This window comes from Bufo bufo, chromosome 5 (genome assembly GCF_905171765.1).
Source record: "Bufo bufo chromosome 5, aBufBuf1.1, whole genome shotgun sequence".
NCBI classification, from domain to species: domain Eukaryota; kingdom Metazoa; phylum Chordata; class Amphibia; order Anura; family Bufonidae; genus Bufo; species Bufo bufo.
Window position 1 is genome coordinate 386,116,515 of NC_053393.1, and position 288,358 is coordinate 386,404,872.

At 44.5% G+C, this 288,358-nt stretch overlaps 2 protein-coding genes across 2 annotated transcripts; both read right to left on the reverse strand.

Moving 5' to 3' along the window:
• Positions 1-1,155: 1,155 nt before the first annotated feature.
• On the reverse strand, positions 1,156-93,782 carry MCUR1 (mitochondrial calcium uniporter regulator 1). Its single transcript, XM_040433310.1, has 9 exons — positions 93,481-93,782; positions 87,996-88,112; positions 87,786-87,889; positions 86,228-86,329; positions 72,386-72,427; positions 60,844-60,915; positions 57,970-58,023; positions 21,184-21,298; positions 1,156-1,226 (listed from the first exon to the last, which is right to left on the reverse strand). The coding sequence occupies exons 1-9, from the start codon at positions 93,581-93,583 to the stop codon at positions 1,171-1,173; spliced, it is 765 nt and encodes a 254-aa protein (XP_040289244.1). The 5' UTR covers positions 93,584-93,782; the 3' UTR covers positions 1,156-1,170.
• Positions 93,783-99,897: 6,115 nt separating this feature from the next.
• LOC121001865 (regulator of G-protein signaling 9-binding protein B-like) lies at positions 99,898-142,720 on the reverse strand. Its single transcript, XM_040433084.1, has 3 exons — positions 142,625-142,720; positions 131,255-131,564; positions 99,898-100,247 (listed from the first exon to the last, which is right to left on the reverse strand). The coding sequence occupies exons 1-3, from the start codon at positions 142,718-142,720 to the stop codon at positions 99,898-99,900; spliced, it is 756 nt and encodes a 251-aa protein (XP_040289018.1).
• Positions 142,721-288,358: the final 145,638 nt, after the last annotated feature.

Sequence of the window (288,358 nt, forward strand, 5' to 3'; positions counted from 1 at the left end):
TGAGGGGCCTGGCGGGCCGCCCCCTTTTTTAGACTTGGCGTGAGCGGGGAAAGTTGAACATTGCGGTGCAAATAACCTTTGCGCCGCAATCTGCGACAGAGATACACCAGAAAACTGGTGTATATTAGTTAGTAAATGGCCCCCACAGTTTGTAAGGCTGAAATAATACACCCGTCCATCCTATTCAGCCTGTTATCCTGCAAGTTGATCCAGAGGAAGGCAAAAAAAAATCCTGTGAGGTAGAAGCCAATTTTCTCATTTTAGGGGGGAAAAAATTAATTCTCGACTCCAGTCAGACGGTCAAAATAACCCCCTGGATCAACGACCCTTCTCCAGAAATCGAATAACTAGTTGCGCGGCAATCTGCAACTTCTTCCCGCTCATGCCAGGTCTAAAAAAGTGGGCAGGGAAGGGGAGAGACCGGCAGGCTCTACGCCTGAAACAGGCGTAGGAAAGGTGTAAATGTAAGAGGTCATGCACATGACCGTATGTAGTGAAGGGGTCTGTATACGTTATGCGGAATGCACACGGCCAGTGCACCATGTGTTGTGGAACTGCTGTATACGTCCCGCAATACGGCCACAGGAGCACTATGGTCGTATGCAAGAGGCCTAAGCACTACGGTCGTATGCTGGTCATGGGGAAAGCTAAAGCTCATGCACCCTCTGCCTGGCAAGGATGCCTAATATACCCAGGAAACCTCAGCCATTGTCTTGAGAAGGATTTGCAGATGTCCGCACTATCCCTTTAACAGGCCACAGGTCAGCGCATATGTCCTAAGGGAACAGAGAATGGTGCAATGGAGACGGCAGTGTGTAGAGGACGCTGGGCTGCAATGTCATAAAAGAAAAGCTAACCCAGCCACCAGACTAGAATAAGCATAGAAACACATACATGTATTGCGCTCTTAGAAGGAACAACATGGGGCTTGGATTTGCAAAGCTTTAACAGGAAATGAGAACGCTTAATAGAAAGCACCTTTTTATTGAGTGGACGGAAGAACATTGACTCCACGTTGTGTGGTTCATGTACACTGTTGCTCATTTGGTTACACAGCTGCTTGTCACTAGAAACACGTGAATAAATGCCACGAATCATCATATATGCAGTATGCTTCTCATAACATAAGAGAAGATGACAGTCTCATTTTCTGAACTGTGCCGTTGAATGTCACATCCACAAGCGGTAAAAACCCAGAGCTATTGTAAGGCATGTAAACACAGATCCTGGAATGGAAAGATAGAAAAGTTATCAGATGACACACGTTTACAATAAGATACATTAAAGGGTCACTGTAATTTCAATATTTTCCATAAATGAATAGTAAAGTGAAAATAAGAAACTTTGTAGTATATATTATTACAAAAAACTGCCTCTTTCTCCACTTATTAGGCTCCTCTCCTTCCTCCTTGTAGAAAACTGCTAAGTAACCTGAGCCGCCGAAAGTATATGAACACATAAAATTTGTGGGTACCTCATAAAATCAAGCATCAATCCAAGTACTACACAGAGGTGAATATTAGCAGTTGACTGAGTCATACTAAAGTGTCTTTGAACCATTAACCCCTTAAGGACACAGCCTTTTTACACCTTAGGACCAGGCCATTTTTTGCAAATCTGACCAGAGTCCCTTTAAGTGTTGATAACTTTAAAACGCTTTGACTTATCCAAGCCGTTCTGAGATTGTTTTTTCATCACATATTGTACTTCATGACACTGGTAAAATGAAGTTAAAAAAAAAATTTTTTTTTGCACCAAAAAATACCTAATTTAACAAAAATTTGGAAAAATTTGCAAATTTCAAAGTTTCAGTTTCTCTACTTCTGTAATACATAGTAATACCCCCAAAAATTGTGATGACTTTACATTCCCCATATGTCTACTTCATGTTTGAATTGTTTTGGGAATGATATTTTATTTTTTGGGGATGTTATAAGGCTTAGAAGTTTAGAAGCAAATCTTGAAATTTTTCAGAAATTTACAAAAACTCAATTTTTAGGGACCAGTTCAGGTCTCAAGTCACTTTGCGAGGCTTGCATAATAGAAACCACCCAAAAATGACCCCATCTAAGAAACTACACCCCTCAAGGTATTCAAAACTGATTTTGCATACATTGTTAACCCTTCAACACTAAAAAGCAAGGGTTAACAGCCAAACAAGACTGTATCTTTATTGCCCTGACTCTGCCGTTTACAGAAACACCCAATATGTGGCCGTAAACTACTGTACGGCCACACAGCGGGGCGTAGAGTGAAAGGTGCGCCGTTTGGTTTTTGGAAGGCTGATTTTTATGGACTGGTTTATTTACACCATGTCCCATTTGAAGCCCCCTGATGCACCCCTAGAGGAGAAACTCCCTAAAAGTAACCCCATCTAAGAAACTACACCCCTCAAGGTATTCAAAACGGATTTTACATGTCATTAACCCTTTAGGTGTTGCACAAAAGTTATTGGAAATGGCGATGAAATTTGAGAATTTCATTTTTTTGCCTAATTTTCCATTTTAACCCATTTTTTCCACTAACAAAGCAAGGGTTAACAGCCAAACAAGACTGTATCTTTATTGCCCTGACTCTGCTGTTTACAGAAACACCCCATATGTGGCCGTAAACTACTGTACGGCCACACAGCGGGGCGTAGAGTGAAAGGTGCGCCGTTTGGTTTTTGGAGGGCTGAGATTGCTCGACTGTTTTTTTGACACCATGTCCCATTTGAAGCCCCCCTGATGCACCCCTAGATTATAAACTCCATAAAAGTGACCCCATCTAAGAAACTACACCCTCAAGGTATTCAAAACTGATTTTACAAACTTTGTTAACCCTTTAGGTGTTGCACACGATTTCATGGAAAATAGAGATACAATTTCAAAATTTCACTTTTTTGGCAGATTTTCCATTTTAATATTTTTTTTCCAGTTACAAAGCAAGGGTTAACAGCCAAACAAAACTCATTATTTATGGCCCTGATTCTGTAGTTTACAGAAACACCCCATATGTGGTTGTAAACTGCTGTACGGGCACACGGCAGGGCGCAGAAGGAAAGGAATGCCATACGGTTTTTGGAAGGCAGATTTTGCTGGACTTTTTTTGACACCATGTCCCATTTGAAGCCCCCCTGATGCACCCCTAGAGTAGAAACTCCAAAAAAGTGACCCCATTTTAGAAAGTACGGGATAGGGTGGCAGTTTTGTTGGTACTAGTTTAGGGTACATATGATTTTTGGTTGCTCTATATTACACTTTTTGTGCGGCAAGGTAACAAGAAATAGCTTTTTTGGCACCGTTTTTTTTGTTGTTATTTACAACATTCATCTGACAGGTTAGATCATGTGGTAATTTTATAGAGCAGGTTGTCACGGACGCGGCGATACCTAATATGTATACCATTTTTTTTATTTATGTAAGTTTTACACAATGATTTTATTTTTAAAACAAAAAAAATGTTTTAGTGTCTCCATAGTCTAAGAGCCATAGTTTTTTCAGTTTTTGGGCGATTATCTTAAGTAGGGTCTCGTTTTTTGCGGGATGAGATGACGGTTTGATTGGCATCTATTTTGGGGTGCATATGACTTTTTGATTGCTTGCTATTACACTTTTTGTGACGTAAGATGACAAAAGATTGCTTTTTTTACACCGTTTTTATATATTTTTTTTTTTAAAGTGGTCATCTGAGGGGTTAGATCATGTGATATTTTTATCGAGCCGGTCGATACGGACGCGGCGATACCTAATATGTATACTTTTTTTTTTATTTATGTAAGTTTTACACAATGATTTCATTTTTGAAACAAAAAAAATCATGTTTTAGTGTTTCCATAGTCTAAGAGCCATAGTTTTTTCAGTTTTTGGGCGATTATCTTGGGTAGGGTATGATTTTTGCCGGATGAGATGACGGTTTGATTGTTACAATTTTGGCATACATGCGACTTTTTTGATCACTTTTATTACCATTTTTGGGAAGTAAGGTGGGCAAAATTTCAATTTCATCATAGTTTTTATTTTTATGGCGTTCACCGTTCGGGTAAAGTAACATGACCGTTTTATAGATCAGGTCGTTACGGACGCGGCGATACCAAACATGTGTAGGGAATTTTTTTTTTTTCATTTTTAATCAGTGCTAAATGTGTTTTTTGATTTTTACTTTTTTTTCACTTTTTTTCACTTTTTTTTTTACCCAGACCCACTTGGTTCTTGAAGATCCAGTGGGTCTGATGTCTGTATAATACAGTACAGTACAATATATATTATACTGTACTGTATTTCACTCACACTTTGTCTGAACAGATCTCTGCCTTTAGCACAGATCTGTTCAGCACCATGGACAGCAGGATGCCTGAGACGGCGTCCTGTTGCCATGGGAACCTTCCCCGTCTGCTCAGAACTTCGCAGACGGGGAAGGGTAAGGAGGGTATCTGTCGGGGGGCTGTCTGGGAGCTCTCTCTCTCTCCCATCGGGGGGCTGCAAAGGCACTGCAGCCCCCCGATGGGAGAGGGAGGGAGCTCCCTCTTACTGTTAACTTTTTCCATACAGTGGTCCGTACAGACCGCTGTATGGAAAGGGTTAAACGGCTGACATCGCATCGCAGATGTCAGCCGTTTATACCAGGGTGCCAGCAATGTGCTGGCACCCTGGTATACCCACTAACCACCAACGATCATTCAAGGGGAGGCAGGCGGGGGATCGCGATCCCGCCTGCCGCACCGCCCGCAACCCTCCCCCTGCACCTCCCACCGGGCTAAAATCACTCAGGGGTGCAGGGGGGGGGGATACAGATCTATTTTGGACATTATAAAGCTTCTGATCCTCGCGGTCTGGGACCGCGGGGATCAGAAACTGCAAAAAGCGCATCAAACCGCAGGTCTGAATTGACCTGCGGTTTGTTGCGATCGCCGACATGGGGGGGTCACGGGACCCCCCCGCGCATTTAGCCTAGGTGCCTGCTCAATTATTTGAGCAGGCACCTTGTTCCGATCACTGCCGGCCGGGCGGCAGTGATCGGAACAACACATGAAGTACCGGTACGTCATGTGTCCTTAAGTACCAGGACATCATGACGTACCGGTACGTCATGTGTCCTTAAGAGGTTAATGGATGCCACCTTTCCATCAATTTTGAGATTTCTCTGCCCTTTAAGACCTATCATCTATAAGGCCTCATGCACATAACCGTATGTATTTTGCGGTCTGCAAAAAACGGATCCACAAAAAATACAGATGACATCTGTGTGCACTCCGTATTTTGCGGAACGGAACAGCTGGCCCCTAATAGAACAGTCCTATCCTTGTCCGTAATGCGGACAATAATAGGAAATGTTCTATTTTTTTGCAGAATGGAAATACGGAAACAGAATGCACATGGAGTACCTTCCATTTTTTTTTGCGGACCCATTGAAATGAATAGTTCCGTATACGGTCTGCAAAAAAAACGGAACAGACATGGAAAGAAAATACGTTTGTGTGCATGAGGCCTAAGTGTGTTTTTTTTGTCTTTTTTTGTTGTTTTTCACTTGTAAGAAAGTCCTTGACATCTATGAGTTTTTTTCCAAATTTTTTTTTTTGTGTTTTCTGCTGACAATGGAATTTTGTAAATACTTTAGGCAAAAAGGAAGGCTCATGTTTTAAAACTATTATGTCATCCAAAATAGTTAGATATGGTGGACGGCAAGATAAGGCCTGGATCTCTCCCACTCTCCTAGCCGAGGTGATGGCAATGAAAAAGGCAGTCTTTAGGGAAAGCAACCTAAGAGGGATCTTCCTTAGAGGTTCAAAGGGAGGATCCATAAGTACAGAAAGTACCAGACTAAGATCCCAGGGAGGAACAGTGGATCTAACTGCTGGGTTTAACCTATGGGCACCTTTAAAGAAACGCCGGATTAAAGTTACATCAGCTAACTTAACTTCCAGGAAAGCACTAAGGGCCGCTACCTGGACCTTCAGAGTACTAACCCTTAATCCGTCTTCTAGGCCTCTCTGTAGGAAGTCCAGAATTATCTTAACGTCTAGCAAGACAGTGGGATTCCAAGCATCTTTTGTGAAACGGAGGAAAGCATTCCAGAACCTAAGATAAATCTTAGACGTGACAGGCTTTGGCTCTCAAGATGGAACGTTTAACATCCAAGCTGTCAGATTCAACTGGCGCACATCCGGATGCTGGGCCGGGCTCTGAAGAAGAAGGTCTGGAATCTGAGGGAGAAACCAAAACTTCCCGCTCGAGAGGCTTAGCAGAAGGGGGAACCTTGTTCTTTTGGGCCAATATGGGGCTATCAGAATTACACGGCATTTGTCCGCCATTATTTTTGTCAAGACTTTGGGATTCAGGGATATTGGAGGAAAAGCATATAGCAGGCCTTCCGGCCAAGGAACCGAGAACACATCTACTCTTAGTGGTCTGTCCTCGTAAGATAGGGAGTAGAATCGATCTACTTGTCTGTTTATTCTGGAGGCAAAGAGGTCCAGGATTGGGATTTCCCAGCTGTTGCATATTGACTGAAATATCCTCTTGTTCAAGGACCACTCTCCTGGTTTTAAGGTTTTCTGCTCAGAAAATCTGCCAGAGCATTTTCTTTTCCCTTCAGATGGACTGCTGAAATTGAGTTTATGTGGCTTTGGGCCCAGGAGAATAACTGGAATGCTGTCTGACAACGTTTTCTGCCTTTTGTGCCGCCCTGTTTGTTTATATAGGCTACAGTTGTTCTGTTGTCGGACAGAATCTTCACATCTTTGTGATGGATGGCTGGACGAAAGGCATTCAAGGCTAGGAATACTGCTAGAAGTTCCTTTGAATTTGAGGATAGAGGATGCAACTCCTGACTCCAAACACCCTGGACTAGTTGATCTCCGCTGTATGCCCCCCAACCTGACCCGCTTGCATCTGTTGTTATCTCTATTGGGTCTGAGGATCTCCACTGAACTCCTTGGTTCAGATTTTCCTGTCGTAGCCACCACTGTAGAGAGGCTCTCACCTGAGGAGGAAGAGGCACCCTGTTGTCTAGGGATAAGCAACTTTTGTTCCAGGTGGAAAGAAGAAAAGCCTGTAGCATCTTGCTGTGGAACTGCGCCCACCTGACTGCTGGGATGACTGAGGTCATTAAACACAGGACTACCATAATTTCTCTGAAGGACACCCTTTGGTGAGACCGGAAAACTGAAATTCTTGCCATTATATTCTGGATCTTCTGTTCCGGGAGAGAGAATGTCATAAGGTGGGCATCTAGAAGGATCCCCAGGAAGATCTTCTTTTTGGTGGGGATCAAGTCCGACTTCTCCAGGTTTAATTTCCTGCCTAGGGACTGAAGGACGTCTCTGACTACCTGGAAGCTTCTGAGGAGAATCTCTGATGTATGAGCCGTAATCAGGAAATTGTCTAAGTAGGGTATAAATAGGATCTGTTGCTGATGTAAAAACCCAGATACTTCTGCCATGATCTTTGTAAAAATTAGGGGAGCAGATGAAAGACTGAAAGGGAGGACTTGAAATTGTAGATGGGTCAGGTGATTTTCTAGGTAAAAAGGAAAACCGCAGGTATTTCTGATGATCTCTCTGAATGGGAACATGATAATAGGCATCTGCCAAATCTAGAGTTATCATGAAACAGTCCTGAAATAACAGACTGATTATTGATCTGAATGTTTCCATTTTGAATTTTTTGTATGTGACATGTTTGTTGAGATCTCTCAGGTTTATAATAGCCCTGTAAGAGCGTTTTTTTTGTTTTTTTACTAAAAAGACTGGTGAGTAGAACCCCTTCCTTTTCTGATCCAGTGGTACTGGAACAGCTTATTTTGACAGTAGAGTCGGAATCTGGGATTCTAGAAGAAATTGCCTTTCTTCTTTTAATTTTCTGTTTAATAGGAACCTTTCTGGAGGGGGAGGGGGATAGAATTCTATTCTGCAACCGTGACGAATTAGATCTAGAACCCAGGGGGATTTTTAAACCCCTTCCCAAGAAATCTTTTAGTCTTCCCCCTACCAGGTCCCTGGTGTCATTGATTTGGCTGCTTGGTGGATTTGTCAGGGTTAAATAGGAAACCCCTACCTCTGCCCCTTTAGGGCTGCCAGGAGCCGGAGCTCCCTTTCTTTTTCTGGTCAGGCCTGCCTTTTCTTTGGGTACAAAAGGAGCGGCGATGCGGAAAAAGTCTGGATTCTGATAGGAAGCCTTTCTTTCTATCAGATGCCTTGTCTAAGATGTCATTTAGTAGTGATCCGAAGAGCCTGTACCCCCTGCAGGGAATACTACATAGCTTGCCTTTAGAGGTGTTGTCCCCAGACCAGGACCTTAGCAAAACTGACCTTCTGGCAGAGTTAGATAGGGCCGCTGATCTGGCAGAAAGCTTGACTAAGTCAGCCGAGGCATCTGATAATAAATTTGTAGCCTGCTTTAACACTGGTAGGAAGGACAGGATATCCTCTCCAGGAGTACCTGAAAGTAAATGTTCCTCTAATGGAGATAGCCATAAAGACAGGGTCCTGGTGGTGTAGGTAGCAGCAATGCTGGGCCTTAACATGGAGGTACATGTTTCCCAAGATTTCTTCAGAATAGACATTTTTTATCCATAGAGTCTCGTAAGAGGCCTACATCCTCAAAGGGGAGGGATAACTTAGATATTCTGGCCACCAGGGCGTCCACCCTGGGAGTTTTATCCCAATGAACAGAATCCGCATCACTAAAAGGGTATTTTCGCTTGAATACCCTAGAGACTCCTGATCTTCTCTCGGGGTCCTTCCATTCATCGGCAATCAATTTCTTTATGCTTTCATGGACTGGGAATACACGTCTTTTCCTATCCCCCAGACCTTTAAACATTAGGTCCTTTTGACTGGGCCTCTTTTGACTGCTCAATATTCATGGTAGCCCTGATAGTTTTTAGGAGAGATTCGGTGTCTTCAATAGAACACAGGGGTCTACCATATTCATCATTTGAAGAAACTGAGTCAGAATCGGAGAAGACTTCTCCTTGGTCAAAATCAAAATCGACATCTAGAGGTGCGTCAGGATTAGATCTGGAGGTAGAGGGTCTCTGAGGAAGCACAGCCATCTTAGCTTCAATGGCGGAGCTGACTTCCTCTTTAATGATAGATTTCAGGCTGACCACTAAAGGTGGGGTCTCTTCAGCCATAATCTTGTCTGTACATCTCTGGCAAAGGGGTTTCTTTATGTGGCCGGCAAGCTGCTTTTTACAGATAGCACATTTTTTCTTTAATGAAGGTTCCCCACTTTTGCTGGCTCTGTCCTGCAATAAAAAATAACCCCTTCATCAAGAGCTTAGGAGTAATTAAATTAAGTGGGAACCTTCACCATTAAACCCCAATGGTGTACAAAAAAGAAAAATGCAAACAAAGAAGCATCCATCAGGAGGAGGCTTACCGGGCTTAGGGCCTTTGGAGGGTCTGCGGACTCCAACACACAGATGCTTCCGCACTGATGAGGAACGCCATTCATCCGGCATTTATCCAGTACTTTCGGGTCATGTGGTACGGCGTGTGCGCGCTCCCACGCGACCTATTCTCGCAAGACTCCGGCCCCGAGTCTCGTAATGCCGGCTTCCTCCCCTAGCTTGCCCCGCATGGAGGCGCGGTATCACCTGGGGCTGCCTGCAATATGCAGGACTTATGCCTAGACGCCGGAAGGGCCTGTATCTTGCCCCGGATCCCGGCGCCCTGCTGCAGCCCTCCTGACAATATAGCCAGGGGAACGGATGGACCAAAAAAAGGCTGAGCGACGTCTACCTAAGCAGGAGGGAACCCCTGCTATATTCTCCACTTCATCCTGGAGGGACAGGAAACAACTGGAAAAGGTTAATGGGTGGAGGCTTTTAAATGATCGTTCTCCATGTTGTTTCCTGTCCCTGGGAGGCGGGGTATCCTCCTGCTTAGTGCAGTTGGGGAGGCGTATGGAAAAAATGCCACCAAAGACCGTTTTGTCCACTATGTAGGGCATTTTATAATTTCCTATTGGCCAAAATGTAATAATGTAAAATATATGGCTGCGGTGAAAAAAAACAAAAAAAAAACAGGGCCTCATTTATCAAAACTGCATAAGAGTAAAACTGTCTTAGTTGCACATAGCAACCAATCAGAGCTCAGATTTTTTTCTGAGCCCTTTAGGAAATGAAACGTGAGCTGTCATTGGTTGCTATGGGCAACTAAGACAGTTTTAGTCTTAGGCAGTTTTGATAAATGAGGCCCTTAGTGTTTAACCACTTCCAGACCGGGCCATTTACCCCCTTCCTGACCAGGCCTAATTTTGCAAATCTGACATGTGTCACTTTATGTGGTAATAACTTTGGAACGCCTTTATTTATCCAAGTCATTTAGAGATTGTTTTCTCGTGACACATTGTACTTCATGATAGTCATAAATGTGAGTCAATATATTTCACCTTTATTTATGCAAAAATTTCAAATTTACTATTTTTTTTAAAAAAATGTGCAATTTTAAAAATTGCTGTTTCTCTGCCTTTAAAACAGAAAGTGATACCTCATAAAATATTTATTACTTAACATTCCCCATAGGTCTACTTTATGTTGGCATCATTTTGTAAATGTCATTTTATTTTTTTAGGACGTTAGAAAGCTTAATATTTTAGAAGCAATTCTTAAAATTTTTAAGAAAATTTCCAAAACCTACTTTTTAGGGACCAGTTCAGGTCTGAAGTCACTTTGTGGGGCTTACATAGTGGAAACCCCCCATAATTATGATTTTGCTGGACTGGTTTTTAGATGCCATGTCCCATTTGAAGCCCCCCTGATGCACCTTACAGTAGAAACTCCCAAAAAGTGACCCCATTTTGGAAACTAGGGGATAAGGTGCCAGTTTTATTGGTACTATTTTGGGGTACATATGATTTTTAATTGCTCTATATTACGTTTTTTTGTGAGGCAAGGTAACCAAAAAATGGCTGTTTTGGCACTGTTTTAATTTTTTAGTTTTTACAACATTCATCTAACAGGGTAGATAATGTGCTATTTTTTTTAGAACAGGTTGTTACAGACGCAATGATATCAAATAGGTCTACTTACTTTGTTTGTTTCAGTTTTACATAATAAAGCATTTTTGAAAAAAAATTATGTTTTTGTGTCTCCATTTTCTGAACGCCAAATTTTAATTTTTTCTGCCGATCGTCTTGTGCAGGGGCTCGTTTTTGGAAGGAAGAGTTGACGTTTTTATTGGTACCATTTTTGGGTACATATGATTTTTTGATCATTCATTATTACACTGTATGGGGCATGGTGAACAAAAAATTGCACAGTTTTTATTTATTTATTTTTACAGTGTTCACCTGAGGAGTTAGGTCATGTAACATTTTTATAGAGCAGATTGTTATGGACGTAGCAATACCTAATATGTATACTTTTTCTTATTTAAGTTTTACACAATAATAACATTTTTTAAACCAAAAAAATTATGTTTTAGTGTCTTCATAGTCTGAGAGCTATAGCTTTTTAATTGTCTTAGTTAGGATCTCATTTTTTGTGGGAAGAGGTGACAGTTTGATTGGTACTATTTTGGGGGCCATACCAGATTGGTGTTGCACTTCATGTGATGTTAGATGACTAGAGTTGAGCGAACACCTGGATGTTCGGGTTCGAGAAGTTCGGCCGAACTTCCCGGAAATGTTCGGGTTCGGGATCCGAACCCGAACCGAACTTCGTCCCGAACCCGAACCCCATTGAAGTCAATGGGGACCCGAACTTTTGGGCACTAAAAAGGCTGTAAAACAGCCCAGGAAAGAGCTAGAGGGCTGCAAAAGGCAGCAACATGTAGGTAAATCCCCTGCAAACAAATGTGGATAGGGAAATGAATTAAAATAAAAATTAAAAAAATAAAAATGACCCAATATCAATTGGACAGAGGTCCCATAGCAGAGAATCTGGCTTCACGTCAGCAGAGAATCAGTCTCTTCATGCCATAGCAGAGAATCTGGCTTCATGTCACCCACCACTGGAAGAGGCCACTGTCACATATTTAGGCCCCGGCACCCAGATAGAGGAGAGCGGTCCCGTAACAGGAATCTGTCCTTATGTCAGCGCAGAATCTGTCTTCATGTCATAGCAGAGAATCAGGCTTCACGTCACCCACCACTGTAACAGGCCACTGTCACACATTTAGGCCCAGGCACCCAGGCAGAGGAGAGAGGTCCCGTAACAGAGAATCTGGCCTTATGTCAGCGCAGAATCTGTCTTCATGTCATAGCAGAGAATCAGGCTTCACGTCACCCACCACTGGAACAGGCCACTGTCACACATTTAGGCCCAGGCACCCAGGCAGAGGAGAGAGGTCCCGTAACAGAGAATCTGGCCTTATGTCAGCACAGAATCTGTCTTCATGTCATAGCAGAGAATCAGACTTCACGTCACCCACCACTGGAACAGGCAACTGTCACACATTTAGGCCCAGGCACCCAGGCAGAGGAGAGAGGTCCCGTAACAGAGAATCTGGCCTTATGTCAGCACAGAATCTGTCTTCATGTCATAGCAGAGAATCAGGCTTCACGTCACCCACCACTGGAACAGGCCACTGTCACACATTTAGGCCCAGGCACCCAGGCAGAGGAGAGAGGTCCCGTAACAGAGAATCTGGCCTTATGTCAGCGCAGAATCTGTCTTCATGTCATAGCAGAGAATCAGGCTTCACGTCACCCACCACTGGAACAGGCCACTGTCACACATTTAGGCCCAGGCACCCAGGCAGAGGAGAGAGGTCCCGTAACAGAGAATCTGGCCTTATGTCAGCGCAGAATCTGTCTTCATGTCATAGCAGAGAATCAGGCTTCACGTCACCCACCACTGGAACAGGCCACTGTCACACATTTAGGCCCAGGCAGAGGAGAGAGGTCCCGTAACAGAGAATCTGGCCTTATGTCAGCGCAGAATCTGTCTTCATGTCATAGCAGAGAATCAGGCTTCACGTCACCCACCACTGGAACAGGCCACTGTCACACATTTAGGCCCAGGCAGAGGAGAGAGGTCCCGTAACAGAGAATCTGGCCTTATGTCAGCACAGAATCTGTCTTCATGTCATAGCAGAGAATCAGGCTTCACGTCACCCACCACTGGAACAGGCCACTGTCACACATTTAGGCCCAGGCACCCAGGCAGAGGAGAGAGGTCCCGTAACAGAGAATCTGGCCTTATGTCAGCACAGAATCTGTCTTCATGTCATAGCAGAGAATCAGGCTTCACGTCACCCACCACTGGAACAGGCCACTGTCACACATTTAGGCCCAGGCACCCAGGCAGAGGAGAGAGGTCCCGTAACAGAGAATCTGGGCTTATGTCAGCGCAGAATCTGTCTTCATGTCATAGCAGAGAATCAGGCTTCACGTCACCCACCACTGGAACAGGCCACTGTCACACATTTAGGCCCAGGCACCCAGGCAGAGGAGAGAGGTCCAGTAACAGAGAATCTGGCCTTATGTCAGCGCAGAATCTGTCTTCATGTCATAGCAGAGAATCAGGCTTCACGTCACCCACCACTGGAACAGGCCACTGTCACACATTTAGGCCCAGGCACCCAGGCAGAGGAGAGAGGTCCCGTAACAGAGAATCTGGCCTTATGTCAGCGCAGAATCTGTCTTCATGTCATAGCAGAGAATCAGGCTTCACGTCAGCCACCACTGGAACAGGCCACTGTCACACATTTAGGCCCAGGCAGAGGAGAGAGGTCCCGTAACAGAGAATCTGGCCTTATGTCAGCACAGAATCTGTCTTCATGTCATAGCAGAGAATCAGGCTTCACGTCACCCACCACTGGAACAGGCCACTGTCACACATTTAGGCCCAGGCAGAGGAGAGAGGTCCCGTAACAGAGAATCTGGCCTTATGTCAGCGCAGAATCTGTCTTCATGTCATAGCAGAGAATCAGGCTTCACGTCACCCACCACTGGAACAGGCCACTGTCACACATTTAGGCCCAGGCACCCAGGCAGAGGAGAGAGGTCCCGTAACAGAGAATCTGGCCTTATGTCAGCGCAGAATCTGTCTTCATGTCATAGCAGAGAATCAGGCTTCACGTCACCCACCACTGGAACAGGCCACTGTCACACATTTAGGCCCAGGCACCCAGGCAGAGGAGAGAGGTCCCGTAACAGAGGATCTGGCCTTATGTCAGCGCAGAATCTGTCTTCATGTCATAGCAGAGAATCAGGCTTCACGTCACCCACCACTGGAACAGGCCACTGTCACACATTTAGGCCCAGGCACCCAGGCAGAGGAGAGAGGTCCCGTAACAGAGAATCTGGCCTTATGTCAGCGCAGAATCTGTCTTCATGTCATAGCAGAGAATCAGGCTTCACGTCACCCACCACTGGAACAGGCCACTGTCACACATTTAGGCCCCGTCACCCAGACAGAGGAGAGGTTCATTCAACTTTGGGTTGCCCCGCAATATAATGGTAAAATGAAATTAAAAATAGTATTGAATGAGGAAGTGCCCTGGAGTAGAATAATATATTGCTAAGGGGGGGTAGTTAATATCTAATCTGCACAAGGGATGGACAGGTCCTGTGGGATCCATGCCTGGTTCATTTTTATGAACGTCAGCTTGTACACATTGACTGTAGACAGGCGGCTGCGTTTGTCTGTAATGACGCCCCCTGCCGTGCTGAATACACGTTCAGACAAAACGCTGGCCGCCGGGCAGGCCAGCACCTCCAAGGCATAAAAGGCTAGCTCTGGCCACGTGGACAATTTGGAGATGCAGAAGTTGAATGGGGCCGAACCATCAGTCAGTACGTGGAGGGGTGTGCACAGGTACTGTTCCACCATGTTAGTGAAATGTTGCCTCCTGCTAACACGTTCCGTATCAGGTGGTGGTGCAGTTAGCTGTGGCGTGGTGACAAAACTTTTCCACATCTCTGCCATGCTAACCCTGCCCTCAGAGGAGCTGGCCGTGACACAGCTGCGTTGGCGACCTCTCGCTCCTCCTCTGCCTTCGCCTTGGGCTTCCACTGGTTCCCCTGTGACATTTGGGAATGCTCTCAGTAGCGCGTCTACCAACGTGCGCTTGTACTCGCGCATCTTCCTATCACGCTCCAGTGTAGGAAGTAAGGTGGGCACATTGTCTTTGTACCGGGGATCCAGCAGGGTGGCAACCCAGTAGTCCTCACACGTTAAAATGTGGGCAACTCTGCTGTCGTTGCGCAGGCACTGCAGCATGTAGTCGCTCATGTGTGCCAGGCTGCCCAGAGGTAAGGACAAGCTGTCCTCTGTGGGAGGCGTATCGTCATCGTCCTGTGTTTCCCCCCAGCCACGCACCAGTGATGGGCCCAAGCTGCTTTGGGTGCCACCCCGCTGTGAACATGCTTCATCCTCATCCTCCTCCACCTCCTCCTCATCCTTGTCCTCCAGTAGTGGGCCCTGTCTGAACACATTTGTACCTGGCCTCTGGTGTTGCAAAAAACCTCCCTCTGAGTCACTTTGAAGAGACTGGCCTGAAAGTGCTAAAAATGACCCCTCTTCCTCCTCTTCCTCCTGGGCCACCTCCTCTTCCATCATCGCCCTAAGTGTTTTCTCAAGGAGACATATAAGTGGTATTGTAACGCTGATAACGGCGTCATCGCCACTGGCCATGTTGGTGGAGTACTCGAAACAACGCAACAGGGCACACAGGTCTCGCATGGAGGCCCAGTCATTGATGGTGAAGTGTGTCTGATCCGCAGTACGACTGACCCGTGCGTGCTGCAGCTGAAACTCCACTATGGCCTGCTGCTGCTCGCACAGTCTGTCCAGCATATGCAAGGTGGAGTTCCACCTGGTGGGTACGTCGCATATGAGGGGGTGAGCGGGAAGGCCGAAGTTACGCTGTAGCGCAGACAGGCGAGCAGCGGCAGGGTGTGAACGCCGGAAGCGTGAACAGACGGCCCGCACTTTATGCAGCAGCTCTGACATGTCGGGGTAGTTGCGAATGAACTTCTGCACCACCAAATTCAGCACATGCGCCAGGCAAGGGATGTGCGTCAAACCGGCTGGTCCCAGAGCTGCAACGAGATTTCGCTCATTATCGCACACCACCAGGCCGGGCTTGAGGCTCACCGGCAGCAACCACTCGTCGGTCTGTTGTTATATACTCCGCCACAACTCTTGTGCGGTGTGGGGCCTGTCCCCCAAACATATGAGTTTCAGAATGGCCTGCTGACGTTTACCCCGGGCTGTGCTGAAGTTGGTGGTGAAGGTGTGTGGCTGACTGGATGAGCAGGTGGAAGAAGAGGAGGAGGAAGCTGAGTAGGAGGAGGAGGAGACAGGAGGCAAAGAATGTTGCCCTGCGATCCTTGGCGGCGGAAGGACGTGCGCCAAACAGCTCTCCGCCTGGGGCCCAGCCGCCACTACATTTACCCAGTGTGCAGTTAGGGAGATATAGCGTCCCTGGCCGTGCTTACTGGTCCACGTATCTGTGGTTAGGTGGACCTTGCCACAGATGGCGTTGCGCAGTGCACACTTGATTTTATCGGACACTTGTTTGTGCAGGGAAGGCACGGCTCTCTTGGAGAAGTAGTGGCGGCTGGGAACAACATACTGTGGGACAGCAAGTGACATGAGCTGTTTGAAGCTGTGTGTGTCCACCAGCCTAAATGACAGCATTTCATAGGCCAGTAGTTTAGAAATGCTGGCATTCAGGGCCAGGGATCGAGGGTGGCTAGGTGGGAATTTACGCTTTCTCTCAAATGTTTGTGAGATGGAGAGCTGAACGCTGCCGTGTGACATGGTTGAGATGCTTGGTGACGCAGGTGGTGGTGTTGGTGGTACATCCCATGTTTGCTGGGCGGCAGGTGCCAACGTTCCTCCAGAGGCAGAGGCCGAGGCGGCGGCAGCAGCAGCAGAAGAGGCCGAGTCGGCGGCAGCAGCAGAAGAGGCCAAGGCGGCAGCAGCAGAAGAGGTAGCAGGGGGAGCCTGAGTGACTTCCTTGTTTTTAAGGTGTTTACTCCACTGCTTTGCATGCAGGTGCCTGGTCATGCAGGTTGTGCTAAGGTTCAGAACGTTAATGCCTCGCTTCAGGCTCTGATGGCACAGCGTGCAAACCACTCGGGTCTTGTCGTCAGCACATTGTTTGAAGAAGTGCCATGCCAGGGAACTCCTTGAAGCTGCCTTTGGGGTGCTCGGTCCCAGATGGCGGCGGTCAGTAGCAGGCGGAGTCTCTTGGCAGCGGGTGTTCTGATTTTGCCCACTGCTCCCTCTTTTGCTACGCTGTTGGCTCGGTCTCACCACTGCCTCTTCCTCCGAACTTCTAGGACCTCATCGTCCCCTGCATCGTCTTCCACCCAGTCTTGATCCCTGACCTCCTGTTCAGTCTGCACACTGCAGAAAGACGCAGCAGTTGGCACCTGTGTTTCGTCATCATCAGAGACGTGCTGAGGTGGTATTCCCATGTCCTCATCATCAGGAAACATAAGTGGTTGTGCGTTAGTGCATTCTATCTCTTCCACCCCTGGGAAGGGCTAGGTGGATGCCCTTGGGAAACCCTGGCAGCAGAGTCTTCAAACAGCATAAGAGACTGCTGCATAACTTGAGGCTCAGACAGTTTCCCTGATATGCATGGGGGTGATGTGACAGACTGATGGGCTTGGTTTTCATGCGCCATCTGTGCGCTTTCTGCAGAAGACTGGGTGGGAGATAATGTGAACGTGCTGGATCCACTGTCGGCCACCTAATTGACTAATGCCTGTACCTGCTCAGGCCTTACCATCCTTAGAACGGCATTGGGCCCCACAAAATATCGCTTTAAATTCTGCTGGCTACTGGGACCTGAGGTAGTTGGTTCACTAGGACGTGTGGCTGTGGCAGAACGGCCACGTCCTCTCCCAGCACCAGAGGGTCCACTAACACCACCACGACCATGTCCACGTCCGCGTCCCTTATTAGATGTTTTCCTCATTGTTCCCGTTCACCACAATTTTGAGAATGGCAAATTTGGGAATAGTTTTTCAACCCAGAACAAAAAGTGTGCTTTTACGGTCACTACTAATAACTTGACCAGCTAAAACAGTACAGATTTGGTTGAATAGAAATGTGAGGCCTGTTTTTTTTTGCGCTGTGTGACAGGTATAGGTTTAATCACAGAATCAGACTTCTATCTGCACGGTAGCGTGTGTCTTAGGTTTTTCTGAATGACACTATCAGCACCTTCAATGTAAGATATCCTTTTTGGGATAGATTTTAAGTAGGCCTCATATAGCAGAAACTAGTTATTTTGAGAATGGCAAATTTGGGAATAGTTTTTCAACCCAGAACAAAAAATGTGCTTTTACGGTCACTACAAATAACTTGACCAGCTAAAACAGTACAGATTTGGTTGAATAGAAATGTGAGGCCTGTTTTTTTTTGCGCTGTGTGACAGGTATAGGTTTAATCACAGAATTAGACTTCTATCTGCACGGTAGCGTGTGTCTTAGGTTTTTCTGAATGACACTATCAGCACCTTCAATGTAAGATATTCTTTTTGGGATAGATTTCAAGTTGGCCTCATATAGCAGAAACTAGTTATTTTGAGAATGGCAAATTTGGGAATAGTTTTTCAACCCAGAACAAAAAGTGTGCTTTTACGGTCACTACAAATAACTTGACCAGCTAAAACAGTACAGATTTGGTTGAATAGAAATGTCAGGTCTATTTTTTAGGCGCTGGGTGACAGGCTCAACTTGCCCCTGATGTAGTATATGGCCAAAAAATAACCACACTGTTGATGGTTAAATGCACTTGGGTGACACAGGCTCAGCCTGCACCAGATGTAGTATATGGCCAAAAAATAACCAAACTGTTGATGGTTAAATGCACTTCGGTGACACAGGCTCAGCCTGCAGCTGATGTAGGATATAGCACAAAATAACCACACTATTGATGGTTAAATACACTTGGTGATAGCTTGTGCTGGCGCACCACAAGTCACAAAATGGCCGCCGATCACCCCAGAAAAAAAGTGATCTAAAAACGCTCTGGGCAGCCTCAAAAAAGTGAGCAAGTCAATATTAGCACTTCAATGATCCACAGCTGCAGATCGATCACAGAATGAAGTCTTTTGGGGGAGTTAATCTGCCTAATCTCGCCCTAACGTCGCAGCTGCAACCTCTCCCTATGCTTGAATCAGCAGAGTGACGTGCAGCGCAACGTGACCCAAGCTTATATAGAGGCTGGGTCACATGCTGCACTGGCCAATCACAGCCATGCCAATAGTAGGCAAGGCTGTGATGGCCTCTTGGGGCAAGTAGTATGACGCTTGTTGATTGGCTGCTTTGCAGCCTTTCAAAAAGCGCCAAGAAAGCGCCGAACACCGAACCCGAACTTTTACGAAAATGTTCGGGTTCGGGTCCGTGTCACGGACACCCCAAAATACTATACAGTTCGGGTTCGCTCATCCCTATAGATGACATAAAATGGCATTTTTGGCACATTTTTTTTTTTTTTTTTTTACGATGTTCACCTGAGGGGTTAGGTCATATGATATTTTTATAGAGCATTTTTATATATCAACTTTTTTTATTTTTTTATTTTATCACAATAATAGCAGTTTTGAAGCAAAAAAAAATAAATCATATTTTAGTGTCTCCGTTGTCTGAGAGTCATAGTTTTTTTTTTTTTTTTGACTGATTGTCTTAGGTGGGGTCTCATTTTTTGCAGGATGAGGTGATGATTTGATTGGTACTATTTTGGGGGCTTATGCCTTTTTGATTGCTTGGTGTTGCAATTTTTGTTATGTAAGGTGACAAAAAATAGCATTTTTTGGCACAGTTTTTTTTTTTTTTACGGTGTTCACCTGTTTAGGTCATGTGATATTTTTATAGAGCTGGTTGTTACAGATGCGGCGATACCTAATATGTATAAGTTTTTGTTTTTTTTTCACTTTAACACAATAATAGGATTTTTAACACAAAAAAATGATGTTTTAATATATCCGTGTTCTGAGAGCTATAGCTTTTTTTATTTTTTGAGCAATTTTCTTATGTAGGGGCTCATTTTCTGCGGGATGAGGTGACCGTTTTATTGGTACAATTTTGTGGGACATACGCTTTTTTGATCACTTGGTGTTCCACTTTTTGTGATGTAAGTTGCCAAAAATGGCTTGTTTTGAAACAGTTTTTTTTTTATGGTGTTTATCGGATAGGGTGGATCATGTGATATATTTATAGAGCCAGACGTGGCAATACCAAATATGTCTATTTTTTTTTTCTTACTTAATTTTTTTATATTTTTTTTTTACATGTGAAACCTTTTTTTTTTTTTTAAAAAACACAATTTTTAATTTTTTTATTTTACACTTTGTGTCCCTCATAAGGTCCTACAAGACCTCTGTGGGACATTTAACTTCACATTTCTTTTTTTTTTCACTATTGATTTCTCCTGTAACTAGGGCTGACATAGTAGCCCCAGTTACAGGGGAAATACACTCCCCAGAGAGGCTGTACAGCACTATACTGTGCTGTACAGCTTCAGTGCAGGGCTGATCGAGGTCTGTGGAAAACCCGACAGCTCCTGCACTCTCCTAGCCCCAACGGTCACATGACCACCAGGCCGGGACAGGAAGCGCATAGTGCTTCCTGGTCTGTATACACAGCGGTCGTTGTCCCTGCCTTCTCTCTGGGATGCCCTGCTGTCACTGACAGCGGGCCCCCTGCTCGGCAGCTGGACGATTAGCGTGCAGCTGCCATCTCTGAATGGACGTTCTAAAACGTCCATTCAGAGTTAAACAACCACCCAGAGGACATTTATAGTCTATGGGCAGTCGTGAGGTGGTTAATCTGAAATAAAGATGAAGCAGCATTTCAGCCAAGAAGTGCTACTCACACATACACAATATTCCATCCATAATGCTGTACTATACTGTTTACCTTTGCAGAGATCTTTGTGGACTGGGCTCCACAAAGTTCTAACCTTGATCCCATCAAACACTTTTAGGAATAACTGGAACACCAACAGCAAGCACCTTATTGCCTTACTATATGAAATTGGCAAAATAGACTTATTGCCCCGTTTTATGTAGCACTGTGCTGTTCTTTAATGGGAAGGATCTGTTACGGCAGACACAGGACAGTTAATAACTACTTGTGGTTACAGAATTATTATGTCTTCTATGGGCTCCCAATTCTCCATCCATTAGGATGCTGGGATGTTTTATAACTGTACAGGCAGAGTTACACCTTTATAATGTGTACCTTTTGTTTGAGAAGGAAAGCAAATTTAGGCAGAAAAGAAACTTACCTGCAAGGTATTTAATGCTGTCAAGTTTATGGGATTCTAACATAGTCTTCAATCCTGCTACTTCGGTGTCAATCTTTCGTTTTGTTTGTGTCAGTGATCTGTCCTCCAGGGAATGCTGAAATCAAACCAGGTTCAGTTATATGGACATATGGAGAGATGTGGTCAGCACCCGATTCAAAATGCGCCGGCACGGGAAGGAGGAAGCTCCAGCAAACACAGTGTAACGAACTCCCAGCAGACGCTTAATGTATTCAATTCATATGCTCATTTACTTCCACAGTGATATATCCATAGAGAGGACGCATTTCGGCCTGTCCAGCCTTCATCAACTGAAGGCTGGACGGGCCGAAACGCATCCTCTCTATGGATGTATACATGTGGAAATAAAGGAGCATATGAATTGAATACATTAAGCGTCTGCTGGGAGTTCGTTACACAGTTATATGGACAGACTGTGATAACTCTGCAATGTGCATGAACAAAAACTTCAGGAACCCTACCGGGGACTTAAAGGGGTTCTCCAGGAATTAGGTAAATGAAAATACTTAAATATTACTTTATTATAAATATGTTCCCAAATATCTTTCATTAGTTAGAATGGCTCGTTTTGTCTGGGGATCAATCATTAGGAGAAATAAAATGGCCGCTATCCTATTAGTACACACAGAACCTGTCCTAATCACACAGGAGGACAAGTTACTACAAAGCACTGAGCTAAAGAGCTGCCTCATCCTTCTCTCTGCTCTGCTTGTCAGGGATTATCATCCTGAATACAGTTCTTCAGCTGAATCTCGGTAGGAATGGAGTTCATGAGGAGACATGAAGTACAAAGAGGAGGTGGGGATTTGATAATGAGCAGCACTTGTATGTAGTCTCCATTACGTCCTGTCCTTCCTTTGAAGCTTGCTCCGTATATGATCTGTTAAAGAGTAAATATTGAGTGACAGGGCCTGGGAATGTCGTTTAGTGATATTTACCCCTAGGTACTTGAATATGTCTACCCCCTTTAGCTGTTCCACATGGGAAGGACCTGTCCAGTCTGCCTGTCCGGGGGCATGTAAACTAATTTCTCCCAGTTAATTCTTAGGCCCGAGAACTCCCCAAATTCATCGATCAAAGGCACTGCATTGCGAAGGGATGTATCAGGTGAGGACAGGTATAGGATCATATAATCTGCATATAGTCCTATACGGAACTCTCTCTTTTCCATGGTCACTCCAGTTATGTTGTTGCTACTCCTCACTTTAATTGCCAGTGTCTCAACCGCCAAGGCAAACAAGAATGGTGACAAGGGGCAGCCCTGTCTTGTTCTTCTGTGAAGGGGGAAGCTTTCTGATAATTGCCCATTTATCAGTAGCCTGCTTACTGGGCTGCTATACAGGATAGTAATCCATCTGAGGAACTGTGGACCGCAGCCAAAACCCTGCAGGCAGCCAAGCAAATAAGCCCATTCTATAGAATCAAATGCCTTGGTGGCGTCTAATGAGGCAAGGGCCCAATCCACATTAAGGGAATAGCCCACCTGAGTAACCACCTGAACCCGTGTGATGTTCTCAGTAGTGGACTTCCCTGGCATAAAACCTGTCTGGTCTTGGTAAACCAGTGACTAAATTACCTGATTGTGGCGAGTGGCCAAAATTCTGGTTAGGATTATGTACAGTCGTGGCCAAAAGTTTTGAGAATGACAAAAATATTAGTTTTCACAAAGTTTGCTGCTAAACTGCTTTTAGATCTTTGTTTCAGTTGTTTCTGTGATGTAGTGAAATATAATTACACGCACTTCATACGTTTCAAAGGCTTTTATCGACAATTACATGACATTTATGCAAAGAGTCAGTATTTGCAGTGTTGGCCCTTCTTTTTCAGGACCTCTGCAATTCGACTGGGCATGCTCTCATCAACTTCTGGGCCAATTCCTGACAGATAGCAACCCATTCTTTCATAATCACTTCTTGGAGTTTGTCAGAATTAGTGGGTTTTTGTTTGTCCACCTGCCTCTTGAGGATTGACCACAAGTTCTCAATGGGATTAAGATCTGGGGAGTTTCCAGGCCATGGACCCAAAATGTCAACGTTTTGGTCCCCGAGCCACTTAGTTATCATTTTTGCCTTATGGCACGGTGCTCCATTGTGCTGGAAAATGCATTGTTCTTCACCAAACTGTTGTTGGATTGTTGGAAAAAGTTGCTGTTGGAGGGTGTTTTGGTACCATTCTTTATTCATGGCTGTGTTTTTGGGCAAAATTGTGAGTGAGCCCACTCCCTTGGATGAGAAGCAACCCCACACATGAATGGTCTCAGGATGCTTTACTGTTGGCATGACACAGGACTGATGGTAGCGCTCACTTTTTCTTCTCCGGACAAGCCTTTTTCCAGATGCCCCAAACAATCGGAAAGAGACTTCATCAGAGAATATGACTTTGCCCCAGTCCTCAGCAGTCCATTCGCCATACTTTCTGCAGAAGATCAATCTCTCCCTGATGTTTTTTTTGGAGAGAAGTGGCTTCTTTGCTGCCCTTCTTGACACCAGGCCATCTTCCAAAAGTCTTCGCCTCACTGTGCGTGCAGATGCGCTCACACCTGCCTGCTGCCAGTCCTGAGCAAGCTCTGCACTGGTGGCACTACGATCCCGCAGCTGAATCCTCTTTAGGAGACGATCCTGGCGCTTGCTGGACTCTCTTGGACGCCCTGAAGCTTTCTTAACAAGAATTGAACCTCTTTCCTTTAAGTTCTTGATGATCCTATAAATTGTTGATTGAGGTGCAATCTTAGTAACCACACTATATCCTTGCCTGTGAAGCCATTTTTATGCAACGCAATGATGGCTGCACGCGGTTCTTTGCAGGTCACCATGGTTAACAATAGAAGAACAATGATTTAAAGCATCACCCTCCTTTTAACATGTCAAGTCTGCCATTTTAACCCAATCAGCCTGACATAATGGTCTCCAGCCTTGTGCTTGTCAACATTCTCACCTGAGTTAACAAGACGATTACTGAAATGATCTCAGCAGGTCCTTTAATGACAGCAATGAAATGCAGTGGAAAGTTTTTTTGGGGATTAAGTTAATTTTCATGGCAAAGAAGGACTATGCAATTCATCTGATCACTCTTCATAACATTCTGGAGTATATGCAAATTGCTATTATAAAAACTTAAGCAGCAACTTTTCCAATTTCCAATATTTATGTATTTCTCAAAACTTTTGACCACGACTGTAGTCCACATTTAGCAATGCTATGGGCCTATAGGAACTGCATTCTAGGGGTTCTTTATCAGGTTTAAGTAAAAGTATAAGGCCCCTTAAAGAAGTAAAGAAGAGATCGGGAACTACGCGAACAAGAGGAGAAGGTGAGTTAATTATTATTATTTTTTTTAACCCTCAATTGATCACCTACTAAGCATTCTGTATTCAGAATGCTATTATTTTCCCTTATAACCATGTTATAAGGGAAAATAATAACATCTACACAACACCGAACCCGAGCCCGAACTTCTGTGAAGAAGTTCGGGTTTGGGTACTAGGGCTTCTAGGGCTGCAACGATTCAACAATGTAATCGATGCAAAAAAATCCTCAATGCAGTTTCCCTGTTTAAATCACGTGACCACGGAGCGTGAGTGAAGAGAAGCCTCTCACTCACCGCTCCGTGGCCTCCCGTTCGCACCGCGCTGCCAGGGCCTTACGTGCACACATCGTCAGCGCGCTGGCGCTGACGTCAGGTCCCGCCAAGTGCATGCTGGGAAGTGGGAAGAAGATGCGGTCCGTCTCCTGCGGCCTCCATGTCAGCGCACTGCCAGGAAAGGTAAGTATAAGTTAGCAGGGGCCCAAATCTGCCTGGGGGAAGGGGGTTGGGGGGCATGGATGGAAATGGCATAGAAGGGCTGATGGCGCTGGGGGACATGGCATGGAGGGGCTTATTTGATGGCACTAGGTGAGTGGGGGACATGGTGGATGGCATGGAGGCACTGGGGGAGGGGGACAGATGGCAATGGAGGCACTGGGGGAGGGGGACATGGCAATGGATTGCATGGAGGCACTGGGGAGGAGTACATGGCAATGGATGGCATGGGGGCAGATGGCACTTGGGAGTGGGGGACATGGCATGGAGGGGCTGATCTGATGGCACTGGGTGAGTGGGGGACATGGTGGATGGCATGGATGGCAATGGATGGCATGGAGGTGCAGATGGCACTGGGGGACATGGCATGGAGGGGCTGATCTGATGGCACTGGGGGAGTGCGGGACATGGCATGGAGGGGCTGATCTGATGGCAGTGGGGGACATCACATGGCAATGGATGGCATGGAGGCACTGGAAGAGTAGGGGACATGGAAATGGATGGCATGGAGGGGCTGATGGCAATGGGGGAGTGGAGCTGAAGGCACTGGGGGAACAGAGCTGAAGGCATGGGGGGGGAAGCTGATGGCACTGGGGGATAGTGGAGCTGATGGCACTGGGGGGAATGGAGCTGATGGCACTGGGGGGAACTGATGCACTTGGGCTGATCGCACGGGGGGGGGGGGGGGGGTGTTGGGGACTGATGGCAGGGGGTCTGATGAGTTTTTATAAAGGAAGACAGTTTATGAATTCATTTTTTCTTATTAGAGTAGTCGATTAATAGCACAAATAATCGGTAGAATACTCGCTTGCTAAAATAATCGCTTGCTGCAGCCCTAGTGGCTTCCATAAATTAGTCGGGCAAGCACCCCATTTCCAAGGCCGAGTGAAAGGTGGATAACAATTGGGGGGCTAGCACCTCCGCATATTTGGCATATACTTCTTTGGGGAGCCCAACTGGGCCAGGAGATTTCCCGTTATTAATGTCTGATATGGCTTGTATTATTTCCTCCAGACAAATTGGTTGATCTAATTGGGCACTTTGTGGTATAGTAAGTTTGGGGAGGGATATGCCTTCTAAGTATGTGGCTATCTCTGCTTCAGATGCTGTTATGCTGGATCTATATACAGTCAGGTCCATTAATATTGGGACATGGACACAAATATAAAATTTATGGCTCTATACACCACCACAATGGATTTGAAATGAAACGAACAAGATGTGCTTTAACTGCAGACTGTCAGCTTTAATTTGAGGGTATTTACATCCAAATCAGGTGAACGGTGTAGGAATTACAACAGTTTGCATATGTGCCTCCCACTTGTTAAGGGACCAAAAGTAATGGGACAATTGGCTTCTCAGCTGCTCCATGGCCAGATGTGTATTATTTCCTCATTATCCCAATTACAATGAGCAGATAAAAGGTCCAGAGTTCATTTCAAGTGTGCTATTTGCATTTGGAATCTGTTGCTGTCAACTCTCAAGATGAGATCCAAAGAACTGTCACCATCAGTGAAGCAAGCCATCATTAGGCTGAAAAAACAAAACAAACCCATCAGAGAGATAGCAAAAACATTAGGCGTGGCCAAAACAACTGTTTGGAACATTCTTAAAAAGAAGGAACGCACCAGTGAGCTCAGCAACACCAAAAGACCCAGAAGATCACGGAAAACAACTGTGGTGGATGACCGAAGAATACGTTCTCTGGTGAAGAAAACACCCTTCACAACAGTTGGCCAGATCAAGAACCCTCTCCAGGAGGTATGTGTATGTGTGTCAAGGTCAACAATCAAGAGAAGACTTCACCAGAGTGAATATAGAGGGTTCACCACAAGATGTAAACCATTGTTGAGCCTCAAAAACAGGAAGGCCAGATTAGAGTTTGCCAAACAACATCTAAAAAAGCCTTCACAGTTCTGGAACAACATCCTATGGACTGATGAGACCAAGATCAACTTGTACCAGAGTGATGGAAAGAGAAGAGTATAGAGAAGGAAAGGAACTACTCATGATTCTAAGCATATCACCTCATTAGTGAAGCATGGTGGTGGTAGTGTCATGGCGTGGGCATGTATGGCTGCCAATGGAACTGGTTCTCTTATATTTATTAATGATGTGACTGCTGACAAAAGCAGCAGGATAAATTCTGAAGTATTCCGGGCAATATTATCTGCTCATATTCAGCCAAATGCTTCAGAACTCATTGTACGGTGCTTTACAGTGCAGATGGACAATGACCCAAAGCATACTGCAAAAGCAACCAAAGAGTTGAAAGAGGGAAAGAAGTGGAATGTTATGCAATGACCAAGTCAATCACCTGACTTGAATCTGATTGAGCATGCATTTCACTTGCTGAAGACAAAACTGAAGGGAAAATGCCCCAAGAACAAGCAGGAACTGAAGACAGTTGCAGTAGAGGCCTGGCAGAGCATCACCAGGGATGAAACCGAGCGTCTGGTGATGTCTATGCGTTCCAGACTTCAGGCTGTAATTGAGTGCAAAGGATTTGCAACCAAGTATTAAAAAGTGAAGGTTTGATTTATGATTATTATGTCCCATTACTTTTGGCCCCTTAACAAGTGGGAGGCACATATGCAAACTGTTGTAATTCCTACACCGTTTACCTGATTTGGATGTAAAACAGTTTATTGATGCTGTCCAGCAGCTTTTTTCTTTTTGGTGCTGCCCTGCTCATACGATGTGGTGTGACCTGTAACTTCAAACATAGGTTTGTTTTTTGGATTGAATAGTTTTCAGTATGGCTGTGGGATTGCATACCCCCCTTTGGTGTTTGAGATAAGCACTATAGCATTGTCCATCTGGACCAGAACGAGGTAAGGTACCCCATTAGATGATAAGTCAGGTGAGTCCAGGTCAGCCATGGAGTAAGGGGCTGATGGATCAGGATATTGACATCCAGCGAGGTTGTAGACTTGTCCCAATGGGAAATAATGGTGCACTAAGAGGGTGTTAATCTGAGCATACGAGATTGCTTCCATGGAAGACCAGTTCCAGGATGCTGATGCATTGAGGTGGACTTCTAGGGAGTCTGGAAACCCAGACTGTAGCTTTTCTGGTGGGAGGAAAATCATGGCCTGAACAGTGTGAAACACATGCCCAGAAGATGTTGAGAAAGGAAAAAGTTGGACTTTTGTCTCTTCAGAATCAAGGCAAAATGGGACAGGGTGTTGAAGGGAATGTGAAGTGGCGTCAAGCAGAAAAAAATATTCGGTGGCATAGAGAAAAATTAGTCTAAGGCCTTATGCACACGACAGTTGTTTTTTGCGTCCGCAAATTGCGCGTCCTCCCAAAAAAACGGATGCGGCATCCGTTTTTTTTGGAGGATCCGTTTTTTTCCCACAGATCCCTTGTAATAAGTGCCTATCCTTTTCCGCAAATGTAAGAAAAGTAGGATATGCACTATTTTTTTTGCTGAAGGGAAACACGGACAAAGGACACGGAACACAAACGCATTTTTTTGCTGACCCATTGAAATGAATGGGTCCCCATCCTATCCGCAAAAAAAAACGGAACGGAGGCCGAGAAAAACAACTGTCGTGTGCATGAGGCCTAAGGCCTAATGCACACGACCGTGCCGTTTTTTGCAGTCTGCAAAAAAACGGAAGGCGTCTGTGTTGCCTTCTGCAATTTGCGGAACGAAACAGGCGCCGGCAATATAAATGTCCGCAAAGCGCGGACAAGAATAGGACATGTTATATTTTTTTAGCGGGGCCGCGGAACGGAGCCACGGATGCAGACAGCACATGGAGTGCTGTCCGCATCTTTTGCGACCCCATTGAAATGAATGGGTCCGCATCCGAGCCGCCAAAACGGCGGCTCGGATGCGGACCCAAACAACAGACGTGTGCATGAGGCCTAAGCCTGAGGGTTCTGGTGGAGGCTGAAATAGCATGCAACCAAATATGTCCATGATGAATTTGGTTGCCTTGGAGATTTCCAAAAACACCTGCGATGAGTAGTGTGCCCAGTCTGGAATGGGACCTGGTGGGTGCTGGATGGGTATAGCCAGCACATTGGTTGGAAAAATGGTGCACTCAGAGGTCACTGCATGTGCTGATGGAGGGGAAGTATCACTGTCAGAGTGCACTCTGATTTGATTGGACATATGCAAGCACAAACCACAGCCTGAGAAGTTAGGGGCTAAATTAGGAAGCCAGAATGCTGCTAAATAGTTAGTGCTGGTGTCCTGCCAGCGAGAGATGGTAAAGAAAACAAAAAAAAAACAAAAGAAAAAACTGATTATGCCGTTCTACCATGCCTCCTGGCAGCAGGAGCATGGTGGACAAACACTAAAGAACTCTAGCAATTGTGCCTGCCACTGACAGTGGAGGAGAATGGCATTGGAAATGGGGCACAAGGTCCCACTATCCGAGTACTATCTGTGGTCACCAGAGGAGGGATGCTGGGCAGTAGGGGCAATGTCCCAAAAGGAGCACTAATGAAGGAAGGGAGGTGGAGAGGAGGGTATCATATTTACCCTCCCTGGACGTCAGTTAGCTGATCAATGCCCACTACCTCCAGCCAGGTTGTCCCTTCAGCATACGCACCTCTGGGGATAGGGGGGGGGGATTTCCTCCTCAGCCACATCTTGCATATGTTGTGTCTGAGGAAGAAAGCTGAATGCTTTGCACGATTTCACCTGTGTGTTTTAACCATTCTAATAAACTATTGTCATTAGCACCTACATTTTTTCAATATTTCATAAAATATTCGGTGCGCATCATTCATTTCTAGTCAGACAACTTAATGAAAAAGGTTCCTTCCTGGCTCTGTGTCTGTAAGGATGCTCTTACATGTAGTAGTTTTGCCACACAGCCCTTTACCAGTAAGAGAGGATATGCATACCTTCCAAAGTTTCAAATCCCAAGGAGGGACAGCAATTTGTTTACACTAAGCCATGCCTTTAATTAGGCCCAATGCCTGTCTATACACACCTAATCCCTAAAAGTTCCCCCCCCCACAAATTATTTCCTTTTGTGCCCCAACGCTGTAATCATGTGCCCTTCACAGTAGTTTTGACCCCTTAGTCCCCCCACACAATATAATGCCCCCTTAGTGCCCCCACACATTAGTTATGCCCCCATAAAGTAGAATTCCCCTTAGTGCCTCTACCTAGTAGTTATGCTACCTAGTACCACCACACAGTAGCTATGCCCCCTTAGTGACGCCTTGACAGTAGTTATGCCCTCTTAGTGCCCCATACAGTAGAATGCCCCTCTTAGTGACCCCTTACAGTATTGCTGTCCCTGTAATATTAATAATAAAAAAAAAGTAATAAATGACCTAGGCCCATTCCCCCAATGAATGGACGGAGTACATCCTGCCCTCATCAGCAACTGGAGCGATGCAGTGACATAGCACCTGCTGAACTGGGTAGGAGAGTACACCACCACAATGGATTTGAAATTAAACGAACAAGATGTGCTTTAACTGACGACTGTCAGCTTTAATTTGAGGGTATTTACATCCAAATCAGGTGAACGATGTAGGAATTACAACAGTTTGCATATGTGCCTCCCACTTGTTAAGGGACCAAAAGTAAATGGGACAATTGGCTTCTCAGCTGTTCCATGGCCACGTGTGTGCTATTCCCTCATTATCCCAATTACAATGAGCAGATAAAAGGTCCAGAGTTCATTTCAAGTGTGCTATTTGCATTTGGAATCTGTTGCTGTCAACTCTCAGGATAAGATCCAAAGAGCTGTCACTATCAGTGAAGCAAGCCATCATTAGGCTGAAAAAACAAAACAAACCCATCAGAGAGAGATAGCAAAAACATTAGGCGTGGCCAAAACAACTGTGTTGCACATTCTTAAAAAGAAGGAACGCACCGGTGAGCTCAGCAACACCAAAAGACCCGAAAGACCACGGAAAACAACTGTGGTGGATGACCGAATAATTCTTTCCCTGGTGAAGAAAACACCCTTTACAACAGTTGGCCAGATCAAGAACACTCTTCAGGAGGTAGGTGTATGTGTGTCAAAGTCAACAATCAAGAGAAGACTTCACCAGCGTGAATACAGAGGGTTCACCACAAGATGTAAACCATTGTTGAGCCTCAAAAACAGGAAGGCCAGATTAGAGTTTGTCAAACAACATCTAAAAAAGCCTTCGCAGTTCTGGGACAACATCCTATGGACTGATGAGACCAAGATCAACTTGTACCAGAGTGATGGGAAGAGAAGAGTATGGAGAAGGAAAGGAACTGCTCATGATCCTAAGCATACCACCTCATTAGTGAAGCATAGTGGTGGTAGTCTCATGGCGTGGGCATGTATGGCTGCCAATGGAACTGGTTCTCTTGTATTTATTGATGATGTGACTGCTGACAAAAGCAGCAGGATGAATTCTGAAGTGTTTCGGGCAATAATATCTGCTCATATTCAGCCAAATGCTTCAGAACTCATTGGACGGCGCTTCACAGTGCAGATGGACAATGACCCATAGCATACTGCAAAAGCAACCAAAGAGTTTTTTAAGGGAAAGAAGTGGAATGTTATTCAATGGCCAAGTCAATCACCTGACCTGAATCCGATTGAGCATGCATTTCACTTGCTGAAGACAAAACTGAAGGGAAAATGTCCCAAGAACAAGCAGGAACTGAAGACAGTTGCAGTAGAGGCCTGGTAGAGCATCACCAGGGATGAAACCCAATGTCTGGTGATGTCTATGCGTTCCAGACTTCAGGCTGTAATTGAGTGCAAAGGATTTGCAACCAAGTATTAAAAAGTGAAGGTTTGATTTATGATTATTATGTCCCATTACTTTTGGCCCCTTAACAAGTGGGAGGCACATATGCAAACTGTTGTAATTCCTACACCGTTTACCTGATTTGGATGTAAATACCCTCAAATTAAAGCTGACAGTCGTCAGTTAAAGCACATCTTGTTCGTTTCATTTTAAATCCATTGTGGTGGTGTATAGAGCCAAAAATGTTAGAATTGTGTCGATGTCCCAATATTTATGGACCTGACTGAATGTCAACTCCATGACCCAAATGTTTAGTGGCATCTAGATTGCAGACAGTTCTGATCAGACTTTTAACCACAAATATGAATATTTAGGTATTCTATACAAAATGTTATCCTCTGATCTAAAACTGCACAAAGGTGCCAATGCCTATAAATTGCTGTGTAGCATATTCACAATGTGCCAGGTGTCTAGTATCAGAAAATATAGGGGTATAATCTGATTTTATTTCAGAATTCAGTTCTGACTGGTATTTGTGTTTCTTAAAAGATTGTGCTTGCTGCTTTTCCAAGACTGCTTACCAAGAGCTGATTTACAAGAGCATTGAGATATTCAGGAGACCAACTTAGTCTAACCCAGAGTTTTTCCACTGTAGCAGAACTTCAGTGGTGTTTCTGGTCAATACTCAGACACTGTGCTTCAAGAGAGGTAAGGAATTTGCTAGACACAGGATCTCTATTGTCTGATTGCAAATGAGCATAGGCAAGTAAGGTGTTAATTTGCTGTTGGGGGAGGAGCCTTTGTGGGAGGGTGTGTATATATACCCACACAGTATTAGCTTGCTAATTATAGCTTGCTGCTTTTCCAAGACTGCTTACCAAGAGCTGATTTACAAGAGCATTGAGATACTCAGGAGGTAATCTGGAGGTGGATACAATCTAAACAAGTAAGATTTGTTTGTTTAAAATCTTTCCCCTCTTTACAATGGCAGACCTGGTTCTGTGCAGGAATTGTTGTGCTTTTATTTCAGGTTCCACTCTTCAGAGGTTTGGATACTGTCTGATCTGTAGACAGCTCTCCATAATGCAGCAGGAAATTAACTTTTTGAAATATGAGATTTTTAAATTAACCACTAAACAAACTCAGGCTGAGAACATTGCAATGCCACTGCCACAGAGGCCCCCTAGAATTGGAAGATGGGTTACTGTAGGTTCTGGTAGACTGAGAGTTGTGGATAGAAGGCATGTCCCACAGTCTGTGGCTCTCCATAATTCATTTGCAGCACTTTCAGAGTGCAAGAGCAACATGGAGGATGGCTCAAGCACAGTGGGTGAGAAACAATCATCTCCCATGCCTAAAGTATGTAAGACTGCAGCCAAAGACAAAAAGGAGAAGGTGAGGATTGATAGTAAGCAGCTGTTGGTGGGCGATTCCATCATAAGAGGTGTGAAGTTTGAGGAGAATGGTGTTGTGAGATGTCTCCCTGGTGCTACCGCTAGCAGGGATAGACGACGGATCCTTAATATTGTTAGGCAAGCAAAGCAGGAAAGGGAAGTGGATGTTATTCTCCATCTTGGGACAAACGATCTGGCTTGCAATGAGGTTTCAAAGGTGAAAGAAGCTTTTCACACACTTGAAAAGGATATACGGGAGGTTGCATCAACTGTTTCATTCTCTGCAGTTTTGCCTGTGCATAACCTTCAGCATGACAGGAAGATGCGCATTAAGGAATTCAATGTATGGCTTGGTGAATGGTGTCTGAACCAAGGGTTTGGCTTTGTGTCTCATGTTAGCTCTTGTTGGAATGGAAAAGAACTGTACAAGAAAGATGGTTTGCATCTTTCTCTCAAAGGAACGAATGTCCTCGGTGAACAGTTCCAGGTATTTGCTAAGAAGCATTTAAACTAGGAAAGGGGGGCAAAAGAGTGATAATCCAGCAGTCCAACTGCCCCCCGGAACAATGCCAGAAGAGGCCAGTAGCACAAAGGTTAAGGAATGACAAGCTCAGAGTCTTGTCTACAAATGCTCGCAGTCTAGGGAATAAGATCAATGAACTTGAGGCTATAATGGCATCTGAGAATATAGATGTAGTGGCTGTTACTGAGACGTGGTTCAAGGGGAGTAATGACTGGGATATATCAATACCAGGGTTCTCTCTATACAGGAAAGACAGAGAAGGCAAGAAGGGGGGAGGGGTGGCCCTGTATGTGAAAGATAACATCAAATCTAATTTGATACAAGTTAGCGAGAACAATTTAGAGTCAGTTTGGGTTACCGTGCAGCTTGATAATCATAAGGTAACTCGTGTAGGTGTGATATATAGACCACCTAGCCAAGTGAAAGAATTAGATGATCTACTAGTTGAGGAAATAGCTAAAATGACATTGAAGGGGGAAGTTATCATTATGGGAGACTTCAATCTTCCAGATGTAAACTGGAAAACCAAAATAGCTAGTTCTGCCAGGAGTACAGATATTCTAAATTCCCTACTGGGATTATCTCTACAGCAAGTAGTGGAGGAGCCAACCCGGAAGGAGGCCATTTTAGATTTAGTATGGGAATTTGGTATCTGATATTACTGTAGGGGAAAGCTTGGGATCTAGTGATCACCAGTCAGTGTGGTTTACTATAAGTACAGTGACTGAGTCACACCACACAAAAACAAAAGTTTTAGATTTTAGAAAAACAGACTTTTCTAAAATTAGATTAGTGGTATACAAGTCCCTATCAGACTGGAACAGTTTCATTGGAGTCCAGGAGAAATGGGACTACTTAAAAGTGGCACTATTGAAGGCAACAGAAAATTGCATTAGGCTTGTCAGTAAAAGCAAAAAAAGGAAGAGACCACTGTGGTACTCAGCAGAAGTGGCCAAAATCATTAAAAACAAAAAGATAGCATTTAGAAATTATAAAAAAAAACTAAATGAGGATGACAGACAAATTTATAAGATTAGGCAGAGAGAGGCCAAACAAGTTATAAGAGCTTCCAAAGCACAGGCAGAAGAGAAATTAGCTCAGTCAGGGAAAAAAGGCGAGAAGGCATTCTTCAGATACATAAATGAAAAAAGGAAACTAAAACAAGGAATTACCAAATTAAAAACAAAAGAAGGAAGGTATATAGAAGAAGATAAATAACTAGCTGACTGCCTCAATGAATATTTCTGTTCAGTTTTTACAAAGGAAAATGAAGGAGAAGGACCTCAGTTAGGAAAGAAGACTAATGAATCTTTTGATGCATGTGTCTTTACAGAGGAAGAGGTTCTAAGTCAGCTGTCTAAAATTAATACAAATAAGTCACAGGGGCCTGATGGGATACACCCAAAGCTATTAAAAGAGCTCAGCGTTGAACTAGCAAAACCATTAACAGATTTATTTAACCAATCGCTGGCAACAGGAGTCGTCCCAGAAGATTGGAAATTAGCGAATGTTGTGCCCATTCACAAGAAAGGTAGTAGGGAGGAATCGGGCAACTATAGGCCAGTAAGCCTGACATCAATAGTGGGGAAATTAATGGAAACCATACTTAAGGAGAGGATTGTGGAACATCTAAAATCCCATGGATTGAAAGATGAAAAACAGCATGGGTTTACTTCAGGGAGATCATGTCAAACTAATCTTATTGATTTTTTCGATTGGGTGACTAAAATAATAGATGGAGGAGGTGCAGTAGACATCGCTTATCTAGACTTTAGTAAGGCTTTTGATACTGTCCCACATAGAAAGCTTATCAATAAAGTGCAGTCTTTGGGCTTGGACTCCCATATTGTTGAATGGATTAGGCAGTGGCTGAGGGACAGGCAACAGAGGGTTGTAGTCAATGGAGTATATTCAGACCAAGGTCTTGTTACCAGTGGGGTACCTCAGGGATCTGTTCTGGGACCCATATTGTTAAATATCTTTATCAGCGAAATTGCAGAAGGCCTCGATGGTAAGGTGTGTCTTTTTGCTGATGACACAAAGATTTGTAACAGGGTTGATGTTCCTGAAGGGATACACCAAATGGAAAAGGACTTAGGAAAACTAGAGGAATGGTCAAAAATATGGCAACTAAAATTTAATGTTGATAAGTGCAAGATAATGCACCTGGGACGTAAAAACCCAAGAGCAGAATATAAAATCAATGATACAGTCCTAACCTCAGTATCTGAGGAAAGGGATTTAGGGGTCATTATTTCAGAAGACTTAAAGGTAGGCAGACAATGTCATAGAGCAGCAGGAAATGCTAGCAGAATGCTTGGGTGTATAGGGAGAGGAATTACCAGTAGAAAGAGGGAGGTGCTCATGCCGCTCTACAGAGCACTAGTGAGACCTCATTTGGAGTATTGTGCTCAGTACTGGAGACCATATCTCCAGAAGGATATTGATACTTTGGAGAGAGTTCAGAGAAGAACTACTAAACTGGTACATGGATTGCAGGATAAAACTTACCAGGAAAGATTAAAGGACCTTAACATGTATAGCTTGGAAGAAAGACGAGACAGAGGGGATATGATAGAAACTTTTAAATACATAAAGGGAATCAACAAGGTAAAAGAGGAGAGAATATTTAAAAGAAGAAAAACTGCTACAAGAGGACATAGTTTTAAATTAGAGGGGCAAAGGTTTAAAAGTAATATCAGGAAGTATTACTTTACTGAGAGAGTAGTGGATGCATGGAATAGCCTTCCTGCAGAAGTGGTAGCTGCAAATACAGTGGAGGAGTTTAAGCATGCATGGGATAGGCATAAGGCCATCCTTCATATAAGATAGGGCCAAGGGCTATCCATAGTATTTAGTATATTGGGCAGACTGGATGGGCCAAATGGTTCTTATCTGCCGACACATTCTATGTTTCTATGTTTCTATGTGTTTCTTAAAAGGGGTTGTCCAGCCTTGGAGCCAACAATCCCCAAAGTCCTAACGTAACATAGTAACATAGTACATAGGGCCGAAAAAAGACATTTGTCTATCCAGTTCGGCCTGTCATCCTGCAAGTTGATCCAGAGAAAGGCAAAAAAAAAAAAAAAAAGTGGGGTAGAAGCCAATTTTCCCCACTTTAGGGGAATAAAAAATTCCTTCCTGACTCCAATCAGGCAATCAGAATAACTCCCTGGATCAACGACCCCTCTCTAGTAGCCATAGCCTGTAATATTATTACACTCCAGAAATACATCCAGGCCCCTCTTGAACTCTTTTATTGTACTCCCCATCACCACCTCCTCAGGCAGAGAGTTTCAAAGTCTCACTGCTCTTACCGTAAAGAATCCTCTTCTATGTTTGTGTACAAAAAAACAAACAAATCACCAGTCCGTTGTCCCGCCACTGCTCCATTCGCGGCTGCTTCTGGTCTCCTGCTGTGGCTATTCACAGGCCTCAGTGGTCACATCGGCTTGAACAATACATCACAGCAGTAGACAGTTCTAATCAATGATTCACAGACTTCCCTGTATGTCTGTATATAGCTATAGCTGTCAGTCACCAGAATAAGACTACTGAACACATAGGGGGTCATTTACGAACAGATATACACCACTTTTTGACGTATATCTGTCGTAGATTGAAGCACAAACTTTTTTGTGTCGCAATCTGCGACTTTTTCCCCTTTTCTGACGCTCATGCCAGGTCTAAAAATAGGGGCGTGACGTGGGTGGGGAAAAGGGCATGATGGCAGGCCTGTCTTATTTATCACTTTCTATGCCTGCTTTAGGCAGCAAGAGAGCTAGTGTAGATTTAGACAAGTGTAAGGTCCACCTAAATTATGTAGAGGTCAGTGCCTCTACATAACAGCGCAGGAGGGACGAAGACCGGCGTCTAAATCGCCGGTCTTCATAAATGTCCCCCCTAATCCCAAAATAAGCGGAGATTAAAATGCATAAATGACAAGTACTGAATCTTATATTTTTTTCCATTTAACCATATATAAATATGCTCAGCTCCTCCTGCTCTATAACATGATGCTGGCAGATCAGACAGCTTGTTAAATGCGGGTAAACAAAAATGACCCAGGGAATCCCCAGGACGGGTAAGGAACAGTGCCCACCCAGTATAGCCACAGGGGATACACCTAAAGTATAACTCGGTAAAAGCTCCCGAGTGAAACAGCAGAAACAAATAGAAAGAGAGCTCATAGTACCAAAAATATATATAAATTTTATTAAAGCATGGTAAAAATGACAGAAAATAAATAAAAATAATACATAAGATGCCGTAAAGCAAGGTGATGAGAGCGGAGAACAAAAAAGAGCGCCACCCTGGGGAGAAAAACACACGGATATGGAGATGGAGGAATATGGTAATGAAGTGATATATAGCATGGGAACAGAAAGTACTGGGTACAGTGCCCAACCCATGAAATAAGTAAGAAGATGATCAAACCATAAAATGCCAGGTAGAGCAAGGTCATCTCATGCACCCCCAATGGCAAAATGCAAACACATGAGAGATGGAAGTATGTTGCATTAAGAAAAGCAAAGTGCAAGTGGACCAAAGGATCACACAGCCAGAGGGGGGCAGCAGGAGACCGGAGCTCACCTGAACAGACCGTGTGCAAAGAGACCACAGCGCCATCACTGTGAATCGGATATAAATAGGCTCTCTTAGCCAATGAGAATGAGTACTTACTCATCCCCAGGTGTGCATGTTGGAGAGGCGCGCAGAAATCCAGGTGATCCGCATCCAGCCGCCCCACGGCCGGCGTCCCGCCGGCACGCCCCCATCACGTGACATTTTATGGTTTGATCATCCTCTTACTTATTTCATGGGTTGGGCACTGTACCCAGTACTTTCTGTTCCCATGCTATATATCACTTCATTACCATATTCCTCCATCTCCATATCCGTGTGTTTTTCTCCCCAGGGTGGCGCTCTTTTTTGTTCTCCGCTCTCATCACCTTGCTTTACGGCATCTTATGTATTATTTTCTGTCATTTTTAACATGCTTCAATAAAATTTATATATATTTTTGGTACTATGAGCTCTCTTTTTATTTGTTTCAGCTTGTTAAATGCCTTTAAGATAATTTTGTTTTCTGTTCGATTTTTGTAAAATTGTTTTACTGCTTTGTTCTACTTTAAAGGGGTAGTCTGCTTTTTACTATTGATGTCCTATCCTCAGGATAGGTCATCAATATCAGATCGGTGGGGGTCTGACTCTCAGCACTCCCGCCGACCAGCTGTTTGAAGAGAATGCAGAGCTCATACGCGCTCATATGGCATCCCCATTCACTTCTATGGGATGACTCTGTAGTATTCACTTGAACAGACAGAGCCGTCCCACAGAAGTGAATAGGGACGCCATACTCGTAAGTACACCGGCTCACCACTGCAATTGCTGCAGAGATAAGGTAAACAGAGCATAGAAGTAGGGATGAGCGAACCCGAACTGTATAGTTCGGGTTCGTACCGAATTTTGGGGTGTCCGTGACACGGACCCGAACCCGAACATTTTCGTAAAAGTCTGGGTTCGGGTTCGGTGTTCGGCGCTTTTTGAAAGGCTCCAAAGCAGCCAATCAACAAGCGTCATACTACTTGGCCCAAGAGGCCATCACAGCCATGCCTACTATTGGCATGGCTGTGATTGGCCAGTGCACCATGTGACCCAGCCTCTATTTAAGCTGGAGTCACGTAGCGCCGCACGTCACTCTGCTATGATCAGTATAGGGAGAGGTTGCAGCTGCGACGTTAGGGCGAGATTAGGCAGATTAACTCCTCCAAAAGACTTCATTCTGTGATCGATCTGCAGCTGTGGATCATTGAAGTGCTATTATTGACTTGCTCACTTTTTTGAGGCTGCCCAGAGCGTTTTTAGATCACTTTTTTTCTGGGGTGATCGGCGGCCATTTTGTGACTTGTGGTGCGCCAGCACGAGCTATCACCAAGTGTATTTAACCATCGATAGTGTGGTTATTTTGTGCTATATACTACATCAGCTGCAGGCTGAGCCTGTGTCACCCAAGTGCATTTAACCATCAACAGTGTGGTTATTTTTTGGCCATATATTACATCAGGGGCAAGTTGAGCCTGTCACCCAGCGCCGAAAAAATAGACCTGAGATTTCTATTCAACCAAATCTGCACAGTTTTAGCTGGTCAAGTTATTTGTAGTGACCGTAAAAGCAGACTTTTTGTTCTGGGTTGAAAAAGCATTCCCAAATTTGCCATTCTGAAAATAACTAGTTTGTGGTATTTGAGGCCTACTTGAAATCTATCCCAAAAAGAAAATCTTACATTGAAGGTATTGATAGTGTCATTCAGAAAAACCTAAGACACAAGCTAGCGTGCTGATAGAAGTGTCATTCTGTGATTAAACCTATAACTGTCACACAGCGCAAAAAAAAACAGGTCTCACATCTCTATTCAACCAAATCTGCACAGTTTTAGCTGGTCAAGTTATTTGTAGTGACCGTAAAAGCAGACTTTTTGTTCTGGGTTGAAAAAGAATTCCCAAATTTGCCATTCTCAAAATAACTAGTTTGTGGTATTTGAGGCCTACTTGAAATCTATCCCAAAAAGAAAATCTTACATTGAAGGTATTGATAGTGTCATTCAGAAAAACCTAAGACACACGCTAGCGTGCTGATAGAAGTGTCATTCTGTGATTAAACCTATAACTGTCACACAGCGCAAAAAAAAACAGGTCTCACATCTCTATTCAACCAAATCTGCACAGTTTTAGCTGGTCAAGTTATTTGTAGTGACCGTAAAAGCAGACTTTTTGTTCTGGGTTGAAAAAGAATTCCCAAATTTGCCATTCTCAAAATTGTGGTGAACGGGAACAATGAGGAAAACATCTAATAAGGGACGCGGACGCGGACATGGACATGGTCGTGATGGTGTTAGTGGACCCTCTGGTGCTGGGAGAGGACGTGGCCGTTCTGCCACAGCCACACGTCCTAGTGAACCAACTACCTCAGGTCCCAGTAGCCAGCAGAATTTACAGCGATATTTGGTGGGGCCCAATGCCGTTCTAAGGATGGTAAGGCCTGAGCAGGTACAGGCATTAGTCAATTGGGTGGCCGACAGTGGATCCAGCACGTTCACATTATCTCCCACCCAGTCTTCTGCAGAAAGCGCACAGATGGCGCATGAAAACCAAGCCCATCGGTCTGTCACATCACCCCCATGCATATCAGGGAAACTGTCTGAGCCTCAAGTTATGCAGCAGTCTCTTATGCTGTTTGAAGACTCTGCTGCCAGGGTTTCCCAAGGGCATCCACCTAGCCCTTCCCCAGGGGTGGAAGAGATAGAATGCACTAACGCACAACCACTTATTTTTCCTGATGATGAGGACATGGGAATACCACCTCAGCACGTCTCTGATGATGACGAAACACAGGTGCCAACTGCTGCGTCTTTCTGCAGTGTGCAGACTGAACAGGAGGTCAGGGATCAAGACTGGGTGGAAGACGATGCAGGGGACGATGAGGTCCTAGACCCCACATGGAATGAAGGTCGTGCCACTGACTTTCACAGTTCGGAGGAAGAGGCAGTGGTGAGACCGAGCCAACAGCGTAGCAAAAGAGGGAGCAGTGGGCAAAAACAGAACACCCGCCGCCAAGAGACTCCGCCTGCTACTGACCGCCGCCATCTGGGACCGAGCACCCCAAAGGCAGCTTCAAGGAGTTCCCTGGCATGGCACTTCTTCAAACAATGTGCTGACGACAAGACCCGAGTGGTTTGCACGCTGTGCCATCAGAGCCTGAAGCGAGGCATTAACGTTCTGAACCTTAGCACAACCTGCATGACCAGGCACCTGCATGCAAAGCATGAACTGCAGTGGAGTAAACACCTTAAAAACAAGGAAGTCACTCAGGCTCCCCCTGCTACCTCTTCTGCTGCTGCCGCCTCGGCCTCTTCTGCTGCTGCTGCCGCCGCCTCGGCCTCTTCCTCCGCCTCTGGAGGAACGTTGGCACCTGCCGCCCAGCAAACATGGGATGTACCACCAACACCACCACCTGCGTCACCAAGCATCTCAACCATGTCACACAGCAGCGTTCAGCTCTCCATCTCACAAACATTTGAGAGAAAGCGTAAATTCTCACCTAGCCACCCTCGATCCCTGGCCCTGAATGCCAGCATTTCTAAACTACTGGCCTATGAAATGCTGTCATTTAGGCTGGTGGACACACACAGCTTCAAACAGCTCATGTCACTTGCTGTCCCACAGTATGTTGTTCCCAGCCGCCACTACTTCTCCAAGAGAGCCGTGCCTTCCCTGCACAAACAAGTGTCCGATAAAATCAAGTGTGCACTGCGCAACGCCATCTGTGGCAAGGTCCACCTAACCACAGATACGTGGACCAGTAAGCACGGCCAGGGACGCTATATCTCCCTAACTGCACACTGGGTAAATGTAGTGGCGGCTGGGCCCCAGGCGGAGAGCTATTTGGCGCACGTCCTTCCGCCGCCAAGGATCGCAGGGCAACATTCTTTGCCTCCTGTCTCCTCCTCCTCCTACTCAGCTTCCTCCTCCTCTTCTTCCACCTGCTCATCCAGTCAGCCACACACCTTCACCACCAACTTCAGCACAGCACGGGGTAAACGTCAGCAGGCCATTCTGAAACTCATATGTTTGGGGGACAGGCCCCACACCGCACAGGAGTTGTGGCGGGGTATAGAACAACAGACCGACGAGTGGTTGCTGCCGGTGAGCCTCAAGCCCGGCCTAGTGGTGTGCGATAATGGGCGAAATCTCGTTGCAGCTCTGGGACTAGCCGGTTTGACGCACATCCCTTGCCTGGCGCATGTGCTGAATTTGGTGGTGCAGAAGTTCATTCGCAACTACCCCGACATGTCAGAGCTGCTGCATAAAGTGCGGGCCGTCTGTTCGCGCTTCCGGCGTTCACACCCTGCCGCTGCTCGCCTGTCTGCGCTACAGCGTAACTTCGGCCTTCCCGCTCACCGCCTCATATGCGACGTGCCCACCAGGTGGAACTCCACCTTGCATATGCTGGACAGACTGTGCGAGCAGCAGCAGGCCATAGTGGAGTTTCAGCTGCAGCACGCACGGGTCAGTCGCACCGCGGATCAGACCCACTTCACCACCAATGACTGGGCCTCCATGCAAGACCTGTGTGCCCTGTTGCGCTGTTTCGAGTACTCCACCAACATGGCCAGTGGCGATGACGCCGCTATCAGCGTTACAATACCACTTCTATGTCTCCTTGAGAAAACACTTAGGGCGATGATGGAAGAGGAGGTGGCCCAGGAGGAAGAGGAGGAAGAGGGGTCATTTTTAGCACTTTCAGGCCAGTCTCTTCGAAGTGACTCAGAGGGAGGTTTTTTGCAACACCAGAGGCCAGGTACAAATGTGGCCAGACAGGGCCCACTACTGGAGGACGAGGATGAGGAGGAGGTGGAGGAGGATGAGGATGAAGCATGTTCACAGCGGGGTGGCACCCAAAGCAGCTCGGGCCCATCACTGGTGCGTGGCTGGGGGGAAACACAGGACGATGACGATACGCCTCCCACAGAGGACAGCTTGTCCTTACCTCTGGGCAGCCTGGCACACATGAGCGACTACATGCTGCAGTACCTGTGCAACGACAGCAGAGTTGCCCACATTTTAACGTGTGCGGACTACTGGGTTGCCACCCTGCTGGATCCCCGGTACAAAGACAATGTGCCCACCTTACTTCCTACACTGGAGCGTGATAGGAAGATGCGCGAGTACAAGCGCACGTTGGTAGACGCGCTACTGAGAGCATTCCCAAATGTCACAGGGGAACCAGTGGAAGCCCAAGGCGAAGGCAGAGGAGGAGCAAGAGGTCGCCAACGCAGCTGTGTCACGCCCAGCTCCTCTGAGGGCAGGGTTAGCATGTCAGAGATGTGGAAAGGTTTTGTCAACACGCCACAGCTAAGTGCACCACCACCTGATACGGAACGTGTTAGCAGGAGGCAACATTTCACTAACATGGTGGAACAGTACCTGTGCACACCCCTCCACGTACTGACTGATGGTTCGGCCCCATTCAACTTCTGGGTCTCCAAATTGTCCACGTGGCCAGAGCTAGCCTTTTATGCCTTGGAGGTGCTGGCCTGCCCGGCGGCAAGCGTTTTGTCTGAACGTGTATTCAGCACGGCAGGGGGCGTCATTACAGACAAACGCAGCCGCCTGTCTACAGCCAATGTGGACAAGCTGACGTTCATAAAAATGAACCAGGCATGGATCCCACAGGACCTGTCCATCCCTTGTGCAGATTAGATATTAACTACCTCCCCTTAACAATATATTATTCTACTCCAGGGCACTTCCTCATTCAATACTATTTTTAATTTAATTTTACCATTATATTGCGGGGCAACCCAAAGTTGAATGAACCTCTCCTCTGTCTGGGTGCCTGGGCCTAAATGTGTGACAGTGGCCTGTTCCAGTGGTGGCTGACGTGAAGCCTGATTCTCTGCTATGACATGAAGACAGATTCTGCGCTGACATAAGGCCAGATTCTCTGTTACGGGACCTCTCTCCTCTGCCTGGGTGCCTGGGCCTAAATGTGTGACAGTGGCCTGTTCCAGTGGTGGGTGACGTGAAGCCTGATTCTCTGCTATGACATGAATACAGATTCTGCACTGACATAAGGCCAGATTCTCTGTTACGGGACCTCTCTCCTCTGCCTGGGTGCCTGGGCCTAAATGTGTGACAGTGGCCTGTTCCAGTGGTGGCTGACGTGAAGCCTGATTCTCTGCTATGACATGAAGACAGATTCTGCGCTGACATAAGGCCAGATTCTCTGTTACGGGACCTCTCTCCTCTGCCTGGGTGCCTGGGCCTAAATGTGTGACAGTGGCCTGTTCCAGTGGTGGCTGACGTGAAGCCTGATTCTCTGCTATGACATGAAGACAGATTCTGCGCTGACATAAGGCCAGATTCTCTGTTACGGGACCGCTCTCCTCTGCCTGGGTGCCGGGGCCTAAATGTGTGACAGTGGCCTGTTCCAGTGGTGGGTGACGTGAAGCCTGATTCTCTGCTATGACATGAATACAGATTCTGCGCTGACATAAGGCCAGATTCTCTGTTACGGGACCTCTCTCCTCTGCCTGGGTGCCTGGGCCTAAATGTGTGACAGTGGCCTGTTCCAGTGGTGGGTGACGTGAAGCCTGATTCTCTGCTATGACATGAAGACAGATTCTGCGCTGACATAAGGCCAGATTCTCTGTTACGGGACCGCTCTCCTCTGTCTGGGTGCCGGGGCCTAAATGTGTGACAGTGGCCTGTTCCAGTGGTGGGTGACGTGAAGCCTGATTCTCTGCTATGACATGAAGACTGATTCTGCGCTGACATAAAGCCAGATTCTCTGCTATGGCATGAAGAGACTGATTCTCTGCTCACATGAAGCCAGATTCTTTGCTATGGCATGAAGAGACTGATTCTCTGCTGACGTGAAGCCAGATTCTCTGCTATGGGACCTCTGTCCAATTGATATTGGTTCATTTTTATTTTTTTAATTTTAATTTTAATTCATTTGCCTATCCACATTTGTTTGCAGGGGATTTACCTACATGTTGCTGCCTTTTGCAGCCCTCTAGCTCTTTCCTGGGCTGTTTTACAGCCTTTTTAGTGCCCAAAAGTTCGGGTCCCCATTGACTTCAATGGGGTTTGGGTTCGGGACGAAGTTCGGTTCGGGTTCGGATCCCGAACCCGAACATTTACGGGAAGTTCGACCGAACTTCTCGAACCCGAACATCCAGGTGTTCGCTCAACTCTACATACACTGCGTGCAGAATTATTAGGCAAATGAGTATTTTGACCATATCATCCTCTTTATGCATGTTGTCTTACTCCAAGCTGTATAGGCTCGAAAGCCTACTACCAATTAAGCATATTAGGTGATGTGCATCTCTGTAATGAGAAGGGGTGTGGTCTAATGACATGAACACCCTATATTAGGTGTGCATAATTATTAGGCAACTTCCTTTCCTTTGGCAAAATGGGTCAAAAGAAGGACTTGACAGGCTCAGAAAAGTCAAAAATATTGAGATATCTTGCAGAGGGATGCAGCACTCTTAAAATTGCAAAGCTTCTGAAGCGTGATCATCGAACAATCAAGCGTTTCATTCAAAATAGTCAACAGGGTCGCAAGAAGCGTGTGGAAAAACCAAGGAGCAAAATAACTGCCCATGAACTGAGAAAAGTCAAGCGTGCAGCTGCCAAGATGCCACTTGCCACCAGTTTGGCCATATTTCAGAGCTGCAACATCACTGGAGTGCCCAAAAGCACAAGGTGTGCAATACTCAGAGACATGGCCAAGGTAAGAAAGGCTGAAAGACGACCACCACTGAACAAGACACACAAGCTGAAACGTCAAGACTGGGCCAAGAAATATCTCAAGACTGATTTTTCTAAGGTTTTATGGACTGATGAAATGAGAGTGAGTCTTGATGGGCCAGATGGATGGGCCCGTGGCTGGATTGGTAAAGGGCAGAGAGCTCCAGTCCGACTCAGACGCCAGCAAGGTGGAGGTGGAGTACTGGTTTGGGCTGGTATCAAAGATGAGCTTGTGGGGCCTTTTCGGGTTGAGGATGGAGTCAAGCTCAACTCCCAGTCCTACTGCCAGTTTCTGGAAGACACCTTCTTCAAGCAGTGGTACAGAAAGAAGTCTGCATCCTTCAAGAAAAACATGATTTTCATGCAGGACAATGCTCCATCACACGCGTCCAAGTACTCCACAGCGTGGCTGGCAAGAAAGGGTATAAAGAAGAAAATCTAATGACATGGCCTCCTTGTTCACCTGATCTGAACCCCATTGAGAACCTGTGGTCCATCATCAAATGTGAGATTTACAAGGAGGGAAAACAGTACACCTCTCTGAACAGTGTCTGGGAGGCTGTGGTTGCTGCTGCACGCAATGTTGATGGTGAACAGATCAAAACACTGACAGAATCCATGGATGGCAGGCTTTTGAGTGTCCTTGCAAAGAAAGGTGGCTATATTGGTCACTGATTTGTTTTTGTATGTCAGAAATGTATATTTGTGAATGTTGAGATGTTATATTGGTTTCACTGGTAAAAATAAATAATTGAAATGGGTATATATTTGTTTTTTGTTAATTTGCCTAATAATTATGCACAGTAATAGTCACCTGCACACACACATATCCCCCTAAAATAGCTAAAACTAAAAACAAACTAAAAACTACTTCCAAAAATATTCAGCTTTGATATTAATGAGTTTTTTGGGTTCATTGAGAACATGGTTGTTGTTCAATAATAAAATTAATCCTCAAAAATACAACTTGCCTAATAATTCTGCACTCCCTGTAGAAGGCAATGCTCGTATAAGCTCTGCCTTCTCTTCCGATAGCGGATTGGCAGGGGTGTTGTACCCTCACCGATCTGATATTGATTACCTATCCTGAGGACAACCCCTTTAACAGGAACCTACATGTAATTCGCCAATCTTTTCTGTGTAAACCTCCACCACAGGAAAACATCGTTCCTGGGCATAAGACTCCTGTTTACATAGAACACAGAAATAATGCTTTTCGGAACTGGCTGAAAGACATGATGATCACCTGATGAACAAGCGTTTGCTCGTTCAGGTGATCACCGACACCTTTCAATGGGCCAGTTATCACAGATGAGTATTTGCAAAAGAGATTTATTGTATAATGTATCAAGGACACACTCCTGGACACTTGTTTGGCATAGAACTTGGTAGTCACATTGTGACTATCCTGGATATATACTGTACTAGTTCAGGCTAAAATATAAGCCTGTCAAAACCAATATATGTGGTTACAGGAGAGAAATCAGCATGCAGAGCTTTTACTTTATTACATCGTATTTGTAAAACAGGGCTGTACTCCTGTGTCTCCTGTTTTGTCAAATACAAAGAGCTACAAATCCTAAGCAGAAAAAAGCTGAAACTCCAAGTTGGGATAAGGAACCCTTCAAAGGGGACTGTGCTAAAGAACCAGACCAAATTACCAGTCAATAACTGTATGACTCTTAGACCTCATGCACACCCCTGTATCTGTTTTGCGGTCTGAAAATCGCGAATCCACAAAATACATATACCGTCTGTGTGCCTGTCCGCATTTTTATTGCAGACCCATTGACTTCAATGGGTCCGTGGTGTGCATTTTGCAGACATGTTCCATCTTTTTGCAGAAAGGGCATATGGATGCATCAGCTGTGTGCTCTCTGCAAAAAAATACATGTTCTATACTTGGCCGCAAAATGCGGACCAGTCAAAGTCAATGGGTCTGCTATAAATGCAGATGCAACATGGACGGTATCCATATTTTGTGGATCCACAATATGCAGACCGCAAAATACATACGGTCGTGCGCATGAGGCCTAATTCACAGTTACAGAAAGTACCTGGGCTTTGCTAAGAAAACCGGAATTAGACTTACCGATAATTCAGTTTCCATGAATCCACCATGACAGCAACTAATTAGAGAGATTGACCCCTGACCTCTGTAGGGGCAGGAACAGAGAAAGGTTAAATCTCCCCCTCCCATCACCGTTCACCAGTGTGTTACTAGATTACAGTGCTCCATAACCCAACTTAGGATATACGTATAAATATTTTTTTTGTATTCCTTCATACTTTCATGGAAACGTAATTACCGGTAAGTCGAATTCCAGTTTTCCATTTCACCACCATGAAGGCAACCAATTAGAGACCTAACAGATCACTTGAATTAAGGGGGGGTACTATGGCCTGAAGGACCTTCCGTCCAAATGATAGATCAGAGGACCCTGATAAGTCTAATCTGTAATGTTTCACGAACATGTTTATACTGGACCATATTGTGGCCCTACAAATCTGTTCTATTGAAGCACCAGCTTTTTCTGCATAAGAAGAAGACATGGCTCTAGTGGAATGAGCTTTTATATTGATTGGGCAATTTAGTCCCTGAATCCTGTAGCAATCTAAAATGGTCTGTTTAATCCATCTGGCAATGGATGCCTTCGATACCATCTTTCCCTTATTTGTACCCGAAAATTGCACTAACAGGTTATCTGCTAATCTGAAGTCTTTTGTGACTTCTAGATATTCTAGGACCATTCTCCTGACATCCAGTGAATTAAATTCTTCTTCTTTACAGTTTCTTGGATTTGTGCAAAAAGAAGGTAGTACTATCTCCTGGTCTTTATGGAAATCAGATACTACTTTAGGTAAAAACCCTGGGTCTAACCTCATGACTATCCTGTCATCCCGTAAGGTAAGATAGGGTTCCCAGTTAGATAGGGCCTGTATTTCCCCCAGTCTCCTGGCCGATGATATGGCTATGAGGAAAGCAGTTTTGTGAGACAGAAACTTAATGGAACTGGTCTCTAGGGGTTCGAAAGGTTGTCTTGTTAGGCCTTTGAGAACAGTATTTAGATCCCAGGGACTCATCGTCTGATTGTAGGTTTTAACCTAGATGCAGCTTTGATGAATCTTTTAACCCATTTATGGCTGGCCAAGTCAGAATCAAAGAAAGTGCTTAGGGCGGATATTTGGACCTTCAGTGTAGAGGGTCTAAGGCCCAATTCTAAGCTTTTTTGAAGAAACTGAAGAATCTGCTGAATATTAGGTTCTGAGTGATTGGGCGTGACTCCTCCTGCCCAGGAACAGAACCTTTTCCATATTCTCTGATATATGGATGATGTCACCTTCTTCCTGCTTGCCTTGAGAGTGGATATAACCTCCTCTGATAGACCTTTGCGTTTCAAAATGTCGGATTCAGGATCCATGCTGTTAATTTGAAGAATTCTGGGCGAGGATGCGTTACTGGGCCCTGCATCAGAATGTCTTTCCTGGGGGGAAGGATCCATGGTTGTTGTGGTAACAGTCTCTTCAATAGGGAGAACCAACTCCTTTTGGGCCAGAATGGCGTTATTAGGATCAGATTTGCTTTCTCCTGAATGGCCTTCTGTATAACTCTGGGAATTAGCTGGAACAAAGGAAAAGCGTAAGCGAGATCCCAATCCCAGGTCTAGGAGAATGTGTCTATTGCCTCGGGCTGGTCCCTGGGATTTAGAGAGTAGGTCTATGGATGGACGACCAAATTTTTTCACAATCAAGTTGAAAACCTGTGTGTTTAACGACCATTCTCCTTGGTCTATCTTTTTCCTGCTTAGGAAATCTGCTACGCAATTTTTGCTTCCCTTTAGATGTATAGCTGATATGGACTTCACTGTATTTTCCACCCAGGAGAATATTTTTCTCGACAGATTCCCTAGCTTCACTGACCTTGTACCTCCCTGATGTCTTAGGTGAGATACAGTTGTCACATTGTCGGAGAATATTTTTAAGTGCTGGCCCCTCAATTCCTCCTTGGCTACCTTCAAGGTTTCCCAAACTGCTCTGAGTTCGCGATAGTTTGATGACTGAACAGCTATCTCTGGAGACCAGATCCCTTGATAGAGATTTCTTCCGACCTTTGCTCCCCATCCTGTACTGCTTGCATCCGTCTGGATTACTACTGATGGTACTTTTTGCCAGACTACTCCCTTTTCCAATCTTTTTGATTTTAGCCACCATAGGATGGAATTTTTTACATGTCCCGGGATCGGAAATTTGTGGTCTAGTGATGTTTGGCATTTCTCCCATTTCCTCAGTAACCAGGCCTGTAGAGGTCTGTAGTGGATTTGACATCAAGGAACTGCCACGATGCAGGCTGTCATTAATCCTAAGAGACTCATAGCTCCTCTGATGGAATATGATTTTCTTCCCAGGAATTTTCTTGCCACTTCCTGTAATGTTTTTATTCTTTCTGGTGGAAGAAAGGATGCCTGTCTTGTAGAATCTAGGAGTATGCCTAGGAATTTAACAGATGGCAAAATCTGTCTAGATCTGCTTCCATTTGATGTTTTGAGTCTGATATTATTAAAAAATCGTCCAGATAAGGTACTATAGTTAGTCCTTCTTTCAGAAAAGCCACCATTTCGACTATCAGCTTGGTGAAGACTCTGGGCGCAGAGGAGATTCCAAAGGGGAGGGCGACAAATTGAAAATGTACTATGTTCCCCATTGGGTCTTTTATGGCAAATCTTAGGTATTTTTGAGACTGAGCTTTGATCGTGACCTGATAGTACGCATCCTTTAAATCGATCGTGTACATTAGTGCGTTCCTACCTATCAGTTGGATGGCACTGCTCAGTGATTCCATCTTGAATTTTCTGTATATTATATGCCTGTTTAGGCCTTTTAAGTTTATTATGGTTCTGTAGGAACCACTGGGTTTTCTTACAAGAAACAGATTTGAGTAATATCCTTGTCCCCATTGAGACTGAGGTACCTGAACAACTACTCCTACATTTATGAGTTCCTGTACACCTGCCCATATATTTTTTTGGAGTATATTTGAAAAATGGTAAGTAACGTGGAACCTTGTTGGAGGGGGAGAGGAAAATTCAATTTTGTAACCCTCTTTTATTATGTTCATGGCCCAGGGGTTTGAAGTTATTGACTCCCATTGAGGAGCAAACCCTTTTAGTCTCCCCCCTATCCTGGCGTCATTGTCTGTCTGTATTCTTATTTTGGGGATTAAGAAGATAACCTCCACAGCACCCCCCTTTTTGGTAACTCCATCGTCCTGTTTTTCCCTTCCCCCGATAAGACCTTTCCTGATTTTGGGGACGAAAGGGGGGTCTCTCTTCAGGGAACCCTTTTTTCTTATCTGTGGCCTTTTCTAGTATCTTGTCCAGGACTGGCCCAAACACGTACTCTACGGATAAGGGAATAGAACATAATTTCAATTTAGACATTTTATCTCCAGCCCAGGACTTCATCCAGAGTGCTCTCCTAGCGGCGTTTGATATATTTTTGGAATATTTTGGGCATTTTTTTGTTGTTTGTTTAACAACACTATAGGTTTATATATATTTATACTATGCATGGCTGCCTCCCATGATTTTCGCAAGAGGTTATCAGCTTTCCTCTCCATGGGGTCTTTTAACTGAGTGGAGTCCTCAAAGGGTAGCGACTTTTTTTTACTAACTTTTGCCACCTGTATATCAATTTTTGGTATTTCATTAAAAACCTCTGACTCAGTGGGATCAAATGAGAGCCTATTCCTAAACTCTTTAGAGATTCCAAGTCTCTTTTCTGGGTTGGCCCATTCATCTATTACCATCTCTTTGATGTATTCATTAATGGGAAAGACTCTAGATCTTTTGGCCTTAAGTCCACCAAACGTTTCCTGTACCGAATGGGGTTTCTGAATATCTTCTATCCCCATCGTATTTCTATCCGCTTTTAACCCCATAAAGGGCTTCTGTCACCCCACTAAAGCGATTTTTTTTTTTGGGCTAGTTAAATTAGTTATATTGCGATATATGACAATATAATTGTGTTACTTACTTTGATCCAGCAGTTTCTGCAAAAAACGAAGTTTTATCATATGTAAATTCGGTCTCTACCAGCAAGTAGGGCGGCTACTTGCTGATAGCTGCTGCAGAAATCCGCCCCCTCGTCGTGTTGATTGACAGGGCCAGCCCGGATCTCCTCCTCCGGCCAGCCCTATCGTCATTTCAAAAATCGTGCGCCTGTGTTGATTCGGCGCAGGCGCTCTGAGATGAGGAGGCTCGTCTCCTCAGCACTCCCTCAGTTCGCCTGCGCCGATGACGTCTTCTATTTCGGTGATGTCATCGGCGCAGGCGCACTGAGGGAGTTCTGAGGAGACGAGCCTCCTCATCTCAGAGCGCCTGCGCCGAATCAACACAGGCGCACGATTTTTGAAATGACGATAGGGCTGGCCGGAGGAGGAGATCCCGGCTGGCCCTGTCAATCAACACGACGAGGGGGCGGATTTCTGCAGCAGCTACCAGCAAGTAGCCGCCCTACTTGCTGGTAGAGACCGAATTTACATATGATAAAACTTCGTTTTTTGCAGAAACTGCTGGATCAAAGTAAGTAACACAATTATATTGTCATATATCGCAATATAACTAATTTAACTAGCCCAGGGGGGGGGGGGGTCATGTCAATTCAGACCTGCGGTTTGCGGCTTTTACCTGGTGCGGCGGCGGTGGTGCCATCGGGTCCCCATGGGGCTGTAGGGGGGACCACCGCCACCAATGGCATTGAAGGCAGCGCGATGCCTTCCTGAGGCATCGCGCTGCCTTCCGGTGACGAGCCTGTGAGATCCAGCCCCCTGGATCTCACAGGCCGGAAGCTGTATGAGTAATACACACAGTATTACTCATACAGCCAATGCATTCCAATACAGAAGTATTGGAATGCATTGTAAAGGATCAGACCTCCAAAAGTTCAAGTCCCAAAGTGGGACAAAAAAAAAGTGAAAAAAAAAAAAATTTGAAAAAAAAAGTTTTCCCCCCACAAAATTTAAAGTTTCAAGTAAAAATAAACAAAAACGTCATTTTCCCCAAATAAAGTAAAAAAAAATAGGGAAAAAAATAAAAGTATACATATTAGGTATCGCCGTGTCCGTATCAACCGGCTCTATAAACATATCACATGACCTAACCCCTCAGATGAACACCGTAAAAAATAAAAACTGTGCTAAATAAACAATTTTTTTGTCATTTTTTTGCCCACCAAAATAGTACCAATCTAACCGTCACCTCATCCCGCAAAAAATGAGCCCCTACCTGAGACAATCGCCCCAAAAATAAAAAAAACTATGGCTCAGAATATGGAGACACTAAAACATCATTTTTTTTGTTTTAAAAAAGCGGTTATTGTGTAAAACTTACATAAAAAATAAAAAAAGTATACATATTAGGTATCACCGCGTCCATATCGACCGGCTCTATAAATATATCACATGACCTAACCCCTCAGATGAACACCGTAAAAAATAAAAACTGTGCTAAATAAACCATTTTTTGTCACCTTACATCACAAAAAGTGTAATAGCAAGCAATCAAAAAGTCACACGCACCCCAAAATAGTGCCAATAAAACAGTCATCTCATCCTGTAAAAATCATACCCTACCCAAGGTAATCGCCCAAAAACTGAAAAAATTATGGCTCTCAGACTATGGAAACACTAAAACATGATTTTTTTTGCTTCAAAAATGGAATGATTGAGTAAAACTTACATAAATAAAAAGAAAGTATACATATTAGGTATCGCAGCGTCCGTAATAACTTGCTCTATAAAAAGATCACATGACCTAACCTCTCAGGTGAATACCGTAAAAAAAATAAAAAACGCTGTAAAAAAAGGCATTTTTTGTCACCTTACATCACAAAAAGTGTAATAGCAAGCAGTCATACGCACCCCAAAATAGTGCCAATAAAACAGTCATCTCATCCCACAAAAATCATACCCATCCCAAAAACTGAAAAAATTATGGCTCTCAGACTATGGAAACACTAAAACATGATTTTTTTTGCTTCAAAAATGAAATCATTGTGTAAAACTTACATAAATAAATAAAAAGTATACATATTAGGTATCGCAGCGTCCGTGACAACCTGGTCTATAAAAATATTACACGATCTAACCTGTCAGACGAATGTTGTAAATGACAAAAAATAAAAACTGTGCCAAAACAGCTATTTCTTGTTACCTTGCTTCACAAAAAGTGTAATATAGAGCAACCAAAAATCATATGTACCCTAAACTAGTACCAACAATACTGCCACCCTATCCTGTAGTTTCTAAAATGGGGTCACTTTTTTGTAGTTTCTACTCTAGGGGTGCATCAGGGGGGCTTTAAATGGGACATCAAATCCAAACCTGCCTTCCAAAAACCGTATGGCATTCCTTTCCTTCTGCGCCCTGCCGTGTGCCCGTACAGCGGTTTTTCTGGAAAAAACAGAATCAGGGCCATAAATATTGAGTTTGGTTTGGCTGTTAACCCTTGCTTTGTAACTGGAAAAAAAATATTAAAATGGAAAATCTGCCAAAAATGTGAAATTTTGAAATTGTATCTCTATTTTCCATTAATTCTTGTGGAACACCTAAAGGGTTAACAAAGTTTGTAAAATCAGTTTTGAATACCTTGAGGGGTGTAGTTTATAGAATGGGGTCATTTTTGGGTGGTTTCTATTATGTAAGCCTCGCAATGTGACTTCAGACCTGAACTGGTCCCTAAAAATTGGGTTTTTGAAAATTTTTGAAAAATTTCAAGATTTGCTTCTAAACTTCTAAGCCTTGTAACATCCCCCAAAAATAAAAGATCATTCCCAAAATGATCCAAACATGAAGTAGACATATGGGGAATGTAAAGTAATAACTATTTTTTGGAGGTATTACTATGTATTATAGAAGTAGAGAAATTTTTCACAAATTTTTGGTAAATTTGGTATTTTTGTATAAATAAAAATATATTTTTTTTTACTTCATTTTACCAGTGTCATGAAGTACAATATGTGACGAAAAAACTGTCTGAGAATGGCCTGGATAAGTCAAAGCGTTTTAAAGTTATCGTCCAATGAGTTCTGAAGCATTTGGCTGAATATGAGCAGATAATATTGCCCGAAACCCTTCAGAATTCATCCTGCTGCTTTTGTCAGCAGTCACATCATCAATAAATACAAGAGAACCAGTTCCATTGGCAGCCATACATGCCCACGCCATGACACTACCACCACCATGCTTCACTGATGAGGTGGTATGCTTAGGATCGTGAGCAGTTCCTTTCCTTCTCCATACTCTTCTCTTCCCATCACTTTGGTACAAGTTGATCTTGGTCTCATCTGTCTATAGGATGTTGTTCCAGAACTGTGAAGGCTTTTTTAGATGTTGTTTGGCAAACTCTAATCTGGCCTTCCTGTTTTTGAGGCTGACCAATGGTTTACATCTTGTGGTGAACCCTCTGTATTCACTCTGGTGAAGTTTTCTCTTGATTGTTAACTTTGACACACATACACCTACCTCCTGGAGAGTGTTCTTGATCTGGCCAACTGTTGTGAAGGGTGTTTTCTTAACCAGGGAAAGAATTCTTTGGTCATCCAACACAGTTGTTTTCCGTGGTCTTCCGGGTCTTTTGGTGTTGCTGAGCTCACCGGTGCATTCCTTCTTTTTAAGACTGTTCCAAACAGTTGTTTTGGCCAGGCCTAATGTTTTTGCTATCTCTCTGAAGGGTTCATTTTGTTTTTTCAGCCCAATGATGGCTTGCTTCACTGACCGGCAGAGAGGTCTTCCTCTGTCCTGACCGCTGTAGGGGCAGGAACACACTGGTGAACGGTGGTGGGAGGGGGAGACTTAACCTCTGTTCCTGCCCCTACAGAGGTCAGTGGTCAATCTCTCTAATTGGTTGCCGTCATGGTGGTGAAATGGAAATATTTGATTTAGACTCCACTCCTGACATTTCTGTTCCATTTTCTGTATTAAGTCATAAATCAAAATGCAAACTTTTCCTTATCTTACATGTGAAATAAAGAATGATGGCTACCAAATACAGTACTCTGGTTGTTTTGTAACTTTGTGTTAGTTGCTTTTGGCTATATATATCTATATACTGTATTTATATACATTCCTATTCGTGCTGTAATTGTGGAATGTAAATTAATTCAAAGGAATCTAAGTGACAAATGTCACTATTACGGTGCACCCTGAGGTCGCAGCCCCATCATATCATACTATGAAACAGGACAAGCACGTTTGGAATTAGTCATGTTTCAAGGTGTGGCAATAATCATCTTCATGGTAACGTATAATATGAAATTATACTGTATGATTCATTGGACTGAACTAGATTTGACACGTTATGTGTAGGTTTTCTGTAAGCACCTATGTACTATGACTCCGGTGACAGTAAAACAACACACAAACGTCACACACAATATAACTAGACTGCATCTTACAATGAATCTGTAGCCCATTTCTCTCTAGAACTTCAATTAAGAAAGGACCAGAGCACTTTATGACCCGTGCAGGCCCCATCATTTATCCAGCCATGGAAGCACATTCTGCATGTCACCAGTCAGCTGATGTCACCAACATGTAGATCAACTAGCAGCAATAGAAGCAGCAGGAAAGTCCATAGAAATCAGATTGTGAGAGCTGGCAGTTGTTTGTTTTCTGCTTTCTCGGGACAGCTTCGGGACTATGGGTCCTTTTACATGGGCAGATATTCTGCCCGGTAACAAGCGGCAATCGACCAGAACAGCTTACCTGCGTTTATATGCAGCAATTATTGCTAGTACGGGGACGAAGGATTGGTAATGTGATCCTCTGGCTTCTTACAGCTTACATTTGTCATTTGATTACACAGGAAGATGTGCTGCTGAGCGTTTATAATGCTACATAAAAAAGTGATCACGTGAATGACTGGCAGCATGTTTAGACAGGGCAATGATCGGGCGAATGAATGTTCTTTTCTGAGTACCAGCATGGAAAAGGGCCCTAAACATCATCGTCCCAACATCCATGGTGTTCTCGAAGTCACGCCAGTCCCAATGAAATGTCATTATGTGATAACATGCTACAATGTCACATGAAGTTGTATCAGGACTAGAATGACACAGAGAGCACCAAGAGACTGGGAAGGAAAATGCTGTGCAAGCATTTTTTTCCCATAAAAAAATAAATAAATAAAAATCTACGAATTTGACCTTGAAGGGGTTTTCCGGGGCTTCAATGGGCACCTCACAGAGGTTGTACTTACCTCGCTGCCCGGCACGGCCCCCCCCTCCCCCCTAGATGTTGTCATCCACACGATGGAGAGATGCAGCGGCGCCGACATCCGAAGCGATGCGGGTGCCGGGGAGCGAGGTAAGTACAAGGGCCCGGGCATATGAGGGAGGCATTATAGATCATGGATAACTCCTTTAAGTTTTAAAGGGGTTGTCCAAGTCAAATAAAAACTCGACTGCCCCTGTAAAACTGCTAAAATAACAAAAGAATTGATACTCGCCCCTTTTCTAACCTGCTGTTTCCAACAATGACGTCATCTTCCTGGCTGCAGAAGTGATGTTCCTTACACAAAGGTCATCATGCAGCCAATCACTGGCCTTAGCAGTATATGAGACTTTCCTGTTGGGCTGCAGCGGTGACCTGTGTGCATGGAACATCACAACTGCAGCCAGGATAAAACAAACAGCAGTGGGGAGGAATCAGCACAGTGCAGGAATTGGCAGGGGAGAAAAGGAGGGGGAGGACATTACAGATTTTATAAAAAAAATGTTTTTTTGTTATTTTAGAACAATTACAGGGGCTGCCCAAGTTTTTAATGAACGTGAACATCCCCTTTTAGGATGCTTTAGTGATAATTTTCCATCTGTGTTTTAAGTCAGAAGAAATGTGCTGGATGACATCTGCTGCGCTGCTTGAACTCAGCTGTTTCAGAAAACTTGTATTATGTATATAGGCTATATATTGTTGCCCACTATAAATGAATATAGTTCTTACCATTTCTACTATTTCTGTTTGAAGTTCCACAAGTTTCCGGACATTGTCTGCAAACTATATGAAAAATGGGAACATAAATATATTAATGTCTCATTCCATTACAATAGTAACCAACATCATATTGAAAGTTTACTTCAACAAGAAGTCATAAAATGAGTTCCTTAGTTGTCTACTTAGTTGTGATACTGTTTAGTTTGATGTTTCTTCGTGTGAATGTGTAGCCTCCTCTTCGTTCATTACTTCTATAAACATTAGAGCGAGCACACTTGACTAGTTTCGGAAGTACCGCATCGGTGAATGGAGGTTAGCTGCGCATGCAGTCACCCGAGATGGAAGTGAGGCTTAAGATCATCATAAACCTTAAAGGGGTTGTCCGAGTGTTTAATACTGATGATCTATCCTCTGGACAGGTCATCAGTATGTGATTAGCGGGGGTCCAACTCCCTCCACCCCTGCCAATCAGCTGTTTGAACAGGCTGCGGTGCTCCGGTACGTGCAGCAGCCTCCTCGCAGCTTACCAATCACAGCACTGTATACTGGATAGCGGGTGTGCTTGGTATTGCAGCTCAGCACCATTCACTTGCACTCTTCTAACAATTGATTGGTGGAGGTTTCGGGTGTCGAACCCTCAACGATTAGATACTAATGACCTATCCTGAGGATAGGTGATCTCTATTAAACACTCGGAAAACCCCTTTAAAATAACTGTATATCAATATTTTTTAGATATTGCATAGCACTAGGAAATTATTCTATGTATGGAGCTGGTATTTGACTACAGTATGTTGGTACAGTATAAGGCCTATTGCACACGACCGTATGTCTTTTTCAGTGTTTTGCGGTCCGTTTTTCATGGATCCGTTGTTCCGTTTTTTGTTTCCGTTGTGTTTCCGTTTTTCCGTTCCGTTTTTCCGTATGGCATATACAGTATACAGTAATTACATAGATAAAATTGGGCTGGGCATAACATTTTCAATAGATGGTTCAGCAAAAAACGGAACGGAAACGGAGACATACGTATGCATTTCCGTATGTGTTCCGTTTTTTTTGCGGACCCATTGACTTGAATGGAGCCATGGAACGTTATTTGCGGGCAATAATAGGACATGTTCTATGTTAAAACGGAAAAACGGAAATACGGAAACGGAATGCATACGGAGTACATTCCGTTTTTTTTGCGGAACCATTGAAATTAATGGTTCCGTATACGGACCGTATACGGAACGCAAAAAACGGCCAGTAAACGGGGAAAAAAAACGGCCGTGTGCAGGAGGCCTAAGAGCACTGTAAGGTTTATGCCACTGCTACATAGGCATTGTGTAGTATACAACTGTTGCAGGGTACTGTAGTGCCAAGCACAATATGACATTATTATTCAGGTACCCTTATGGAAGCATTACTTTGCCAATGCATAGCACTTTTAATTAGGCATTCTATAGTTATCTGTACACTGCATGAGAGTACACCTCATAATGGGAATGCCACCAGAGTACCACCCAGCATGCCATCCAGTGTTAGTCCAGCTGTGGTGTCAATAGGAAAATCAGGGAGAACACAAGAAGAACCACGTGCAGACTATGCTTCCATCCCTCCAGCAGACCTATGATGGGGTTGTTCGAATCAGCTACGTCAACCTTTTGGATCTTGCGTTTTTGTCCGTCCGTTGTGTGACAATCAGTATGGTTCAGATTTGTAAAACCTCGTTCAAATAGCAATCTAATTAAATTAGAGGTGGGGCCGTTAGAGGAAAACCAGCGGCAGGAGATATTGGAGAGGACTCCACAGCTCTCACTCATAGGTTGTCACAATTGTACCCGATTCATCGGGTTTACAGAACCCCTCAGTTTCCATTTAATATAGGACTCCGTTTCGATTCCAAATGTCCGTGATGTGGGGAGGTGGATGCAGGTATGTTACACATGTTGTGGTCATGCTCAGCCCTGGAGGGCTTTTGGTGCGCTGTGCTGCATCTCATTAACTCTCTATATGAAGTTACATTGGATGTGACCCCATTTGTTTGGGTATTGGGATACGTGGAGGATCTGCCAATCACTGAGCCCAGAAAGGTAGCGGTGGCCAGAATGTTATATATGGCTCGCAGGTTGATTGCCCAGCATTGGCTAGAGGAGTGTAGTCCTAGTAGAACCGAATATATAGCCAAGATTAACTGGCTAATCAATTTAGAAAGAGGGGTCTATAGAAAGAGGGGTGCTATGACCAAATTTGAGAAACTGTGGACTCCTTGCATTGACGCCCCTGGGCTGGCATCCAGGGAACTCCAGAGATACCGTCTGGGACTGGTGTGAGGGGTACTAATGCCTGATGTGTGTAGCTGGATCCGTGATTGGCGGTCTCTTGCAGGATCTGGGGAATGTCTCTCCACTATTTAATAAGGAGAAGTTGTGTCTGATGACAAAATGTACTTTTACCCACAGGATCAAGGTTCAGAGCAGTATTGTTGAGAGTGCTGTAGGGAAGGAGCATGTATTTATCACAAAGACATGATGGTGGGGTCGGGTGGTTAGCAATGTGGAGGATGGAGAGCATCATCAAGATGTTATGAGGGGGGAGGGGATGGGGGTGTTGGGGTTCTGTGTTTGTAAAATTTTAAATATGTTAATAAAAATGACTTAATTAAAAAAATATGAAAAAATTATAATAGGGATTGATTCTGTTCCAAGCAAGAGCTTTCCAATAATAAAAAATGAATATGAGGTTTTATTCGCAGGCAAGACTGTTTTGAGATGGGACAACCCCTTTAAATGAATATATACAGTACATACATAGAAACCATAAGTTGAAGAAAAATACTAATTTCTTACTCAAGAGTTTTGAAAATAAAGAAACATATAACACTACAGAGGTGATGCTTACCATTTCTTTCATTTTGCTTTTCTCCAAATTAAAGTCTAATTTGTTATTTGCACGGACTTTGGTAATTTCATCCTTAAGGGTAAGAAGAAAGATCATAAGACCAGTCAGGACAGAGAAGCATATATTGCTATGGCTCATATTTCCATGCCAAGGATTTATATACAGTATGTGCCTGTCGAGAGCAGCTATTGGGTCTGCAGTGTACAATCACTATGACACCAGTACATGAATTATTCTGTCACTGTGCAGCTGCAGTAAAGCAATTTACAATAAATCCTACAGTAATGGATCTCTACTAGATACTGATGTATTTGATTTATCACCCATATGGGACTTTCATTTCTCACAATCACAATTCCCAAAAAGTTGGGACGCTGTATAAATGTAAATTAAAACAGAAAGCAATGATCTTTAAATCTCACAGACCCATATTTTATTCACAATAGAGAGAGAGTGAGACATTTACCATTTCTTGAAAAAAAAATAACTCATTAAGAACTTGATGGCAGCAACACATCTCAACAAAGGCTGAAAAAGTAAGTGTTACTAATAAAAAACAGCTTTGCAACCAAGTCACACGACTGGGTATAAAAAGAGCATGTTAGAGAGGACGTTTCCGAGGCAAAGATTTGCACTCCAATATATATGCACAACTGCATGTGGGTTTGAGCACTTCCTGTTTGTTCAATACCACGCCATTCTTTTCAGTTTGTATATATAGAGATGCCTGGAGGTGTATAAACTCCAATTTAAATGTGCCTGCTTTCCATCTACAGGCTACATTTAGGTGCACCTGTGAGGCCTGGGACATATCAGCAAGTCTTGAGTGGGACTCGTAGACTCCTCCCTCCTCCCATTCCTAGCATGGTTACATGCTGGAGGTAACTGGTGACTTGTTTGTGAGTCGGCCTCATGCTCCTGTAATTTGCCCACTGGCTCCTCGTATTGCCCATATGGCACAGGTAGGTGAGTGTTAGGTCCCCGAGCTACTTGAGAAACCTTGGCGCGGTGCTCGGGCTCAGACATGTCCTACACCGTAGGACATGTTGGCTAATCTCTCAATTTTAAAATCTGTTTGAGGGTTTAGTAAGACTGCAGAGTGCACCTGTCTTTGCTATTATTTTGTTCTATTGCTATATTGATTATCACATCCACATAATTGCTATCTTGTGTAGGATGTCTATTGTGGTACTTGTGGTTCGCTGCGGGCATCCTCCACTGTATGCATTTTTGCTGGGGATCGTCATTAGCAACGGGCCACAAGTGCAGGATTTGCTCCCCAATATATATGCACAACTGCATGTGGGTTTGAGCACTTCCTGCTTGTTTAATACCACGCCATTCTTTTCAGTTTGTATATATAAAGATGGGCAGAGGTTCACCAATCTGCGAAAAACTGTGTCTAAAAATTGTGCAAGTTACAGAAAAATGTTCCTGAATGTAAAATTGCAAAGGCTTTGAATAGCCCACCATCTATAGTACATAATATTATAAAAAGATTCAGAAAATCTGGAGAAAACCATGTATGCAAGGGTCAAGGCTGATGGTCAGTATTGGATCCTTGTGGTCTATGGGCCCTCAGACGGCGCTGCATAAAAAACAGGCATGATTCTGTACTGGAAATCACTGCAGAAGCTCAGGAACACTTCCAAAAATCATTGTCTATAAACACAGTTCATCGTGCAATCTACAAATGCAAGTTAAAGCTGTATTACGCAAAGAAGAGGCCATACGTCAATTTGATCTAGAAACTCTGCCATCTTCTCTGGGACAATGCTCATCTAAAATGGACTGAAGCAAAATGGAAAACTGTTCTGTGGACGGATGAATCAAAATTTGAAATTCTTTTTTAAACCATGGATGCTGTGAGCTCAAGAGCAAAGGGACCATCCAGCTTCTTATCAGTGCGTAGTACAAAAAGCTACATCTCTGATGGTTTGGGGTTGCATTAATGCGTATGGAGTAGGCAGCATACACATCTGGAAGGGCACTATAAATGCTGAACAGTATATAGAGGTTTTATAACCACAAATGATCCCATCTAGATGTCTTTCAGGGAAGGTCTTGTTTAATTTAGGAAGATAATGCTAAATCACCTATTGCATCCATTACAACAGGATGGCTTCCCAAAAGAAGAGTCCAGGTGCAGAACTGGCCTGTTTGCAGTCCAGACCGTTCACCAATCAAAAAAAGTTTAGGCACATCATGAGAGGAAAAATCCAGCAAAGACAACCCAGGACTATTGAGCAGCTAGAATCCTACATCAAGAATGGGACAACATTCCTCTCCCAAAACTCTATCAACTGGTCTCCTCAATTCCCAGAGGTTTACAGACTGTTGTAAAAAGAAGAGAGGATGCTACACAATGTCTCAACTTTTTTGAGATGCGTTGCTGCCATCAAGTTCTAAATGAGTAAGGTTGTACCTAGTAAGACATGAAACCTATGCAAATATATTTAAACACAAAGTATAAATTAGAGAGCAAGGTACAGTGTATTTGGAAAGTCTTCAGACCCTTTCACTTTTTTCACATTTTGTTATGTTGTGGCCTTGGGCTGAAAAAAAATCGAAATCTAATTTTCTCTCGTCAATCTGCACTCAATTCCCCTTAATGAAAAAGTGAAAACAGTTTTAGAAATGTTTGCAAATTTATTAAAAGGAAAAACGAAAACTTGTCATGAACATAAGTATTCAGACCCCTTGCTATGACACTTGAAATTTAGCTCTGGGGGCATCCTACTGTATTTCTCTTGATCATCTGAGATGTTTCTACACCTTGACCGAGTCCAACTATGATCATTTCAGTTGATTGGACATGATTTGGAAAAGACACATCTTTGCCTATATAAGGTCTCACAGCTGACAATGCAGAGCAAAAACCAAGCCATGAAGAGGAAAGACCTGGCTGTAGAAGTCAGCTGCCTACAGAGCTCAAGGTAATAAAAACATTCTGCCGCACTGAATGTTTTCAAGAGCACAATGGCTTCCATAATTCTTTAAGGAAGAGGTTTGGAACAACCAAGACTCTTCCTAGAGCTGGCTTCCCCACCAAGCTAAAGGGAGAAGGGCCTTGGCAAGAAAGGTGACCAAGAACCTAATGGCCACACCGGTTGAGCTCCAAAGATCCTGTATGCAGATGGAAGAAACTCCTAGAAGGTCAACTCTTACTGCACCACTTCACCAATCTGGGCTTTATGTCTTATTGGCCATAAAAAAAGCCTAAAGACACATGGAAATTTGCAAAAAAGCACCTAAAGGACTCGCAGACTGCGAGAAACAAGATTCTCTGGTCGATGAAACAAAGATTAAAACTTTTTGGCCTCAATTCTAAGCGTCATGTTTGGAGGAAACCAGGCACTATCCAATACCATCCCTACTGCGAAGCATGGTGGTGGCAGCATTATGCTGTGGAGGTGTTTTTCATTAGCAGGGACAAGGAGACTTGTCAGGGTTGAGGGAAAACTGAATGGCGCAAACTATAGAAATATTCTTAAGGAAAACCTGAACCAAAGTGCTCTGGACCTCAGACTGGGCTGAAAAGAAAAAGGGGGTCAGTCAGAACATCCCAAAGCGCAGGGGCACGTTGCTACGGCTGAGAACAAGACTGTTAAACAAAACATGCAATGCAACAGCTCACTGCAAACCAAATAAAGTGCAAAATTGCATCATAATTGCAAATGCTATACTAATAAGTTAGAGATGCTTGGCAAATCGTTTTGTACAAAATTATTTGAGCCCGTCTGCCGCACGTCAAGGCGATTTCTAGTTAGACGGGTTCCTAACACAAAATTTTACCTGTTATGTGCCATGACGGCTATCATAATTCAGAAAGTGCAGGTTCCACATGCATGCTGGATCCGCCTGAATTTCTGTCATTTTTGGTGCCAAAATGGCCTCCATTATATCCACGGAAAGCAGTTACCAGCATGCATGCCGGGCCCACTCCTCACCACCCCTGGCGCCAAAAGGTCACCAAGGACTGCAATGAGAGTCCACACACTATCTCTCTCCTGGTTCCAGATGGCTTCAGTGAGTGAGGGGGAGCAGGCCAAGCTATATACTAACACTAATTAAAATCAGCCAATGGGGCAGACGAGCTGGTGAGGAGTGCACGACTAAGGAGGCAGCCACACCTCCAGCACAAACTGCAGAGAAAAAGGGGGTCAGTCAGCACATCCCAAAGCGCAGGGGCACGTTGCTATGGCTGAGAACAAGACTGTTAAACAAAACATGCAATGCAACAGCTCACTGCAAACCAAATGAAGTACAAAATTGCATCATAATTGCAAATGCTATACTAATAAGTTAGAGATGCTTGGCAAATAGTTTTGTACAAAATTATTTGAGCCCGTCTGAACCTTCAGACTGGGCTGAAGGTTCACCTTCTAACAAAACAATGAACTTAAGCACACAGTCAAGACAACACAGGAGTGGCTTATGGACAACTCTGTGAATATCCTTAAAGAGGACCTGTCACCACTCCAGACATGTCAGTTTTAGTAACTACTTGCATCCCCATGTAATACCAGTTCTGGAGGATCTATTCTTATGATCTATGTTGTGCCATTCCTGTATTATTCCTGCTAGAAACTTACAAATAAATTACCAGCAGTCTGCAGTAAAGGTACTGCTGTGTGTTACCAGAAGTGGGTGTGTCTGACTGTCCAATCAGTGCTGCAGGTGTCGGACTGCGCAGGGACACCCCCCCAAATGGTAACACCTGGTACCTTTAATGTGAGCTGCTGGCAATTCCTTCATAACTTCTACTAGAAATAATATAGGAATGGCATAACATAGATTCATAAAAATAGATGTTCCAGAATTGTTATTACATGGGGAAAGCAAGCAGTTACTACAACAGACATGTCGGGAGAATTCCTCTTTGATTAGCCTAGTCAGAGTCTTGACCAATTAAACTTCACTGGAGAGAATTGAAAATGCCTGTCCACCGACTCTCCCCGTCCAACTTGACAGAGGATCTGCAAAAAATGGCAGAAAGTCCTTAAATCCAGGTATGCAAACTATGGTTGTCACGATACCAAAATATTGATTCGATTTCGATACCATAAAAAAGTATTGCGAAAAAATAAACCACCAAAAAAGCCGCTTGAATTCCGCATTTTTATGAAACGTCCGGCCCATAATAAAACAGTCCTATGCTGTTTTTGGGGGGAATCTCAATATTTTTTTATATTTTAATAGTTTTGAGCTGTAATTTTTTTTGTTTATATATTTTATATGTAAAATTGGGAAAGGGGGTAATTTAAACTTTTAAAATTTTGGTGTTTTTTTTTTTTAACCCTTAGGATACCAGATGCGCTTTAATTTTTCTTCACTATTTTCCTTGAGCCATAACTTTTTTTATATTTCCGGTCACATAGCTGTATGAAGGCTTATTTTTTGCGGGACAAGTTGTACTTTCTAATGCCACCATTAACCACTTCCCGCAACTGTAACGCCGAAAGGCGTCATTGCGGCGGCTCCCCCAGGCTACGCTAACGCCGATTGGCGTCATCTCGCGTGAGCCGAGATTTCCTGTGAACGCGCGCACACAGGCGCGCGCGTTCACAGGAACGGAAGGTAAGCGAGTGGATCTCCAGCCTGCCAGTGGCGATCGTTCGCTGGCAGGCTGGAGATGTGATTTTTTTAACCCCTAACAGGTATATTAGACGCTGTTTTGATAACAGCGTCTAATATACCTGCTACCTGGTCCTCTGGTGGTCCCTTTTGTTTGGATCGACCACCAGAGGACACAGGTAGCTCAGCAATATGTAGCACCAAGCACCACACTACACTACACCCCCCCCCTGTCACTTATCAACCCCTTATTAGCCCCTGATCACCCCATATAGACTCCCTGATCACCCCCCTGTCATTGATCACCCCCTGTCATTGATCACCCCCCTGTAAAGCTCCATTCAGACGTCCGCATGATTTTTACGGATCCACTGATAGATGGATCGAATCCGCAAAACGCATACGGACGTCTGAATGGAGCCTTACAGGGGCGTGATCAATGACGGGGGTGATCACCCCATATAGACTCCCTGATCACCCCCCTGTAAGGCTGCATTCAGATGTCCGTATGTTTTTTACGGATCCACAGATACATGGATCGGATCCGCAAAACACATACAGACGTCTGAATGGAGCCTTACAGGGGGGTGATCACCCCATATAGACTCCCTAATCACCCCCTGTCATTGATCACCCCCTTGTAAGGCTCCTTTCAGACGTCCGTATGATTTTTACGGATCCACTGATACATGGATCGGATCCGCAAAACACATACGGACATCTGAATGGAGCCTTACAGGGGGGTGATCACCCCATATAGACTCCCTGATCACCCCCCTTTCATTGATCACCCCCCTGTCATTGATCACCCCCCTGTCAGGCTGCATTCAGATGTCCGTATAATTTTTACGGATCCACTGATACATGGATCGGATCCGCAAAACACATACGGACATCTGAATAGAGCCTTACAGGGGGGTGATCAATGACAGGGGGTGATCACCCCATATAGACTCCCTGATCACCCCCCTTTCATTGATCACCCCCCTGTCATTGATCACCCCCCTGTCATTGATCACCCCCCTGTCATTGATCACCCCCCTGTAAGGCTGCATTCAGATGTCCGTATGATTTTTACGGATCCACTGATACATGGATCGGATCCGCAAAACACATACGGACATCTGAATGGAGCCTTATAGGGGGGTGATCAACCCATATAGACTTCCTGATCACCCCCCTGTCATTGATCACCCCCCTGTCATTGATCACCCCCCTGTAAGGCTCCATTCAGACATTTTTTTGGCCCAAGTTAACGGAAATTATTTTTTTTTTTCTTACAAAGTCTCATATTCCACTAACTTGTGTCAAAAAATAAAATCTCACATGAACTCACCATACCCCTCACGGAATCCAAATGCGTAAAATTTTTAGACATTTATATTCCAGACTTCTTCTCACGCTTTAGGGCCCCTAGAATGCCAGGGCAGTATAAATACCCCACATGTGACCCCATTTCGGAAAGAAGACACCCCAAGGTATTCCGTGAGGGGCATATTGAGTCCATGAAAGATTGAAATTTTTGTCCCAAGTTAGCGGAAAGGGAGACTTTGTGAGAAAAAAAAAATATATATCAATTTCCGCTAACTTGTGCCAAAAAAAAAAAAATTCTATGAACTCGCCATGCCCCTCATTGAATACCTTGGGGTGTCTTTCCAAAATGGGGTCACATGTGGGGTATTTATACTGCCCTGGCATTCTAGGGGCCCTAAAGCGTGAGAAGAAGTCTGGGATCCAAATGTCTAAAAATGCCCTCATAAAATGAATGTGGGCCCCTTTGAGCATCTAGGCTGCAAAAAAGTGTCACACATGTGGTATCGCCGTACTCAGGAGAAGTTGGGCAATGTGTTTTGGGGTGTCATTTTACATATACCCATGCTGGGTGAGATAAATATCTTGGTCAAATGCCAACTTTGTATAAAAAAATGGGAAAAGTTGTCTTTTGCCGAGATATTTCTCTCACCCAGCATGAGTATATGTAAAAAGACACCCCAAAACACATTGCCCAACTTCTCCTGAATACGGCGATACCACATGTGTGACACTTTTTTGCAGCCTAGGTGGGCAAAGGGGCCCACATTCCAAAGAGCACCTTTAGGATTTCACAGGTCATTTACCTACTTACCACACATTAGGGCCCCTGGAAAATGCCAGGGCAGTATAACTACCCCACAAGTGACCCCATTTTGGAAAGAAGACACCCCAAGGTATTCCGTGAGGGGCATGGCGAGTTCCTAGAATTTTATATTTTTTGTCACAAGTTAGCGGAAAATCATGATTTATTTATTTTAATTTTTTTCTTTACAAAGTCTCATATTCCACTAACTTGTGACAAAAAATAAAAACTTCCATGAACTCACTATGCCCATCACGAAATACCTTGGGGTGTCTTCTTTCCAAAATGGGGTCACTTGTGGGGTAGTTATACTGCCCTGGCATTTTAGGGGCCGAATGCGTGAGAAGTGGTTTGAAATCAAAATCTGTAAAAAATGGCCGGTGAAATCCGAAAGGTGCTCTTTGGAATGTGGGCCCCTTTGCCCACCTAGGCTGCAAAAAAAGTGTCACACATGTGGTATCTCCGTACTCAGGAGAAGTTGGGGAATGTGTTTTGGGGTGTCATTTTACATATACCCATGCTGGGTGAGAGAAATATCTTGGCAAAAGACAACTTTTCCCATTTTTTTTATACAAAGTTGGCATTTGACCAAGATATTTATCTCACCCAGCATGGGTATATGTAAAATGACACCCCAAAACACATTCCCTAACTTCTCTTGAGTACGGCGATACCACATGTGTGGCACTTTTTTGCAGCCTAGGTGGGCAAAGGGGCCCAAATTCCAAAGAGCACCTTTCGGATTTCACCGGTTATTTTTTACACATTTTGATTTCAAACTACTTACCACACATTTGGGCCCCTAGAATGCCAGGGCAGTATAACTACCCCACAAGTGACCCCATTTTGGAAAGAAGACACCCCAAGGTATTCGCTGATGGGCATAGTGAGTTCATAGAAGTTTTTATTTTTTGTCACAAGTTAGTGGAATATGAGACTTTGTAAGAAAAAAAAAAAAAAATCATCATTTTCCACTAACTTGTGACAAAAAATAAAAAGTTCTATGAACTCACTATGCCCATCAGCGAATACCTTAGGGTGTCTACTTTCCGAAATGGGGTTATTTGTGAGGTGTTTGTACTGTCTGGGCATTGTAGAACCTCAGGAAACATGACAGGTGCTCAGAAAGTCAGAGCTGCTTCAAAAAGCGGAAATTCACATTTTTGTACCATAGTTTGTAAACGCTATAACTTTTACCCAAACCATTTTTTTTTACCCAAACATTTTTTTTTTATCAAAGACATGTAGAACAATAAATTTAGAGAAAAATTTATATATGGATGTCGTTTTTTTTGCAAAATTTTACAATTGAAAATGAAAAATGTCATTTTTTTGCAAAAAAACCGTTAAATTTCGATTAATAACAAAAAAAGTAAAAATGACAGCAGCAATGAAATACCACCAAATGAAAGCTCTATTAGTGAGAAGAAAAGGAGGTAAAATTCATTTGGGTGGTAAGTTGCATGACCGAGCAATAAACCGCTAAAGTTGTTGAGTGCCGATTTGTAAAAAAGGGCCTGGTCACAAGGGGGGTATAAACCTGTGGTCCTTAAGTGGTTAATTATGGCATAAAATATAGTGGGAAACTGTAAAAAGTTCCAAATGGGGCGAAATTGGAAATAAAATGCAATTCCTCCACGGTTTTACGAGTTTTGTTCCCACAGCGTTTTGTTTGCGGCAAAACGGACCCATGCCCTTTATTCTCTTGGTCAGAACGATTACAACGATACCCCAAATGTATAGGTTTTTTATGTATAAATAGTGTAAAAATAAATGTAAACTTTGATAAAAAAATGTTTTTTTTACATCACCATATTCTGACCCCCATAACATTTTTATACTTATGTCTACTGAGCTGTTTAGGGGCTCATTTTGTGAGGAACAATCTGTAGTTTTTATTGATACCATTTTGGAGTGTGCATTACTTTTTGATCATATTTTATGTTAAAAAAATTGGGTAAGAGAAGCAATGAAAAATCGGCAAATTGGCCATTTTGACTCTTTTTTCCGTTAAGCCATTCGCCGTAGTGGATTTTTTAAAATATTTTAATAGTATGGGCGTTTTTGGTCGCGATGATACCCATGATCTTTATATTTATTGTTATTTAGGTATTTATTTTTTAATTATATGGAAAGGGGGATGATTAAAACTTAAATTTATTTTTTATATATTGTTTTAACTTTTTTGATTTTTTGTGATGATTTTGAAGCTCATATATGAGCATATAAATAATGTTTTTGAATTTTAGATTTTGTACTATCAGGGATTTTTAAAATGAGATTTACACTAGAAGTTGCTCATTTCTTTTCCTGGCATACCATCTGGTGGCCAAAATAAGAATTGCAGCATGAACACTTAAAGCCTCGTCAGCGAGGCTTACAGTGTTCAGCGCAACTATCAATGCCCACATTGGCCGGAGGAGGGGATCGGTAGAAAGCTGGGTTTTTGCGCATTTAGATGCAGTGATCTTACTTGGATGGATTAGTTGCGACTGTCGAGTTTCACTCACAGCATGTCGCATTGACTATCATTATAAAAAAATTACAAAAAATGTTCTGCAACAAGAGGTGACACGACAAATATCATTGTGTATCGCAAGCAATTTTAGGGATCAGCGAATCGAGTAGCTTCACTTGAAGTTTCATTTAAAGGGGTTCTGCACTTTATTTAAACTGATGATCTATCCTCTGGATAGATCATCAGCATCTGATCGGCGGGGGTCCGACACCCGGGACCCCCGCCGATCAGCTGTTTGAGAAGGCAGCGACGCTCCAGCAGCGCCACGGCCTTCTCACTGTTTACCGCCGGCCCAGTGACGTCACGACTAGTATCAACTTGCCTGGGCGGGGCTAAGCTTCATTCAAATGAACAGAGCTTAGCCCCGCCCAGGCAAGCTGATACTAGTCGTGACGTCACTGGGCCGGCGGTAAACAGCGAGAAGGCCGCAGCGCTGCTGGAGCGTCGCTGCCTTCTCAAACAGCTGATCGGCGGATAGATCATCAGTTTAAATAAAGTGCAGAACCCCTTTAAATGCTGTACGAAGATCCGTATCCGTACAGCATTAAAATGTATGGGTTCCAGCGAAGGAAATTCGTTATCACTGAAGTCTCGCAGGACTTTAGGGGGATAACTCTGGGATTTGATTTTTCAACTTGAAAACCATTTTAAAACTTGGTACCAAAGCTGACTTCTGATTCCGGTTTTAAAATGGTTCATCGGAGCCCATACATTTGAATACTGTACGGAGATTCATCACTAGTTAGGATTAACAAATCTGGACCACACTACTATATCAGGATGTAATATTCAGCTGTATTAGAGTGATTCACGGTTGTTATCAAGAACCCATCAGAGATCAGCTTTCATTTCTTGAATTGCTATGGAAAAATTAAAGCTGCGCTGTAATGCTATAGGCAACAAGGGCAGTTTTTACTGTTATTACCTATGTATGTAGACTGTTCTAGCACACTATAGAACTTAATAAATATATCTTCTGGGGTCTTCTGGGAGTACAATATTGATGATTCATCTTCAGGATAAGTCATCAATAACTGATCGGCGGGAATCCAGTTCCTAGCACCCCCGGAGATCAGCATACTAAGCATAGCATTGTACATTGTATGGCGGCCGCGCTTGGTATTGCAGCCCACTGTGCCTAGGCCATGATGATAGATGAGGTTATTGGCCTAGGAGGACGCCACAGTGCTCACTGGAGAGCTATGACCTCTTCAAACAGCTGATCAGCAGGAGTGATATCCTGAGGATAGGCCATCAATATTGAATTCTCAGAAAAACCCTTTAAACCCGTGAATTTGCAAAGTAGAGCAGATATATGTTTCAACACTTACAGTCACCTGCTTCTTCAGTTGGTCTAGCTCACTCTTTAATTTCTAGAGAAAAGAAATAAGAACAGCTTAACAGTTCGAATATTTAAAACTATAAAGACCAAGGGGAACCCTAATAATGCAGTCCGCTCTGTATGTGTCATGCTACAGAGCAGAAAGGCCCAAACAGACTGATATACGGTTTATAGGTAAAGATTCTGAATAAAGTGTAACCTGCTCCCTCTGAGCTTTAGAGTCCAGGAGGTGGTCACACTCATTGTCTGTATGACTGAGCACACAAGTATGGCTGCCGATCATGCATTTAGACCGCCCACATGACTCCTAAGCATAGAAAGAGCAGAGATCTTTTCCCACAATACTATATATCAGTCTGCTCTATATCATGATGCCCGTAGATAGCATTTTCACAGTGACTGGTTCCCTTTTAGGATCATTTCTACCCAAAATGTAAAAACAGTCATAAACTAGGAATTCAGACAAGTAGCCAGAAATATTGGAATCGTTTTTATTCCGTTACAGTGGGCCAGGGGTAGACTGTCCACATAGCCTACAGGAAAATTTCCCCGTGGGCCGCTGCTCCGGTGCCACCCAAGCCCTCCTCATGGCCGGTGGCCAGGTACATAACAGTTCCCAGTCCGCCCCCGAGAACTACTGTTGACTACTGTCTATCAGGGGGTCACCAGTCTCTCCCCTGATGGACTATGTCGGAGGAAAGAAGGATCAAGCATAACTGATTTGGACAAGCCCAATCTTTATTTCCAGTAGGGGTCTGGCATTCCCATAAGAAAACACATGATGTTTGGAGTGCACACATGAGCCAAGAGTGCATGTAGGACTTAGGAGTAGGGTTGAGCGAACTGTAAAGTTCGGGTTCATACCGAACTTTAGGGTTTTTTGTACCCAGACATTTTCGTAAAAGTTCGAGTTTGGTGTTCGGCGATTTAATGATGCTTTTTGAAAGGCTGCAGGGCAGCCAATCAACAAGTGTTTAACTAGTGTGACCTTAGAAGCCATCACAGCCATGCCTACTAATGGCATGGCTGTGATTGGCCAGTGCAGCATGTGACCCAGCCTCTATATAAGCTGTAGTCACGTAGCGCTGCACGTCACTCTGCTCTTACTAGTGTAGGGATAGGATGCTGCTGCTGTGAGGGAGAGAATAGGAAAGAATCTGATATCAGAACTTGTTAACTCTGCGATCTACAGCGATTTATTGTGTGTGGGTGCAATGCAACATTTTTGTACCCTGCCCTGAGCCTAGTGATACAGAAAAATACGTTTTATCCATTTGTTAGTTAGGTGGGCGTCAGTGGCCATTTTGTGCAAGTGCAGTGCACCAGCACTGCATATGTGCCAGGGACAATAATTTAATCCTGTTCTTTTAGTTCATTGGGCAACATATACCCATTTTTTAAGTGCACCTGCACTGCATATGTACCATGTGTACCAGGGGAAGGGAAAATAATATAGGTAATCCAACTGTGAGTTCAGGGACCCAGGGGGTGACATATTCACATTTTTTTCTGTAAAGTACCCCTGTGCTGCATATGGAAGTGTAATCAATTCAGTAAATCCATCTGTTAGATTCTGGGGGGACAAAATAAAACATTTTTGCTAAATAGTACATTTGCGCCCTGCGCTGCATTTCTGATAGTGACAGAAAATCAGTTAAAGGGAACCTGTCATCGGGATTTTGTGTATAGAGCTGAGGACATGGATTTCTAGATGGCAGCTAGCACATCCGCAATACCCAGTCCCCATACCTCTGTGTGCTTTTATTGTGTAAAAAAAACGATTTGATACATATGCAAATTAACTTGAGATGAGTCCTGTCCCTGACTCATCTCACGTACAGGACTCATCTCAGGTTAATTTGCATATGTATAAAATCGCTTTTTTTACACAATAAAAGCACACAGAGCTATGGGGACTGGATATTGCGGATGTGCTAGCGGCCATGTAGCAACCCATGTCCTCAGCTTTATACACAAAATCCCGGTGAGAGGTTCCCTTTAAATCCATATGTTTCATTGTGGGTGAAAAAATCATATTTTTTTTTCCATAAAGTACCTTTGCGGCCTGCACTGCAAATCTGATAGTGAAATAAAATCCGAAAATCCATCTTTTTCACTGTGGGTGAAATAATCATATTTTTTTTGGCCATAAAGTACCTTTGCGGCCTGCGCTGCATATCTGACAGCCAGGCAAATACAGTAAATCCATCTGTAGGATTGTGGGGTGACATTTCCACAGTTATCAGGCCAGTCATCACAAGTGGCTCGGAGGGTGGGTTCCTGCACCAACATAGGCCAGGTACACAATTGTACAATACACCATTTTTACACCCCGGACACAGAAAGATAATTTATCTGTCTGTTCATTCTGTGGCTGATCTTCCTACAGCAATTTTTTTGGTGGGCGCAATGCAACATCTAAAATAAATATTAATTTAATAGCAAAAGAAAAGGGGCACACTCAGATGGGCGCACTTGAATGGAAAATGATATACAATTTATTAAAACCTAAAAACATAATCCCTAAAAATGGACATACATAAAATACAGGCCCTATAAAAATATGCCTATATATGCATAAATATCATGAGTCCCGTGTGCCAATCCAAGGGTGGTACCTACAGCACCTATGTCAGCTGCATATAATCAAATACAGCCCGTGCTGATGAATGGGAGAGATGGCACCTATATCTCCTATGCCGGCTGAAAATGCAACACGTGCACCAGTGTACCGCAATAAATAAGGAGATGGTGCAGATGGCACCTAGACCAGCTGTATATCACTTGATGTGCAAGTGTTGCAATGTTAATGGCTGTATAGCGCTTCATGCCAATCACAATAGCTTCTGGTCGTTCCCAATTGCGGTCCGATTCATATATACGGCAACTTTCACAGTTAATAACTCAGCATCACTTCCAAAAGTCACCTGGTAAGTTCACAATAGAGGAATGGATACTCCCCAGGAGCTGGGTCTTACCCGTCTTCACTGCCGCTTTGCAGCGCTGATTCCAGGCGGCTGCACACCAGCGGCGTCCCACGTGGTGTGCTAGACCTCAGCGTGGCGTCCCACGTGACCTGGTCACTTGGGAGACCGGGTAAAGCTGAGATGATGTCACAGATAGGGGACTGCTTACACCGGATCCAGACAATGCCGATTTTCTTTTCTCTTAATTTCTTGTTGCAGGTATTGTCTCTACTGGATTAATTAATGGAACGCTCACTCCTTACGCCAGACGCGTTTCGAGGTGCTGTACCTCTTCCTCAGTGGCCAACTGAGTGAGCCTATCCTCACTCTTATATATGGGACAACTACTCCCATGGTGCTTCACGTTATCATGCGTTACTAAAATCTGGAATGGACCAGGGTCATATTCCTTCTTACTAACTTGCTTTTTTTTCAAAACCTGGTGTGGAATCGGCCCATAATGATACCATCATATTATTAAAAAGCTCAATCACTTCCATGCATCCATAACTAAAATGTATATAAACATAACATATAATACTACAGGGAGTGCAGAATTATTAGGCAAATGAGTATTTTGACCACATCATCCTCTTTATGCATGTTGTCTTACTCCAAGCTGTATAGGCTCGAAAGCCTACTACCAATTAAGCATATTAGGTGATGTGCATCTCTGTAATGAGAAGGGGTGTGGTCTAATGACATCAACACCCTATATTAGGTGTGCATAATTATTAGGCAACTTCCTTTCCTTTGGCAAAATGGGTCAAAAGAAGGACTTGACAGGCTCAGAAAAGTCAGAAATAGTGAGATATCTTGCAGAGGGATGCAGCACTCTTAAAATTGCAAAGCTTCTGAAGCGTGATCATCGAACAATCAAGCGTTTCATTCAAAATAGTCAACAGGGTCGCAAGAAGCGTGTGGAAAAAACAAGGAGCAAAATAACTGCCCATGAACTGAGAAAAGTCAAGCGTGCAGCTGCCAAGATGCCACTTGCCACCAGTTTGGCCATATTTCAGAGCTGCAACCTCACTGGAGTGCCCAAAAGCACAAGGTGTGCAATACTCAGAGACATGGCCAAGGTAAGAAAGGCTGAAAGACGACCACCACTGAACAAGACACACAAGCTGAAACGTCAAGACTGGGCCAAGAAATATCTCAAGACTGATTTTTCTAAGGTTTTATGGACTGATGAAATGAGAGTGAGTCTTGATGGGCCAGATGGATGGGCCCGTGGCTGGATTGGTAAAGGGCAGAGAGCTCCAGTCCGACTCAGACGCCAGCAAGGTGGAGGTGGAGTACTGGTTTGGGCTGGTATCATCAAAGATGAGCTTGTGGGGCCTTTTCGGGTTGAGGATGGAGTCAAGCTCAACTCCCAGTCCTACTGCCAGTTTCTGGAAGACACCTTCTTCAAGCAGTGGTACAGGAAGAAGTCTGCATACTTCAAGAAAAACATGATTTTCATGCAGGACAATGCTCCATCACACGCGTCCAAGTACTCCACAGCGTGGCTGGCAAGAAAGGGTATAAAAGAAGAAAATCTAATGACATGGCCTCCTTGTTCACCTGATCTGAACCCCATTGAGAACCTGTGGTCCATCATCAAATGTGAGATTTACAAGGAGGGAAAACAGTACACCTCTCTGAACAGTGTCTGGGAGGCTGTGGTTGCTGCTGCACGCAATGTTGATGGTGAACAGATCAAAACACTGACAGAATCCATGGATGGCAGGCTTTTGAGTGTCCTTGCAAAGAAAGGTGGCTATATTGGTCACTGATTTGTTTTTGTTTTGTTTTTGAATGTCAGAAATGTATATTTGTGAATGTTGAGATGCTATATTGGTTTCACTGGTAAAAATAAATAATTGAAATGGGTATATATTTGTTTTTTGTTAAGTTGCCTAATAATTATGCACAGTAATAGTCACCTGCACACACAGATATCCCCCTAAAATAGCTAAAACTAAAAACAAACTAAAAACTACTTCCAAAAATATTCAGCTTTGATATTAATGAGTTTTTTGGGTTCATTGAGAACATGGTTGTTGTTCAATAATAAAATTAATCCTCAAAAATACAACTTGCCTAATAATTCTGCACTCCCTGTATATTCAAACCTGTATATCAACTAAAAATAGAAATTGGTGAAAAACGCAAGGTCACACAGTAACCTACCAAAAAACGCACCAAAAACGCATAAGAGTGGACCCTGCGTCTCTAGTGCGATTTTACCCTTTATCGCAAATTTTCCCATCATATAAGGGATACTGTGAGTGGACAAACACATACTGCCACTTATAGGTTGCTATCCTAAAAATTCACCCAGCATCTTGCCTGCAGTTTTTATTTGGGAACCATAAAATGGACAGGATAGGATCCAAAGTACATATTGTTTATAAGGATCCTTATGAGAATGGAGATCCCCGGTCCCCAGAGGAAAAAGATGCAAAGGGATAACTGTCCGACAGCGAGGCGAGATCGGAGTGTCGATAGACGACCAGACTCCAATGTCCCATCACCACCGGACAACCCTCCCATTCTTCACAGAAAACCAAAGACCTCTATTTCAGCATTCAAGCCCCTTGGGATAATCGTATCATATTAGAAGATCCTTCGTGACTACTGTCTAGACATATGCGCTATATGGTTCCCACCTCTCCAAGATCTTTTAACCTTCTCAATCGCCGTGAATCTCAAACAGGTGGGGGTCACAATTATGTGTCGAATTGTGACCCCCAATTTGAAATGTCTCGACAATGAATGTGTGTCCAGCCCCTTCTTGATGTTTGCAATGTGTTCAGCTACCCTCTTTTTGAAGGTTCTTTTTGTTCTCCCTATGTACTGCTTTCTGCAACTGCATTCCAGCAAGTAGATAACATCTGTAGAATCACATGTCAAACATTCTTGTATATCCAAACTGCGGGAGTTGACCGTTGACTCCACCTTAGTGGTTTTCTTGAAGAAAGTGGTAGTCCTACAATTGGCACATCTGCCACATCTAAAAAAAACTTTTACTGCCAACCAATTCTCTTTACTCTGAGTATCCTTTTTTCTTTTCACAGTTGGGGCTACTTTTCCCGCCAAGTTTCCTGCTCTTGTAGATGTGATCCTTGGGGTTTCACTCAAAAGGGGACCTATGAGTTTGTCATTAAGTAGGTGACCCCAGTGTCTCCGTATGATTCTTTCCGTTGTCTTATATTGGGAATTAAATGGAAGGACAATTCTTAAGGTTTCATCCTGTTGTTGGGGGGGGTACTGACAGAGAAAAAATCCTTCCTTTCCATTTTTTTCACCTTTTCTAATGAACTGTCTATTATCTGCACTGGATAGTCCCTTTCTAATAGTTGTTGTCTCAAACACGCAGCTTCATCCTCAAATTTATTCTCTTCAGTACAATTCCGTTTCAATCTCCGAAATTGACTGGTGGGGACATTGATGAGCCAGCGTGGAAGATGACAACTTGAGAATCTGATAAAACTACTTTTAGTTACTGGTTTGAAGTATGTGTTACAACATAATTTGTCCCCTTGAACACATATTTCCAAATCAAGGAACTCCACTCTTTCTTTGCTTATATTGGGGCTAAACACTAAGTTCCTCTCATTGTTGTTAATATTCTTTAGAAACAAATCCAAAGATTCAGATGTATCTCGCCATATGAACAAAATGTCATCAATATACCTCCGCCATAGCACCAGACTCGCCCCCAGCTTGGGCATGATGACCTCCGCTTCCCACTGTGCCAGAAACAAATTGCCATAGCTGGGGGCGAATCTGGTGCCCATGGCGGTGCCAGTTCGCTGAACATAGAATTCTTGTTCAAACGAAAAGTAATTGTGAGCAAGTATATACTTTACTCCTCCTAATAGAAACTCCAACTGCTCAATCGACAAATTGCTGTCTCCCAACAGTTGTTCATAGAGCGCCTGCACGCCCTGAGTGTGATTAATCACCGTATATAGGGATCCGACGTCTAGAGTCCCCAAAATCCACTTGTCTTCCCATTTTACTGTTTCAAGGCATTTTATGATACCTGTGGTATCCCGAATGCAAGATGGCATCCGTTTCACATAGGGTTGCAACCACTGATCTATATATTTGGATAGATTGCAAGAGATAGAATCTATCCCCGATACTATCGGGCGCCCGGGGGGCGACTTCATATCTTTGTGGATTTTGGGGATACAATAGAACATCGGAATTCTTTTTTCTGTCTCCAGAATGAACCTAGCTTCCTGATTAGAAAGAAAGCTTACCTCTATCCCTTTATTGCAGTATTCCTCCAGTGTCTTGTAATATATATCATATATCCGTCGGATCCTCTTTTAATTTTTGGTAAGTGTTTTCCTCTTTTAGTTGTCTGAAACACTCCCTCAAATATGCCTCTGTGTTGAGTATAACTACAGCCCCCCCACCCCCTTGTCCGCCGGTCTAATAGTTATTTCATTACTTTCCTGCAATGTTTTAATTGCCTACGACTTTTTGTTTTCCTGAGATCTCAATTCCAAGTTATTTTTGAATGTGGCCATCTCACTGCTTATTTCCTGTCTAGGGAATTTTTTAGATTTGGCTTTCAGACTAGTGTGTGAATATTTGTCCACATTCGCTACTAGATCCATATCTCTATTTATGTTTTTTTTATATAGTATTTCACAAACGTCTAATAAACTTTTCTACCCCTATAAAGGTGGCAAACTTGTCCAAAAGAATTTGTCGGGACAAATTTCAAACCCTTACTCAGTAGTTGAACTTGAGAATCTGTGAGTTGGATGTCACTGATGTTGACTATGTTGGACGTCGATTGTGTTGATTTGTGTAATTTCTTTTTATCAGAGTGTCGTCCTCTACGGATCTTTCTTTGTCGTAATCCTGTCTTTGTGTCCTGGTTTGTGCCGGTGTGCAATATTGTTCTGACTTCTGATATTTTCTGTGTTCTTGTTTCTGTGTTTGGTAATTCCCTCTGTTGTGAGCGTACTCTATTGGACGTTCTCTCAAATTGTAATAGTGTAGATATCCCTGTTTCCTGTGAGTGTGATTCCTTGTGTTCTGTCGTGGGGAAGTTGGGGTGCGTACAGTTCACGTTCGTGTTTTGTGATGGGGTGGGGTATAATCTAAAAAATGTGGTGTGGCCAATGTTTCATATCTATTGGCTACCTTAACATTACCCAAATCGGTGTGTGGTCCCTGTATATTTCTAGTATCGATATCGCCCCGTAAGTGAACCTCAGTGACATCTTTACTCTCCATGTGATTAAGTTTTCTAGACTTCTTTTGTATAATTTCTCTTTCTAGTGAGTCAAGATTTTTACAGATTCTGTCCCGCCATTTGTGGGTATTATCAGAGTTTGAAAAAGAGTCAACCTCTCTTTTTAGGGTATCTATCTGTCCCGAAATCTCCTCTGTCATCTCTATTCTTCTTTTTATAACCATTTGTATCAGGATTCCCAACTGCGTCTTTAGGAAAGCATCCCACTCCTTCCTAAATTTGTCTTCCACCAAATCCATAGCGGGTACTTTGGCGAGTGTCAAACCCTTTGGAATAAAACCCCTTTCCAAATACTGTGTCAGTGACCTGATTTCCCATTTATTGCGCAGCTGACGTTGCAGTATTTTCTCCAATTCCTTAAAAACATCATCTACTGATCTTTCCAACTCTATTATCATTTCCCCTTCCACATTGAAGGTGAATGAATCAATATTCTTATATTTATTATTCAAGTGTTCCCAAATGTCCATATCGGGGAGAGGGGAGCTCAACTGTAAAGGGTGATGGGAAAGTAGAAATAGAAGACTCAGCGGCTCAACCTCTCACCGTAAATGGAAAAGGTGCTCTTAGGCCCAAAAGGGAAAACGTGAATAGCAAAAGAAAAGGGGCACACTCAGATGGGCGCACTTGAATGGAAAATGATATACAATTTATTAAAACCTAAAAACATAATCCCTAAAAATGGACATACATAAAATACAGGCCCTATAAAAATATGCCTATATATGCATAAATATCATGAGTCCCGTGTGCCAATCCAAGGGTGGTACCTACAGCACCTATGTCAGCTGCATATAATGAAATACAGCCGTGCTGATGAATGGGAGAGATGGCACCTATATCTCCTATGCCGGGGATCTCCACTCTCATAAGGATCCTGATAAACAATATGTACTTTGGATCCTATCCTGTCCATTTTATGGTTCCCAAATAAAAACTGCAGGCAAGATGCTGGGTGAATTTTTAGGATAGCAACCTATAAGTGGCAGTATGTGTTTGTCCACTCACAGTATCCCTTATATGATGGGAAAATTTGCGTTAAAGGCTAGAGACGCAGGGTCCACTCTTATGCGTTTTTGGTGCGTTTTTTGGTAAGTTACTGTGTGACCTTGCGTTTTTCTCCAATTTCTATTTTTAGTTGAAATACATGTTTGAATATAGTATTATATGTTCTATATACATTTTAGTTATGGATGCATGGAAGTGATTGAGCTTTTTAATAATATGATGGTATCATTATGGGCCGATTCCACACCAGGTTTTTAAAAAAAGCAAGTTAGTAAGAAGGAATATGACCCTGGTCCATTCCAGATTTTAGTAACGCATGATAACGTGAAGCACCATGGGAGTAGTTGTCCCATATATAAGAGTGAGGATATGCCTGTATTTTATGTATGTCCATTTTTAGGGATTATGTTTTTAGGTTTTAATAAATTGTATATCATTTTCCATTCAAGTGCGCCCATCTGAGTGTGCCCCTTTTCTTTTGCTATTCACGTTTTCACTTTGGGCCTAAGGGTGGGCCATTTAGGTGAGCACCTTTTCCATTTATGGTGATAGGTTGAGCCGCTGAGTCTTCTATTAATAATTTAATACTTAATCCGTCTGTTAGTTAGGTGGGCGACAAACCAATTTTTGTGTGAAGTACACCTGCAACTGCATATGTGTCAGGGACAATAATATAGTTAATCCGTCTGTGAGTTCAGGGGTTGACATATTTGCATTGTTGGCTGTTTTATACCCCTGCTCTACATAGCAGACAGGGAAATAATAAAAAAAAAATCGTCTGTTACATTGTTGGGTGACATTAACCCTTTTTTGCCTGTTTTATACCCCTGCTCTACATAGCAGACAGGGAAATAATTTTAAAACATTTGTCTGTTACATTGTTGGGTGACATTAACCCATTTTTGCCGTTTAAAAGCCCCTGCTCTGCATAGGTGAGAGGGACCGAAATTTCTAAAATTTGTCTGTTCCATTGGTGGGAGACATTAACCCATTTTTGCCATTGAAAAACCCCTGCTCTGCATAGGTGACAGGGACTGAAATTTCAAAAATTCGTCTGTTCCATTGGTGGGTGACTTTTTAAAAAATTTGTCTGTTACATTGTTGGGTGACATTAACCCATTTTTGCCGTTGAAAAACCCCTGCTCTGCATTGCTGACAGGGAACTAAATTTAGTAAAAACGTCTGTTACTTCGGTGGGTGACCGCAAAAAAGGAGGAGAGCGTCAAATAAGGGACGTGGCCCTGGTCGTGGAGCTCCTGTTGCAGGGGTAGGACGTGGTTGATCTGTGCCAGCTACACGCACAAGTTAAACACCTTCCTTAAGTTGCGAGTAGGCGACAGAACCTTCAGCGTTATTTGGTAGGCCCGAATGCCGCTCTACGAATGGTGAGGCCAGAACAAGTACAAGCGATAGTAGATTGGGTGGCTGACAGTGCCTCCAGTTCCTTCACATTGTCTCCCACCCAGTCCCCTGCTTTAAGATCAGAGTTGGCACCTGCAGCCCATGGCCATCAGTCTTTCACCTCACCCCCTTGCAAATCAGCCAAGCAGTCTGAGCCTCAAGTAATGCAGCAGTCTCTCCTGCTTTTTGATGACCCTGCTGGCAGGGTTTCCCAGGGCCATTCACATAGCCCTGCCCCAGAAGTGGAAGAGATTGAGTGCACCGATGCCTAACCACTTATGTTTTAGGATGAGTACATGGGAGGACCACCGCAGCACGTCTCGGATGATGACGAAACACAGGTGCCAACTGCTGTGGCTTTTGAAAGTGTGCAGACCGACAAGGAGGGCAGGGGTGAAGACTGGGTGGAAGATGATGGAGGACGATGAGGTCCTCGACCCCACATGGAATCAAGGTCATGCGAGTGACCTGTGTAGTTCGGAGGAAGAGGCGGTGGTCGCAGAGCTACAAGCACAGCAAAAGAAGGAGCAGGGTGCAAAAGTGAAGCGGCCGTCCCCTAGACAGTAGGCCTGCTACTGCCCACCGCACCAAGGGACCGAGCACACCAAAGCCATCTCCAAGGAGTTCCCTGGTGTGGCAGTTCTTCAGACAATGTGCGGACCACAAGACACGAGAGGTTTGCATGCTGTGCTATCAGAGCCTGAAGCGAGGCATAAACGTTCTAAACCTGAGCACAACCTGCATGACCAGGCATCTATGTGCAAAGCACGAGCTGAAGTGGAGTAGACGCCTCAAAAAAAAGAAAGGTCTCTGGCTCCTCCTGCTTCCTCTTCTGCTGCAGTCTCGGCCTCTTCATCCCCCTCTGGAGTGACAGTGGCACCTGCCACCCCGCAAACAGAGTATGTGCCAGCAACGCCACCACCTCAGTCAACAAGCATCTCCACAATGTCCCATGGAAGCGTTCAGCTGTCTATCTCCCAAACACTAGAGCGAAAGAGGAAGTACCCCCCTACCCACCCCTGATCCCTGGCCCTGAATGACAGCATTTCCAAATTCCCGGCCTTTGAAATGCTGTCATTCCGTCTGGTGGACACGGACAGTTTTAAGAAACTGATGGCGGTGGCTGTCCCACAGTACGTTGTGCTGCCACTACTTTTCCAGACGAGCCATCCCTTCCCTGCACAACCAAGTGGGAGCCAAAAATCAGGTGTGCACTGCGCAACTCCATCGGTTGCAAGGTCCACCTAACTACGGATACGTGGACCAGTAAGCATGGTCAGGGACGTTATATCTCCCTAACAGCACACTGGGTAAATGCAGTGGCAGCAGGGCCTGAGGCGGATAGCAGTTTGGCGCATGTCCTTCCACCACCGAGGATTGCAGGGAGTTTCTCTTTGCCTCCTGTTGCTTCCTCCCCCTACTCCGCTTTCTCATCCTCTACCGCCTCCTCATCCGGTCAGCGTAACACCTTTACCACCAACTTCAGCACAGCAAGGGGGAAACGACAGGAGGCAGTTTTGAAACGTATCTGTTTGGAAGACAAACCCCATACCGCGCAGGAGCTGTGGAAGGGCATGGAACAACAGACCGATAAGTGGTTGGTGCCAGTGAGCCTCAAGCCCGGCCTGGTGGTGTGCGATAATGGGCGAAATCTCGTGGCAGCTCTGGGCCTAGCCGGTTTGACGCACATCCCTTACCTGGCGCATGTGCTGAATTTAATTTAATAACTTGTCCCACATTTCCACCCGATCAGATTTCAGCCATTGACCTCCCTTAGATGTGGTATCCCTTTCTCAGGCTCCCTCTCCGGCATGGAACCTTGATTCCCCGTTACCCGTGATCACCATGGTAGGCGCATAAAAGAACATCGAAAGTTGATAAAGAAAATATCCAACTGGATCGTGGACGTCACGGGGACGTGCGACATAGTGGAGCAGTATGTATGCACACGCCTACACGTACTGACTGATGGGTCTGCCCCCTTCAACTTCTGGGTCTCCAAATTGGGCACATGGCCTGAGCTTGCCCTTTACGCCTTGGAGGTGCTGGCCTGCCCTGCAGCCAGTGTATTGTCTGAACATTTGTTTATCACGGCAGGAGGGGGTTATCACAGACAAGCGCAGCCGCCTGTCCACAGCAAATGTGGACAAGCTCACGTTCATTAAAATGAACCAGACAGGGATCCCACAGGACTTGTCCGTACCTTGTGCAGAATATGCCGGCCTCACCCAGCCATTGTTGTACTCCAGCGCACTTTCTCTTTGTTTTATTTTTTATATTTCCCAATGTTTTGGGCTCTACCCAAATTTGAATAAAATAAAAAATAATAAAATAAAATAAAAAACCAGTGTTGGCTACCTCCTCCTCCACCACCGCTTCCACCTACACCACCGCCTCCTCAACCTACTACTCCATATGGACCTCCTCCTAGATATTTTTTATTTTTTTTTACGTATTTTATGTTATTTTAAGTCCTTTCCCTATTCACATTTGTTTGCAGAGCACTTGCCATGCTCTTAACCACATTTTGCTGCCTTTTGCAGCCCTCTAGCCCTTTCCATTACTTTTTTAGAGCCATTTTAGTGCTCCAAAGTTCGGGTCCCCATCGGGGTCAAGCTCGGGTCCCGAATGCGAACTCTTTTGCAAAGTTCGGCCGAACCCGTCGAACCCGAACTTCCAGGTGTCCGCTCAACTCTACTCAGGAGGTATTGCTGATCTCCAAATAAGCGTTTAGTCGACAGATTGTTCTTGAAAGTCTCCTCTGTACCTTTATCCTCTACTGCCTCTTTCTTCTACTGTTGTATTCTAATTTCTTGTCCTAATGACTGCTAAAGCTGATAAAACTCGGAAAAACACAAGAAAAATACAATACTCAGAAAAACATACATGCAGTAAATAAATGTCTGCATGTAAGAGGAAGCTACTCGGCTTTGGTGTCTTCTAAGCAATGACAGCAAGATAATTAATCCTTTAGGTTCACAGATGACTTCCCTGGACATCCCAGGAACATGTGTGATCCATGAATTACCTCATGATCCACACCATTAATAACTGTAAAACTCGCCAGAACACTGAAGCATGGTTAGATAGGGAACAGAAGCATCTGGAAATAAGAAGATCAAATTCCACTGAGAGTTCAGGGGAGTACCAAAAAAAGTAATCCCTCATATTTCCTGTCATCAAACAGTACCTCATTTTCTGTTCTTAGAGATGAGAATTCACTTTTCTCCAAGATGATCATGTCCTTTTTTGCAGAGGTTATGTGTGACATGACCTGCTGAAGACTAATCTCCTGTAATAAAACACACAGACCCTCAGTTAGCTTCCTGGAAAGCTCAGTATCCAGCATGTCTGACAAGGTACTGTCCCCTTAGAAACTTGCCATACTCAGGGAATATCTCCTCCCCTGTAGAGCCCCTGAGCTCCCTACTTTAGGGATCCGACAGAGAACTCATGAGTCACCTTACCCAATCTTGGGATAGAACTGTGTGTATATAATATCACAGCCATACAGGCCTTTCATCCCCTCCCTGCCCTCATCCCATCACTAATCTAGCTAGACCACCACTTTAACTACTACGAATGATGCCTTCGCTACCTTAGAACCCATGGATGTTACCATTATCCAGACCACCAGGAAAGTTAACTCCTTCAGGGCCTTAGACCGCTATGGACATTGGTATCTTTGCTATAGATGACCACTGTTGTTGCTTCTTATGGCTCATGCAAACGTCAGTGTCAGTCTTGGATCAGTGGTAACACGGACCGTGTTCAATCCGTGTTTTCTCCCGTGACAGAGCCGTGTTGGGTCCGTGGGTCCGTTTTTTGCTGTCCGTGTTGCATCCATGTTTCACTAACACTCAACAGCTGAAAAATGATTTTCAAAGAATCTCTTGTTAATGATCCGTGAAACAAGGATGCAAAACGGATGGCATCTGTGTTTTTCACGGACCCATAGACTATAATGGGCGTGATGGATCCGTTGACACGGACAAAATAGAGCATGCATCCGTGCTAAAAAAACGGACCCACGGACCGTGCTGAAACACTGATGTGTGAATACAGACATTAAAATGAATAGGGACATGTGCTGGCCGTGGAGAACAAGTACAGCACACGTCCGTGAAACACTGACGTCTGCATGAGGCTTTATAGGGGTTGGCTAAGTTAAATAAAAACTCAAGCGGCTGCAGTGATATGATAAAATAGCAAAGTCATAACAGCACTTCCAGCACCTCGTGTGAGTCCCCCCATCCAGTTTTTGTTATCCTGGCTGCAGTGGTGATATCACTGCTGCCGTCAATCACTGGCCTCAGCAATGACATCTTATACACTGCAGAGGCCATAGATTTGCTGCACAGTGACATTAGCGCTGAAGAACAGGAGCATAACTCTTGAAGGCTTCTCTTAGTATGTTTTTACATTTGCACCTGATCCCAGGGATTTTTTTTTCTTTAAACTCAGATAACCCTTTAACTACCATAGATGATTAGGGATGTCACCCTCACCCCATCACATTGACAGACCACCATGGAGGCAACATTTTGTTTGTCTGGTGGGACCAGAAACGATATGGGAAAGGGATTTTAGGGAAGCCCAAACATAACTGTTCCTTCATAGTTATGATTGTAGTAAGAAGCACAGCCATTATGTAAACTTTTTTGGAAAACTCTGGTACACTTTAAGCAGCCTACATAACTAAGACATCAGTACCCCCCCCCCCCCCCCCCCAATCTCTTCTATCTGACCTGCTGTACTTTGAAAACCATGTCGTGATATATGAGGTCCGTATTGGCGTTCATGATTTTAAGTAGTGCTGACACAATCATCTCCGACTGCTGAGTTGTGAATCCTAAGTAAAACATAAGTTAATGAAGATGAGATAATAAATTAGAATATCAGACGATATAATGAACCACAATAGAGGCTACAAGCACAAGACATGGACAGTTAGTCACCTTTGGCCTCCAGGGCTTGAACCACTACGTGGGTATCAAAGTAGAGCTTCTTTCCCACTGGTGAAAACACGTTCCTTTTATGTATGTTCCTTCCTGATGCACACAACACATCACAAGCTGTCAAACAGAGCAGAGAGTGGACACGTTAGCAATACTGTACTGTGCCGCACATCGCACACTCCTGTGGAAAGGTCTGACGTCACTTCTGTCTGAAGGTAAAGGACGATACAACAGTACTAGAAATCATTGTCCACTGATTGGCTGGTGGTGGATTTTGTAGGCAATATCTTAAATGTCCCAGACAACCCCTTTAAAGCGGTTTTCCAGTAAGATCTTGTTTAGAGTATTGGTCCGAAAAGGTTAAAAATAAAGAATCATTACTCACCTCCATCAATCCGCTGGTATCTGGTCTTCACTTCCTGGTCCTAGCTTGACCCGTAGAGAACCCAGGAAAAGCGCACTCAGCTAATCATTAGCATCTCCAGTGTGTCAGCTCGGGACCAAGAAGTTAAGCACAGAGGCGGAATGGCAACAATGGGGTATTGAGTAATGAATCTTTGTTATTTTTGACCCCTTTTAACCAATATGTGTAAAAACAAAATCCTATTGGTAAAACAATTGAAGGGGTCGCGCAGGCAATATACACTGACCTAAAGAATTATTAGGAACACCATACTAATACGGTGTTGGACCCACTTTTGCCTTCAGCACTGCCTTAATTTTACGTGGCATTGATTCAACAAGGTGCTGATAGCATTCTTTAGAAATGTTGGCCCATATTGATAGGATAGCATCTTGCAGTTGATGGAGATTTGAGGGATGCACATCCAGGGCACGAAGCTCCCGTTCCACCACATCCCAAAGATGCTCTATTGGGTTGAGATCTGGTGACTGTGGGGGCCATTTTAGTACAGTGAACTCATTGTCATGTTCAAGAAACCAATTTCAAATGATTCGAGCTTTGTGACATGGTGCATTATCCTGCTGGAAGTAGCCATCAGAGGATGGATACATGTTCTCATTCTGTTTACGCCAAATTCGGACTCTACCATTTGAATGTCTCAACAGAAATCGAGACTCATCAGACCAGGCAACATTTTTCCAGTCTTCAACAGTCCAATTTTGGTGAGCTCGTGCAAATTGTAGCCTCTTTTTCCTATTTGTAGTGGAGATGAGTGGTACCCGGTGGGGTCTTCTGCTGTTGTAGCCCATCCGCCTCAAGGTTGTGCGTGTTGTGGCTTCACAAATGCTTTGCTGCATACCTCGGTTGTAACGAGTGGTTATTTCAGTCAACGTTGCTCTTCTATCAGCTTGAATCAGTCGGCCCATTCTCCTCTGACCTCTAGCATCCACAAGGCATTTTTGCCCACAGGACTGCCGCATACTGGATGTTTTTCCCTTTTCACACCATTCTTTGTAAACCCTAGAAATGGTTGTGCGTGAAAATCCCAGTAACTGAGCAGATTGTGAAATACTCAGAACGGCCCGTCTGGCACCAACAACCATGCCACGCTTAAAATTGCTTAAATCACCTTTCTTTCCCATTCTGACATTCAGTTTGGAGTTCAGAAGATTGTCTTGACCAGGACCACACCCCTAAATGCATTGAAGCAACTGCCATGTGATTGGTTGACTAGATAATTGCATTAATGAGAAATAGAACAGGTGTTCTTAATAATTCTTTAGGTGAGTGTATATTGATGACCTATCCTCAGGATAGGTCACCAATATCTGATCTGCAGGGTTCCGACACCCGGGACCCCCGCCGATCAGCTGTTTGAACAGGAGGTGATGCTCCATCTGAAGCGGTGGCGTAGTGTAATTACAAGAACTCCCTCCATTCAAGTGAATGAAGCGAGTACTTATGATTACACTGTACTTCCGAGATGATGGGTAGTGTTGTGGAAATTTTATTATGCGGACATTTTACTTTAGGATGTGGGTGTGTTTTTATAGATTGTCATCTGTCTCCCTGTGTCTGATTTAGCCAAAGAGCGCTCTAGCAGAGGGTACTTTGGCTGAATCGGGACCAGTGGTAAAACAGTCAGTATGAAAACCTTCTCATGGGCTTGGAGACATATCTGCTTTTAAGACATACATATCTGCCTTGTCGGTATACTAGTACCGTATACTGACAATAGCCGTAGCAATGTCTCGCAGATAATTTCAAACCTATGGGAACCAGTAGAATGATCTTTATTAGATACTGGTCGCTTTGAGCAGTATTGAATGAGGTCCATGCTGACAGTGATGGGGGTGGGCGGCCACCTGGCTGATCGGACAATGGACATGACTCATCCTTCCTTATACAGGGATGGGGCGTGTGCATTGTCTGCCCAGCCACATTGATTGCCCCGCCATGTCCTTTGACATCACTTCCTGCATGTTATCACTTCCTGTATCCTTGTCTTGGGCCAGCCCCTTTCAAATAAAAGTACAGGCTGGGCATGGAGAAGGAGGAGTTGCTCAGAATTTTCAATCAAGATGGTAACACCTGGGTTTGTCTCTGACTGGGGCTGAGAGAAGGGATTCACCTTTTTCCTTACACAAACTTTGATGCGAGCGGATTACAACTATTAATATTTTCTACAACAGTAGTGTAATGAAGAGGAAGTAGTGCTGGCATGGAGTGCCGCTGCCAATCCAAACATCTGATTGGCGGGGGTGCTGGGTGTCGGACCCCCACAGATCAGATATTGATGACCTATCGTGAGGACAGTTCATCAATATATACAGCCTGAAGAAGCCCCTAAAGGCTCCACATAATTTAGACTTTGTATGGAGACGTAATACAGGCATGTGCAAGAGCCCTTAGTATGGCACCTGATTGTCAGAATCATCATAATCTAGGATGGAACAAAAATAATCCAATGACGGATTAATAGGGTCCACAGTGTCCTCATAGCGACAAAGCACAGACATTAACCCTGTGCCACTGCAGCAAGATTTGACGTTGTGACCACCCGTCTGTGAGTCATAAAGGCACATTAGAGGCATGGTCTCTTCCTAGCCCAGTGACGTCACATGGCCTGGGTGCAGCTAAGTCCCATTTAAGTGAATGTGGCTGAGCTGCAATAACAAGCATAGCCACTATACAATGTACAGCGCTCTGCACTTGCTGGAGCACCTCAGCCTCTTCAAACAGTAGATAGACGGGGGTGCTGGGTGTCGGACCCCCATCAATCCGATACTGATGACCTATCCTGAGGGTAGGTCAGTGATGGCTAACCTCCGACAATCCAGCTGTGGTGAAACTCCCAGCATGCTCCATTCATTTCTATGGAGTTCTGAATACAGACAAGCAAGTGTACATCTTGGGAGTTTTACCACAGCTGGAGTGCCGGAGGTTAGCCATCACTGGGATAGGTCATCAGCAGAGGTCCCAATAACGCCTGTACAAAGTATGATAGTACTGCCTGTACAAACATCATAGTACTGCCTGTACAACTGCCTTTCATCAGTGCCGCGATGCTGTCTGTGCCTGATAAAACCAATGACAAAGCTTTATACAGCAAGGAGCTTTGTTATTGGTTGGTTTGGGTGGGCTGCCGGGCGGTATCATGTCCAGCACCCGGGGGCGGACTGGCCATAGACTCTACAGGGAAATTTTCTGGTAGGCGGATGCCCAGAGGGCTGTCCGAGCCCTCCTCTTGGCTGCCAGCCGGGTACATAAAGATTGGATGCTCTTAGCATTAAAGGATAACTGTCATATTTTTTTTATTTGCTAGTTTATTAGAGCTAGGCATGTATACCTGAGTTAGTCTGCCAATGATTGCATAAGATCTGTAATTACCTTATAACAGCTTTCAATACTGTCCTCTGTCCTTTCCACTGCTCCCTTAAAAGACAGTTGCTAGGGCTCATCTATATCCGGCTAGGAAGACAGAGGGGCGGTCCTTCACACTGCATGCCTGCATTAGGCTTCAGAGTGAGGAGGCGTGTCTCTCAGTAATCCAATCTGATTGGCTGGCAGGAAGCTGCTGGCTACAGCAAGTGTGTATGTGACCTGAGGGAATGCAGTTTTGGCCTCAGAGAACTGGCAGAGGAGCTATCTTGAGAAGGTCCTCATATTGTAAATGTTTAAACAGCCGTAACTAAGGGAAAAACTCAAGGAAAACAGTGGTATGTGAAGAAACTAAAGATTGATTTATGCATAATGCTGCTGCAGTAGTAACAGAGCTAAAATTGATGTTTTGATGAAAACATGACAGTTAGGGCTCTTTCACACTTGCGTTGTCCGGATCCGGCGTGTACTCCATTTGCCGGAATTACACGCCGGATCCGGAAAAACGCAAGTGAACTGAAAGCATTTGAAGACGGATCCGTCTTCAAAATGCGTTCAGTGTTACTATGGCAGCCAGGACGCTATTAAAGTCCTGGTGCCCATAGTAGTAGTGGGGAGCGGGGGAGCAGTATACTTACAGTCCGTGCGGCTCCCGGGGCGCTCCAGAGTGACGTCAGGGCGCCCCATGCGCATGGATGACGTGTCCATGCGATCACATCATCCATGCGCGTGGGGCGCCCCGACATCACTCTGAAGCGCCCCGGGAGCCGCACGGACGGTAAGTATACTGCTCCCCCGCTCCCCACTACACTTTACCATGGCAAACAGGACTCTAGTGTCCTGGCAGCCATGGTAACCATTCAGAAAAAGCTAAACGTCGAATCCGGCAATGTGCCGAAACGACGTTTAGCTTAAGGCCGGATCCGGATTAATGCCTTTCAATGGGCATTAATTCCGGATCCGGCATTGCGGCAAGTGTTCCGGATTTTTGGCCGGAGCAAAAAGCGCAGCATGCTGCAGTATTTTCTCCGGCCAAAAAACGTTCCGTTCCAGAACTGAAGACATCCTGATGCATCCTGAACGGATTTATCTCCATTCAGAATGCATGGGGATAATCCTGATCAGGATTCTTCCGGCATAGAGCCCCGACGACGGAACTCTATGCCGGAAGAAAAGAACGCAAGTGTGAAAGAGCCCTTACCCTTTAATCAATGTAGGCAGTATTTGTGCTGCACTGTGGTATTGGTTTCTGCTGGGGTGGTATTTTGTGCCGCACTTTGGTATCGTTGGCCCTGCCTTCTTGTGATGACCCGCTTACAACATCGGGCCACTTTGAGTTCCCAGTCCGCCCCTGCCGACAGCTGTGAGGAGGAGGGGCTAGGTCCTGGGAGTTGCTGTATGCAGGAAATTTAAGACTATTTTTTAACCAAAGGTTTTCCCACTAAAATGCATAAGCTATGTTTTTATGTCCATGTCAGAACGCCATCTTGTGTGATCAGAGCCTAGAACCCTGTCATCCATAACGTCTACTAAATGGATTTCAGGGCATTTTTCACATTACATCTGCCCTAGTACTGTGTGGGATTGGAAGTTATGGGAGAACAAGTCAATGAAGTCTCATGTCTATGCTGAGACTTGTAGTTTCTTGCCATCAACAACTGCGCATGCGCTCGTATAGGACGCCCGAGCTGCTGCGCTCACCTCTGGTGCTCGGCTTCCGTGCCGCTATGACGTGCAGACGCCTCACGCAGGAGTAGGTACAACCTAGCATCGGCTTCATGGCAGAATGTCCGTAGCCCAACATACTGAGGCAGCTGTGGCTTCCTTCCCAGGCTTGTCCTAGAGCAGGAGCATGACTCCTCCGCTTAACAAACTCCGTAATAAAATCTCAGCGACATCCTCCACATTTATTTATTTGTGTTTAAAACCGGCAGTGCTGTGCGGCAAAGAAGTAATAAAGTTCTGAGGATACAAAAGTTTGACACGGAAGTGGGCGTGTCCTTGCCCTGTCCACCTCAGTCAGCTGTCTCACGGTGAGCCCGTCTGCTGCACAGGAGCCATTTTGGGTGAGCCATTTGAGAGCATTGCCGTCTATTGCAGAGTGTGGCCACAAAGCGGCGCTCTAGGCACTAACTGAAAGAACTTTATTTAGACCCAGCAGTGATTCATAGAAAAGCTGTGATGCTTTAATTTTTTTTGAGTGCATTGCAATTTAAAAAAAAAAACTTTCGCCACTTTGAACGTCAGTAGGACACGGCAGACTTATTTTTGGCACCACAGCATCCGTAACAATTTCCGCTTGTGTGCAGCTTTTTTAACCCCTTATTTCTTATCCCTATCATTTTATTCTCTGTGTCAGGAGCCCGTACAGTAAGGCTACATGCACACAACCGGATGTGTTTTGCGGTCCGCAAAAAAAACCTCTGCTGCGACTATTAGGAGGAGTGGGAAAGACACTGCTAGGGGGAAAAATATGGTGAAACTAGGAATGTTTTGTTGCGCCATTTAGTGTCTATGGGCACAATAGAAACTGGTGCACTTGGCTGTTTCATCATCCCTGGGCACCACAATAGAGGCATTTGTCACTTATCCTGTGGCACAGCCCCTTAAAATAGTCAATATAACATCTGCAGTCATCACAATAGGGGACCTCAAAGCATACCTGAGTTTCCCCCAAAAAAGTGTGCATAACGGTTGTGCTTCTTTTTACAATCATACCTGTGTACCATAATGTCTTTTATTACCCTAATTATTAACCCCCTTTTCAGTTGCACAGCTGGATGCATCTCTCTTACAAACAGGGGACAACTCCCTTATGTGGAATCTGCCAAGACTGTACTGCTGTGACATCCTGTCCTTTACTTCCCACTATGTTTGTTTTCAGCCCTGGATTTCACAGAACAGATATGGAGGGAGCGATCACACTTAGAAAAAAGCAGGACACTCCTGTGACGCCCAGAAGCAGTGTAGAAGCAGTTCTTTTATCGGGCTCTGGCACGCCCCCACTTCCTCTCCGCATCTTCAGTGTCTCTGTTACTAGGGATGGATCTTGCCTGACAACAGGCAGTGGTCTGCAGGTTAGGTGGAAGTGAGACCCCTAGTGCCCATGACTTTACAGCATTTCTTTCAGACGGATGCATTTCAGATTTTTTTTTTTTTGTAATTGATTTAGAAATTTGCAATTTACACCATTCTCTATTAAATGAAATTGTATGAAAGTACAGTGACTCTTTAACCCCTCAATGCCATATGATGTAGCAGTAATTTAATCACCAATAGCGACTGCAGCAACTTTGGGGTTAGGCAGGGGAGGGGCTCCCTCTGCCCTTTGATCAGCGCCCCTGTTGGCAAAATCACTGTGCTTCTATCGAAAGCTGTGGCAAACTGTGATCTGAAGGCTCCCAGGCCTGTCATAGTGAGCTGCCAGCAAAACTCTGACTGAGGCACTGCCTCACATGCAGCCTGTTAAAATCCCATAAACTGCAATGATACTCTAATGCAGTCTATGGTACAATCGCATGTGCAAGTCCCCTAAGGGGACTTAAAAGTACAGTGAAAAAAATGTTAAACCCCCCCCCCACAGAAATATTAAAATTACCCTCCATTACTAACTTTACACATAAAAATAAACAATAAAAAAGTCATTGGTATTGCTTTGTTAAAATATAAAAATATTTATTGTGCATGGTGAACACGGTCCCAGAAAAAAAAAATAGCCAATTTGCTGTTTTTCTGGTCAGATTGCCCTTTTCCCCAAAAAATTGAACAAAAAGTGATCAAAAAGTCATGTAACCCAAAACGGTACCAATATAAACTACAGCTTGCCCCACAAAGCTCTGTAGACGTAAAATTACAAATGTTTTGACTGTCAGAATATGGCAATGCAAAGAAAATAAAATCCCAGTGAAGCCCTTTAACCCTTTAAGGACCTTCGCTGTACATGTACGGCAGAAGTCCGGTCCCCAAACATGGCGCCCGCTCGCACGTGAATGGCTATGTGAATGGAAAAATAAAAAAGTTAGGACTATGGGAAGGCGGGGAGTGAAAAACCCCCCCCAGCAAAAATGGAAAATCCCAGTGTCCTTAAGGGGTTTTCCTGCCTAGGCAGTTCCCTGTTCAGTGTGTGCATCTTTTCCAAATATGACTCTTACCAATTAGATGTAGTTTTCAGAGCTGCCTCTTTCTCCTTTTATCACGTCCTCTCCTCCCTTTTAGTTAACTGCTTGTTGTCAAGGGTTATGGCCACTGCTTAAAGGGGTTGTCTCACTTCAGCAAATGGCATTAATCATGTGCAGAAAGTTAATACAAGGCACTTACTAATGTATTGTGATTGTCCATATTGCCTCCGTTGCTGGCTTGAGTAATTTTTCCATCACATTATACACTTCCCATTTCCATGGTTACAACCACCCTGCAATCCATTAGAGGTGGTCGTGCTTGCACATTATAGGAAAAAGCGTTAGCCTGTGTGAGCTCCCATTGTTCCAGTAATTACACAGTACAACAGGACATGTACAGAATAAGTGAGCATTTTATTACTTCACATGAGTAGATGCAGGTTTTTCCTTATAGTATGCAATATATATATATCTATATATATAGTAATCCAGGAACCTTTAAGACAATAATGTAAATTCAATATCATGTACAACCACTGCAAAGACAAGCCCTGCTGCCTCAGTTGGCCTCATAATCACATCCATGGCTTTAGTTCTTAAAAAGCCTGGTATTATAGTAATCTGATTTGCTGGCTGTATTTCACATTCTTTGCACTCTGGCCTTATATATGGCGAATAACCCCAGGTTATGCTTTTTAGCTTACATAGAATATAATTTTTAAGACAAATGGATGATTTGCATAGATTAGAGTTTTTTTTATTCTTTAAAGGGAATCTGTCACCCAATTTTCCTATATTTATGTTGTATGGTAATGAGGCCCAAAGTGCCCAGCAGGGAGTCAATAACTTTTCAAAGAGCCCAAGAACACCTCCTCCAAGAGCCCAAGAACACCTCCTCCAAGAGCCCAAGAACACCTCCTCCAAGAGCCCAAGAACACCTCCTCCAAGAGCCCAAAAACACCTCCTCCAGGAGCCCAAGAACACCTCCTCCAAGAGCCCAAGAACACTTCCTCCAAGTGCCCAAGAACACTTCCTCCAAGAGCCCAAGAACACCTCCCCCATGAGTCCAAGAACACCTCCTCCAAGAGCCCAAGAACACCTCCTCCAAGAGCCCAAGAACACCTCCTCCAAGAGCCCAAGAACACCTCCTCCAAGAGCCCAAGAACACCTCCTCCAAGAGCCCAAGAACACCTCCTCCAAGAGCCCAAGAACACCTCCTCCAGGAGCCCAAGAACACCTCCTCCAAGAGCCCAAGAACACTTCCTCCAAGTGCCCAAGAACACTTCCTCCAAGTGCCCAAGAACACTTCCTCCAAGAGCCCAAGAACACCTCCCCCATGAGCCCAAGAACACCTCCTCCAAGAGCCCAAGAACACCTCCTCCAAGAGCCCAAGAACACCTCCTCCAAGAGCCCAAGAACACCTCCTCCAAGAGCCCAAGAACACCTCCTCCAAGAACCCAAGAACACCTCCTCCAAGAGCCCAAGAACACCTCCTCCAAGAGCCCAAGAACACCTCCTCCAAGAGCCCAAGAACACTTCCTCCAAGTGCCCAAGAACACCTCCTCCAAGAGCCCAAGAACACTTCCTCCAAGTGCCAGAAGAACACCTCCTCCAAGAGCCCAAGAACACTTCCTCCAAGAGCCCAAGTACACCTCCCCCAAGTGCCCAAGACTGCCTCTTCAGTTGTTCCCAATATCTCCCATTTGCCCCTCTTCTGTGACATCACTATTTTCATTGAATTCTGCCCGTGTCTCATGCGCTCTACCTACTGTGAGTTTAATGCCCACTGCAGGGAAGGCAGTGCGCAAGCGCAGGCAGATTCCTGATGGACTCACACTCAGAGCGAATGCGTCTTACAGAATTGAATGAAAATAGTGACATCGCAGAAGAGGGGCGGATTAGAAGGCCAATCATAGTTTATTTTGTCGAGTTAAAAAATAAGGATAATCCTAACCAGGGACGGACTGGGAACTTGAAGTGTCCCTGAAAAAAATAAAAGTGGCCCCTTGTGGTACAGGTGTACAAATTAACAGAAAGCGGGGCAACGCAAATAGGCAGGGCCAGCAATACCATAGTGTAAAATACTGTCCCAGCAGAACCATATACCAGAGAGCAGCATATATTACCCCAAAAGCTGTCCTTCTGTTCTGGCCAACAATAGATGCCATTTTCTGTCCTCCTCCAGTTGTCTCTTTTTAAGATATGGAGCAGGGGGCTTAGGAGGTGAGATGTGGGCCACAGCAGTTGAATTCAGATGGCATGTGCAGTCGCTGGTGGGGTACATGAGTTTCTGATTCTCACAGGGTTAATTACCGCTGAGAGCTTATTATGTACCTGCCCAGCGGCAGAGAGGAAATTTCCCTGTAAGGTCTATAGCCAATCCGCCCCTGATCCTAACAAAGGTATAGTTTTAATTACTTTAGGCAGCACTACATTGCATTGCCATGGGTTAAGTATAGGGAAATTAGGTGACAGACTGCCTTTGAAGCTGATGTGCAGATTACAATAGTGGATTACTTCAAAGTTTTCCAGATTAACCATAAAACTTCTATTCGAAACACAAATTTTATTTAAAAAAAGTAGCACCCATGAGTGCTAAGGAAGGCTAGGGGAAGATAGTAAGAGAGAATGTTATACAAAGGGTCACCTGTAAGAAGATCTATTTTACTTTATTTATTCCTACTAATTCAAACTCCTAATTCCACTGCAGAAATACTATTCCTTTGAAAATGTGACTTTATCATATACAGATGCAATAGAACATATTTGATTAAAGGGGTTGTCCCACTAAGAATGTTTATAGTTAATTCTAGACTATAATTATAACAGTAGTTTAGCATTTACACTATTGATATTCCCTCAGATATTCCCTAAAAATACCCTCAGATATTCCAGGAATAATATTAGTATAGAGCTGTATATTTGAACAACCTTTCTGTGTCCACCTCAGTAAATGTTCAGAGGTGGACACACTCATTCTCAATGACAGCAAGTGGTGCACGGAGGTGAACCTGTGCCCACACAGATCGTCTGATTAGAAGAATGGCACATAGCTATCCATTCTGTACTACAGGTGAAATTGGACCCCGTATCCTAAGCCTAGGGTGGCAAATAGTGTCTACACAATACATCAGAAAACATTTGCATTACATTGGGCTATGAACCAGATGTCCAGCTGCAGATGTTCCTTTGACCTAACACCATTGCTCTCAAAGGCTATCATGGTGCACAGCAAAGTGGCAATGGAGGTCCTTTCTTTTAAGTGATTAATCACACTTTTGCCTCAGCCGCAGTGATATCCGAAGATTGGTCTGGAGACTGTGTGTAGCAACCCCAGGAAGAAGAAGCCTTCTTAAAGGAACATCACACCTATCCTACTCTTTGGGTTATTGTGTGGGGTGCCATAGTGTGTGGTTGCTGGACTCTTCTAGGCTTCATTTCAGGTACACTAACAGCTCAGTGTTACGTTGATTTAATCATGGAACCAGTGGTATGGCCGTTTTCCAATGAGTCCTAGGAGCTGTTTTTCTACTGTGAGCAGCCTGCATGGTCTAAATGTGCTACCACAGCGTTGTCTCCCATAGCACACATCTGGGATGTCATTGGTCGTCAATGGGAGTGGGAGTTGCCAGCAGCCGATCTTGATGATTTGTGTGCCCTAGTGCATTCAGCATGGCAGAACATTACTCCGACAATCAATACATTCCTTGGCATGCTATCAATGAGGTTAAGTGCATGCATTTCTGTGCGTGACGCTCATACTTGATACTGAATAAATCAAGATATTTTGTTGTTATTTGCACATCATTATCATTTCTATCCATTGTGATTTCCATTAATTCCACGACTTTCACTTCTTGGTGTTGCAGTTTCAGTGTTGAGGAGTGTATTAATACTTATTAATGGATTTCACTATAAACAGTATTCTTTGTGGGATAACCTCTTTAATAAATTGCATTAATATTTGCTCAGCAATGCCAGGCAATAATTTATAGCACATTCAGAGCACAGAAGAAAGAGTGACAGCTATGAGTGCGACACCACATAGAATTAATGACACCACTAATTGTTTTTCGCTGCAGCACTGGCGCCTGTTTCCTCCTTCATCCACAGAGAGCAGTACAGTTGAAGAGACGTCAGCGCTATCAAGCTCATCATTCATGTTTGCTGTGGCTTCCACAGTCCACCTTAACACATTGACTTTCAGCTCCATGTCAGTGATCATCTGGTCCACCTTCAAAATTTCATTTTCTAGTTCACTGTGCTCCAGATTCGCTTTGTAAGTTGGTGAATCACTGTACTTGATGTTCTGAACGCTCAGTGCCCTGGAGGCAATAGCTGAAGTGCCGCCTAGAAAATAAAAGGTACTTTAGAAGCCTGAATTAGGATAGCTAGTGCACATCTTTAGAGCTATGTTATTAGTAGTACATTCGAAAGGATCAGACAGGATGCTCACAGGGCAATAACCATTCTTAAATATCAGTAAATAAAAAAGAAAAATCTTTTAAGAAAATAAGTCATCCAACTATTGCTCTTGCAATGTTTCTTCCATTTATCCCTTAGAAGCAGACATGTTAATATTTGCATGTAAAGAGTAGCATCTGATATAAGCAATGGTATTTCTTCCACTGGTATAACCCATTTTATGATATTATTGTACATAATAAGAATATAGTTATAAAATAAAAAATAGAAGTGATCCATAGAAAAAGCTTAAAGAGGACCTTTCACTAGAATAAAACATCTAAACTAAGTATACAGACATAGAGAGCGACGCCCAGGGATCCCCCTGCACTTACTGTTATACCTGGGCGCCGCTCCGTTCTCCCGGTATAGGCTCCGGTATCTTCATAGTTAGGCTCCACCCAGGGGAACCTCCAGGCGTCTCTTTCTCCCAGGCTGTAGCGCTGGCCAATCACAGCGCTCAGCTCATAGCCTGAGAGGCTTTTTTCTCTCAGGCTATGAGCTGAGCACTGCGATTGGCCAGCACTACAGCATGGGAGAATGAGACGCCTGGAGGTTCCCCTGGGTGGAGCCTAACTATGAAGATACCGGAGGCTATACCGGGCGAACGGAGCGGCTCCCAGGTATAACAGTAAGTGCAGGGAGATCCCTGGGCACCGCTCTCCATGTCTGTATACTTAGTTTAGATGTTTTATTGTAGTGAAAGGTCCTCTTTAAGAGGGTTGTTTGCCCCAGGGACTTTTCTGGCAGACCTCCCCAGCATAGCCGGACCTGCAGAGGGAATCATACTTGCGTCATGTCACTGGGTCACATTACGCATGGGGCACATGTTACCGCTGCGGACAACCATTGGCTGCAGTGCCCACGTGACCCATTTGAAACTGCATGTTGACGTGGGGAGACTGGCCATGAGAAGATGCGGCGGGGGAGTGAAGGAGCTGGAATCCAGCGGCAGGGATAAGGTAAATATGACTCCCTCTGCAGGTCTGGCCTCTCTGGAGGGTCTTCCAAAAAAGCCCCTGGAGGGAGCAACCCCTTTAATTTTATTAATAAAGACAAAGAGCATAGCTAAATTATGAGACAATAACATAATAAAGTAATTATAGCATATTCAACCCATTTTGTGTGTTATTTTTTTTACCAATATAAGAACTGTTTTATATGACCAATCTTCTAGAACACTGCTTCTCAATCTTTTTCTAATGGGATCTTACCAGCCACAAAGTGGTGATTCCTGGGCCCCACTATTGGTTGTATTAAACAACAAAACCCAATAAAACTTTCAAATAAGCATACATGGTGTCAATTATATTGCTATCCCGGAAACTGCAGCAACCACAGAAAGACCTGTGCAGTATATAATCAGTTTTGTCATAGCTCTCCTGTTAAGCATCCCAAGAACAACTAGGAGTGCTTCACAGTTTGAGAAGCACTTATCTAGAATATTCACTAATATGACACGGACAAGAATGGGACATTTGTGAAGGACTGAAAATGGCTGCAGGCTCTCAGTCGGTATCCATGTTTTGCGTATCTGAAATTTGCGGACTGCAAAAAGGCTACGGCCGTGTGCACAATCCTGAAATGAGGCTCTAGTACCCTGTTAGGCCTCTTTCACACTTGCGTTGTCCGGATCCGGCATGTACTCCACTTGCCGGAATTACACGCCGGATCCGGAAAAACGCAAGTGTACTGAAAGCATTTGAAGACGGAACCGTCTTCCAAATGCGTTCAGTGTTACTATGGCACCCAGGACGCTATTAAAGTCCTGGTTGCCATAGTAGGAGCGGGGGAGCAGTATACTTACAGTCCGTGCGGCTCCCGGGGCGCTCCAGAATGACGTCAGAGCGCCCCATGCGCATGGATGACGTGATCCATGCGATCATGTGATCCATGCGCGTGGGGCGCCCTGACGTCACTCTGGAGCGCCCGGGGAGCCGCACGGAAGGTAAGTACACTGCTCCCCCGCTCCCCGCTACACTTTACCATGGCTGCCAGGACTTTAGCGTCCCGGCAGCCATGGTAACCATTCAGAAAAAGCTAAATGTCGGGTCCGGCAATGCGCCGAAACGACGTTTAGCTTAAGGCCGGATCCGGATCAATGCCTTTCAATGGGCAATAATTCCGGATCCGGCCTTGCGGCAAGTGTTCCGGATTTTTGGCCGGAGCAAAAAGCGCAGCATGCTGCGGTATTTTCTCCGGCCAAAAAACGTTCCGTTACGGAACTGAAGACATCCTGATGCATCCTGAACGGATTTCTCTCCATTCAGAATGCATTAGGATAATCCTGATCAGGATTCTTCCGGCATAGAGCCCCGACGACGGAACTCTATGCCAGAAGACAAGAACGCAAGTGTGAAAGAGCCCTTAGGCTGCCTATAACCTGGATACAAGATGAAATATGGTTGGGCATGGACTCTGGCATACAAGTTCTAAATGGTATCCTGTGGCACATTCGTCCACAGATGTTGCAGCTGGGCCTGTAGATCCTGCACACTTGTAGGTTGCCAAAGCTGGCATCCCAGCTGGTTCCATAAATGCTCGGTTGCCAATAAATCTGGTGACCAGGCACACCAAGCAAGACATTAACTCTTGTGTGTGGGCAAGCATTATCCTGCTGAAAAATGCCATTTGGAAGCCCTGCCTTGATAGGCAACATATGTAACCGCAGGATATCCTGCACATACAGCTGACCTGTTATTGTCTCTCGTATCACTAGTAGGAGTGACCAACTGTTGTGTGTGATGGCTTCCCAGATCATCTCACCAGCAGTTGGGGCAGTGTGTTGTTTTACAGCAAAGGCAGGATGGAAGCGCTCACTACGAGGTCTCCATACAAAAACCTGACTGGAATCCCAAACAGAACCTGGATTCATGACTGAAGATGATATGGTTTCAGTCCGTAGCAGTCTGTTTCCCAGTCATGACAGCACTTCAAATGAAAGCGACGGTGGCTGGCTGCCAATATAATGGGCATTGTGACACCAGATTTCTTTCTGCTAAGTAAACATGGTTCGGGCAGAGACAGGGGTGTGTAATGAAGGTGGCACTTGTGCCTAAATGGTGGACAACGAAATTGGGGAGCTGCTTGTGCTTGTTGGTGGATCAAATAATCCTCTCTACTGGTGGCCTGTCTAGCCCGACTGGAGCCTGTTTGCCGGGTGCTTGCCCTCATGTGAACACTGCTCCCAACAACTAGGTCAGAACAGCCTAGATGGTGGACAATTTGTCAAAATGACCATGCTGCTTCTCTCAGTCCAATGATGCGCGCCCCCCCTCCCATTCAAAGTCTGTCAAGTGGCCAAAATGTCTTTGAGTGCATTGTAGAGCCATGTCTAGAAGTCAATGATCTCTCACCAAGAGATGCACTACTCAAAAGTAGCCTCTGAGAGCCTTTTTATAGGGCAGCAGGGGAAGCACTTTTATGCCCTCTTGTGGCAAGACCCATTTTCTAATCATACCACACCAGTAATCATCTCCATATCTACCTGAGACATAACTGCACACCGTGTATTGCAGCAATCTAGCTAGTTGCACTATTTTTTTTTCTTAATGAGTGTATGATAATCCAGAACCTACTACTGCAAGAAAAAAGTAAGTGAACCCTTTGGAATTAGTTGAATTGGGATAAAGATAAACACAATCTAAACTAAAAGTAAAAATTTGATTTTAATAACCTGTAGCTTTAGCAGCAGTCACCTCCACCAAACATTTCTTGTAGCTGAAAATAAGGTTTGCACAATGTTGAGGAAACATTTTGGACCATTCCTCCCTGCAGATGTGTGCTTCAGGATATCAATACTTGCATACTCTCTTCAGTTCATAGCACAGCATTCTGATAGAGTTAAGGTCAAGACTGACTTGCCATTCCATGAACACTATTCTTATTGAGTGTTTTTCTTATAGTGCACATATGATATACTGTATATACACTCACCTAAAGAATTATTAGGAATACCTGTTCTATTTCTCATTAATGCAATTATCTAGTCAACCAATCACATGGCAGTTGCTTCAATGCATTTAGGGGTGTGGTCCTGGTCAAGACAATCTCCTGAACTCCAAACTGAATGTCAGAATGGGAAAGAAAGGTGATATAAGCAATTTTGAGCGTGGCATGGTTGTTGGTGCCATACGGGCCGTTCAGAGTATTTCACAATCTGCTTAGTTACTGGGATTTTCACTCACAACCATTTCTAGGGTTTACAAAGAATGGTGTGAAAAGGGAAAAACATCCAGTATGCGGCAGTCCTGTGGGCAAAAATGCCTTGTGGATGCTAGAGGTCGGAGGAGAATGGGCCGACTGATTCAAGCTGATAGAAGAGCAACGTTGACTGAAATAACTACTCGTTACAACCGAGGTATGCAGCAAAGCATTTGTGAAGCCACAACATGCACAACCTTGAGGCGGATGGGCTACAACAACAGAAGACCCCACCGGGTACCACTCATCTCCACTACAAATAGGAAAAAGAGGCTACAATTTGCACAAGCTCCCCAAAATTGGACTGTTGAAGACTGGAAAAATGTTGCCTGGTCTGATGAGTCTCAATTTCTGTTGAGACATTTAAATGGTAGAGTCCGAATTTGGCGTAAACAGAATGAGAACATGTATCCATCCTCTGATGGCTACTTCCAGCAGGATAATCCACCATGTCACAAAGCTTGAATCATTTCAAATTGGTTTCTTGAACATGACAATGAGTTCACTGTACTAAAATGGCCCCCACAGTCACCAGATCTCAACTCAATAGAGCATCTTTGGGATGTGGTGGAACGGGAGCTTCGTGCCCTGGATGTGCATCCCTCAAATCTCTATCAACTGCAAGATGCTATCCTATCAATATGGGCCAACATTTCTAAAGAATGCTATCAGCACCTTGTTGAATCAATGCCACGTAGAATTAAGGTCCAACACCGAATTAGTATGGTGTTCCTAATAATTATTTAGGTGAGTGTATATTCAATAGTGCACAGTGTTTTTTTGTGGCGTCTTCAGTTAGTCTTTTGTTGTTATCCTTGGGATCTTCTTGCCCTTTTCAGGATTGCATGTTGTTTTGACCGTGATAAACTGTTGACAGTGCAAGCTATGTGCTGGGAAAGCAGCACAAACATACCTTTTGTGGAGCTATTCTCATGAGTAGTTCCTGTATGATGTTTTATTCCAGATTCTCCTGTTGCAAGCCCAGGGTGGATCCTCACTTTTAAGTTCTCTCAGTTGTCTCTATTGAGTTGCTTCACAGCCCCCTTTACTGGTTGAATGACACAGCTGTCACTCAGAGTAGAGGGTAGAGGATGTAAAGCATCTCAAAGCAGAGAGCACTTCACAGTGAAGCCCGCCTTGGAAACTTACAAGTGCAGAATCTGGCAGAATACAAGTTCATATTCTGAATACTCCTGATAATAAAAGCTCCACAAAAGGCATGCTTATGTGTCTCTAAGATGTGTCTTCTGAGGTCTCATCAAAGTTGTTTTGAGACATCAAACAATCTCTCCTGAGAAGAGCATATTTGTCAGTTGCCAGGCTTCTATGCCTTTAACCCGTAGAGGACCCACGCCGTACATGTATGGCTCTTGTGGACGTCACTTAAGGACCAGCGCTGTATTTGTACGGTGGGCTGATCGGGCAGGTGCAGGAGCTGGGCCCGTCCGATCAGCGGCACGGACCCGGCAGTCACTGACAGCTGGGCCCCTGCTGCATAGGCAGGCATCAGTGAAAACACAGCTGCCGGAGTATTAACCCTTTGTATGCCGTTTGACCGCGTTATGCGGAGGGTACGGGTTCCCTCCGCTTTCCCATCGGTCCCTGCGCTGCAGTGACGGGGACCCGGTGGCAGAGAAGGCAGCCCGATGCCTTCCATAGCATCGGAGCTTGCCTACTACCGAAGCCTGTGAGATCCAGCCCCTTAGGCTGGGTCTCACAGGCAGGCTGTCAGCATAAAAGCTGGCAGACAATGCATTACAATACAGGATGTATTGTAATGCATTGCAGAGGCGATCAGACCCCAGAAGTTGAAGTCCCAGAGTGGGACAAAAATAAAAAGTAAAAAAAAGTGCTTTTCATAAAAAAAATAGCTTCAAGTAAAAATAAAAAAAGCCCCTTTCCCAAAATAAAACACATAAAATAAAAAAAAATTAAAACAGACATATTAGGTATTGCCACGTCCGTAATGACCGGCTCTATAAAAATATTACCTGATCTACGCCCTCACCTGAATGCCGTAGAAAAAGATAAAATAAATACTGCGCTAAAACAACAATTTTTTTGTCACCCCACATCACAAAAAGTGCAATACCAAGCAATCAAAAAGGCGTATGCCCCCCCAAATAGCACCAATCAAACCGTCACCCCTACGTAAAACAATTGGGGAGAAAATAAAAAAAAACTATGGCTCTTAGAATATGGAGACACTAAAACATGATTTTTTGGGGTTTCAAAAATGCTTTTATTGTGTTAAAAGTGTCCATAACAACCAGATCTATTAAAATATCAAATGACCCCTTAGGTGAACACCGTAAAATAAATAAAATAAAAACGATGTCAATAAAGCCATTTTTGTCACCTTACGTCACAAAAAGTGTAATACCAAGCGATTAAAAAGTCATACGCACCCCAAAATAGTACCAATCAAACCGTCATCTCATCCCGCAAAAAAATTAGACTCTACCTAAGACAATTGCCCAAAAAATAAAAAACTATGGCTCTCAGAATATGGAGACACTAAAACATGATTTTTTTTGTTTCAAAAATGCTTTTATTGTGTAAAACTTAAATAAAAAAAGTATACATATTAGGTTTCGCCGCGTCTGTAACAACCTGCTGTATAAAAATATGATATGACCTAACCCCTCAGGTGAACACCGTAAAAAAATAAAATAAAATAAAAACTGTCAAAAAACTTTTTTTGTTACCTTAAATCACAAAAAGTGTAATACCAAGCAATCAAAAAGTCATATGCACCCTAAAATAGTATAAATAAAACCATCATCTCATGCCGGAAAAAATTTGCACCTACATAAGACAGTCGCCCAAAAAATAAAAAAAACTATGGCTTTCAGAATATGGAGACACTAAAAAATCATTTTTTTCAAAAATGCTTTATTATGTGAAACTGAAACAAACAACCAAAGAAAGATGTCATATTTGGTATTGTTGCGTCCGTAACAACCTGCTCTATAAAAATAACACATGATCTAACCTGTCAGATGAACATTGTAAATAACAAAATAAAAACGGTGCCAAAACAGCTATTTCTTGTTACCTTGCCTCACAAAAAGTGTAATATAGAGCCACCAAAAATCATATGTACCCTAAAATAGTACCAACAAAACTGCCACCTTATCCCGTAGTTTCCAAAATGGGGTAACTTTTTTGGAGTTTCTACTCTAGGGATGCATGGCAACTTAATATTATTTCAGTGAAATCTGCCCTCCAAAAACCATACGGCGCTCCTTTTCTTCTGTGCCCTGCCGTGTGCCCATACAGCGGTATATGATCACAAATAGGGTGTTTATGTAAACTACAGAATCAGGGCAATAAATATTGAGTTTTGTTTGGCTGTTAACCCTTGCTTTGTTACTGGAAAAAAATGGATTAAAATAGAAAATCTGCCAAAAAAGTGAAATTCTGAAATTTCATCTACATTTTCCTTTAATTCTTGTGGAACACCTAATGGGTTAACAAAGTTTGTAAAATCAGTTTTGAATACTTTGAGGGGTGTAGTTTCTAAAATGGTGCCATTTATGGGTGGTTTCTATTATTTAAACCCCACAGTGACTTCATAACTGAACTGGTCCTTAAAAAAGTGGGTTTTGAAAATTTTCTGAAAAATTAACTTCTAAATTTGTAAGCCTTTTAACGTCCCCAAAAAATAAAATGGCATTCACAAAATGATAAATACATAAAGTAGATATGGGAAATGTAAAGTAATAACTATTATATGAGGTATCACTATCTGTTTTATAAGCAGAGAAATAAAAATTTGGAAAGTTGCGAATTTTTCAAATTTTTGGGTAAATTTTGGATTTTTTTTAATAAATAAAAATGAAAAATATTGACTGAAATTTACCACTATCATGAAGTGTGTCACGAGAAAACATTCTCAAAATGGCTTGGATAAGTAAAAGCGTTCTAAAGATATTACCACATAAAGTGACATATGTCAAATCTCCAAAAAACGGCCTGGTCCTTAAGATTAAATATGGCAGGGTACTGAAAGGGTTGATGGGCAAATCACCTGTGAAATCCACACTTCCAATACTGTCTCCTAAACTTAAATGGTCACTAACTTTTCACACAACTTTGCATAATTCAATAGTAAAAGCGACCACAAAAAAACTTTTTTAGCTCTCATGTTATCAGCTGTTTACCTCTCCCTTCTTGCTAATTTCTTTTCACTTTGAAAAATGTTTTAATTCTGTCTAAAACTGACCATCTCCCCATACCAATGCAAGTCTATGGAAAGGGGAGGGGTAGGAGTGAGCAGCAGCACTCACAGACAAGCAAACTAATGGAGCTACCTGAACTGAGATAAACTTCCTAAGTGCTTTATTTACAACCATACAGGTATGTACTTCTCTGTAATGTCCTCCATGATCTTGTGGCTGCTTTTGAGTTCATAAGAGAAGATTAGGAAGCAGATTCTCTCATTTCTATGTGCAGTGGATGGCAGCCAGTCTCTACCCACCATGTCTGAGAGAACTTCAAACAAGATATCCGGCATGCACAGGAGAAAACTGCTACAAATATGTGATATAATGGCCAGAAATATTATATATTATTTTTCATGTACACACACTGTACTATTCATTATTGCAAACTTTGTTGAAAGTTAGTAACGCTTAAAACATAGGGGTTCACTTATTTTCTCTCCCTGCACTGTAAATATTTACTCAATGTGCTCATGAATTGTAAAAAAAACTTTTTAGTTACATTGTAATTCAAAGGGGTTTACTTACTTGCATTTTTTGCAACTTTATCTGCCTTAATAGTAAACAAATATTCAACATCTTCCAACAATCTTGCAAAATGTAATTTGATCCAGTAAGGCTTTACACAGGCTAATAACAATGCAATCTCCCTTCTTTAGATTGTGAAACTGCATCAAACTATTCAATGCCCTACCCCAAGAGGTAGTAATGGCAGATATGTCAATGTTTAAGGCTACTTTCACACTTGCACTTTCCCTTTCCGCTATTGAGATCCAGCATAGGATCTCAATAGCGGAGGAAAACGCTTCAGTTTTGCCCCCATTCATTGTCAATGGGGACAAATCTGAACTGAAGGGAATGAAGTGCACCAGAATGCATTCCGTTTGGTTGCGTTCCCATGCCGGACACAAAAGCGCTGCAAGCAGAGTTTTTGAGTTCGTCCTGGGATGCGGAGCAAGACGAATCCGTCATGACTCACAATGTAAGTCAATGGTGCCGGATCTGTTTTCTCGGACACAAAAGAAAACGGATCCGTCACCCATTGACTTACAATGGTTTTAGTACCGGCACTTAGAGATAATACAACCGGATCTATTCATAACAGATGCAGATGGTTGTATTATCGTGACGGAAGCGGTTTTGCTGATCCATGACGGATCCAGCAGAAACGCAAATGTGAAAGTAGCCTGAAAAAGGGCTAGATGTAGAGATTAGCAAACTTCTTAAAATTAGTTTTGTGTCCTTTTCATCACATTAGATTCGTGGCTGAATCTAATCTGCACAAATCAATAGTTTGGCCTGAAAATTGGTATTTGACACTCTGAAGTCTACTAGGTCTCAAATTTTATATATCTTGTTGTTCTCCCTTTTTTTTTTTTTTTTTTTACATACTTTTTGTTCTTCCTCCACTCCCTTCTTTTAAGTTTTTTAACGCAATGACAGTAATAGAAAATAATGACACTGAGATATATACAGTAGCTATGAAACAGTGACACTGACGTATATAGCTATGGTTAAATGCATGGTTGACATTGTTAAATGGCGTACTTAAAAAAACAAAAAAACACTGTGCTGTCACCTTTTTATGCTTTTTCATATTAGAAACAGTCCAAAAAGTGTCCCTTATTGGTGGCAAATGGTGTTAAAACACACACAGTGACCAAGCATCCAAAAATTATGCCAAAACGGGAAGATCTCTGCCCCTGTTTATAGACACACCCATTTTAATGTCATGAGAAATAGTGGCTTGTTCTGCACAAATTATACATTAACCGAGGGCCCATATTTATACACAAACAAGTGTTGTCAGAAGAAACAGTAGCTTGTTCTGAAGTTGAACAAGCCTAGAAAAAGTATTCAGGCGCATCAGTAGAGTGTTGCTGTGGAAAAAGTAAGTTGTGTAGGAGTAATAACTGGTAACAGAAGTAGCACCATCAGTAGTAACACAGCATGGAACAAACAAGGCAGTAGTGGCTGTCCTGGGGTAGTAGTAGTAGTGGTGAATGTGTAGGGGTAATGGAAGCAACAGTATGGAGATTAGCAGTGGGGAATAGCAACTGGCAGTGGGAGCAGCCATATGGTATGAAACATGATGGTAGGCAGGCACACATCAGCATTGGCATAATGGGGCTGGCTATAAATAGCCACCGTCAGCAATGGAAAATCTATTCATCGGTCTCAGCCGGAGGTTTTCTTGTTCATTTTGACAAAAGTGATGTTTTGTAGACTGGAGGAGTAAAACTTTGTCTGTTTGGGTGTGATGACGCCACCTGCCTCGCTGAAAACTGTATCTGAGATGACACTGGATGCTGGACATACATGAGACTGAATTGGTTACTGCTGTTGTGGTTTCTGATGCTTGTGGTAGCAAAGACAGTGGAAGGTCCTCACCCTCCCAGAAACTTTGATTAGATTGTGATAAGTCATTGTGGGCACCTCAGCCCTCCTCCCGATTCCCTGCCCTGTGTTTCCCCTGAGTGCCACTGTCACTAGCACTGTCCCTACTGCCACCATCATGGCTACAAGTGCCACTACTACTAACACACTAATGAAAAGTCACAGATTTGGTACACAGATAGCAATAGAAATTTAAAGACAGATGTGCAATTACATGTCCTTTCCCTTCTGCAAACACACTGCACATTGGTATTGACAATTTACAAAGGTGGCCATCTAAGACAAAAATATCTTTAGACACATGATGACAACATCTATAAGGTAATGCTTGTGGTTTATGTTGTATTTTGTAGCTGACAGGTTCGATACTATTCAGTTACAGCAAAAGCATTTTAATACAAAAACTTTCTCCGCTCCGTTCTTCTTTTAGGTACGGGTCCCAGAGGTGGGATAACCCCTTTAAGCTGTCTGTCAGCCTCTGAGCAAATCAGAGCAAGACCTCCCTCTCCCTCCCAAGGACATGTGATCCTCTATCTTCTTCCTTCCTGTCTTTTTCCCCACCAATTTTCACAGTAAAATGGCGCTGGGCTCCATTGTTTGCGCAATTTGTCCAAAAGAAATTGGGAAAACTTTGGATTTGTTTGGCAGACAAATTTATGTGAAATTCAGAACTAAATCTGATTAGTTTAGAATTGATTGTTTATATTGTCATATAATCCGATCTGAGGTTTAACCTTTTTATGGTAAATATCAGAGATCATTTTAGCTTTGGTATTATAAGAAGGCATAGAAAACTTCCAGACTTTACTCGCATGCTTTTTAGATGTTACTGATTATTATTGTAGTATTGTAATTGTTGGTATACATTGGCAGAGAGACATACACTGTTTCTTCAGTGACTGGACTATAATACGGCTTGAGAGGATGGCTATCTCTAACCAGCCGTAGTGTATTCATATGATAGGTCACTATAGAGGTGAAGGCAGATTAGATGAAAATACTCTGCATGATCAACATCATCACATGTTCAGCAAATCTCAGTGCTGGAGCTGTATATGTCACTAACTCTTTGGCACCATCTGCTAAACCATTTACGGCATTAGGACCTTGTAGTTAAAGAAGCACTTCTCAGCAATATTCTAGCAATGTAAATTATTTCATCCCACTTCAGTTGCCGTCATATTTTAAAACCTTACATTATGGGTACCTGGGTCATGCGATCACCAGTTTGACTACCAGTTCAGACCGTGGTCTCTGTTGGGCATTTTCATACATATACAATATTATCTAATGACATTATAATCAAAATGAATGCTCATCTCATTGCCTTTAAGAATAAAATCAGCCTGGGCCAAAGTTTTGTTACATGGCTGAAAAAACCAAGATAGTTCATGGCAAGTTCAGTTTTAAAAAAAAAATAATAAAAAAATAATAATTGTGAACATAGATGAACATTGTATTAAAAGTTAGTGCTGAAGATATGAGACCATCTGTTAAGGAGTAAGTCAACTCCCTAAAACATGGAGGGAACAAGGTTACTTGATAAGGATTCATGTCTTTATCGCACACCTGCTGTATGAGCTTCAATTTATATATACATAATTATATTATATATATATATCTCTGTATGGTATATTTAGTTTACAACATATGTTAATCAATAATTCATATAATGTGTTATCTATGTGTAACAATGTATCGATTTATATATATGTTATACCATGTATTTACCATTTAGAAGGTACAGAAACAAAGTAAGTTTAAGTTAATTGGGTTTCTGGGAGAAGTAAATGCCATTTCAAAATAATAGTTATTCATGGATGTAGATAAATGAAATGTACAAGTTCCGATGCCAAGCATCAAAGCCGCTATATAAAACTTTCACCAAGTCAACCTATATTTCAAAAAGATAGGAGAAGACAGTCAACTCCAACAAGTCCAGGATATAGGTAATTAAAAGTGTCAGGAAAGACCTTCCTCAATGATTTATATGGAAAGGTCAACGAAGTCATGAAAACATATTATTAGATATTTAATTTTAATGCTTAAAAGTTGGGATGTTCACCTACAGTACCGCAGTGCCATCTGGAGGCAGATGGGCAACATTATATTATTTCATTATTTGCTCTATACCATTTTAGGAGTTGAGATAACGTCATGAGGTTATTAGCATGCGAATACACCCACCCTACCTGATTGGGAATCCCTAACCTAAAGGGGATGATTCTTAGATAAGGGGGGGGAATAATTACTTGTGTGCAGAGTAGCAGAGGGGTTCAAGAGAAAAGAAAGCTAGCTAGAGGAGAAGTTGAGGTGTATCAAGATGGAAGCCATAATGAGATGCGCTATGATGGACCACCCAGCTTTCCTAGGAGCAGAAGTGAGATTCCTGCTAGGACTTGGTAAGAGACACAGAAAATGATATTTCATTTTATTAAGACTAATTTGATAGTGTGGGTGAAATTATACCATCTAGATTGGCGAATAAATAAATGATTAAATAAATTGATCATCTCCATATTGAGATGTAGTCTTAAGATATTGTGAGGCTTCATTCTACCTGCAGAAGAATCTAGACTCATAATCTAGCAAAGCATTAAATGATTGCTTATATATATATTAATATTGATAGAACATTCTTCGCCAAGCTAAGTGATGGATTCCCACCGGAAAGACGTCAAGTCCTTCCCATTTAAGATCCTAGATCCCTGTTATTTGTCTTAATAGTCTTACCAAAGTTATATATGTGAAAATAGTCCAGGATGGGGCGGAAGGATACAGTTGTCTCTTCTAAGTTATATCCTTGGATGGATTTGCCCATCTTGAAGTCATGTGATGTGTAGTTGGTTAGAGGGGGCAGAATGTATTTAGCATTCCATATTGATGTCTAGGGTTAGACATGCCCATCCTGATATCATGAGGTTTTCTCTGAACAGAAGTAATGTATATAACTTATGTTCATATTTTGATATCCTAACCTAATAATAGCTTGGTTATAATGTCACAAGTTATTTCCACTCACATGTATTGTTAAGCTTGTAATGCTTTATATTAACGCTATATATATATTCATTTGCATGTATCTTTGTGTTTATTTACTTATATATGTTTATAACCTTGTAACCAATAAATCTGCATATTTTTATAATACCTGTGTATCATTGTATAATGCAGAACTACATTTTATCATTAACATCATCTCACGTCAAAAAGAACTTATTTATCTGAGGAAATAGTCGGACTCAGATGTGAATTGTATCAATTAGGTTGTCTACAATTCACTAGGTCATGATTTTAAGAATTTATGACAAATTTTATAAATTTTAATTTTTATGGTTAATTATTTTTATGGCCATAATTAATAATTCTTAATTGAATTATTACCCCCCGACATCTCCTGTGTAGACAGGAGGTCAGTCTGTCCTGTGTGACTGACTTTCTGTGAACAACAGGATCAGGCTGTTCCCATGTGGGTTATTTCCATTGTTCAGAAAATAACAGAAGCGCTGGTTCTTTGCATAAGGGGCATGAACTGTGACCAGTGAACCCAATTGATTATAATGGGTCTGTGAGGTTTCTGTTCCAATCTGGCATTTTACCAAAGTAGTGTACAATTCTGCATTATTTTGTCCAGAGTTTTAAACAAAGCCTCCAACACAAGTGTGAACAAAGCCTTACCTTAACATCAACTCCTTCCTGCCAGCCTTCAGACACCTCCCCTCTCTAACAAGCTTCGACCTTCTTGTTTCTTTGTATGTCCCCATGCAGAGAGTGCTACTGAAGATATCATTTCTGTCTTACCTAAGAGACTGGGAGTGCATTAATACTGTATAGGTCATCAATATCTGATCGGTGGAGGTCTTACACCTGGGATCCCCGCCGATCATCTGTTTCAGGAGGCACTGGTGCACCTGTGAGTGGAGCGGCCTTCTCTGTGCTCATCAAGCACAGCGCTGTACATTGTATACTGGCTGTGCTTGGTATCACAGCTAAGCCCCATTCACTTCAATGGAGCTGAGCTGCGCCTAGGTCATGTGACCAATGAACGTGACGTCACGCTGTATAGGGAAAGCTACAAGAAGACTACTACCTACCACTGTGAGTGCCACTGCCTTCTCGAACAGCTGATCGGCGGGACACTTGACCATCCAGAGGATCGGAAAAACCCTTTAAACTTACTGTACTGTTTAGAATCTAGAGTATTAAACATTTCCAAATTGCAGACCAATCACTAGATCTGTTATTAGATCCAAAAAGTCTAAACTCCAGTAACCTAAAACTTTAGACAGGCCTCTCCCAAGCCTGAACTGTAGGGAAACCTGATAAGTTTAACACTAGCATTGCACAGCACAAATAACAATTTATATACTCTTGCAAATTGAATATTTCTTCACAAAAGCTGAGCTAGATCTCCCAGGATACAATCCTGTGGATCCAAGGGCAAACTAACACCTGCATCTACAATAAATATTCTTAAGAACCTCCTGCCAATATCTGAAAAGGTTTGAACAAAGCTACACAAGATGGATCCAATCTGCACTGGTCAGAATCATTCAATTTAATAGTATTGATACATTTGGCCAAATAATATAGTCTATTTATCAACTTAAATTTGCTTCATTTATTGTTAGAATTGTAAAGATATCTATAACCACCTATCCCAAGATGCAAGATGAAATTCAGACAGACCCACCTTCATGGCGCCAAATACAGCCATGCCGGCCATCCATACTCGCATGTGCGCATAACTAGCCTGATGAAGGGCATGCTTTCTGCCCAAAACGTTGTTTCAGTCTTAAAAAGGACCACTATGTCCGGCTAATACAAATAAAAATCAATTAACCAAACCTGGAGTGCTGTCTAAATTGTTGAATGCCAAATACAGCTTAGATATGAAGCCTTTAGTAAAAGTAATTTTGACTATAAAGTCAATTGAACAGCTGGATTGTACCTGGAACTGCCACAAAATGCATAATATAGTTGAATATAACAAAATCTGTGAACTTATGTACAGTCAACAAGTGTAGTAAAACTCTCAAAGGAAATAAAAAATACCCTCCCTGAACAACTGTGAAATCAATGTCACCTCCATAGTTTCAGATGTTTTAACTGGGTGGTTAAGTACAACCTAAAATTCGGAACCCTCAAACCGCCCTGGGATTTATTCACTGACAATCCGCAAGTTTCCTTCTAGCCGGCTTAGCCTACCATATTAACAGGATAATAATACTAAAAGACAACTAATACAATAATACTAAAAGACAACATCATTAATCCAGACCAGGGAATTAGACAGAATATGCAAAAGTCACAGTAGGATAACCATGTTGATCAATGTCAACCTATCAGCTATACTGAGAGGTAATTTAATCCATATTATACCCTTCCTACAAATATCTGCTAATACTGGAAAGACATTTAAAAGGGTTTTCAGAGTTTTTTTTAACTGATGACCTATTCTCTGGATAGGTCATCAATATCTGATTGTGGGGGTTGGACATCCGAGATCCCCGCTGATCAGCTGTTTGAGAAGGCAACAACACTCAGAGTAACCCTGCGGCCTTCTCACAGCTTTGCCTAGGCCATGTGACTTCACGTTCATCAGTCACATGGCCTAGGTGCAGCTCAGCCTCATTGAAGAGATACCAAGCACAGCCACTGTACAATGTACGGCGCTGTTCTTGGAGAGGTGAGAGAAGGCCGCGGCGCCACTACGAGCGCCGGTCACTCCTCAAACAGCTGATCAGCGGTGGTGCCAGGTGTTGGACCCCCACCGATCAGAAAACCCCTGTGAAGAGAGATTCAGATAGGTTATTACTAGTGATGATCGAGCATGCTTGGCCGAACACCAGTTCGGCTTGAGCATCGCGATGCTCGGCACATCGCGGTGTTCTGCCGAATACCATGTGTGCTCGAGCGCCATGCTCGAGTCTCCTCCCCGCATGCTTGTTGGCTGCTACGCAGCCAATAAACATGCAGGTAAGTGCTGCCACTCACTGTAATGCCATAGCCATGTTGGTTACTGGCATTACAGTGATTGGCTAGCCGGAACGCGCCATCGGGTGCTATAAAGCACCCGATGACACGTGGTTCAGCCAGTCTTAGTCAGGGAGAGCTGTGCTGTAGAAGTGACAGATAGTGTAGGGAATTTAATTTTATTTTTTGGTTAGGCAGGGTTGGTGTTAGAGACCCAAAAGTCCTTTTAAGGACTATTGTTGTGTCTGGCAGCAATACATATTTTTAGTGCAACCTGCGCTAAATTGCGTGCGATTAGAGACCCAAAAGTCCTTTTAAGGACTATTTTTGTATCTGGCAGCAATATATATATTATTACCGCAACCTGCGCTAAATAGCTTGCAATTGTTTGGCCGCTGCAGACAGCGACTTTATCTGCACTACAACTCCTGTGTAACGTGTGCGCAGCCTAAAAATATCTGTGACATCCAGTGTACTTTTTCCGTAGATGCTGCGGACAGTGACATTTCCTGCGCTACATCTCCTCTATAACGTGTGTGCATCCTAAAAATATCTGACATCCAGTGTACTTTTTCTGTAGACACTGCGGACAGCAACATTATCTTCACTACATTTCCTGTTTAAGGCTACTTTCACACTGGAGTTTTGGCTTTCCGTTTGTGAGATCCGTTCAGGGCTCTCACAAGCGGTCCAAAACGGATCAGTTTTGCCCTAATGCATTCTGAATGGAAAAGGATCTGCTCAGAATGCATCAGTTTGCCTCCGTTTCATCTCCATTCCGCTTTGGAGGCAGACACCAAAACGCTGCAATGTAAGTTAATGGGGACGGTTCCGTTTTCACTGACACAATCTGGCACAATAGAAAACCTATCCGTCCTCTCTTGACTTTTAATGGTGTTCAAGACGGATCCGTCTTGGCTATGTTAAAGATAATGCAAACGGATACGTTCTGAACGGATGCAGATGGTTGTATTATCGGAGCGAATCCGTCTGTGCAGATCCATGACAGATCCGCACCAAACACGAGTGTGAAAGTAGCCTAACGTGTGCGCATACTAAAAATATCTGTGACATCCAGTGTACTTTTTCCATAGATGCTGCGGACAGCGACATTATCAGCGCTACATTTCCTGTTTAACGTGTGCGCATACTAAAAATATCTGTGACATCAAGTGTACTTTTTACGTAGACGGTGTCCGCTGCGGACAGTTACATTACCTGCGCTACATCTCCTGTATAATGTTTGCGCATCTTAAATATCAGTGACATTCAGTCAAATTTTTTCGCTGCTGGTGGCAGCGACGTTATCTGTGCTACAGCTCCTGTATAACGTTTGCACATCCTAAATATCATGACATTCAGTTTAATTTATTTGCGCATACACTTACAAAACCTGCTCTACTGTACGTGTGACATACTTGCAAGCATATATACCATTTAATATGCAGAAGGCAAGCAGTAAGGAACGGGGAAGTGCCCGTGCTGCTGACGGTGCACGCAGAGGCCGTGGCCCTAGGCGCAGTGAAATTGTGCCTGCTGCCAGAGCACAAGAAACACTCATCAACGATACCTAGCTTCATGTCCCAGTTTGCAGGACACCACTCGAAGTCACACCAGTGCGACCAGATGGTCGGTTGGATTGCAGCAGATAATGCTTCCAGTCAGTTAAGCACCACCCTGTCTTCCACAAAGTCCAGTCTCCGTAGCCAAGAGTCGGGTCAACAGAATCCTCACCCTGATCCTCCTTCCTCCCACCATGGAGAGTCTTGGCAAAAAAGTGATCCCACACTCAGATATTCCGAGGAGCTCTTTTCATCGCCATTCCTTGATTTGGGCCTCTCGTCAAGCCCGCTTGAAGAGGGACATGAGGAAATCATGTGCACTGATGTCCAAACTTTTGAGCATCCACAGTCACAAGAATGGCAATTCACGGTGCGGAATGGCAATTCGTTTTTCACGAGGTGGATGATGATGATGAGAGACAATTGCCAATAAGTCAATGGCAATTAGTGTCTCAAGAGGTTGATGATGAGGATGAGACACAGTTGTCAATAAGTGAGGTTGTTGTTAGGTCAACAAGTCAGGAGGATGACCAGAGTGACTAAGTGGAAGAGGAGGTAGTGGACGATGAAATCACTGACCCGACCTGGGAAGGTGGCAAGCCAAGCGAGGACAGCAGTACAGAGGAGGAGGTATCCGCAGCACCGCCACAGGCTGGAAGAGGCAGAGGGGTAGCAAAAGGGAGAAGGCGGGCCACACCTGTTACCCGGAGCACCCCCATGCGGCAATCTCCCTTGCCAAGGGCTAGGTGTTCCGCAGTCTGGCACTTTTTTGAGGAAATTACGGACAATAAAGGAATTGTCATTTGCAACCTGTGCCGTACCAAAATGAGCAGGGGCGTGAACACTAGCAACCTCACCACCACCAGCATGATCCACCACATGGCATCAAAGCACACTGATAGGTGGGCCGAACGCCTGGGTCCACAATCAGTGTCTGCGGGTCACACCACTGCCTCCTCTTCCCCTGTGTTACGTGCTGGCCAATCCCCTGTCCAAGACTCAGGCCTGGATGCCTCCCGCCCTGCACCTGGACCTTTGCAAGCACCATCAGCTAGCACATCCACTTCTGTGTCCCAGCGCAGCGTACAGATGTCCATACTCCAGGCCTTTGAACGAAAGCGCAAATACCCAGCCACCCACCCACAGACCATAGCACTAAATGCGCACCTTGTGGACACTGAGACTTTTCACAGACTGATGGCGGCAGCAGTCCCTCGTTACTCAGTCCCTAGCTGCCACTATTTTTCCCGGTGTGCCGTCCCTGCATTACAGCAGCGTGTGTCCCATAACATCACCCGTGCCCTGACCAACACAGTTATTGAGAAGGTCCACTTAACGACTGACACATAGACAAGTGCTTGTGGCCAGGGACGCTACATTTCCCTGACGGCACACTGGGTGAACGTTGTGGAGGCCGGGAGCGAGCCATACCCTGGGATGGCACAGGTGCTACCGACGCCAAGGATTGCGGGCCCTACTTACATCAGGATTTCCGCCACCACCTACATTAGTGGCTGCAACCCCCTCTTCTCCTCCTCAACCTCCTCCTCCACTTCCACCTCTGAATTATCATCTTGCAGCGTCAGCTATCAGTCAGTAGTTGGAAGCAGTGTAGCACTCCAGTGGGGAAGCGGCAACAGGCCGGGCTTAAACTAATATGTTTAGGTGACAAACAGCACACTGCCGCAGAGCTGTGGCAGGGTATAAGGGACCAGACTGAGCTGTGGCCCTCGCCACTCAACCTACAGCCAGGCATGGTTGTGTCTGATAATGGCTGTAACTTGGTGGCGGCTTTGGAGCTCGGCAAGCTCACACACATACCATGCCTAGCCCACAAGTTTAACTTAGTTGTTTCTCAAAACCTACCCTAATTTGCCTGAGCTACTGGTGAAGGTGCGCCACGTGTGTGTCCATTTCTGAAAGTCATCTACAGCTACCGCCGGTCTGGCAATGCTGCAGCAGCGCTTCCAATTGCCAGCTCACCGACTGTTGTTCGACAGGAGCACTCGCTGGACCTTTACGTTCCACATGTTGGCCAGGCTTTGTGAGCAGCAGAGGGCAGTAGTGGAATACCAGCTGCAACATGGTCGTCGCCTTTCCAGTCAGCTTCCGCTCTTCACATGCGACGAGTGGGCATGGATGTCTGACCTCTGTGAGGTTTTGCGCAACTTTGAGGAATCACAGATGGTGAGTGGCGATGCCTCTATTATCAGTGTAACCATCCTACTTCTGTGTGTACTGAAACGCTCATTGCTCACAATGAATGAGGACGCTTTGCATGTGGAAGAGGTGGAAATGGGGGAAGATAGTATACAGGGTGATAGCCAGACCACTCTCCATTCGGCTTCGCAGCGCGAATTGGATGATGATGATGATGATGTGGAGGAGGAGCAGGAGACTGTTGCCTCTGCTACAGAGGGTAGTACCTACAGCAGGTTTATTTTATCTGTTTAGTGTAGAAGGGGCGAAGAGGAGGAAGAATATGAGTAGATTGAGAGTCATCCTCCTGATGAGGATAGCAAAGTCTTGTCTGTTGGGACTCTGGCACACATGGCTGACTTTATGTTATGCTACCTTTCTCGTGACCCTCGCGTTATACGCATTTTGGCCAACACCAATTACTGGTTGTTCACCCTTCTCGACCCCCGCTGCAAAGAGAACTTCTCATCTCTCATTCTTGTGGTGGAGAGGACTAGCAAAATGGTGCAATACCAGAAGGTCCTTGTGGAAAAATTGCTCCAAAACTTTCCAGCTGACAACTAGAGTTGTTGCGATACCAAATTTTTGATTCGGTTTCGATACCATGAAAAAGTATTGCGATACTCGATACCATTCGATACCACGCGAAAAAAATAAACAAAAAAAGCCACGTGCATTCCTCATTTTTAAAAATGGCGAATCGCGCAGTTTTTATTTTATTTTTTCTGTTCCGGCATTCACCACCTAGATTTTTTTTTTATATTTTAATAGTTTGGACTTTTCTGACGTGGCGATGTAATATGTTTATTTATATATTTTATATGTGAAATTGGGAAAAGGGGGGTGATTTATACTTCATATTTTAGTGTTTTTTTTTTTTTCACTTTTTATTTAATAACTATTTCCCCCCTTAGGGGCTAGAACCTGGGATCTTTCATCCCTTTTCCTATTCACCCTGATAGATCTCTATCAGGGTGAATAGGACTCCACACTGTCCCTGCTGCTCTGTGCTTTGTGCACACAGCATCAGGGATGTTACCATGGCAACCAGGGCTTCTGTAGCGTCTTGGCTGCCATGGTAACCGATCGGAGCCCCAGGCTTACACAGCTGGGGCTCCGATCAGAAGCTGCCACTGCACCACCAATGAGGGGGAGTGGAGAGGTCCCTGTGGCCACTGCCACCAATGATTTTAATACTGGAGGGTTGAGAGGGGCCGGCGCACTGTGCCACCAATGATTTTAATGGGATGGGGGGATTGAGGGGGGGGGGGGGCACACTGCACCACCAATGATTTTACCCCTTTATACAGGAGGCGGGTACTAGCAGATCAGCGGCAGTTAACTGCCGCTGATCGCAGCTCCCTGTCAGGGGCAGGGTGCCGGCAATGTGATTCTGCTGCCGGCACCCGCCTCCTGTATGTGTTAAAGACTGACTACTGTATATGAGTCCAGACTTTCACTATTAGGCCACACAGAGCGGCGCCCAGCGATGTCTCAGCACTCACCATTTAGTCCTGGGCGCCGCTCCGTTCGCCCGCAGTGCCCCATTACTGTCTCCTCTCCTGCTCCACATGCTGCTGATTACTATCGGAGCGATGGGAGGAGACATCAGCTTCACTAGTGGGCGTTCCTTCTCCCTGGCTGTAGCGCTGTCCAATCGCAGCGCAGGGAAAAGGAACGCCCACTAGTGAAGCTGATGTCTCCTCCCATCGCTCCGATAGTAATCCTATCATTGGTGGCGCAGTGCGCCCGCCCCTCCTCCGCCCCCTCTCTTCTCATTGCCGCCCCTCCTCCACCCCCTCTCTTCTCATTGCCGCCCCTCCTCCGCCCCTCTCTTCTCATTGCCGCCCCTCCTCCGCCCCTCTCTTCTCATTGGTGGCAGCGGCAGCAGCACAGGGGGAGGGAGGACAGCTTTCTTCTCCCCGTGCTGCTGAGAGAGAACATGAGCGCGCCGATAGCAGCGCGCTCATGTTCAGAGATACTAGACTGCGCAGAAGCGCAGCCCAGTATCGAAAAAACGGAAATCCCGGTATCGTATCGATACCGGGACAAAAGTATCGATTGGGTATCGAAATTTCGATACCCGCAACAACCCTACTGACAACGCTGGCAGCAGAGTACGTAGTTACTTGGGCAACCGAGGAGGGGAAACAAGGGAAACACACAGTAGTTCCAACAGAGGCAAGGCAACACTCTCCAAGGCCTGGGACAGTTTCATGACACCCCGCCAGCAACCTCACCATGATGCACGGCCTAGTGTCACAAGGAGGTAAAAGTTTTGGAAGATGGTGAAGGAGTACGTAGCAGACCGTGTCAGCGTCCTTCTGTGCCTTACAACTATTGGGTGTCCAAGCTGGACACGTGGCACGAATTGGCACTCTACGCCTTGCAGGTGCTGGCCTGCCCTGCAGCCAGCGTTTTGTCAGAGCGGGTATTTAGTGCTGCTGGGGGCATAATAACTGATAAGCGCATCCGACTGTCAACTGAAAATGCTGACAGGTTGACTCTTATCAAAATGAACAAGGCCTGGATTGCCCCTGACTTCTCTACTCCACCAGAGGAAAGCGGCTGAACATAAAGGCACTTTAAATGTGGCTTTTATTGAATACACTGTATTCCCATGCACCCCTTCCACAACAAAAAAGGGTATATCGTTCAATCTTCCTTTTCTCATCCTCCTCCTCCTCCATCATATCAACATGCTTATTAGGCTGCCCTTGCTCCTGAGGGTCGACTCAGCAGCAGGCCCTCAACCATAATTTATTCGATGGTCAGCTCAGCAGCAGGCCCTCAACCATAATTTTTTGGATGGTCAGCTCAGCAGCAGGCACTCGCCACTAATGTTTTAGAGAGTCAGCTCAGCAGCAGGCCCTCGCCCATAATGTTTTAGATGGTCAGATCAGCAGCAGGTCCTCACCCATAATATTTTAGATGGTCAGATCAGCAGCAGACCCTCGCCCATAATGTTTTAGATGGTCAGCTCAGCAGCAGACTCTCACCCATAATGTTTTAGATGGTCAACTCAGCAGCAGGCACTCGCCCCTAATGTTTTAGATAGTCAGCTCAGCAGCAGGCCCTCGCCCCTAATGTTTTAGATGGTCAGCTCAGCAGCAGGCCCTCGCCCATAATGTTTTAGATGGTCAGATCAGCAGCAGGCCCTCGCCCATAATGTTTTAGATGGTCAGCTCAGCAGCAGGCCCTCACCCATAATGTTTTAGGTGGTCAGCTCGGCAGCAGGCCCTCGGCCCTAATGTTTTAGATGGTCAGCTCAGCAGCAGGCCCTCGCCAATAATGTTTTTGATGGTCAGCTTAGCAGCAGGCCCTTGCCCATAATGTTTTAGATGGTCAGCTCAGCAGCAGCATCATTTTTTTTTCTTATTGTCCCCCTCTAAAACCTAGGTGCATCTTATAGGTCGAAAAATACAGTACTTGCTTGCTCCTCCTCCTGACCTCTCCTGCCCTTTTTGTACGCCATGCTCCATGATGTCACGCGGAGGCACTTCAACGCTAGGGTTAGCCGATCCCTGGTCTCCTTCCTGAACTGTAGAGTGGTGCCCACTTCCAGCCCTGAGACCAGCTGCCCAGAGCACTGATCCTGAGCCTGCTGGAGTCTTCAGAACTGTAAGTATTTACAGTAATTCACTGTAAGCTATGATATATATATATATATATATATATATATATATATATAAAACTTGTTTTATGTGAGTAAGAGTGCTGGTTGGTTGGAGAAGGGGGGATGGAGAAGGGGGAGGGGTGGATGGAGGGGTTAGTAGTACAGTACTATCTGCACATCTACAAAAGTAATCTTCAAAATACTATGTATTTGTGTCAGAAGTTGTGCTTTTTTAATTTTTAGAATAAAGATACAGCCATTTTATTTGATACTTTTGTGCTGATTCTTTTTTTTTCTCTATATTAAGGGACACTATAGTCACCAGAACTGCAACAGCTAAACGTAGTAGTTCCGGTGTCTATAGCATGTCTCTGCAAGCTTTTTAATGTAAACACTGCCTTTTCAGAAAAAAAGGCAGCATTTACATTACTGCCAAGGAAAACCTCTAGTGGCCACTCATCAGACGGCCACTAGAGGTGCTTCCTAGTCCAGTGTTGCACAACGTGCAACACTGGCATCCACGGTAAAACAATCCTCATAGAAATGCATTGATTCAAAGCATCTCCATGAAGCCATGCATGCGCAATATCCTCCCAATGCTTCCCTATGGGAAAGCAGTGGGTTGGCTATGATATACTCACACACTGCACATTCCTGTGCATTGTATTGATGAGGTGGATCTGTAATACATTCACAAACTGCACAATGTGTTGTGGTGGAGGGCTTGATTGCATGCTAGGGTGTGGGAAGGCGGAATCCAGGGGGCCCAAGTAAAATCTTGCCCAGGGTCCAATCAATATTAAAGATAGCCCTGAGCGTACTACTCAGACAACATCGTTCTCAGCAGTGACCTCAGAGTCCAAGATGCATCCAGACATCCTCCCCATGTTGTTCCCGAAAAACAAAGAGTAGATGCATATCATGTCAAACGTCATTGGAAAAAAGGCATTACATCGAGATTCACAAATATGACAGGTGTTAGACACTGGAGCTTGGGTCATCTGACCTTACATATCATGCTTCATGAATCATACGATTTCATAGAGAGACCAGTTTCCAATGATTGAGCAGAATAAAAATCAATGAACTAAACACATAAACAGGTGAAGGGGGGGGGGGGGATAGGGTCGGGTATGATCACATCAATTTGGTTTCCATCAATTTCTGACCTTTTCATGTGAACCAGACACCCTCCCCTCTTCAGAGCAGGGGATGCCTGGTTTAAATGCTTGGGTTCTCCCATTGACTTCCATTGTGCTCGGGTGCTCGGTCCGAGCATCACGAGGTGTTCTACTCGAGCACCCGAGCACTATGGTGCTCGATCAACACTAGTTATTACTAATAAGTATACCTAAGTATTTAAAATTACGCCTGTACATTCTATCTACGGGCATGAAAATAGATTTATTTCTGTTTCTCTTAAAAGGGATGTTTCACTTCAGAAAATGGCATTTATCATGTAGACAAAGTTAATACAAGACACTAATGTATTGTGATTGTCCATATTCAGGGGCGGATTGGCCATAGACAATAGAGAGAAATTTCCCAGCGGGCCAATGCCGCAGGGGGCCACTCAAGTCCTCCTCTCTGACACTGACTGGGTATATAATGAGCTCTCAACAGTAACGCTGTGAGACTCAGGTACTCATGTATCCAGCCAGCGACCGCACATGTCATCCTAAATTCAACTGCTGTGGCCTGCATCTCACATCCTTAGCCCCTGCTCCATTGACAACTGGAGGAGGAGGACAGAAGATAGTAGCTATGTATGGCCACCACAGAGGGCCAGCTTTTGCAGCAGTATATTGTGCTGCACTGTGTTATTTGGTTCTGCTGGGATGGTATTTTGCACTATGGTATTGTTGACCCCACCTACTTATGTTGCCTTGCTTCTGTTAATTTGGATCTGCCTACAAAAAGGAGCCACTTTTATTTTTTATTTTTTCCAGCGTCACTTTAAGTTCCCAGTTCGCCCCTGTCCATATTGCCTCCTTTGCTCGCTTCATAAATTTTTCCATCATATTATACACTGCTCGTTTCTATATTTATGACCACCCTGCAATCCAGCAGCGGTGGCCATGAGGGCACACTAAAGGAAAAAGCGCCGGCCTCTCTGGTGGCCAGGACCACAGGAGTGCAGGTAGGTTGGCGCTTTTACAATCACAATACAATAGTAAGTGTCTTGAATTAACTTTGCCTACATGATAAATGCTATTTGCTGAACTGAGACAACCAGGTGTGCACTACCAATGAGACCAGGTGAGGCGATCACCCCTAAGGCAGCACCAGGTAGGGGCAAGAGAGGGGCAGTTAAAGGTCCATGGGCTGAAGGGAAGGGGTAAGGTTAACAAATTAGCATTGGGGAGGGAGGGGCACCGTTTGAGTTTTCGCCTGAGGCAGCAGAAAGGCTAGGTGCACCTATTGAGACAACTGCCTTTAAGACCAGAGAAGTGTCCAATTTTGACAATGAACTGGCTCTAATATGCCTGATATACCGTATATATTTTCAATAGCGAACAGAAATCTTTTCTATCGACCCTTCAAATAAATCCTTATGCACCTATCTTCTCGAGCTGCATTTGCTAGGGGCTCTATAATGAAAGAACAATGGAGATAGAGGGAATCCCTGCCTGGTACCCCGCTTGAGGCTAAACATAGAGGACAGTTCCAAATTAGTCTTAACCAGGCAACAGGCTGAAAATATAATAAACTTCCCCAGAAAACTAAAGAATTTCAGAACCTTCCACAAAAACCATCAAAGGCCTTCGATATATCCAGTGACAAAAATCAAGCAGCCTCTGTATTCACAACCAAACTCTTCATGCAATTGATGATTAAGAAATAAACACCTTAGTTTCAGACCAATAGATTTATTTGGCATAAAGTCCACCTGGATGTTATTAATGATAGAAGAAATAACCTTTCCCAAGCAACCCTGGATCGCTCATACTTTTATCTGCTTTTGAAATGAGGGAGATTATTACTTCCCTCTAAAATTGGGGAGGTTTATTAATAATGAACCCTTCTTTAATAGTTTCAAAAAGAATGGAAGCAAGGATGTCACACGTGACGCAATGGGGGCAGGTCACTGATGCGGCCTGTGATTGGCTGCAGTGGTTACATGTCCCCCCGTCGGCAGATCTTGATATCAGATTGTAACAGATTGGCAGGCTTTTGAATTTACTGCCCTGATTACCCCATACATAAAATAAAAATTTTCTGCTAATTAAAGTTATGTATTGTGACACAGAGAGAGGTTTTGTCTGGGAAAACATATATTTTCCTCCCAGCATGTGCTGCTGGGCTGATTTACAGCCAGGTGAGGTCAAATACCGGACCAGATTTTAAGTGCCGATCCGGGTTTTGGCAGCACCTGGCTGTCCTTTAATAGGCAGCTGGGCTCAGAAGCGATGTCTCTGTGATGGGATCTGGGAGCCTTGTGTCTGGATGAAGGCTTGCTACCTGTTTGGCATGAAAACAGATTGGTGCTGCTATGGTCAAGGACTCTGAAGCAGAATTGCTGCATGGTGTGAGTTACCATCAACACCGCAAGGTGACTTTTTGTTTGATTATGACTGCTTGCTTTGTCACTAGCCTAAAGTGTGAATAAAACACTGAACTGCTTGATCCAAAGAACTTGTTGTTGCCTCTATACTGCATCCACTAATCCTGTCTACCAGAGCGAAACCCCACAGTATATATAATTTTATAATGGTATGTTTGTTTGTTTTTTAACTCCTTAAAGACTCAGCGATTTTCTGTTTCTGCATTTTCATTATTTACTCTCTGCCTTCCCAGAACCATGACTTTTTAGTTTTCTGTTCACATAGCTATAGAAGAGCTTGTTTTTTGCAGGACATGTTATACTTTCTAATGGCTTTTAATTCAAAGACTCCAGCCAAGTTGTATTTAGTGCAATTTCGTTTTATTTTGCAAACAAATGGTGGTCGCTACGGCAAAGTGACGTTTCGGCACATCCGTGCCTTCATCAGACTGTAGCAAAAAAGTAGATAAACATAGGTAAATATATCAGATATTTCCATAAGTCTACATGATAGCGATTATATTATATACGTCTATGTGCTTGTTAAGTTCACAAATGCAGAAAACATATAGAAGTTTAAGAATAAAAATAGAAATAAAAGTAACAATTTTTAAGGAAGTTAGAAAAATACATAGATAACTTCTGTTGCTGAAGTTCAAGGCTAAAAAAAGGCCTATAATGGCAAGGACACAGTCATCAGTGGTCATCCTCTTATGATCAGAACATGCTTATCTGTGATAAGTTAAGGAAATTCTCAAAACATGGTCAATGCTAATATTATAATATTATAATGACAGGTGATAGTTTCTGCCTATATTTCAGCAGGTAGCAGGTTGAGGCATAATGGTAATAATAGGTAGCAGTTTCTGTCTATATATCAGCCGGTGGCAGGTTGAAGCATAATGGTCCAGATTCTCAGGAGTAACTTACCTAGTGCCGCTTGAAGAAAAGAGGGTCTCAGTTGTGGACGCAGTTGAAGGTAGACATGCGGTAGTGCCGCTGGAGAGGAGAAGCGCCATGTCTGTGGTCATATGTGTGGGGATTTAAATACCCACACACTGTCCCAGCGTTTTTCGCGCTTCCCGAACCGGAAGTGCGTCACGTGGAAAGCAAGCTATCGCCGCCATGCGTTCCACCGACAGGAAGTGTCTAGGTGGAGCGCAGGGCGGACCTACAGTTACATTGCGATGAATGGAATAAATTAGACAGAGTGGCGTGTGACAGAATGTGCTCTGTGTGGCACTGTATAATGATGAAAACGGGGTTGGTCTTGGTATTAAAGGGAAGTATAGTGTGACGAGGTGGAACGCATATTGAATGGATGATGCGTTCCACCGGCCGGAAATGTCTATAGGTGATGTGTGTGTTGGGAGAGGGAAAATGACATTTACTAGATTGAAGAGAATGGCTATTATATTTTATAAGAAAATGAAAGAATATTTCCTTAATATCCTTTTATTTTCTTATAAAATATAATAGCCATTATATGCGTTCCACCTCGTCACACTATACTTCCCTTTAATACCAAGACCAACCCCGTTTTCATCATTATACAGTGCCACACAGAGCACATTCTGTCACATGCCACTCTGTCTAATTTATTCCATTCATCGCAATGTAACTGTAGGTCCGCCCTGCGCTCCACCTAGACACTTCCTGTCGGTGGAACGCATGGCGGCGATAACGCACTTCCGGTTCCGGAAGCGCGAAAAATGCCGGGACAGCGTGTGGGTATTTAAATCCCCACACATATGACCACAGACATGGCGCTTCTCCTCTCCAGCGGCACTACCGCATGTCTACCTTCAACTGCGTCCACAACTGAGACCCTCTTTTCTTCAAGCGGCACTAGGTAAGTTACTCCTGAGAATCTGGACCATTATGCTTCAACCTGCCACCGGCTGATATATAGACAGAAACTGCTACCTATTATTACCATTATGCCTCAACCTGCTACCTGCTGAAATATAGGCAGAAACTATCACCTGTCATTATAATATTATAATATTAGCATTGACCATGTTTTGAGAATTTCCTTAACTTATCACAGATAAGCATGTTCTGATCATAAGAGGATGACCACTGGTGACTGTGTCCTTGCCATTATATGCCTTTTTTTTAGCCTTGAACTTCAGCAACAGAAGTTATCTATGTATTTTTCTAATTTCCTTAAAAATTGTTACTTTTATTTCTATTTTTATTCTTAAACTTCTATATGTTTTCTGCGTTTGTGAACTTAACAAGCACATAGACGTATATAATATAATCGCTATCATGTAGACTGATGGAAATACCTGATATATTTATCTATGTTTATCTACTTTTTTGCTACAGTCTGAAGGCACGGATGTGCCGAAACGTCACTTTGCCGTAGCAACCACCATTTGTTTGCAAAATAAAATGAAATTGCACTAAATACAATACATACATTGGCTGGAGTCTTTGAATTAATTGTTTATAGGGGTGGGAACCCTACTCCAGCAGAATATCCACTGTGTGCTACAAGGGCTCTGCTTGAAATTATAAAGAATCCCTAACCTGGTGAAGCACCGTGGCAAAAACATGACAAGCGATACGCTTTCATTCCAAGATGATGAAATCAACTCTATCCTATCCAAAGTCACCTTAACAAGTGACTTTCTACAAACGCCCAGCTCGGAGTTCAAGGCTAGAGACCTGGAAAGAGAATCCAGAAAACTCTTGAGCTTTGAATTACACAGTGTAACTATGGCCGAATATCTCAAAGTCAAACGTATACCTCGTGGCCTGAGGATACGGACAAGACCAACTTTTTTCAAAGACAACCGGGACTATTGTTCTAAGTTTGAACAAATACTTAACAAATGTTCTTTTGATATAATGACTCTAACTTTATCCTTCCTACAACAAGCTATCATAGATACCAAAGAATTAATCAAAAGCACAGAGGATCAGCTCAAGGCAATACTCTCGCAAGAAGACTACGAAAAACTACTGGAAAAACTGAGAACACATCTGGCAACTCAACGAAAATAAATCGAGGACACCAAAAGGAATAAATTAACCAGAAATATCACTTAATTTCTTTGCATATGTGTTGTGAAAGAAGTCTTTAGTCATATTTTCATCCCTCTATGAATCTATGTAATTCATTTATACGGTTAATATATGGCTCTTAGTGAGCTGCTTACCTGTAGCACCAGTCTGCATTGCTGGTTGATGAGTTGATGAGAGGGGAGCAGCCAGGCCCAAGTCAAACACTCTGCACATGTCATTGTGCAGAAGCTCCAGACAACTGGAAAACTGCACCCATAGATGCTCCAGCACCCGCCTGTCTTCCTTGTTCAACTGCTTGTCCCGAAGAGCAGCAGTTATTACATTCCTGTTGCTTACTGCTAGCTCTTGTGCCCTTTCTCTTGTACGTCTCAATTCATCACGTAAGTGTTTGCTGTCTGACGAGCCACCAACAGTGATTGCCAAGTGTCTGTAGCAGGCCACAACCTTCCCATTGGTACATAAAAGAAAAAAGAGACTTAATTAATATGGAAAACATAAGATGAATGTGTATGGCTCAGCCATTTGCCAAATGAGCCTTAGGGCTCTTCCACACGTCAGTGCTTGGTCAGTGATTTTCATCAGTTATCTGAGCCACAACCACAAGTAAAGCCTACACAGAAATAAACTTTATTATTGTAATTTTGCGATGAAACTTTATTTTGGTATCCCAGCCCTGAGGACTCCAAGCCACTGCGTGACGTTATCTGGAGAAATCTGAATTCCCTATTAGTATGTCATTTTGCAATGTGTATGGAAACCGGAGTACCTGGAGAAAAGTTATGCAAACACGAAGCGAACATACAAACTCCATACAGATATTGTCCTTGGTTGGATTTGAACCCAGGATGTGCAAGGCACCAGTGCTAACCATTGAGCCACTGTGCTGCCCATAAGGTGTAATGGAAAGATTTGCACCTGTTCTGCGATTTTGACCCACACCTGGTATTAACCCACAATCACTGATGGAAATCACTTACCAAACACTACCAAAAGACACTGAACTAGGCCTTACTAGATCAGAATGCCAATAGTGTTATTAACTGTTAAACACAAATACTGTACATTAGTTTAGAAGAAGAGGCAGTAGATCAAAAGGAAAACACATGATTGTCGGAGCTGAGCATGCAGCAGTGTTTGTTTGTAGTCTGTAACTATGGAGACACATAGGTCTGCATAATAGCTGTGGACACAAAATAATATTGTACCTTTTAATCAAGAAATTTTGGTAAAATTCCTTTATAATTTCATTTAGATACATTGGAGCAAGGTCTACAGCAGCTAGTGTTGGACTGGGGTGTCTATGGCCCACCAGTAAAATCTATTTTGGGGGCCCACTGTACAGATATATTAAAGCATTACCTGCTCACATAGCAGCAGACAACAGCAAGACACTACAACATAAAATTTTATAGAGGTCCCTGCCGAAACTTTGAGAAGGCAAGTCCCTGGGAAAGGAGGATAGTGTCTGGCCTACCTGTGTACCTATAAGGCCTCTTTCACACGGGCGGTGCGGGAAAAGGTGCGGGTGCTTTGCGAGAACATGCGCGATTTTTCCGCGTGAGTGCAAAACATTTTAATGCGTTTTGCACTCGCGTGAGAAAAATCGGCATGTTTGGTACCCAAACCCGAAGTTCGGGTTTGGATTAGGTGCTGGGTAGATTGTATTCTTTTCCCTTAAAACATGGTTACAAGGGAAGATAATAGAATTCTGACAACAGACTGCATAGTAAACTAGCGCTGGAGGGGTTAAAAAAAAATTAATTTTTTTTTAACTCACCTTAATCCACTTGCTCACGCAGCCCGGCTTCTCTTCTGTCTTCTTTTTTGCTCTGTGCAGGAAAAGGACCTGTGGTGACGTCACTCCGGTCATCACATGATCCATCACCATGGTAAAAGATCATGTGACGGACCATGTGACGACCAGAGTGACGTCCCCACAGGTCCTTTTCCTACACAAAGCAAAAAAGAAGACAGAAGAGAAGCCGGGCTGTGCGAGCAAGTGGATTAAGGTGAGTCTAATTATTATTTTAATTTTTTTAACCCCTCCAGCCCTATTTTACTATGCATTCTGTATTCAGAATGCTATCATTTTCCCTTATAACCATGTTATAAGGGAAAATAATAATGATCGGGTCCCCATCCCGATCGTCTCCTAGCAACCGTGCATGAAAATCGCACCGCATCCGCACTTGCTTGCGGATGCTTGCGATTTTCACGCAACCCCATTCGTTTCTATGGGGCCTGCGTTACGTGAAAAACGCACAAAGAGGAGCAGCCCCATAGAAATGAATGGATCAGGATTCAGTGCGGGTGCAATGCGTTCAACTCACGCATTGCACCCGCGCGGAATACTCACCCGTGTGAAAGGGGCCTAAGTCATCTCTGCAATCTGATTGCATCTATAATAATACACTGAGTACACTACTGTAGTTTCTTAAATAATCTACCTAGTTTTTATATGAACTTGAAGTGCTGTAAGCTGCCTATCTGTAATTCTACTGTGTTATGTGCCACTTGTGAAGGGAGTGGGAGACTAGGGGCCCACCAGGGGACTCGCCTGTAACCCTGTGGGCCAGTCCGAGCCTGACATCAACCACTAGAGGAAGTTTAGGAGATTACTGCAGACAAAGTTATTATTCTTAAATGGTTGCTTTATCAATCTATTTTCACTAAGATTACCTTAAATCTTCCAAATTCAGCGGGTGAAATACACATTCACAGACACACACCCATTAAGCAGTACATTGTTTTAGACCTATTTAGGGTATATTTGTTCCATTTCTGACTAATAAATTCCATATACTTGAATGGTTTTCCTTTGATACCAAGCACACGGATGTCTAACAAAAGTGCAGTTCAAATTAATTCATGTAGACGTTTCTACAACATGTGTTAGGGCTCATGCACACGGCCATTGCCCGTCCATGGTCGTATTGTGGCCCCCATGCAGCGGGTCCGCAATACACAGGCACCGGCCGTGTACACTTGAATGGGTCCACAATCCAGGAGATGCGGTGCGGAACGAAAGCACGGATCATAACCCCACGGAAGCACAACATGGTGTTTCTGTCTGTGCCTCCGCACCACAAAAAAATAGAACATATTCTATTTTTTTACCGTGCGGATGGATCACGGACCCATCCAAGTTGAATGGGTCTCGATCCGTCTCAGATGCCGCACGGATGCTGCCCATGCATTAGGGACTGCAAATTGCGGTCCCCAATGCACGGAACGGCCTCAGAACGGCCGTGTGTATAAGCCCTTACATGTATGTATACCCTTAGATAAAAAAAAGAACAAAAAAAGAGGTAATAGTACTTATGGAAATGAAAGTATGCCAATCTAAATAATTACAATAGTCCTTGTCTAAAAATTATAGCAGTTAAAAACTAGTATAGTTGCTTATAGAAACCTATCAATTAAAGGGGTCCTCCAGAATGACAGCTTACGGGATGGGTGATGGGTGATAAGTGTCTGATCAGTGGAGGTCTAATGGCTGGGACCCCCACTGTTCATGAGAACAGGGGTCTTGTATTTAGAATTTTTTAACCAATTTGAATGGAGCAGTGGTGGAGCATGTGCACTATGTCTCAACTGAAAGTCTGTGGGACTGCTGAAGATGAATACAGTCGACTCTGGAAGATCCATAGAGTTTGAATGGATTTTCCTAGCATGTGCTCAACCACCGTTCCACCCAAACGGTGTGACGTTGGACCGCCATTCTTGTTGTCATTCTGGGACAACCCCTTCAATTTTCTATCCTCCAATGAAAGAATGTAAGCAGGATTATGTTTGGTTGCTGGGAGCACCTTCACTTTTTTTTTTACTAGGCTAGTTTAATACATAATTTATATTGAATGTTAATGGCACACCACCTAAGGGTCCATTCACACGTCCGCAACTTGGGTTCGGAACGGGTGTGGACCATTAATTTTCAATGGGCCTGGAACGGATGCGGACAGCACACTATGTGTTGTCCGCATCCGCACTTCCGGATCCGCAATTATGTTCCCGAAAAAAATAGAACATGTCCTATTCTTGTCCGCAACTGCGGACAAGAAAAGGCATTTTCTATTATGGTGCCGGCAAAATGCGGAACGCACATTGCCGGTGTCCGTGTTTTGCGGATCCGCAAATTGCGGACCGCAAAAACACCTACGGATGTCTGAATGGACCCTAAGAGGTGTGTTTGCAGGATTTGGGTCCAAAGCCAGATAGAAGTAATAAAGAAGAATTCCTTGTATAAGGGGTTAATTATCAAACTGGTGTAAAGTAGAACTGGCTTAGTTGCCCATAACAACCAATCAGATTCAACCTTTCATTTTCCAAAGGAGCTGTCAAAAATGAAAGGTGGAATCTGATTAGTTGTTATGGGCAACTAAGTCTGTTCTTCTTTACACAAGTTTGACAAATGACTCCAAGTTCTTGCTGAAATAACTTTTTGTCAGTTTGGCCAATTCTGTCCACAGTAAAAAGTACAATAACTATGCTTTGCTGAGAGGCTCAGGCTTACAGCTCTGCTTGGCATGGCGGATTCTGCTGAAGCAGGTTCTGTGGCCACTGCTATTGTTTTCCAACAGGCAGCATTCAGCAGATGCTTACTCTCACACACTATTGGGCCCATCTCCGCTTAGCTAAGGGTACTTTCACACTTGCGTTAAAGTTTTCCGGTATTGAGTTCCGTACTAGGGGGCTCAATACCGGAAAAAAAAAGATCCGTTTTATCCTAGAGAAATATGTTCAGTATGCATCAGGATGTCTTCAGTTCAGTCACTCTTACGATATTTGGCCACCATCCAAAATTCCGGAACACTTTCAGGATCCGGCATTATTTTCTATTGAAATGCATTAAGTGCACCAAGTGTTATGGCAAAGCGGAACCGGTTTTCCTGTCTGCGCATGCGCAGACCTTTAAAAACGCAAATAAATACCGGATCCGTTTTTCCAGATGACACCGGAGAGACGGTTCCGGTGTTTCAATGCATTTGTTAGACGGATCGGCATCCGAATCCGTCTACAAATGCTATCCGTTTGCACACGGATTTCCGGATTCGGCTGGCAGTTCTTCACAACGCAAGTGGGAAAGTACCCTAAAGGTCCTCCAACTACAGGTCGCACAGGATAAGAAAGCTGAAAGGACTGCTGTCCTGTCATGTCGCCTGATTGATAGGAATGAGTTCCGTGCTATGTTACATAACAGCCCCAGCCCAAGTGGCTGACGCATATCTCTCTCTCTCCTTCTTGACAATCATAGTGACAATCAAATGCCCCCAGCTCTATATACTGATCATGAGCATATAGCACGACATCCAACTTCCAGTATGCTACTAGGGGGCCCACTTTACTGACCTTTCCACTCCAGAAAGCCGCAGGCTAAAGCTTGCTCCTGAGAGGACTTGCTAGAACTACCCCATGTACATTTTACAAAAAACTTAAAGGCTATGTACACTCTCAGAGGCAATTTTTTATGATTGCATTTTACTCATTTTGGGCTAAATATCATTTTTCAATTGCTCTTTAATAAAAATATTGAGCCATTCTGTCACAAAGGGTTAACTTTTTGTCTAGCTGTGTGAATGGTACTTGCACTTTCACTTTGTGGCGGTCATCTAATAAACCTCATCTGGCTGTGTAAACGCTCGTTCATTGGGTAATATGATCGTTTGTGCTGTCACCTAAATCGTCTTTTGCCAACAGCAGATTGTGCAGTCTAAATAACACTCTTCTGTCGGCAAGCAATGATTCTGTATGGGGACGAGCCATGGCATTAGCGATCTCTCCTTCCCGTACTGTGGAGGAGATCACTGTATGTAAATTAAGAAAGCTTCCTTCCAAAACAATTGTCTGCTCAATTGTCCCATGTAAAAGGATCATAAGCTACATTCTTATCATTGAGCTATAAGAATTGAGCTACACTCACCTAAAGAATTATTAGGAACACCTGTTCTATTTCTCATTAATGCAATTATCTAGTCAACCAATCACATGGCAGTTGCTTCAATGCATTTAGGGGTTGTGGTCCTGGTCAAGACAATCTCCTGAACTCCAAACTGAATGTCAGAATGGAAAAGAAAGGTGATTTAAGCAATTTTGAGCGTGGCATGGTTGTTGGTGCCAGACGGGCCGGTCTGAGTATTTCACAATCTGCTCAGTTACTGGGATTTTCACGCACAACCATTTCTAGGGTTTACAAAGAATGGTGTGAAAAGGGGAAAACATCCAGTATGCGGCAGTCCTGTGGGCAAAAATGCCTTGTGGATGCTAGAGGTCAGAGGAGAATGGGCCGACTGATTCAAGCTGATAGAAGAGCAACGTTGACTGAAATAACCACTCGTTACAACCGAGGTATGCAGCAAAGCATTTGTGAAGCCACAACACGCACAACCTTGAGGCGGATGGGCTACAACAGCAGAAGACCCCACCGGGTACCACTCATCTCCACTACAAATAGGAAAAAGAGGCTACAATTTGCACGAGCTCACCAAAATTGGACTGTTGAAGACTGTAAAAATGTTGCCTGGTCTGATGAGTCTCGATTGCTGTTGAGACATTCAAATGGTAGAGTCCGAATTTGGCGTAATCAGAATGAGAACATGTATCCATCATGCCTTGTTACCACTGTGTAGGCTGGTGGTGGTGGTGTAATGGTGTGGGGGATGTTTTATGGGCACACTTTAGGCCCCTTAGTGCCAATTGGGCATCGTTTAAATGCCACGGGCTACCTGAGCATTGTTTCTGACCATGTCCATCCCTTCATGACCACCATGTACCCATCCTCTGATTGCTACTTCCAGCAGGATAATGCACCATGTGACAAAGCTCGAATCATTTCAAATTGGTTTCTTGAACATGACAATGAGTTCACTGTACTAAAATGGCCCCCACAGTCACCAGATCTCAACCCAATAGAGCATCTTTGGGATGTGGTGCAACGGGAGCTTCGTGCCCTGGATGTGCATCCCTCAAATCTCCATCAACTGCAAGATGCTATCCTATCAATATGGGCCAACATTTCTAAAGAATGCTATCAGCACCTTGTGGAATCAATGCCACGTAGAATTAAGGCAGTTCTGAAGGCAAAAGGGGGTCCAACACCGTATTAGTATGGTGTTCCTAATAATTCTTTAGGTGAGTGTATAATGAGTGTTTAGGAGGTCAGAGAAAAAGAGCTGTCAGCTGAGTTGCCTGACGGAACAGAGTGAAAATTCTGAGCCTGCTACTAGAAACACAAAGCTGTACATAGAAAAGGGATTCAAAATTTCAGTGCAATGCAATAAGATGTACATAGCCTTTAAAATATTTTTTAAACCGCACAAAACATCAAAAACTACTTAAAGGGGTTGTCTGCTTTTTTTTTATAATAATGACCCATCCTCATTATACAGCATTTTTAGCTTTATAAGACACACTTTTAAGCAAGAAAAATCTTGTAAAAAAGTGCCTGCGTCTTATAAACGGCAGCCAGGGAGATCCAGAATGGCCAGACACCCTGACTGCTTCCTTAATGATCTGGCAGAGTGCACATACAGTGCTCCGACTTAGGCTACTTTCACTCTAGCTTTTTAGTTTTCTGGTATTGAGATCCGTCATAGGGGGCTCAATACCGGAAAAAAACGCTTCTGTTTTGTCCCCATTCATTGTCAATGGGGACAAAACTGAACTGAACGGAATGCTCCAAAATGCATTCCGTTCCGTTTAGTTGCGTTCCCATACAGGAGAGCAAACCGCAACATGTGGTAGTTTGCTTTCCATCCTGGGATGGGGAGCAAGACGGATCCGGCATGACCCCCAACGCAAGTCAATGGGGACGGAACCGTTTTCTCTGACACAGTAGAAAACGGATCCGTTCTCCATTGACTTTCAATGGCGTTCAAGACGGATCCGTCTTGGCAATGTTAAAGATAATACAACCGGATCCGTTCATAACGGATGCAGATGGTTGTATTATCAGTAACGGAAGAGTTTTTGCTGAACCCTGCTGCATCCAGCAAAAACGCTAGTGTGAAAGTAGCCTTATCAGTGAGAGAGCTGTGCATCTGCACTCACTTCTCTTCCTGCCTGACACTGATCTGTATGATCAGCAGCAGCAGGAGAGCACATGGGGAGGAAGGTCCTACAGCTGTACTGAAAGGAAATGAAAACTCCAAGTACAGCTTAAGGACCTTTGATGATGTCATCAATGGGAGGAGCCAGAGCAGAAGAACTATACGGCTGGCACCAGTGCAGTGAAATGTGAGTTTTTATTAAATATGATAAGTGTGTGTGTGTATAGCAGAGCTGTATGAGTGTAGCAAAGCTGTATGTGGGTGTAGTAGTGCTGTATGTGTGTATATGTGTATAGCAGAGCTGTATGGGTGTAGCAGAACTGTATGTATGTAGCAGAGATTTACGTATGTAACATAATTGTATGTGCGTGAAATAGAGCTGTGTGTGTAGCAGAGCTGTGTGTGTGTAGCAGGGCTGTATGTGTATAGTAGAGCTGCATCTGTGTATGGCCATGCTGTGTGTGTATAACAGAGCTGTGTGAGTACAAGATTTGTGTGTGTGTGTTGCAGACAAATACTTTAAAAATAATTTAGCAGAACAAGAAACATGGCAGGACACAGCAGAGCAATGACATGAGACACATTTATTTGGATAGTTACTTTTAATGAGGTGACCTCATGCACTATTGCTAGTTGTTACAATGGTCAGCGGATGACACACTAAGGGTAACATTAGCTGACCAAAACTATTCCCTCCATTCTACGGTACACCCTAAAGTTACTGACCTTGACCTTTCCAGTAAACCACGTTCCCTTCAAAAAAATTTTTTTAAAATTTTCTGTTGTCTAAACCTAGGGTGCGTCTTATAAAGCGAAAAATATGGTAAGTCATCAATATTAGATTAGCATGGGTCCACTCCCGGCACCCCGCTGCTCAGCTGTTTGAAGAGACTGGAACACTCAAACAGTGAAGAGAAGGCAGCACTCGTACACCTGCTCACCCTCACAACCGCAGCTCTCAAGCCGTCCCATTCACTTCAATGGGACAGCTCAAGTAAATACGAAGGAGCTGTCCCATTGAAGTAAATGGGACAACTTAGTTGTAATTACACCTGCTGACCTCTGCAATTGCGACGACGAGCAGGTAAAAAGTGAAGAGAAGGCAGCACTCATATGAGCGCTGCTCTCTCTTCAAACAGCTGATCAGCGGGGGTACCAGGAGCCAGACCTCTGCTGATCTGATAATGATGACCTATCCTGAGGATAGGTCATTAATATATAAAAAAATCAAAGAACCCCTTTAAGTAGGGTGGGACGTGCTTCCAAATCACCTTGCTTGCATGCAGACTATATATTTAGTATTTGAAGTAACATATAAGGATTCATACAGCTGACACCTGCTTGCTGCTGACCGGATTGGCAATAACTTTAATCCTGACCATTTAACCCTACAGATGTTGCTGTCAATATGGAATGCGGCATTTCACGGGGGATCCATGTGTCCTCTGATTGGGCCCTCCCAAAACCTGCCATGTTATGGCAACTATTACACCTTGGAACCGAACCAGATTTCGGGAAATGTTTTTTTACAGTAGAAATTTATTTATGAAGTTATTATGCGATATCTCGCAAGACTTCGCGAAGTAATACCTTTGATTCATAGGAGCCAATACATTTTAATACTGTACGGAGCACTCGCTCCGTACAGTATTCAAACGAAGTATTATGCGAATCAACTTCGAATGAACCATCCGAAGTCGATTCGCTCATCCCTACCCAAAATGATGGCAAGAAAAACTACTCACCCCCTCAAAAGAAAACCTCATATACCCGTCACCAAAAATGTTAAAAAAGTTATGCATCACTATGCAAATTACTATTTAAAACATAATAAAAAAACTAACTATATACATTACCATTATGTCATTTTTAAAGTTCAGCAAATGCCGTAAAAGCAGAATGGCAGAATCCCCATAATAGGAAAATATTTTTTACCCCACAAATATTTTTACAGTTTTGTACTACATTTTACGGAACATTAAATAAAAATTTCACAATTGTGTGAACAAATATAACTCGCAAAAGAACTAGCGGTCAAATGACCATATACTCCCTTTAGGGGTCCTAGCTAATGTATATGATTAAAACTACATCTTTTATTATTCTATTCAAACGTATATAACATAGACAAGAAAAATGTGTAAGATTAAAACTATCAGGGACTAGCCGGGGACATTTTACTGATAATGGCAGCAATAGGGTCAGTGCTTTATATTGCAGCACTGTGTTGTTTTATTTGCCATTATCAGTGAAATAATAAATGTCCCCGGCTAGTCCCTGATAGTTTTAATCTTACACATTTTACTTTTCTATGTTATACGTTTTAATAGAATATAATAAAAGATGGAGTTTTAATCATAAACATTAGCTAGGACCCCTAAAGGTAGTATTTGATAATTTGACCACTCGTTCTTTTGTGAGTATTCATCCCGAGGGTCCCAGAAAGGGTGTTTAACAGATATAACTGTCACTTCTTCCCCTATATGTCTAACATCCAGAAGCTCTGTTTTCACCGGCAGCACCACACATAATCCTACCACATATCTATTCTTGTCCAGCAACGCTGCATGTTCATCTGTCTCCTCTCATTCAGTAGGCGGCACTTATCCTTGTACTGACATTGAACACTTGTCAGCGGCACAACAGATACAGTATAACACAAATACACAGAGAAATTGAAATTCTTTCCCATGAAGAGATTGATTTGTGACAAGAAACTCAGTACCAGTCCTGACAAGAATAATGTAGAAAAGCACAACATCATAAAACATTGAAAAACGCCCATATTATGCTACTTTCCCACTAGTGTTTTTACTGGATCTGGCAGGGTTCAGCAACTGATAATACAACACTCTGCATCCGTTATGAACAGATCCGTTTGTATTATCCTTAACATTGCCAAGACGGATCCGTCATGAACTCCATTGAAAGTCGATTGTGTCAGAGAAAATGGATCCCCATTGACTTTTGCTCCGCATCCCAGGACGGAAAGCAAACTACAACATTTTGCGGTTTGCTCTCCGGTATGGGAACGCAACTAAACGGAATGGAATGCATTTTGGAGCATCCCGTTCTGTTCAGTTCAGTTTTCTCCCCATTGACAATGAATGGGGACAAAACGGAAGCGTTTTTTTTCCAGTATTGAGCCCCTATGACGGATCTCAATACCGGAAAACTAAAACGCTAGTGTGAAATTAGCCTTAGGCTACGTTCAGATCAGCACTTGTTATTTTCGTTCTTTTCCGGTGGAGGTTAAAAATTACGAAAATAATGCAAGTGCCAGATTCGGCACATGACTGAATTTAACTGTGCTGAAAAGAACCCACTGACTTTATGGGTCCGTTCGGGATGCCGCTTTGTTCTGCATGCACAAAATATGCCATGTAGGCCTTAAACAGCACCTCCAACACATAGAGTTACAAACAGTATGTTATAAAAAGAACTATAGCAAAGATATACCTTGTTCAGTGCGTCCACTACAGCCCTGCATTCATCCTTCACTTTCTGGAAGTTCACCTGCCCTTCACTGGCCACCTTATTATTTTGCATAGGCATCGCCGCTCACTGCTTTTGAGAAGTCTCCAATAAGTTTTGAAGTTTATCAAGCTGCTTGGTGTGGTTCCTCTGTTGTTAGGGTTGCCATTATTATCCTTACTCTTTTCAGTGAAATGTTGCCCTCTAGTCCCTCATTAGGCATAAAATTTCCCTTTTTAGGATGAAATAGTGGTTGCAGCCTTCCTGAATTAGGTAGAGCAGAGGCATTAACAAGAAGAGTGCTGATAAGTAATCCGAGGATTATGGAAGGAGGTCCTAACCCTTGGGAAATAACAAGGCCTTTGTAATCTCTTTATCCTCTACTCAGCTTTGAAGTGTTCTCTGTACAGTCATGTTGTATGCTATGGTAAACATTTATGCTAGATACATTCTCTTACAATTGGTACTTCTCATTCTTTTTGTGTTCCAAAGACACCAATATTGTGTACAATATAGAGAGTTGAATATACATATTATAGACACATCAAATATGTTCTTCATATAAATTTTACAGGTATCATCGCCTCCTTCAATAAAGAGAGATATGTATCTGTGTTTTAGCCAATGGAGCAGGCATCACTGTGAAATTTAAAAGCAGATCCATGGGAACAACTTTTTTAAACGGGTTTTCTGGGACCCAGCAAAGCCAACTTAATTACACAGAACACACCTGTAGGAGAAAGTTTGTAATATACAACTCTCTCATCCCTCGGCATCAGAGATGTGGCCCTCTTCTTATGTCCCACCAACTGAACATTTATTGTCTCCCATTCACACACTGCCTTCTCATCACACCCTCTCTCTGTCGACGTCCCTCAAGGCTCTGTCCTCTCTAGCCCAGATGTCAGTTCCCTGTTATCCAGAGCCTCAGTGTGTCTATCAGTTATATCTTCCCTCTTCTCCTTCTGTTTTTTAAAACTCCACAGGGAAAAATTTGAATTCATAATTTCCCCCTATGCCATTCAGCCCCTCAGTAGATCAGTTACATCTCCATTCTTTCTTCAGTTTCACAAGTCCACTGCCTTGGGATAGCATATGATTCTGCCCTGCCCTTCAAGCTACACATTAAAGCCCTTACCACCTTCTGCCACCTCCAACTCAAGAACATTTCTCATATCCGCTCTTTCGTTAAGCTTAAATCAACTAAAAAGCTAGTGCATGCCCTTGTCATCTCCCGCCTGGACTACTGCAACATTCTCCTCTGTAGCCTCCCACCTAGCACTCTTGCGCCTCTCCAATCTATTCTCAACTCTACTGCCTGGGTTATCCACCTCTTCCCTCATTTCTCCTCAGCCTCTCCTCTCTGCCAATCCCTTTACTGGCTCCCCATTGCCCAGTGAACTCAGTTCAAGATACTAACAAGTACGTATAAGGCCGTCCACAATCTGTCACCTTCTTACATTTCTGACCTACTCTCCCGATACATCCCCACATGTAATCTCTGATCTTCATAAGATATCCTTCTTTGCTCTCCTCTTATCTACTTATCTGCTACTCACAAAATCGTCTCCAAGTTTTCTCCCGTGTATCTTCCATACTCTGGAACTCGCTACCCCAGCACATCAGATTTTCCCCCAACATCCAAACCAACCTGAAAATCCACCTCTACAACCTAAAATAACCCTGCTGCCCCTCCTTCTCTGTACCAGTCTATTAATATGTTCATTCTTACTGTACGTGTTTTATATTATATATGTGTTTCCCTTTTATAGATGTGGAATTAATGGTATTTAAAAATTAATAATAATAATAATAATAATAATAATAATAATAATAACAATAACACTTACCATTCTGAAGTTGCATGGATTGGCCTCCCGGGAACCGGGTCATGTGACACTTTAGGAGACTTTAAATATTTCTGGCTCTTCAATGATTCTTATGGTCCAAAACATGGATGTCAGACTTGTCTGATGTCTACCATATTAGCACAGCTTGGCTCTGTTCACACAACCTTCTGTAAGAGCTACTGTATATGTTAGGAGGATTTCCAAACATAAAGACTGTATCTGAATGAGTAAAAAATCCTCCTAATGTATCAAAACATTTTAGACAAGTACAGTGTGGCAGTATTTCCAGTCTAATTTTTCCAGGCATTAAAAAAGTCAGTGTCCCAATAAGAGATCGGGATACAGGAGGCATTTACTAAATTGAGAAGAATAATGGATTTTAATGTTGGATACGTCATTCCCAAAAGGTTTAAATCACAGAACTGATCTTAAACTATTAGAAGGTCTTTTTTCTATTTTTTTATAGTGTCTTATTTGCATTTGTACACCTGTTTCTCCATTTTTATTTATTTGGTGATTAGGTGGTGTGTCTACGAACACGTTTATATTCCTGACACTGGGGTTTGTGCATCTCTATAATTAAAACGCATCAGATTGGTGTTATTTTTCTGCCATTCTTTTGTACATGGACCCAGTGTTACTACTTTTTAATCATGTTGGAATAAAAGTTACATTTTATCTTTACTACTGGAGTGCTAGATCAACTTTTCAGTGTACATTCTATAACGGCTGATATTTATGCCAACGTACATGCATTTGGTTATTTATTACCAATAGGCTTAGTTCCCATAAAAAAAAAAAAAAAGTATGTATGTTAAAGAGGCCTTAGCACTTCGTAATCTCACGCATGCGCAAGTACGCCGCATGTTAGTGCCGGCATAGTGCTCCTTCCCTATTTTGGCATCAGCCTCAGGGAATGAACTGTGCATGCGCTAGCTGGCATGCGCGAGATTACAGCGCTTTAACTGTGTGATGTCGGGGGAGCAAGGAGGAGATCCGGAGGATGCGGGGTGGTGCTGGGCTCCTTCACAGTGGGCGTGGCTGGGCTCCTGGAACAGCCCCTTGGGCTCCTTTCTAGCCTTTTTTTTCATGTGTATAAAATCGTTTTGAATAAAAGCACTCAGAGCTATGGAAAATGGATATTGAAGACGTGCTAGTGGCGATCTAGCAGAGGATGTATTTAGCTATATAGGCTAAACCCAGCTGACAGAATTCCTTTAAGTAGAGGTATGTAGGTAGACACATGACAGGTCCTCTTTAAATAAAAGTCAAGTGAATAACCTACATGTAGTATTTGACTGGAGCTAAAATGAGCTAAAAGGAAAACTAATATACTGTAAGAATACTTAACGTTATGAGAAGTTGAAGGTACATGTAATATGAATTTCCCGCTATATGCTGCCATATATAGGCGGCTCATACCCAAAACTAATTATATAATGCACATAAGTATGTTACATAATGTACATCTGTATTACATGTATTGCACATGAAGAAAATGTAATGACAGCAATAGCAAATACAGAAACCTCAACTTATGTCACATATTTATCCTTTACCAATATCCTCCCAGGCTAAAGGTCACGGAATACGCACAGAGTATGACGTGACAAGTGCAATAGAGCATGAACGGGTACGCTGACTCCACTTATGCAGTGGGTCAGGATATGGGTGGATAATAGTTTGTAGTTTGTTTGTGACGCCAATTGCAGCGTGCGCAGGGTACTATCACAGGGTCCTCCCAAGGTGTTATAACGCACATCCCAGGTTAGGAATGCCAGAGTGGTGTAATGGCCTATAATGTCTCTATACAGTTGTGTTCAAAATTATTCAACCCCCACTGAAATTGAGTGTTTTGGCCGGTTTGACATTGATTTTGATCATTTCAGTCATCTTGTTTATAATTAAATTAAAGAGGCACTTGTAAGTCAGACAAATATAACATAACATTTATAATGAAATAACCACAAATGTCTTTTCTGTGCTCACATCATTATCAGTTTTATTCAACCCCCAAGTGACATTCAATCTTAGTACTTAGTACAACATCCTTTTCCAGTTATAACAGCTTTTAAACGTGAAGCATAGCTTGACACAAGTGTCTTGCAGCGATCTACGGGCATCTTCGCCCATTCTTCATGGGCAAAAGCCTCCAGTTCAGTCACATTCTTAGGCTTGTGTGCTGCAACTGCTTTCTTTAAGTCCCAACAGAGGTTCTCAATCGGATTTAAGTCTGGTGACTGCGATGGCCACTTCAAAATGTTCCAGCCTTTAATCTGCAACCATGCTCTAGTGGACTTGGAGGTATGCTTGGAATCATTGTCCTGTTGAAAGGTCCAACGTCTCCCAAGCCTCAGGTTTGTGACGGACTGCATCACATTTTCATCCAATATCTCCTGGTACGGATGCTTGTAAACACACCAGTAAATGTCTAGAAGGAGCTGAGTATCACAGTCCTTTTAAATCTGCCTAATTGGTGCTTATTATGCTTGATTGCTGCTCCTTGACATCCACAGGTGTTTTCAATACCTGATCGAAAACACTTGAATGAACCTCTGTTCTTAAGAGTGGTAGTCTTTAAGGGGTTGAATAATTGTGTCAATGAAGAAATCACAAAAAAAACATTTAATACTCTATTACAAAAACAATTGATGTCATTTTAGTTGCATTTGGTTCTTTAAAAAGTCCTTGTAAGATTTCATTCTGAACACAATTACAAATGTACACTAAATTCCCTAAAACCCTTTACAGCATTGGGGGTTGAATAATTTTGAACACAACTGTAGGTGGTGATAATTGTGTCAACGGTGTCTCCTACCTGGGTACGGCTGAACTCTTGGCTCCTGGCTTACTTGCAATAATTTTTTTTTTTTAATCACGAATTTTTTATTGATTATCTCCAAAAAGTAAAGTTACAATATCACATACAGGGCGTAATATCGTCAATACAATAGTTATACAGTAGCCAAATTATTATCAGCTATCGTTCAAGTAACAGTACAGGTGTCTATTACACCGCAGAAGAGCGAATCACCCCAGCCGGGGAACATTGAAGGAGTGAGATTCCAAAGAAAATAAAATAAAGTAAAAGAACATAAAAATATAGGTGACAATCAACATAGAACAGAATTAACAGTCTGAACACAAGGCTATCAGGTGTCATACTAGCCGGATTCGCAGCTCGAAACCGACACTGACCCCAGAGAGGGCCTATGATCTATGGGTACTCTGGGACAATCTTCGGGAATTTGTTAACACACATACCACTGGCTGGAAATCCAAACTGACCATGCGGGCTGGAATTTTTTTAGGGACAGAGTGCCAGTATGAGACATTTTTTCGTGCATACAGGTGGAATTTACTAGAGTAATCACCTCCTTTAGGGGAGGGGTATTAGGGTCCTTCCAATGCTTGGTGATCGTTAATTTGGTTGCCATAAGTATATGAGCCAATACAGTCCTGCAGCCACTATCTATGGTGTCTATTCCGATGAATAAAAGTGCCAATTCGGGCGATAGAGGGGGGAGTGTAGGCATAAGGGTGGCCAGTAGGTGCTGCACACTAGTCCATAAGAGGGATACCTTGGGGCAAGACCATAAGATATGGAGGAGGGACCCCCTATGTCCACATAATCTCCAGCAATCTGGAGTGGCAGAGGGAAACATCAGATTTAGTCTATTCGGGGTAAAATACCATCTTAGGCTAGTTTTAAAAATGGCCTCTTGGTGTGTCGCACATCTAAAAGAGGAAGTGGCTATTCTGAAGGCTGCCTGCCATTGCTCATTAGAAAACGTTCGATCAAGGTCTTTTTCCCATGCCTTCATAGGGGGTGGTTTTGTCCACTCATCCCCCCGATTCAGAAGATCATAAAAAAGAGAGATACCTCCCCTTTTCGGGAACCTATCATGTAAGAATCTCCTAGCTATCAACGGGAACTGTAGGGACTTGCCCTCCCTCCCCTTCAGAAAAGATCTGATTTGTAAGAATTTGTAGAAATCCCTGTGGGGAATGTGATATTCATCATGTATATGGGAGAAGGATAGAAGATCCTCCTTGTCCATCAAATCTTGCGCCGTTTTGACACCCTGGGAGATCCAACTTCGAAGGTTAAGTCCCGGAATGTGATCAGCCAGACAATCATAGAAACATAGAAACATAGAATGTGTCGGCAGATAAGAACCATTTGGCCCATCTAGTCTGCCCAATATATCTGAATACTATGGATAGCCCCTGGCCCTATCTTATATGAAGGATGGCCTTATGCCTATCCCATGCATGCTTAAACCCCTTCACTGTATTTGCAGCTACCACTTCTGCAGGAAGGCTATTCCATGCATCCACTACTCTCTCAGTAAAGTAATACTTCCTTATATTACTTTTAAACCTTTGCCCCTCTAATTTAAAACTGTGTCCTCTTGTGGTAGTTTTTCTTCTTTTAAATATGCTCTCCTCCTTTACCGAGTTGATTCCCTTTATGTATTTAAAAGTTTCTATCATATCCCCTCTGTCTCTTCTTTCTTCCAAGCTATACATGTTAAGGTCCTTTAACCTTTCCTGGTAAGTTTTATCCTGCAATCCATGTACTAGTTTAGTAGCTCTTCTCTGAACTCTCTCTAGAGTATCTATATCCTTCTGGAGATATGGCCTCCAGTACTGCGCACAATACTCCAAGTGAGGTCTCACCAGTGTTCTGTACAGCGGCATAAGCACTTCACTCTTTCTACTGCTTATACCTCTCCCTATACATCCAAGCGATCTGCTGGCATTTCGTGCTGCCCTATTACATTGTCTTCCCACCTTTAAGTCTTCTGAAATAATTACTCCTAAATCCCTTTCCTCAGATACTGAGGTCAGGACTGTGTCAAATATTCTATATTATTATATACAATTATTATATACAATCCATGGATATGACCTGAGATGGGATAGTCCCTACGTTGCCAGTACTGCCTATGTACAATTTCCACGCCTTGAGGGATAATTTAACTGTCTGCAGAGGGGAAGGCCTAGTATTAAGACTCCATAGTGCGCTCATCATTGGTGAGCGGAGTAAGGAGAGGTTGAGAGATGTTCTCTCCATGGTTACCCAATGTTTATCTTTGGAATCATTCCACCAGTGAACCAGTTGGTCCAGCAGGCATGCTGTTCGGTAGTGTTTTAGGTTAGGTACTCCCAGTCCCCCAATTTTTTTTGTGAGAGGTCAGGGTTGCATATGCTACCCTTGGATGTTTAAAGTTCCAAATAAAGTCCATCATCTGTTTTCTAGCTTTGTTAAAGAAATGGTCAGGGATCGGGATAGGCAGGGTTCTGAAAAGATAGAGAAGTTTGGGCAGTAACAGCATCTTATACGCTGCCACCCTCCCAAACCAGGAGATCATTTGACTCTTCATGTTATTAATATCTTGCTGTATCTCTTCTAAGATTGGGGGAAAATTGGAGTGGAATGTTTTGGAAGTTGGGTGGGTTAGTTGTATACCTAGGTATGAAATACTTTCCTGTTGCCAGTCCAGGGGAAATAGGCATTTTAATAGTAATAGTTGTTCGGATGGTATGTTAATAGGCAAGCATTGGGATTTGTCAACATTTAATTTGTAGTATGAGACCCGACCGAAGGATGTCAGTAGGTCAAATACTCCGCGAAGGGAGGCTACCGGGTCTGTGCAGACTACTATAATGTCGTCGGCAAAGAGCGCCAGCTTATGTTCAGTTGGTCCTAATTGTAGGACTTTAATATTAGGATTGCACCTAAGTAACTCCGCTAGGGGTTCAATGGAGAGAATGAAAAATAAAGGGGATAGTGGGCACCCCTGTCTGGTGCCGTTGGTCAGCTTAAAATTTGTGGACAGGGCGCTGTTTGTAAACACTCTGGCACAAGGGTTGGAGTAAAGTGCAGCAATTGCTGAGTAGATTGGTCCAGAGAAACCAAATTTCCGTAACACCGAGAAGGCATACGGCCAATTCACACGGTCGAACGCCTTCTCGGCGTCCAGTGTTAAGAATGTAGTTGGCGTGGCTGCACGTTCTGCTGTCTGCAGAAGTGTTAAGAGTCTTCTAGTGTTATCCGGTGCCTGTCTCCCTGACACAAAACCAGTTTGATCAATTGAGACTAAGGAGGGGACGACCAAAAGAAGTCTGTTTGCTAGGATTTTAGCATATATTTTGATATCGCAATTTAGCAGTGAGATAGGTCGGTAATTTGTTGTTTGTAAAGGAGATTTCCCCGGTTTTGGTATGGTCACTATAAGTGCCTCTAGCATTTCTGATGGCAAACGACCAGAGGTCACCGCCCCAGAAAACACTGGTAGAAGATGTTTGATTAAATGGGCGCTATATTTCTTATAATATAGTGAGGAGAAGCCATCAGGGCCAGGAGCCTTGTTTAGTGGGAGCGAGCGAATCACTGTCTGCACCTCCTCTGCAGATATTGGTCTATTTAGAGACTCAAATTTTTCTGGGGTTAACTTGGGGAGATTTACTTGCTCCAAGAAGGAGTCAATCTCATTCTGAGTAGGTTGTGCTGTATTGGCATCGTCTGCTAGGTTAAATAGGCGAGAGTAGTAGTCCCTAAACGCATTAGCTATGTCTCTAGGCGCTTAAACTAAATGTCCTTTCTGGGGATGATGTATGCCTTGGATTCTCGATTTGAGTTGCAGAGACTTCAGTCTCTTGGCTAGAAGTGCCCCAGATTTGTTGTCTTGGGCGTAATACTGGAATTTAAGGTGTTTTAAGGATTTCTCATATGCGCACATGAGGAGGTTCTTTAAGTGCAATCTAGCTCTAGAGAGCTCCGTTATGTGAGCCTCGGAGAGAGATTGTTTATTTAATGCTTCTAATCTCTGGATAGTCTGCAGAGTGTTCTGCATATCACTATTTCTGCGTTTTCGCCAGATGCTGCTCTGTTTTATAAGCACCCCCCTCATGTATGCCTTATGACAACTCCACAAGGTGTGGGGCTGTATTTCTGGAGTAGCATTGATGGTGAAGAATTCCTTAAGGGATTCCTCCACTTCTTTAGCGATTGATGGTATTGATAAAAGGTAAGTGTTTAATCTCCAAACATAGTCAGAGGTCCTAGAGGGAGTTTCTTCTAGGGTTAGCAAAATGGGGGCGTGATCAGACCAATGGATGGAGCCAATCTCCACCTTGGTGGTTTTATCAATTAGCGATCTTCCTATCCAAAACATATCTATACGGGAATAGGTCTTATGTACGGCAGAGTAAAACGTATAATCCCTTTCGTTCACATGTAAAATCCGCCATATGTCGTACAATTCGTGTGCCCATGCCAGCTTCATCACTGAGACTCTACGGGATTGGGAAGGCGCAGAGGTATCTAGGGAAGGGTTGCAGATAGCATTAAAATCACCGCATATCACCACATTGCCTTTCTTAACATTCTGAATTTTACGCAGAATGCGCTTGAGGAAGCGTTCTGTATGTGAATTGGGAGCATAAATGTTTGCGATTGTATATTCTACATTGTTAATTAGGCAGTGCACTATTAAATATCGACTTTGAGGGTCTATCCAGGTCTGAGAGATCTGGACCGCTATGGAGGCCCTAAAAGCTATTAGCACCCCTCTTTTCTTTTGCGGAAAGGATGTGCTAAGAATGGTGGGGAAATCCCTGTGATGAAGCTTAGGCGGGTTAGCAGATGAAATATGTGTCTCCTGAAGACATGCGATATCACACTTTTGAGATTTCAATTCCTTCCATAGCACCGACCGTTTGAAAGGGCTGTTCAACCCTCTGACATTCAAAGAGAGGAATTTAAGTACCATGGTGAGTCATAACAATATGATAAGTATACATGTCAGTTTGAGTGGGTTGCCCAGTGCCTCCAAAGGGTATATTACCCAGAAACCATCTTAGTAGGTGCATAATTCCTGATATTGCCTTACAACAACAAAAAAAACATTTCTGATAGGTACACAATAAACAAAAACCTAACAATATCTGTACCCAGATCACATATAGGTAATCGATCTGCGTGGTACAAAGTGAACTGGGGGTGAAAGCAGTTAGCATGGTGGACTAACTGTAGGGAGGTTCATCTATCTCCTCACCCTGAACATAGGGCGAACAAAAGAGGAGGGAGAACGAGAGGATAAGGCAGGTCCCATCAGGACCGCATCTTAGGACCTAGACACCGTATGCCATTCCTTGTCAATCCTCTCAGGAGGTTTTTTGGTGAGCTGGGCAGGGTCTTCATCCACGGGAATGTTCCATCTGGAAAGGAGCGCCTTTCCCTCTGTTATTGTTGCAGCAGCGTGGAAAGTTCCTTTTCTATTGATAAGAACTTTAGTCGGAAAGCCCCAGCGGTACGGAATGCCGTGCTGTCTCAAGATAGAGGTCAAAGGTGCAAGGCTTTTTCGGGCTTTTAAAGTGGCCGCTGAGAGATCCGTGAATATCTTCAAGGACATATATGGGTCCGGAAGTGGCTGTTGCTTCCGTGTTATTTCCATGAGCTTTTCTTTTACATGGTAGAACGTGTATCTGGCCAAGACATCTCTGGGAACTGAATCTGGCAGGGTAGGTGGTTTAGGGACTCTGTGCGCCCTGTCGATGCTAAGCTCGTACTCCGCGCAGCCGGGAAGCATTGACTTTGTGAATAGTTGAAGGTACCCTTTAAGTTCTGGACCAGGAACAGATTCTGGAATATTGCGGAACTTAATGTTGTTCCTGCGGCTCCTATCCTCATATTCCACCAATTTGGCTTGTAGGACACTAATTTTATCGTCCATGGAGTTGTGAGAGTCAACCACGGTGTTATGTGCCTCTGCGAAGGACGCCATCTTAGATTCAATGTGGGAGATTCTATCACCAAACTCTGAGATCACAGTGTGGAGGGGGGAGAGAATACTGGTGAAGTCCTTGTGCAGAGAAGAGTGCAATGTGAGTAGCATACTCTTCAAGGTGTTTTCTGACACTGCATTATCTGAAGTATGAAACTGTGAAAAAATGTCAGATTCTCCCTCCAACATAATAGACCGTAGGGGAGCAGCTTCTTGCCCCTTAAGATTTCCATTGCGCCTCAGTTGTTGCGCAATCAGCAGCGCTTCCTTTCTATCTCCTGCAGGGGTAGAGGTATGGCCGCCTCCCTCCCCTGGGGCTGGGGAATGTCGATGCCTATTCAAGGCTTCATGTAAGCACTGGACTTCACCCTCCATTCCAGGGGGGATCGGTGAGTCCCAGTCCCCATTTAGGGAGAATTGCTGGGCTGCTGTAGGGTTCGGGGCCGGAGAGGCTGCTGGGTGAGGTAGCTGCTGGGGGAGATCAAGCAGGGCCGGTCTGCTTACCCGCGCTGTCTCTGTGTCCGCGCCATCTTTGTTAGCCGCCTCAGGGTAGAAAAAGTGCTCCAACTGCCGCGGACCTCTCGTTTTTGGCTCCTTCTTCTTCCCCAACTGCTTGGCAGCCATCCTGGGGGTCACGGGAATGCCGACTGATGCTGTGAAAGTCGCTAGGTGAGGGAGATGAGAACCGGGCTCTGGAGCTCACTTAGCAGGCAGCCATCTCCAGTGCCGTCCAGGCCACGCCTACTTGCAATAAATTTGAATGTAGTGACAGTAGGAGTAATAGAGTAATTTTGCAGCAGACCTTTAGGTGAAGTTCAAACGTTTCTTTACGGGAGATAACTTGTATCCAAGCAGTATTCAGCTTTGGTCTTTGGTCCCAGCAGGTTTTGGCAATGGTTGGCAGGAATGAATCTTCTGCACTATAAATCTGGAGCTTGCAGGATAAGACATCTGCTTAGTAGCTCTGTAACTGTGGCAGGAATTTATCTTAGGCACTTCTCTATATCTTCTGCTTTGTGGGGACAGACTAGCTGAGGTGAAATATGGCTTCTTCTAGGTCTCTGGACTTTACTCACAGATATATTCTCAGGGGATGCTTTCGTCCTGGAACTCTGGAGGTTGTCTACTTTCTTGACATCCAGCTGAGGCTGCAGGGCTCAGACTGGAAATATGATCAATGTCTCAGCCGAGACAAGATCCTGGCTTTCTTCCCTATACAGGGGGACTCCTGAAGGCTATCACACAGCCTTCCCCAACAGGGGTGGCTGACACACTGCCCTAACTTTCTTCTCCACCCAAGGTGTGGGAACAGTCCACACCTCCACAGCGGGAATCGCCCGCAGGTGCACAGCAGTAAATATACCACATATGTGCTCTGGCAGTTGATGAAACTATTGATTCTATGTTGGGTACCTGCAAACTCGATATATTTCTTTTGGGAATTATGGGGGCATAGTGAACAGCTGCCACATCTAAAATTACCTTTTGGTATGTTACTCTTAAGCCAATTGTTACTTTTAGTAGACTGAAACCTGCTTCTTACAAGTCTATCTTTGATAGTGTGACTCCTTCTAAAAGTAACAAGTGGCTTCTGTTCTTTAAGTTCACTCAAGGTTGCATCTCTCCTCAAAATGTCCCAATTTTTAAATATTACTGAGCGAATCCGCTCTGCCATGGGACTGTATTTAAAGGAGAATGCAAACCTGGCACCCCTAGTGCTAATCTTAGTCTGGTCATTTCTGCAACTACTACTCATCAGCAGATCATTGTTGAGTACTTCTTCCGGGTACCCTCTCTTCAATAGTCGTTGTTTCAAATCACATGCCTGTCTGCGGTACCCACTATCCCTACTGTTAATACGTCTTAATCTGATGAACTGTCCGTAGGGTACAGCTTTTTTCACATTTCGTGGATGGAAGCTGTCATGGTGGAGCAAGCAGTTGGTCGCCGTGGGCTTGCGAAAGCCCTCCGTGACCAACTCGTCACCCTCCACCAGGACAGCCACATCTAGGAATTCCAATCTGGTACCTCCAAAACTGAGGGTGAGGGTCATTCCCATGTCATTCATATTAAGAAATTCAACAAACTCGCTACACTCACGTTTTTAATTTGGGTAAGAATGGGTTCATAGTAGAATAGATAAACCTATCCTCTAATCTGGCTAGGTACATATTTGCGAATGTGCAGGAGACGGGGGTCCCCATAGCTGTACCCAGCTTTTGCCTAAACCACTCGTTTCCAAACTGAAACACGTTGTTGGTTAGAATAAATTCAAGTGCCTCACCAATGAAATCACAAAAAATCTGACTCTTTCCCAAATTAGTTACGATGTCAAGGACCGCCTCTACACCCGCACCATGAGGGATGCGGGTGTAGAGGCTTTCCACATCGAGGGATACCAACTGGTACCCTTCCTGCCAATGCAGTTCCTTTAAAGCCAGTAAGAAATCATTGGTGTCCCTGAGATAGGCAGGGGCACTTACAAGAGCCGGCCTCAAGAGCCAGTCTACATACTTAGACAGAGGCTCTGTCACTGAGCCAATCCCCGCAACGATGGGGCGTCCCAGGGGGTGGCTCAGTGACTTGTGGACCTTAGGTAGAAAGTACCACGATGTTTTAGCTGGAAACGAGAGGACAAGTTTGTCCAACATATTTTTGGGGAGGAAACCTGCCTCCACATATTTAGTGACAAGGGACCCGAGCAAATGCTGGGTACTAGCCACGGGATCCCCCCGTATCCTCTCATACACACGAGTATCCCCTAATTGTCTGAGGGCATTACATAAATAATACTCTTTTGACATGAGAACTATATTCCCCCCTTTGTCCGCCGGCTTTACCACTAAATCATCTTGAGAGCGGAGCCACTGCAGGGCTTTCTGCTCCTCAAGACTGATGTTAGGTTGGGCTGTGGAATAAATAACAGCCCGGATATCTCTCATTACCTGATGTTGGAATATGTCAATGCTACTGCTGGCGGGCATAAGGTGGATTTAACTCCACCCTTAAATGGATCCACAGAAGCATCGCTTGAGGGTTCCTCAGTGGTATCCATCCCAGTGAGAAACTCCAGACAAGCTAACTCCTCTTTGCTAAATTTAGTTGATATATGAAAGCCTGCAGGATCAGGACACAGTGGTAACTCCCCCTGTGTGCGGACAACTTTCTGTGGGGCATCTCTAAACAGCTTATGTAAGTGCAGCTTACGAGTGGCTTTGAATAAATCCACTTCAAATGTAACAGGATCAAATTGCTCTGTTAGACTATACCCAAGTCCTTTACTGAGGCTCCTTGTACAGCCAGGTGGTAACACACGGTCCGTGAGATTAATCACCAAATTGTCGTCAGGAAATTGGGAGGTGGTTACTTCCTCCAGGACACTTGCTTCTTCTCTCTTTCCGATTTCCTGACTCCTGTTCTTCTTGGTCTTCCTCCGACCCCTTCTGATCTTTTTCCTAAAGGGTCAATCATCTCTCCTACGGTGTCAGTCGTTACTTGATTGGGGTCATCTGAAACACTGGAATCAGAGTCCGTCGTCCAGTAGTCATTATTCTGACGGCGGTTTGGTTTTCTTTTTTGTTTTCTGAACTTTCTGCCAATGTTCCAGTCAAAAATCTGTCCGGACTCGTAGTCCTGTTTATCTCTCACGAACTTATCCTTCTTTCTCTCCTTCACTTCAGCTTGTACATTTGTGAGTTTTTTATTTAATCTCTTATCAAATGACTCCTGGAGGCTCTCAGACAACCTTGAGTCTAGCTCAGCTCTTGCTTTAATGAGTTCCTCTTTCACTATATCATATTCTTTTATATCTCTCTGTAGAACTGTATCCAAGATTTGCAAGGAGAAATTTGCGTGCAGTAATTGCCACTCCTTCACAAACACTTCATCATGCTCATATTGAGCTGGGTACTTATACACCCTTAAACCCCTTGGCACTCTCCCACTCTCTTTATAAGATTTCAGTGAGTTCACCGTCCAGAATAGACGTATTTCTTTATCAGCCAGTTGCATAACTTTAGCTTTAAGCGACCGGGTGCTGAGGTTCTGTAGGGTGTCTTTACTGTTGCATTGCGTGAAGAAATCTTCCGCCCCTTCTCTGCCCTCTTGTATGGATGGACCGGACGCCTCTGTAGCCATAATTAAACAGGTGATTCGGTGACTAATATCGCAAGTTCTTCGCGGCATGCTCAAGCCCCAGAAGCAAAGTCCAGGAAAATCCACATAGGTGAGGTAGGGGGCGGCACCGCCACACAAACAATTAGCACCGATAGCCACACGACTCCCACGGCTGATGAGGACACACACTGCCGGTGGTGCACAGCTGAACGTAGCAGGTAGAGTACATATGATAGCAATGTAGAAGGAGAAGTAAACAGCGGCACTCACCAGTGTGTTCAAATAGTTGCGGTTTATTCCACAGATAAGGTATGGCAGGGGGCGGACAATTCTGACACGCATCAAACAGCGACGGCCGTTTTGCGCTACAAGCGCTTCCTCGGGCTGTGCGTCACTGCGTACTTTCGCATCACCCTTTTTAAATGCCGGCGCTGCCCGTTGTCATAGTGAGACAACAAGACTGCGTCCGCATCGAAGGGTTGGATAAAACAATACAAGAATGTATACATGCAACAAGACAGTTATAAGTACCGAGCAGCATGACAGCAATGTTTGTAATATATGCCTACGAAAAAGGGCTTAGATCATTCCTGTCATTCAATCCAAGCTCATCCAGAGCTTGTGTCCGCAGAATCCACCTTGCTTCCCTCTGCAGGAGGAGGCGGTGTCTATCCCCTCCCTGCAGAGGGGTGGACACGGTTTCCAGCCCTGTGAAGGAGATACAGTCAACATTACCTCCATGGGCATTTCTTATATGGTCTATGAATCTCGGGCAACCCTTTCCTCAGGGGCGTAACTCCCTCCTCCTGTGTAAACCCCACTCCTTTGGCACAGTGTAGCGGTATACTGTATATTGTGTGGCACAGTGTAGAGGTATACTGTATATTGTGTGGCACAGTGTAGGCTATATGTGTATAACATAAACATATTTCATATGAAAACTTACAGTTACTTGGCTTGGCCCTTGGGGATCTTGGACGCCACTTCAACACTTTGGCCGGGGGCTCGGTGGAGCTGATGTTGTGTTTCATCCTAATGAGAAAGATTATATAATAAGTATTTGGAGAAGGGGCAGAGGAATAGCAGAGCAGAGAGAGGCTGGTGCTGCTACTAGGGGGTCATACCATGGGGGAGTAATAAAGCCCACCATAATGCCCCCCACAGTAGAAATAATTCTCCTTATAATGTGACAGTGCAATAAATACCCCCTTGTAATGCCCCCAGTTGAGCTAATGTCCCCATAGTGCCCCCATAATGTCCCAGTATAAAATACCCCTATATAGTGCCCCCAGTAAATTCCCCCATAGTGCTCCTCTCCCCCCTTCCTGCTAGTGCCCCCCATAATGTACCAGTATAAAATGCCCCATATATAGTGTCCCAGTAGATGCCCCTCAGTGTCCGGCCTCTGATAGGCTGCCGGCCTAGTGTCCCCCATAATGCCCCGCAATAATGTGCAATAATGTGCCAGTAAGTGTCCCCATAGATGCCCCCCCATCATGTGCCAGTATCAAGTGCCTCTCTCCTCCCCCACATGTCTCAGTATTATAGTGCCATTTCCACCCCAATCAGGGCCGGCGCCACCAGTAAGGCGACTTAGGCAGTCGCCTAGGGCGCCATTTAGCAGGGGGCGCCCGTTGCGGTGTAAAAAAAAATAAAAAAAAATGGTTATATAAGTTCGACCGGCGGCGCCCCTCATGCTGCGCCTCCTGAATCTCCGACGGGGCCGGAGATTCAAATTAGAGCGGCAAGCCGTCCTGAGCGCTTGCCGCTCTAATTTGAATCTCCGGCCGCCGGCTCATTGCTGCGCAGCCTGCGCCTGCTGTGTGTCTGCTCTGTGCTTTTGTTAATGTAGCGTGGCCGAGCTCTGTTTGGTCCGCGGTTGGAGCTTTTGTTTCCTGTACCCGGCCGGACTGACAGGAAGTGCTCACTTAGTGTGCACTTCCTGTCAGTCCGGCCGGGTACAGGAAACAAATGCTCCTGTACCGCGGACCGAACAGAGCTCGGCCACGCTACATTAGAGGTGTGTGTGTGGGGGGACTAATGAGATTGACAAGGGAGGGGGGGGGACTAATGAGATTGACAAGGGGGGTGGGGGGAAAAATGACATTGACAAGGGAGGGGGGGAATAATGACATTGACAAGGGAGGGGGGGGAATAATGACATTGACAAGGGAGGGGGGGGAATAATGACATTGACAAGGGAGGGGGGGAATAATGACATTGACAAGTGAGGGGGGGAATAATGACATTGACAAGTGAGGGGGGGGGGAATAATGACATTGACAAGGGAGGGGGGGGAATAATGACATTGACAAGGGGGGTGGGGGGAAAAATGACATTGACAAGGGAGGGGGGGGAATAATGACATTGACAAGGGAGGGGGGGGATAATGACATTGACAAGGGAGGGGGGGGAATAATGACATTGAGAAGGGAGGGGGGGAATAATGACATTGAGAAGGGGGGGAATAATGACATTGAGAAGGGGGGGGGGAATAATGACATTGACAAGGGAGGGGGGGGGAATAATGACATTGACAAGGGAGGGGGGGGAATAATGACATTGACAAGGGAGGGGGGGGAATAATGACATTGAGAAGGGAGGGGGGGAATAATGACATTGAGAAGGGAGGGGGGGAATAATGACATTGAGAAGGGAGGGGGGGGGGAATAATGACATTGACAAGGGAGGGGGGGGGGAAATAATGACATTGAGAAGGGAGGGGGGGGAATAATGACATTGACAAGGGAGGGGGGGAATAATGAGAGTGACAAGGGAGGGGGGGAATAATGAGAGTGACAAGGGAGGGGGGGTGGAATAATGAGAGTGACAAGGGAGGGGGGTGCCGGGGTGGAATAATGAGAGTGACAAGGGAGGGGGGTGCCGGGGTGGAATAATGACAGTGACAAGGGAGGGGGGTGCCGGGGTGGAATAATGACAGTGACAAGGGAGGGGGGGGGGGGTATAATGAGAGTGACAAGGGAGGGGGGGGGGGTATAATGAGATTGACAAGGGAGGGGGGGGTATAATGAGATTGACAAGGGAGGGGGGGAATAATGACATTGACAAGGGAGGGGGGGTGGAATAATGAGTGACAAGGGAGGGGGGTGCCGGGGTGGAATAATGAGTGACAAGGGAGGGGGGTGCCGGGTGGAATAATGACAGTGACAAGGGAGGGGGGTGCCGGGGTGGAATAATGACAGTGACAAGGGAGGGGGGTGCCGGGGTGGAATAATGAGAGTGACAAGGGAGGGGGGGGTATAATGAGAGTGACAAGGGAGGGGGGGTATAATGAGATTGACAAGGGAGGGGGGGAATAATGACATTGACAAGGGAGGGGGGGTGGAATAATGAGAGTGACAAGGGAGGGGGGTGGAATAATGACAGTGACAAGGGAGGGGGGTGCCGGGGTGGAATAATGACAGTGACAAGGGAGGGGGGTGCCGGAGTGGAATAATGACAGTGACAAGGGAGGGGGGTGCCGGGGTCGAATAATGACAGTGACAAGGGAGGGAGTGGGGGAGAAGAGAGTGGGAGTGGGACAAGGGAGTCCCCAGAGCCAGACCAAGAGCCAGACTGCAGCCAGAGACCAGATCATCTTATTGTCCTGGTGGTAAGTAGACAATGCAATATGTTTATTATGTAATTGTTTAGTTATTAATACTACATTGGAAACTAATTTACCTCACATTTAGGGTCCATTCACACATCCATGTGTGTTTTGCGGATCCACGGATCCGCAAAACACGGACAGCAGCAATGTGCGTTCCGCATTTTGCGGACCGCACATTGCCGGCACTAACAGAATATGCCTATTCTTGTCCGCTATTGCAGACAAGAATAGGACATGTTCTATTTTTTTCCGGATCGGAATTGCGGATCCGCAATTCCGGATCGGACCCGCACGTCATGCGGCCCCATAGAAATGTATGGGTCCGCAATTCCGTTCCGCAAAAAAAGACAGCTACAAGAAGCTGGATTAACCCTAAGGGAAACCTAGCAGTTCTTTTTATTTAAAAGCTGAGAAAGGAGTGGAACATATGTGATGTCATGATATGGGCAGATCATCTGATAAGGGGGGGCGGCAATTTTTATCTTGCCTAGGGCGGCAAAAATCCTTGCACCGGCCCTGCCCCCAATGTGCCAGTATCAAGTGCCTCTCTCCTTCCCACCCCCATAGTGCCAAACCCCCCATGTGCCAGTATCATAGTGCCAAACCTCCCATGTGCCAGTATCAAGTGCTGGGTTTGCTGGGGCAGCTGTCATATATAGAGATATAGTAGAGCTGAGTGTGCTGGTGCAGCTGTCATGTGTATTAGATGTAGCAGAGCTGGGTGTGCTGGGGCAGCTATCATATATAGAGATATAGCAGAGCTTAGTGTGCTGGGACAGCTGTCATATAGAGATATAGCAGTTGCTGGGTGTGTTGGGGCAGCTGTCATGTGTATAGATGTACACCTAGCCAGCTATAACAGTAGAAGTCTCATATTTTTTCAATCAGTAGCAATGCAGCCCTTATGGCTGTGTGGGTAAATGCTTTGCCTCTGATACATGGAGGTTGTGGGTTCGAATCCCAGACACATCAGGAGACTTCAGGAGACAGACAGTAAGATTAGATCACATTAGCAAGGGGGCCTGGTCCGCTGCCGCTGCTGCTGTGAAGGGGCCCTGAACATTAAGACAAGAATCGATCATATTTAACTAACTTGAAAATAAACTGTCACACACGCTGCCGGGGCGCTGGGCCCCGAAGCAGCCGCTTCCCCGGTAGTTACGCCACTGCCTTTCCTGTTTTAATAGAGTTAAAGTGCTCCCTCACTCTTTCGAACATGCACCTAATGGTCTTCACAAAATATAAAATCGCCCACAGGTGCACAGCAGTAAATATATCACATACATGCTCCGGCAGTTGATGAAACTATTGATTCTATGTTGGGTACCTGCAAACTCGATATATTTCTTTTGGGAATTATGGGGGCATAGTGAACAGCTGCCACATCTAAAATTACCTTTTGGTATGTTACTCTTAAGCCAATTGTTACTTTTAGTAGACTGAAACCTGCTTCTTACAAGTCTATCTTTGATAGTGTGACTCCTTCTAAAAGTAACAAGTGGCTTCTGTTCTGTAAGTTCACTCAAGGTTGCATCTCTCCTCAAAATGTCCCAATTTATAAATATTACTGAGCGAATCCGCTCTGCCATGGGACTGTATTTAAAGGAGAATGCAAACCTGGCACCCCTAGTGCTAATCTTAGTCTGGTCATTTCTGCAACTACTACTCATCAGCAGATCATTTTGGAAGGAACCCTCCTCTACTCTCTTCATATCCTTGTTGAGTACTTCTTCCGGGTACCCTCTCTTCAATAGTCGTTGTTTCAAATCACATGCCTGTCTGCGGTATCCACTATCCCTACTGTTAATACGTCTTAATCTGATGAACTGTCCATAGGGTACAGCTTTTTTCACATTTTGTGGATGGAAGCTGTCATGGTCGAGCAAGGAGTTGGTCGCCGTGGGCTTGCGAAAGCCCTACGTGACCAACTCGTCGCCCTCCACCAGGACAGCCACATCCAGGAATTCCAATCTGGTACCTCCAAAATTGAGGGTGAGGGTCATTCCCATGTCATTCATATTAAGAAATTCAACAAACTCGCTACACTCATTCTCTGTACCCTCCCATACAATGAATTGTCCGCCCCTTGCCATACCTTATCTGTGGAATAAACCGCAACTATTTGAACACACTGTTGAGTGCCGCTGTTTAATTCTCCTTCTACATTGTTATTGTATTTAACCACTTACCGCTAAGCTAACGCCGAAAGGCGTCATCGCGGCGGCTCCCCCAGGCTACGCTAACGCCGATTGGCGTCATCTCGCGTGAGCCGAGATTTCCTGTGAACGCGCGCACACAGGAGCACGCGTTCACAGGAACGCATAGTGCACAAGTTCTTCTGCAGCCTGCCGGCCGTGATCATTGGCTGGCATGCTGTAGATTTTTGAATGGACGAATGAAATGCTTATATCAGACGCTATTTTGAAAATAGCGTCTGATATAACTGCTGCCTGGTCCTCTGGTGGTCCCTTTCGCTTGGATCGACCACCAGAGGACACAGGCAGCTCAGTAAGTAGCACCAAATCACCACACTACACATTAGACATTACCCTGTCATTTATTTAACCCCTTATTTAGCACCTGATCGCCCATATTAGACTCCCTGATCACCCTGATCACCCCCTTGTCCACCCCCTGTCACTGATCACCCCCCCTGTAAGGGTCCCTTATCACCGCCAGTTAGTTAGCCACTTGTTAGGTAGTTTAGCGCCCACCGCACCGCACCGCAGTCACCGATTAGTCGCTGATTAGCGTCATCGCTGTCGCTAATCAGCACTAGTACTATATAGTATCTGTAAGTGATCAATACTGATCGCAATCAGATCTATATAAGTACATTAGGGTCACCTTAGGTTCTACAAAAAATGCAGTGTTCGCCCGATCAGGCCTGATCTTGTGCGCACACTTGCGTTCAGTCCGCCCCGCCGCAGTGACAGAATTTTTTTTTTCTGATCACTGCAAAAACACTGTAAAATCGCTGCGCCGCTATAAAGATCACTTTTGAGCTTTTTGGATCTTTATTAGCGGTCGCAGCTTTACTTCGCAAGCACTCCTTTTTGCTAGGTAGGTTTGCTCTTTTTCCTGGGTAGTCTCAGAGGAATACCCCCTAAATTTAGTGAACCCAAAATGTCAAACAAGGGGTATTCCGCTGAAGAGGCCTACAGGATTCTGGCCCTGATGGATGAAAGCGATGGGGACGACTCACCCGCTGAATCCAGTGGTTCAGAATATGAACCTGTAGACAGCAGTGGCACTCTAACCGCTAGTGAGGATGACGAGGTAGAGGTCCCTGCTACGGCCAGACGTACCCGATCCCATGTCAGTGGCAAGATTGTCTGGGACTTGGTGTCACCCTTACTCCACAAGGGGTACCACTTATACGTGGACAATTTTTACTCAAGCGTGGCCCTCTTTCGGCACTTACATCTAGTCGGAATTCAATGCTGTGGCACCGCGCGATCTAGTCGCCGGGGCTTCCCCCAACGGCTCGTTAGTACCCGACTTGCACGGGGGGAGAGGGCTGCCTTGTGTGACCAAGAACTGCTCGCGGTGAAGTGGAGGGACAAGAGGGACGTTTACCTTCTGTCCACCATTCACGCAGACACGACTGTCCAAATTGAACGGGCAACTGGAGTCATTGTGAAACCCCTCTCTGTCCATGACTATAACCTTCACATGGGAGGGGTGGACTTCAATGACCAGATGTTGGCTCCCTATTTAGTTTCCCGACGCACCAGACGCTGGTATAAAAAGGTGTCTGTTTATTTAATTCAATTGGCGATGTATAATAGTTTTGTTCTCTACAGTAAGGCTGGGAGAACAGGATCCTTCCTAAAATTCCAGGAAGAGAACATTTCGGAACTCCTGTATCCAGGAGGGTCCGTGCCCCAAGGCCCTGATGTACTGAGCCGGCTACATGGCAGACACTTCCCGTCTGTCTATCCTGGTACCCCAACTCAACGTTCCCCAAGAAAAAGATGTCGTGTCTGCAGCAGGGGTGGAATAAGGCGTGACCCCACCTTTTTTTGTCCTGACTGTCCTGACCAGCCTGCCCTATGCATAGGGGAGTGTTTCCGCAAGTTCCACACTCAGGTACACTATTAGTGTAGGGATCGCGTGACACAGGACAGGCACACAGGGCTATTAGGGCCCTTTCACACAGAGCTGCTACAAACCTCTCCTTTCACCTGGGACAAAGTGCATAATGTACTTCGCCACATCTCTGGGCGATTTGCGCTTTGCACATTGTCCCATGGGGAAGGAGAGGTTTGTCCTATAAAGGTAAAAAAAAAAAATCACCGGTAAGCAAAAAAGTTATTGTTCTGTTTCAAAAGTTTATAAAAGTTAATGTTCTCTAAAGTTAATGTTAATAAATTTATTGCGTTGCGGCCTGTTTTTTTTTTTTTTTTACCTTCTAGGTGGACCAAGCGATCAAGCAGCTGCAGCACTGATGTGCATTCTGACAGAAGCATTGCGCTGCTGTCAGATTACACGCAAGTCGGTGTATGCGGCGCTGCAAGATGAGATTTCTCCTCTGCAGTAAAAGATACGTTTGCCGAGGCATATGAGCTGAGGAGGTGGCGGTGTTCATATACTTTGGCAAACACTTTGTATATATAAAAAAAATTAAAAAATCCCGGCAATGATTTATTTATCCACATCGATTGATGTGAATGGATAAATCTGGTTTGCCAGGGCATACGAGCTAAGTGGGTATGGATGTTGGGCGGAGCTCCTATGTCCTGGCAGACGCCTTTCCCCTCCTTTTTCTTTTTGGTCTGAGATTTTTTCATCCACATTGATCGATGCGAATGAAGAAATCTGTGCCGTTCATTTTTTCTTTCAGCCCAGAGGCTGAACGGAAAAAAAAAATCTCATTACCCGTATGCTCAATATAAGGAGAATAGCAGAAACTCCTAATGCTGGGCATACATGTAATGATTGCGGAGACCCTCAAATGCCAGGGCAGTACAAACACCCCACAAATGACCCCATTTTGGAAAGAAGACACCCCAAGGTATTCGCTGAGGGGCATATTGAGTCCAGGAAAGATTGAAATTTTTGTCCCAAGTTAGCGGAAAGGGAGACTTTGTGAGAAAAAACGAAAAAAATCTATTTCCGCTAACTTGTGCCAAAAAAAAAAAATTTCTTTGAACTCGCCATGCCCCTCATTGAATACCTTGGGGTGTCTTCTTTCCAAAATGGGGTCACATGTGGGGTATTTATACTGCCCTGGCATTTTAGGGGACGTAAAGCGTGAGAAGAAGTCTGGGATCCAAAAGTCTAAAAATGCCCTCCTAAAAGGAATGTGGGCCCCTTTGCGCATCTAGGCTGCAAAAAAGTGTCACACATGTGGTATCTCCGTACTCAGGAGAAGTTGGGGAATGTGTTTTGGGGTGTCATTTTACATATACCCATGCTGGGTGAGATAAATATCTTGGTCAAATGCCAACTTTGTATAAAAAAAATGGGAAAAGTTGTCTTTTGCCAAGATATTTCTCTCACCCAGCATGGGTATATGTAAAATGACACCCCAAAACACATTCCCCAACTTCTCCTGAGAACGGAGATATCACATGTGTAACACTTTTTTGCAGCCTAGGTGGGCAAAGGGGCCCACATTCCAAAGAACACCTTTCGGATTTCACAGGTCATTTTTTACAGAATTTGATTTCAAACTCCTTACCACACATTTGGGCCCCTAGAATGCCCTGGCAGTATAACTACCCCACAAGTGACCCCATTTTGGAAAGAAGACACCCCAAGTTATTCCGTGAGGGGCATGGCAAGTTCCTAGAATTTTTTATTTTTTGTCACAAGTTAGTGAAAAATGATGATTTTTTTTTTTTTTCTTACAAAGTCTCATATTCCACTAACTTGTGACAAAAAATAAAAACTTCCATGAACTCACTATGCCCATCACGAAATACCTTGGGGTGTCTTCTTTCCAAAATGGGGTCACTTGTGGGGTAGTTATACTGTCCTGGCATTCTAGGGGCCCAAATGTGTGGTAACAAGTTTGAAATCAAAATGTGTAAAAAATGCCCTGTGAAATCCGAAAGGTGCTCTTTGGAATGTGGGCCCCTTTGCCCACCTAGGCTGCAAAAAAGTGTCACACATGTGGTATCTCCGTACTCGGGAGAAGTTGGGGAATGTGTTTTGGGGTGTCATTTTACCTATACCCATGCTGGGTGAGAGAAATATCTTGGCAAAAGACAACTTTTCCCATTTTTTTTTATACAAAGTTGGCATTTGACCAAAATATTTATCTCACCCAGCATGGGTGTCATGGTCTTACCTTCTTGCTGTTCTCCTTCGTTTGACATGTGCTGGCGGCCATCTTGGTTTCTGGGTTTCTTGTAGCCTTCCACCCTGCGGCTCCTCCTTCCCACTGGGAGGAGCTGGATGCCTAGCTCATATATATAGGAGGTCTGTGGCTTCAGTTCCTTGCTTGGTCCTCCTGTGTTCACATGCTTCTAAGACTGCTGCTGCTTCTGGTTCCTGATCCTGGCTTCGTCTGACTACCCTGCTGGTTCCTGATCCTGGCTTCGTCTGACTACCCTGCTGGTTCCTGATCCTGGCTTCGTCTGACTACCCTTCTGGTTCCTGATCTCTGGCCTCTCAAAGACTCTGCTTCGGTTTCACCATTCGTTTGGACTTTTGCTTTACAGCTTTATTTTCAATAAAGCCTTCTTATTTTCACTTATCTCTTGTTGTACGTCTGGTTCATGGTTCCGTGACATTAGGACCAAGCCATGAGTTCTGACGGTACAGGGCCATCCTCGCTACCCATGCTGGTTGCCAGACTTGATCAGCAGGATCACCTGTTGGGTCGGTTCGCTGTGGCGTTGCAAACCCTGCTTGAACGCACGGCTCATTTCGCTCCCGTTGCCGATGGGTCGGTTGTCGCTCCTACTGCCGCTCCGGTTGTTGCGCCAGAGTCTACCCCGACACCTGTTGTTGCGCCTGCGGTGTTTCGGGGTATGACCATTTCTGCCCCTCTTCCACAGCGCTTTGGGGGAGAGCCAACTCAGTGCCGAGGTTTCCTTAACCAGGTGGGCATTTATTTCGAGTTGCTGCCACATGCCTTTCCTACTGAGAGATCAAAGGTGGGCTTCTTGATCTCGCTGCTCTCGGACAAGGCCTTGGCCTGGGCCAGCCCTTTATGGGAGAACAACAATCCGGTGGTTGCCGAGTTTTCCGGTTTTGTTGCTTCTCTTCGGAAGGTATTCGATGTGCCGGCTCGTGCTGCCTCTGCTGCGAAGCTCCTTATGTCCATCAGACAGGTTTCACGATCCGTAGCTGAATACGCCATTGAGTTTCGTACCCTGGCAGCAGAGGTGGGCTGGAATAATGAGGCTCTGGTCGCTGCTTTCTCTCATGGTCTCTCGGATGCCTTGAAGGATGAGGTTGCAGCTAAGGACCTACCAGTGGAGCTCGAGTCTCTTATTTCTTTCCTGATTTTGATTGACACCAGACTCAGGGAGAGACCTTCCTTTAAGGAGAGCCTGCGGAGGTCTTCTAACAGATTGGCGCCTACGTTTGCTGTCCCACCCGTGCCTCCCTCTCCTCCCACGCCTCCTGGGGATGACTTGTCTGGGGGTGAACCCATGCAGCTGGGGTTTGCTCGCCTGTCCGAGGGGGAGAGGGTACTCCGGAGACGCGAGGGCCGATGCATGTACTGTGGTCTCGGTGGGCATTTTCGGTTGGCATGTCCGAACCGTCCGGGAAACGCTCGTACCTGAGATCCTGTCGGGGGCAGATCTTGGGTGGAGTCTCCTCGTCCCCGGTTTCCCGTGTTGACAAACCACTGATCACTGTTGTCCTCTCCTGGGTCGGGGGCTCGGTGACGACCCAGGCGTTGGTGGACTCTGGTGCTGGTGGTTTGTTCATTGATAGTGTGTTCGCTGCCGCCAATTCCATTCCTCTGCAGGCTCGAGGTTCCCCACTGGCTCTTGAGGCGATAGATGGCAGACCCCTTCTGTCGTCACACGTGACTCATGAGACCCTTCCAGTGGGGATAGCCATTGGTGCCGTTCACAGAGAGTCGGTCTGCCTCCAGGTTATTTCGTCTCCACACTACTCGGTGGTCTTGGGGTACCCCTGGCTCCAGAAGCATAATCCGACTTTCGATTGGAGATCGGCCGAGATCCTCTCGTGGTCACCGCAGTGTGGGGCTAGTTGCATCCATGGGTCTGTCAAGTTGCTGTGTACTTCCTCGGACTCTCTGTTGCCTCCTGAATACGAGGAGTACCGGGATGTATTCGATAAGGTGCGCGCGGTTGCCCTACCTCCGCACCGCCCATACGATTGTGCCATAGAGTTACAACCTGGTGCCGTTCCTCCTCGTGGCAAAGTCTATCCACTGTCGGTAGCGGAGAATGAGGCCATGGAGGAGTACGTGAGGGAGGCGCTTTCACGCGGACACATTCGCAAATCCTCGTCCCCGGCAGGGGCTGGATTTTTCTTTGTGAAAAAGAAGGGCGGTGAGTTGAGGCCTTGCATCGATTACAGGGGTCTCAATCGCATCGCTTACCCGATACCCTTGAATTCTGAGCTGTTCGATCGCCTTAAAGGGGCCACGGTCTTTACCAAACTCGACCTGAGGGCGGCATATAACCTGGTAAGGATCAAGGCGGGCGATGAGTGGAAGACCGCGTTTAACACCAGGACCGGTCATTATGAATCCTTGGTTATGCCCTTTGGGTTGTGCAATGCGCCCGCAGTCTTTCAGGAATTCATCAACGATGTTTTCCGTGACCTGTTGCAGCAGTGTGTGGTGGTCTATTTGGATGACATCTTGGTATATTCTGAATCCATGGAGGCCCACATTCTGGATGTCAGACGAGTGTTGCAACGGTTACGAGAGAACAAGCTGTTCGGTAAGCTTGAGAAATGCGAATTTCACCGATCCCAGGTAACCTTCTTAGGTTACATCATTTCCGCTGAGGGGTTCTCCATGGATCCTGAGAAGGTTTCGGCTGTCTTACAGTGGCCCCAGCCCAGTGGTCTTCGTTCCCTGCAGCGCTTTTTGGGCTTCGCCAATTATTATCGGAAGTTCATCAGGGACTTTTCCATGCTGGCCAAGCCTCTCACGGATCTGACCAGGAAGGGCAGTAATTCCCAGGTCTGGCCGCTCGAGGCCATCCGAGCTTTTGAGGCCCTAAAGTCCGCTTTTGTGTCGGCTCCGATTCTGTCGCATCCCAACCCTGGGTTGCCCTTTGTCCTCGAGGTGGACGCGTCTGAGACGGGAGTAGGCGCCCTTCTGTCTCAGCGTAGAACACCAGAGGGTCCTCTGCTTCCTTGTGGGTTTTACTCCCGGAAACTGTCTTCCGCGGAGTGCAACTATCAGATTGGTGACAGGGAGTTATTGGCCATCGTGCAGGCCCTTAAAGAATGGAGGCACTTGCTCGAGGGTTCGGTGGTTCCGGTTCTCATCCTGACGGACCATAAGAATCTGACCTACCTTTCTGAGGCCAAGAGATTGACACCACGTCAGGCCAGATGGGCTCTGTTCTTGTCACGTTTTAATTACGTGGTCTCCTACCTACCCGGTTCCAAGAACATCAGGGCGGATGCCCTATCACGGCAGTACTCCGAGCTGTCCAGGGAGGAGTCGATTCCGACTTCAGTCATACCTCCGAATCAGATCCTGGCCGCCATTCGCACCAGCCTGACCTCTCCCCTGGGTGAGCAGATTTTGGCGGCTCAATCTGGTGCTCCCTCTGGGAGACCCAACGGCAGATGTTTTGTGCCTGAGGAGTTGCGCACTCGGTTGTTGCGAACCTACCATAACTCCAAGACCGCGGGGCATCCTGGAAAGAATCAGCTGTCCTGGGCTGTTTCACGTCTGTTCTGGTGGCCTTCCCTACGTTCCGACATCGCCGCATATGTAGCGGCATGCTCCGTTTGTGCCCAGAGTAAGTCCCCTCGGCACCTTCCGTTGGGCCTTCTGCAACCCATAGCCACCGGGGAGCGCCCATGGTCACACCTGGGGATGGATTTCATTGTGGACCTCCCTGCATCCCGAGGCCATACGGTCATTCTCATGATTGTGGATCGGTTTTCCAAAATGTGCCACTGTGTTCCTCTCAAGAAGTTACCCTCTGCACAAGAGTTGGCCACGATTTTTGCCAGGGAGGTCTTCCGGTTGCACGGTTTGCCCAAGGAGATTGTGTCGGATCGGGGGAGTCAGTTTGTGTCCAGGTTCTGGCGCGCCTTTTGCTCCCAGTTGGGGATTCATCTCTCCTTCTCCTCGGCCTACCACCCTCAGTCCAATGGGGCCGCAGAACGATCCAATCAGGCCTTGGAGCAATTCCTTCGTTGCTATGTCTCCGATCACCAAGACAATTGGGTTGACCTCCTGCCTTGGGCTGAGTTTGCCAGGAACACGGCGGTGAACTCTTCCTCTGGGACGTCTCCCTTCATGGCCAATTATGGGTTCCAACCTGCCGTGTTACCGGAGGTATTCTCTCCCCAGGATATTCCGGCTGTGGAGGATCACCTTTCCGTCCTACGTGCTTCTTGGGTACAGATCCAGAAGTCCCTTGAGGCCTCTGCGCAGCGCCAGAGAATCCAGGCTGATCGCAGACGAGCGCCTGCTCCTTCCTACCAGGTCGGAGACCGTGTATGGTTGTCCACCCGCAACCTCAACCTTCGAGTGCCCACTCCCAAGCTGGCGCCTCGCTTTGTTGGTCCCTTCCGAGTGCTTCGCAGGGTAAACCCGGTAGCCTATGCCCTTGCGCTTCCTCCTGGCATGCGGATCTCTAACGTGTTTCATGTCTCCCTGTTGAAGCCACTGGTGTGTAATCGTTTCACTTCCTCGGTTCCTCGGCCTCGTCCGGTCCGAGTGGGCAATCATGAGGAGTATGAGGTGAGCAATATCCTGGACTCACGCCTGGTCCGCGGTCGGGTGCAGTTTTTGGTCCATTGGCGTGGTTATGGTCCAGAGGAGCGTTCCTGGGTTCCCTCCGCAGATGTCCATGCTCCTGCCTTGCTCCGAGCCTTCCACGCACGCTTCCCTCAGAAACCGTTTTTTGCTCCGCGGAGGAGGGGCCCTTGAGGGGGAGGTACTGTCATGGTCTTACCTTCTTGCTGTTCTCCTTCGTTTGACATGTGCTGGCGGCCATCTTGGTTTCTGGGTTTCTTGTAGCCTTCCACCCTGCGGCTCCTCCTTCCCACTGGGAGGAGCTGGATGCCTAGCTCATATATATAGGAGGTCTGTGGCTTCAGTTCCTTGCTTGGTCCTCCTGTGTTCACATGCTTCTAAGACTGCTGCTGCTTCTGGTTCCTGATCCTGGCTTCGTCTGACTACCCTGCTGGTTCCTGATCCTGGCTTCGTCTGACTACCCTGCTGGTTCCTGATCCTGGCTTCGTCTGACTACCCTTCTGGTTCCTGATCTCTGGCCTCTCAAAGACTCTGCTTCGGTTTCACCATTCGTTTGGACTTTTGCTTTACAGCTTTATTTTCAATAAAGCCTTCTTATTTTCACTTATCTCTTGTTGTACGTCTGGTTCATGGTTCCGTGACATTGGGTATATGTAAAATGACACCCCAAAACACATTCCCCAACTTCTCCTGAATACGGAGATACCACATGTGTGACACTTTTTTGCAGCCTAGGTGGGCAAAGGGGCCCACATTCCAAAGAGCACCTTTCGGATTTCACCGGTCATTTTTTACAGAATTTGATTTCAAACTCCTTACCACACATTTGGGCCCCTAGAATGCCAGGGCAGTATAACTACCCCACAAGTGACCCCATTTTGGAAAGAAGACACCCCAAGGTATTCCGTGAGGGGCATGGTGAGTTCCTAGAATCTTTTATTTTTTGTCACAAGTTAGTGGAAAATGATGATTTATTTTTTTTCTTACAAAGTCTCATATTCCACTAACTTGTGACAAAAAATAAAAACTTCCATGAACTCACTATGCCCATCACGAAATACCTTGGGGTGTCTTCTTTCCAAAATGGGGTCACTTGTGGGGTAATTATACTGTCCTGGCATTCTAGGGGCCCAAATGTGTGGTAACAAGTTTGAAATCAAAATGTGTAAAAAATGCCCTGTGAAATCCGAAAGGTGCTCTTTGGAATGTGGGCCCCTTTGCCCACCTAGGCTGCAAAAAAGTGTCACACATGTGGTATCTCCGTACTCGGGAGAAGTTGGGGAATGTGTTTTGGGGTGTCATTTTACATATACCCATGCTGGGTGAGAGAAATATCTTGGCAAAAGACAACTTTTCCCATTTTTTATACAAAGTTGGCATTTGACCAACATATTTATCTCACCCAGCATGGGTATATGTAAAATGACACCCCAAAACACATTCCCCAACTTCTCCTGAATACGGAGATACCACATGTGTGACACTTTTTTGCAGCCTAGGTGGGCAAAGGGGCCCACATTCCAACGAGCACCTTTCGGATTTCACCGGTCATTTTTTACAGAATTTGATTTCAAACTCCTTACCACACATTTGGGCCCCTAGAATGCCAGGGCAGTATAACTACCCCACAAGTGACCCTATTTTGGAAAGAAGACACCCAAAGGTATTCGCTGATGGGCATAGTGAGTTCATAGAACTTTTTATTTTTTGTCACAATTTAGTGGAATATGAGACTTTGTAAGAAAAAAAAATAAAAAATCAGCATTTTCCGCTAACTTGTGACAAAAAATAAAAAGTTCTATGAACTCACTATGCCCATCAGCGAATACCTTAGGGTGTCTACTTTCCAAAATGGGGTCATTTGTGGGGTGTTTGTACTGTCTGGGCATTGTAGAACCTCAGGAAACATGACAGGTGCTCAGAAAGTCAGAGCTGCTTCAAAAAGCGGAAATTCACATTTTTGTACCATAGTTTGTAAACGCTATAACTTTTACCCAAACCATTTTTTTTTTACCCAAACATTTTTTTTTATCAAAGACATGTAGAACAATAAATTTAGAGCAAAATTTATATATGGATGTCGTTTTTTTTTGCAAAATTTTACAACTGAAAGTGAAAAATGTCATTTTTTTGCAAAAAAATCGTTAAATTTCGATTAATAACAAAAAAAGTAAAAATGTCAGCAGCAATGAAATACCACCAAATGAAAGCTCTATTAGTGAGAAGAAAAGGAGGTAAAATTCATTTGGGTGGTAAGTTGCATGACCGAGCAATAAACCGCTAAAGTTGTGGAGTGCCGATTTGTAAAAAAGGGCCTGGTCTTTAGGGGGGTATAAACCTGTGGTCCTTAAGTGGTTAATACAGTTGTGAAGCCATGAGCAAAATCACATCAAAAGACAAGGTAAAGGCTCTTAGAAGATAGTAGCGGGGTAGAGGCGTGTAGTAACACAACTCTGGGGTGTTACACAAGTATATGCTGGAAATGCTTCTAGCCTTACTTAGTCATATTTAGAGTACTGCATGATGTGGACCACACAATTGCTGACCTTGTGGCATGAGTAGCTACTACCTCAGCTGCCTTATGTAAGACTGCACATTCAAGGCTCAATTGCTGGTCCTAGACCGAACCAATTTTATAAGTGTGACTGAAGTTTCCACTCTCTTGACATTTTCTTTTACAGTATGTATAAATTAACAGATATAGAGTCACTTCTTACAGGCATGATTTCAACCAGTAGATGGCAGTAAATGATTTATAGTTTACATAAATCGCAAAACAAAACAGTTTAAGGCATAATGACTTTTGAGCCATTTTCTCTCTATGCTCCTGCCAAAAAGAATGGCGAGTTATCCTAATAAATTAAACCTATCAGCATTCCTGACATTTTATAAATACAACTTTGAAGTATCTTTTGCAGTGCACAGTTCTACTATTATGAATGAATTGATAACTGGATTTTTAAATCCCCTTGTCAATGAGGTGTTTCCCTACACAGTTTGAAACAGCCAGTAAACGAAATGGTAATGTCCAGTTGTCAATTTTCCTATTCATTTTCAGGAGGAATAAAGGAACAATGAATAGTTCTATTGATGATTCTTTAGTATTGCTTCTTCATGAATATACAAGTATTTATTAAAACTAAAAAGTTGGCAAGTCTTCTTTAACCAGATCTCTATGTTTTTGATTAGAATCATAAACGTGAAATTATATTCATGCACACATTGACTGACAAATGAGTTATTGAATATACACTATATGGACAAATGTATTAGGACACATCTCCTAATTATTGAATTCAGGTTTTTCATTCAGTCCCATTGCTACAGGTGTATAAAATCCAGCACCTAGCCATGCCCTCTTCCTTTACAGACATTTGTGGAAAGAGCTCATTAATTCAAACTTGGTAGTGTAATAGGATGCCATAGTTGCAAGTCCATTCGTTTATTCCCTCCTAGATTTTCCACGATCAACTGTGAGTGGTAGTATTGCAAAGTGGAAGCATGGGGTGATTAGAATTTTGAATATTTTTGTATTTTTTTAATATCTTTTTTTAAACATTTTTAAAATTAACCCTAGTTGTGCCATCCATAAACGGTTATACTGGGTGCAATACATACAGTTGCAAGAAAAAATATGTGAACCCTTTGGAATGATATGGATTTATGCAGAAATTGGTCATAAAATGTGATCTGTGCTTGTCATTATATGCATTTTATCAATAAAAATTGATTGAACCATAAAATGTGATCTGATCTTCATCTAAGTCACAACAATAGATAATCACAGTCTACTTAAACTAATAACACACAAAGAATTAAATGTTACCATGTTTTTATTGAACACACCATGTAAACATTCACAGTGCATGTGGAAAAAGTATGTGAACCCTTGGATTTAATAACTGGTTGAACCTCTTTTGGCAGCAATAACTTCAACCAAACGTTTCCTGTAGTTGCAGATCAGACGTGCACAACGGTCAGGAGTAATTCTTGACCATTCCTCTTTACAGAACTGTTTCAGTTCAGCAATATTCTTGGGATGTCTGGTGTGAATCGCTTTCTTGAGGTCATGCCACAGCATTTCAATCGGGTTGAGGTCAGGACTCTGACTTGGCCACTCCAGAAGGCGTATTTTCTTCTGTTTAAGCCATTCTGTTGTTGATTTACTTCTATGCTTTGGGTCGTTGTCCTGTTGCAACACCCATCTTCTGGGGTGGATGTCTGATTAATAACAAACATACATATCTAAATGGCGGGGAGGGGGCGCACTTGGGCAGCTCAGCCTCTGTTGGTGGTGGACCTTGTCCCAGCCCTGGGTACTGGTGATGTCTCGAAAGCTCGCTATGTAACATCATTACTTCTATTTTGGTCTGAGCATGGTCTCAGTTCTACTGGAGAAAGGACCATGGCCTTGGGCAGGCTCGGACAGGCCCACAGGGGTACAGGTGAATCCCCCGGTGGGCCCCTGAGCGTCCCTAGGCTCACACCCCTTGCACAAGTGGCACATAACACAGTAGACTTACTGCACTACATACATATATTCAATGTACAGCACCTCAACCAGCCTATGTTCATATAAAAAACTTGATAGATTATTAAAGAAACTCCCCAGTGTATTATTATAGACACGATCAGAGCTGAGATGACTTCTAGGTATAGAGGAAAGCTGCCAGTGTCCTCCTTTCCCCAGGACCTACCTTCTCAAACTTAATCATCTGGTAGCATCTTGCTGCTGTGTGAGCAGGTAATATTTGAATGTATCCGTACAGTGGGCCCCCAAAATTTATTTTACTGGTGGGGCCTAGGCACCCCAGTCCGACACTGGCCTTGAGGCCTCACTGGTCTCTGATGTCTCCAGTACCAAGTTCAGCGACTGCCAGTAAGCTGGTAAAAGATAGAGAAACTTTGGGAGCCATTACTAAGTGATTTTGGGATGTGGGGATGCTAGCTTGGAGTTAGAGTGACCAGAGGTTTGTAAAAAATTGGCTACCTGGATGCCTGTTCGTCCAAGTCGAGGGAGTAGACTGGTGAGCAAAGAGAGTCAGTAGTATTCCAAGTGTGTTATTGGCTGACACGTTTAAGTAGGATGAAAAAACGTATATGGATGTGACCAGTTACCATTATACAATACCCCACTTGCTGGGATCCCAAACCAACTCGCAGGATAGGCCATCAATATCAGCTTGGTGGGACTCCGACTCCAAGCACCCCTACCAATCAACTGATAGATGGAGCTGTGGCTTACCAGATCTAGCACAGCTCTATAGACTGTGTAATAGCCTGGAAATGTACTGGAAACATATTATATATATTCTCATCCAGTTTTCTGAGAGAGGGTAAAATTTAGTCTTGTTCTGTCTACAGTAATTTCCAATGATTGAGAATGAGAGATGTTGAAAAGAACTGTAGCAGACAGTCCAGACTTAACAGACCATGGCAAAACTGTATGAGTTCTATATACAGTATGTTTAATAAGAACTGCTGTTCTGTCATCCAATCTGCAGTTGAGATGCACATAAGTCATATCAGAGAATGAAGGGTAGGAAATATAACATACTGGTATGAAAAATATACTGCTTCTGTAGAGAAGCACAAACAAGGATAAATCCCTTATTAAAATTGTTGTTTTTTCTGCTTATGCAAAATAACCAGTGATAGATAATTCTAATCTAAAGGATATGCGATATATGCTCTCCCGGGATCTGTAGTACAGGGGTCCAGTAACGCACATTCTACAATTCTCTGTCACTGCAGTCTCCATAAAATTCAATGGAGAGGCTTGGATCTCCCCACTCCTCTGTTGATCACCTCTCCATTAATCCACTGCAACTGGCCTGCCATGTTAGTCCCAGCTACAGGGGAAAATAGAGCTTTGGTGCTTACAGTATGTTGTAGAGCTGATCTGTGTCTTCTAAGACACATGGCCTGAGTGCCTTGTATTTTGTGATTTGGAAAATTGAGACACTAAATAAAGAGGTGGCAGAGGTTTTTTCCTGGTTTTGGCCATGTGACAGACATTTTTTTTTAACTGCCATCACATGGCCTTTTTCAGAACAAATTGAAGTCAATGTTTTTCTGACGGCCAGTGAATAGTGGCCATCAAAAAAATCTGTACACTAGTGAAAAATGGCCTTTTAGGGGTTAAAAAATAAAAATATAAAATTACTCACCTCATCCACTTGCGCGCACAGAGACAGCCTTCACTTGGTGCAGAAGGACCTGAGCTCCCAGTGTGATGACGTCACAATGTGCTCCCAGTGGAAGTTCTCTATCACACAACCTCCTGATCCAGTGGGATCTTGAGACTTCTAGCAAGACCACATTGTACCATAACTTCCGACAGGAAAGCATCTCGCTTAGACTGGAGAAAAACACCATCACAGAGAACAGCCCTCTCTGGAGTGGTTGGGATCTTCTCTGTGGCTGCATCTTACTCCAGTCTGAGTGGGATGCTGTCCCTGCGGAAGCTATGGTACAGTGTGGCTTCACAAGAAGTTGCAACATCACAGTGCTTCAGGAGGCTGTGTGATGGAGAACTTCACAGCAGGAAGAAACCTCCCCTAGCTAGTCTCTTTGGATTGACATGTGGGCTGCCAGAAATCTTGGGGGACATTACTATAGAATGGGGGGGGGGGCATATTAATAACTGAAATTATGCCATTCTCAGGGAAGCATAACCAACTAGAATTTCTAAATATTTCAAGTTTTTGGATTAGTGACAAGTCCGCTTTAAAGGGCAGAATGTTATAGAACAGGAGAGGCTGAACAGATTGATATATATTTTGTGGGAAAAGGTTCTGTAACTTATGCATTTGTATCTCTGCTTTTTGTGACTTAGGCTACTTTTATGTCACTGCTTTGTATTTCCGTTCTTCTGCTCTATTATAGTAGCAGAAGAACAAAAATAACAGAAGTGTCAGATTCAACACATAACTGACAGGAACAGAGTCTAACAGATGCCATTGACTATAATGGGATCCAGTAAGTTTCAGTTCGCAATTTTTTTTTGCTTTAGCTGAGAAAAAAGAAGTCCTGCATGCAGGACTTTTCTCTCTGCTATTTTTCGCGAACAATGTGATGGAAGTCCCGAATATAGCTTCCGACCAGATATGAAAGCACCCTTAAAGAGGACCTGTCAGCCCTCCGGACATGATCGTTTTAGTAGCTGCTTGCATCCTCCATTAAATAATTCTGAAACCTGTTTCCTTATGACTCTGTGTTATGCCATTCTTCTACTAGTCTTGCTAGAAATTTATGGATAAAGGTACAGATGGGAATTACGAGTTAGGTCCCTGCACAGTCTGACACTATCCAATCAGTGCTGCCAGTGTCAGACAGGTTCTCTTTAAGACTACCTCCATGAAGAGCTCTCAGTACACTGGAGTCGTGTTATGAGTGATTGACAGCATTCTCTGAATAAGGGCCCATTCACATGACCGTATGAATTGCAGATTGCATGCAGACTCATTTATTTCAATGGGGCTGCAAAAAATGTGAACAGCACTTCTGTTCCACAGCTCTGCAAAAAAGATAAGACGTGTCCTATTCTTGTCTGTTTTGCATACAAGATTAGGCATTTCTATCATAGGGGTAGGGCCTTCTGATCCGCAAAATGCAGAACTCACATAGCCAGTATCCGTTTTTTAAGGATCTGCAAAAACGGATACGGTTGTGTGAATGAGCCCTAAGTGTGCTGATTATCTTAGGTTAGAAAAAGCAGGGATGTAAATACACTGCCTGTCCAAAAAAAAAAGTCACCACCCAAAAAAAAGGTCACACACTCTAATATTTGGTTGGACCGCCTTTAGCTTTGATTACGGCACGCATTCGCTGTGGCATTGTTTCAATATGCTTCTGCAATGTCACAAGATTTATTTCCATCCAGTGTTGCATAAATTTTTCACCAAGATCTTGCATTGAGATGGTAGAGTCTGACTGCTGCGCAAAGCCTTCTCCAGCACATCCCAAAGATTCTCAATGGGGTTAAAGAGGACCTTTCACCGATTATTACACTATGAACTAACTATACAGACATGTAGAGTGGCGACGGGGATCTCACTGCACTTACTATTATCCCTGGGCGCCGCTCCGTTCTCCCGTTATGCCTTCCGGTATCTCCGTTCACTAAGTTATGGTAGGCGGAGTATGCCCTTGTTCTTCTGTAGCGTTGGCCAATCGCATTGCAGAGCTCACAGCCTGGGAGAAAAGAACCTCCCAGGCTGTGAGCTCTGCGCTGCGATTGGCCAGCGCTAGAGCAGAACAAGGGCAGACTCCGCCTACCATAACTTAGTGAGCGGAGATACCGGAGGGCATAACGGGAGAACGGAGCGGCGCCCAGGGATAATAGTAAGCGCAGTGAGATCACCGGGCGCCGCTCTCCATGTCTGTATAGTTAATTCATAGTGTAATAATCGGTGAAAGGTCCTCTTTAAGGTCTGGACTCTGTGGGGGCCAATCCATGTGTGAAAATGATGTCTCATGCTCCCTGAACCACTCTTTCACAATTTGAGCCCGATGAATCCTGGCATTGTCATCTTGGAATATGTCCGTGCCATCAGGGAAGAAAAAATCCATATGTTCAGGTAGTCAGCTGACCCCATTCTTGGAGCACATACAGTTTCTGAACCTAGACCTGACCAACTGCAGCAACCCCAGATCATAGCACTGCCCCCACAGGCTTGTACAGTAGGCACTAGGCATGATGGGTGCATCACTTCATCTGCCTGTCTTCTTACCCTGATGCGCCCATCACTCTGGAACAGGGTAAATCTGGACTCATCAGACCACATGACTTTCTTCCATTGCTCCAGAGTCTAATCTATATGCTCCCTAGCAAATTGAAGCCTTTTTTTCTGGTTTGCCTCACTGATTAGTGGTTTTCTTACAACTACACAGCTGTTCAGTCCCAATCCCTTGAGTTCCCTTCGCATTGTGCGTGTGGAAATGCTCTTACTTTCACTATTAAACATAGCCCTGAGTTCTACTGTTGTTTTTCTTTGATTTCACCAAACGTTTAAGTGATCGCCGATCACGATCATTCAGGATTTTTTTCCCGCCACATTTCTTCCTAGAATACGATGGGTCCCCACTATCCTTCCAGTTTTTAATAATGCGTTGGACAGTTCTTAACCCAATTTTAGTAGTTTCTGCAATCTCCTTAGATGTTTTGTCTGCTTGATGCATGATAATTTGACCCTTCTCAAACAGACTAACATCTTTTCCACGACCACGAGATGTGTCTTTCGAGATGGTTGTTTAAGAAATGAGAAGCAACTCATTGCACCAGTTGGTGTCAAATATCTTATTGCCAGCTGAAAGATAATCGCCCATTCAGTAATTATACAATAGGAGGCTCGTAACTATTTGCTTAGTTAAATCCAGGTGGCGAATTTTTTTTTGGACAGGCAGTGTATAATAATTCAAGCTTTACTGAATCTTTTCCACAAAATTTTATATCAGTCTCCTAAGCTTTTCCTGCTCTATAGCATTGCATTTTGTGGTGAAAGGTTCTCTTTAAGTGTATATTTTGCATCTGTGGGTTCAATCTATACTAACAAGATCAGGCTAGTTATACACCTGTAAAAATTCGAATAGCACTCGAATAAATGTAGTAGCGAGGTGCTACTGAAAGGGTTTTTCAACCATGTCTGATAATATAAAGCAGGGCTGGCCAACCTGCGGCTCTCCATTTGTTGCAAAACTACAATTCCCACCAGGCCCTGCTGTAGGTTGATAGCTGTAAGCAGTCTGGGCATGCTGGGAGTTGTAGTTTTGCAACAGCTGTAGAGCCGCTGGTTGGCCATCCCTGATATAAAGTATTCAGGATACACTCAAAAATACATATGAAATTAATAATCTAATATTTATCTTCTTATGTACGAATAATTATTTTGTCTCCTGTATTTATATTCCAGCTATTTTCCATAAATAAATCCAGATATTGTAAATGAGAAAGTTTCTGTCAGAGTGACCTTTGTCAAGTTCCATTTGGAGAAGGTGAGCAAGCGTCATTGGATACTGGAAGAGGGGGAGGTTCTCCCCACCTGAAACGTCGTCACTTAACATTAGAGATGAGCGAATTTCCAGTTATTAAATTTGTTTGAGATTCGTTTACTGGTAAAAGGTGAATTTCGTTATGGATTCCGTTACCACGGACCATAACTCAATTCTATGATGGAATGCATAATGGAATGCCTTTAGAGGCATTCCGTTATTCATTCCGTCATAATAGAAGTCTATGGGCTGCAAAACGGATCTGTCCCGTTTCTGTTATGCAGGAGAGGACACTGGATTTATTTATGTAAAAATAGCTGGAATATAAATAAAGGAGACTAAATAATTTTTTGCATATAAGAAGATAAATAAAGACAATTTTGAGTGTGCCCTGAATACTTCATAAGATCAGACTGGTTGTGGCTATAAATAGTAGTTGTCTCTGGCAGCCTTATATGACAAAATTACGATAAACTGCAAAATTTGATTTTATACTGATGGATCAATTTGAATATGTGTTTGCATCACACGATGATGTCACAATCTGCACCCCTGTTATAGAACTTGGCTTATGGCCGTGATGTCAATTAATGACATCATAATAATAAAGTCTATGCAAGGCCTAAGGAGAGAGCAGTAACTGCATTGATGTAGCAGCTGTTATATCAAGAGGATGTGTCTTGTACTTGGATGTGAAAAACCTATAGGTATAGAATCCCTTGTGAAATATAACAGGAAATCTTGTCAGGGCCAGCAATTGGTGGTCCCTGCAATCTCTTTCAGACTGTCTATAGGCTCCCATCTTCTGACCCCATTCAAGAAATTCCAGAAAAAGGGTTGAACACTATAGAGGAATTCCAGCGTCTTGGTCAAGAAATCAACCATTGGGACAAAGGTCAGGGGCTTCTTCAGGTCAGCATTTAGAAACCCTATTATATGCTAGGACCCAGGAGAGACGAGACCAACAAACAAATATTATAGTAACTCTACGTCCACAGCTGTGGATAGTGAAGGTGTTACTGCATACCACATATCTGCACTTAATGAGGGACTCATCATACTACCAGACCTGTGGTCATAAAATAATATTGTGGTCAACTTCCACAACCCAGGGACAATGCTGAATGCATAGAAAGCAGGGCAGTTACTAGGGAAATTTACCAACAGGGTGAACATCAAAAAAGTGCCCCCCCCCCCCCCAATTGTGGGCGGATCTCTGCCGTACCCCATTGTAGTTGATGGGGGTGGCGGGCATTCAGTCTGCAGTGCCGGATCCAGTGAGAATTCCGGCAGGCTGTTCTCAGCTGGAATAGCCTGCCAGAATCACTAACGCAGTTGTGAAAGTAGCCTAATACAGTCCCACATACCTCTTACATTTAGTGACGTCTCCTTTGATGTAGATGGTCTCTTTCTTTATCTTCTCCATTCAGACCAGACCGCCATGATGATTTCTTTCAGCCATCTCTTCTCTCTGCAGAGTTTGACAGACATCTTAGTTTCCTACTTTTCCATCTTCCTCCCACCTTCTCAACATCCCATCATGCACCCCTAAAACTATACTGCATAAACTGATAAACCTCCTGAAAATACTAGTTACACACAGATAGCGCCCCCTTCAATAATTATTGGAACACAATGCTCTAAAAAATAACTGCAGCCAGCAAATAGTGTCCCTGACACTAATAGTGTAACCATAATGTCCCCCAAAAACAACTGTGCTAAGCAGATACTGTGCCAGGGTGCCCCCACAGTAATAGTGCTCCCAAAAATCCCAACAATAGTGATAATTCTGTGCCAGAGTGCACTTAGTAGTAATAGTGCTCCTACAGTGCCCCCAACAGTAATTGTGTCCCAGAAGTACGGTAATAATGCTCCCATAGTCCCCCAGTTGTAATAAAGCCCACCATAATGCCCTGGTAGTAATAATTCAAAAAATGCCCTGTTGTGTGTCAGTAAAAAAAGACCAAAAAACCCAAAACATCTTAGTGCCCCCAGTAGAGCCAATGTCCCCAGAATGCCCTCATGTGTTCCAATGACCCGTACTGTGTGCCACTAGAAAAAACACTTAGTGCCCCCAGTTGAGCTTAGGTGCCCATAGTGCCCCTATAATTTGTGACAGTATAAAATACTCCTATATAGTGCCCCCAGAAGACGCCCCATATTGCTCCTTCCCTGTCCCCATAGTGTCCTCCATAATGTGCCAGTATAAAATGCCCCTAAAGACTGCCCCACATAGATGCCCCCATAATGCTCCTCTCCCCCTTCCCCATAGTGGCACCAAAATGGTTGCATTAAATGCCCCTATATAATGCCCCATAGTGCTCTTCTCCCCCACTTCTCCATAGTGCCCCCCCATAATGCGTGCCAGTAAATAGGCACCCCAGTAAAGGCCCCCATAGTACTCCTTTACCCCCACTTATCCATAGAGCCCCCCATATTGAGTGCCAGTATATAGGGCCCCCAGTAGATGCGTCCCCTCTTCTCCATAGTGCCCCCCCATATTGTGCCAGTATATAGGGCTCCCATAGTGCTTCCCCTCTTTTCCATAGTTTCCCCCTCATATTGTGCCAGTATATAGAGCCCCCATAGTGCTTCCCCTCTTCTCCATAATGCCCCCCATATTGTGCCAGTATATAGGGCCCCCAGTAGATGCGTCCCCTCTTCTCCATAGTGCCCCCCATATTGTGCCAGTATATAAGGCCCCCATAGTGCTTTCCCTCTTCTCCATAGTGCCCCCTCCATATTGTGCCAGTATATAGGGCCCCCACCCCCCTTCTTTCCACAGTATACTATAAATAATAAAAACAATAAACACATATACTTACCTTATGCTGCTTAGCGATGCGATGCAGGCCTCTTCCGGCCTGTGTCCCACTCTGTACGGCTCAGGCGGCATGATGACGTCATCGCGCCGCCTGCACCGGCCTCTGATAGGCTACAGGCACTAAGAGGAAGGGCCAAGGGAGACGCCTCTCCCCTGCTCCTCCGCACCGTTCATCTGTATCGCTGTCCTGAGGACGGCGATACAGATGAATTTGGAGATGAGCGCTTTCTCAATGGAAGCGCTCATCTCCACTCCTGCCGCCTCCGGACAGAAAGAGTTCCCCTCCGGCGCTGGGCCCTGCTGACGGCACCCCCCTCTTCTGTGCTGAGGGATGCGCCCCGTGCGGTCACACCCCTCGCCCGCCTCTAGAAACGGCTCTGATCTGGAGCTAAGGACATCACCAGAAGTAATGATGCCTGGTACCCAAAAGCAGTAAAACATGAACAACCTAAGCAACTATCCATCTTGAGGAGCAGCGGTCAGAGAGGCATGCTGGATGATGACATCCTTAACAATGCCCAGGATCTCCTGCAGATACCTGAAGATGTCCATCCTGAGGAGCAGCAGCCAGTAAGGCATGCTAGATAAAGACATCATCAACAATCCCCAGGATCTGCTAAAAATCCATTTCAGGACTTTGATGGTCTGTAGCTGCTTACCTTGTGCCTGGGTACAGTATACTAAGGAAGGCTGTACAAATCCACTATGATAAAGACAGGGTGCACTGGATCACATCATGCTTCAGGAATGTTAAGGCTACAAAAGCGTCTGTCACACAACTGTTTTAAGAACAATGATAGCTTGTGAATAATGGCCATCAAAAAATAGGACATCCTATTTTGTCCGTTTTCACTGACTGACAGCCCCCATACAATTGAAGGGGGCTGTTTTTAACAGTCGTTTTTCAGAAGGGCAACGGTGATAAAAAGTGGCGTTAAAAACTGACTATTTTATAGCTTTTAACAACTGTGAATTATATCAATGGTCAAGTGCTCCAAAACCTCTGAAACATGCGCAGTTTCTCAAAGTACAGTGCAAAAAGTAAAGTTAGACCAGCACCTCCTAACAATATGAAATAAAGTACAGGTGCATCTGTAACGCCCCCGAGTGGCATTACCACTCCTACGCCCTGCTTCTATCTGTGTATGCTAATATCATTTCATCTATGCATTTATTCCAAGTCCTCCACATTGTGCATTTCCTATTTCTATGCAACTGTATATGTTCATGTAATGTACCTGGTTCACCAGTAGGTAGCAGCAAGCATGGCGGAGCTACAGTTAGAGAGAATGGAACCTTTCTTTCCATTCTAACCCTCTCTCTAAGGAAGGGTGGAGACTAGTTAGCTAGAGGTCAGTCTTAGCTTACCCCAAGCTAGGTGAAGGTGTGCAGGGCCACGTCTCTTTGGGATGTACCCAAGCCCAAACCAAGCCAGCCAGAGCACCCTAAGCTCAGCTGGACCTGGAGGCAGAAGCCTGAAGCCTCAGAAGACAGGAAGAGAGTTCCCTTGTATAACTTAAAAGACAGACTACAGAAGGAAAGTGCAGCATACAGCAAAAGCTGAGTTATATATCCAGCCTGTCAATACAGCAGACCTAGAGAGCAACAGATGTAGCAGATACTAGTTTGCCTGCCAGTTTTAAACCGAAATAAATGATTCCCAGCTGCCTTACTTGCTTTAATCTTGTATCTTTATTTTCCAAAAAATGGTCCTCAAGTGGCACATGTAGCCTTCCTCAGCCATAGTTTTAATGCTAAAGCCTGCTGGGACCAAGACAAAGTTTGAAGACTCTTTCTGATGAACGTTTATTCAAGTAAAGCTGCTGTTCAACTATATACAAGGTCTGGACTCAATTTATTCTTCATCCCACAATTCAACTACCACCTTTGTCTGCTTCAGAGCCAACGCCTGGTAGGAGCACCGTGACACGTGTACAAAACATTAAGGGACATTATAGGCCACCCTATACCACTAGGGCCATTCCTACGCCTGGGTACCAACACCATGTCATAAACGGACTCTGTCCTGTTGTTGCTTCATTGCAACTGGCGTCACTAAACACTTATCTCATCTTAAAGGGACCCCTTGAAGACAGTGCCTCTGTTTCACATCCTACCACAGCTGTACTTTATTTCACATTGTTTGGAGGTGCTGGTCTTTTTTTTTTAATATTGTACTTTTACAGTGGCTGCCTCCATTTGGACTTTGCAATCGTGCCCAGGACTTTTAAGTTAGTATAATATAGCTGCACTCTACATTGCTGTAAATTTAGTAGGCTTAGGCCCAATAAAGGCAAGACTGATAGTGTGGGTTTTGTCTGTTGAATGCAACCTGACACATTTGTGATAAAAAAAAATGTGTGCAGAGATCTTCTAATTTATATTTAGTAGTATAGCAGTAATGTAATTCAGACTTATCCATGTTTCCAGTGTTTGCATGTGTCTGTGCATGGGACACTGGGCTGCTGCATATAGTGTTAGTTTCTCTAGATCCTGTATTGTCAGTTACAGTCCATAGAACCCTGCCGATTACCACCAGTGATCCACTACATGGATAGATTGGCACACAGATATGTAGGTACTGGTAAGGTAAACATTTGGTTTCCTGTTGTTTTTTGTCAGTTCAGTAATCCTAATATGTTTAAAAAAGTTTGCATAGAGAGGAAGGGAGAAATGTGAAATGTCTGATATTTATTCTTTTTTACTCTTTTACCAAAAGAAAAAGGGGACCCCCAAGGGGAGAGTGTCTATATCTAAAACATAACTTTTAATTAATAATGAAATAAATGTGATGCAAAACTCTAAAAACGTAAGGGGTCCAAGCCTGGTACCCCAACAATACTGGTAGACAAAGAGAAATCCTGCGCCACCCAGTGAAAAGTGTGAGCAGTCTTACCAGATCAATGGATATACCGGGACCAGGAGAGTCTGAGTACATTCACTTAAGTCCGGGTCCATTCTCAAGATTTCCCGACCGCGGAGGACAGGTAAGGTTTTTAAACACTAGTTAGGTGTACAACTGCTGCTGGTAGTTTTGATTCCCCCAACCATAGGGGTTCAGTAAATCGGAGGACTATCATATCCCCCTGACCAGCCTAGGATTACCAATCCTCTGTACAAATGCACCCTACCATCTGAGAGGCATTTTTTGACCCAGTTATCGCCTCAGGTTATTACCTGCGGCGTCTGTATAGTTCTGTACGATTCCCCTGTAGAGTCGACACGGACAGAAACGTGCCACATCAGGATGGTAACAGGAGCGCACTAGCTGGCTATTCATATTTTTAGATTTAGGGATCGGGCCTGAGTAGGGACAGGTATCCGGACGGGGTCGCCTCTCTCGGGGCGGGTGCTCTGTGTAGATAGGTAGAATGAAACTAGCTCCCTTCAACTTCATTAGGGTGTATTAGGGCACAGAGCTCCACCATCTTTATTTGACCCTGTCCAACACAGTGATCCTCCATTGGACCTACACCTGATGTCCATCGGATTCACCCTCCTCAGACTCTCCTGGTCCCAGTATATCCATTGGTCTGGTAAGACTGCTCACACCTTTCACTGGGTGGAGCAGGATTGTTGGGGTACCAGGCTTGGACCCCTTACGTTTTTAGAGTTTTGAATCACAGTGGTGTGTTTTATTTCATTATCAATTAAAAGTTATGTTTTAGATGTAGACACTCTCCCTTTGGGGGTCCCCTTTTGCTTGAATATTGGAGTGTTTGATTGAGCCTACACATTTTAGAGCTCTCCCTTTGCTAATTAATTTATTTTACCAAAAGGCACATGAAATGATGGTCTCACTGTCTATAGTGGACCCAAGTATAATACAGAGCAGTGTCTTGAAGTTTGGACCATCAGTAGCTGGCAGTGAAGATGCCACCACAAGTCGATGACATAGTGGTCACCAGCTTCACATCAGGATTAGACATTTCATTGGTCTAGCCTCAATACTGGATATGTAGTTATTGGACTTTCAACAGATATATTTTATCTGCTGCATCGTGAGGCAGATCCTGGGCTTGGTATCTGTTCTCAATACTGGACATAACATTATTGGACTTTCCACAGTCAGACATATATATTGTACCTGCTGCATCAAGAGGCAGAGTTTGGACTTGGCATCTGTTCTTAATACTGGTCATAGCATTACTGAACTTTGCACAGTTTGATATATCTTATCTGCTACAGCAAGAAGAAAATTCCAGGCTCAGTATCTGTACTCGCCACTTACCAGACTTTCCTCTCAGATCCATTCACAGAACAAGTGAGTATTCTACTGGACTTCCCAATACCACATATTGACTCTCTACCCCTTTGCCCGGGGGAGAGGCAGTCCTTCAGCAACGGATCTTTACAGGTTTCTTCCATTGGGGGGGTTTCCTCTTCTGAGTGTTGAAGGACAACTATTTGTGATTTACTGCCCTGATAATAAAAGTACCGTATTTTTCGCTTTATAAGATGCACTCCCCCCCCCCCCAAAAGTGTGGGGGGGAAATGGCTGTGCATCTTATAAAGCGGATACTTCGCTGGCTGCTATGCAGCACAGAGTGGCCAGCGAAGTATCAGTGTGGAGGGAGGAGGCGGGGACACTCATGGCGGGGCCCGGTGCAGTGACTCTACTCTAATACACCGGGCCCCGCAACTGTTAAGTACATTCAATCCGATCCATATCTTAATGTATACTGCACTGTTCTGTACTTACTGTAGTACCGTATGTATAGCATTAAGACGGCGCAGACCGGCAGCCTCCTCGGTCATGCGCCGCCTGCCCCTCCTCCCGCAGCACCCTCCTCATGCGCCGCCTGCCCCGCCTGCCTGTTCATTCATAAAGTGAGATAAGCAGGCAGGAGGGCAGGCGGAGCATGAGGAGGGAGCTGCGGCAGGCGGGGCAGGCGGCGCATGTGTAGTGTCCCACTATGTAAAGGTGGGCACTACTCAAGGGTCAATTGGGTCATGTTGTTCTCCACCTCCTGTGGAACATGGTCATGGTATTTGTATTGCATTGTAATGTGTAATGCCATGTTAATTCCTGTGTACCAGGCCTGCTAGGGGTGTAGTTTCTCCTCCCAAGCTGTAGAGGGAGCTAGGGAACCCCCTAATATATATAGACAGGTCCAGTCCAGGAGAGGGGTGTGTGGTTAGAAGCCAGTATTCACTTTAGCCAGGTGGTAGCTGAAGAGCAGCTTCTAACATTCAGCTAGATAGCCCAGGTTCCTAACCTGCATCTAGGAGAAGAAGTTTCCTCCTGAAGTTATCCTGCATCTTGCAAAGTACAGAGCAGTGCTAACCTTATACAGCCAAGTAGAAAGCTGAAGGGCAGAAGGTTATTGACAGCAAGTGGATTTATACCAGAGGAAGGTTTCCCTACCCAAGGATAAAGCCAGCTATTAGGCATCCGGGCCTTGGAGAAAGTCAGACAGGATTCTGCAGAAAGTACAGCCTGATCTGTGAGTTTTATTCCCTCTGAGTTATCTTGCTAGGATTATACCTGCCATTTATGTAAAGCCTGCCTGATACCAATATCCTTTATATGGAACTGTTTGAAGCCTGTATATAGTTGAACTGTTCAGTAAAAAGGAGTTCTGGTTCACTACAATCGTGTGTACCTCAATTATTCCTCCAACAAATCGGTGTGCCACCGTTACCGGCACTGGCGTCACGAACTGTAAGGGATCTTGCCACCGGCACACTAAACTTTCAACACCCAGGGCACCTCACCTACCATCCGGCCTGGTCCCTATATACAGAGAGTGCCACGGAGGATCCATGTGCCAGCCTCTCCATCACTGCTGTACGCCTGCCCAGGGTATTCTACAAGTTGTGAGTTCCAAGAGCAACCCTTGGTCTGTTAACTGACCATCGTGACCTCACACTCGCTTCCCCTGAAGCACTGGTGTACTGCACATGACCGAGGGAGCTGCCGGTTTGCGCCGTCTTAATGCTATACATACGGTACTACAGTAAGTACAGAACAGTGCGGTATACATTAAGATATGGATTGGATTGAATGTACTTAACAGTTGCAGGGGCCCGGTGTATTAGAGTAGAATCACTGCACCGGGCCCCGCCATGAGTGTCTCCGCCTCCTCACTCCACACTGATGCATCTGATGGGGGATCTGTAGATGACACTTATGGGGATCTGTGAATGACATAAGTGTCATCCACAGATCCCCCATCAGTGTAATCCACAGATCCCCTATCAGTGTAATCCACAGATCCCCATCAGTGTAATCCACAGATCCCCTATCAGTGTCATCCACAGATCCCCCCATCAGTGTCATCCACAGATCCCCCCATAACAGTGCATCATCCACAGATCCCCCATAACAGTGCATCATCCACAGATCCCCCATAACAGTGCGTCATCCACAGATCCCCCATAACAGTGCGTCATCCACAGATCCCCCATAACAGTGCGTCATCCACAGATCCCCCCATAACAGTGCGTCATCCACAGATCTCCCCATAACAGTGCGTCATCCACAGAGCTCCCCATAACAGTGCGTCATCCAGATTCCCCCATAACAGTGCATCATCCACAGATCCCCCATAACAGTGCGTCATCCACAGATCCCTCATAACAGTGCGGCATCCACAGACCACCATTAGTTCAAAACTTACCAAAAGCACACCTTTTGGTTCAAAATATTTTTTTCTTATTTTCCTCCTCAAAAACCTAGGTGCGTCTTATCATCAGGTGCGTCTTATAAAGCGAAAAATATGGTAAGCACTTGAGGTTGGAAAAAAAATGTCTGGGTGGCTCTCTTTTATTGATCATTAACAGCAACTTATTGCAACCAATATTACCTAATAGGGACTGGGGATCTTCATGGTAGTGACCAGACCATGCTCTGGAAGTAACATAAAGGAGGTGTTAATGACAAGCTGGATGCGTATATAGACAACTATTTATACAATGGTTGGCATTTTATGGGCACTATAAATGTCATTATGAATGTTTTGTGTCTGTTCATAGAAGCTGATAAGATGCAAGAACAGGACATGAAAAATATACAGAAGACCTGAGTGTGATCAAGTTGAACTTTACTTAACCCCTTAAGGACCGGGCCATTTTTCACCTTAAAGGGATTCTGTCACCAGGATTAACGATATGTAGATATTTATATGTGCCTATTAGTCTCCATGCAGTGTTTACAATGATCTGTTTATGCTCTGTGAGCCTTATATTCTTATAAAAAGCTATCTTATTTATATGTAAATCACCTCTGTCAGGAGCCCAAGGGGTTGTCCTACGATCTCCTGGAGCCCAGCCGCGCCCATCGATCCGGAGCCCAGTACCGCCTACTACTTAATTTATTCACTCCACTATCCTGACGTCAGTTCATCTCAGCTCCGTAGTCTGGCGCAGGCGCAGTGGACACTGTAGTCTGCGCCTGTGCGGACTACTGGCACTGGCTTCGACTAGTCCCCTGCGCATGCGCCGGCTCCCTGCGCACCCCAATCGGACCGGAAAATACTTTCTTTCTCTGCGCAAGTCGGTCAAAATTGTCAAAGGAGCGCTTGCTTCCAGAAGATTCCTCCGCCTAGGACCGACTTGCGCAGAGAAAGAGTCTTTTCCAGTCCGATCAGGATGCACAGGGAGCCGGCGCATGCGCAGTGGACAAGTGGAAGCCGGTGCCAGTAGTCCGCACAGGCGGAGACTACAGTGTCCACTGCGCCTGCGCGAGACTACGGAGCAGAGATGAACTGACGTCAGGATAGTGCAGTAAATAAATTAAATAGTAGGCGGTGCTAGGCTCCAGATCGATGGGCGCGGCTACGCTCCAACATATCGTGGGCCTATACTGCAACTGTCTTCAGTTCCTGCTTGTTCTTGGGGCATTTTCCCTTCAGTTTTGTCTTCAGCAAGTGAAATGCATGCTCAATCGGATTCAGGTCAGGTGATTGACTTGGCCATTGCATAACATTCCACTTCTTTCCCTTAAAAAAAAACTCTTTGGTTGCTTTTGCTGTATGCTTTGGGTCATTGTCCATCTGCACTGTGAAGCGCCGTCCAATGAGTTCTGAAGCATTTGGCTGAATATGAGCAGATATTATTGCCCGAAACACTTCAGAATTTATCCTGCTGCTTTTGTCAGCAGTCACAACATCAATAAATACAAGAGAACTAGTTCCATTGGCAGCCATACATGCCCACGCCATGACACTACCACCACCATGCTTCACTGATGAGGTGGTACGCTTAGGATCATGAGCAGTTCCTTTCCTTCTCCATACTCTTCTCTTTCCATCACTCTGGTACAAGTTGATCTTGGTCTCATCTGTCCATAGGATGTTGTTCCAGAACTGTGAAGGCTTTTTTAGATGTCGTTTGGCAAACTCTAATCTGGCCTTCCTATTTTTGAGGCTCACCAATGGTTTACATCTTGTGGGATCCCTCTGTATTCACTCTGGTGAAGTCTTCTAACTTTGACACACATACACCTACCTCCTGGAGAGTGTTCTTGATCTGGCAAACTGTTGTGAAGGGTGTTTTCTTCACCAGGGAAAGAATTCTTCGGTCATCCACCACAGTTGTTTCCCGTGGTCTTCCGAGTCTTTTGGTGTTGCTGAGCTCACCAGTGCATGCCTTCTTTTTAAGAATGTGCCAAACAGTTGTTTTGGCCACGCCTAATGTTTTTGCTATCTCTTTGATGGGTTTGTTTTGTTTTTCCAGCCTAATGATGGCTTGCTTCACTGATAGTGACAGCTCTTTGGATCTCATCTTGAGAGTTAACAGCAACAGATTCCAAATGCAAACAGCACACATGAAATGAACTCTGGACCTTTTATCTGCTCATTGTAATTGGGATAATGAGAGAATAACACAAACCTGGCAATGGAACAGCTGAGAAGACAATTGTCCCATTACTTTTGGTCCCTTAACAAGTGGGAGACACATATGCAAACTGTTGTAATCCCTACACTGTTCACCTGATTTGGATGTAAATACCCTCAAATTAAAGATGCCAGTCTGCAGTTAAAGCACATCTTGTTCACTTCATTTCAAATCCATTGTGGTGGTGTATAAAGCCAAAAATGTGAGAATTGTGTCGATGTCCCAATATTTATGGACCTGACTGTAAATATCTACATATCGTTAACAGAATCCCTTTAAGGACCGGACTGATTTTTGCAAATCTGACATGTGTCACTTTGTGAGGTAATAACTTTAAAACGCTTTTACTTATCCAAGCCATTCTGAGACTGTTTTCTCATCACATATTGTACTTTATGACACTGGTAAAATGGAGTAAAAAAAAAAATCATTTTTATTTATAAAAAAATACCAAATTTACCAAAAATTGGGAAAAATGTGCAAATTTCCAAGTTTCAATTTCTCTACTTCTATAATACATAGTAATACCTCCAAAAATAGTTATTCATTTACATTCCCCATATGTCTACTTCATGTTTGATCATTTTGGAAATGCCATTTTATTTTTTGGGGACGTTACAAGGCTTAGAAGTTTAGAAGCAAAAATTTCCATAACCCACTTTTTAAGGACCAGTTCAGGTCTGAAGTCACTTTGTGAGGCTTACATAATAGAAACTGTGGTGAAACCAACCTCACCACTGGGTGCTGGAGAAGCCTGGTTGCCAGCCTCTTGCCCCAGGATTATGGGCCCTCTCATCAGCCCATGCTAAACTTAAACCCCATGGCGATTTGACTGTGTTTGTGGCATTTGAGTGCTGTTCGGATATATTGAACGCTCAGATCCAAGCCATCTGGGGATAAGTTGAATGTGGGGGTTCTGTTCAGTTTGATAGGAGTTTTTGTGTAGTTTTGCTGTTGTGAATAGAGGTATTTTCTGTACCTAGTTGGCTTACCACACCCAGTTAAGCTAATTATCTCATACAGCCTAACTCTGTAAAAACTGGTTTTGGGCAGAAAAGCCATGCTTTCTTTGTTCACCATGCTACCATGTGGCTAATAAAGTTTTACCTCTGCCCTTGGAGATAAATTGGATTACTTCCCAATTGTCTCCAGGACAGAAGACATTGTGTAACACTGTGTATTCTCCTGCCTGTGATAATTACATTATCCCATTGTGTAAGGTAATTGTATCACAGGTAGAGGGGAGGATTTTGTGTGGGAGTGTATTGTACGTGTTTACTGGTTGTTTTACAAAACCCTGTGGGTGGTATTAATTTGTAACAATGTTATATAAGAACAATAAACACACAGCTCTGGCTGTCCACTGCTTTACCCTCAACACAGAGCCTTGTCTCGTTCTTGGGTGTATTCACTGTATGCTGTTAGAGACTGATTGCTAGCAGCTATTCGTGAGGTTCCGTTTGGAGTTTGGAGCATTCCCTTGTATGCTGTAACAATTGGTGGCAGCAGTGGGATGGAACCAGCAGTGGCATACGATGAGGAAGACCTGGATGGCTGGGATGCATTAAGGAAAGGCATCTGGTACCAGGCCCTGGATAATGTACAATACCAGTGAGGCGAGAGTCTCCCCAGTGAAGAGCAGCGATTGCAGAAGCAAGTGGCCCTGCTGATGCCCTTCCTGGGAGAGCAGCCCCTGGAGGAATGGGTGAAGGAACTAGTGCACCAGATATGGCAGGACCTATGGCTGGAGGATGCCTACCAGGCACTCTGGTGGTATATGGCACAGTATATACCCTGGACAGCTGAGCATGACAAGCCAGAGGGAGAGGAGTTTGATGGTCCTGGCTTGTTATGGGATTCCTTTGCAGAGCCTGACTTTGGGAGCCCTGCACAGTCCAGACTTCAGGACATTTTCTATGAGAGGGAAGCTAGGCAGGATTGGGATGACCCACATGAGGTAGAGAAAGACCTGGCTCACCTAGCAACCCTGGAGTGGCAACTGGAGCAGGACTACCGAGATCTCTTCCACTCCATTGGGAAGGCTCAGCAGGACAGCAAGATGACAGACCCGGATCCAGACTGATTCAGCTGGGCAGATATTGTGGAGATTTACTGGGAAGAACCCCAGGTGGCCGGTGGAGGTGGGACCGAGGTCTCTCCACCGGTCCTGCAAGGAATTGGGAGCCCAGTCTCCATTCCCCAGCAGCAGGCTGAGTTACAGGGGGCAGAGACAGTCGGACCTGTCCCCCAGCGGCAGAGTGTCCTACAGGAAATAGAGAGCCCAGTCTCCTTTCCCCAGCAACAGGACACTGTATTGGAAGCGGAGACAGTCGGTCTCCCTCCCCAGAGGCTGGAAGTATGTATGGGAGAGGAGCTTGCTACCCCCTCTCCCCTGTGGCAATGTGATTTATTGGGAATTGGGAGCCCAGTCTCCATTCCCCAGCGGCAGGCTGAGTTACAGGGGGCAGAGACAGTTGGTCCTGTCCCCCAGCAGCAGATTGAGTTGTTGGGAATTGGGAGCCCAGTCTCCATCTGTCATGCCCCACTCTGACGATGTGCGGAGGTCGGCCAGGATAGCAGCACGAGTTTAGTGTTTGTTTTGGAGTCGTGCTGGATCCGCCCCTCATCAGGTGCACTGGGTGGAGTCATTAGTTTAAATAGCTCCTCTGCCCAGTGCCCTGAGCGGATTATACTCATCATTGTGGTCTTGGAAGCTAGGAAGGAAGGTTGGCTGTCTGCTCCAGCTCAGGAAGATAAGTGTTGTTTCTAGTTGGTTGTTTTGTGTCATCTTTCCCATCCAGGTTCTGTGCGAGCAGGCTGCTCCTATTTCCCACTTCACTATCTCAGGGAATTCAGGGTTTTGTCAGCCTAGGCACGGGGACATCTCAGATCTACCTTCAAGGTCTGTAGATGGGCTGAGCAGTGCAGAGAAAGAGGTCAGGGATTAGCTAGGAGGTGACCCTTCCTCCGTCTCTCGCCCAGAGCCTGGTTGGTTCGTTATCTGTTATACTGAGTGCACGCCCGCCGTGACACCATCCCACAGCAACAGAAGGATTTGTTGGGAATTGGGAGCCCAGTCTCCATTCCCCAGCGGCAGCTTAACATACCAGGGGAGACAGTAAGCCCCACAACCGTGCAGATGGGACCGTGGTCTCTGCACTCACAGCACAGGGGGTAGGGACAGTTGGTCCTGTCACCCAGCAACAGGGCTGTTTAGCCAAAGGGAAGACAGTCGGTCTCCCCCCACAGCAGCATGGTGGTTTATCTAAAGGGGAGACAGTCGGTCTCCCCCTCCAACAACCAGGCTACAACCAGGCTTCTTTCGTGGTAGCGCTGGCACCAGGGCAAAGTACCGCTGGTCTCTGCCCACTCAGCAACCCACCAAGGCAGTCTACCAGTCCCCCACACAGCCGTAGTGAGGCACATGGACATGGACAAGTTTCTCCCTTGCTCAGGTGTAGTAACCATTTATTGTGGGTGGGCTGTACTGCTGTTTCTATTTTGTGGGTGGGCTGCTGGACTAACAAGGGCACTCACCGGCAGAAAGTCAGATACCCTGTTAGTCTGTTTGGAAAAGGGGAGAAATGTGGTGAAACCAACCTCGCCACTGGGTGCTGGAGAAGCCTGGTTGCCAGCCTCTTGCCCCAGGATTATGGGCCCTCTCATCTGCTCATGCTAAACTTAAACTCCATGGCGATTTGACTGTGTTTGTGGCATCTGAGCGCTGTTCGGATATATTGAGCGCTCAGATCCAAGCCATCTGGGGATAAGTTGAATGTGGGGGTTCTGTTCAGTTTGATAGGAGTTATGTATTTTTGTGTAGTTTTGCTGTTGTGAATAGAGGTATTTTCTGTACCTAGTTGGCTTACCACACCCAGTTAAGCTAATTATCTCACACAGCCTAACTCTGTAAAAACTGGTTTTGGGCAGAAAAGCCATGCTTCCTTTGTTCACAAAGGACTTTTAAGCCTCATTCACACGTAAGTGTTTTGGTAGATAAAATAAGATTTCACAGCAGCATATCCAGTGTGACTTTAAGTGCACACACATAGCAATACGATGTTTCGGCTACGCAGTAGCCTTTCTCAAGTATATGAGGTAGAGAAAGACCTGGCTCACCTAGCAACCCTGGAGTGGCAACTGGAGCAGGACTACCGAGATCTCTTCCACTCCATTGGGAAGGCTCAGCAGGACAGCAAGATGACAGACCCGGATCCAGACCCTTTCAGCTGGGCAGATATTGTGGAGATTTACTGGGAAGAACCCCAGGTGGCCGGTGGAGGTGGGACCGAGGTCTCTCCACCGGTCCTGCAGGGAATTGGGAGCCCAGTCTCCATTCCCCAGCAGCAGGCTGAGTTACAGGGGGCAGAGACAGTCGGACCTGTCCCCCCAGCGGCAGAGTGTCCTACAGGAAATAGAGAGCCCAGTCTCCTTTCCCCAGCAACAGGACACTGTATTGGAAGCGGAGACAGTCGGTCTCCCTCCCCAGAGGCTGGAAGTATGTATGGGAGAGGAGCTTGCTACCCCCTCTCCCCTGCGGCAATGTGATTTATTGGGAATTGGGAGCCCAGTCTCCATTCCCCAGCGGCAGGCTGAGTTACAGGGGGCAGAGACAGTTGGTCCTGTCCCCCAGCAGCAGATTGAGTTGTTGGGAATTGGGAGCCCAGTCTCCATTCCACAGCAACAGAAGGATTTGTTGGGAATTGGGAGCCCATTCTCCATTCCCCAGCGGCAGATTAACGTACCAGGGGGAGACAGTAAGCCCCACAACCGTGCAGATGGGACCGTGGTCTCTGCACTCACAGCACAGGGGGTAGGGACAGTTGGTCCTGTCCCCCAGCAACAGGGCTGTTTAGCCAAAGGGAAGACAGTCGGTCTCCCCCCACAGCAGCATGGTGGTTTATCTAAAGGGGAGACAGTCGGTCTCCCCCTCCAACAACCAGGCTACAACCAGGCTTCTTTCGTGGTAGCGCTGGCACCAGGGCAAAGTACCGCTGGTCTCTGCCCACTCAGCAACCCACCAAGGCAGTCTACCAGTCCCCCACACAGCCGTAGTGAGGCACATGGACATGGACAAGTTTCTCCCTTGCATAGGTGTAGTAACCATTTATTGTGGGTGGGCTGTACTGCTGTTTCTATTTTGTGGGTGGGCTGCTGGACTAACAAGGGCACTCACCGGCAGAAGGTCAGATACCCTGTTAGTCTGTTTGGAAAAGGGGAGAAATGTGGCGAAACCAACCTCGCCACTGGGTGCTGGAGAAGCCTGGTTGCCAGCCTCTTGCCCCAGGATTATGGGCCCTCTCATCTGCCCATGCTAAACTTAAACTCCATGGCGATTTGACTGTGTTTGTGGCATCTGAGCGCTGTTCGGATATATTGAGCGCTCAGATCCAAGCCATCTGGGGATAAGTTGAATGTGGGGGTTCTGTTCAGTTTGATAGGAGTTATGTATTTTTGTGTAGTTTTGCTGTTGTGAATAGAGGTATTTTCTGTACCTAGTTGGCTTACCACACCCAGTTAAGCTAATTATCTCACACAGCCTAACTCTGTAAAAACTGGTTTTGGGCAGAAAAGCCATGCTTCCTTTGTTCACAAAGGACTTTTAAGCCTCATTCACACGTAAGTGTTTTGGTAGATAAAAGAAGATTTCACAGCAGCATATCCAGTGTGACTTTTATTGGGGACCAAGAGTGCACACACATAGCAATACGATGTTTCGGCTATGCAGTAGCCTTTCTCAAGTATATAAATACTTGAGAAAGGCTACTGCATAGCCGAAACGTCGTATTGCTATGTGTGTTCACTCTTGGTCCCCAATAAAAGTCACACTGGATATGCTGCTGTGAAATCTTCTTTTATCTACTATCATACATGGGACGGCGGTGGATTGGCGGTTCCATCATGGCTGATGCATTCCGGACAGGTCAGAAGGTCCATTTTGTGCTGCTCTACAACTGCTTCTTATCACGTTAGTGTTTTGGTCAGTGATTTCCATCAGTGATTGTGAGCCAAAGCCAGGATTGGAGCCACCACTGACATAAGGTATAATAGAAAGATCTGCCCCTGTTCTGTGTTTAGACTCACACCTGGTTTTGGCTCAAAATCACTGATGGAAATCACTGACTGAACACTGACTGTGTGAATGAGGCATTACTAACTTTTGAACCCCTGGTCTAATTCGTGCCATTTTTGGATATGTTAAATGTCTATGTTTTATGCAATAGCTGCACAGTTAAATATTCTTCTGTCTTTTATTGTCTTTTGCTACCATGTGGCTAATGAAGTTTTGCCTCTGCCCTTGGAGATAAATTGGATTACTTCCCAATTGTCTCCAGGACAGAAGACATTGTGTAACACTGTGTATTCTCCTGCCTGTGATAATTACATTAACCCATTAAGGTAATTGTATCACAGGCAGAGGGGAGGATTTTGTGTGGGAGTGTCTGAGTGTATTATACATGTTTACTGGTTGTTTTACAAAACCCTGTGGGTGGTACTAATGTGTAACAATGTTATATAAGAACAATAAATACACAGCTCTGGCTGTCCACTGCTGTACCCTCAACACGGAGCCTTGTCTCGTTCTTGGGGGGATTCACTGTATGACGTTAGAGACTGATTGCTAGGAGTGTAAGCCGCTTGGGTGCGTTTCCTATTCGTCTGCTAGCAGCTATTCGTGAGGTTCCGTTCAGAGTTTACAGGGTTAACAGCCAAACTAAACTCAATATTTATTGCCCTGATTCTGTAGTTTACAGAAACACCCCATATGTGGCCGTAAACTGCTGTATGGGCACATGGAAGGGTGCAGAAGTAAAGGACCGCTATATGGCTTTTGAAGGGCAGATTTCGCTGGAATAATTTTCAGGTGCCATGTCACATTTGAAGACACCCTGAGCTACCTCCACAGTGGAAAACCCCAAGAAGTTACCCCATTTTGGAAACTACACCCCCCAAGGAATTTTTCAAGGCATGTAGCTAGCACTTTGACCCATCAAGCGATTCATAGTATTTAGAAATATTTGGCTGTGAAAACGAAAATTATTCTTTTTTACAAGAAAATGTCTCTTTAGGCCCACATTATTTATTTTCACAAGTGGTAACAGAGTAAATTACACCCCCAATTTGTTACCCATTCTCTCCTGAATATGGCAACACTTCATATGTGGCCGTAAACTGCTGTATGGCACACTGCAGGGTTCAAAAGGCAAGGACCGCCATATGGCTTTTGGAGGGCAGATTTCGCTGGAATAATTTTCAGGTGCCATGTCACATTTGAAGACACCCTGAGGTACCCCCACAGTGGAAAACACCAATAAGTGACCCCATTTTGGAAACTACACCCCCCAAGGAATTTTTCAAGGCATGTAGCGAGCACTTTGACCCAACAAGCGATTCATAGAATTTAGAAATATTTGGCTGTGAAAACGAAAATTTTTATTTTTTACAAGAAAATGTCTCTTTAGGCCCACATTATTTATTTTCACAAAGGGTAACAGAGTAAATTACACCCCCAATTTGTTACTTATTCTCTCCTGAATATGGCAACACTTCATATGTGGCCGTAAACTGCTGTATGGGCACACTGTAAAGTTCAGTGTACTGATAAGCAACACCTGATGTATTCGGTATCCTACAAATTTTATATATATATACACTGCTCAAAAAAATAAAGGGAACACTTAAACAACACAATGTAACTCCAAGTCAATCACACTTCTGTGAAATCAAACTGTCCACTTAGGAAGCAACACCGAGTGACAATCAATTTCACATGATGTTGTGCAAATGGGATAGACAACAGGTGGAAATTATAGGCAATTAGCAAGACACCCCCAATAAATGAGTGGTTCTGCAGGTGGTGACCACAGATACTTCTCAGTTCCTATGCTTCCTGCCTGATGTTTTGGTCACTTTTGAATGCTGGCAGTGCTTTCACTCTAGTGGTAGCATGAGACGGAGTCTACAACCCACACAAGTGGCTCAGGTAGTGCAGCTTATCCAGGATGGCACATCAATGCGAGCTGTGGCAAGAAGGTTTGCTGTGTCTGTCAGCGTAGTGTCCAGAGCAAGGAGGCGCTACCAGGAGACAGGCCAGTACTTTAGGAGACGTGGAGAAGGCTGGAGGAGGGCAACAACCCAGCAGCAGGACCGCTACCTCTGCCTTTGTGCAAGGAGGAACAGGAGGAGCACTGCCAGAGCCCTGCAAAATGACCTCCAGCAGGCCACAAATGTGCATGTGTCTGCTCAAACGGTCAGAAACAGACTCCATGAGGGTGATATGAGGGCCCGACATCCACAGGTGGGGGTTGTGCTTACAGCCCAACACCGTGCAGGACGTTTGGCATTTGTCAGAGAACACCAAGATTGGCAAATTCGCCACTGGCGCCCTGTGCTCTTCACAGATGAAAGCAGGTTCACACTGAGCACATGTGACAGACGTGACAGAGTCTGGAGACGCCGTGGAGAACGTTCTGCTGCCTGCAACATCCTCCAGCATGACCGGTTTGGCATTGGGTCAGTAATGGTGTGGGGTGACATTTCTTTGGAGGGCCGCACAGCCCTCCATGTGCTCGCCAGAGGTAGCCTGACTGCCATTAGATACCGAGATGAGATCCTCAGACCCCTTGTGAGACCATATGCTGGTGCGGTTGGCCCTGGGTTCCTCCTAATGCAAGACAATGCTAGACCTCATGTGGCTGGAGTGTGTCAGCAGTTCCTGCAAGACGAAGGCATTGATGCTATGGACTGGCCCGCCCGTTCCCCAGACCTGAATCCAATTGAGCACATCTGGGACATCATGTCTCTCTCTATCCACCAACGTCACGTTGCACCACAGACTGTCCAGGAGTTGGCAGATGCTTTAGTCCAGGTCTGGGAGGAGATCCCTCAGGAGACCGTCCGCCACCTCATCAGGAGCATGCACAGGCATTGTAGGGAGGTCATACAGGCACGTGGAGGCCACACACACTACTGAGCCTCATTTTGACTTGTTTTAAGGACATCGCATCAAAGTTGGATCAGCCTGTAGTGTGTTTTTCCACTTTAATTTTGAGTGTGACTCCAAATCCAGACCTCCATGGGTTGAAAAATTTGATTTCCATTTTTTTATTTTTGTGTGATTTTGTTGTCAGCACATTCAACTATGTAAAGAACAAAGTATTTCAGAAGAATATTTAATTAATTCAGATCTAGGATGTGTTATTTTTGTGTTCCCTTTATTTTTTTGAGCAGTGTATATATATATATATATATGAGCTTTATATGGTAAGATATAGTCGCCAAATATAGCAGCTAAAAGAAACAAGGGTCTCAAATTATATCAAAGAAATATGTTGTATATTATATGTCATCACATTGCAGAGGCACTGAGCTACCAGAACATACAAAGTTCTAGTCCCCTTTTGGTAGATTCTAAAATAATCTTTTATGCAAAGACCCGGCTTTGAGGGGCACGTCTCACAATGATGAATTGTGTCTTTCCTGATTTCCTTTCTGGAGCATACCCGACACCTTTTTTGTGGCCTTCTCCGTGTCTCTGTGGGGGGAACTACCCCAGGGAAATGCTGTCCTCGTATTATTCTGCTCTCACTTCCTGTGGCCCTGCTCCCTTCCCCTTCCTGTTCCCCAAATAAAAAGTTCTTTATTACTTTTTCTTGAAAGTGCAGGAATTTTCTTCTGTTTCCTGCACTTCTGTATATTACAAAAGCATTATAGAGGGCAATTTGCATCAGGTGCAATGCCAATTTTTTATACCATGCCGAGTTCTGCGGAGGGCAGTGTATGGTTGCAATACCTGGTCTGACAGATCCACCCCTCCCATAAACTTATTATAGTCCTGGATGCACACAGCTTTGGGGACTGATTCTGTGGATCCACGAACTGGAACAGGGGTGGATCTGTCAGCATGTATGGTAGTAAGTACAAAGACGTCACGCTTGTCTTTGTACTTAACAAGCATCATGTTATCATTGCAAACTGCCCTGCTTTCCCTCACTCTTATTCTTTGGTCTATAAAATTTTTAGGCAGATGTTTTTGGTTTCGCCTGATAGTTCCACATGCAACAGTGTCTCTGGAAAACAGGCATTTCAGTAGTGGGACACTTGTGTAGATGTTGTCAAGGTACAAGTTGTACCCTTGACCTAGCAGGGGGTGAATCAAGTCCCATAATATTTTTCTTGCTATTCCAAGGAGAGGGGGGCACTCTGGGAGTTCAATTTTTGAATCTTTTCCCTCGTAAACTCTAAATTTATGTGTATAGCCACTTTGGCTTTCACATAGTTTGTAGAGTTTGATGCCATATCTGGCCCTTTTGTTGGGCAGGTATTGACGAAAATGCAGTCTTCCCTTGAAGTGCACAAGGGATTCATCAATGGACAGATGCTTTTGGGGGGTGTAGACATGGGCAAACTTGAGATTATAATGATCTACAATGGGCCGAATTTTGTATAAACGATCGTATCTAGGATCATTAGGGGGTGGACAATCTACATTATTGTTATAATGTAGAAATTTCAGGAGACTTTCAAATCGGGTCCTGGACATAATGGTGCGGTATATTGGCGTGTGATGTAAAAGGTCATTACTCCAATATGACCGTAGTGATGGTTTTTTAATTATCCCCATATTAAGTATTAGACCCCAAAAAAGTTTCATCTCCAAAGGGGTCATGGGAGTCCACTGAAGGGGTCTTGCATAGTATGAGTTGGGGTGGGCGGCTAAAAATTGATTGGCATAAAGATTAGTTTGCTCCACCATCATGTCTATCAATTCATCAGAAAAAAAAAGGTGGAAAAAATCAACCCTGCAGTGTTCACATGAATGCCTGTAGTGGCCGTAAAGTCCGGCACCTGAGGTACAAAGTAAGTAGCAGAAGTCCAGCTGGGGTCATTTGTAGAAGCTGATGTGCTGCTAACTCTACTGCGTCTGTGAGAGGGTTCGTCAACTCATGAATCAGAAGAAGAGCTATACACAAGAAAAGATTCTTCTTCTCCACTGTCAGAGTCAGACTCTGAGGCTAGTATGGCATAAGCCTCCTCGGCGCTCTACACCCGTTGAGACATTTTGTAAAATTTATATATATATATATATATTTATTTTTTTATTCAGAAAAAAATAGAAAAAGAAAAGTGCTCCAAAAGCAGTGGAGCTTTATGTCACTGGTGACAGAAATTTGTCACTGCTGGCAAATTCAGTGACAAGGACTGGTCACAGATAGAAGATAGAGGTTCAGAGGTATAGGGGGGTTTGAAACTGAGTATTTATAATAAGAGACAAGTACGGACGTCCCCAATATTTTTTATTTTTTTTTCCAATAAATGTCTAACTTACCCTAAAACAAGAGCTCTAACCCTGATAACTCCCTAACTAACCCTAATGATTTGCCAAAAACAGGTTACTGACAGTATGGATGACAGGGACTGGTGTGCTGATGTACTGTCACTATTGGTAGACAGCAAGCAGTGACAGGTACAGGGAACAAATGAGGGTCACAGGGGACTAATGAGGGGTGATGAAGGGCACAGGGGACAAATGAGCGGTGATGAGGGTCACAGGGCACAAATGAGGGGCACTTTTGGAGTGTGTGTGTGTTTTTTTTTTCACAGGTCTAACTCTCACTATGCCTCCGATCAGTTCTCTCCCTGAAATGAGAGGATCGAAGGTGAGAGATAGCGTTATGTACATAACTCATTGTGATTGGTCCACAGTCAGGAATGGACCAATCACAATGAATTATGTACAGAAAGCTATTTCTTATCTCAGATCCTCTCATTCCAGCGATAGCCGGATGCCAGAAGAGGAGGAGATGTGTGCGCGCATGCGCACACGCGCGAGATCACTCGTTGGGACAAGATGATGTGTGGCGGTGATCTGCGGCCGGGACCACTGCTAATCGGTCCCTGGCCGTCAAGGGGGAGCTGTTCGGTCCCTGACACAGCAAGGTAATTTGCGCTTCAGGTGCGCGATCTCGGCAGGGGAGCATTTAAATGAACGCCGCGCATGTACGGCGTTCTGCGTTCTGGCACAGTTTTCCCCGCCGTACATGCATGGCGTTCTGCACTAAGTGGTTAAACTTGTGCAAAAGCATCCTGTCACATTGACAGAGTGGTGAACATCAACCACCGAGGAGTCCCAACAAGAGTCATTATCCTGGGTTTTATATATCCTATTTAGTTGGGGAGAGGGATGTGCCAATGGTCATGGTGGAACTGCCTATTACCAGATGGAATCCTCAAGGATAAAAGTTATACTCTCTTGCTTTAGCTTTGCCATGGACTTTGAAATACATACAATTTACTGGCATGAACCCACTTTCTAACAGGGTGGCTAGTTACTTAGTGAAAGCATGCCAGCAATAACTGCTATACAGTATTTATAAGTAAATTAGATGTATGATTGATGATCGATCCAGCTTTTTTGCAAGTTTAGGATAAAGCAACAAATGATAAAATTCATCACATTCATATTCAATAATGACTGGAGATGAGAGAATTTCTGGTCTGATTCACCGTATCACCCACATGATTCAAATTACGGTAGGTCCGAATAAATTCTACATGAATTGAAAGTGCTCTGATTGCCTGGAAAAGCTTCTGTCTCTCGATTCACCTATAAAATTTGAATTCGATAGAATCAAAACTTTTTGAAAAATTCATCAAATTTGCGAATTTTAGACTCTATTAGCTTATCTAATAATGACATTATATTTTGAGACGATGTGTGTTTAAATGACAGTGTTGTTGGGAAAATTTCTGTTCTGCCACTTGAAGCCAGTTGTTAGGCCAGCCATACTGTGAATTCTGAGATCCAGGAATAAATAGGCATAACATGGCTTAGGTGCATAAACAGTTTACTATAAAAGTAAATAACAGTCACTAAAGCCATGAACAACTGAGCAAGCTCCAGAAACACACATTAATTCCCATGCGCCACTTTACTGCCAACTGCCTTACTTTCTTGCATACAGGACCTGCCGATCCTTAGAAGCAATTTCAAAAGAATTGCAAGGAATACATACATACGTACCAAAAATCTTTTTGGTATATGAGCGAGCTACCCGATGACCAATTCCCACCATGGCATCAGGACAATGTCCATATGATACAGAGAGAGGTGGTAGTGGCAAGACACATCTCACCCTTATGATGTCTTCAAAGGAACTAAGGTCTTTTGTTACATGCTTAGATGTTTTCTAGTTTACTGGCACCTCCTAGATTCTCCTATATGTCTTCAGTGTGCAGTATGCATGTACAGTTACTTCCGACCTCAGTTACCTGATACTACTAAACAACTACATTACATGTCATTAAAGGGAAAGAACCACTAAAATAAACCTTGCCACACATATACAGTACATATTAGATAAATTTCATCAACACCCAACGACTTCAGTAAGGCCGGCATACCATCTGATGTGTATGGGGGCCACTTGACCCTTCCCTGATGTTAAATAGAATCCAATTTTATTGTGTTGAAATCCAGCTGGCTGGTGTAAAGCTGTTTGGCAGCGGCTTTCACCCCTCTCTCTGCTCAGGACACATACGTGCGCAGCCGAGCCAAGAATGCAATTGGATAGATAGCTGCCAGCCAATCAAGCGTTTAGCGAACAGTTATCTAATGTGCATGGCCAGTCTAGCAGTGCATTCTGTATCTGAGCCTTATGTTTGGAATATAGTATATGCTGGAAAAAGCTCCCGGTGTATTGGTCAAACATATCTATAGTACTCCATTCACATGACTTAGCCAAAAGAATGTGCTTTTGACTTTGATGAGGGTGGAATGGTCATAATACCTTTTTTCTCCTGTACATCTCTTAAAGTGAGGCTGTCATTAGCTATATTACTGTGCAGCAAAGAATAGTGCCAGATAGCTCAACTGTGCCATTCTAATAGGGATCTGTTGCTACCTTGCTGTTGCAGATAAAAATGGATTTTTTGAAATATGCAAATAATGCCTTTGGTGCTCTCATTTCACAGAAGCTCTGCTTCATTAACTGCTCAATGCCTCCTTCAGACCAAGATGACATAGGCCCAAGCCCAAGATGGCCAGGAAACATGCACTGCAGTGCATTCTGAGTTAGGCCTCTTGCACACGACCGTATGCCCTCTGAGACATACGGTCCGTGAGCACTCATAAGATCATATGAGTCTGGGACAATAGCCCCGCGGGCGGCCCGACATGCACAGCATCATTGTAATCTATGATGCTGTGTACTCCCTTGTGCACGATCAATGCCGCTCCGGGACATATGGCCCGCTCACGGACCGTATGTCTCGGAGGGCATAAGGTCGTGTGCAAGAGGCCTTGCGGAAACAGCATAGCTTGTGGTGTGGCAGGCACAGCACTATGAAGTGCCTTTTGCGCTGTGGCATTAGAAGAATTTTGATATCTCTGACTTTTAGTCTAACCAGACTGTCTGCTACTCTGTAATTCCTCTAGTGCCGTTCTATGGGAACAGTAGGTTTAAAGAGCACACCAAATGCTTGAAATAACTTCTTTATTAACTTCAAATTTTCTTCATATAAAACTGTCACCTCCGCAGCAGATAGTCCATGTACAAAACACGTGTTGCATAAAGAGTCATAAAATGGCGGTATGCATAAGATGGTGGTTCAACTGTTCAATCTTGTCATTGAACATAAAATGGTGGCTATATTTCTCTCTTGAGTATATGTACTCTCACTTTAAGTTATTTAAGCACTTTATGATCTCTCTGAGAAGTATATCTGAGGTTAACCAATAGTTCACTTGCTGAATTTTGTCGCAATTTGCAGTATGCAGTTAGAAATAACTATTTGTAGATTGGTTGAGTATGATCAGGTATGGTTGCATGCAATTTGGATTGCAATATGGAATTTGAATTTGAATTGTGGACTTTGTAGTTTGCAATCAGTGGAACTATTTTGGCCTCTCTGCTTCCATAAAACATAGCTCTTAGTGGAGTGAATGTCTGTTCAGATTCTCTCCTCTGGTGTAATGATTCTACCAGCTCCTGCTATTGGAATTTCCCACACAGGGTGTGTGTGAGGCTGGCTGTGATTGGTAAAAACTCTTGCTGTGTGTGAGGCTGGCTGTGATTGGTCAAGACTTCCTGCCCAGCAACAACAGTTTAACTCTATGCTTTCTGTTGTTTCTGCTGTGTCATTGAGCTTCCCTTCCATTATATAATGAATCTTAAAGGCATATTATCTTTTTTGCTTCTGTGAACACAATATATAACAGTTATAGGACATCCAAACATGAAGTCACTGTAAATAACTCTGCATTTGTCTTCAACACACAAACATAGGAACTGTATTAAGGTTATTGGCAGTTTTAGCTGTATAAACATATAAGCTATATTAACAACCTAGGACAGGTCTTAGCTGGCCAGCTACATGTGGTGCTATCTTGTTTCCATAGCTCCAAGCTGTTTTCTGGCCACCTGGTGGTCGGGCTTAGTCCCATCTTGTCTTAATAGCGCCAAGATGAGACAACCCTTTTAATGATTTTTTTTTCCAGGTTTGGGGGTCTGTTTTCCACTAATTCTAATAATGTCTCAATGGCCTTAAAAACAGCAAGATGTTATAACTAATTGGACCTGTTATAGTGTTTAATTCATGCAAGCTAAACTATGGTAAGTAGGGAAGATTTAATGAACTGGTGCAAGATGCCAGCGGTGTAATCATATGCCCTATTTAATCATCTGGTGCTGGCTAAAATAATGCCAGGTCAGAACTGTCATTCCTTGACTATATTCACACATTGAGGATAACGCACAGTTTTGCCATATGGATTCTCGTGCAGAAAAACTGCAGAACAATACAGTACCAGAAAAGTGTATGAGATTAGACAAATCTCATGTACACTTTGCTTTTTCTTTCCGTGTAGAAATTCACCTGCCATGTGGATTTGGAAATCCACAGCATGTCAATTGTGCGTTTTTTGTGTGGATTTCACCCTTTGCAATGCATGGGTGGGATCTGTGGCAAAACCACGTTAAATCCACAACACAAAATGCAAAGTAGCAAATTACGTTTTTGGTGTGGAAATGCACAGAAAGCCGCACAGAAATATGCACAGACTTTCTGTTTGTATACCTGCACCCATATGCAGATGGTGGGTATTATACATGGTTTTTCAGCGTGGATTTTGTGCAGAGAAACCGCTGCATTATGCAATACCAGAAAAGTGTATGAAATTAGACAAATCTCATGTACACTTTTGCTTTTTTCTTAGGTGCAGAAATTGACCTGTTGTGTGGATATTGAAATCTGCAGCATGTCAATTGTTGCTATGTTTTTTTCCAATGGAAGGGTGAGGTCTGCAAAAAAACTAACAAACACCATATATCTGTGTTTATGCTGCGTTTCACATTTGGTAAATTTATTGTAGAAGATTCTGTGACTGAACCTTTCCATATATCTGAGTGGGGATATTTCTGGAGCATGTACATAGATTACTGGAAGCCTCATGTGAGACAGTAGCATACATTTCTTCAACAAATCTACTGTATGTAAGCTTGGACTTGAAAAGTGGTAATTTCTTACCAAAAATGTAAAGAAAAGATGTAGTCACTAACCATTTGTGTTTGGTTTGTGGAAACTGTTTACTGTGTTGAATAGTTGCTTTTTTTTCTTTTAGGGCTGTGATCCAAGATAACTCTCCGTAGACCAATTAACACATTTACTGCAAGTGCTTGCTAAATATATTTTCTATTTAATGTCAACATGACTCTGATGACTGGTAACTAATGCAATGTTAGGCTAGGTATCCATGTGCTGGTTTTCTGATGCATCTTTTGTAGCCAAAACCAATTGTGGATCATAAAAGGAGAGTTAGTCTTCTTTTATCCGAATGATACAGAACATGTCAGAGTTTGTTCAGTGAAAAATGCATGATTTTGCATATAAGCTAAACCAGTTTTGTCTGTGGTTGTGTTCAGTGTTTCTGCTTTATCCATCCATTTTTCCTGCATGTGACAAAAACACTGAAGAATAACACACAGCTAGAGATGAGCAAATTTCTTGAAATTCGTTTCATGTCTGATTCAGTAAATTTTTCCAAAATTTCAATTCAGCTCTGAATCGATTACAATCAAATCAAATATGCTCCAATTGTTCTGAAAATTGCCACATAACAGTGTCTTCTCTTATAGGACTCATATTTATTTCTGAAAAAATCCAGAGAATATATGAGTCCTAGAAGACCAGATAGAGAGAGAGAGAGGGAGAGAGATACAGACAGATAAATGCGGAATACTTCACTTGAAAAAAGACATGAAAGCCAGTTCCCCTTCCAAAAGGACATGCATACTGTGTGTCCCAGCACTGTGCTTCTCTGAATGAGACATGCAAGCCAATTCTCCCTCCAAAAAAACAAGAGTACATTACTAGATTGTTTCAAGAAAAAAATTTGCCCTAGTGTGGCATTGGGTGTGCTCTTGTGGGTGCCCTTTCTCATTACGGAGACTAACAAGTATGCATGAGGAATATTGTAGTCCAGCCAACACTGCTCTGCCTTTCTGTGAAGCATATGTGCACATTTTAGTAACTTATATCTGCTGGCATGAGATAGGCTTAGTGTTCTTTTTTTTGGGAATGAAAGCTAATTTGAATATCTTTCTCAGAAGCCCAAATGTATGCAAATTAGCTTCAAATTATCAGTGAAAAAAAGGTCACACACGAATGGCTTCTGTGTGCTGCCAGTTTCTTTTCCACTGGCTTTAATAATGGATCAGTCCTGCTTGAAAAATGGAAGACAATAGATCATAATGTGATTTTTCCTGAACTAACAGATGGTCAGTGAAAAACAATGCTCATGTGAATATGCCCATTGAAATGAATGGGTCAGTGTTCAGTCTGGACGCTATCAGTTGTAAAAATGCACCTCATCCACACAGAAACATAGCCCATGTAAAATTAGACTATGTGTAAAGGACAGATGAGTGTGTCAGCAGTATGTTAAGGTACTTTCACACTAGCGTTAAAGTTTTCCGGTATTGAGTTCCGTCATATGGGCTCAATACCGGAAAAGAACGCTTCAGTTTTGTCCCAATGCATTCTGAATGGAAAGCAATCCGTTTAGTATGCATCAGGATGTCTTCAGTTCAGTCCCTTTTACGGTATTTGGCCGGAGAAAATACCGCAGCATGCTGCGGTATTTTCTCTGGCCAAAATACCGGAACACTTACTGGATTGCCGGATCCGGAATTAATTGCCATTTGAAATGTATTAATGCCGGATCCGGTTATAGACCAAAAGTTTGGACACACCTTCTAATTCAAAGAGTTTTCTTTATTTTCATGACTATGAAAATTGTAGATTCACACTGAAGGCATCAAAACTATTAATTAACACATGTGGAATTATATACATAACAAACAAGTGTGAAACAACTGAAAATATGTCATATTCTAGGTTCTTCAAAGTAGCCACCTTTTGCTTTGATTACTGCTTTGCACACTCTTGGCATTCTCTTGATGAGCTTCAAGAGGTAGTCCCCTGAAATGGTTTTCACTTCACAGGTGTGCCCTGTCAGGTTTAATAAATGGGATTTCTTGCCTTATAAATGGGGTTGGGGCCATCAGTTGCGTTGAGGAGAAGTCAGGTGGATACACAGCTGATAGTCCTACTGAATAGACTGTTAGAATTTGTATTATGGCAAGAAAAAAGCAGCTAAGTAAAGAAAAACGAGTGGCCATCATTACTTTAAGAAATGAAGGTCAGTCAGTCAGCCGAAAAATTGGGAAAACTTTGAAAGTAAGGGCTATTTGACCATGAAGGAGAGTGATGGGGTGCTGCGCCAGATGACCTGGCCTCCACTGTCACCGGACCTGAACCCAATCGAGATGGTTTGGGGTGAGCTGGACCGCAGAGTGAAGGCAAAAGGGCCAACAAGTGCTAAGCATCTCTGGGAACTCCTTCAAGACGGTTGGAAGACCATTTCAGGGGACTACCTATATATATACAGTACAGTGCAAAAGTTTGGACACACCTTCTCATTCAAAGAGTTTTCTTTATTTTCATGACTATGAAGGCATCAAAACTATGAATTAACACATGTGGAATTATATACATAACAAACAAGTGTGAAACAACTGAAAATATGTCATATTCTAGGTTCTTCAAAGTAGCCACATTTTTCTTTGATTACTGCTTTGCACACTCTTGGCATTCTCTTGATGAGCTTCAAGAGGTAGTCCCCTGAAATGGTCTTCCAACCGTCTTGAAGGAGTTCCCAGAGATGCTTAGCACTTGTTGGCCCTTTTGCTTTCACTCTGCGGTCCAGCTCACCCCAAACCATCTCGATTAGGTTCAGGTCCGGTGACTGTGGAGGCCAGGTCATCTGGCGCAGCACCCCATCACTCTCCTTCATGGTCAAATAGCCCTTACTTTCAAAGTTTTCCCAATTTTTCGGTTTTGATGCCTTCAGTGTGAATCTACAATTTTCATAGTCATGAAAATAAAGAAAACTCTTTGAATGAGAAGGTGTGTCCAAACTTTTGGTCTGTACTGTATATATATAAAGACTGCAATGAGCGGTTGAAACGTTGCAGAGGGGTCAATAAAGGGTCCATCGTTTTCCACTTTACCTCTGGAGTGCTTCCTCATCTTTGAACATATATCTATCTATTAGCCGTTGAGACTGCGGCTGGGACGATTTTGCACCCGTGCCGTTGAACTGGTGCTGCTGTGTAATTTTTTGTTAGCTGGTTATCTGGACTCACTCAGCTTGCACTAATTTTTTATCTGTGTCTTCAGAGTCAACATTATGGATCTCCCTGATGTTTTTACATATACCAAGGTGGATGAGGAAAAAATCCTACAGGGTTTGGTGAGTGAGCCTACATTTTTGTCCACTCCTACTTTGATAGATTTAAAAAGATGTTATGACGCTGATGCTAAGAAGATTGCGTCCACTGATTTACACTTGATGATCCTTGGCCAGTACTTCAAGGATCATAGGATCCCTAGAGGGATCCGTTCACAGCTAAGGCCCAACCTATTTCCCACTGATTCAGCTTTTGCACAAAAGTTTGTCCAGATCTCAAACAAATATGCATTCGATATGATCCTTCTCAATTTGGAATATCTACAGCATGAATTGGTTGAAAGCAGGACTCGCCAGTTCCAAACCAATTTAGCACTGCAGTCCATGTTGGGGCCTGATGAATGAAAACAATATGATGACAATTGTATGGTCTATGTGTCCAAATTTATCAAAGAACAGGAAGCCACAAAAAGGAAAAAATGGCAGCGGGACGCTGATGACTATGTGAAAGGAAAGATATATACGTGGCAGAATGAAGGGATAAAGAAACAGATGCCTCCGTACCGGCCTGTGAATGAGAAATATCAACGGTCTGGACAGTCTGTGTCTACTGCTACTCCTATCTCATCTTCTTCACAGTCTTTTTTGGAGATGCGTTCAGCAACAACACCACAGAAGGCACCACAGATGGAGGAAACTCCAAGTCTCTAAGATTGACAAAACCAATGGCACTTCGCAAGAAAGGCAACCAGTCCTGATGGATAATGAGTCAGAATGTAAATCTACTGTGGTAAATATATCCTCTGTACCTTTGTCTGACACGCAAATTGATTTACTGACTAAGGGTCTTTCTTTTTGTCCCTCTACCAAGGTCGATGGTCGGGACATTATTGATGAGGAGCTTTATACTTTTTTGGTTATACAGCATCCACGTACACCTGTCATTTACGTGTTACCAAAGATTCATAAGTCAATGGTTGACCCTCCAGGTCGGCCTATCGTTGCTGGTACTGGATCCATTTTTTCTAATATTTCTATCTTTTTGGATCGTTTACTTCGTAAATATGCAGTCAGTGCCACATCCTACATTAGAGATACGGGTGATTTTCTTGAAAAGATCTCCAATATCACGTTACCTGATGGTTGTCTTGTGGCCTCTTTTGACATCACAAGTCTCTATACTTCTATTGACCACACAAGGGGGGGGGGGGGGGGTCTGCGGTCCGGAGGAATCTGTTGGACAGCGAATACTCTGTGGAGTGTCAGGATTTTATTATCCAACTACTGGATCTGGTACTGAGGAATAATTATTTTTTGTTTATGGATGTTTTTTTCTGCAGTTACGAGGGACCGCCATGGGGTCAAATGTGGCGCCCACTTACGCTAATGTCTTCATGGCGGCCCTCGAGGAGGACCTTGTCTATGTATCCCACCACTTCAGTCATGTACTGGCGTGGTGACTCCATACTTTTCGAAATCAACTGGATCCCGACATCGCATTTACTTTGACATATTCTAACACTCAAGTTCAATTTCTGGTTACTATGGTTGGTGACAAATTATCCACTGATATTTTTACCAAACCAACTGATTGCAACACTTTGTTGCATTATAATAGTTGTCATCCTAGGTCTACTATTGATTCATTACCATATAGTCAGTTGCTTAGAGTTAAGAGGATAGTACAGGATCCTGAAACACTACCTACTCGCTATGTCCAGATGGCGCATAAGTTTCGACAGAGAGGATATCCCTCTCGGGTGATCAATAAACATTTGGATATGGTTAGGTATCCACAGCAGATTGGAACTGACACCATATCTAATAAAGTGGTACGGATTCCGTTTATAGCCACATATTCTGAACAAAGTGGGATGGTTGCCAAGATCATTCGCAAACGTTGGTCCATATTGAAAAGTAATCTGCTGCATATTGCAGCTTTCACTGTACCCCCTTTTATCCTATAGGCGACCCACCAATTTGCGCGACAAATTGGTTCGGGCTGACATTCCAGTAAAAGGTTCGGTACAAACCTACATTGGGTCTCGCAGAAGGGGATGTTACCCCTGTCTGAATTGTGTGAACTGTTCATTTATGATTAAGGGAGACAAAGTTATTCATCCTACGTCAGGGACCCGTTATGATATTCGTCAATTTCTGACATGTGACAGCGCATATGTTGTTTATGTGCTTTCGTGTCCATGTGGTCTCCTACATGTCGGGGAGACCACATGTGACATGAAGACACGTCTAAACAAGCATCGTTTTACTATTAGACGTAAGAGGAAAGACTTGCCAGTTCCAAAACATTTTGTTGAGGCGGGTCATAGTGAGAAGGACCTGAAATTCATGATTTTGGATCAGATCAATTTGTCAAGGGGGGGGGGGGTGATCGGACATTGGCTCTCAAGCAGAGAGAGCTACGTTGGATCCATCGCCTGCATACTCTGAGACCATTTGGTCTTAATGTCGAGTTCAAATGGAGTGTGATATAGATGTGGGTTTTTCATCATCCTGTTTGGTTTTTTGTTACTTTTGTCCTGGCTATGTGAATTCAATTGGTGTCATTTATTGCATATTCATTTTGATAAATGTATTTACATTTATCTTTCTTTCTTTATCTTTTCATCTCTTTATCTTTTTAGATCTTATTTATCAATGCTTTCACAGCGGTTTGGACAGATGGCGGACGCGGAATCCTGGGTCATTTTTCATATGAATTTTGTGAGGGAGTGGACTCATAGGGCACAATTATTTTGGATACATTATTAATTATTCTGGCCGCTTGTATAGGGTTTTGATAAGTGAGTGGTGGTCCTAATTTACCTGTTTGTAGGGTTTGGGGGAGATTTTGGGCTAGTAGGTTCTGGGCATGGATGTGTCCTGGGCCTCCTTCCCGTTATAGGCCCGTAGTGATGATCGTGGAAATGATATAAATACTGGTCCCCCTCTATCTACCCTCAAGATGTTTGGTATCTATTTTATGGGGGTTCTTTCCCCTTGTGTGCTCCAATACAAAAAGTGCCATGATCGCTCCAGCGTATATCCTCAGTACAGCGGTGTCACGGCTGAGGATGGGGGAAATCCTCAGCCGTGCGATGTCAGTTGATGTTTTGGCTGCTCGGCCAGGACAACAGGATTAGGGAGCAGGTCACCTCCTAAAGCGTCCCTAACCTGACCCTAACTCCTAGCTGCATGGGCCGACCTTTAAGGTAGGAGGACCCATGCTCCGGAACCTCGGATCCCTAACTCACCCTCCGACCGGTCCCTGGACTAGGAGTCAAGGTAAGACGGCCTGTTCCTACTGTACACGGAGGAACAGGGGTCTCACTGGCCAAGCTGCAGGAAAAAGGGGAACAGAAACAAACTTACGGATATGGCAGGTGAACTATCCGAGTTCCACCTACCTGCCACAGCCCTGCTGACTGGATCCCTGTGCAAACAGGAATCCAGATCCATAAGCTGCACTAAAACAAGATAGGACAGGAAAACATCAAAAAGACATCACACATAAACTTAACATAAACTAAAATGTGACATATGGTTTATGAACCACAAGGGTGGCTCTCACAGGCAGTTGGTGAACACAGGAGGTTGCTATCAGCAAGCATGCTGGAGCAACCTACTGAGCCCTGCCAAACACCAAGGCTATATAGGCCTAAGAGGCCACACCCAACAGTCAGACACACCCAGTGACATCACACACACTGGGAAGGGAGTTAACCCTTCCAGCACCAGGGAAGGGAAGACATCAACTTAAAGGAGACGTGCACACAATAACATAAAAAGCAAGTGCACACATACACACATCACACAAAACCGCATGCACAACGTAGCAAGCTGCAATGGCACAGCTCCGACTGCTACGCTGCCCATACACACTGTTGCCAGCGGCAACCACAGGTGAGGCAAATACCACAGCCCTCACCTGTGATTGAACACCAAAGAGAACCGCTGACAACCGCATGCGGTTCAGGAGTCACGGTCATAGCCATGGCCGTGACAAGCGGTTAGATGGATGTCTTTACCTATCATATTTAGACATCCGTTCTATTGGTCTTTTGACCTTTTTTCCTCCTTTCTTTTTTCTTTGTGCCTTCTGTTTCCCCTTCTCCTTATAGTTGTGACTGCGCTGCCCTCTTTGTCTGGCTGGTATTCGCTTTGCCTGCAGTGTGCGGCCGGCTGTTGCTGGGGCAACGACGCCAGTATTACTGGTGTTGTTGTCCTGTGTACGCTTGCCCCTCCCCGCTGGCGTGACGAATCCAAGCGCTGCTCTCGGCGTAGTCTTGCGATGGCTGCACGAGTCATGTGGATGGTCAGGTGATCAATCATGTGACTCTGGTGGCGTCTCTTGGCTCCGTTAGTTTGAGTTGCAGTTGTGAGTGAGTTTTTATTAATTATAGCTATTGCTTACACTTATGCACAGGTGATGTAACACTGTTTTATTGTGTCCAATTTACACAGTTTATAGTATATGTCTGTATTAATCATGAATATTGTTGATTTGCACATTTGAACACAATCATGTAAACTATATTCAGGATATACTGATCACTGTATGATTATATCTTATGTATTTTAACACTTATTTTTATGATTGTATTTTTTATTAATTGATTGTCACTTTATTTGCTGCTATGTATTCTGGGTATATATACCACTGTGAGACACCATTTTTTATGCTTGATAAAGACTGCATTGAGCGGTTGAAACGTTGCAGAGGGGTCAATAAAGGGTCCATCGTTTTCCACTTTACCTCTGGAGTGCTGCCTCATCTTTTGAACATATATATATATATATATATATACACAGTCAGGTTCATAAATATTGGGACATCGACACAATTCTAAAAATTTTGGCTCTATACACCACCACAATGGATTTGAAATGAAACAACCAAGATGTGCTTTAACTGCAGACTGTCAGCTTGAATTTGAGGGTATTGACATCCAAATCAGGTGAACGGTGTAGGAATTACAACAGTTTCCATATGTGCCTACCACCAAAAGTAATGGGACAATTGGCTTCTCAGCTGTTCCATGGCCAGGTGTGTGTTATTCCCTCATTATCCCAATTACAATGAGCAGATAAAAGGTCCAGAGTTCATTTCAAGTGTGCTATTTGCATTTGGAATCTGTTGCTGTCAACTCTCAAGATGAGATCCAAAGAGCTGTCACTATCAGTGAAGCAAGCCATCATTAGGCTGAAAAAACACAACAAACCCATTAGAGAGATAGCAAAAACATTAGGGGTGGCCAAAACAACTGTTTGGAACATTCTTAAAAATAAGGAACGCACCGGTGAGCTTAGCAACACCAAAAGACCCGGAAGACCACGGAAAACAACTGTGGTGGATGACCGAAGAATTCTTTCCCTGGTGAAGAAAACACCCTTCACAACAGTTGGCCTCTCTAGGAGGTAGGTGTATGTGTGTCAAAGTCAACAATCAAGAGAAGACTTCACCAGAGTGAATATAGAGGGTTCACCACAAGATGTAACCCATTGGTGAGCCTCAAAAACAGGAAGGCCAGATTAGAGTTTGCCAAACGACATCTAAAAAAGCCTTCACAGTTCTGGAACAACATCCTTTGGACAGATGAGACCAAGATCAACTTGTACCACAGTGATGGGAAGAGAAGAGTATGGAGAAGGAAAGGAACTGCTCATGATCCTAAGCATACCACCTCATCAGTGAAGCATGGTGGTGGTAGTGTCATGGCGTGGGCATGTATGGCTGCCAATGGAACTAGTTCTCTTGTATTTATTGATGATGTGACTGCTGACAAAAGCAGCAGGATGAATTCTGAAGTGTTTCGGGCAATATTATCTGCTCATATTCAGCCAAATGCTTCAGAACTCATTGGACAGCGCTTCACAGTGCAGATGGACAATGACCCAAAGCATACTTCATAAGTAACCAAAGAGTTTTTTAAGGGAAAGAAGTGGAATGTTATGCAATGGCCAAGTCAATCACCTGACCTGAATCCGATTGAGCATGCATTTCACTTGCTGAAGACAAAACTGAAGAGGAAATGCCCCAAGAACAAGCAGGAACTGAAGACAGTTGCAGTAGAGGCCTGGCAGAGCATCACCAGGGATGAAACCCAGTGTCTGGTGATGTCTATGCATTCCAGACTTCAGGCTGTAATTGACTGCAAAGGATTTGCAACCAAGTATTAAAAAGTGAAAGTTTGATTTATGATTATTATTCTGTCCCATTACTTTTGGTCCCTTAACAAGTGGGAGGCACTCATGCAAACTGTTGTAATTCCTACACCATTTACCTGATTTGGATGTAAATACCCTCAAATTAAAGCTGGCAGTCTGCAGTTAAAGCACATCTTGTTTGTTTCATTTCAAATCCATTGTGGTGGTGTATAGAGCCAAAAATGTTAGAATTGTGTCGATGTCCCAATATTTATGGACCTGAATGTATATACAGTGGCGATCAAAATTTGAGAACAATTTATGAACACTTGATTTTTTCAGAAATAATGTAATCTACATTGATCGTCATTTGAAGGATTTTTTGTAAGGGGTACACCATGCCATTAGAACAGTGTTTTCCAAAATAATATAATAAGTATGTCAACATAAAACCTTTATTTTTCAAAATCCCTGATGATCATAATTAGAGAACAGCAAAGACTGTAGCATAGAGAAAGATTCAAACTAATTTTTCTGAAGTTACAGCAGTCATCAATCAGTAGGAAGTGTACAGGCCCTAGACTTCAGCACATCTGCGGCCACAGGACATCACTAGTCTCTCACACTGCTCTGGTTGGATTTTGGTCCACTCTTCTTCCAGTCTCTTCAACAGTTCTGTGACTGTTGTGGGTTTCTTGACCATAACTTTGTCACCAAGGATTTTCCAGAGGTTTTCTATTGGGTTTAGATCAGGACTCTAGGCTGGCCACTTCATTGTTTCAATGTTTTCAGTTTCAAGGAACTGCTTTACCCGTTTTGCTGTGTGACAGGGGGCATTGTCCTGCATGAAAATTGCTGGCTGATTGAGTGATGAAGGCAAGGAAGGAACCATGTGTTGTTGAAGAAGGTTCTGATACACACTTGCATTCAGTCTGCCATGTAGCTATATGAGAGGTTCAACTCCTGCCGCAGAAAACATTCCCCAAACCATGACACTTCCATCTCCACCCTTCGCTGACTTCTTTACACACTTTGGGTTCAGTATTTCCCCAGTTTGTCGACGAACATAATGTTTCCCATCAGACCCAAATAAATTAAACTTGCTTTCATCACTAAAATGAACTCTGGACCACTTCTCCTCTGTCCACAAAACATGCTCCTCAGCAAAGGTGAGTCTAGCATTTTGATTCTTTCTGCTAATGAGAGGTTTTGTCACTGCAGAGTGGGCTTTCAAACCAAATGCTCTTAAACGTCGAGACACTGTATGACGAGACAGATCATTACCCTGTTCAGTGCTGAACTGGCGAGCAATTCCAGCTGCAGTGTTGAAACGATTACCCATGGAGATTTTCCGCATTATCCTGTCCTCTCTTGCATTTGTCTTTCGAGGGCGACCAGCCTTCTTGGGGGACTTGAATGAGTTTGTGATGTTGTAAAGGTGCAATATTCTAGAAATCACAGTCTTGGAACGACTAACTTCTCTTGCTATGGCTGATAGGGTCACCCCTTTGGCCTTCATCTGGACAACATGCTGCCGGAGGGTTTCAGTCACTTTGGAACGGCACACCATTTTGGCAAAGTCAGTGAAAACTGGAAAGTTAGGCTGCCAGCTAAGGCCTCTTTCACACTTGCGTTGTCCGGATCCGGCGTGTACTCCACTTGCCGGAATTACACTCCGGATCCGGAAAAACGCAAGTGTACTGAAAGCATTTGAAGACGGAACCGTCTTCCAAATGCTTTCAGTGTTACTATGGCACCCAGGACGCTATTAAAGTCCTGGTTGCCATAGTAGGAGCGGGGAGCGGGGGAGCGGTATACTTACAGTCCGTGCGGCTCCCGGGGCGCTCCAGAATGACGTCAGAGCGCCCCATGCGCATGGATGACGTGATCCATGCGATCACGTGATCCATGCGCTTGGGGCGCCCTGACGTCACTCTGGAGCGCCCGGGGAGCCGCACGGACGGTAAGTACACTGCTCCCCCGCTCCCCGCTACACTTACCATGGCTGTCAGGACTTTAGCGTCCCGGCAGCCATGGTAACCACTCTGAAAAAGCTAAATGTCGGCTCCGGCAATGCGCCGAAACGACGTTTAGCTTAAGGCCGGATCCGGATCAATGCCTTCCAATGGGCATTAATTCCGGATCCGGCCTTGCGGCAAGTGTTCCGGATTTTTGGCCGGAGCAAAAAGCGCAGCATGCTGCGGTATTTTCTCCGGCCAACAAACGTTCCGTACCGGAACTGAAGACATCCTGATGCATCCTGAACGGATTACTCTCCATTCAGAATGCATTAGGATAATCCTGATCAGGATTCTTCCGGCATAGAGCCCCGACGACGGAACTCTATGCCGGAAGACAATAACGCAGGTGTGAAAGAGCCCTAAATAGGGTTTCTCAGATCATTAAGTAGCACCAGTTGCCAGATAAACACCAATAACTTGCAGGTATCTGAAAGTGTTCTCTAATTTTGATCAGTGTTCTTTTTCAATTATCTCATTTACATTTTTCATTCTGTGCTTTAGAATAAATACAATTTATGAAATAATATTAAAATATTGCTATTTTACTCATGTTAGAAAATATTCACATAGGACTACGCTATGACCTTGTTTTTTAGGAAATTGTGTGTTGTTCTCTAATTTTGATCGCCACTGTATATATCTGATTACTGCAGCAATACACAAGGTATAGCACCGCTCTACATGTGAGTATTAACGTGAAATTGAGCATGAGGCCTGGCCCTTAATCATCTGTTAATGTTCATTTATTTATCCACACGGTTGCAATTTTTTTTTTTTTTTTTTAGGGGGGGGGGGTTTAATTTAATTAAGCATATATATATATATATATATATATATATATATATATGTGATTACTACTCCAATACACAGGGTAGTGCACAGCATTATCTGAGAGGCCCAAAAATGTCAGAGCTACGGAAGGGTTCCAAACAAAAGACCTAGAGACACAATGTGGGTACCAGCACCAACTATCTGGCCAGAAGTAGTAGTAGTAATCCACAGTTGTCCCTGCTGGCTTTGAAAGGCACAACGTTATAGTTAAGGAGAAAGAGGATGAGATTGTGAATTGGATGGCTCACTCCGCCTCTCAGTCGGATGACATATGTGAGGTTCCATGTCGCTGGAATTCAACATTGCACATGCTCAAGTGTCTGTACGAGCAACAGAAAGGCATGAATTATTTGGTCATGCACCAGACTACCTAGGCAGGGAGCATGTGTTGTTTCCAGGTTGGGCACTGGCAGCTCATACTGCTTATGCTGCAGTTGTCCCTCATCCCCCTTATATGTATTTTTAAAGAGAAGCTGACATTCATGCAACAGGTGGCCCTGTAGCTGTTGAGGACCTACAATGAGAAACTCCCGTGGAGGAGGAGGTGCTGCCACTTGAGGAGTCAATGTTGGAGGAGAAAGAGGATGAAGATGATGGCGGTGACACCGGTCATGACACCCAGTCGTCTCAGTGGGGGGTAGAGGTGGAAAGAACTGGCTCCTCGGGCAGGCTGGCCCGAATGGCAATCTGTATGCTCGCTTGCTTACGTAGTGACAGGCATATTGTTGACATCAAGCAGCCTGATGATTAGACCATTGCTAAATGGGAGAATGTTTTCCTCTCGCAGAAAGGAAGGCCAAATATGTTATTACCAGGAAACACTGTGTACGTAGCTTGCCCAAGCTTACGGAGAGCAGATGCCTGCTGCCAGCATGTTTCAAAGGGAGGCCCCTCGAAACCACCCCCCCCACCCCGCAGAGTCACCACCCTCCTGCCACAACAAGCAGCAGAAACCACAGCAGCCATTTCAGTCTCTTCAACATGATGGAGCAGTTTTTTAATGTGCCATGCCCAGCTCAGGCCAGTCAGCAAGCCGACAGCTTCTGCCTCAAAACCTGGGTTCAGGCCTAGCTAAACTCTGGCCAGTCTCTGTCGCATACCCTGTTCCCTGACCCCATGGATTTCTGGGCAGGCAGACTGGAACAGTGGCCTGAACTGGCACATCGTACCGTCTTTCTTGCCCAGCGTCCAGTGTCATCTTGGAGAGAATTTTCAGCACCAAGTTGTCCTCCACCAGTGTCCAAAGTATCACTTTTGTCAAAAGGAACCAAACCTGGATTCAGGAGGATTTTCACACACCTCCGGCTGATTCCAGTGAATAGATCTAGCCTTGCTGGCAGTGCCCCATCTTGCCACTGTTGCTGTCTGTCTACCATCTTGTTCTGTACGCCGCCTGCATCATGCCACTAGCCAACCATCAAATTCTGTACAGCTGCACCCGCCACCTCCATTATGCCACCACCGCCATCATGCCACTGCTGTCGACCATGATCTGTTGCCTTTCTGCCAACATATACCATATGGCTGCTGCTGCAGCAACCCCTGCCTCAGCTGCTGCTGCTTCTGACTGTTATTCCCCTACGTAAGTGTAGAACAAATTTGTTCACACCGGGTTTTCTCCGCTGTGTATAGGCTTCCCACCCCAGAATGTAGTATAATAAAAATCACAGCAGTGAGAGATATTCTTTGATTGCAATTTATTTTTTGCAGGTTATATGCGACATTCATGTGTGAACGCGTTTTCGGCTATATTAGCCTTCATCAGACACTATGGAACAGAGAGTAATAGTGTCATATATACATACATATACAAGGCATATACATAACCTATGTAGTACACCATTGGCGACAATAAATCATAAAAGGACATAAAAAGTGAAAAAAGAAGAAAAAAGGAACAAACAAGCAAAATAAAGAAAAAAATGGCAAGCAGATAATTGATGAGAAATCATCCTGATGTAGAATTACAATTCAGTAGCTACATAGTATTACACTGGCATATAACATAGGATTTGCATGGCGATGCGATGGTTCCTGAAGAATAAAATTAAGGAAAAGCCATATCTAAAGAGAGTCCTCTAAATCTAGTATGATGCCAATTCTAATAAGTCACAGACTAAGATTAATAACCCCAGGTATGATGGTGAAGACAACATATCAAACAGATAAATAACCCCAGGTATGATGGAGACAACATATCAGACAGATAGATAAGGAGCCTAATCCCCACTCAGGAGGATCTACCATTACCGCTGGAGATGGAAGGAGAATGTGGAGGACACACAGGTGTAGATCAGGTGCTGTCAGCACCAGTGGTTTGAGGTGTGTGCCCATAGCAGTGCGATCCACTGCTTTAAATGAGTGCCAGGGAGCCCGCCAAGCGAGGGGGGCGGACCTGGGAGATGGAGCACGTGTGACGCCGTGCGTTCCATTGGCCGGAAGTGAATCGGCAAATGGAACGCATCGGGTCACGTGACTGCGTTCCAACGACCGGAAATGAGTCGGTCTGCTGGATGTAGTCATCTGAAACAACACTGGGGACTTTAGGAAGAAACAAGAGGATAAGGGATTGTATAGAATCACATATTAGAAGGGAAAAGAAGATATGAATATGGCAATATGTGGTTATATGTGAAGGGATAATATTAATGGGTGAGTGTACATGGCCAAATGTGTTAGTAAAAAATGGTAATATAGTGCAGTGTATGTTTAGAACTAAAGTGATGTAATTACAGTGTGATGTTAGATAAAATGGTGTGAATGGTATATGTGAACGGCACTGATGTGTAGTATGTATCTACGTGATATTGTATTGGTGTAAACTAATAGAAGATATAGATCAAGGATACAGTAGACGGTACGTGGTCCAAGAGGTGGGGATCAGGAAGCCTGTCAGAAAAAAGGAAAGTTATTCCCCTACTGCCACCACCATTAATGCAAAGTATCTGCTTCCACTATCACTGCTACTACTACTATTGCTACTACGACCAATAGACAGCATTGTTCCATGCTATACTGCTCCATGCCACTATTTCTGTACTGTAACCTTTCCACATACACACTGCACTGCTGCTGCTCCCAATTAAATGGAATAATTTTTCTAGGCTCATTTGCAACAAGACACTTTTTCTTCTGACAAATAACACTTGTCACGCGTCAAGGCATAATTTGTGGGCGCTTGGTCCCCTAAGCAACCTTTTTTATTTACTTATCCCATAACACTGTGTTTTTAAACATCATCTGCCCCTGATAAGGGAAAATTGTTGATAGCTTTGGAATATGATAAAGCATAACATGTGTGCTAACGCTGTGTGTTTTTAAACACACACTGTATGTTAACGCCATCAGACGTGCATTTACCCATAGCTATGTATGTCAGTCACTCAGACATCATTTACTATTGCTGTCATCGCATTCCAGAAGGCAAAAAAATTCATAAAAAATTAACGAAAAGAGATAACAAGTTTTCCTTGTCCTAGGAGGCTAGAGGGGTTATATAGACGTACAGTACAACTGTCAGGGCAATTGGAGCAACTTCGGTTCGGCATGAATCGATTCAGGTCCAAACCGAACTTTTTAGTTTCGGAGAACCGGACCCGAAACAAATCTCAAGTGGTTCGCTTACCTCTAATTTATATGCATATTTTTATAATAAAAAATATTGATAACTATATTGAATGGCATAATTTACCAGTGCATTTCCACTAATTTCATTCAATTTTATGTAAAATTGTACTTTCTCCTTCTAATCTCTGTCTATAGAACCATGAACAGGGATCATTTTCTAGAACACTAGGAAAAACTAGTTCTTGAAATAAAAGAATGAAAATGATTAGTGTTTCAGTATATAAAAGCTCCCAACTTCAATGTATCTTTATCCTGAACAGGACTCATATGATGTGCAATTTAGTTTCTTTGTGCTAAAATTCCATTACCTCCAGGCAAAAATATAACTGATAGAAAACAGCGTGAATCCTATACCTGCATACTTTGAACATGAAATCACCATAAAATCATCCAAAAACCCGGGTAATATCTGTTTCTTCATATAAATGCCTACCAAACCAATAGGTCTATCTTTGTGGACATTGTCTTAAAGGGAATCTGTCATCAGTATGGGCTCTTTTACATCAGTAAGTAGCTATGGAGAAGCAGTTTTTTTTGGATCTTTTTGCATACATACAATATAATATTTAATATTGCATAATTAAAATCTTCTGTCATTGATTTTATGACACATTAGAGATGTTCCTGTCCAGTTTGGCTTGATCAGAATAATATTTAATTAGTTCTGCTTCTTTCTCTTTGTTATGGTTTTTCTAATCTCCGTTTTTTTTGTCTGGGGGTAGTGACGGGGCTGCGGGGGAATGAGAGGGGGAGGGATGGTCCTAGCTGAGAGGTCTATTGCAGCTGTGGCGGATCAAGAGGATTGGGGGTAGGGAGGGTATTTGGGGGGGTTGCGATGCGTCTCATAGGATATGGGGAGGAGGGTTGGGTATATTGGAAACTCCCTTGGTTTGGGACTTTGTTGGCTGATATAATGTCAATTTAAATGACAAAAATACATGGTCTCAAAAGGCGGGAAATGCCCAACCCCAAATGCAGTTGTGCATTTATACTCGTGGGAGCAGATACTTCACTTGTGGTCTGTTGCTAAGGGCGATCCCCAGCATAAAATGCATACAGTGGAGGATGCCCGCAACAGACCACAAGTGCCACAGATACATCCTACACCAGATGGTAAAATGTGTGGATGTGTAATGATATATAGAATAAATAATTACAAGAATAGGTGCACTACTGTGGTGGATGCAAACAGTAACATCTGACTAAACCCTCACACTGATGTTAAAAATGAGACTTTAGCCAGTATATCCTTATATTAAGGACATACCTGAGCCAGCGCACCATGCCAAGGTTTCTCAAGTGGTATGGGACCTAACGCTAAGCCTACCTGTACCGTATAGGTAGTACCAGGAGCCAGTGAGCAAATTACAGCAGCGTAAGGTCCGACTCACAGCAAACAGCTCCCAGTTCCCTCCAGTGTGACTAACCACACATACAATGGGAGGAGGGAGGAGGCTTAGAGTCCCACCCATGGCTGGCTGATACGTTGCAGGCCTCACAGGTAGAGATGGCCTTGCGGTTCGCCCAGAGGTTGTTTCGCGGCGAACATTACTCGTTTGCGGTTCGCCGAATGGGTGAACATATGGCGATGTCCGCCAGCACCATATTCTTTTACATTGTGAAGAACTTTGCCCCATGACATATCCATCAGGACAGCCAATTGAGACGTTTCAGCACATGGACAAACCAGATCTGGTCGCCATTTTACATTCAGTCTTTTGCCAGTGTAGGGAGAGGTTGCTGTGTGGAGTAGGGACAGACTGTTAGGGACACCAAACGCTAGCTAATAGGGCCACAAAAGCCCTTTTAAAGACTGGTATAGGTGTGCTATCGATAGGTGTGACTTACTGAGGGGTGTAATATACTTATATACTTTCTAAAATAGAAAGTATATTATAGTGCATTTGTATTGTGCAGCAGTTATGTGCGGTTTTGCTGCGATACTGCAGCTACACAGAGTGCCAAAAGCTATTGGAACAAATAATTTCTACTGGTGTGATATACCAGTTGCCCCCCAAAAAAACTGATTGAAGCAGAGGTGTTATATGTCTTTGCTATTAATTTGTTATATTGATTATAACATCCACACAATTGCTATCTTGTGTAGGATGTCTATTGTGGTACTTGTGGTTCGCCGCGGGCATCCTCCACCGTATGCATTTTTGCTGGGGATCGCCATTAGCAACGGGCCACAAGTGCAGGATTTGCTCCCCTATATATATGCACGACTGCATTTGGGTTTGAGCACCTCCTGCTAATACCACGCTATTCTTTTTTTTTAATAGCGTTTATTTAACATTTTTTTAAAATAGTACAACAATCCCATAGGGAAAAAACAATACTGCAATACAGTCATACACGTGAGCAAGATCAGACAATTCCATCAGTGTCATAATATACGACAATAAGAGGCTTAAATGCATTTGGATACAAAACATTCTTGTTGTCATAAAAAAGGAAGGGAAATAGATGTCTGCTCACACCCACTCACATCCATACGTCCACACACACACTTGGGCGGCACAGCCCCAACCAGTCATGGGTCTCAAACTGTGCCCTCCGCCTGTACCCATATACCCCAGATTTTGTCAAACCGATCAGGGGTTCCTCTCGCTTCATAGGTCAACTTGTACATCTGGAGATCGTTGTTAATTAGTTGTACCCATTGGCTTATCGTGGGACACTTGGGAGGCTTCCAGTTCAAGAGTATATTCTTCCTACCATAGAACATTAAGAGCCGTAGGAGAATTCTACAATATTTGGAAGGAGTCGCATCAGCAACTAGCCCCAGAACACAAACAATAGGATCACATATCCCTGGTAAACCCAGTTTAACATTAATGAAATTACACACCCCCTTCCAATAATTTTGTAAGGCCGGACAGGACCAAACCATGTGGAAAACGGATCCTCTGTCGCTTCCACATCTGTCGCATCCAGGATTTGGTATCTGCCGCATCTGATATAAACGTACCGGAGTCAGATACACCCTATGCATCCATTTGACCTGAATAAGTTGATCTCGAGAGCTCACGACAGACCTCCTCCACCCTAGACGCCATTCCTCCAAGTGAGAATCCTCCAACTCTGGGATATCCGCCGACCACTTAACAAATGATCGCTGGATAGGAGAGTCCTGCATTTTAATAATTTCACCATAAAAGGAAGAAATTGGTTTATATGGTTGTTTCCTTCTGGCTATCGATTCCAGAGGACCACACTCCAAGCTTAGGGACAAGGAGTGGAACTGTTTCTCACAAGCGTGTCTCAGTTGGAGGAACCGGTAAAAGCTCGTCTGTGGCAACAGGAAGTCCGACCGCAGATCCCCAAAGGAGCGAAAGACCCCATCCTGGAATAGCTGCGTCAGATATTTAAGCCCCTTCCTAGGCCAAAATTCAAAGTCTGGCAAGTGTAAAAGCTCAGGGAGATGCCTGTTACGCCATAGTGGGATATACGGAGACCAGATATCCCCTGCTTGGGTGTCCATATGTGTATTTACAAACTTTGCCCAGGCTTCTATAACCGTTATCATAGCTTCTGTGTATGTCCCACTCAACAAAGAACCACCTCCCCTGTAGACCAAGTTTGTTAGAGCTTCATACGAACCCACTAACGCCGCCTCCAGCACCACCGCCGGATTATTGGAGTCTGCTCTAATCCACCAGGAAGCATACATCAGGCGTGTCGCTATGTAATAAACATATAAGTCAGGAAGTTGTAGACCACCCTGCAAGTAGGATGCCTTCAACGTCTTCCTTGCTATCCTAGGGTTCCGATGACACCATAGGAATCGGGACATAACCTTATCTATGACATCAAAGTGGGATTTCGGTACCCTCACTGGAGCCGCTCTGTATATATATAACAGTTTCGGTAGTAGCACCATTTTAAAGATGTTGATCCTTCCTATTAAAGTCAAGGGGAGATTTTCCCATGCTTCCAACTTGCGTGTGACATATTCCATAGTGGGCCTCAGGTTCAGATGGCAAAATTTCCGAGGGTCTCTATGTATGTGGATCCCCAAATATAGAAAGCTGTCTACCACTTTCAGGGGGGATACTGGAGATATCTCTATCGCTTCTTCACTGTCCACTATACATAAGCTCGATTTAGCCCAGTTCACTCGTAGCCCTGAGAACCTACCATATCCATTCACCACATCTAGCAAAGTTTCTAAGGATGGGCCAGGGTCAGCTAAGTACACCAACAAGTCATCCGCGTATAGCGAAACCTTCTCCTGTATCCCAGCCACCGTCCACCCCTCTATCAAGGAGCTATTATTTATCAATTGAGTAAGAGGTTCCATTATCAGAGCGAACAACAACGGGGACAGGGGGCAACCCTGCCTTGTACCTCTGTGTAATTTAAATGGTCGGGAAAGAGACCCATTTACTCTGATGCGCGCTGAAGGAGCCTGATACAGTAACTGGACCCATTGAATGAAGGAGTGAGGAAAACCAAGTCGGGCCATTGTCTCCCAAATAAAATGCCATTCTACCGAGTCAAAGGCTTTCTCGTTATCGAGAGATGCTAGGACCCTTGACCCTGCATTATCATGCCTGACCTGCAAGTTCGTAAATAACCTCCTAAGATTGATATCCGTTGTTTTCCCGGGCATAAAACCAGATTGGTCAGGGTCAATAATGGATAAGATTACCTGATTAAGCCTCTTGGCCAGGATCTTAGCTAAGATCTTGGCATCGGTGTTCAGCAGGGAAATAGGTCTATATGATGCACAGTGGTCCGGAGGCTTCCCAGCTTTATGAATTACCACAATGGTAGCCTCGCCAAAGGATAGAGGCAGTCTACCAGAATCATGTGCGTAGTTAAAAAGATTCAGTAGACGTGTAGAGTACAATTCAACGTCTAGTCTGTACCATTCGACTGGGAACCCGTCCGGACCAGGTGATTTCCCTGCTGCCATATCACTGATTGCCGCTTTAATTTCTCCCACATCAATAGCTGCCTCCAAAAAGCTACTGTCTTCTCTAGCCAATGTAGTAAGGGGGATGTTCTGAAGGAAAGACCGGATCTCATCTGGGGTCATCGCAATTTTGGAGCTATACAGGTCCCTGTAAAATTGAGCAAATTGCTCACATATGTCCTCCGGTTGATATACCCTTGAGCCATCCCCGCAAGTAATGTGTGGGACCACCGTCTGGGGCGACTCAGTCCTGGCCAGGAACGCCAAAGCCCTCCCATTCTTATCACCATCAGCAAATATTACACGCCTTTGATACAATAACTTCTTCTGGGTATATTCTGTTAGGTGCAAATTGAGCTTCCTCTGGGCCTCCTCCCATAAACTACGACCCTCTCCATCCGGATTTGTAATAAAAGCCTGTTCTCTCTCTACTACCTCCCCCTCTAGCTTAGTCCTTGTAGCCCTCATCTCCTTCCTATACGTAGCTATCGCTTGAATCAGAGTACCCCTCATCACAACTTTGAAGGCTTCCCACTCTATCAACGGGTTAGCTGAGCCCTCATTGAACTCCCAATAGTCTTTCAAACCCTGCTGTACACTCCAAACAACAGGCAGGACCTCTAGCCATTTACTATTGAGTCTCCATACCCTCTCCACCGGCGCTAGAGGTTGTTTTAGAACTACTAACAATGGAGCATGATCAGAAATACCTCGTGGGAGGTAATCAGCCACCGTCAGAGAGGGTAATAGATCTCTGCTAAGAAAAACTAAATCTATCCGTGAAAGCGTAACATGAGAAGCGGAATAGCAGGAATATTGGCGCAACCCCGGATGTAAGTACCTCCAACCCTCCGTTAAATCAAATACATCAGCCCAGGAGCTTAGCGCCTCATTATGGGTATCACTAGGGCGAAGACGATCCAGTGACTGATCCAAGGTCGCGTTGTAATCCCCAAAGGCAATCAGAGGTGCCGGGGGCATAGATGCTACCATTCTCATAACCTCATCCAGTATATCCCTACGAAAAGGGGGGGGGACATAAAGGCCCACCAGAAGGTAATCGATGCCACTGATTGCCACATGGAGAATCACAAAACGACCCATTATATCCGTATGCACAGAATACACCTGAAAGGGAAGGGATTTCGCCACCAGAATCGACACACCTCTGGCTCTAGAATTATATACCGCGTGGTATGCTGAACCAACCCAGGGCCTCTTCAACGCTAAGAGCTTTCGCCCCTGAAGATGTGTCTCCTGCAATACCAGAATGTCAGGATTATGATTTCGTAGAAAATTAAAGACCAGAGACCGTTTAATTTTGTCATTGAGACCCCTGACATTCCAGGAGACAAACCGACAAACTGACATTATGGCGGTCTATTGAGATAGTAATCCCAGAAGTCACTGCACCACCCAAGCCATACACTCACACATTCATACCAACTTCCAAACATTAGAGCAAGAGCCCCTGAATACGCCCGTAACATCAGGCAACCCCCCCCACCCTGCCCAGATGACCCCAACCTATCCAAGCTTAAAAACCCTCCCCCCATTTGCCTCTTTAATAGAAAAAGGGGAACAGCAACCCTTCCTTCGGCCCTACTGCTCTAGGTAAACCTAATAACTGAACCTATGCAGCAGGTTACTACAACCATCGAGTGATGGTTGTAGTAACCTGCTGCATAGGTTCAGTTCAGCTCCGTTATTTAACTATCATCTGAAACGCATGGAAAAACATTCAAAACATTAGATATATGACTCTCAGCCTCTGCGGTCTAGCCAGTCCGATGCCTCTTCAGGGGTGGCAAAGAACTTCACCTGGTCACCCTCCTGGACTCTGAGCCGAGCCGGATACATCATTGCATAGACAAGTCCCTTCTCTCTTAAGCGGTTCCTCACCGCCGTGAACTGTCTACGTTGCTTCTGCACTTCTGTAGAAAAGTCCGGGTAAAAGGAGATCCGGGTATTTTCAAAAAGAATGTCTTTCAAACGGCGAGCTGCAGCCAGAATAGCATCACGGTCTCTGTAGTTTAGGACTTTAAAGATGAAGGGACGAGATGGGGCCCCAGGAGGGAGGGGGCGAGTGGGAATCCTGTGAGCACGTTCAACTGCAAAAGTCCCTGATAGATTTATAGGATTAAAGATTTGTTTTATGAGACGTTCCACAAACTCTTCTGGAGAGGGCCCCTCCGCTCTTTCAGGTAAACCCATAATACGGATGTTGTTCCGTCTGTTACGGTTCTCGGCATCCTCCACCTTTGCCATCAGGGTCTTGACTTGATTCTGTAGCGCATTAATTGCAGAGTCATCACGCTGTACTCTATCCTCCACATCACTCACTCTTCTTTCCACTTCCGTTGTTCTCTCTCTAATTTTATCAATATCATGTCTGAGAAGAGTAAGATCAGCCTGGACATGGTCAATTTTGACCGTAAGCTCCGTTTGGCAGTTAGTGATGGCCGCCATAATTTTTGCAAAGTCTACTTCTGGACGCTCAGAGGAGGTTGCAACTTCTCGGTGCTCTGTCTGACTCATGTTGTCCAGCATAAGTTTAGGTGGATTAGCCGGTCCTGAGGTGCCTGTTTTCCGGCCCATAAGGTGATCTCCCCTTCACCAGTAATAGGAGTACTGGCCCTTTAAATATCTCTCCCACACAGGGGCAATAGAACAGCAATGGCGGCTTTTTCCCTGGAGTCAGGATACTGGCCCCACTCAGTTGAGGTGCATTCGCCCCTTAATACAGATGCCAGGTGTATGCAGACAGGAGAGCCAGGATCCCGGTTCAGTCCTGGGGCATGAAGACAACTGCACACAGCGTCACAGGCAAGATGGCGCTCACACCGCCAGACACGTGGGGGACCTGAAACCAGCAGCCCAGCAGAGAGAGAACCGGAGGCGTCTCACCTCTCAGCCACTCCAGGACTCACCCGACCACCACCACCAGTAAGTAAGGCGACCCGGTAAGTAAGGCGATCTTGCGTCCCCACCTCTCCCGCTCTCACCGAGGGGTCCACAGTGCTGGATACTGCTCCTTTCCCAGGCCTCACTCCAGGGGATCCGGCAGGCGATGACCGCAGCAGGCACACAGCTGAAACTCCGGTTACCGGTAAACCGTGAGTTGCGGATCACTTGGGGGGTGTCTTTTCTTTGGCCACACGCACAGACGATCAGGATTCTGCAGGATAATGTCGGAGCTGAAACAACTTGCGTCCTCACACCATGACGGTTAGGCCACGCCCCCCCACGCTATTCTTTTTAGTTTGTATATATAGATTCCTGGAGGTGTATAAACTCCAAATTAAATGTGCCTGTTTTCCATCTACAGGCCACATTTAGGTGCACCTGTGAGGCCTGGGACATATCAGCCAGTCTTGAGTGGGACTCGCAGACTCCTCCCTCCTCCCATTGCAAGCATGGTTACATGCTGGAGGTAACTGGTGAGTTGTTTGTGAGTCGGCCTCATGCTCCTGTAATTTGCCCACTGGCTCCTGGTATTGCCCATACGGCTCAGGTAGGAGAGTGTTAGGTCCCGGGCTACTTGAGAAATCTTGGCGTGGTGCCCGGGCTTAGACATGTTCTACACCGTAGGACATGTTGACTAATCTCTCAATTTTAAAATCAGTTTGAGGGTTTAGTTAGACTGCAGAGTGCACCTGTCTTTGCTATTAATTTGTTATATTGTTATATTGATTATAACATCCACACAATTGCTACCTTGTGTAGGATGTCTATTGTGGTACTTGTGGTTCGCCGCGGGCATCCTCCACCATATGCATTTTTGCTGGGGATCGCCATTAGCAATGGGCCACAAGTGCAGGATTTGCTCCCCTATATATATGCACGACTGCATTTGGCTTTGAGCACCTCCTGCTAATACCACGCTATTCTTTTGAGGTGTTATATACCAATAATATACTTTCTATATAGTGCATTTAGGTAGTTCAGCATTTGTTTGCGGTTTTGCTGCGTACTGCAGCTACACAGAGTGACAAACGCTATTGGAACAAATAATTTCAACTGGTGTGCACTATATAGAAAGCGTTACCGCCATCCCAGTTTGGATACACTAGCTTCTTTGATGAGTCTCCTCTACACATGGCTATCATGGTTGTTTTATGGTCAGCAGTCTGCAAAATGTTATAGTCCCACTTTGGGCTTTACATCTCTCTGTGAAATCCGCAGGTCTGACTGCTGTTGCTATCTCTGGTAGTGACTTCACCGTCCTACACAGAGATATTGATTGCATGTAATATATGAGACTCTGCCACAATATATAGACCTTTACAAGTGTCGTTTATCATGTTATTATTTACAGCTTAGTGTACCACTGGGATGGTGGTTTTTCTTGCTGCAACCTCTTTGGAAATATAACTGTCACGGCGGACGTGCACACAGACTAACAGTTAAACCACCAACCAGGCTCTAGGCGAGAGGCAGGGGAAGGGTCACCTCCTAACTTATCCCTGACCTCTCTCCCTGCAATGCTCAGCCCACATGCAGACCTTAATGGTAGGTATGATGTGTCCCCATGCCTGGACTGAAACACCCTAAATTCCCTGAGATGGTGAAGAGGGGAAATAGGAGCAGCCTGCTCGCACAGAATCTGGATGGGAGAGATGACACCAAACAATCAAACAAGAAACCACACTTATCTCTCTGCGCTGGAACAGACAACCTTCCTCTCTAGCTTCCAAGACCAAAGTGATGAATATAATCCGCTCAGAGCACTGGGGTGGAGTGCTATTTAAACTCATAACCCCACCCAGTGCACCTGATGGGAGGCGGATCCAGCACGGCTCCAAAACAAAACACTAAACTCATGCTGCTATTCTGGCCGACCTCTGCACACCGTCAGGACGGGGCATGACAGTACCCCCCCTTCTACGGGTAACCTCCGGACACCCTGGACCAACCTTATCCGGATGGGACCTATGAAGCGCCCTCACCAGTCGGCTGGCGTTGACATCTGGCGCCGGAACCCACGTCCTCTCCTCAGGGCCGTATCCCCTCCAGTGCACCAGGTACTGAAGGGAACCCCGAAGAATTCTAGAGTCGAGAATCCTGGAGATCTCGAACTCCAAGTTTCCCTTGACCAGAAGAGGAGGAGGAGGCAATGGCGATGGTTCCACTGGTTTCACATATTTCTTTAGTAACGACCTGTGGAACACATCATGGATCCTCCAAGTCTGCGGAAGATCCAGCCGAAACGCTACAGGAGTGATCACCGCATAAATTTTATACGAACCAATAAATCTTGGACCCAGTTTCCAAGATGGCACCCTCAACTTGATATTCTTAGTGGACAACCATACCAGATCACCCACACACAGGTCCGGACCAGTCACACGTCTCTTGTCAGCCATTCGTTTATACCTCTCACCCATCTTCTCCAAATTCTCTTGAATCCTCCGCCAGATGGAGGATAAGGCAGAAGAGCATCTCTCCTCCTCTGGCATCCCAGAGGAACCAGTCCCAGAAAAGGTACCAAACTGAGGATGGAAACCGTATGCGCCAAAAAATGGTGACTTACCCGTGGACTCCTGCCTACGGTTATTCAACGCAAATTCTGCTAAGGACAAGAATGAGGACCAGTCCTCCTGATTCTCAGCCAGGGTCTCCAGGTTTTGATTAGTACGCTCCGTCTGACCATTCGACTGCGGATGAAAAGCCGAAGAGAAAGAAAGTTGAATGCCAAGCCGAGAGCAGAACGCCCTCCAAAACCTGGAGACAAACTGCGTGCCCCTATCAGAGACCACATCCGAAGGAATACCATGCAATTTCACAATATTATCCACAAAAATCTGCACCAGGGTCTTAGCGTTAGGCAGACTAGTTAGTGATATAAAGTGAGCCATTTTACTGAAACGGTCAACCACCACCAAAATCACTGTTCTCCCGGAGGAACTCGGCAGATCCGTAATGAAATCCATAAACAAATGCGTCCAAGGACGAGACGGAATAGACAATGGAAGAAGTGAACCAGCCGGTCGAGTATGAGCAACCTTTGACCGAGCGCAGGTTTCACAGGCTGTCACGTAATTCTCAATGCTCTTACGTAACCCTGGCCACCAGAACCTCCGGGACACCAGATCACAGGTGGACTTACCACCAGGATGTCCAGCAAGAACAGTATCGTGATGTTCCTTGAACACCTTGTATCGCAGGCCCTCAGGAACAAACAACCTCCCTGGGGGACAAGAGTCAGGAGCCCCCTCCTGGGCTCCCAACACCTCCATCTCCAATTCAGGGTATAGAGCGGAGACCACCACCCCATCCGCTAAAATCGGCGCAGGATCCTCTGAATCACCTCCCCGAGGAAAGCTGCGAGACAAGGCATCTGCCTTGACGTTCTTGACCCCTGGGCGAAAGGTAACCACAAAATTGAACCTGGTAAAAAACAGTGACCATCTGGCTTGCCTAGGGTTCAGACGCTTGGCAGATTGCAGGTATGCCAAATTCTCATGGTCTGTATATACCGTAACAGGGTGAACTGCCCCCTCCAACCAGTGGCACCATTCCTCAAAGGCCAACTTGATAGCCAACAACTCTCTATCTCCAACATCATAATTCCTCTCGGCGACCGAGAGCTTCTTGGAGAAAAAGGCACACGGGACCCACTTGCCCGGGGATGAACCCTGTGACAGTACCGCTCCAACCCCCACCTCTGATGCATCAACCTCCACTACAAATGGCTGACACACATCCGGCTGCACCAGAATGGGAGCGGACGCAAAACGCTCCTTAATAGCCGAAAAGGCCTGCAATGCCTCATCCGATCAGACAGAGACGTTGGCGCCCTTCTTGGTCATATCAGTGAGAGGTTTTACTATGGTAGAGTAGTTTGAAATAAATTTTCTATAATAATTCGTAAACCCCAAGAACCGCATCAAGGCCTTCTGATTCTCTGGTCGGTCCCATTCCAGAACCGCCCGGACCTTCTCCGGGTCCATACGAAAACCAGAATCAGAAAGCAGGTATCCCAAGAACGGAAGCTCTTGCACCGCAAACAAACATTTCTCCAATTTAGCATATAATTTATTCTCCCGAATGATCGTCAAAACCTGTCTCACATGATCCTGATGGGTCTTCAGATCAGGAGAATAAATTAAAATATCATCCAGGTAAACTACTACGAACCTCCCCACCAAATGATGAAAAATGTCATTGACGAATCGCTGAAATACTGCTGGCGCGTTCGTCAACCCAAAAGGCATAACTAGGTTCTCAAAATGACCCTCGTGGGTATTGAAGGCCGTTTTCCACTCATCCCCCTCCTTGATTCTGATCAGATTGTAGGCCCCTCTCAAATCCAACTTGGAGAACACCTTGGCTCCAACAATCTGATCAAAAAGGTCAGAGATCAAAGGCAGGGGATATGGATCCCGGACTGTAATACGGTTCAATTCCCGAAAATCCAAACACGGTCTCAGTGATCCATCCTTTTTCTTCAGAAAGAACAACCCTACTGCCACTGGAGACTTAGATGGTCTAATATGCCCTTTTGCCAAACTCTCGGTGATATATTTTCGCATGACCTCTCTTTCGGGTTGAGAAAGGTTATAAAGCCGAGACTTTGGCAACTTAGCCCCTGGGACGAGATTGACTGGACAATCATAATCACGATGAGGGGGCCATTCCTGAGCCCCACCCTCCGAAAAGACATCAGCAAAATCTGAGAGATACGGAGGTAAAGCCGAAGTGGACACACCAGAGATAGAAGTGCCAAAACAATTATCCGAACAAAACTCACTCCAACCGATGATTTGTCTCGCTTGCCAGTCTATAATTGGGTTATGTTTAGTCAACCATGGCAACCCCAAAACTATAGGAGCTGGCAAATCCTTCAAGACAAAACAAGAAACAATTTCCACATGTGAATCACCCACCCTTAAGTGAATACCATGAACAATGTGAGTAAGGCTTCTTTGAGAAAGAGGGGAAGAATCAATTGCAAAAACACGAATCTCGTTCTCTAAAGTGCAAGTACTTAGTCCTAAATCTTGAAGAAAAAGAAAGTCAATTAGGTTTACACCAGCACCACAATCAAGGAAAACCTCTAAAAAAACATTTCTTGACTCCAGCGCCACCATAGCTGGAAGGAGAAAACAGGAACTGCAGGGAGCTTGCATACCTGCCTGCTCCACCACACCATTCATGCTACCAAGTGTCAGGGAAGTTTTCTTTTTCTCGACCACCTGTGGTTTAACATAAGGACAAGCAAAAACAAAATGACCACTCTTTCCACAATAGTAACATAGTTTGTGCGATTTCCTAAAGTCTCTACTATCCGAATGGAAAGAAATCTGACCCAATTGCATGGGTTCCTCCGCTACCCCCGCGTTACCTGTAACATCACCCGGGGAGGCAGTAGAGACGAAACCACTCACAGAAGGGATACCTCGTGCAGGAGAAGCCTTATACCTCTCTCTGATACGTCTGTCTAGCCGTACGGCTAACGACATGGCGTTCTGCAAAGAGTCTGGGTATTCATGAAAAGCAAGGGCATCCTTCAATCTTTCAGATAACCCCTGACAAAACTGGCTACGTAACGCAGGATCATTCCACTCTGATTCAGTAGCCCATCTCCTGAATTCGACACAATAAGCCTCTGCAGTATGTTCCCCCTGAAATAAATTACGTAATCTCGACTCTGCCATCCAGACACGATCTGGGTCATCGTAGATCAATCCCAGAGCCTTAAAAAATTCCTCCACCGACCGGAGGGCCCGAGAACCAGACGGCAGAGAAAAGGCCCAGGATTGCGCGTCCCCTTTAAGCAGAGAAATAATTATTCCTATCCTCTGACCCTCATCACCTGATGAAGATGGACGCAGCCGAAAGTACAATTTGCAGGACTCTCTAAAACGGACAAAGTCATCCGTACCCCCTGAAAATCGATCAGGAAGAGACACTTTAGGCTCCACACAAACTTGACCTCCTCCTGATGCCAGAGCACTCTGACACCGTGCGACCGAACCACGCAGCTCTGCAACCTCTAGGGATAGCCCCTGCATGCGGTCAACTAATGCTTCAATTGACGGCATTACAAAACCGCTGACAGTCAGAGTTTTGGGCGGATTATAATGTCACGGCGGACGTGCACACAGACTAACAGTTAAACCACCAACCAGGCTCTAGGCGAGAGGCAGGGGAAGGGTCACCTCCTAACTTATCCCTGACCTCTCTCCCTGCAATGCTCAGCCCACATGCAGACCTTAATGGTAGGTATGATGTGTCCCCGTGCCTGGACTGAAACACCCTAAATTCCCTGAGATGGTGAAGAGGGGAAATAGGAGCAGCCTGCTCGCACAGAACCTGGATGGGAGAGATGACGCCAAACAATCAAACAAGAAACCACACTTATCTCTCTGCGCTGGAACAGACAACCTTCCTCTCTAGCTTCCAAGACCAAAGTGATGAATATAATCCTCTCAGAGCACTGGGGTGGAGTGCTATTTAAACTCATAACCCCACCCAGTGCACCTGATGGGAGGCGGATCCAGCACGGCTCCAAAACAAAACACTAAACTCGTGCTGCTATTCTGGCCGACCTCTGCACACCGTCAGGACGGGGCATGACAATAACGTCCTTTATGTACAGTATGTAATTATGTTACAGTATTTAATAAAGTACATATTTTTGTATCTGTACCTGTGGGCTTCGCTTTTTGTAGGTCTTTGTTTTGTTATAGGAGCTGGTACTCTTCTGTATTTTTGATTTGTTGACCCCCCCTACTTTGCCACGATATGTTTTGCATGGACTCATTGTAGTTTTGGCATGGGGGCCAACATTGGTCTTATATTTGTATTAAATGGTGTTATATACCAGTTGCCCCCCCAAAAAACTGATTGAAGCAGGAGTGGTATATACCAATAATATACTTTCTATATAGTGCATTTGGGTAGTGCAGCATTTGTTTAAGGATTTGCTGCGTTACCTCAGCTACACAGAGTGACAAACACTATTGGAACTAATAATTTCAACTGGTGTGATATACCAGTTGCCCCCCCCCAAAAAAAAACTGATTGAAGCAGGGGTGTTATATACCAATAATATACTTTCTATATAGTGCATTTGGGTAGTGCAGCATTTGTTTGCAGTTTTGCTGCGTTACCGTAGCTACACAGAGTGACAAACGCTATTGGAACAAATAATTTCAACTGGTGTGCACTATATAGAAAGCGTTACCGCCATCCCAGTTTGGATACACTAGATTCTTTGGTGAGTCTCCTCTACACATGGCTATCATGGTCGTTTTATGGTCAGCAGTCTGCAAAATATGTATGGTCCCACTTTGGGCTTTACATGTCTCTGTGAAATCCGCAGGTCTGACTGCTGTTGCTATCTCTGGTAGTGACTTCACCGTCCTACACAGAGATATTGATTGCATGTAATATATGAGACTCTGCCACAATATATAGACCTTTACAAGTGTCGTTTATCATGTTATTATTTACAGCTTAGTGTACCACTGGGATGGTGGTTTTTCTTGCTGCTACCTCTTTGGAAATATAACGTCCTTTATGTATGTAATTATGTTATTTAATAAAGTACATATCTTTGTATCTGTACCTGTGGGCTTCGCTTTTTGTAGGTCTTTGTTTTGTTATAGGAGCTGGTACTCTTCTGTATTTTCGATTTGTTGACCCCCCTACTTTGCCGCGATATGTTTTGCATGGACTCATTGTAGTTTTGGCATGGGGGCCAACATTGGTCTTATATTTGTATTAAATGGTGTTATATACCAGTTGCCCCCCAAAAAAACTGATTGATACAGGGGTGTGATACACCAATTATATACTTTCTATATAGTGCATTTAGGTAGTGCAGCATTTGTTTGCGCTTTTGCTGCATTACCGCAGCTACACAGAGTGACAAACGCTATTGGAACAAGTAATTTCTACTGGTGTGATATACCAGTTGCCCCCCCCAAAAACTGATTGAAGCAGGGGTGGTATATACCAATAATATACTTTCTATATAGTGCATTTGGGTAGTGCAGCATTTGTTTGAGGATTTGCTGCGTTACCGCAGCTACACAGAGTGACAAACAAATAGTGTGGGCTTTTTTTAACGTGTCCGCTGCTGACAATAGTGTTGCCATCTGCAGCCTGTGCTGTCAACGCATACGTCGCGGTAAACCCAACACTCACCTAGGGACGACCGCCTTAAGTAGGCACCTGGCCTCCAATCACAGAGCCCAGTGGGAGCAACACAGTCAGAACCCACAAAGCCACACTCCCGGCGCTCCACGTCCTGCCTCTTCTCCTTCTCCTTTCTCCTCCCATTTGTCCTCCACTCCAACTTCCAGCATGCCGTCGTTGCGTTCATCTGGCAAACGGCAGTCTTCCGTGGCCCAAATGTTTGAGCGAAAAAAGATAACCCTCTTGCCCAATAGCTGACCACTGGCTTGTTGGAACTGCTAGCCCGCCAAATACTGCCATATAAACTGGTGGACTCGGAGGCCTTTAGAAATTTTTTGGCCATTGGCACACCGCAATGGAAGGTCCCCGAAAGGAAATATTTCTCCCAGAAGGGCACCCCGAAGCCACGTTCAGCGGAAAGTTAATGTATCTCTGGCACACAGTGTCGGTGCCAAGATACATCTGACCACAGACACGTGGTCTAGCAAACACGGGCAGGGAAGGTACATAACTTTTACTGCCCACTGGGTGAACCTTCTAAAGGCTGTCAAGCATGCAACCCGTGGCACCCATGTGGATTTGATGTTACTGCCAGGGATTGCATGCAGGCCTGCCTCTTTTTCTCCTCCTCCTCATCCTCTGTCTCCTCCTTGGCTGACTCCTCCTTTTCCACTGCTACCGCCTCTTTTGCTGCCCCCCCAAGCTCCCCAGAACCTATTCGATGTGCCAGGTGACACGTTGCCATGCTGTGCTGCAGCTGTTTTGCCTGAAAGCCAAGAGCCACACTGGTCCTGCACTCCTTTCATCTTTGTGGTCACAGGCCGATCAGTGGCTAACCGCGCTCAATTTGACAGTTGATAAAGTGTGTGCGACAACGGTGCCAATCTGCTGAGCGCGCTAAAACAGGGCAAAATGACACGTGCATGGCACACGTCCTGAACTTAGTCGTGCAGCGATTCGTAGCCAAATACGTTGCGGCAGGCCAGGAAAATCTCTGGCCATTTTAGAAGATCTTACACGGCCATGGCTCACCTTGCTGACATTAAGCGGCGACACCTCCTGCCCGTCAGACGTCTGATTTGTGACTGCCCAATGCAATGGAACTCCACCTTGTATATGCTTGATAGACTGCTCCAGCAGAAACATGCAGTTAACGACTACCTGTACGAACTCTGCGGCAGGACAAGTTCTGGGGAGCTTTTTTTTTTTCTTCACCATGCAGACTTCTGCGGCCATTTGATGAGATAACCAAACTGGTCAGTCGCAGCCAGGGCCCCATCAGTGACATTGTACCTTACATCTTCTTTCTGGAGCGTGCATTGCGCCGTGTCATTGATCAAGCCGTCGAGGAGCAGGAAGATGAGGAAGTCGCAATGCTGGATGAATTCCCAGGGGGGCTACTCCATCTGAGACAAGTCAACAGGAGTCTGAAGAGGAGGATGGTGCCGGGGTGGAGGAGGAGCAAGAAGAGCATGCTTTAAACATTTCTGGGATCCCTGGTGTTGTCCGTGGCTGGGGAGAGGAGACCGAGCACGACATTATCCTTGACAATGAGCAGGGGCCAGGCCACTACACCGCTTCCAGTTTAGTGTAAATGGGGGGCTTCATGCTCCAGTGTTTGAAGAGGATAAGGGAGAAGAACCAGTACTGGGTGGAAACGTACTTAGACCCCTGGTACAAACACAAAATGGTAGACATGTTACCAGCATCACAGAGGGCTGTCAGAATGCAGCACTTCCAGGCCTTGCTTCAAGAAATGCTGCATTCTGATTTTGCGGGCGCTGGCAGAGGAATTACCACTCACAGAGAAACAGTTGCGGGTACCAATCCAACAGAGCATGAAGAACAGGGCGGTTTGAAGATGTGTTGGTCACTTCGGATATGAGATCATTCTTGCAGCCAACTTATCGACAGCCGCCCTCCGGATCCAGCCTCAGGGAACGCCTTGACCGACAGGTGTCCGACTACATCGGGTTAACGGCCAATGTGGACGCTCTGAGAAGCGAGGAACCCCTGGACTACTGGGTGTGCAGGTTTGACCTGTGGCCAGAGCTGGCACAATTTGCCATGGAACTCTTAGCTTTCCCTTCGTCCAGTGTCCTGTCTGAAAGGTCGTTCAGCGCAACAGTGGGGATCATGACCGATAAGCGCACTCGCCTAGCTCACGATAGTGTGCACTACCTCACATTTCTAAAAATGAATGAGGCATGGATCTCGGAGAAATTCAACACATGTGACCAGTCGAGCACGTTTAATTGAATTTCCTCATGACAGCCCACAAATATCCGCCACTACCCAGAACAAATAATGGTCCCTGTCTGAGGTAAATACAGCGGCATAAAAGGCCTTTTCTGTCCGTTGAATGCCTAATGTTTTGGGCCTCGGAGGAATTCAACATCTGTGATGACCACGTGTTTCAACTATTATCATTAGGGGTTTTTGAAGAGGGGGGATTTTGTTATCCATGTTTTTAATCCAATTTTATATTTTTAGTTCTTTTAAACATATGTATTTGATCTGTATTTGTACTAGCCTGCAGTAAAATTGATATCCATTGACCATGTAATATACCTCCGGCCACATAATCACTTGATATTTTCTGTCCGCGAGGATCAGAAACTTTAGTATTCCTAAAATATATATGTTTCACCCCCCCTGCACCCCTGAATGATATTATGGCGGCGGGTGGTGAAGGGGGGGGGTGTTGCGGGCGGTGCGGGTGGTGCGGGAGGCGGCCCGCCTCCTCTTGAATAATCGTTGGTGGCCAGTGGGTATACCAGGGTGTCAGCACATTGCTGACACCCTGGTATAAATGGCTGACATCTGTGATGTGATGGCAGCCGTTTAACCCTTTCCATACCGCAGTCTGTATGGACCGCTGTATGGAAAAGGTTAACAGCTCAGGGAGCTCCCTCCCTCTCCCATCAGGGGGCTGCTGTGCCTTTGCAGCCCCCCGATGGAGAGGGAGAGAGCCCCCAGACATCCCCCCTCCTTACCCTTCCCCGTCTGCGCAGTTCTGGCCACTACTGAGCAGACGGGGAAGGTTCCCATGGCAACAGGACGCCTTCTCAGGCATCCTGCTGTCCATGGTGCTGAACAGATCTGTGCTAAAGGCATAGATCTGTTCAGACAAAGTGTAAGTAAAATACAGTACAAAACACTATATAGTGTACTGTACGGTAATATACAGACATCAGACCCACTAGATCTTCAAGAACCAAGTGGGTCTGGGTAAAAGAAAAGTGGAAAAAAGTGAAAAAAAGTAAAAATCAAAAAACACACAGGGGGGCTTCAAATGGGACATGGTGTAAATAAACCAGTCCAGCAAAATCTGCCTTCCAAAAACCGTATGGCATTCCTTTCCTTCTGCGCCCTGTTGTTTGCCCGTACAGCAGTTTACGAACCACATATGGGGTGTTTCTGTAAACTACAGAATCAGGGCCATAAATAATTGGTTTTGTTTGGCTGTTAACCCTTGCTTTGTAACTGGAAAAAAAATATTAAACTGGAAAATCTGCCAAAAAAGTGAAATTTTTAAATTGGATCTTTATTTTCCATTAAATCTTGTGCAACACCTAAAGGGTTAACAAAGTTTTTAAAATCAGTTTTGAATACCTTGAGGGGTGTAGTTTATTAGATGGGGTCACTTTTATGGAGTTTCTACTCTAGGGGTGCATCAGGGGGGCTTCAAATGGGACATGGTGTCAAAAAAAACAGTCCAGCAAAATCTGCCTTCCAAAAACCGCATGGCATTCCTTTCCTTCTGCGCCCTGCCGTGTGCCCGTACAGCAGTTTACGACCACATATAGGGTGTTTCTGTAAACTACAGAATCAGGGCCATAAATAATGAGTTTTGTTTGGCTGTTAACTTTTGCTTTGTAACTGGAAAAAAAATATTAAAATGGAAAATCTGCCAAAAAAGTGAAATTTTGAATTTGTATCTCTATTTCCCATTAAATATTGTGCAACACCTAAAGGGTTAACAAAGTTTGTAAAATCAGTTTTGAATACCTTGAGGGGTGTAGTTTCTTAGATGGGGTCACTTTTATGCAGTTTCTACTCTAGGGGTGCATCAGGGGGGCTTCAAATGGGACATGGTGTCAAAAAAACACCAGCAACAGTCCAGCAAAACCTGCCTTCCAAAAACCAAACGGCGCACCTTTCACTCTACGCCCCGCTGTGTGGCCGTACAGTAGTTTACGGCCACATATTGGGTGTTTCTGTAAACGGCAGAGTCAGGGCAATAAAGATACAGTCTTGTTTGGCTGTTAACCCTTGCTTTGTTAGTGGAAAAAATGGGTTAAAATAGAAAATTAGGCAAAAAAATTTAATTCTCAAATTTCATCTCCATTTGCCAATAACTCTTTTGCAACACCTAAAGAGTTAACAAAGTTTGTAAAATCAGTTTTGAATACCTTGAGGGGTGTAGTTTATAGAATGGGGTCATTTTTGGGTAGTTTCTATTATGTAAGCCTCACAAAGTGACTTCAGAGCTGTAGCTAAAAATTGGGTTTTTGTAAATTTCTGAAAAATTTCAAGATTTGCTTCTAAACTTCTAAGCCTTGTAACATCCCCAAAAAATAAAATATCATTCCCAAAATAATTCAAACATGAAGTAGACATATGGGGAATGTAAAGTCATCACAATTTTTAGGGGTATTACTATGTATTACAGAAGTAGAGAAACTGAAACTTTGAAATTTGCTCATTTTTAAAAGATTTTGGTAAATTAGATATTTTTTTATGCAAAAAAAATAAAAAATTTTACTTCATTTTACCAGTGTCATGAAGTACAATATGTGACGAAAAAACAATCTCAGAACGGCCTGGATAAGTCAAAGCGTTTTAAAGTTATCACCACTTAAAGTGACACTGATCAGATTTGCAAAAAATGGCCTGGTCCTTAAGGTGAAATAAGGCTGTGTCCCTAAGGGGTTAAAGGCCCTTACTCCCGTGGCCTAAAATAGAAATTTTCTAGGCTCTTTTTCTAGGCTCTAACAGGGCACATTTCAGAGAATTTCCCTTTAAGATGCATAAAAATGCTCCCTGATTAAGATACATATTTTTTAACCCCTTAGTGACCACTAATACTTTTCACTGATGTAAAATTATTCAATGATTATATGTACCCAAAATGGTGCATTAAAAACTAGAACTTGTCCTGCAAAAAATAAGACCTCATACAAGTACATTGATGAAAAAACTAAAAAGTTATAGCTTTTGAAATGCGATTTAAAAAAAATATGCGTGGTCACTACGGGGTTAACCTTGAATGTTAGGGGTCTGGGTGATAAAGTAAAGAAACAAGCGGTTTTCTATCTTGTACAGAGACATCTACCAGTGATTGTCTGCTTGGTGGAGACTCATTTCACTGAGGAGACTTCCCTGAGGATCAACAGAGGATCATCTGCGCAGACCTATCACTCTACTTTTACTAGCTATTCTAGAGGAGTGACGGTCCTTATTCATAGGGTGATTGATTTTGTCTGTGAGGCATCCTTTGTTGACAAGCAGGGGAGATTTGTCTTTTTATATGGCAAACTTGTTGGGAAACTATGTATTCTGGCCTTTGTTTATATTCTACCTCCTTTTTACTTATATGTACTGAACTCTCTGTTAACTTTTTTTTGCATGCCCCTTGTTAGCTATCAGGGGGTTTAATTGTGTCATTAATCCCACTACAGGTAGGATTTCTATGGAGGGGGACTGCCGTACCTCTGCCCTGGGCTCGCCCTTAGCGCGATTTTGTCTGGAATCTGGCTTTAGGGACGTGTGGGGATTCTTGGGGCGAGGGAGAAGAGCTTATTCCTGCGTAAGCAAAGCTGGAATGTCTATGTGTAGGATAGATCTGGCCTTAATAAATGAAAAAATTTGGAGCTACTTAAAACGGATGAAATATGAGGCCAGGTCTCTCTTGGACCATGTACCTCTCTCCCTTGAGCTTTGCATGGCCCATGATAGAGACATGGTAAGACCCCCGTTTATATGAAACCCTTATTGGATGTCCATAATGGATAATCATGAAGTAATACAACTGGAAATTATGCTATTTTGGGATATTAACCATAATTCAGCTAAAACCCAAGTAGTCTGGTACGCATTTAAGGCCTTCATTAGGGGGATTTTGGTCAGTAGCATTGCTAACTTAAGGAAAGGCTATCGTATTAAGGAGAAGGCTTTAAAAGAAGTAGCTATATTAGACATTAATGACTTTTCTAGAAATAAGACAGAAGAAAATAGAAAAGCCATTCAGAACGCAAGTCAGGCATTTTGTTGGATAAGGCCCAGCAGAGGCTATTCTTAAAGGGTCAAAAATATTTCACTTAATCGGGTCGTCCGGGAAAACTATTGTTAAGGGTGATTTCCAATCAGGAACAAAAAAACTGATAGATAACATCCTTTCAATTGATGGTAGAATTGTTAGTGATCAAAAAGGTATAAAGGAATTTTTTTTAAGCATTTTGTTGATTTATATAAAGCAGATAGTAATATTACGGATGAAATTATGGACTCCTATCTGGATGTCATTTCCTTTCCAGTCCTTACAGACACTCAAAGGGAATCGCTTGAGGCAGATTTTTCCTTACAGGAACTAGAGGCTGCAATTACAGCATGCTCTGGTAACTCCTCCCCTGGGTCAGATGGATTTCCATATGAATTCTACCGCAAATACAGAGAGGTTATCCTTCCTTGTCTCTTGAGGGTATTCGCTGACTCATTGGAAGATGGGACCCTACCAGAATCAATGACAGAAGATGTAATAATATTAATACTGAAAAAAGGTAAGGACCCTCTAGATTTGGGGTCATATAGACCTATATGCCTATTGAACACTAATGTGAAGCTTCTTTTAAGGATTTTACTACAAGGCTCTCCAAGGTTATCTCTTCAATTATACATCCAGACCAGAACGGGTTTATTTCAAATAAGGGCACTCATTCAAATCTCCATAGCCTGTTTGCGAACATTCAGCCTCCCTGGAGAACCTCCCGCTCCATCTTGTCTTGGGATGCCTCTAAGGCGTTTGACAGGGTGGAGTGGAGATTCCTCTGGAAAGTTTTAGGCACGATGGGTTTTGGAGGCAGCTTTATAGATATGATTAAGCTGTTGTATAATTATCCGCTGGCCAGACTGAATATTAATGGGAGCTTGACAATGAACTTTACTTTGAATAGGGGTACTAGTCAAGGTTGTCCACTCTCCCCATTGTTATTTGATATTTATATTGAACCCCTAGCCTTGGCAGGATTCTAAGATTGAAGGGTTTGGGGGTGGACGATCGTATTTACTTATATGCGGACAATGTTTTATTCTTTATGGATCATACTAGTACAATGCTTCCAAGACTCATCTGAATAGTTAACTCTTTTGGCAAAGTCTCAGGTCTAGATATAAATTGGTCAAAAACCTTATCTTATGCCAGTGGATGCTTTTGTCCTCTCTGGTAAGGGAACTTTGAGCAACTTGAATGTTTCTGATTCCTTTCAATACTTGGGTATGATCATATCCCCTAAGATTGAAGATTTTCATCAGCTTAATCTGATTCCATTGTTAACTACACTGGGATCAAAAATTGGGATATGGCTTCGACTTACCTTATCCAAAGCTGACAGAGTATCCTTGGTGAAGATGGTGATTTTACCCCAACTCCTCTATATCCTTAGGAATTCATCCATATGGATAGAGCATTTTTTAAACTCATTGAGAGAATCATTAATGATCTATTTTGGGGAAGAAAGTGGGTAAGGCTTAAATTGGGATATCTATGCAAGCCGTTGGAGCAGGGAGGATTGAATCTTCCCTATTTCAAGGGTTATTTTATAGCCGGGCAACTATGGTTATATCGTGAATGGGAGAAAAGTGTATTGTGGAAACTGGGCAATTGATTAATGCTCAACAGGAGTACAGTGAGGCTAAAAAGTTACTATCTAAGTCATGGGATACTATTAGAGATGGCTTTGAATAAAAGGATCTCTCCAGTGTACTCCTCTCTGGCACAATTTCCAATTACAAGCCTTAGATAAATTAGCCGGGGACCAATTTTGTAAAATAATAATATTTTATATGTTACACAGGTAGTGAAGAATGGAGAGATACTTCTGTTCTCGGTGTTAGCACAAAGGGAGACTATGGATAACTTGACCTGGTTCAGATATTTGCAGTTGCGTTCTGCACTATGTAGTGTAAAGGATAAATTACTTTTGGAGATAGATATTTCTACTGTTTTAAATGATTTGTTAGGAAATTTAGATCAAAGGGTTAAGATTGCACAATTGTATAAATTACTACTTAAGGCACTATTTATTAAAACACAATCACCCGGACAAAAGGCCTGGGGAGTTGATTGCCCAAGGATTCAAGTAGAGGGTTGGGGGAATATATTTATCAATTTAAGTTTAATACCTCACAATTTTAATCACGTATTGGTACAATTTAATATTTTGCATAGATAATATGTTACGCTCCTATGGCTTAATAAATGGGTTTAAGAGATAGTTCTAAGTGTCGACAGTGTGATTTACCTGGGGCTGATCACCTACATACAGTATGCTTTGGTCCTGCCCAGAACTTAAACAATATTGGTCTGCGATTTGAAACTTTGTTACCCATAAAAAAGGTAAATTGCCATAAATATAAAACAATTCTTTTGAGTAGAATACTGTTTTTGGCGAGACTCTTGATTACTCGAGTCTGGTTTTCTCGGAATGTTTCAAATTTGAACGCATGGATAAATTTGGTCAATAGAGTTAAAAAATTATGAAAATATTCTATATAAGCAAAGAAACAGGAAAAATGGTTTAAGATATGGGAGGCTTGGAGGTTTTAAACTTCCTCACCTCCATTTTTTTTTCTTTCAACTCTCCATGTTTTTTTTCCCCATCTTCTTCCATAGCCCTCTTTTCCTCCTCTCTCGCTATTATTAGAGTGATAGAGGGATTTGAAACGCATCAAAAGGGTAGGGAGGGGTGGGTAATGGCTGGTTAAGGTGAAGTTAAAATAATATTAATTCTGAACTGTAATTTTGTATGAAGAAGAAAAAAAAGAAAACGGTTTGTATATGCTTTATTCTAATAAAGATAAAAAAAGAGATGTTCCTGTCCTTTAGATGACTTCATATGACCAGATGTAATAATCCTAAAATGTTAGGTTCTATTCACTCTAGCATTATGGTACAATGGATTCAATTGGTGACTAATGAATCCCATCAAAGCTTTTAACATTTAGATGGCAAGAGTAATGCTGTATACTGCTCCATTCTTGTACAAACCGGATTCCAAAAAAGTTGGGACACTAAACAAATTGTGAATAAAAACTGAATGCAATGATGTGGAGATGGCAAATATTTTATTTGTAATAGAACGTAGATGACAGATCAAACGTTTAATCCGAGTAAATGTATAATTTTAAAGGAAAAATACGTTGATTCAAAATTTTACGGTGTCAACAAATCCCCAAAAAGTTGGGACAAGTAGCAATAAGAGGCTGAATAAAGTAAATTTGAGCATAATGAAGAGCTGGAAGACCAATTAACACTAATTAGGTCAATTGGCAACATGATTGGGTATAAAAAGAGCTTCTCAGAGTGGCAGTGTCTCTCAGAAGCCAAGATGGGTAGAGGATCACCAATTCCCACAATGTTGCGCAGAAAGATAGTGGAGCAATATCAGAAAGGTGTTACCCAGCGAAAAATTGCAAAGACTTTGCATCTATCATCATCAACTGTGCATAACATCATCCGAAGATTCTGAGAATCTGGAACAATCTCTGTGCGTAAGGGTCAAGGCCGTAAAACCATACTGGATGCCCGTGATCTCCGGGCCCTTAAACGACACTGCACCACAAACAGGAATGCTACTGTAAAGGAAATCACAGAATGGGCTCAGGAATACTTCCAGAAACCATTGTCAGTGAACACAATCCACCGTGCCATCCGCCGTTGCCAGCTGAAACTCTACAGTGCAAAGAAGAAGCCATTTCTAAGCAAGATCCACAAGCTCAGGCGTTTTCACTGGGCCAGGGATCATTTAAAATGGAGTGTGGCAAAATGGAAGACTGTTCTGTGGTCAGACGAGTCACGATTCGAAGTTCTTTTTGGAAATCTGGGACGCCATGTCCTCCGGACCAAAGAGGATGTTGAGGAACGGTTGAGACGTATGCATATATATCCATGCATGCCTGCAAACACGTGCGGGCATGTATGGTATATATGTGCATACATTAACCACCGCATCATGGGACGATGTGCGCAGATGTGCCCAGCATCTGCGCACGTCTGCCCATGGTGGTCCCCAGGGGCTCATGGTGGCCCCTGTGGGAAATATGTGCCCCCTGGAAGCTTGTGCCCCCTTATAATGTAGGGGCTTGTGCCCCCTTATATAATCATGTGGCCCCTGTGGGAGATCTGTGCCCCCTTATAAGATAGGGGCTGTGCTCCCTTATAGTGTAGAGGCTCTGCCCTCTTATAGTATAGGGGCTGTGCCCCCTTATAGGATGTAACTATGTCCCTTACATCCCTCTTCATAATGTACATGATCAATGTATACCTGTGTATGGATGTGCCCCAAGCATTCATGCACATGTATATTTTATATATATATATATATATATATACACTTATGGATGTGCCCCAACCATCTATAAGTGTATATATATACAGTTAAACTGTCCCCAGAAGCTCCCATGTATGCCCCTGTGTGCCGCTCACCTCCGGCGCTGTAATTACAGCGCCAGAGATGTGCGAGATCTCTACAGGCGGGAGGATCAAAGGATCCCCCTGCCTGGGAGCGCGGGCTGGCACAGGGCGGTAAAATGGGCGCGAGCGCTGCGGGGTTTAATTACCCCAGCAGCACTGCGCTCGGACAGAGCGGCACCCCCCCTGAAGATGAGCGGATCCGGTGCTCAGAACGGGACCCCTCCATACAGGAGAGCGCAGGCAGCGATGTGCTGCGCTCTGAAGAAATGACCGACCTCCCCCTGAGAGAGAGAGCTTCCGGACATAGAGAGGAATGCAGGCAGTCCACACTAGCTGCTCTGCATTCTCCACCAGACCAGAGGAGAGGAAGACCGAGCAGTCGATCTGCTTCAGAGGCTGGATGGCTAAGTAGCACTGCCCCCTTAACCCCTTCCATGCCCTGTTCCCCTGTCTTGCCCATTAACCCCTTCCTGTTCCCTGATTTACCCTGGTGGCCCTGATTAACCCCTGCATACCCTGGTTAACCCCTGCATCCCCTGAGTAACCCCTGGTGGTTACCCCGGTCCCTGCCTTGGTTAACCCCTGCTGTGCCTGTGCCCCTGATCCCTGTACTACCCCTATCACCACCTCCCCTGATTAACCCTTTCCCTGCCAGGCCTTACCATACCCCTTAACCCCTACCAGGCCAGGCATATAACCCTGATTCCTGGTTCCCTGCCTTGGTTGTGAACCCTTTACCCTCCCCGATTCCCCTGAGTGACCCCTGATTCCCCTACCCCTGATTAACCCCACTGATAACCCCTGGTTTCCCTGCTGTGTTCCTGATCCCTGCTGTACCCCTGGATAACCCTTGACATCCCTGACCCCCTACCATTTAACCCCCCTGGTTAACCCCTGCCTTCCCCTGGTAACTGTATTTGTGTCGGTGGCCTGCATAAACCCTTGCAGTGCCACCGTTAACCCCGTAGGGACAGTGAGTAGCCAGACGGGTGGGTTATTGTTAATATTACTTGTATGTGTGAACTGTATAGTTAGTTTATGGGTGGAATTGGGAACGTGTAGTGTAGTTTAGGATTGTATATTTAGTGCTGTATTGTTAGTGTATTGCGTGCGTAGTGTATTGTAAGTAATAAATACTGTGTTACTTGTAACTATCTGTGTAACGTGTAGTTATTGGCGATAGTTAGTTAGGCGCATGCAGCTAGCGTAGTGATTAGTGTAAAGCATAGCGAAAGTATTGTAATATTGTTATATAAAGGCATAAATGGGCGGAGCTATCAATAGACGGCTCCTCCCATTTATGAATATTAATTATTGATATTTGCATAAATATTGATGATTAATATTCTCCCTTTACAGAGGACAAGGACAACCCAAGTTGTTATCAACGCTCAGTTCAGAAGCCTGCATCTCTGATGGTATGGGGTTGCATGAGTGCGTGTGGCATGGGCAGCTTGCATGTCTGGAAAGGCACCATCAATGCAGAAAAATATATTCAGGTTCTAGAACAACATATGCTCCCATCCAGACATCATCTCTTTCAGGGAAGACCCTGCATTTTTCAACAAGATAATGCCAGACCACATTCTGCATCAATCACAACATCATGTCTGCGTAGGAGAAGGATCCGGGTACTGAAATGGCCAGTCTGCAGTCCAGATCTTTCACCTATAGAGAACATTTGGCGCATCATAAAGAGGAAGGTGCAACAAAGAAGGCCCAAGACGATTGAACAGTTAGAGGCCTGTTTAAGACAAGAATGGGAGAGCATTCCTATTTCTAAACTTGAGAAACTGGTCTCCTCGGTTCCCAGACGTCTGTTGAGTGTTGTAAGAAGAAGGGGAGATGCCACACAGTGGTGAAAATGGCCTTGTCCCAACTTTTTGGGGATTTGTTGACACCATGAAATTCTGATTCAACATATTTTTCCCTTAAAATTGTACATTTTCTCAGTTTAAACTTTTGTTCCGTGATTTATGTTCTATTCTGAATAAAATATTAGAAGTTGGCACCTCCACATCATTGCATTCAGTTTCTATTCACGATTTGTATAGTGTCCCAACTTTTTTGGACTCTGGTTTGTAGTTAAAAAAGATGGCACAACATCAAATAGATGCTCTTGATGCCAATGTGAATATTGTTTTTTTCATCTGTGGAAATTTAGATTTTACTTTATATACATCTTCTGATATCCGTTGAAAATCTCATCTATCTTTGATGCATTATGTCCATTATAAGGTAAAAAATACCCCTGTAACAATTTTGTTCAATCCATTTGTTGCTATTTTTTCTGTGGTTGCACGGTTACTTTGTCTTCCTAACATAAACTGTCCTCATCCCTGTATGATTCTTCTATCTCTAAAAGCATCTTAGCTAAAAGCCTCTTAGTCCAAATATTCTTCTATCATGGTTCTGTAGAACATTACTTCAATCTTTGCTTTGCAATCTTTCTTGCAATCTTTGCCTCAGAGTAATAATTTAGTTTAAATGTCTTGTACACTCGCAATAGCACCATTTATGAGAATGCAATGCTGCAAACCTTTCCAGGAAATAAAATGGACTCTGTCACCAAGAGAGATCGCTTTATATAAACTAAGAAAAAAGCACCAGCAGATGCTATTGTGCCTGGTATGTGCCCCCTGCTCCCAACAAAAACAATCACATTCAAGACACCACTAAAAAGCATAATGTAGTGGTCTAAGACTAATGTATTGTTGAGATATCCATATGGTCCCTATAGAGCATTCACAGTTCTGCTTATCAGTTGCTAACAGTCCACTACTTTATGGTCAGCCAGGGTGCCAGTAGCATAAAAGGAGCAAGCTAAAGAACAATTGCAGGACCAACTTACCTTCCGCATAATATCAGCCAACTCTCTCTTTCTCTCTCTCTCTCTCTCTGTATATATATATATATATATATCTATATTGTGTGGATTTGCTCTGGTAGACAGGCTTGCGGACGCAGTACAGAGGCAATGACAACATCTTTAACTTAAACAGTGCAGTGTTTTATTCACACATAAGTAAAGTGACAACAAAAAGACAGTTTCAAGGAAAAACAGTCACCTTGAGTCTGGTGTTTGTTCACACCAGGCTGCAGCACACAAGTCCTTGGGTGAAGCAGAAGTCCACATGCTTTTTCCTAAACAATATAGCAAGCCTTAGTCCCGGCCCAAACTCTCAGGCTCCAACACCCAGACTGACAAAGCTCCAGTATTCAGATGGAGGATAATCCACACAGCTGAGACTGCTGGCTGGGTTTTTATCCCAAACCAAAACCCAGCCTGGAATGTGGGGAACAGCCACCCACCCTGCACTTTGGCTGCTCCCAGTAAGAGCCGGCCCGAATCGGTGACACATATCTTCCGTCAATGACGGCCCCTTGCGCTTTCCTACTATATATATATATATATATATATATATACACTCACCTAAAGAATTATTAGGAACACCTGTTCTATTTCTCATTAATGCAATTATCTAGACAACCAATCACATGGCAGTTGCTTCAATGCATTTAAGGATGTGGTCCTGGTCAAGACAATCTCCTGAACTCCAAACTGAATGTCAGAATGGGAAAGAAAGGTGATTTAAGCAATTTTGAGCGTGGCATGGTTGTTGGTGCCAGACGGGCCGGTCTGAGTATTTCACAATCTGCTCAGTTACTGGGATTTTCACGCACAACCATTTCTGGGGTTTACAAAGAATGGTGTGAAAAGGGAAAAACATCCAGTATGCGGCAGTCCTGTGGGCAAAAATGCCTTGTGGATGCTAGAGGTCAGAGGAGATTGGGCCGACTGATTCAAGCTGATAGAAGAGCAACGTTGACTGAAATAACCACTCGTTACAACCGAGTTATGCAGCAAAGCATTTGTGAAGCCACAACACGCACAACCTTGAGGCGGATGGGCTACAACAGCAGAAGACCCCACTCATCTCCACTACAAATAGGAAAAAGAGGCTACAATTTGCACGAGCTCACCAAAATTGGACTGTTGAAGACTGGAAAAATGTTGCCTGGTCTGATGAGTCTTGATTTCTGTTGAGACATTCAAATGGTAGAGTCCAAATTTGGCGTAAACAGAATGAGAACATGTATCCATCCTCTGATGGCTACTTCCAGCAGGATAATGCACCAGGTCACAAAGCTCGAATCATTTCAAATTGGTTTCTTGAACATGACAATGAGTTCACTGTACTAAGATGGCACCCACAGTCACCAGATGTCAACCCAATAGTGCATCTTTGGGATGTGGTGGAATGGGAGCTTCGTGTCCTGGATGTGCATCCCTCAAATCTCCATCAACTGCAAGATGCTATCCTATCAATATGGGCACATATTTCTAAAGAATGCTATCAGCACCTTGTTGAATCAATGCCACGTAGAATAAAGGCAGTTCTGAAGGCAAAAGGGGGTCCAACACCGTATTAGTATGGTGTTCCTAATAATTCTTTAGGTGAGTGTATATACAGTACAGACCAAAAGTTTGGACATACCTTCTCATTCAAAGAGTTTTCTTTATTTTCATGACTATGAAAATTGTAGATTCACACTGAAGGCATCAAAACTATGAATTAACACATGTGGAATTATATACATAACAAACAAGTGTGAAACAACTAAAAATATGTCAAATTCTAGGTTCTTCAAAGTATCCACCTTTTGCTTTGATTACTGCTTTGCACACTCTTGGCATTCTCTTGATGAGCTTCAAGAGGTAGTCCCCTGAAATGGTTTTCACTTCACAGGTGTGCCCTGTCAGGTTTAATAAGTGGTATTTCTTGCCTTATAAATGGGGTTGGGACCATCAGTTGCGTTGAGGAGAAGTCAGGTGGATACACAGCTGATAGTCCTACTTAATAGACTGTTAGAATTTGTATTATGGCAAGAAAAAAGCAGCTAAGTAAAGAAAAACGAGTGTCCGTCATTACTTTAAGAAATTAAGGTCAGTCAGTCAGCCGAAAAATTGGGAAAACTTTGAAAGTAAGGGCTTTTTGACCATGAAGGAGAGTTATGGGGTGCTGCGCCAGATGACCTGGCCTCCATAGTCACCGGACCTGAACCCAATCGAGATGGTTTGGGGTGAGCTGGACCGCAGAGTGAAGGCAAAAGGGCCAACAAGTGCTAAGCATCTCTGGGAACTCCTTCAAGACTGTTGGAAGACCATTTCAGTGGACTACCTCTTGAAGCTTATCAAGAGAATTGTCACGACTGTGACTGATCCAGACAGGTCTGGGAGAAGAAGGTCGCAGCGACTTGCTACTCGCTATAGCTTGTGAGTTTGCTCCGTGGTTCAGGGTATGTCATCTGGGTTTTGCCTTGTGAACCTTTTTGTCCTGACTAGGAGTTTGTAGGCATCCTTCTCAGGTGAGTCCTGTCTGCCACTTCCAGCTACTATATTAGTTTCACTTTCACTTGCAGTCATTGCCAGATATAGTCCTTACTTCCAGTTCTATTCTGACCTTTGAAGGAGATCGTTTGATGGTGTTGCTGTGGAGCTCTTGTCCGGCGTGGACTGTCGTGATTGGGATCGCCTTCTCTGCTCGTGACTGGATAAGTCTATCTCTGATATAGTTTGTTTGTTGCTGTCTTCCCCTGCTGTTCTCCTAGACATGAGTGATGGTGACTAGTGCTCCCATCGGCCTTTCCCCACTCTAGGCTTTAGGGTGACTGAGGGTTTAGGCATCCTGCTCGCCGCACGGGTTCACACCCCGTCTAGGGTATCAGGGCAGACAGGTGCCAGCTTAGGGTTAGTCAGGGGTGGCCATACTATTCCCATCCGTAGATAAGGGTCCCCCTTCCCCTCCGTCTGGTGCGACACGACTGCTGCTGGGGTAGCGGTCGTAACAGTATATCTGGCCTTTTAAAAAAAAAAAAAAAAAAAAAAGTGCCATTTCTTTTTTTTTTTTTGCTTGCTGTTTTGCTTTGTATTTTTCTGTTCCACTATGGATCCGGTTACGGTTTTGGCGAAACAATTACAGGGATTATCCCTTGAAGTGGCAGGATTAAAAGCAACAGTGCTGCAGCAGCAGCAGCCATCCTTGGGTTCCACCGTTGCTACGGGAAACCAAGGTACTCCTGAGCCAAAAGTGGCTTTACCTGATAGGTTCTCAGGAGGGAGAGACCAATTTGTAACCTTCAGAGAAGCTTGCAAATTGTTCTTCAGGTTACGCCCTAGATCCTCCGGCGGTGAGGAACAACGGGTGGGTATTGTAATTTCTCTCCTGCAAGAGATCCGCAGGCTTGGGCTTTCTCCCTACCATCAGACTCTCTGGCCTTACGATCAGTGGAGGAGTTTTTTGAAGCCCTAGGTCTCGTATATGATGACCCGGACAGGGTCTCACTGGCTGAGTCTAAGCTACGTAGACTTCGGCAAGAGAACCGGTCTGCTGAACTATATTGTTCCGAATTCCGTAGGTGGGCTACTGATACGTTATGGAACGACTCGGCCCTTAGGAGTCAGTTCTGCCAGGGGTTGTCTGAAAAATTAAAAGACGCGCTGGCGGTATACGAGGTCCCTGGGTCTCTGGAGGCTGCTATGTCTCTGTCCATAAGAATCGACAGACGACTCAGGGAGAGACTATTAAATTTTACGGAGGCCTCTATAGGGCAGGGATCGGTTTGTTATGATCCAGTCGACCCAATGCAAATAGGGGGCGCCACTAGACGGGTGAATCCTCCTAAGTTCCGCTGTAGGTCAGAGGTTTGTTTTCGTTGTGGGGGGAGGAGTCATTTTGTAAAGGTTTGTCCCTCAGAACCCAAGAGACCACAAACAAAGGAGCCGCCGGGAAAACTAGAGTCCCCAGATTGTGCGGAGGATAACAGTCTGGGCGTATTCGTTTCCTCCATACGCATGTCTCAGTTTTTGTTGTCCGCTACCGTTGAGGCGAGCAATAAGACTGAGATCTGTTCCGTCTTTTTGGACAGTGGGGCGGGGGTCAACTTGGTGGATTCACGGTTTGCTCAGGCTCTGGGTTTTACTCCGGAACCAGTATGCAGAACTATTCCTGTTTTTGCAATCGACTCCTCCCCTCTTACTCAGAGAGAGTTAACTCAGATCATCCATAATATCCATCTGCAGGTAGGGGACCTCCATAAAGAGCATATCTCGTGTTATGTCCTGGACGGTCTTCCGGCTCCTATGGTATTGGGGCTTCCCTGGCTGGTGACTCACAATCCAGTGGTGGATTGGCAGGCCGGGGAGATTGTGGAGTGGAGTGAACATTGTAAGGACAACTGCTTGAGTAGTAGGTGCTCTACACTCTCTGTAACATCTTTACCTGCCTTTCTGTCAGATTTTATGGATGTGTTCTCTGAGAAGGGTTGTCAGGGGTTACCACCTCATCGTCCATATGATTGCCCGATTAATCTACTACCTGGGGCCAAACTACCTAAAACCCGGTTATACAATCTTTCCGGCCCGGAGAGGAAGGCTATGAAAGATTATATTTCGGAGAGTTTGGCTAAGGGACACATCAGACCCTCTTCTTCACCTGTGGCTGCAGGGTTCTTTTTCGTAAAAAGAAAGATGGGGGCCTACGTCCTTGCCTGGATTTCCGGGAATTAAACCGGATAACTATCCGAGATCCCTATCCTCTTCCTCTCATTCCCGACCTCTTTAATCAGGTTGCTGGTGCCAAATGGTTCTCCAAAATGGATCTCAGAGGAGCCTATAACCTGGTTCGCATCAAAGAGGGGGATGAATGGAAGACGGCTTTTAATACTCCGGAAGGGCATTATGAAAATCTGGTCATGCCATTTGGTCTTACTAATGCGCCTGCGGTATTCCAACATTTTGTCAACGATATTTTTAGTCACCTTATCGGGAGATTTGTTGTGATGTATCTTGATGACATCCTGGTCTATTCCCTGGATCTGGATACACATAAGATCCATGTGAGACAAGTGCTGCAGATATTAAGGGCCAACAAATTGTTTGCTAAGTTAGAAAAATGTGTGTTCGCCGTAAAAGAACTGCCATTTCTGGGGTATGTGTTGTCAGATTCAGGTTTCCGCATGGATCCAGAGAAAGTCCAGGCGATTATAGACTGGGATCTGCCTGAGAACCTGAAGGCATTGCAACGCTTCCTGGGGTTTGCCAATTTTTATAGAAAGTTTATAAAAAACTATTCCTTGGTGGTCAAACCACTGACGGACATGACCCGAAAGGGATCCGATTTTTCCAAATGGTCACATGCAGCCAAAACTGCCTTTGCATCTCTGAAGGAGAGATTCACCTCGGCCCCTATTCTCGTACAGCCAGATGTCTCGCTTCCTTTTATTGTAGAGGTTGACGCATCAGAGGTGGGGGTGGGAGCGGTATTATCTCAGGGCCCGTCCCCTGGTGAATGGCGTCCGTGTGCTTTCTTTTCGAAGAAATTGTCTACTGCAGAAAGGAACTATGATATTGGCAACAGGGAACTTTTGGCTATTAAGTTGGCTTTTGAGGAGTGGCGTCATTTTTTGGAGGGGGCGGTTCATCCCGTCACGGTGATTACTGATCACAAAAACTTATTATATCTGGAGTCTGCTAAACGTCTCACCCCTAGACAGGCTCGGTGGTCGTTATTTTTTACTAGGTTTAATTTTGTAATAACCTATCGCCCGGGGGCAAAAAATACTAAGGCAGATGCATTATCTCGAAGTTTTCCTGGAGGGGGTGATGTTGAGGTACCAGAGCCCATTTTGCAAAAGGGGGTGGTGGTCTCTGCATTACACTCAGGTTTGGAGGAGAGGGTGTTGGAAGCTCAGGGGGACGCCCCGGCCTCCTGCCCCTCGGGTAAACTGTTTGTGCCAGAAAATTTTCTACTGGAGATACTAAAAGAACACCATAACTCCACACTTGCAGGACACCCAGGTAGTAGGGCAACCTCTGAGTTAGTGTCTCGTCGGTTCTGGTGGCCTAAATGGCGCCAGGAGGTGTTGAATTTTGTGTCTGCATGTGCTACCTGTGCTCGTTCTAAGGTAGATCATACTCGTCCGGCAGGGCGTCTTTTACCTCTGGCCATCCCCAACAGGCCTTGGACGCACCTGTCAATGGATTTCATTACGGATCTACCAGTATCAGCGGGGAAGACTGTTATTCTTGTAGTTGTTGACAGATTCAGTAAAATGGTGCACTTTATTGCTCTTGCCGCATTGCCTAATGCTAACACACTGGCTCAGGTTTTTATTGACCACATCGTGAAGCTTCACGGGGTCCCTTCCGATATTGTTTCGGATCGTGGTACCCAATTCGTTTCTAAATTTTGGAAAGCTTTTTGTTCTCGTTTAGGGGTTCATCTGTCGTTTTCTTCATCTTTCCATCCACAGTCCAACGGTCAGACTGAACGTACCAATCAAAACCTAGAGACATATTTGAGATGGTTTGTTTCCGAAAATCAGGAGGAATGGTCATCTTATTTACCATTAGCCGAGTTTGCCATTAATATTCGTCGTCAAGAATTCACCGATAAGTCACCATTTTTTGGTGCGTATGGTTTCCATCCTCAGTTTTGTACGTTTAGTGAGGGGGGGCCGTCTGGGATTCCCGAGGAGGAACGATTTGCGTCTTCACTTTCTTCAGTGTGGCAGAGTGTGCAAGAAAGTTTGAAGAGAATTGGTCGTAGATACAAACGTGCGGCTGATAGGAAGCGCTCTGAAGGTCCGGACCTTGGGGTGAATGACTTGGTGTGGTTGTCTACCAGAAATATCAAGTTGAAGGTTCCCTCGTGGAAATTAGGTCCGAGATTTATTGGTCCTTATAGGGTAATTAAGATCATTAACCCGGTAGCTTTTCGTCTGGAGCTACCTCAGACTCTAAGGATCCATAATGTCTTCCACAGATCTCTGCTTAAGAGATATGTAGAACCTCCTGAACCATTGCCACTACCGCCTCCATCGGTGGTTGTTGATGGCAGTCTTGAGTTTCAGGGAGAAAAGATTGTTGATTCACGATATGTTCGCCGCTCTCTTCAGTACCTGGTGCACTGGAAAGGTTATGGTTCCGAAGAGAGAATGTGGGTTCCAGCATCAGAGATAAAAGCGGACAGACTCATTCGGGCTTTTCATAGCTCCCATCCGGAGAGGCCTGGTCTTGAGGGTCCAGGGGCCCCTCGTAGAAAGGGGGGTACTGTCACGACTGTGACTGATCCAGACAGGTCTGGGAGGAGAAGGTCGCAGCGACTTGCTACTCGCGATAGCTTGTGAGTTTGCTCCGTGGTTCAGGGTATGTCATCTGGGTTTTGCCTTGTGAACCTTTTTGTCCTGACTGGGAGTTTGTAGGCATCCTTCTCAGGTGAGTCCTGTCTGCCACTCCCAGCTACTATATTAGTTTCACTTTCACTTGCAGTCATTGCCAGATATAGTCCTTACTTCCAGTTCTATTCTGACCTTTGAAGGAGATCGTTTGATGGTGTTGCTGTGGAGCTCTTGTCCGGCGTGGACTGTCATGATTGGGATCGCCTTCTCTGCTCGTGACTGGATAAGTCTATCTCTGATATAGTTTGTTTGTTGCTGTCTTCCCCTGCTGTTCTCCTAGACATGAGTGATGGTGACTAGTGCTCCCATCGGCCTTTCCCCACTCTAGGCTTTAGGGTGACTGAGGGTTTAGGCATCCTGCTCGCCGCACGGGTTCACACCCCGTCTAGGGTATCAGGGCAGACAGGTGCCAGCTTAGGGTTAGTCAGGGGTGGCCATACTATTCCCATCCGTAGATAAGGGTCCCCCTTCCCCTCCGTCTGGTGCGACACGACTGCTGCTGGGGTAGCGGTCGTGACAAGAATGCCAAGGGTGTGCAAAGCAGTAATCAAAGCAAAAGGTGGCTACTTTGAAGAACCTAGAATATGACATATTTTCAGTTGTTTCACACTTGTTTGTTATGTATATAATTCCACATGTGTTAATTCATAGTTTTCATGCCTTCATAGTCATGAAAATAAAGAAAACTCTTTGAATGAGAAGGTGTGTCCAAACTTTTGGTCTGTACTGTGTGTATATATATATATATATATATATATATAAATAAAAGCTATCTATCTATATTTATAGAAACATAGAAACATAGAATGTGTCGGCAGATAAGAACCATTTGGCCCATCTAGACTGCCCAATATACTGAATACTATGAATAGCCCCTGGCCCTATCTTATATGAAGGATGGCCTTATGCCTATCCCATGCATGCTTAAACTCCTTCACTGTATTTGCAGCTAGCGCTTCTGCAGGAAGGCTATTCCATGCATCCACTACTCTCTCAGTAAAGTAATACTTCCTGATATTACTTTTAAACCTTTGCCCCTCTAATTTAAAACTATGTCCTCCTCTAGCAGTTTTTCTTCTTTTAAATATTCTCTCCTCTTTTACCTTGTTGATTCCCTTTATGTATTTAAAAGTTTCTATCATATGCCCTCTCGTCTTTCTTCCAAGCTATACATGTTAAGGTCCTTTAATCTTTCCTGGTAAGTTTTATCCTGCAATCCATGTACTAGTTTAGTAGCTCTTCTCTGAACTCTCTCCAAAGTATCAATATCCTTCTGGAGATATGGTCTCCAGTACTACGCACAATACTCCAAATGAGGTCTCACTAGTGCTCTGTAGAGCGGCATGAGCACCTCCCTCTTTCTACTGGTAATCCCTCTCCCTATACACCCAAACATTCTGCTAGCATTTCCTGCTGCTCTATGAAATTGTCTGCCTACCTTTTGAAATAATGACCCCCTAAATCCCTTTCCTCATATACTGAGGTTAGGACTGTATTACTGATTTTATATTCTGCTCTTGGGTTTTTACGCCCCAGGTGCATTATCTTGCACTTATTAACATTAAATTTTAGTTGCCAGATTTTTGACCATTCCTCTAGTTTTCCTAAATCCTTTTCCATTTGGTGTATCCTTCCAGGAACATCAACCCTGTTACAAATCTTTGTGTCATCAGCAAAAAGACACACCTTACCATTTGTGGCCTTCTGCAATTTCGCTGATAAAGATATTAAACAATATGGGTCCCAGAACAGATACCCCACTGGTAACAAGACCATGGTCTGAATATACTCGATTGACTACAACCCTCTGTTTTCTGTCCCTCAGCCACTGCCTAATACATTCAACAATATGGGAGTCCAAGCCCAAAGACTCTAATTTATTGATAAGCCTTCTATTTGGGACAGTATCAAAAGCTTTACTAAAGTCTAGATAAGCGATGTGTACTGCACCTCCGCCATCTATTATTTTAGTCACCCAATCAAAAAAATCAATAAGATTAGTTTGACATGATCTCCCTGAAGTAAACCCATGCTGTTTTTCATCTTTCAATCCATGGGATTTTAGATGTTCCACAATCCTCTCCTTGAGTATGGTTTCCATTAATTTCCCCACTATTGATGTCAGGCTTACTGGCCTATGGTTGCCCGATTCCTCCCTACTACCTTTCTTGTGAATGGGCACAACATTTGCCAATTTCCAATCTTCTGGGACGACTCCTGTTACCAGTGATTGGTTAAATAAATCTTTTATGGTTTTGCTAGTTCACCGCTGAGCTGTTTTAATAGCTTTGGGTGTATCCCATCAGGCCCCTGTGACTTATTTGTATTAATTTTAGACAGCTGACTTAGAACCTCTTCCTCTGTAAAGACACATGCATCAACAGATTAATTAGTCTTCCTTCCTAACTGAGGTCCTTTTCCTTCATTTTCCTTTGTAAAAACTGAACAGAAGTATTCATTGAGGCAGTCAGCTAGTTCTTTATCTTCTTCCATATACCTTCCTTCCTTTGTTTTTAATTTGGTAATTCCGAAGAATGTCTTATCGCCTTTTTTCACTGACTGAGCTAATTTATCTTCTGCCTGCGCTTTAGAAGCTCTTAGAACTTGTTTGGCCTCTGTCTGCCTAATCTTATAAATTTGCCTGTCATCCTCGTTTTTTTAATTTTTTTATTACTAAATGCTATCTTTTTGTTTTTAATGATTTTGGCCACTTCTTCTGAGTACCACAGTGGTCTCTTCCTTTTTTTGCTTTTACTGACAATCCTAATGCAGTTTTCTTTTGCCTTCAATAGTGCCACTTTTAAGTAGTCCCATTTCTCCTGGACTCCATTAAAACTGTTCCAATCTGATAGGGACTCGTATACCACTAATCTAATTTTAGAAAAGTCAGTTTTTCTAAAATCTAAAACTTTTGTTTTTGTGTGGTGTGAATCAATGATTGTACTTATAGTAAACCACACTGACTGGTGATCACTAGATCCCAAGCTTTCCCCTACAGTAATATCAGATACCAAATTCCCATTTGCGAATACTAAATCTAAAATGGCCTCCTTCCGGGTTGGCTCCTCAACTACTTGCTGTAGAGATAATCCCAGTAGGGAATTTAGAATATCTGTACTCCTGGCAGAACTAGCTATTTTGGTTTTCCAGTTTACATCAGGAAGATTAAAGTCTCCCATAATGATAACTTCCCCCTTCAATGTCATTTTAGCTATTTCCTCAACTAGTAGATCATCTAATTCTTTGACTTGGCTAGGTGGTCTATATATCACACCTACATGAGTTACCTTATGATTATCAAGCTGCAAGGTAACCCAAACTGACTCTAAATTGGTCTCGCTAACTTGTATTAAATTAGATTTTATGCTATCTTTCACATACAGGGCCACCCCTCCCCCTTTTTGCCTTCTCTGTCTTTCCTATATAGAGAGAACCCTGGTATTGTTATATCCCAGTCATTACTTCCATTGAACCACATCTCAGTAACAGCCACTAAATCTACACTGCTCAAAAAAATAAAGGGAACACAAAAATAACACATCCTAGATCTGAGTTAATGAAATATTCTTCTGAAATACTTTGTTCTTTACATAGTTGAATGTGCTGACAACAAAATCACACAAAAAAAAAAAAATGGAAATCAAATTTTTTAACCCATGGAGGTCTGGATTTGGAGTCACACTCAAAATTAAAGTGGAAAAACACACTACAGGCTGATCCAACTTTGATGTAATGTCCTTAAAACAAGTCAAAATGAGGCTCAGTAGTGTGTGTGGCCTCCACGTGCCTGTATGTCCTCCCTACAACGCCTGTGCATGCTCCTGATGAGGTGGCAGACGGTCTCCTGAGGGATCTCCTCCCAGACCTGGACTAAAGCATCTGTCAACTCCTGGACAGTCTGTGGTGCAACGTGACGTTGGTGGATAGAGCGAGACATGATGTCCCAGATGTGCTCAATTGGATTCAGGTCTGGGGAACGGGCGAACCAGTCCATAGCATCAATGCCTTCGTCTTGCAGGAACTGCTGACACACTCCAGCCACATGAGGTCTAGCATTGTCTTGCATTAGGAGGAACCCAGGGCCAACAGCACCAGCATATGGTCTCACAAGGGGTCGGAGGATCTCATCTCGGTACCTAATGACAGTCAGGCTACCTCTGGTGAGCACAATGTGCGGCCCTCCAAAGAAATGCCACCCCACACCATTACTGACCCAATGCCAAACCGGTCATGCTGGAGGATGTTGCAGGCAGCAGAACGTTCTCCACGGCGTCTCCAGACTCTGTCACGTCTGTCACATGTGCTCAGTGTGAACCTGCTTTCATCTGTGAAGAGCACAGCGCACCAGTGGCGAATTTGCCAATCTTGTTGTTCTCTGGCAAATGCCAAACGTCCTGCACGGTGTTGGGCTGTAAGCACAACCCCCACCTGTGGACGTCGGGCCCTCATATCACCCTCATGGAGTCTGTTTCTGACCATTTGAGCAGACACATGCACATTTGTGGCCTGCTGGAGGTCATTTTGCAGGGCTCTGGCAGTGCTCCTCCTGCTCCTCCTTGCACAAAGGCGGATGTAGCGGTCCTGCTGCTGGGTTGTTGCCCTCCTACGGCCTCCTCCACGTCTCCTGATGTACTGGCCTGTCTCCTGGTAGCGCCTCCATGCTCTGGACACTACGCTGACAGACACAGCAAACCTTCTTGCCACAGCTCGCATTGATGTGCCATCCTGGATAAGCAGCACTACCTGAGCCACTTGTGTGGGTTGTAGACTCCATCTCATGCTACCACTAGAGTGAAAGCACCGCCAGCATTCAAAAGTGACCAAAACATCAGCCAGGAAGCATAGGAACTGAGAAGTGGTCTGTGGTTACCACCTGCAGAACCACTCCTTTATTGGGGGTGTCTTGCTAATTGCCTATAATTTCCACCTGTTGTCTATCCCATTTGCACAACAGCATGTGAAATTGATTGTCACTCAGTGTTGCTTCCTAAGTGGACAGTTTGATTTCACAGAAGTGTGATTGACTTGGAGTTACATTGTGTTGTTTAAGTGTTCCCTTTATTTTTTTGAGCAGTGTATATTCTCAGATGCCATTATAGCCTCAAGTTCATTGATCTTATTCCCTAAACTGTGAGCATTTGTAGACAAGACTCTGAGCTTGTGTTTTCTTAACCTATGTGCTACTGGCATCTTCTTGCATTGTTCTGGGGGGCAGTCGGACTGCTGGATTGTCACTCTTTTGCCCCCCTTTCCTAGTTTAAAGGCTCCTTAGCAAATACTTTGAACTGTTCACTGAGGACATTCGTTCCCTTGAGAGAAAGATGCAAACCATCTTTCTTGTACAGTTCTTTTCCATTCCAACGAGAGCTAACATGAGACACAAAGCCAAACCCTTGGTTCAAACACCATTCACCAAGCCATACATTGAATTCCTTAATGCACATCTTCCTGTCATGCTGAAGGTTATGCACAGGCAAACTGCAGAGAATGAAACAGTTGATGCAACCTCTCGTATATCATTTCCAAGTGTGTGAAAAGCTTCCTTCACCTTTGAAACCTCATTGCAAGCCAGATCATTTGTCCCAAGATGGACAATGACATCCACCTCCCTTTCCTGCTTTGCTGGCCGAACAATATTAAGGATACGTCGTCTATCCCTGCTAGCGGTAGCACCAGGGAGACATCTCGCAACACCATTTTCCTCAAACTTCACAACTCTTATGATGGAATCACCCACCAACAGCTGCTTACTATCAGTCCTCACCTTCTCCTTTTTGTCTTTGGCTGCAGTCTTGCATACTTTAGGCATGGGAGATGATTGTTTCTCACCCACTGTGCTTGAGCCATCCTCCATGTTGCTCTTGCACTCTGAAAGTGCTGCAAATGAATTATGGAGAGCTGCAGACTGTGGGACATGTCTTCTATCAACAACTCTCAGTCTACCAGAACCTGCTGTAACCCATCTTCCATTTCTAGGGGGCCTCTGTGGCAGTGGCATTGCAACGTTCTCAGCCTGAGTTTGTTTAACGGTTAATTTCCAAATCTCAGATTTCAAAAATGAGATTTCCTGCTGCATTATGGAGAGCTGTCTACAGATCAGACAGCATCCAAACAGAGTGAAACCTGAAATAAAAGCACAACAATTCCTGCACAGAAACAGGTCTGCCATTTTAAAGAGGGGAAAGATTTTAAACAAACAAATCTTACTTTTTTAGATTGTATCCACCTCCAGATTATCTCCTGAATATCTCCAATGCACTTATAAAAATCAGCACTTGGAAAAGCAGCAAGCTATAATTAGGCAAGCTAATACTATGTGGCTATATATACACACACTCTCACAAAAGCTCCTCCCACAACAACAAATTTAACACCTTAATCACCTATGCTCATTTGCAATCAGACAATAGTGATAACCTGTCTAAGAAATTCCTTACCTGTTTTGAAACACAGTGTCTGAGTATATACCAGAAACACCGCTGAAGTTCTGCTACAGTGGAAGATCTCTAAGTTAGTCTAAGTTAGTCTCCTGAATATCTCCAATGCACTTATAAAAATCAGCACTTGAAAAATCAGCAAGATATATATATATATATATATATATATATATAAAAGAAAAATGGCGGCACTGACTACTATCAGAAAAAATGGGTGCACGTTCCAGGGGAATCGACTTCTTACCCCAACCAATGAATCCAGAAAAAGGACGGCACTCCGGTTAGATGAAAGTGAATGTTCCTTTATTCAACCATAGGGTGCAACGTTTCGGCTCCAAAAATAAGTCTTTTTCAAGCAGAGATACAAAACAAGTGAAGACCAATATATATATATCAGCAAGATATATATATATATATAAAAGAAAAATGGCGGCACTGACTACTATCAGAAAAAATGGGTGCACGTTCCAGGGGAATCGACTTCTTACCCCAACCAATGAATCCAGAAAATGGACGGCACTCCGGTTAGATGAAAGTGAATGTGCCTTTATTCAACCATAGGGTGCAACGTTTCGGCTCCAAAAATGAGTCTTTTTCAAGCAGAGATACAAAACAAGTGAAGACCAATATATATATATTGGTCTTCACTTGTTTTGTATCATCTAACCGGATATATTGGTCTTCACTTGTTTTGTATCTCTGCTTGAAAAAGGCTCATTTTTGGAGCCGAAACGTTGCACCCTATGGTTGAATAAAGGAACATTCACTTTCATCTAACCGGAGTGCCGTCCATTTTCTGGATTTATATATATATATATATATATATATTATATATATATATATATATATATATATATACACTGCATGCAGAATTATTAGGCAAATGAGTATTTTGACCACATCATCCTCTTTATGCATGTTGTCTTACTCCAAGCTGTATAGGCTCGAAAGCCTACTACCAATTAAGCATATTAGGTGATGTGCATCTCTGTAATGAGAAGGGGTGTGGTCTAATGACATCAACACCCTATATCAGGTGTGCATAATTATTAGGCAACTTCCTTTCCTTTGGCAAAATGGGTCAAAAGAAGGACTTGACAGGCTCAGAAAAGTCAAAAATAGTGAGATATCTTGCAGAGGGATGCAGCACTCTTAAAATTGCAAAGCTTCTGAAGCGTGATCATCGAACAATCAAGCGTTTCATTCAAAATCAACAGGGTCGCAAGAAGCGTGTGGAAAAACCAAGGCGCAAAATAACTGCCCATGAACTGAGAAAAGTCAAGCGTACAGCTGCCAAGATGCCACTTGCCACCAGTTTGGCCATATTTCAGAGCTGCAACATCACTGGAGTGCCCAAAAGCACAAGGTGTGCAATACTCAGAGACATGGCCAAGGTAAGAAAGGCTGAAAGACGACCACCACTGAACAAGACACACAAGCTGAAACGTCAAGACTGGGCCAAGAAATATCTCAAGACTGATTTTTCTAAGGTTTTATGGACTGATGAAATGAGAGTGAGTCTTGATCGGCCAGATGGATGGGCCTGTGGCTGGATTGGTAATGGGCAGAGAGCTCCAGTCTGACTCAGACGCCAGCAAGGTGGAGGTGGAGTACTAGTTTGGGCTGGTATCATCAAAGATGAGCTTGTGGGGCCTTTTCGGGTTGAGGATGGAGTCAAGCTCAACTCCCAGTCCTACTGCCAGTTTCTGGAAGACACCTTCTTCAAGCAGTGGTACAGGAAGAAGTCTGCATCCTTCAAGAAAAACATGATTTTCATGCAGGACAATGCTCCATCACACGCGTCCAAGTACTCCACAGCGTGGCTGGCAAGAAAGGGTATAAAAGAAGAAAATCTAATGACATGGCCTCCTTGTTCACCTGATCTGAACCCCATTGAGAACCTGTGGTCCATCATCAAATGTGAGATTTACAAGGAGGGAAAACAGTACACCTCTCTGAACAGTGTCTGGGAGGCTGTGGTTGCTGCTGCACGCAATGTTGATGGTGAACAGATCAAAACACTGACAGAATCCATGGATGGCAGGCTTTTGAGTGTCCTTGCAAAGAAAGGTGGCTATATTGGGCACTGATTTGTTTTTGTTTTGTTTTTGAATGTCAGAAATGTATATTTGTGAATGTTGAGATGTTATATTGGTTTCACTGGTAAAAATAAATAATTGAAATGGGTATATATTTGTTTTTTGTTAAGTTGCCTAAAAATTATGCACAGTAATAGTCACCTGCACACACAGATATCCCCCTAAAATAGCTAAAACTAAAAACAAACTAAAAACTACTTCCAAAAATATTCAGCTTTGATATTAATGAGTTTTTTGGGTTCATTGAGAACATGGTTGCTGTTCAATAATAAAATTAATCCTCAAAAATACAACTTGCCTAATAATTCTGCACTCCCTGTATATATACACATACATACATATATACACACACTAAATATCAGTGAATCGATTCGTCTCATGAGCAGAACATCCTTGCCTTGAGAGGTTAAAGCTGTTTTGGCGACACCCAGGGGACTTACATACTATAATATTGGGCAGGCGGTTATTGCCAATGTGTGTGTATTAGAGATGAGCAAATCGATTCTAACGAATATATTAACCTCATCAGCAGGCTTCTTCATTTGTGTGTGGCTGTCCCTGCAGGTGAAGAAGCACCAACCAGCTGCTAGATTTACAGGGCTGGACACTTAGCTGACAACTTCATGCCTGAGCCCTTGCTCTGCTAATTGGAGCAGCAGTGCAGGCAGGAAAATGTCAGGGTTGTGCTGAATGTCCGGCCCTGTCAATTTTGCAGCAGATGGACTCTTCTTCACCTGCAGGGACAGCCCCACACAAATAAAGAAGCCTGCTGATGAGGTGAATATATTTGTTAGCATTAATTTGCTCATCTCTACACAGTAGCTATAACCTCCTGCCCAATATTACAGTATGTAGGTCCTTTGGGTGCCATGAGATCGCACAAGCTGTCATGTGGTATTTGTCAAAAAGACATTAGCAGGAACTTCTTAAAGGCGTTGTCTCATCACAGACAATGGTGGTATATATCGCTAGGATATGCCCCCATTGTCGATATAGGTGCGTGTTCCACCGCTGGGACCCACACCTATATAGGGAACAGAGCCACACAAAGTGGTGGCTGGAGGCTGAGAGTGCACCGTGCATGACTGGCCACCACTCCCATTCACTTCTATGGGATCGACGGAAATAGCCGAGCCAGTGCTTGGCTATTTTTGGCGGTCCAATAGAAAATAAATGGAGTGCGGTTGCACATGCGCAGTGCGCCCGCCACCACTTTTGGGACTCCATTATCGATATAGGTGCGGGTCCAGCGGTGGTCCTTTTTTCTGATATTGCATCCTGGTGCCATCTGTTCACTAGGTATGCAACCACAAGCAACTGGCTGTCCACATGATATAAAAGAAAATTTTCAGACCAGGCCACATTTTTATATTGCTACTGTTGTAAATAAACGGGAAGTTAGACTCTGTATAGTCTGTATCCTAACTTAAATTTTTCAGGATAGATTAATTTCTTCATCGAGCTTGCAATGGCGATTTGCATTTACAGTACTCCAGAACAAGGTGTATCTTCAAATGATTTGTTATATAATGTGCAAAATTGTTATGTATTGTTAAGTATTAATTCCAGTCTAACTATGTATGGATGACACAGGCAGGGTTAACATCCTTGCTCAGCCTTCGAAGGAGGCTAGATGGTGGCTGGGGGTTCTAGGGAGAGTTTAGATGGAGGAGGCAAAATCCTTGTGGTCCCTCTTCTCAGGACTAGAAAGCTACAGAGATTCACAGATCTCTGCATGATCTACATAAGGAGAGAGCAGGAGAACTTGGAATCTGCATGGCCAAGCAAGCTAGCAGAAAGGCAACTGGAGTTGTGGATGTCCAGCCTGGGCATTCAAAGTTCCAGTTGTCTTTCTGCTTAAGAATCATTGTGCTGATGAAGATCTTTTGACCAAAATGTCCAACAGTAATCAGTATTTCTGGCAATTAGATCTACTTTTTTTCTGGACTTTTTATGACTATACACACCAATAAAAGCTCTTTACTGATATAAACTTATGTGTGCTATGGTACTATCTATATGACATTGAGAATGTTCACCTACCACTGACGCCATACTTTTTAAACGGAGTGCAGGTGTCAATGTATCACTTTATTAGGAGTTGGCAAGGTAACCTGCTACTACAGCCTAGAAAATGTAAACCTAGAATATTAGAGCATATAAATTATATCATTAATCCTTCCTGCCTAGGTACATCAAATGCAGCTAAACACTTCATATCTCTACATGATCGCAGTTTGAGGAAATTCCAGGTTTTTGCAATAGAAAAAGTGATACCCCCCCCCCCAGAAGTGGAGATATTAAAAAGATGATCTTACAAAGAGAGGCTTTCTGGATATTTAGGTTAAAAACTAGGTTTCCCACGGGTTTAAACATGAGAAAGGAACTTAGGTATTATTATTGAGTTTTGAATTTTTCATTTTTTTTCTTTTCATGCCTATCCCATGGAATTTTGAAGCGAAAGCAAACATGTTTTTGTCAAGGGGGAAAGAATCTTGCTTTTGACAATGCTAATCAGGAAATGCAATTTAAAAAAAAAGTTTTCCCTTTTATCTTATTCACATTTTGCATCTTTTTTGTATAGCAGATCTAAATTAATGATGATATTTGCATATTGTTCTTCATAGCATAATACATAACGACTAATTACTAATGTAATTTTATAGGTGAACTTTGTTTTGTATATATAAGGTTTTTTGTCCATATAATTTTCCTTGTATGTTATTGACATATAATGTTGGTGTGTGGCAAGTTAATGAGAGATTACCCGCACTGGGCTATTCCCACCCCTGGAAGTGATTGGAAGGGGGTAGTATATCTGAAGCCCTGCAGTGAACATCTCATTAGGTTATGACTAAGAACACACCTGTGTTCGAAACGCGTCAACCATGCTGGGGTGAAGGTTTGTGTCCATGTGAGTTACATGCTACAAGAAAGAAATAAAGGCAACTAAGTTATTACAAATGCTGGAACCATCTTTTATTCTCGAGTTAGCAAGGTAACCTGCTAATACAGCCATTCAGACATTGCAAGGTGCTGATTAGACAGCATGAACATTGCACAGGTGCGCATTAGACTGTCCACAATAAAAGAGCACTCTGAAATGTGCAGTTTGATCACACAGCACAATGCCACAGATGTCGCAACGTTTGAGTGAGCGTGCAATTGGCATGCTGACTGCAGGAATGTCTACCAGAGCTGTTGCCCATGCAAATAATGTTCATTTCTCTACCATAAGCTGTCTCCAAAGGCGTTTCAGAGAATTTGGCAGTACATCCATCCGGCCTCACAACCGCAGACCATGTGTAACCACACCAGCCCAGGACCTCCACATCCAACATGTTCACCTCCATGATCGTCTGAGACCAGCCACCTTGCATAACCAAAGAATTTCTGCTCAAACTGTCAGAAACCGTCTCAGGGAAGCTCATCTGCATGCTCGTTGTCCTCATCGGGGTCTGGACCTGACTGCAGTTCATTGTCGTAATCGATTTGAGTGGGCAAATGCTCACATTCCATGGTATCTGGCTGTCACGGCTGTATGTGAGCAACAAGAGTATACACAGTAAAAAGAGCTACTGACCGGACCCAAACTAGAGAGGATAAAGGGTGACCCCTGTCAGACCCTCAAAGCTCTCCCTATGCTGCTAAAGCACATGCCCGGATCCAAATGGCGGAACGAGGCATGCCCGCGTACCTAAGACTGATGACCACTGTAACCCCTACAATAGTGGAAGGGGCACGGCCACCGGTGCCCTGCTCAGTATATGGAGGGAACCGTTGCCACCTCAGATCCAGTCAGAAAATAACCAGGTACACAACAATGTCTGCACACTTAGCTGAAGGAGCTGCAGCCGCAGAGAAGACGGATCCAAGGACAGCTGGCAATATCTGGAGTGCTTGCTGCAGCAGAACACAGGTCCAGTGAACTGATAGCTACAAGTGAAGATACTCAAGCAAGAGCTACAACTGAAATGAGAAATATAATCCACGCCCTACAATAGGAGGAGGGGTGATTTAAAGGCAGGGAAATCAAACGCAGGAGGAACAGCTGGGAGGAAGGAAACAGAAAGTAAAGACTTCATCACAGGGGCAGAGAAACAGAGCAGTGAGAACTCCTCCAAGCTCTAGTAGTGACATCATCACAGGGGTGGAGAAACAGAGCTGTGAGAACGTCTCCAAGCTCTGGTAGTGACAGTACCCCCCCCCTCTACGGGTGGACTCCGGACACCCAGGACCCACCTTCTCAGGATGAGCCCTATGAAATGCCCTGATGAGGCGAGTGGCTTTAATGTCCGACACCGGAACCCACATCCTCTCCTCAGGACCATAACCCTTCCGATGAACGAGGTACTGAAGAGAACCGCGGACAATGCGAGAGTCCACAATTCTGGAAACCTCAAACTCCAGATTGCCATCAACCAAAATCGGAGGAGGAGGCAAAGAGGAGGGCACCGTGGGCTGGACATATGGTTTTAAGAGAGATCTGTGAAATACATTATGTATCTTCCAAACCCGTGGAAGATCAAGACGGAAGGCAACAGGATTGATGACTGACAAGATTTTATAAGGCCCAATAAACTTGGGACCCAATTTCCAGGAGGGAACCTTCAGTTTAATATTTCTTGTAGACAACCACACCAGATCACCCACATTCAGGTCCGGACCAGGCACACGTCTCTTATCAGCCACACGCTTATACTTCTCACTCATCTTTCTAAGATTACTCTGAATCTTTTGCCAAATGGTAGACAAAGACGAGGAAAATCTCTCCTCCTCAGGTAAACCAGAAAGAGCCCCTCCCGAGAATGTCCCAAACTGCGGATGGAACCCATATGCACCAAAGAATGGTGACTTATCAGAAGATTCCTGACGACGGTTGTTCAGAGCAAACTCAGCAAGAGGGAGAAATGAACACCAATCCTCCTGGTTCTCTGCCACAAAACAGCGCAAATATGTCTCCAGATTCTGATTGAGGCGCTCAGTCTGACCATTCGACTGCGGGCGAAAAGCAGAAGAGAAGGACAGCCGAACCCCCAGGCGAGAACAGAAAGCCTTCCAGAACCTGGACACAAACTGCGTGCCTCTATCGGAAACAATATCAGAGGGAATGCCGTGCAATTTAACAATATGGTCGACAAAAGCTTGCGCCAACGTTTTAGCATTGGGTAAACCAGGGAAAGGTACGAAATGAGCCATCTTGCTAAAACGGTCCACCACCACCAGGGTCACCGACTTCCCCGAGGAACGAGGAAGATCCGTGATAAAGTCCATGGACAGGTGTGTCCAAGGACGGGAAGGTATGGGTAATGGGAGAAGGGAACCTGAAGGCTGTGAACGAGGGACCTTAGCGCGAGCGCACGTCTCACAAGCAGCCACAAAACCCTCCACCGACTTATGAAGAGCCGGCCACCAAAACCTCCGAGCAATGAGATCTACCGTGGCTCTACTCCCGGGGTGACCAGCAAGAACCGTATCATGATGCTCCTTGAAGAGTTTGTGACGTAGCTCAGGAGGCACGAACAACTTCCCAGAAGGACAACGGGCAGGTGCCTCAGTCTGGGCAGCCTGGACCTCGGCCTCCAAATTGAAATATAGAGCAGAAACAACTACCCCCTCCGCCAAAATGGGACCCGGGTCCTCTGAGTTTCCTCCTCCCGGAAAACAGCGAGAGAGAGCATCAGCCTTCACATTTTTGATCCCAGGTCGGAATGTAACGACAAAATTGAATCTGGAGAAGAACAGAGACCATCTGGCCTGTCTCGGATTCATACATCTGGCCGACTCCAAGTATGCCAGATTCTTATGGTCGGTAAAAACGGTGATAGGGTGCCTGGCCCCCTCCAACCAATGGCGCCATTCCTCGAAAGCCAACTTGATGGCCAACAACTCCCTATCTCCCACATCATAGTTTTTCTCTGCCGGGGAGAGTTTTTTAGAGAAAAAGGCACAGGGTCGCCATTTGGCAGGAGAAGGGCCCTGGGACAAAACTGCACCCACACCCACCTCGGAAGCATCCACCTCAACAATAAAAGGTAAGGAAACATCGGGATGCACCAAGACGGGAGCAGACGCAAAACTCTCTTTAATCTTAGAAAAGGCTGCAAGCGCCTCCTCCGACCAAGAGGAAAAATCTGCCCCCTTTTTTGTCATGTCAGTAAGGGGTTTGACAACAGAGGAATAATTCAAAATGAACTTTCTGTAATAGTTCGCAAAACCCAGAAAGCGCATCAATGCCTTCTGATTCTCAGGAAGCTCCCACTCAAGTACAGCACGGACCTTCTCCGGATCCATGCGAAAACCAGAAGCAGAGAGGAGAAAACCCAGAAATTGAATCTCCGATACCATAAAAAGACATTTCTCCAGCTTGGCATACAATTTATTTTCCCGCAGAATCTGCAGAACCTGAAAAAGATGATCCTGATGGGTCTGAACATCAGGGGAAAAAATCAAAATATCATCAAGATACACCAATACAAATTTCCCCATTAAATGGTAGAAAATACTATTAACAAAATGCTGAAAGACGGCCGGAGCATTCATCAGGCCGAAAGGCATAACGAGATTCTCGAAATGCCCGTTAGGGGTATTAAAGGCCGTTTTCCATTCATCCCCCTCTCTGACCCTGACCAGGTTGTACGCGCCTCTCAAATCCAATTTGGAAAACACCTTGGCCCCAACAATTTGGTTGAAGAGGTCCGGGATCAGAGGAAGGGGATAGGGATCGCGAATCGTGATACGGTTCAGCTCCCTAAAATCTAGTCAAGGTCTCAGAGAGCCATCTTTTTTTTTAACAAAAAAAAACCCCGCGCCCACAGGTGACTTTGAGGGACGAATATGCCCCTTATCGAGACTCTCAGAGATATAAGTTCGCATTGCGATTCTTTCCGGTTGTGAGAGATTGTAGAGGCGTGCTTTTGGCAGCTTGGCGCCGGGAATGAGGTTAATGGGACAGTCAAACTCCCGGTGAGGAGGTAGCTCCTAAACACCGCTCTCGGAAAACACGTCCGAGAAATCAGAGAGAAATGATGGCACAGTTTTAGTAGACACCTCTGCAAAAGTCGCTGTGAGACAATTCTCTCTACAAAAGTCACTCCACTCATTTATTTGCCTTCCTTGCCAATCAATAGTGGGGTTATGTCTAGTGAGCCAGGGTAACCCAAAAACTAGAGGAGAAGGCAATCCGTTAAGGAAAAAACAAGATATATCCTCCACATGAGTGTCACCTACAGCTAGCCGGATATTGTGAACAATGCCCTTCAGAGATCTCTGTGAGAGTGGAGCAGAGTCAATAGCAAAAACAGGTATATCCTTTTCTAATGTGCAAACCTGAAAACCATGCATGGCTACAAATTGAGTGTCAATAAGATTGACGGCCGCTCCACTATCAACAAAAATCTCACAAGAAATGACTTTGCTCTCTAGCGCCACCCTGGCAGACAGGGGAAAACGGGAACTGCAGGTCAGAGGAAAAGCATCAATTCCTACATCAACTTTGCCCAAAGTAGCAGATGAAGCAGAATTTGATGATTTACCTTTTGAGGTTTTTCTCTTATTATCGCTCTTAGTACAGTTCAAGAATCTCCTAGACGGACAAACATTTGCCAAATGACCTATGCCCCCACAACAAAAACACACCATACTCTGAGGACTAAATCCTCTTTTATCAGGGGCAAGTCGACCTAGCTGCATGGGCTCCTCCTCAGAGGGGAGCGAGACAGGATGAGGCCCCTGCACACTGAATGAGTCCGCACCATTGCCCCTAGACTGACAATGGCTGGACAGAGAGGTCTTGTTTCTTTCTCTTAGACGCCTGTCAAGGCGTACCGCCAATGACATGGCAGACTCTAAGGACGTTGGTCTCTCATGGAAAGCAAACGCATCTTTCAATCTCTCTGAGAGACCATGACAGAACTGACTCCGGAGTGCAGCATCATTCCAACCTGAATCAGCTGCCCATCTCCGAAATTCAGAACAATAAAGCTCCGCAGACAGTTTGTTCTGGCATAAAACACGTAAGTTAGATTCGGCCAGAGCAACACGATCCGGGTCATCATATATCTGCCCCAGGGCCACAAAAAATCTTTCCACGGATCGAAGGGAGGGATCCCCTGATGGCAGCGAAAAAGCCCAAGTCTGAGCATTACCCCTGAGCAGGGAGATGACAATCCTCACCCTCTGCTCCTCCTTTCCAGAGGAGTGGGGACACAAGCAAAAATGGAGTTTGCATGCCTCTCTGAAGCGAACAAAATTCTCACTGCCCCCGGAGAACGTTTCCGGAAGTGACACCTTTGGCTCGCAACAGACTCCATGAGCCGGAGGAGAGCCCAATGCTTGAAGCTGAGTCATAGATTGACGGAGATCCGCTACTTCCAAAGAAAGACCCTGCATGCGGTCAACCAGGCCAGAAAGCAGATCCATGTCAAAAAAGGACGGTTTTGATGGATTATAATGTCACGGCTGTATGTGAGCAACAAGAGTATACACAGTAAAAAGAGCTACTGACCGGACCCAAACTAGAGAGGATAAAGGGTGACCCCTGTCAGACTCTCAAAGCTCTCCCTATGCTGCTAAAGCACATGCCCGGATCCAAATGGCGGAACGAAGCATGCCCGCGTACCTAAGACTGATGACCACTGTAACCCCTACAATAGTGGAAGGGGCACGGCCACCGGTGCCCTGCTCAGTATATGGAGGGAACCGTGGCCACCTCAGATCCAGTCAGAAAATAACCAGGTACACAACAATGTCTGCACACTTAGCTGAAGGAGCTGCAGCCGCAGAGAAGACGGATCCAAGGACAGCTGGCAATATCCGGAGTGCTTGCTGCAGCAGAACACAGGTCCAGTGAACTGATAGCTACAAGTGAAGATACTCAAGCAAGAGCTACAACTGAAATGAGAAAAATAATCCACGCCCTACAATAGGAGGAGGGGTGATTTAAAGGCAGGGAAATCAAACGCAGGAGGAACAGCTGGGAGGAAGGAAACAGAAAGTAAAGACTTCATCACAGGGGCGGAGAAACAGAGCAGTGAGAACTCCTCCAAGCTCTAGTAGTGACATCATCACAGGGGTGGAGAAACAGAGCTGTGAGAACGTCTCCAAGCTCTGGTAGTGACACTGGCACGTTGGAGAGGTGTTCTGTTCACGGATAAGTCCCGGTTTTCACTGTTCAGGGCAGATGCCAGACAGCGTGTGTGGCATCATGTGGGTGAGCGGTTTGCTGACGTCAACGTTGTGGATCGAGTGGCCCATGGTGGCGGTGGGGTTATGGTTATGGGCAGGCGTATGTTTTGGACAACGAACACACGTGCATTTTATTGATGGCATTTTGAATGCACAGAGATACCGTGATGAGATCCTGAGGCTAATTGTTGTGCCATTCATCCACGACCATCACCTCATGTTGCAGCATGATAATGCACGGCCCCATATTGCAAGTATCTGTACACAATTTCTGGAAGCTGAAAACATACCAGTTCTTGCATGGCCAGCATACTCACCAGACATGTCACCCATTGAGCTTGTTTGGGATGCTCTGGATCGGCGTATACGACAACGTGTTCCAATTCCTGCCAATATTCTGCAACTTTGCACAGCTATTGAAGAGGAGTGGACCAACATTCCCCAGGCCACAATCAACAACCTTATCAAGTCTATGCGACGGAGATGTGTTGCACTGTGTGAGGCAAATGGTGGCCACACCAGATACTGACTGGTTTTATGCACCCCCCCCCCCCCCCCACCCCAGTAAGGCAAAACTGTGCACATTTCAGAGTGGCCTTTTACTGTGGGCAGTCTAAGGCACACCTGTGCAATATTCATGCTGTCTAATCAGCACCTTGATATGCCACACCTGTGAGGTGGGATGGATTATCTCGGCAAAGGAGAAGTGCTCACTAACACAGATTTAGACAGATTTGTGAACACTATTTGAGAGTAATGGGTCTTTTGTGTATGTAGAAAATGTTTCAGATCTTTGAGTCCACCTCATGCAAAATGGGAGCAAAACCAAAAGTGTTGTGTTTATATTTTTGTTTAGTGTATAAAGCAATTTGTTTTACAAAGTTACTTGATTGTACATTATATGTAGTATGTATCTAAAATGGTAGTCATAGTTTGCCTAACCTACAGTATTATTCATGTTGTAGAAATAATCAGTCTGCACTCTGGAAGAAGGTGGTTCTCGCATCCTGGGTTGCAGGCCCATTCATCCAAGTAGAAGAGGTAGATCAGCACTCACATTTTGATTCTAATAGATCTTCACTTTATTGTCATAAACAACAACCTTTTTCAAACAAGCATGTCACATTATACAGTATAGTACATAGATAGCAAAAAAGAGGCATATTCAAGATGGAGTCCTAGTATAAAGACACTCCCCTATATGGCTTATGCTTGCCTGATTGGTTCTATAACAACATTCGACTAGATTCGAGCATAGACCACATTCTTACTGTCAAGTTGTAAACATAAGTAGTATTATATATAAACAAAAACAATCTCACAGAATTCTAATGAGGCTGCAATCAATATAACATGCTAACATGCTAACCTAATATAATCACAAATAGTGGCATGGGGAATATAGATATATACAGAGCCTTGTAGCCATAGAGATAAACATTACCCTGGTTATTAACAATCCAACATGTGTAAATCATTGCTGAGGAACAGTTTATCAACAAGTAAAGCAGTGTGATTCACACCACTTACATTAGTCAAGAAGAATGCAACTTGGTACACTACTGTACCTTTATAACCTTTATAGCCTACCGTTTATAATCAGGGTTATGTTTATCTCTATGTCTACAAGGGTCTGTATACATCTATATTCCCCATGCTACTGTTTGTGATTATATTAGCTTAGCATGTTATATTGATTTAGTCTATGGCCACATTAGGATCCTATGTAATTGTTTTTGTTGTTATTGTTTTTATGTACAGTATATTTCATGTTACTACTGATGTTTACAATGTGTTCCTCTCTGTACCAGTACCCCCCCCCCCCCCCCTGGCAGGGGGGTACTGGTACAGAGAGGAATTAATGTGTGTGATGAGGGGGGGGGGGGGGGGTCTGATGTGCAGGGGGGTACTGGTAAAGAGAGGAACTAATGTGTGTGATGAGGGGGGGGGGGGTCTGATGTGCAGGGGGGTACTGGTACAGAGAGGAACGAATGTGCGGTGGTGGGGGGGGGGGGTCCTGGTACATAGAGGAACTAATATATATGTGTGTGATGGGGGGGTCTGATGTGCAGGGGCCCCCTACACATCAGACCCACCCATCAGACACATATATATTAGTTCCTCTATGTACCAGTACCCCCCCCCCCCCCCCACCACCCCACATTCGTTCCTCCCTGTACCAGTACCCCCCTGCACATCAGACCCCCCCCCCCCCCCTCATCACACACATTAATTCCTCTCTGTACCAGTACCCCCCTGCCAGGGGGGGGGGGGGGGGGTACTGGTACAGAGAGGAACTAATGTGTGTGGGGGGAGGGGGGGTGCCTGTCACTCACCAGTACTCTTCAGAAGTTGGATTCCAAAGCAAAGTCGATGTTCTTTGCTGCACCGTCCGACTCCTGACTCCAAGGAGGACCAGTCACTGGTCGCCGCACTGATCGCTCCTCAGTCACAGGCGCGCGGGAAGGAGTTGACGTCACCTAACGTGAGGTCAACTCCCTGCCTGCGCCAGCCTGAGCCGTACTCTGCAACGACCCGCCCCCCTCCACTAGCTGCCCAGCCAACGACATTAGGGAGGAGATACTGCCAGCTCTCCGCTGCGCTCCGGCAGGGCCGGCCTTAGGTGTCCAGGCGCCCTGTGCGAGCTAACCTTGTGGCGCCCCCCCCCCCCCCCAAAAAAAACAAAAAAACACTGCTTGTTGCTGGCATCATGGCATAGGCTGGCTGACTATCCAACCAAGTAGTTACCAGCCCGCACACCCCAAAGGCCGGTGTAATGTTATACTTCCCTACTTCGTGAGATTTCCCTACCTTCGTCACTTCCGGTCGCACCGGACATGACGTGAGGAGGTGTGCAGCGCCGCGCAGGCGCACAATGACAGGTTAGGGAAGTTTCACAGCAGAGTGCGCATGCGCCAGGAGTCTCGCCGGCGGTTAGGGTAGGGAAAAACTATGGGCCAGTGCGCAGGCGCAGTGATCGGATGGATGTTCTCAGCTGGACACCGGCCGACACTGCGCATGCACCGGGAGCCTCACCAGCGGTTAGGGAAGGGAAAAATTATGTACGGGTCAGTGCTTTTTCCCTACCCTAACCGCTGGTGAGGCTCCCAGCGCATGCGCAGTGTCGGCCGGTGTCCTGCTGAGAACATCCATCCGATCACCGCACCTGTGCACTGGCCCATAATTTTTCCCTACCCTAACCGCCGGCGAGGCTCCCAGCGCATGCGCACTCTGCTGTGAAATTTCCCTAACCCGTCATTGTGCGCAGTGCGCCCCCCCAATATAATAAACATTGGTGGCGCAGTGCGCCCCTCCCAACACTCCAGTATAATAAACATTGGTGGCGCAGTGCGCCCCCCCAACACCCCAGTATAATAAACATTGGTGGCGCAGTGCGCCCCCCCAACACCCCAGTATAATAAACATTGGTGGCGCAGTGCGCCCCCCCCAATATAATAAACATTGGCGCAGTGCGCCCCCCCAATATAATAAACATTGGTGGCGCAGTGCGCCCCCCGAACACCCCAGTATAATAAACATTGGTGGCGCAGTGCGCCCCCCCAACACCCCAGTATAATAAACATTGGTGGCGCAGTGCGCCCCCCCATCACCCCAGTATAATAAACATTGGTGGCGCAGTGCGCCCCCCCCCAATATAATAAACATTGGCGCAGTGCGCCCCCCCCAATATAATAAACATTGGTGGCGCAGTGCGCCCCCCGAACACCCCAGTATAATAAACATTGGTGGCGCAGTGCGCCCCCCCATCACCCCAGTATAATAAACATTGGTGGCGCAGTGCGCCCCCCCATCACCCCAGTATAATAAACATTGGTGGCGCAGTGCGCCCCCCCTCAATATAATAAACATTGGTGGCGCAGTGGGCCCCCCCTCAATATAATAAACATTGGTGGCGCAGTGCGCCCCCCCTCAATATAATAATCATTGGTGGCGCAGTGGGCCCCCCCTCAATATAATAATCATTGGTGGCGCAGTGGGCAGTGCCAATGAGGGTTAAAAAATAAAAATAATAATTAACTCACCTCCTCCAATTGATCGTCTTCTGTTCTTTCTTCATGACCTGTCAAAGGACCTGTGGTGACATCACTGTTAGCATCACATGATCCATCACCATGGTAATGGGTCATGTGATGAGCTCAGTGACGTCACCACAGGTCTTGAAGAAAACAGGAGAACGGCAGCTACGCGATCATCTGGAGGAGGTGAGTTAAAAAATTTTTATTATTTTTTAACCCTCACTGGCACTTCCCACTGAGCCACCAATGTTTCTTATACTGGGGTGTTTGGGGGGGAAAGCGCACTGCCTACCAACGTTTCTTATACTGGGGTGTTGGGGGGGGGGGGGGCGCACTGTGCCACAAACGTTTCTTATACTGAGGGGGGGGTGGGGGCGCACTGCCTACCAACGTTTCTTATACTGGGGTGTTGGGGGGGGGGGGGCGCACTGTGCCACAAACGTTTCTTATACAAAAACAGGAGGCGGGTGCTGGAATCAAATAGCCGGCACCCGACCTTTGTGACAGGGGGCTGCGATCAGCTACAATTAACCCCTCAGGTACCGCACCTGAAGGGTTAACTCAACTGCAGCTGATCGCAGCTCCCTGTCACAGAGGTTGGCTGTCGGCTATTTGATTCCAGCACCCGCCTCCTGTTTTTGTATTCAGGTCAGTTATCTTCATTGGTGGCGCAGTGGCCACAGCCCCTCCCCTCCTCCTCCCGTCTCTCTTCTTATTGGCAGCGGCGGGGGCAGCAGGCAGGTCAGACAGGGGAGGAGGAACGAATCAGGTCAGACAGGGGAGGGCTAGATGGAGGGGGCGCCCCGAGGGAGAACACAAGTTCAGCCTCGCCTGCCGCATATTACATTGCGAGCTGTCGGCCGCCCAGCGCCCCTGTTACTATGGCGCCCTGTGCGGCCGCACAGCCCGCACACCCCAAAGGCCGGCCCTGCGCTCCGGTACCGGAAACCCACGTACTGGGCGCACGGAGAGGTGCTGGTACTCTCCAGGGCAATTTTTGGAAGTGGCGGTACTGAGTACCGCCGCGTTCCGGCCCACTTCAAGCACTGCCAAACGACTGGACCGATCTTCACCAAATTTGGCACACAGGTACATCATGTGTCCGGGAAGGTTTTAGACCGGGTCTCAGCTCTCTAGGACGTACCGTTCCTGAGATATTCCCAAAAAATTAGCCCCCCCCCAATACAGGCCTGAAAGTCTTTCTCTTCAAATACCAACTGCTATAAACACAGTTTTACTCCAGGTTTCCATAACAACCCAACCATTTTTTTTTACTGCTTAAAGGGGCGGGCAATGTGTAGGTCACTGTTTTTAAAGGGGCGGGCACAGTGGAGGTCACTGTTATTAAATGGGCGGGCACAGTGGAGGTCACTGTTATTAAATGGGTCGGCACTGTGGAGGTCACTGTTATTAAAGGGGCGGGCGCTATGAAAGTCACTGTTAAAGGGGCGGTCACTGTGAAAGTTAAAGGGGCGACCACTGTTAAAGTCACTGTTAAAGGGGCGGTCACTGTGAAAGTCACTGTTAAAGGGGCGTTCACTGTGAAAGTCACTGTTAAAGGGGTGGTCACTGTGAAAGTCAATGTTAAAGGGGCGGTCACTGTGAAAGTCCCTGTTAAGGGGGCGGTCACTGTGAAAGTCACTGTTAAAGGGGCGGTCACTGTGAAAGTCATTGTTAAAGGGGCGGTCACTGTGAAAGTCACTGTTAAAGGGGCAGTCACTGTGAAAGTCACTGTTAAAGGGGCGGTCACTGTGAAATTCACTGTTAAAGGGGCGGTCACTGTGAAAGTCACTGTTAAAGGGCGGCCACTGTTAAAGGGGCAGTCACTGTGAAAGTCACTGTTAAAGGGGTGGGCACTGTGATAGTCACTGTTAAAGGGGTGGGCACTGTGAAAGTCACTGTTAAAGGGGTGCTCACTGTAAAAGTCACTGTTAAAGAGGCGGTCACTGTTAAAGTCACTGTTAAAGGGGCGGCCACTGTGAAAGTCACTGTTAAAGGGGCGGCCACTGTGAAAGTCACTGTTAAAGGGACAGCCACAGTGAAAGTCACTGTTAAAGGGGCGGTCACTGTGAAAGTCACTGTTAAAGGGGCGGCCACTGTGAAAGTCACTGTTAAAGAGACAGCCACTGTGAAAGTCACTGTTAAAGGGACAGCCACTGTGAAAGTCACTGTTAAAGGGGCGGTCACTGTGAAAGTCACTGTTAATGGGGCGGCCACTGTGAAATTCACTGTTAAAGGGACAGCCACTGTAAGAGTTATTGTTAAAGGGGCGGTCACTGTGAAAGTCACTGTTAAAGGGGCTTTCACTGTGAAAATCACAGTTAAAGGGGCGGTCACTGTGAAAATCACAGTTAAAGGGGCGGTCACTGTAAAAATCACAGTTAAAGGGGCGGTCACTGTAAAAGTCACTGTTAAAGGGGCGGTCAATGTGGAAGTCACTGTTAAAGGGGCGGTCACTGTGAAAGTCATTGTTAAAGGGGCGGGCACTGTGGAGGTCAATGTTAAAGGGATGGCCACTGTGGAGGTCAATGTTAAAGGGGCGGGCACTGTGGAGGTAATTTTTAAGGGGCAGGTACTGTAGAGGTCACTGTTATGAGGGAAATTGTCGATATTTTTTTACGCCACACGGAAACATAAAATGAAATAGATTAAATATACCCGTGCGAAGCCGGGTCCTTCTGCTAGTATATACACTCACCTAAAGAATAATTAGGAACACCATACTAATACGGTGTTGGACGTCCTTTTGCCTTCAGAACTGCCTTAATTCTACGTGGCATTGATTCAACAAGGTGCTGATAGCATTCTTTAGAAATGTTGGCCCATATTGATAGGATAGCATCTTGCAGTTGATGGAGATTTGAGGGATGCACATCCAGGGCACGAAGCTCCCGTTCCACCACATCACAAAGATGCTCTATTGGGTTGAGATCTGGTGACTGTGGGTGCCATTTTAGTACAGTGAACTCATGTTCAAGAAACCAATTTGAAATGATTTGAGCTTTGTGACATGGTGCATTATCCTGCTGGAAGTAGCCATCAGAGGATGGATACATGTTCTCATTCTGTTTACGCCAAATTTGGACTCTACCATTTGAATGTCTCAACAGAAATCGAGACTCATCAGACCAGGCAACATTTTTCCAGTCTTCAACAGTCCAATTTTGGTGAGCTCGTGCAAATTGTAGCCTCTTTTTCCTATTTGTAGTGGAGATGAGTGGGGTCTTCTGCTGTTGTAGCCCATCCGCCTCAAGGTTGTGCGTGTTGTGGCTTCACAAATGCTTTGCTGCATACCTCGGTTGTAACGAGTGGTTATTTCAGTCAACGTTGCTCTTCTATCAGCTTGAATCAGTCGGCCCATTCTCCTCTGACCTCTAGCATCCACAAGCCATTTTTGCCCACAGGACTGCCGCATACTGGATGTTTTTCCCTTTTCACACCATTCTTTGTAAACCCTAGAAATGGTTGTGTGTGAAAATCCCAGTAACTGAGCAGATTGTGAAATACTCAGACCGGCCCGTCTGGCACCAACAACCATGCCACGCTCAAAATTGCTTAAATCACCTTTCTTTCTCATTCTGACATTCAGTTTGGAGTTCAGGAGATTGTCTTGACCAGGACCACACCCCTAAATGCATTGAAGCAACTGCCATGTGA

Bases quoted from the DNA above. Each gene is read 5' to 3' on its own strand.
- MCUR1 (XM_040433310.1), bottom strand. From the start codon at position 93,583: ATGTTGGGCTACGGACATTCTGCCATGAAGCCGATGCTAGGTTGTACC. The intron at 87,890-87,995 runs GTGACTAACTGT...TGTTTTACTTAG, and splicing joins TCAAGCCCTGGAGGCCAAAG to GATTCACAACTCAGCAGTCG. The intron at 58,024-60,843 runs GTAAGCATCACC...TTTTTCATATAG, and splicing joins AAAGCAAAATGAAAGAAATG to TTTGCAGACAATGTCCGGAA.
- LOC121001865 (XM_040433084.1), bottom strand. From the start codon at position 142,720: ATGCCTATGCAAAATAATAAGGTGGCCAGTGAAGGGCAGGTGAACTTC. The intron at 131,565-142,624 runs GTATATCTTTGC...ACCAATGGGAAG, and splicing joins TAGTGGACGCACTGAACAAG to GTTGTGGCCTGCTACAGACA. The intron at 100,248-131,254 runs GTAAGCAGCTCA...TTTATTTTCTAG, and splicing joins AATGCAGACTGGTGCTACAG to GCGGCACTTCAGCTATTGCC.